Below are 267,706 nucleotides of genomic sequence, written 5' to 3' on the forward strand. Positions count from 1 at the left end.
GTAGGCAAGGCATACTGCTGAGATGTCTGTACCACCTGGATAAGCTCTAATCCCATACATATGACCCCTACATCACCTGGACACCAAAGGTCTGATTCACAAACTGCCCTTTGTAGTGAGTTTTGTAGTACTACAACACATAATATAAAATGCAATGCACAAACTATGTGCAGATTTTTTTGACTTTGCACTCCCCATACTTATGTGTGCTGAGTTCTCTGCTCTGTCTACAGAGTATCTGGGCATGGGAACTCTGCAAACATATGTATAGAAAGTACAGAGTTGTACAGCTCTGCACATAGTTTGTGAATTCTGAGAAAGTAGTAAACTTACTACTAAGTTTTAGTTTACCTTTGTGAATCGGCCCGCAGTGTCTGTCACTTCCATGAAGAGGGATGAAGGGGCCACCAGAAGGCATAGTATTGCTGCCATGGCCAAGAGAGGACTCATACATCAAATCACTAAAAGATATGAAAAACAATGAATGTCTTCAACCCCCCTGATAGGTTGGAATCTGGCTTAATGTGCCTTGTCATTTTTGCTGAATTAGACATATTTATTGGAGATGACAAACTAATATATACATGTATTTTATTTCCATGCAGACTATTGACTTTTCAATCATTTAACAAAACTTGGTAGCTTGGCACGAGCAGACAGGCTTATCTCAGAGGTAGTGTGTTAAGCATTTGTGAATATACACAGTAATACAGTGAAAACACTACAGATGGACACAACTCAGGTTTTAAAAAAATAAGTAATCTTTATATAGACTTAACACAAGACCACAAATGCCAAAAATCCACAATACTGCACTTAAGATTGCTTAAAGATGATAAAACTTTGCTTAGTTCAAGTTGATGATAAATGCAACAAAGTTCTCAACAAAGTACCTGGATGCGTAACGAAAAGTAAACAAAAGGCTCGCAAAAGGGGAGATGATGCGTCGTGCCTCAATGCTTTCTCAGAGTAGGGGATGCGTGGTGATCCTTACAGGGGCAGAGGTGATGTGTAGATTCTCAGCCTGTGGGCCTGTTGCGGTCCACAAGATGGCACCTTGATGTGTGGCGATGCGATGATCCGGTTGCGATGCGAGGAGATTGCGCCCTTGATGCAGCGATGTGATGATGATGCATAGACGCCCTGGCAGTCTTGCAAATACTCTGTACTTTGGAGCCGCGACAGGCCCTGCAGCACGCTTCTCCGGTGATGCGATGGTGACTCTCACGATGGCGTCACGCTTCTCCGGTGATGCGACAGCAGGCAGCTTCAATGAACACACGTTTCCAGGGAAATGTGGCGAAGGCTCGATTCTCCGGCGATGCGATGATTTCAGCTGTGGTGGCAACACGCTTCTTCTCGATGCGTCGCGCTTCCAGCTCCCAGCGACACGCAAATGTCTGGAGTTGAGAATTCCCAGCAAGGAAATTCAGAGGGGAGCTGGAGATGAAGTCTTTTGTCCCTGAGACTTCAGCAGGAGGCAAGCACAGTTCAAGCCCTTGGAGAATATTCTGAAGATCCTTCTCCTTTCCTTGGCAATGAAGCAACCACTGCAGGAAAACCCAGCAAGCAGCAAACTGGCAGAGGGGCAGTTAAACTCCTGCAGCTTCCTTGTTTCTTCTCCTTGGCAAAAGGTTTCTTGTTCCAGAAGTGATCTTATTTCTTGGGATCAGGGTCCCAATATATATACCCCAAACTCCTTTCTTCTGTGATGGCAGAGAGGCCTCTGCCTAGACCAAACCAGTCCCTGAGCACTCTGTTTACATGACTCTCTTCTTCCTTTCACTGTGCAGGACAGAGACATCAGCTGCCCCACAAGAGGTGGAGCCAGCACAGGGGAGGGAAGATACAGCTCTGGAGCACTTTGTTGACATGATTCCCCTTCCCCTTTCACAGTGCAGGGCAGAGACATCAGACAAGCCACAGGAGGTGGAGCCAGCGTTGTAGAGGGGAGGCCCAGCCCTATTCAGGTCCCAGGTGCAACTCCTCCCTCCCATCTAGATGCAGATCTCTCAATTCACCACTGGGCTGCCCCAGCCTGTCTCCTGGAATCCCCCAGCCCTGTCACTCACAAACCCAGACAAGGAATACACAACCTAGCAGAGGTAGGCCTGGACAGTTAGGCAAGAAAATACCTACTTTCTAAAAGTGGCATTTTCAAACACAGAATATCAAAACCAACTTTACTAAAAGATGTATTTTATCATTCTTTGAATGCAGGCATACTAAATTCGAATTTCTACCATGTTCCTTGAGTCAGTTAGGATTCTAAGAATGTAATAATCTAACTGCCCATTCTGGCCTATGGAGAACAGATTCAGAAAAGGGGGTGGTGATGAACAGAGTGCCTGAATTAAGCAGACCACTCTTACCCAGTCCAAAGATCAGGGCTTGATCCATCTCAGCTCAGAACTTGGCTATATGCAAATTAGTCTGTTCCTGTCCCAGTGCATGATGGGAACAGGGCAAACCAAACTACCAAGCCAATTCTTGTACTGGGAAGGAAACAAGCTTCCGGGGACCGGTTTCTGCCATTTCAGGCGTCTTCGGCCCGGCTTGCTTGAATCCTGATGGTGCAATGAGCAAGGGACTCACATCTGAGTATACCCTTCCACGCTTATGGTGGACAAAATGATTCAGAAAAGGGGGTGGTGATGAACAGAGTGCCTGAATTAAGCAGACCACTCTTACCCAGTCCAAAGATCAGGGCTTGATCCATCACCGTTTTTTAGCTCACTGCACCATCTCAGCTCAGAACTTGGCTATATGCAAATTAGTCTGTTCCTGTCCCAGTGCATGATGGAAACAGGGCAAACCAAACTACCAAGCCAATTCTTGTACTGGGAAGGAAACAAGCTTCCGGGGACCGGTTTCTGCCATTTCAGGCGTCTTCGGCCCGGCTTGCTTGAATCCTGATGGTGCAATGAGCAAGGGACTCACATCTGAGTATACCCTTCCACGCTTATGGCTCCATCAGGATTCAAGCAAGCTGGGCCGAAGAGGCTGAAATGCCAGAAACCGGTCCCCGGTAGCTTGTCTCCTTTCTGGTGAAGAATTGGCTTGGTAGTTTGGTCTGCCCTGTTCCCATGATGCACTGGGCCAGGGACAGACTAATTTGCATATAGCCAGGTTCTGAGCTGGGATGGGGCAGTGAGATAAATAACGGTGATGGATCAAGCCCTGATCTTTGGACTGGGTAAGAGTGGTCTGCTTAATTCAGACACTCTGTTCATCACCACCCCCTTTTCTGAATCGTTTTTGGCCACTATAGGTGTGGCAGGGTATACTCAGACATGAGTCCCTTTCTCACTGCTCCATCAGGATTCAAGCAAGCTGGGCCGAAGAGGCTGAAATGCCAGAAACCGGTCCCCGGTAGCTTGTCTCCTTTCTGGTGAAGAATTGGCTTGGTAGTTTGGTCTGCCCTGTTCCCATGATGCACTGGGCCAGGGACAGACTAATTTGCATATAGCCAGGTTCTGAGCTGGGATGGGGCAGTGAGATAAATAACGGTGATGGATCAAGCCCTGATCTTTGGACTGGGTAAGAGTGGTCTGCTTAATTCAGACACTCTGTTCATCACCACCCCCTTTTCTATGGAGAACAGGGCCTTCAATAGTGAAAAACAAACATGCTGTAATTCACTTTTAGAACATGCTACACACATCATAGCATGTCCTACCTTATACTTACAATGCACCATATCCTCTGGCCTATCATAGGGGTGTCTAACATGAAGCAAAGGGTAGGTTTAGGGACTGGCAAGTGGGCGCACTTGGCCAAGTCGACATGGCAGTGCTAGACTGCCATTAGGCCTTGCAATGGCAGGCCTGAGACACACTTTACAAGCTGCATCTGTGAGTGGCACAACCAGTGCTGCAAGCCCACTAGCAGAAACTTTTGATTTACAGGCCCTGGGCACACATGGTGCACTGTACTAGGGGCTGACAGATAAATCAAATAACCCAATCATGGAATAACCAACCAGTACATTATTTTAACATAGGTACCACTTGCACTGTGGCACTGATTAGCAGTGGCACAGTGCCCAAAGCACAAAATCAGCAAAAACATATCAAAACAGAGGAGGCAATCCGTCAAAATGGAAGGAAGACTCACACCAATGATGACAGGTCTAACAGTTAGTGTTGAAATTACGTTCATGCTGCAAAAATCAACAGGTAAATAATAGCTACCCCAAAAAGTGCAACATCCTTCTTGAAAGCAGTAACTTAAAGCAGGACCCTCCATTAGTGCAAATATGGTTACCCCCTTCCTGTGTCCTAAACATCTGGCCTATGCACTTCTATCACACCTCAATAGACATATAAGCAAATAACAAGAGATCTCTGAAAACTTGACTCAAGACACCCCATGACATTGTCACAGAAACAGCTTTACAACACAGACTCACCACATTAAAGTATTCCTAAATGTACCCACTGGATAGTCACTGAAGCCAACCCCAGTGGAAGAGAAATGCACAACAGCATAACTGTCAATAGCTGGTCTTCTATGTGATGTTTGTTGTTGTTCATTGTACGAAGATATGGCCTGTTGCTTCTATCTCCAATTCCAGAATGATTACAGGTTGAATAAAGGAAAAACAACTACCAACATTTTCAGTTCCACAGATGAATCTGTCTCATGGTCCAATTCACAAAGGAAAACCTAGACCTGGAGTCTACATTTTGGCCTAAAGTCTAAGGGCTTGACCTCAAGTCTAAACATAGATTTGCAGTCTAAACTTAAACTTCAGGTCTAAGGTTACCAGTGTGAATTGGGCCTTGAATCTTCCCCAAACACAATAGAGGGATAAAGGTAAATTAAGAAGAACTGGACTAAACATTGTAGCTGAAGAAGTTAGACAGATGCTATGGAGCTCACAACAACTGGAAAGTGACACTGTGAAGTACCAAAAGAAACAAGTGCCCTTTTATGGAAAAAAAACATGGCAGTGGAAATTAAAAAAACAGGAAGAAAACCTATCCACCTTGAATTGGGAAAACTAGGAAAAAAGAAGAGAAAGAATTCCAAATTCTCATAGTTGCGTATGGACTGGATCCAAAAGTCTCACTTAGAAATGTTCCTGAATCTGGACATGAGAAATGAAAATGGTTGCAACTATTTAGAAGATTCATAAAATAAATTCGCAGAAAACTCATCAAAGGAAGAATAATATATATGTCGGGACAACGATAATTAATTAATGCTTAAGCAGTGGTTCTGGAACCTAAAGTATTCCAAGAATGTTTAGGTTCTCATCTACATGAAGAGTGGGGACAGTATGGAGGACATGTTCTAGAGACAGTTTGCATTCCATGACAGCCCTCCTCTCAGAGACTCGGAGCAGAGCAGCAGTGCCAAATGCAAGTAATCAATGCCATCTTGCTTTCATCCCCCTGTTGGCAGAGACACATCTCCACATAGTTTGAAGTTGTGACCTATTCCTGTGGGAGGAAATAGACCCACACACAAACGTGGGGTATCGTTTTATTAAGAGAATAATGGGAATGTTGTGTGGCAGGATATTTGTTTCTTGACAGAAGTTCTGGAGTTATTCATCAAAGAAAACATAATTTGTGATTTTTCTATCCACTCTTTGACATTTGTAGGGCATTCTGTGTTTGGTTGCTCAGTGGACTAATGCATGTACTTCAGAAACCTGGTTTAACTTCATAGCCACATGTGTTAATTCCAGCAGGTTCACTCAGCATTTTATCTGTCTGATTTCAACAAAATGAGTGCCATTGATTGGGCAACAATTAGCATCTGTTATTCATCACATAGATTCCCCAAAGGTTGAAAGCAAGCTTCATAAATATGCACATTATATTACGTTTTTGCTGGGTAGAAAGCATGCATGCATTCTTGCAAGGTACATGACCATTGTTTCCCCAGGCTTTCTTGTTTTCAGAAAAAATCCCATGTTATTGGGTTTTCCTTGAAGACCGCCATCCCTAGGTACAAATACTGCAACCATTTGTATTTGTATTTGTTAATCGCTACTTTCATCCCAAAGGTATTGTGGCGCTGGGAAAGCCATGACCTGAAATGAGGATGGTATGATACTGGGGACCTCTGTGAAAAAGGGAAACTAGGTGATAGGCTGCGAAATGTCAACAATTACATCCTAGGGAACAGATGTGTTTTCAGCTTCTTTCTAAATGACATGTAGTCGTCAGCAAGGCGAAGGTCTAAAGGAAATTCATTCCAGTGAGCGTCTAGCAGATTAGAGAAAGAGCAGCCCCTGGAAGCTCCATGAAAACATTCCTTGGTGGCAAGTATGTGAATCCCTGCTCAAACCCTTTTTAAACCCACTGAAAACCCACACATGTCTGATACCTACACTCAGGAAACCAGCGGGAATACAGATGTGCACCTAGCCTTGGCTGATATATTTTCCTGTGGTTGGAAGATATGAGGAAAATAACCAAGTTTTGTATAAAGTTGTTATAAGGGGCCATCTAAAGCAACAAACAAAACTGCTCTCATTACTCAGAAAGCATCTCTTACAATCACCAACAAAACTAATTTCTCCATGTTCCTAAAAAGTTCCAAGTCATGATTGAGAGATTCTTACGTTTTACCTTCTGACCAATTCTTTTAACCACAGATTCCCCACCCTCGGAATATCCAAGTCATCAGACTAGATCCAGAAAGTTCTCCCAGCATTGACTCCTGCAGGTGGTACAGTGGCAATCTTGCACGCCCCAGAAGTGAGGGGACTGAGTCGCATATAGTGTTCTGATGTCAGTTCTTCTCTTTCAATACCATTCAACGTAGATCTGCTCTGTTTTCTGATGACTCTCAAAATAATTTAAAGCCAATGGATGATGTTTCAGCTGAAAATGACTGGTTTCTAATGGTGCCATGAGTTCGGAAAGCAAATGTCTCACAGACCTGAACAACCTGTGCCTTGGGTGCATGGGCTCCAGGATCTTCCAGAAGTCATGTGAAAAGTGCAACATCATGCACCTGAAAGTTAGCAGAGAGTGGGAAGCCTGGCTGTATATCACTGAAGAGAAGAGGTGGTGTTTGAAGCTCTGGGCCCACTTCAAGTCATGGAACCACTCCTGATCATGAGGCCGGGCCAGAGCAAAAGTCCCATTCTCTTTCAAAGTCTTCAGGTAAGTCGAAAACATAACTCAAACACAAGAATGCCAAGCTGGGATCAATTCCATTCCACCGCATGATCTCAAATGAGAGATTGGGAGGGTGACTCTGTTGTAATTTGGCAGCGATTAGGTTAGCATTAGCAGAAGCCATCCTGCATTTAAAGACTATCTTGTCCGTTTTGTGGAATCCATTTTGTATTTCTATCAGCCATTTTGTTTGCCATGTGCTACCATGTGCTCGCCATGTGCTCTGTCCTACCTTTCTGTTAACTGCTCTTGGAATCTACCTAGAGACTAACTATATTTAGCATCTTCCACCTTCGCACATGCTCAGTTGAGCTTGCAGCTGTCCATGCAGCTGCTGTTAGTCTGTAACTGTCAGGATGTGCTCACCAGAATTAGAACTGTTGGCTCCTCCCACTTGTTGACTGTGAATTTTCTGTATGACCTTATATGTACCTAAAACCAGCATTTTGTACTTGTACTGCCTTCATTTGAGTCCCTGTGTGGCTATAAAAGGACCAAGCTCCTTCTGTTCAGTGTGTTACTTCATACGTTACCGAAGGGTGCTATATGAATGTAGTTCCACCTCTTGAGGTTTAATAAACTCTGTATTTTCTATTCCAGTTTCTGTGCCAACTTCTTCCTATTGGTCTGAAGACTCTGTGCAGAGAAGGGCGAATCCCTTGCACTGGTAGAGGCCATGCTGAGGCTCACCACCACAAATTGGCGCTTCCAATGCGGGGCTCATCGGCGACTCGGATACCCGAAGGAGTGGTCGAGACGAAGGATTGGAATCTCGCTTTGGACGCGATCGCTGCCTGAGGAGACCAGAGTCTTGGCAACCACAGTGTTTTTCCTTTTGTTTCTGATCTGACCATCCAGGTGGTGGCGGTCCTCAACTGAGATCTCTTCTGTTGATTCGCCTTGCAGTGACCATTTGGTCGATTTGAGAACTTGGCAGTTGGAACCTGGACATCCATTTGATTGGTAAGAGTCGTTCTGTGGCACTTGCTGTTTGTTTTTGATGCCTTGGATTGGTAAGGTAGTTAATAACACTTACTGTGGCTTTTGATTTGAAGGATTGGCCAATATTAGTATTTGTTTGTAAGGTATATATGATTTGCAATTTATATAGGCAGGTAATGAGGAGATTTTTCTCTATTTGAATTTGTTTGAACGGCGCAACGTACGAAGAGTACCTTGTTATGTTATGTCATATTTATTTATATCGCGCATGGCTACCCCAGCAACAGGGTGTCCCAGCGCTTGCGGACATACCTAATTATAGTGCCAGATTACCAGAGCATCCTAAGCAGAGGAAAACAACCAGGTCTTAATGCGTTTTCGGAAGAGAAGATGGTTGGAAATAGTACGAATGCTTAAGGGAATTGAGTTCCAAAGTTTTGGAGCGAGATATCTGAAGGACCGGCCTCCTGCTCTGCACCTCCGGATCTTGGTAGTACGTGCCAGAGAGAGATCCGCAGAGCAGAGGGCCCGCGCTGTAACATAGAAGGAACATAAGCCCTGTAAAATTTGGGGGCCAAGGCGATAAAGCATTTTATGGATTAAACAGAGAGTTTTGAAATGTATGCGTTGTTTGACAGGCAGCCAATGCAGCCTGCGCAAAACCTGGGAAGTATGGCAGCGTTTTGGCAGTCCGAACAGAGTACGCGCGGCGGCATTCTGAACCCTTTGCAGTCTGCTGGTGACTGTCAAGTTGGACCCAAGCATAAGGGCATTACAATAGTCCAGGTGGGACAGGACCATAGCCTGGACAATTGTCTGGCGCACGGCAGGTTAAAAAAACCCTAGGATGGGTTTAAGGGATCGGAGGCGACCATAGCAAGTACCAGCCACTCTTTTAGCATGGGATTCGAGAGAGAGTGAATCATCTACAATAACACCTAGATTTTTCACTTCTTTCTTAGGAATAGGAGGCGGACCCAAAGTAGGAGGCCACCACTGCTCATCCCACTTCTGAGTATCACTTCCAATAAGGAGAACCTCAGTTTTCGATGAATTTAACTGGAGGCAGTTCTCCGTAAGCCAGCTATAGATGGCCAGAATGTCTTCCTGGAATTTGGCTCGGTCACCCACGGTGTCATTAGAAAAAGGTAAAAATTAATTGCGTATCGTCCGTGTAGATATAAGTGCCACTTTGATTATAATACAGCATATTTTGCACTATTGTTTGGCATGCCTGTTTCCAGCACACTACGTAGGATGTGTTGATTTTGTAGAGGTACCAGTTTGAGACTCGATGAAGCACAAGCGCCCTCCCACCCCCCGGAGGGGACGCCTAACAGGGACATGTATATTAAGTATGGTATTTCTTCTATAATGTACAACACGTAATGGAATAAATATACTCATAAGGATCCTGAGTTGTGTTGGCCTATGCATGGGTCATTTGATTTGCGAAAGATTCAGTATGTGGAGCAACGAATGTTTAAACGAAAGGCTAGGCAAGACATGTTTGACTGTGTGCGAATGTGGAAGAAAGAAGTGCGTGAGCGAATGAAGCGTGATCAAGCCTTGATTGAAAAAGGACAACATAAGAGCATTCATGCGAAAACATTGGAAATGAAAAATGGGGAAATTAAATAAATTAAAGAGAGGGAAGATAGGGAGCGTCATTTACAGGTAAATGGCCAATATGCTGTTCGTAGACCTCTTTATCCTATTCTTAATAAACCCCAAGATGATTCTCTCTTATTGGATCCTTGTCCACCTCTGTATAGTCTTGCTTCTGCTCCTTATGAGTTGGAAGAGGACTCTCCTACAGACCAGGACAAAGTCGAGAAACTCGTTCGATGTTATCTGCTGGGCGTGCGTCTGACATTAGATCTGCTGCTCGTAAAGCCGTTCGTAGTAGTACTACTGCTGCTTCTGAACTTCTAGATAGTATAAAGGATTGGCAGGAAAGGGAGCAAATATATTTTACCGATACATTTGCCGCAGAGGTTATCGAACGGTTCAGGAAATATTCAGTAGAAATGGAGCCCGGTGATGTAGCAAATGATTGTAAACAACTACGTGAAGGTCTTTTTGTCTTTTCCCAGGTGGCTGACACAATCAGATGCTTGGTTAAACTGCGTGTTGAAGCAGCCCGTTTGCGAGAGGAGAAAAAGGCAGCAGACGCAGCTGCACAAACATCCCAGAACAGCATGGCACAAACTTCTACTCCTGAAACAGATAAGAATGTTGTAATTAATGTGAAACCCATGCGGGAGGCCGCGCCTTTATATGTTCCTCCTAAAGGAACGGGTACAAGTGATGATAAGACTTCTACAGATGCAAAGGGTTATTTTATTTATAATTGGGATTACACTCCTTGGAATAGGGCAGATGTCATGGCCCTTAAAACTGCAGTACCTGACCCACGAAATAATCCAGCAGCCTTTAATGAGGAAGTTGAGGGTGCTATTAGCTCTTGTACTATGACTTTGCCTGATATTGATCTGTTTTTTGGACTAATATTACCGCCTGATGTGTGGAGAACTGTGCGTAAAGTTGATGAGCGAGCGTCATTTGGAGCATTAGGGAAAGATTTAGAGCAGTTAGATGAAGACAGAGAACCTGCACAGAAACTGTGTCAGTTAATTTTAAATCTTCCGGCAGCTATATTAGTTAAGTTAAAGATGATTATCCCCCCTAAAAAGATAGATTAGACAGTGTTAGCATCTTGCAAGCAAAAGGTAGATGAGTCAGTTTCTGACTTCTTCACATGCTTTGAAGAAGCATTCCATGATTTTAGTGGCCAGTTATTGACAGATGACACGGGTGGACATCTGTTCATTGATAAATATGTCGCAAACCTTTTGCCAGGAATAGCTAGTCGGCTAAAGGCCAGTGAAAGTTCATGGACTACCTCTTCTCGGGTTTCTCTCTTAGCTATGGCTCAGTATTATGAACAACAAGAATTAGAAGCTGAAGGTAATGAGGATAAAAAGACTAAAGAGTTGAAAACAAAGGTTATGTTGGCTCAGGCTTATGGTCCACCTTCTAGAGGTAATGATAGAGGTGGACATGGTTCATCCTTTCCTCCCTATCCTCGTTCGAATTTGTCTGTTGACCAGTGTGTGTACTGCAAAAAATATGGACATTGGCTTTCTGATTGTCCGTGCTGCGTGCTCAGCAGAGTCCACGTGGTCGGGGACAAATGAGTAATCGTTCAGGATATCCAGGGCCTAGAGGAAGCAGGAATGATCGTGCTAGGTTTGGTGCTAATACACATGGGCAGTATGGGTTTAACACTTTTGATAGACGGAACCAATATCAAATGGCCGAATATGTGCCGTCTGATTTTCAAGATTCTGCTTATGCATAGGATTGCCTAGGATGGGGTAAGGAATCAGTTGAAGTTCCAGTAGATCAGAGGGGTCCCTAAGTTACAGCACATGTTTTGGGTTCTACTGATCAGTTTCTGGTTGATACAGGAGCTACTCGTAGTGCCTTATCTAAACAGTTGTTTCCAAGGGCTCCCCTGTCTGGCTCAACCATTACATCGTTAGGGTTCGATGGAACACCCTCCCATAGCCCATTGTCACAACCACTTGCATTCCATGTTGATAAGTTTACTGCTCCATGTCTGTTTTTGCTCTCTCAAAACACACCAGATAATATGTGGGTCTTGATATGCTCAAATATTTCAGGGCTACGATACGATGTTCTCCGGAAGGGGTACGGGTCATTTTGAATGACAACTACCCTGTGATTGAGAGATCCTGTATTGTTAAAGAGGACATTGCATTAGCTTCACTCCCTAGTACTTTGTGGGCTACTTCAGACACCGATATAGGGCAAATGGTTATTCTGCCAGTACACATTATTGTCAAGGAGGGTGCTTCATTGCCAAGACTGTCTCAGTATAAAATTTCTCGAGAAGGAGAAGAAGCACTCACACGCATTGTACATGATTTGATTAAAGTGGGGGTTGAGGAAGAAGTCCCTTACAATGTTTATAACAGTCTTATTCTTCCTATTTTAAAAAAAGATACTGACACTAGGATTTACAGATTTGTTATTGATTTACAAAAAGTTAACAAGATTGTAGTACCGCAATATCCTGTGGTTTCTGACATAATGACACTACTTACTTTGGTTCCTCCAACAGCAACTACATTCTACGTGATAGACTTGAAGAACGCTTTCTTTTCGATCCCTATTCATCCTGATAGCCGATATCTGTTCGGTTTCACTTTGAATAATCAATTGTATAGATTTTGTAGAGTTCCTCAAGGCTATACTGAGAGTCCTAGTATTTACAGTCAAGCATTGAAGAGACAGCTTGATTCTTTCGTTTTGCCTAAAGGAGTGGCTCTCATACACCATGTCGATGACATCTTGTTGGCAGCTGATAAGCCTGAACTGTGTGAAGATTGTACTTTGTCTTTGCTTTCTTTTCTTGCTACACACCATCATAAAGTGTCATGAAAGAAATTGCAATATTGTAGGCCGAAGGTAACCTACTTAGGTCGTGTATTCAACAAGGAGCTCAGAGGGAAAAAGCTAGAGCCCAGGTCGCCCTCCACTCATGTAATCATAAATACAACAATGACCGGGTCCTCACAAGGCAATTGTACATTAACTACGACGTGTAACTCTTATTGCAATTTAAAAAAATTCTCCCCTTCATTTAGTTACAATGGGGTTAGGGAGTACAACGTGTATTGCCTCTTAAAAAAACGCTCAAAACCAAATTACGACAGTCTCAAAGGAAACACCCCACAGTAGTGAATACTGCTGCAAAAAAAAATGTGCACAGGCAAGATGACCCCTCACGTGCGAACCACCATCGGGATACCTGATAGGTACTCACCAAGTATGCCCTGTTCTCATCATCAGCGGTCATCAGGCCAAAGGTGAATGTGTTCAAAAACAAAATATAAGTGCAGTGAAACCAAAAGACAGGAAGTGAGAGTAAAAATGTAAAGGCGTGCACGATTGCTACTACTTTATTCTTTATTTTCGTGCCACCTACCCAATTAAAAAGCAGGGTTGGTAGCTAGACATGCATACCAATTAAACCAAGCCGACATGTTTCATTGCCTTTCACAACTTTGTATAAACATGTGGGGAGCGCGCAGTTGCACACTCCACTCCCAGGTGCACTGCATGTGAGGATACCATATCCAACTTAATTTTAAACCATTCGACCTCTTCAAAGTTTATACAATGTTCTTCATAAATGTTTGTCATTTTGCTGTTGTCACATTCGTCAAATCCACATATTTATCGTATTGCATTTAAGAAACTTCTCATATTTCCATGTGTCCATCCAGACTTCTTTTGAAAATAAGATCCAAATACACTTGGTCGTTCAAAGCAGCATTCTTTTATTTCATTACGAACCCAATGCATTTCGGGCTGAAATCCAGCCCTTCGTCAGGGGTAGCTGTGAATGGACAATTTTAAATAATACATTATTTTTAAAGTTAATATCTTATTTACAGTCTCTTTTAAAAAACATTTCAAATGCAAGCAGTTTTGATGTTCAGTACTAAACAATCCTAAATAAATAAACGCAGTGCATCACTGCCTCAATCCTTGAATACATGTGAAGACCATTAATTTAGCCGACCCCACACCCTGTTGAATTAACTATTCATCACCCCTTAGGAGTTCCCTTAACCAGGCATTAGAGAAAAAGCTTATCTGGTATTACATCAAAAGTTCAGTTTTAAACTAATACGGATACACTCGGGAAGTGGTATTTCTATTGCTATACATTTATCAATCTTAATAGAACCACTATTATTTTGTCTTCCTGCTAACTCATGCAGTGCTCATAGATTTTCATGCCTTTGTTGTATATTTATACATTATAATGCAACCCCGTTTGCGTATCTGCCATACCTGCTCATACTTTCATCTCTTTCAGCCCGCGTTGCGCACTGCAGGTAAATTAGTCTACCACGTGTCTGAACCGAAGTTTTAATCACATCCTGCTACGCCCACTTCCTCCACAGTCCTGATGCCTCCATGATTAACAATATAAACTACATTCACCATGATGCATCATAATATATGTACTGCATTTCATGCTTATTACGATAAAACACATGCTTGCTGAAGACGTCCATAGTCCATCTCTATTCGAAATGTTTTACTGTCCTTCCGTGTATTTTTGTTTACCGCCGCCCTCGATTGTTGCTCTGAACGCGTTGTTCGTCTCTATGTGGAATCGTGAATGTTCGTCAAACCTCTTTAAAGTTTTCATTATTGCCGGGTGCAATGACCAACGGGGGGGCTATTATTAATATAAACATTGTAGGTGGTCTGCACACCATTTTCTCCAAATATATTCCGTTTCATTTAGACCATAGAAATTTTAACCAATTGCGTGCGACCCTGGGTTGTGCAAAAGAAGTCTGGATGGACACATGGAAATATGAGAAGTTTCTTAAATGCAGTACGATAAATATGTGGATTTGACGAATGTGACAACAGCAAAATGACAAACATTTATGAAGAACATTGTATAAACTTTGAAGAGGTCGAATGGTTTAAAATTAAGTTGGATATGGTATCCTCACATGCAGTGCACCTGGGAGTGGAGTGTGCAACTGCGCGCTCCGACATGTTTATACTTAGCACTAGTGTATTCGGGCTTGCACAACCCAGGGTCGCACGCAATTGGTTAAAATTTCTATGGTCTAAATGAAACGGAATATATTTGGAGAAAATGGTGTGCAGACCACCTACAATGTTTCACGACTTTGTAGGCAATTTCTTCAGGGCTATAGTATTTTACCACTGCAAAGTTTGTTGAACACACCAACACTGAGACTGTCAATCAAAACACACAAGAAATGTGTATAAGTCTTCCTGGCAGACTTACCCATGACACTACTACTCATGTAACACAGTAATTGCACAGAAAAAATGTATTTGTATTTGTATTTACCCATGCAGAGCCCGGGATTCTCATACCGGCCAGCAGGTCTTTTTGTGTATAAAATCAAGGAAAAATCTCTCGTTCTGAGCTGCACCCCTATTTGTGAGTCGCCCTTTCTTTGGTGTCGGATACTTTCTCTGAAGAGGGAAGCAACAGTAAAACACAGTTTCTACGTATTAAAAACACCTTTTGCGGGCTTATAGTATAGGTATTTTTGATCGAGGGTTTGTCATGCTAGTTGCTTCTCAAACTATCGTGTTTCCTCCATTACGTGCAACCCTCTCCCTCTCCTTACTGACAGACAACGGGACACCTGCGTTATCTCCTCCAATCTCGAGATAGCATTACTCCCGTCCAGTTTTAAATGGGGAGTGAAAGACGCTCGGCAGCTGTAGGGCGTGTCCGGTCCCTGGTCACGCACTTCCTGCAGTATGCCTAGTATCAGCAAAAGTCACTGAGGTCTCTTGTTTACATGGCCGCCATCTTTGAATATCTCAGCAGACTGGATAACATATCACAGATCTTAAAAAATATTCCCACAAAAGGCTGAAAAAAGTAGAAAAATGTATTTGTATATATCCCTGGTTCTGCAATATCAATCGTCGAATAGCGACGAGATATTTAAAAACACGGGAGATTTTTTGAAAATAAGTGACGCAAGGCGCTGTGTCAGGTAACAATTGATCCCAACAGGCAATCGCGCTCAAATGACAAATATTCACGCTCCAATCCATAATCTTGTCAAGGGTGTTTGCATCCAATTCCATTCTCGACAAGGAACGAGAGGATGAAAATTTAGATTTAGATAGCACCTATTCCATTTCAAGCTGAACGGTCGCCATCTTTAAATATGTACAACTCAGCCAGAACTATTATAAAAAGCTACTGTAGCCACATATATACTCCAATATCTGCCCAGTTATTTTAGTCCCACCTTGGTTTATCTCATACCAAAGGGTAGGTATTTTCCCATATATCTGTCAAACTGACCTCTACCTTGCAGGGAAGCTAGAGGGCATGGACAGATGAGGCATGAAGGGGTATATATGCACCATGCACAATCAAGTTGCATTATATGTTGTGGTAAACATGATATCATAGAGGGGTCTCACACTTCACCAATGCCAAAACACAAGACCGTTTTAATGGACTTAGAATGATAAATTGTAATGGGCGGACCTATATGCAGATGACAGGGTGCATGCGGGGGCGTTGTGGTTAGTGTGCAAAATTATTAAACAGGGAGCCTACACAGATATCGAGGTTAATTTACTTTATTCCACTCCCAGAATTCATTGAGTCTACACAGATATCGAGGTTAATTTACTTTATTCCACTCCAAGAGTTCATTGAGTCATTCTTTTTCACTAGATTCTTGAAAGATCCATCTTGCTTCTTTGGATATCAGTCGTCTTTCCACACTGTGGGCATCACCAGTCACTTTTTCTAGCACCGTCCAAGTGAAACTAAGAAAACCTTGAGTGTCACCTTAAGATCAGGGAAAGAGTGGTTCTTAGGCCAATATAGTAACTGCAACACCACAAATGTGGTCTACAGATTACAATGTGAGTGTGGCATACAATATATAGGCCTTACGACAAGAAAAATAAAAACAAGAATACAGGAGCACTTGAGCACCATAAGAGCAGGAAAATTGTCAACCAAATTAGTCCAACATTTCCATACCACAAAACATAGTTTCATTTGGACGGTGCTAGAAAAAGTGACTGGTGATGCCCACAGTGTGGAAAGACGATTGATATCCAAAGAAGCTAGATGGATCTTTCAAGAATCTAGTGAAAAAGAAGGACTCAATGAACTCTTGGAGTGGAATAAAGTGAATTAAGCTCGATATCTGTGTACACTCAATGAACTCTTGGAGTGGAATAAAGTAAATTAACCTCGATATCTGTGTAGGCTCTCTGTATAATAATTTTTGCACACTAAGCACAATGCCCCCGCATGCACCCTGTCATCTGCATATAGGTCCGCCCATTACAACTTATCATTCTAAGTCCATTAAAACGGTCTGATGTTTTGGCATTGGTGAAGTGTGAGACCCCTCTATGATATCATGTTTACCACAAAATATAATGCAACTTGATTGTGCATGGTGCATATATACCCCTTCATGCCTCATCTGTCCATGCCCTCTAGCTTCCCTGCAAGGTAGAGGTCAGTTTGACAGATATATGGGAAAATACCTACCCTTTGGCATGAGATAAACCAAGGTGGGACTAAAATAACTTGGCAGATATTGGAGTATATATGTGGCTACAGTAGCTTTTTATAAGAGTTCTGGCTGAGTTGTACATATTTAAAGATGGCGACCGTTCAGCTTGAAATGGAATAGGTGCTATCTAAATCTAAATTTACATCCTCTCGTTCCTTGTCGAAAATGGAATTGGATACAAACACCCTTGACAAGATTATGGATTGGAGCACGAATATTTGTCATTTGAGCGCGAGCGCCTGTTGGGATCAATAGTTACTTGACACAGCGCCTTGCGTCATTTATTTTCAAAAAATCGCCCGTGTTTTTAAATATCTCGTCGCTATTCGACGATTGATATTGCAGAATCAGGGATATATATACAAATACTTTTTTCAACTTTTTTCAGCCTTTTGTGGGAATATTTTTTAAGATCTGTGATATGTTATCCAGTCTGCTGAGATATTCAAAGATGGCGGCCATGTAAACAAGAAACCCCAGTGACTTTTGCAGATACTAGGCATACTGCAGGAAGTGCGTGACCAGGGACCGGACACGCCCCGCAGCTGCCGAGCGTCTTTCACTCCCCATTTAAAACTGGACGGGAGTAATGCTATCTCGAGATTGGAGGAGATAACGCAGGTGTCCCGTTGTCTGTCGGTAAGGAGAGGGAGAGGGTTGCACGTAATGGAGGAAACACGATAGTTTGAGAAGCAACTAGCATGACAAACCCTCGATCAAAAATACCTCTACTATAAGCCCAAAAAAGGTGTTTTTAATACGTAGAAACTGTGTTTTACTGTTGCTTCCCTCTTTAGAGAAAGTATTCGACACCAAAGAAAGGGCGACTCACAAACAGGGGTGCAGCTCAGAACGAGAGATTTTTCCTCAATTTTATACACAAAAAGACCTGCTGGCCGGTATGAGAATCCCGGGCTCTGCATGGGTAAATGCAAATACAAATAAATGTTTTCTGTGCAATTACTGTGTTACATGAGTAGTAGTGTCATGAGTAAGCCTTCCAGGAAGATTTATACACATTTCTTGTGTGTTGTTATTGACAGTCTCAGTGTTGGTGTGTTCAACAAACTTTGCAGTGGTAAAATACTATAGCCCTGAAAAAATTGCCTACAAAGTCGTGAAAGGCAATGAAACATATCCACTTGGTTTAATTGGTATGCATGTCTAGCTACCAACCCTGCTTTTTAATTGGGTAGGTGGCACGAAAATAAAGAATAAAGTAGTAGCAATCGTGCACGCCTTTACATTTTTACTCTCACTTCCTGTCTTTTGGTTTCACTGCACTTATATTTTGTTTTTGAAAACATTCACCTTTGGCCTGATGACCGCCGAGGATGAGAACAGGGCATACTTGGTGAGTACCTATCAGGTATCCCGATGGTGGTTCGCCTGTGAGGGGTCATCTTGCCTGTGCACATTTTTCTTTGCAGCAGTATTCACTACTGTGGGGTGTTTCCTTTGAGACTGTCGTAATTGGGTTTTGAGCGTTTTTTTAAGAGGCAATACACGTTGTACTCCCTACCCCCATTGTAACTAAATGAAGGGGAGAATTTTGTAAAATTGCAATAAGAGTTAGACGTCGTAGTTAATGTACAATTGCCTTGTGAGGACCCGGTCATTGTTGTAGATATGAACCTACTTAGGTCACCTTCTGTCTAAGTAGGGCCGTGCACTGAAACCAGATTGCATTCAAGCAATTTTAGACACACCAGTACCTTCCACTCAGAAAGATGTCGGTGCATTCATTGGTCTGACCTCGTTTTGTAGGCAATGGATATTAGGGTTTTCTCACATTGTCAAACCCTTGCTAGCACTTTTGATGAAAGATACTCCAATGCCCCTTCCATGGACAGATGCATGTGAGAATGCTTTTCAACAGTTACGTCAAGCTCTTTGTTCTGCACCAGTGATAGTCACTCCAGATTACACGAAGCCTTTTACACTCTATGTACACGAAAAAGATGGATGTGCATTGTCAGTTCTAGTACAGACACACGGTGACAAGCAGCGTCCATGTGCATATTTTTCAGCCGTCCTTGATCCTGTTGCTTGTGCATTGCCTGGGTGTTTTCGTTCAGTTGCAGCAACAGCTTTGTCCATACGTCAGAGTGAAGGGATAGTTTTGTCACACAAACTGTTGGTGCTAGTACCCCATGCAGTAGATGCCCTTTTGAATAAGACCAAGACACAACACTTAACTAGTGCCTGTTTAACAGGATACAAATTGACACTGTTAACACCTCTTATTACCTTGAAGAGATGCGCGACAATTAACCCAGCCACTTTGTTGCCATATCCTGTGACTCAGTCTCAGCCAAAGGAGCCTCACGATTGTATATTCCTTACTGAGGAACAGACAAAGGGTCGCATTGGAAACAGCTCGCATACCACAGAAGTCGGCTCAAGCAGCTGAACTGATAGCTTTGACACGAGCGGTGAACTTAGCACTGACTTGTGTGTGAACATCTACACGGATAGCCGCTATGTTTTTTGAGTGGTTCATGATTTTGGCCTACTCTGGAAGGAAAGAGGCTTTCTTACATCCCACGGGATGCAGATAATGCACGGAGAATTAGTGCATAATCTCTTGACTGCACTTACATACCCATAGAGAATTTCTATAATTAAGTGTAGCGCGCAGAAGAAAATCATTGATAAAATAGGACAAGGCAATGCCCTTGCAGACCGCGTAGCCCGTGAGACTGCGATGCAGCGAAGCACTACATCCATGTACGTAGTGAATTCACAAGCTGAGCGTTGGCATGATGTTAGAGAGGAAGTATTGGATATACAGAGATCTGCCTCTGTGAAAGAACTTGTGCAATGGTCTAAAGAAGGAATATTGGACGATGAGGGTTGTTGGCGCAACAAAGACATGGATAAATGGAAATTGCCTGCAGCCTATTTACAACCTATGGTTCAAATGGCACATGGGCTGGCACATGTTGGAGCTCTAGCAATAACTAAATTGCTTACGCAAGTTTGGGAGCATTTTGAAATTGCCAGCACAGCTAAAAGTGTAGTACAGTCCTGTTTGATCTGTTGGCAGTATAATCCTGGTAAAGGGACACAGACTCCTACAGGAGGGTTTGCTACACCGACTGCACCTTTTGAAGTTTTGCGATGGATTACATCCAACTTGAACGCTGCAATAATCTGAAATACGTCCTAGTGGTGGTATGTGCCTTCCGTAAATGGATAGAGGCATACCCTACAAGGGATAATACTGCTCTCACCACAGCGAAGGTGCTTCTAAAGGAGTTTTTCCCTAGATATGGTGTTTGTAAACCTTTGTGGAGTGACAACGGACCTCATTTTATTGGGCAAGTTGTTGAGCAAGTCCTAAAGGATTAGGGATCAAGCAGAAAATCTATGCAGTCTTCCACCCGCAATCAGCAGGATTAGTGGAGAGGTACAACGCTACTTTGAAATTGAAGCTGGCAAAAATACTGGCTTACACGTCTTTGAAGTGGCCAGATGCACTACTCTTGGCATTGTTGTCCCCATATGAAGTTGTCTTTGGGAGACCAATGAACATTTGGGGAGTTTCTAAGCCATGCCCCATACATGATGTTCCATGTGTTCTGATGAATGATTATTTGGCACAGTTAGCCGACAGTTTGATCTGTATTCATCAACAGGTTCGAGAAGCTCTTCCTGACAGATCTACAGTTGAGGCCCATGAACGCCGTCCTGGTGACCACGTGATGGTCATGGTCTTCAACAGATCGAACAGCTTGGAGCCGAGGTGGCGAGGACCGGAGCAGGTGCTCCTAACAACAAGGACAGTAGTTCGAGTGACGAACAAGAAGAACTGGGTCCATAGCATACACTGCAAACATGTCTCGCCTGCCTTGGTGGAACCTGCTGTGTTGACCGACCATCGAGAGATTCTGGAGATGGAGAAAGGTTAAGCTATCTCACCTGACGAAGCTGCAGAAGTCTTCCCAGACCACACGATTCCTGGAGCATCGCGATACCACTTTAGACTGAGGAAAGAATCTGCAGTGCTGAAAAAGACTAGTTGAGCTACCGCCCTGGGTTATTGTAACGGAACGCCGATGTGGCAAGGGGCGGGAATCAGTCCTGTGTTGTGTAGTGACACTCGTCTCAATCAACGGCTGCCTAGGGATAAGAGCTCCAACGATTGTTTCAACGAGTTTGTAGAAAGATCAATTATCGCTGTTGCTAAAATACATAACAAAACAATAATTTGTGTTGTAGGGTTTGTTGTTGCTCTGGTGGTTATGGCAATAATCACCTGGTTTGTTGAGAAAGTGGCTCCTGCCCAACAGCTTTTTGTTGCCACTACTACAGCGCCAGTGGAACATCATTACTTCACGCTTCCCTACCATTAGCAGAAGCATCGACAATCCTACCTAAATAATACATTCATCCAGATGTTGCATCATACACACAATGCCACGAATACTACCAACTGTTGGGTGTGTGGGATGATACCTGCACACCAAAAGAAAGGACTAACACCTTATATTCCTCTACCGTTTTCCCATAATGGTTCATGTCAAGCTTGGTATGCACTTTTGTTTGCTTCCAGAAAGCCTTCAGTAGGAGGGGTTAACTTTCGTCTGAATAAAGTATGCTATCAAGATAAAGATGGTTATCCTCAAGCTAAAGGGACTAAATGGGAATGGGAAGAGTATCAACCTGACAATATGTCAACACCATATGTCTTCACGAATATGAGAAACATTAAGAACATTGGACCTTTTGTAATTTCTGTGACAAGAGCTTACGCAGATTTATGTATTAGCAGTGTTGGGAGAATTCCAGTAGGAAGGAGTGAGTGTACAGTAATTCTGACCATTGAAGGTGCTAATAACAGCAGTTTTACGTCTTCACATAATGCCTATGTTGTGTGCGGTAATAAAGGATACTATCAATTACCTGTTGGGTGGTCAGGGGTATGTTACAAATCATTTTTGTTACCACCTGTGTTCTTAACCCCCCCATCATATCACCGGGATTTACAATTTTACAACGATATTTCCAAGAACAGATACAAACGAACAATAAGTACAGATGAGGTTGATCAAACTGATACCATTCTGCAACGATATGTCGATTTCAATTTGGGTTTGTTCTTCTTTGTGGGTGCTGCATTGAATAGCAGAAAGATAAGGCGATTGACTCGTGTTGTGGAAGCTGTCACCAATCAAACAGCTATGGCACTTGGGAACATTACAGAGGAGCTGCAAGTTCCGAGGATTGTAGCACTCCAAAATCGCATGGTTTTAGATGTGATTCTGGCTGATCGAGGTGGTGCATGCCGCATCATTTGCAGCAGCTGTTGTGTCTTCATTCCGGATCACTCGCCTTCAGTATATGATACAATCTCTAAACTGCATAAGATTGCTGCAGAAATTCACCCAGAGACTGGTACATGGGCATTCTCGAACTGGATATGGACACTCTTTATCACTTGGGGCTGGAAGCTACTGACCATCTTATGTATACTATTGATGATACTATTTACATGCTGTGTATGTATACAATGAGGTCCTATGCTTTGCTCCATATGCATCACTGCTTGTACACCTGCCAAAAGAAATATTGCAGAAATAAAAGCACAACAAATGTTAAATAAAGAAATGACTGAGATGATGACCATCAATGTACAGGATGCATATCTATATTACCCTAGATAAACGAATATCTTTAGCTAATGCTAAAAGAGTCGTCTTTTGTAATTTGGCAGTGATTAGGTTAGCATTAGCAGAAGCCATACTGCATTTAGAGACTTCTTCTTTATTCAAAAACATTTTTTTTGGTTCATGAAGCATAGGCACAGCCAACGCGTTTCGTTCCTCTTGCCTTTTTAGGAACTTCGTCAGGGCTGTAAAAATTACAAACATATATATACATAAATATACATTTAACACACAAAAAAAGGAATAACTAAATAATCACAATCAACTAAAAACAGACTGACCCAAAAAACAACGACTAACACAAATTAATAAATCGATAATCAACCAACAAAGAGTGTCACAATACTATCTAAAATACAACAGTTATCACTGGATATACTAGATTATATAAAAAAACTGTTGTAACACACATTAAGATACATCATATATACAGAAAGTTTGTGGTTTGAGAGGACTGATTTGTACACTTCCATCTTCAATATATAAGACATTTATAAGACATTTTTTTCATGTAAGAAGAATTGCGGCATGTGTCCAAGTCAAAGAAAAATGAAGAAAAGGAAAGAAGGGGGGAGCGGGGGGGAGTCTCGTTACTATGATTTTGATCTAGACATAAGAGTACTGTTCCCAGCTAAAGTGATCTCTGAGAGGGTAAGTTTAAGGAACCATATTATGACGGGGTGGCTCTTTTAAATTATTATTTTTTTTTTTTTTGAAGCACCTACCGGTTGCTTTCTGTAGGGTGAGCTGAGCTCAAGGTGGTCATGAAGGTGGTCGTTGATTCGGAGAACCAAAGTCAATATGTCTGTAGTAGGACAAAAGAATTAATTGATTTTTCATATTATTAAAAATGCTTTTTTTAGGCGAGTAGAAATTAAAGGTTTCAAACAGGATAAATCGTATGACGAATCTAGTATGCTGCCTTGTGCGATCATATACGGTAAGAGGAGTTTGATTTATATAGAGTTGGAAAAAGCACTCTTCTAAAACTAGGTTGATACATTTGAAGCCAAATAACATATAGGGTTATTTTGCGAAAATACATATATGAGAATACATCATATATGTATTTTCGCAAAATAACCCTTATAAATGGGGCATATCTTAACTTTGTTACACACAAATATATGTTATTTGGCTCTTAAGCTTGAATTTCCGGTAACTCTCAAATGTTTAATTTAAACAATCTTCATTATTTATTCTCTAATATTACAGAATCTTTGTCGAAGAAGAAATAAGTTTAATAAATTCAACCTCCTTTTTGGCTGTGGCACTTATTTTAGGTAAGGATATATCCTCGGACCATCTTATATCCCTATGAATCACGATTTCCTAGGTTTCTATGGAATACAACTTTAATGCATCGCAGAGACCCCATTTTGCTAATCATACCCATTTTGTATTAGGGGGCTGCTTGGCACTGAAGTGACTCCCACCTCTTTGTACATCATGCTGCCTTCATTTATCTTTCTGTCCTGACCCCATTCCTTTTATTTAGAATTGTTAATTTATTTCATCTTTTTTATACAGATTCTTTTTATTGATGCATTATAGAACCCTGACCGGATCAATTTGAGACAACCTACAGTGGGGCCCTTTGCTTTCTAAATTTGAAGGTATACTCATAATTCCATTCGGTTCCTAGCGGGAGGCCTCTGATGAATTTTGGACTGGTTTATGGAGTTCAGAATGCCCCCCTATATACTTCAAATGTATCAACCTAGTTTTAGAAGAGTGCTTTTTCCAACTCTATATAAATCAAACTCCTCTTACCGTATATGATCGCACAAGGCAGCATACTAGATTCGTCATACGATTTATCCTGTTTGAAACCTTTAATTTCTACTCGCCTAAAAAAAGCATTTTTAATAATATGAAAAATCAATTAATTCTTTTGTCCTACTACAGACATATTGACTTTGGTTCTCCGAATCAACGACCACCTTCATGACCACCTTGAGCTCAGCTCACCTTACATAAAGCAACCGGTAAGCGCTTCAAAAAAAAAGAAGAAAAAAAAATTTAAAAGAACCACCCCCGTCATAATATGGTTCCTTAAACTTACCCTCTCAGAGATCACTTTAGCTGGGAACAGTACTCTTATGTCTAGATCAAAATCATAGTAACGAGACTCCCCCCCGCTCCCCTCTTCTTTCCTTTTCTTCGTTTTTCTTTGACTTGGACACATGCCGCAATTCTTCTTACATGAAAAAAATGTCTTATAAATGTCTTATATATTGAAGATGGAAGTGTACAAATCAGTCCTCTCAAACCACAAACTTTCTGTATATATGATGTATCTTAATGTGTGTTACAACAGTTTTTTTATATAATCTAGTATATCCAGTGATAACTGTTGTATTTTAGATAGTATTTTGACAGTCTTTGTTGGTTGATTATCGATTTATTAATTTGTGTTAGTCGTTGTTTTTTGGGTTAGTCTGTTTTTAGTTGATTGTGATTATTTAGTTATTCCTTTTTTTGTGTGTTAAATGTATATTTATGTATATATATGTTTGTAATTTTTACAGCCCTGACGAAGTTCCTAAAAAGGCAAGAGCAACGAAACGCGTTGGCTGTGCCTATGCTTCATGAACCAAAAAAAATGTTTTTGAATAAAGAAGAAGACACTTTAAATCATTATTTCTATTGACTTCATTTGAGTGCACCTTCCATTTCTGTTTTCTGCATTTAGAGACTATCTTGTCCGTTTTGTGGAATCCATTTTGTCTTTTTGTCTGCCATTTTGTTTGCCACGTGATACCATGTGCTCTGTCCTACCTTTCTTTTAATTGCTCTTGAAATCTGCCTAGAGACGAACTATATTTAGCATCTTCCACCTTCGCACTTGCTCAGTTGAGCTTGCAGCTGTCCATGCAGCTGCTGTTAGTCTGTAACTGTCAGGATGTGTTCACCAGAATTAGCAACTGTTGGCTCCTCCCACTTGTTGACTGTGCATTTTCTGTATGACCTTATATGTACATAAAACCAGCATTTTGTACTTGTACCGCCTTCATTTGCGCCCCTGTGTGGGTATAAAAGGACCAAGCTCCTTCCATTCAGTGTACTACTTCATACGTTACCGGAGGGTGCTGTGTGAATGTAGTTCCACCTCATGAGGTTTAATAAACTCTGTAGTTTCTATTCCAGTTTCTGTGCCAACTTCTTCCTATTGGTACGAGGACTCTGTGCAGAGAAGGGCGAATCCCTTGCACTGGTAGGCCTTGCTGAGGCTCACCACCACAACACTCAAAGGGTCCTGCTCCTCCAGTGTCTTCTGACACTGAACCAGTCACTCAGCTAATCCTAGCATTTCCTGAATTTATTTCCCAGGCCATTCTCAGCCATGCAGTAGATGGAGGCTCCTCTTGGACCTCTCTGCTGCCTTTGACACGGTTGACCATGACACTCTAAAACAAAGACTCTATGAAGCCAGCATAGAGGGAACTGCTCTGGACTGGATCACGTCCTACCTTCAAAACATAACTAATGTCATCCTTACCCCACCTTTCTCGTCCAAACCGTACTCTACAACAGCAGGGGTCCCTCAAGGTTCTATCATCTCGCCCAAGCTTTTCAATATCTACATGAAGTAATTTCTGTACTGATCAATAAATTTCACCTCACATGCTATAACCATACAGATGACACCCGAATACTCTTTCAACTGGAATGCCCCAAAGACATTGGAAAATCACGAATTTTCAGCTGTCTCAAGGCCGTGGATCAGTGGATGACTTGGAGCCATCTCAAATTGAATGCTTCAAAAACTGAAATACTCACGTGTGGCAATTGGAAACATTACAACCCGCTTCCTGCATGGCCTAATGAACTGGGATCACTGCCTAAAGTATCAAAGGAAGTAAGAAACCTCGGAATGACCATGGACTCCAAGCTGTCGATGAATACGCAAGTGGATAAACTAGCATGATCAAGCTTTGTCACTATAAAAACACGGCGACAAATTTTCCCTCATTTGGGATTTCCACACAAGGTCCGAGCTACCATCTCCCTTGTTCTGTCCAAACTCGATAACGCCAATAACCTCTGCCACGGATCACCTTTAAAGACCATGGAAAAATTACAACGGGTTCAGACCTGACTGCCAGACTACTTTTGCATATCAAACAGCGAGACCACATCTCTTTACCCCCCAACATACGGTCCAACAACAACCACCTTATCTTCAGCAAACTACTCAAAACGTGTCTCTTCCCCACATAAGCACCATACGCAAACAGAAATTTACAGCATATCCCTCTGTATATAAGCATTTGTTTTCACTATGGATATGTACGTATCTTTGTGTACTACTTTGTATAAACATGTAAAATAATTGTCGTTGAGAGAAAAAAATAATATTAATAAATAAATAAAAATCATCTTTGGTCTACATGTACATACTTCCATTGTTCATCTATGTACCTTCAATGTACTGGATCTGTGTGTCTGTTACTTTTCTCCTGAAAAAGCCTATCCAGTGCACTACCTTATTTCTCATCCTGTGCCTCCTATCAATATCTTTAATCTACATATACTTACCTCCTTTATGTATCTATATACTTTCAATGTACTTTTCAATCTATATATTTATCACTTTCTTCTTATTTAGCATTTCCTATGCATTACCCTATTTCTCAGCCTATACTTCACTAAATATATCTTCTAGCCCAACCTTCTGACTCATCTCAAGCTTCTTTCTACTACTCTTTCTAATGCACTACCCTATCTCCATCCTATACATCCATCAATATATCCTCTACAATGACTCTCTCATTTATCTAAACCCCATACCACTACTATGATTGCCAAAATAACCCTTTTTTAGACTCTTTCCCTCCACTATCCTTTTCAATCAAGATTAACAGACTAACATGTTCACTTCTCAAATTCCATATTCAACTATACTAATTCACCACTAATCCTTTATTGGGTTCCAGAGTAGTGTGCTAATCGCCAATAAAGAGTCTCAACACCCCATCAGGGTTACAAGTGCTATATAAATGCAAACCTTTTTCCTTTCCTACCCCTCCCCAACCCTTCTCAATCCAAATAACTGACTAACATATTCACCACTACAATTACTCTCATGTTTCACCATACTAATTCAACACTAATCCTGATGGGTTCCAGAGTAGTGTGCTACTTGCGCTTCAAAACCCCATCAGGGGTAGCAAGCGCTTTATAAATACAAACTTCTTTCCCATCATCTATCCTGCCACCTCCCTTCCCTATCCAAATAACTGAATAACATATCCACTACTCAAATTACTTCATATTTTACTATACTAATTTTCTACACTAATCCTTCAATGGGTTCCAGAGTGGCGTGCTACTCGCCAGAAAAGCACTTCAACACCCATCCGGGGTAACAAAGTGCTATATGAATGCAAACCTTTCTTCCCCTTTTATCCCTCCGCTATCCTTCTCACTCCAAATAATCTGACTAAATATCCACCACTAAAATTACTTCATATTTCACCATATTAATTCACCACTAATCCTTTATGGGATTGCTGAATAGTGTGGGTCAACAAGTGTTATATAAATACAAACCTTTTTACTCCTCTATCCTTCTGCTATCATTCCAAATTCAATAACTGACTAACCTATCCAACACTTAAAATGTACTTGCATGTTTCACTATACTAATTCAACACTAATCCTCTATGGGTCCTGGAGTGGCGTGCTACTTGCCGAAAAAGCACTTTGACGCCTCGTCAGGGGTAATAAGCGATATATAAATGTGATTACAATACAATACAATACAATAACATAATGTTCAGTGTTTCCTTCCAGCCAGCCAATCATGGTGAGGAAGTTCTACAATACAGCAATCAAAACCTTAGCACGTGATGATGTTCAAAATATATGGTTGTGCTACATTTCCTTTTAGCCCCAGGGACATACTTGTGACCAATAGAGAGATACCCCAAAGCAAATTTTCTCTTTCAATTGCTTTCAAATTTACAGTGCCCCCGCTCATGGGAACGCCTAATCCATGAAAAAGCCATATATGTATGGTACCCCTTTGCTCAGGAGACCCAGAGATAAACAGACACTGGTTAAGCCTTTTTAGGGATATGTGCCTGCGTGAGGCAGACTGGAGGGAATTACTAAGGGGTCGATTAGGATGGCAGTCGGAAAACCACTCCAACCGCCACGGTAGCGCAAATTAACCATCCGCATTGACGCCGGGAAATCCGGTGGCCAGATATGGATGAACCGCCAGAAAAATCCAACCGCGGCAGACATTTCCCACGAAACTACGCCGGGACCATCCGGAGCTGGTGAAAATCCGTCCACGGAGGTTGGATTTGCTGGGGAAAGACCCGAAACCGCCTTTCAACCAGCAGATTGACTGCACTTGAAATTAGGATACGATTGCGGTGACAGCGGAACGATCAGTTGTTTCTGACAGCCGCAATTGCAACAACTGATGAATGGAAGTGCTGGCAGAAGGGCTGTTCTATTCCAACTGCCGCGGTCACTCCGGAAGAGTAATTATGGTCAAAAACAACCACATAACAAAGCTACCAAATGTGTCCATTAATCTGGCTCAGCCTCAAAAACACCTAACACACCCCAATGACATATCCCCATGGCAAGTAAAATATACAAATCCCAAGTCAACCCACACACCACACCTGACATGAATACTCTATTTTGATCAACCCACATTGCTGAGTATAAAACCAGCCCCTTCTCTGACCAGAATCCTTTGCACAACTCCATAACTGAAGGTCCCAACCCCACAGCACAAAGGAGAGGCAATTCAGGACACATCAAACCCTCACAACCACACACACCACACACATCACCACCACCACCTTCACAACTGCACTTTTCCCACATTTGCGCATCACACACCATGTCACAGAAGAAGATGCCCACATTCACTGACAATGAGTTGTCAGTGATGGTAGATGAGGTAATCAGAGTGAAACCCCATTTGTTTGGAAGCATGCTCCAACGGACACCAGTAGCTACAAAAAAATCAAATGTGGGCAAGGATATTCAACAAAGTCAATGCAGTAAGGACCACCCTTCGCACTCTGTGTGACATCAGGAAGAGGTGGTATGACCTCAAGACCAGGGTGAAAAAGCGTGCCAACAAGAACCATCAGCTGGCTCAGAGGACTGGCGATGGCCCTCCCATTCCACCACTAACATTCACTGAATGGGGAGGAAGGTGCTTGCCATACTGCATCCAGAGAGTCTCACAGGAATAGCCAGGGAGTGGAGACTAGTAAGTTACAAAAATGTTTCCCATTACACTGCTATGTAGTGTCTTGCACAACTACAAAGCTACACTTCCTAGGCCCAAATGCACTTATGTGCAACACACTCTTCCCAACACATGACTCAGCGATCAAACAGTTACTCCCTCTGAATCACCCCAATGGTAGCTAGCAACATTTCCAGGGGGCATGTGTACAGGCAGCCATCACTACAACTCCACCCAGGCCCTATTGTCCCACAGCAGAGCAAAATGGAACACTCCCCCCCAACCATGTGGCAGTCTTTGCATTGCTCACCTTCACCTAACAGGTAGGTAGCCATCTTAACAGGGAAGGGGGTTTGTGGGTGGGAAGCCAGCACTACAACTCCCACCAGGCCCCCTTGTCCCACAGCAGAGCAGTATGGAACACTCGCCCCATCCACAACCATGTGGGAGCCATTGCACTGCTCACATTCACCGGGTAGGTAGCTATCTTAACAGGGAGTGGGAATCCAGTACTACAACTTCTACCAGGCCCCCTTGTCCCACAGCAGAGCAGGATGGAATACTCCCCCCAACCTTGTGGCAGCCATTGCAATGCTGACCGTCACCTAACCGGTAGGTAGCCATCTTAACAGGGAAGAGGGTTTGTGGGTGGGAAGCAAGCACTACAAATCCCACCACGCCCCCTTGTTCCACAACTCAGCAGGATGGAGTATTCACCACAACCATGTGGCAGCCATTGCATTGCTCGCCTTCACCTAACAGGTAGGTAGCCATCTTAACAGGAAGGGGGGTTTGTGGGGCAGAAGCCAGCACTACAACTCCCACCAGGCCCCCTTGTCCCACAATACAGCAGGATGGAGCACTCCCCACACCCACAACCATGTGACAGCCACCACATTGCTCCCTTAAAACTCACAGGTAGGTAGCCATCTTAACAGGGAGGGGGATTTGTGGGTGGGAAGCCAGTACTACAACTCCCACCAGGACCCCTTGTCCCACAACACAGCAGGAAGGAGCCCTCACCACAACCATGTGGCAGCCATTGCAATGCTCTCTTCAAACTCACAGGTTGGTAGCCATCTTAACAGGGAGGGGGTTTGTAGTTGGGAAGCCAGCACTGTAACTCCCATTAGGCCCCCTTGTCCCACAGCTCAGCATGATGGCACACCCCTCCCACTTATAACCATGTGGCAGCAATTTCCCTCTACTGTGTCACCGAACAGGTAGGTAGACAGTGCATGCACCCTTCCATCCTACTCAAAATTCATGGCCCCATATGACCACACCAGCCCTCACATGTCATCCAACTTGGCATAGATCCAAAAGTTTCATCCAGTATGCAGACAGCCAAGCATACATAACTGTCACTGAAATTAAACTTTGATTCACCAAATCACATGTTGAAGAAATTCAGGGACCAATCATGCACAGCACAGAATGCAATGTGTAAGTGTATTGGTGTCCGAGCATGAAGGCCCATATGAACACAACACATGCATGGTCAATTTGAAAAACAAAGTAAAGTACATGATATGAAAAATATATGTATAACATTACAATGGCTAGTTCTTGATTAGCTGAAACTGATTCCATGCAGAGCAAACCAAAAAGACGCATCACTTAAAGTTGATGTGCTGTAAGTCGTTAGATGACAACATAGCCCTGTAATCACACAATCTATACATGGCACAAGGTTTCTATTACATGTCACACCATGGACCAGTAATGTATGTACCTCCACATCATGTCATGATGCTCAGTACCTTGCAGCCATATAAAGTGATTGGAATGTAAAGTGTGTGGTATATCACATGTAACATCCAAACGTCTAACACCAAGCTTGTGGAGTGCACTTCAATGACCATTTCACCTTTGTTGTTCAACAGGAGATCCATAAGCAAATGCTGCAGAATACAACACCAACCTGCAGAGCAGTCTCCCCCCCCCTAGGACATGAACTCTCGGGTGCAGACTCCCTACGTTTCTCAGATGAGGAGCAACAACCTGGCCCATCTGGACTACCAGGGCGCACCACGTCCCAGGCCCCCATTGTCTCTACCAGTGCCAACACTCAAGCTACAACAACAGCGCTGACCGCTGCAATGACCTGTGCAGCCTCCACCACAAGCTGCTGCTTGCAACACTCTCCCTGCTTCAGTGGTTACCAACACCACTACACAAACAGAGGAGGGCAAGGAGAGTTTGCGGGTGCGTAGAGTGCTTCGAGTGCCAACGCCACAGGTCCAGGTCAGCAGGGCAGGTGGGAGGGCAACTGGGGGACAAATTCCAGAGGACACTGGAACCGAAGCCCTGGCCAACAATGCCAGAGTCCCTGTTGCAAATGAACAGACCCAGTGACACATGGGCCAGGTTGTGGAAGAAGTGCGAGAGCTCCGCCAGCTGCTGAGGCCCATAGGCATGAGAATGGGTCAAATGATGGACCTCATGGGCAAGCTAGTGGGTGTTCTGAGGGACAGACATGTGGCCCAAAGGACAGCTCAACTCCACTCCAGTGGTCCGCATGATGATACCCCCACCACCTCAGCTGTGGCCACAGAGAGGGGTGAGCTGCAACAAAATGACTCCTCAGTCACTGCTGAGCCCGCAGCAGTGGCCCCCTGCCAAACGTACAAGGGGCCATCCGAGAATCATCAGGGGAGGATCATGTGGCAATGCACCATCCAAACGCTGGTCGCCGAGCCAGCCATGATGGCACCTCTGTTCCCCTTGACATTGACTTTGTTGATTATCCTTACCCACATGGCCAAGTTGATGGCAGGTGTCTGTTGGACTGTCTGACTACATCAATGTGGTGACTTCTCTATTGTCTCATTTAACCATCACTGACAACTCAGAAATTCACTCGGCATAATTTTGTAAATAATCACTTTTCTGTCACAAATACTCATTGTAAATACACACCTATGTCTTTGTGTCAGCTCCATGTTTATCACAGTATGTACAATGTCAACTCAGCTTCCAATGTACCACAAGCTCTGATTGTGACGTGGCATTGAGAGGGTGAAGGGACCTAGAAAGAAGCAAGAGAATGACATTTACTTGTGAGGTGATGCCATCACAGCTAGAACACATCACTAGTCATCAAGGTGCACAAACCAGCACACATAACAATGAGCAACAACATCAACATAGAAATTATCTAGCTGATCATAAATACTCTGTGCCACACACATTAGCCATTAGCACAGAGCCAACAGCCAGCAGTCAAAAAGCTCTTCTAGGCCTTGTCACTACCATCAAAGACAACAGACAATGTCACTGTTGTACAATGTGCCACACTCAAGGGAAATAGTTATTGATGAGCTGTTGACGCAGGTCAACACCTTCCTCCTCTCCATTAATGTTGTCACTGGACATGTGTGGGTTTGAAGGGGGGGGCATCAACTGCTCATCATCGTCCAGGAGCAGGGTAATCTCTTTGCACAAGGCCATTTTGTGGAGCATGCAACTATGATCTGACACACCTTTTGGGGATAGTAGAGTAGTGCACCTCCGCTCTTGTCCGGAAACCGGAATCTAATCTTCAGAAGCCCAAAAGTACGCTCCACCACACAACTTGTCCTCCCATGTGCATCATTGTAGCGGACTTCACCTGGGGTCCTGGGATTCCTCAGTGGTCTCAGCAACCGAGGCCAGTTGGGATACCCAGAGTCACCTAGGTGTGAGATACACAGACCAATTTTGTAATATAAACAGTAGCTGAGGACAGCATGTCACACACACAGCACACTACTTGACTCTGCGTACTCACCAACAATCCAACCACGCTCTGGGTGCAGATTTGCGATCAGCTGTGGTATGATGCTGTTAGGCAGTATGTGGGAGTCCTGTGCTGATCCTGGAGATCTAACAATAAACAACTGCAAATTGCCAGTACTGCCGCTTATTCAATAAAGTTGAAACACGAAGAGGCAGAATAAAACTGACCCTTCTGAACCACTCTTTCAGTTTGAGTCTATCAATTTATTTTTCAAAAATGAAATTCCAAATCATTTCAATTCAAGAAACATTTACAAAAATCTATTGTCACAAAACACATTACAAGAATCTCCACAGAAAACCTACACACATACTAAAAGCCTCATTTTTATCCATGTCTTCACTAATTCACAACAACATTCTCTTCCTCAGACACACAAGTGACACCCCATTCATACTGATATTCCAACTCATTCACACATTCCTACATACACCACATATACATTCACCAGAAACTCACCATGGGGTACCAGCAGCTAATATTATCAATACATCAATCGCTTTATTCAATATTGGAAACCATCATTGCTAGATTAACAAATTTTTACAATAGGCCATCTAAAAATACAACACTACAAAAAATTCTTGAAATGATGACTTTGCTTGATTCGCCTAACAAAAACCGTGGTTGAGGCGTTTCGAATTCCTATGGGAAAGGAACTCTCCTCAGGACCAAATAACTCTGAAAAACAAAACAATCTTGTCTTACTCTACTGGTTTAGAATGGAGACCTCCTATTTCTATCTAATAATGCAGCTTGAGACCTCGTACCTTATCAGTCATTCGGCATGTGCTCTTAGGAGTACTTTCATGTATTCCCTATAAAATGAAAATTCAAAATAATATATATAAACAATATACAACCTGTCTCTAACTGAATGAGCATTCTATGCAAAGACTATCTCTTTGGCTTATTTGTGGTCTTCTCGGCGCAAAGCACCTCACTTGAGATGCTGTATTTTCTTTTATGCGCAATATCTAGTTGGTGGATTTCTGTAACAAAAATATTGTACAATTGAGTATCGTAGGGCTTGCTGTCAATAATTCAAGAAGCGGAAGTAATGCTGAATAACCCTCATACCTGTGCAGGTACAATAGAAATCCAATTTTTCTTAATTCCTTTTTGCTGTCCAATTCTATAAACCAAAAAATAATAATGAAACTTATGTTAAATCTTAATGTCCATGGACTTGGAATTTAGTCATTCCTTAATGAGCCAGACACCGAATGCATCGTGGAATCTGCCTGTTTGTACTAATAAACTCGGACATGGCCAAATGTACTGCTTATCAGTAGTCTATATTCCAAATGTCGTCAAGTATATCACATAAGCTCCAGGACTATGAATTCAAGATGTTTTTATGCCCATGCAACTTGGAAGTGCAGTGTTGAAACCATAATACGGTCGGCAATATTTTAAACTGCAAGCAGCAAGCCTTAAATGACAGCACTGATGTTTATTTATGAATGGCCACACCGGCAGCATATAAGCGTCAGCCTGTGTCTTTTGCACATTAAAATTGTATTCAGGAACTGAAACCTTTCTCCCGTAGCATTGAATAAACTATTATACTTGCTTAAGCTTCTCAAAAAAAATCTCATTTACCTTAGTATTTCTGGACGCGGTGTGCACGTTTCTCCCGAAGTGTTTTTTTTTGTTTATCCAAGATGGCGGAGTTCGCGAGCTCGCGATACTTGGGCGCTGGCCTCCATGTACTGGAACAAACCAGTTGCAAAGAAATGAGGGGCCTCCATCATCTTAACTGTTGGTGTCAAAGCAGTCGGATAGATTCTGTGAGGACTCAGATGGGGCTCCAACTGACCACATAGGTCTTGAAGGGTAAGTCGACCCAAACGGAATTTCCTTATGATGTCCTCATCCTCCATGTCCACCAACACTGTGAACGGACAATACACATTTGGTCATCTACTACATAAAATGAAAGTGGACACACGTCAATTCAATTCCCCTATGAGATGTTTCTAACATCTTATGTGTTGACTGCCACAGCGCCAACAATGACTGGACTTAAACAACAGCTTAGAGCACATGTCACATGCAAAGACACCTTGATCTCAAGTAGTTGTACATGTGTTCAGTATGTACATACTGAGTACCTCCAAAACAGATTATGTCATCTTGAATCACCAGCCCTGCGAGTAGTTGACACAGCACATGTTTGAAACAGCAATACTGCTGCCTTCTATGTAGCTGCTGTACCTGCCACACCTTCTTGCGTAAGTCAGAGAGAGCACACATGTTCAACACAATGAGCACAGTGTGTGTAAGTAGATCAACCATCAACATTATTTCAGCAATCTACACAGTGAAATAGACACATTATGTAGTCAGTCCATCATTACTGTGGGTTGATTAGCAATCTCACACATTGACATGTTCACAAATATGAGAGTCCAGTACACAACAGATGTGTGTACATGCACACAAATATCATATGCGACATGTGAGGAAGTACATGCCAATGCATATAATCCTGTGCACTGACATGGCATCTGTAGTCATCAGTGAGTTCAATGTCAAACTAGCATTGAATGTACCAATCAGGTGGCATGATTCATTGTAAGTGTCTAGTGTTCAATGATGAGAATTGGCCATTGCTACAGCATGATGTGTCCATAGGTGCCGTATGGGTGCTCCGCCATGGCAATCACAGTCATTAGTCACAATTGAAAAATGCCAATTCGCTGTTTTGACCACCTGGGCCCACGGTGTGACACCTCTAATGCCCATGCCCTTTCAGCCAATAGGAACCGCAATCATGGTAGTGAATTACACATTTGAAACCCACGGTAGACGTGCTCCACTACCGCGGGCCCTGTCATTGGGTACTATCAAAAGATGCACGATTGCGGTAGCAACTGCCTGGCCCCCGCGGTGTGACACCGCCAATGCCCATGCCCTACCAGCCAATGGGAACCGCGATTGCGGTAGAGAATTACACATATGAAACCCATGGTAGTCGTGCTCCGCTACCGTGGGCCCCGACATTGGATGCCATCAAAAGATGTACAATTGCGGTAGCGACCTCCGTAGCCCCCGTAGTGTGACACCGCCAATGCCCATGCCCTACCAGCCAATGGGAACTGCGACCGGGGTAGAGAATTACATATTTAAAAATTGCGGTAAGCATGCACCTCCACCGCAGTCCCAGTCATTGGTTACATTTGAAAATAGCGGACCAGGAACACGAATTGCAGCAGCTGAGTACCACTGAAACAACCCAAGGGGGCTATATATGTCTGTGAGAGAGCCACACATTTTAATTGCTGCCTGAAATTCTTCACCAACAACTGCTGTTGTTCCTGTCTCCTGGACCCAGTGATGGCGGGAATTGAGAACAATAGGGCCCGTCCCTTTACCACAGAGGAGCTGGAGGTCTGGTGGATGAGGTGCTTTCACAGTATGGGAGGCTATATGGTGCTCCAGATGTACTGGTAAGTGTTTCAGAGTGACAGTTTGAGAGTGCTCACAGTGTTCACATGATATTGCTCTGCAGTAGTATGTGCCTGTGTGTGCAAGTTAATGTGCATGCATCCTCATTTTTGATGTACTATGCTCCATACCTGGCCTAATAAATATTGCACTTGACCATTTGTGGAGGTTGGCAACATGGACATTTCTACAACCCTTCTCCAGCAAGTAAAATAGAAATATTGGTCTGAGACTGGGTAATATAAATGAGTAATACACTGCCTGGCATGCTGATTTCATGTCGATGGGTTGTGTAGCCTTATTTCCACTGATCCATGGCTGCATTGAAGGATGGGAGGGGCATGCCGTGTTTTTTTAGCCATACTGTCACACTGCTGGTTTGCACAGTCAAATTCTGGAAAAACATTGCCTGGGCTACGTAATGACATAGTCCATGAGGTTTTTACATGCTCATTTGTGACATTACAGTGGTATGTCTTCCAGAGGGTAATGAAGAATGGGTGTACAGTTTTCATATTGCCCCCATGGATATGTGTGCATTATGCACAAGAGTAAAATGCCTGAGTTTAACACTATTGATGGTAATTCACCTATTACACATCAGATAAATGTAATTTGGAGATATCATCCTTCCATTGTTTTCATTATGTGTTCTGACACGCATGTGTTGCCACTGTTTGCCCTCTCATATTGTACATGCATGTGAATGTTTTGATGGCCCACATGTAACCTCACTGTGAGTCCCCCTGGCCTGCATAGAAACTGAAGACTACTACAAGGCTTCCCCAACTTGGAGGGAGGCTCCCCGGTGCACAGCGCTGAAGTGACTGAAAAGTCTTTAAATTTATGCACAGTTCATCACACAGTAAAGTCTGCAAACTTAGAAGGTTCCACGTTTTTAATCAAACTCATTAGTTTCATGAGTGCTTCATAGTTATTTGATATGTAATTTCACAATGATGTATCAACATGCGTCATCCAAAATAATGCATTTCGGGCTGGACAACAGCCCTTCTTCAGGGGAATGCTGCTAGTCCAACTGTGTGGAAACCCTCATTCCGTGACCGATGCATTGGGATCGTATGCTTGTCGCGGTCTATACCTTGTTGCGTTTCTTGCACTACAACTCTAACGAACACTGTTGCCATGTTTTATTGCACTCTTTAATTGATATTCAGAATTGGGGTTCATCAGCTTTGGTGCCTTACTCACTTGATAAATGAATAAGCCCATGAATAAAACAAGCAGTAATCTTCAAACTGTTTTCTGGGTATTTACCGACTGCTAATGGCCAGGTAAGATGTGGGGACTATTACTGAACATGTTTATATAATTTAACTACCAGAGGATAACAATATTTATTTAATCTCCCATAATGGGCCAATTTAAGTGTTGGTTTATGTTTGCATGAAGCAAATGATATTGCCTGCTCCGGACTATCCACGTTGAAAAGAAGAGCGTTGCTTCCGAGCCATAGCCTCTAAACACCCACTGATGCAAGATGCGGTGTGCTCTACTAACGAATATAACTGGTAAAGAGACTTTTCATAATGCAGCCAGAATCTATGATGATAATAATGAAGATCAAAATATGAATGCAGTGGAGGTATGTTCAAAGGCACAGGAGGCTCCATCAACATGTTAACTTTATCAGTGTGTCTTCCATCCACCTTTTGGCTAAGAGTAGATGAACAAAACATTGGGCAAATTTGTATTTAAAAACTTAAAATACCTTCCCCACGATATACATTCAAGCCACAAAATACTATTCAGGCCAAGACATTTCAGTGCAAGGTCCAGTTCACCCCAAAGGCCCCTTGGTGCCACTGACAGGTAATGGATGTTTATTTTTACCCACTCAACAATAATTATTTTATCGACCTCGAAAGGATGGAAGGCAGAGTGAACTCACTGGAATTTAAATCTGTGACCATGTGGTCAAAGATAAACTCCTGTAGCATGTACAAATGTGAATTGAGCCACCAGACCCCGGTCACTGCGATCTCCTAATGCATGATTTTGGAAAAAAGACCCACCTATGCATTGATAGCCCATACATAATTTCAGTCCTTTGCTGTAGTTTGACGTCACCTAGTAACAGCAGAATGATGTTAAAAATTGATTTAAATAAATCAAGGGACCACGCAGAACAAGAGAGTAAAAAGGCTTATGCAGTCAGTGTAAAAGTGGAAGTGAACATAAATAAACTGTATTTTTGTAATGTAGCCTTCGGAAATAGTATAGTTTGAAATAAAAAAGGCGAGGGGTGTGTGTGTGTATGTCTGATGGGTGAAAAGCAGGGCATGGTGGATACGGAGGAAGGAGGGGGGAAGAGGCATCTGACTCACCAGCACATCGAAGCTTCGGTTTCCTTGGAAAACAGCAAGGCGATCTGATACCAGGAGCAGCCACGAGGAAGAGGCGCGAGGAAGAGGCACAGAAAGGGCACCAGCTGGAACTACACACAGCAGCAGCAACAACGAGGATGTCCAGGAAAGGCAACAGGGTGCAAGGCAGCGAAAAAAAAATTATGATGCACTCTATGTTCATTCCACAGGTGCATATTCATGACCCCAGCTCCCGGCATTTTCTGGTATGTGTATCCTGAAGTCTCTATCATTGGAGGACAGTCATGGATAACGTTATATTCTTTTCTCCTCCAATCAGAGAGCACATTGACTCGCATTATTCGGAATCCAAAACGCAAACGTTTTGCATTCCGGATCCAGGCAGTTCCAGGCAGGAGCGCGGCCCCCTTTGAATGAGTCCACGCCCCCCCTGGGGGTCGGGCCCCACAGATTGAAGAACCATGCCTTAAAGTGACTCCATATGTGACAGAGGCAACATGTTGAGATGTATATCTATCTCACTGACAGGCACGTAGGTATGCTTACAGAGATTAGTATATTAGGTTACAAGGAGGCACGGGCCAGCTATTTGGCTGTGGCAATGTGACATGGGTCATTAATGTCAACTATGTTTCCATGCATCTTCTGAGGATCGCATAAAGGTTGCACATGCAGACTTCACATGGTGGTGGGCAACATGGGGGGATCATTTTCTAGTTTTGTGCTTTGCTTGCACAGGATGTTTATGAGTATGGCACTATACTGAACCCACATCTCTCTCTATTGCAGCATCTACAGAGGGCACAGAAGGACAGGGAATGGACACCAGTGGTGAAGCTTCTGGCACGGCTGCTACACATGAGCTCACTGACACTAATGTGACCAGTGCCTCGGAGGGGGACAGGAGTGCCCTGGATGAATCAAGCCCGGAAACTCCAACCTCAACATCATCAGACTCCAGCTGTGATGCCTCTATGTTGGCGGGCACAGGGAATTCAAAATCTGCCTCTACTTCAACCACACATCGTCCAGTACCCACCCTCCCGGATGCTCCCACAAGTGCTGTCTCTGCCTGCAGCCCTGGGAAGGGTAGAGTCTTCTTCCCCAGGCACCGCTGCCCCTGCCCCTGTCTGCCCTGCTGCCCTCAGTTTGGAGGCGGTGGACCTTTTGCGCCAACTGCGTGTGGGTCAGGCTGCTCTCCTGAATGTCTTCCAGGATCATGACAAGAAGTTGGCACAGGTAGTTGCCTTCATGGAGGGCTATCATTCTTACATGTGAGGCTACACCGAACTGTCCAGTCTTTGTCCTCCACAGTGACAACAGCCATTCAGCAGTCACAGGCTCCCAGTCCAGCTCCAGTCCCTTCAGCAACTACCCTGCCAGTGCCACCACCTGACGAGAGTCCCCACACGCCACAGCACTCAGGCACCAAATCCTCCACACACAGCACACAACAGCAGCACTCCAAGCAGCTCATACCACAGACACCATCCCCAAAAGAGGCACACAATAGCGCAAAGGCAAAAGCCCATCAGGTGACACTCAGGGGCTTGCACATGATGTTCATGAGTATGGCACTATACTGAACCACGTCTCTGTCTATTGAAGCATGTACAGAGGGCACAGAAGGACAGGGGATGGACACCAGTGGTGAAGCTTCTGGCACTGCTGCTACACATGAGCTCACTGACACTGATGTGACCAGTGCCTCGGAGGGGGACAGGAGTGCCCTGGATTAATCAAGCCCGGGAACTCCAACCTCAACATCATCTGACTCCAGCGGTGATGCCTCTATGTTGGCGTGCACAGGGAATTCAGAATATGCCTCTACTTCCACAACACATCGTCCAGTACCCACCCTCCCGGATGCTCCCACAAGTGCTGTCTCTGCCTGCAGCCCTGGGAAGGGTAGAGTCTCCTTCCCCAGGCACCGCTGCACCTGCCCCTGTCTGTCCTGCTGCCCTCAGTTTGGAGGCTGTGGACCTTTTGCGCCAACTGCATGTGGGTCAGGCTGCTCTCCTGAATGCCTTCCAGGATCATGACAAGAAGTTGGCACAGGTGGTTGTCTTCATGGAGGGCTATCATTCTTACATGTGAGGGCTACACCGAACTGTCCAGTCTTTGTCCTCCACAGTGACAACAGCCATTCAGCAGTCACAGGTTCCCAGTCCAGCTCCAGTCCCTTCAGCAACTACCCTGCCAGTGCCACCACCTGATGAGAGTGCCCACACGCCACAGCCCTCAGGCACCAAATCCTCCACACACAGCTCACACCAGCAGCACTCCAAGCAGCCCAGACCACAGACACCATCCCCAAAAGAGGCACACAGGAGCGCAAAGGCAAAAGCCCATCAGGTGACACTCAGGGGCATCAGGCCAAGCAGCAGGCCTCAACCTCTCATTCATCTGAATCACCTCCATCCAAGGGCGCTCCCATCCCCACACCTGCTCCCACAGACAAACAAACAGTTTCCCTGTCTGGTGTAAACCTGGTGCCTGTAACGACTTAGCATAAATATTCACCCACAACCCTGTGAAGCTGGGACAGGAGAGCAAAGTGGGGGGTTCACTTGGACAACAGGGTATGGATGGGAATAGGCAAGTTCACCCCAACCGTACCACCAGGTTCAGCAAATCCCCACAGGAAGAGCCACCGGCACCTGATACACCTTTGGTGGAGAGTGAGGCTGTTGTGCCAACCTCACTTCCCACTCCGGCCAAGACAATTGTGGGCTATCGAATTCCTAAGAAGTTGAGACCCAGCCCTCAACATTCACCCTCACACACTGTGTCTCACAACAGCATGTCTCGGCCTCCTCGTGCCACCATGCCACCCAGTCCAACCAGCCCTCATAGCCCACAGCCACTGATGCCTCTACCTCAGCTGGTCCTCTCTCTCCCAGGTCCAGTACTACAACTTGCCCCAACAATCAGCCACCTACCAGTTCAACTGACAGCCAAATTTGAGGTAAGGCCCCCCTCCCAACACCATCTCTTCCACAGCGGTGCCTGGACTGCCCATTTGTATCCCCTGAGCTGGGGTGATTCCCATAGCAGTGGATGGTGTTACCCATTCCCTGTGCAGTCACTCATGTAGACATGTGCACACTGGAACTATAGACTGGCCAATGGCCTTGCTGTTTGTCACTTTGGATGCCCATTCCCTGTGCAGTTTCTCATGCACACATGTGCACACCGGAACTATGGACTGGCCAATGGCCGTGCTGTTTATCACTTTGGATGCCCATTCCCTGTGCAGTCTCTTGCACACATGTGTACACCGAAACTATGGACTGGCCAATGGCCTTGCTCTTTGTTACTTTTGATGCCCATTCCCTGTGCACTTTCTCATGCACACATGTACATACTTTGAATTTGTACTGGCCAATGGCCTTGCTGTTTGTCACTTTGGATGCCCATTCCCTGTGCATTCCCTGGTTGTCACTTTCTCATGCACACATGTACATACTTTAAATTTGCACTGGCAAATGGCCTTATTGTTTGTCACTTTGGATGCCCATTCCCTGTGCAGTTTCTCAGGCACACATGTGCACACCGGAACTATGGACTGGCCAATGGCCTTGCACTTTGTTACTTTTGTTGCCCATTCCCTGTGCACTTTCTCATGCACACATGTACATACTTTGAATTTGTACTGGCCAATGGCCTTACTCTTTTGTACTTTTGATGCCTAACGGGGTATTATATAATAAAGACAGTTAAACCTGTTATCTGCTTTGTCATTGTTCTTGCTAAATAAAAGGTGTTATGTATGGGTATCGGTTCAAGTGACACATGCTCTGTATGTCACTTTAACATTGGCAATTGCTTGTTTTACTTTTTCAGAGGGTTCCAGAGGTAACAAGCACTTTTGTTCTTCTTCAGTCTTTGGCTTGAGGGTGCAATGATGGTTGTTTGTGATGGTCTACTATTCCCCTAATCATTCTATGCTCAGGTTTGCTAAATTGTACACGTCAGGTCAGGATGCAATACCAGTTCAGAGGTGAATGCTATCTACAAGATTACTTGTGAGGTGGCCAGGGTCCAGCATTTCTGTGGGCTCTTTCTTGATGTTTGCACAGCAAAGTTGGTGTGTGGTCATCTTGTGTATACCTGTGTTCATAATCACATGGATGCATTTGAATGTGTGCACATGAGTAGTCATAGTGTGTGAATGTCCTGTCATTGTCAGTAGTATTGATGTGTGTGTGCCCCTGCAATGCCAACTACACACATGTATGACCCAGCTAATGAGTGACTGCTTGTTTAATTTGTCAGCCATGTGCTTCAGATTGTGGGCACATGTAGGAGTTGTAGGTTGAGCACTGTGCATTGTGTTGGTGTGTCCCTGCACTCCTGGGGAACACCTACTCGGCGTTGCTGCCAGTTGTGAGTATGCAGAGTGTGTGACTGCAAAGTCTGTGTTGTGTTTTGTTGATCAGCCGTGTCTTGTTTCTGTTTGTGCTTACTGTGCTGACCTGCTCAGCCCCACTGACATTATTTGTGAGTTTTCTTATGCATTGATGTCACTTGACCCATTTTTGGCTCCAGTATGGTATGTGGTATAAGGAGTCATACCATCCCCTATAGATGCTTCTGATGCCTACACATTGTGAGTTACTCCTCAGTGTGTTTGTTGACTGCACACTCCTCACCTGTCCAATACTAATGTACACACCACTTCAGTCTAATGTATTCTACCCCATGCCTTGCAAGTGTGTGAGCCTCCCCACCACTTCATGGTGTTACACTATACTGTGTGAGGATGAAATGTGTACAGGACCAATGTGCCACTCAGGACAGTTTCACAATTAGTTTCATGTTATTTTCTTCTACTATTTTGCAGTCATGGCTGCACGTGTGCAGTGCATAGGTTTGAGCAGCACAGTCCTCTAGTCATGTTGTTTCTTGAGTTGTGCATCTGTGGGTAAAGGCTAGGCTGTATGTGTGTTTGCTGAGGTACTGCTACCCCTCCTGAGTGTGATGTTATCTGTGTGCTGTGATGATTTGTGTTGTGGGAGTTCATGGCGGGGCACTCAGATATGTGTGCTACTGGTTTTGTAGTTGGGCACACACTGCTTGGTGTGCAGTGTATATTGTGTTGTGCTTGCTTGGTGTGCATCCCCCTGATGTCAAGCTGAGTTTGCTATGTGATGGATTGGTATGTGCTTCTGTTGTGTTTTTCTTGTGGATGCATGCAGTGTTTGGCATGTGTTGTCTCTTTCTGCTGACAGGTGCAATGTGTGTGTGATGTTCTAGTTGGATGACATTGTGTGTGAGTAGGTTGTGCATTGTGATACATTCAGATGTGTGTTGCATGTGTAGTGTGCATTTCTTGTGTGCATGTCACAGGCAGCAATGTGGACTCATGTTCATGAACTTGTTTTGAGTGCACAATAGTGGTTTGTCCTCCTATCTTTGGCCTGTCCCTTATCAGGTTTGTCCATGTGCAGGCTTGTGTACACCATGACACCATGTTCACGTGATGAGCGGTGCAGTGTGTATGTGTGTGTTAGCTGATTAGTCCCCTTGATCCCAGTTATTGTTCATGATTGTTTTTTGATGATGCAATTCTTGTTTGTGTTGGGGTGTGGTGTCTGTGCATTGGCTCCGGAGTGACAATGTTGTGTATTTCTGTTCTGTCTAAGGTCACATTGCCTTTCCACTGTTTGGCTGCACATGGCTGGGCTTGTTGGACTTCTTTGTATTTTGTTTGTGGGATTTTTGTTTGGATATTGATTTTTGGTCAGCATTGGTTCATGCATCCCTGAGTGTGAGTCTGACATTTGTGGATGTACCACATGGTGTGTGATTGGTTGTCAGTGTACTCACAGGACATCATTTGCACCATTATGTGTGTTTCTCACAGGTGTTGAGTGTTGCAGGTGTGAGGTGGGTAGATGAGGGGCATGTGTGAAGGTCCTGCTTGGGTTTGACAGTCAGGGAGTGTGACAATGAGCCATATGTGTTGTGCTGATGGCATATACATGTCAAGTAAGTTGACACAGATGTGTGGCTGGTCACTGTATGACTTCTGGCAATTCCTATCATTCGTGCGCATGGCTTGCATTGATTTATCCCTGAGTTGTTGCACAGAGGTCACAGTGAATTAATTTCACTCACTGTGCCACCCTTGTCTGATTTTTGGTGTGATATGTTCCTTGTCTTGCACGTGATGTACACATGGTATGTGGCTTGCTTCGTGGCCTTCCAACACTGTCCACTTCACTTTGGGCTAGCACATTTATTGTCCTCCATTGCTGCTGACCTACGGTATGTGAATGTGGCAGAGTGTCAGTGTGGAATCTTTCTGAGGGACTTGACAAGCAGTTTGAACAGGTCAGTGGTTGTTCATATGCAGTGTGAGTCTTCATTTCTTAATTATTCTCAGTTTGATTCACATGAGTGGAAGGTAGGTGTGAGGAGGAGGGTTGTTCACCCCTGACCTTCTGTGCAGGGTGTTCATCTTCACCCCCATCTTCCCAGTCAATCTATCTTGTCCTTTGATGTGTGAGGTAGCCACACCTGCCTGATAAGTTCTCCAAGAGGGGCAAAGGAGGGGCACACAGCATGTGCCCAAATGGATGTGGGAAGCGTACTGTGGATAGGGTGAAGGTGGAGCCCTGTGAATCTGGCCAGACTTCCCATGCATGGAGCCGGCCCTGCCTACTACATTGTGCGTAGATTTTCCCGCGTCTTCACTGCTGTGGTGACTTGCCCGGGACATTGCTTTCTTTGTTTACTTTTACTTTGCTGAGGCTCTACTTCCTTCCTGCCCGCCCCGGTCCAACAGGGTGACTAGCACCGTTGTGCGGAGGGCGGTCAGGTGTGAGCAAGGCACTTCCGGCAGCACTAGGAGCGGTTAGCGCTCTAATGCTTCAACTTCTGGGCTATTTAGCCCTCGCCCCTTTCCGAGCGCGCAGCAATCGCGTGCAGCCAAAGTCACGCCAAAGTCCAGCCTAAGAGCTGCCCGTCTGCGCCCGTTCGCGACAGGACGGGACATAGGGGCAATGGGCTCTATCCCTTCGGACCCCTTTATCACAGGTACCAGCATAATTAAGTATTCCGCTCAATCTCTACTAGACTTAAAACCTTCTGGAGAATGCTGCACAAAAATACCCTGGCAATGTCTTGAGGGTTGCTTTTCATGCATTAAATGCTGCTTTCAATCATCTCTAGCTAGGGCGACTACGAAGGAAATCTTACCCATAACCGTACCTTTAGATGGACTGAGGAGCTTTCTCCTAAATGTTCATTCTTTACCAAAGCACCAACATCAGATATGGGATTTAGTCCATACCATACAGCCAGATATCTGTTTCCTAAACGAGACTTGGATGAAACCCCACACGGTTACAGCTATAACACTATGGGTCCCATTAGGTTACAAGTTCTTACATTTCGATCGAGCTAATAAGATAGGTGGTGGCCTAGCCATTATATAAAAGATGTACTTAAGGTCACAATACTAGAACAAAGGTATAGTCCACAACTTGAAATGAAATAATGGTTTTCAAAATTGCTTCTGTAGGCCACACCTTCTGGAAAGGTGCTTTAGTTTACCGTCCGCCAGGATTCAATACAGACTTTGCCCTCTCTCTTTTAGAGCTACTAGCCCCCCATTTTAAATCCAAGGAGGACTTCATCCTCCTAGGAGATTTTAATGTTCATATGGACAATCTTGCACACCCCGAAACAGTCTCACTGCTCGCGGATCTCTCCACTCTGGGGCTAAAATTACAGAATAGTGGTGCTACCCATATAGGTGGCCACACCCTAGATTTACTTTTTTCTAACTGTACTAAAGTGAAATGCTGTTAGAGAAATCCAATGGTCAGATCACTTTCTGATAGAGTTCACCTTAATAGGCCCGGTAACATCATTAAATAAAATGCCACTGCCGCCAATTTGGCGCCGACAGTGGCATAAAGTATCGGTGGAGAAGCTGTTGGAAGGTTGGAAACAACCGACCTTCACAGATGAGGATTCAGCGGATACAGCATTAGCCAGATTTAACGACTCACTTAAACAAGCCATTGACACTCTGGCTCCACTAAAATTACATAAACAATACCCCCCCTCGAAGCAAGAAACCTGGTATACACAGGAACTTAGAATAGAGAAGCAGAAATGCAGACGGGCGGAAAAGGTATGGAGGAAACTGAAAACTGAGGAGAATAAGAAAATATTTCAAGAGGCTCAGTTAAACTACTATAAAAATATAAAACATGCCAGGAAGAACACTCTCACCCAACAACTCACGGAGGCGGGTAACTGCCCAAGGGAGTTGAATAAAATATTACAGAGCTTTGTAAAGCCTACAGCCTGTGAGAGCCCCGACGAATTCTCTCAGACCCTCTGTGATGAGATCTCAGTGTTTTTTTAAAACAAAATAAATCTTATCTATGATAAAATAATGGCCTCTAGTAGTGCTGGGAACAAGAACCCGCTCCCACCTAATTCATCCATACGAAACGAAAACCAACTATTATCCTTCCCGGCAATCTGTGACATAGATCTTCCCTTTCTTATCAGCCATATAAAATCTGGATCCCCCAATGACTTCCTTCCTGCTTAAATGGTTGCCCCTCTGATCACCCTCTTAGGACCTCCTATTCAGTCTGTGATAAACATCTCACTTAGAGAAGGACAGGTCCCCATGGAATGGAAGAAAGCGGCGGTGAACCCAATAAGGAAAAAAGCGGCATTCCCATGGACAGATCTTTCGAATCTTCGGCCCATCTCCCTCCTGCCATACATCGGGAAGATGACCGAGAAGCACGTGAACACCCACCTATCCAAACATATCGAAGCAACGGGGGGCCTGGACTATTTACAATCTGGGTTCAGGCCCAATCACAGCACCGAATCAGCCCTCCTAACAGTGACCGACAACATCAGGATGACGCTGGATGGAGGGAAGGTCGATGATTCTGGTGCTGTTGGATCTATCCGCTGCCTTCGATACGGTGTCACACGAGGTGCTTCTCGGTCGTCTGAGGGAGGTGGGACTGGGGGGTGTGGCCCTGTCCTGGATAGAGAGTTTTCTTTCAGTCCGCTCTCAAGAAGTCAAGTTGGGCTCCCACAAATCCATCTCCAGGGAGCTCACTAAGCCCCACATTATTCAATGTATATGTGGCCCCCTTGGCTGACCTAGTAAGATCTTTTGGGTTCACCCCGGTGTCGTATGCCGACGACACACAACTTCTGTTCCCTTTTAAGACCTTCACGCCTGCACTAAAAAATCGTTTGCAGATGGAATGAGGGCAGTATCAGAGTGGATGGCTATGAACTGCCTACAATGTAATGTAGGAAAAACGGAAGTTATGTTGTTTGGGAAAGCAACGATACTGTGGTCCCCCGAGTGGTGGCCCTTGGAACTGGTACCTGTCCCCAGCCCTAAACAGACCATTAAAAACTTGGGGGTGCTATTAGATCAAGCACTAACACTTAAAGATCATGTGAACCAAGTGGCCGGCACCTATTTTCGTGTCATTGGACTGTTGAAAAGGGTTTTTCCATACTTACCCGACAGCCATAGGAAGACACTGGTCCAGGCGCTAGTCATCAGCAGATTGGACTATTGCAATGGTCGTCTCTTGTCAGCTAATGAAGAACATCTTAACAAATTGCAGATAGTCCAAAATACTGCGGCGAGGCTTGTCCTTAATGCTCCACCTAGGACTCCCTCCCGCCCTCTGTTGACTAGACTCCACTGGCTCCCAGTGCGGCAACGCATTAAGTTTAAAATCCTATGTACAATTCACAAATGTTTGTCAGGTACTGGCCCTAAGTATCTGACAAAAATGTCTTAGCCTATGTTCCTGGACGCTCCTTACGCTCCAGCAATTTGCAGTTAATACAGGTACCCAGAATTAAAAGATCTAGACAGGGAGGCCGTGCCCTCGCCCACACGGGACCTGTCCTCTGGAACTCACTGCCTCATATGCTGAGACAAATCACCAACCATTTAACCTTCCGAAAGTCTCTTAAAACCCATTTATTCACAAATATTTAACTAACTTAAATCAGGAGTGTAATAAATCCCCCTGACCATGGACCAGCATAAGTTATATTCTTCTAGATGCACAAGCGCGGAGATACCCCTTCGGGGGTTGAATCAGGCGCTATATAAGAATATAAATAAATAAATAAATTGCAGTGATTTCACGGTTGATGGGTGACCCGGATGCGGAGGTGTGGATTTCTATCAGGCAGGACAGGAACCCTATGTCAGTACAGGGGTTTTGTGCTGTGGTTGTATGCAGAGTTGTGTTTTTGCGTACCTGAGGTGTTGTCCGCGGCAACGTCTTATTTGCTGGTAGTGGATGAGGTGCGGCAGCGGAAGGGCTTGAAGAGCTGGATCCACTGCGGTCAGGACCGCGTGAAGATGACCGGGATTCGCGTTTCGCTCTCCGCAGTAGTGCGTCCGCCACCTCCGGGTGGCTGGATTCTCCGCTGCGGTGTGATAAGCTGTTTGCAGCATCATGATTTGGTCAGCAGTCGGGACATCATTTCACAAGGCAGTGTTTCTCTACTGGCTCCCTCCGCTACCGTTGCAGAAGGAAATTTCTGGCAGATCACGTAACTCCGCAGCGGAGGGAAAATGGGCTATCATTGCCCGTTGTAATATGGCGAACGTGAGGACCGCTGATGGAGTGCGGAAAAAGGACATTTTCCACCACTGCCGGCAATGGGGATCTGCCTACGACCACCATCCTAATGAGCCCCTAAGTTTTAGTCGAAAAAATGCTAAAAACCAGGCAAACATCATATTCAGGGGATTGTTACAGCCATACAGTCAGGTCCAGGGAGGTCTAACACTCAGTGACAGAAAAAAATGAGACGTGTAGATCTTAAAAATATTTAGTTGCAGTATATTTCCATATAGCCAATAGGTGATATGAGAAAACAAAGGATAGGTACCCTAAACTGCCAACGCAATTTATTTGCTTTGCAATTTCTTAAATATGCTGCACCCAGTTTGGGTATCCTAAACCCATTGAAAACCTATGTATGTCTGGTAAACACATGTTCAGGAGACTCAGAGGAACATAGATGAGGGTCAAGCCTTGGCAGTCGTATGTCCCTGTGCAACAAAGGCTTGACAGAATTACCATGTTTTGGAAACAAATGCTAAAAATCTAACAAGGTTTAGAGTCTTCTCCCACCCGACAATCAGGACGAGGTTGATATGGTACCAACTGATAGAAATCTTAGGATGTGTACATGTTGAAAATTTAGTTTTGGTAGGTTTCCATACCCATAAAAAAATGATACATGTCTGGTAACCCCACACAGAGGATGCAGTGGAATTCACTGTTGTAAATCCTGTGCCAGGGAAACTGATGGGAAAAAAGCTAAAATCTGACAAACGTCATGCTCAGCACATTCTTTTGGCTGGCCAGTCAATTAAGAGAGATCTTGCTTATACCATTAGGTACTTTAAGCTGTACAAATTTAAAAACAATTATATTTTTCATACTTTCCAGATAGTTCTGAGTTTGATATCCGTTATCGAATTAACAGTGCACCACAAATAGTGATTCTGTCAGAATTTCATAATCTGCTTTATGAGTACATAATTGATTGTGCAGACTACATTTTCCAGAAAACTTCACATATCTGTGGTTGTACCATACTCCAGACATTCAGCATAACATTTCCATTGTTAGGATTCCAGGATTTATGTTTGTCCTTTTAAGACATGCAACTAAATATTGAGCAAACATATACAATGAAACTATTTCCACAATTTTAATTTACTCTTCAGGAGGCAGAGAGATATTGACATAAGGTTTGCACCAATATAAAGCCTAAGAGTGCAAAAACCCATATAGTTTGCATTGGTAGCACGAAGAAATCAAAGAGGTACCTGTATTCAAGCAAACTAATTCCTAATTTAAAAGAAAGCGTAGCACAGAGGTGCTCAAACACCCCAGAAGTGAAAGGGTCAAAGGAGGTGACATCTCATGTGCATGATGGAGCACTAGCTGCTTCTGGTGCATTGATTGCCGTAAAAGAACCAGGGACAGATGTGAGTGTTTTCTACTGAATGGAACTGGAGCTCCTTTTGCAAAATCAGCATTTGGTTCAATATCAGTTGGGATCCAGCGTTAATTAACAATTATTATATTGTTACACAAAATATATGGAAACAACATCTGAAATAGACTGAACAGCACACTGAATGATCCTGGAAACATAAATTTGGCCATTTCACTGCTTGGAAAATTCACTCTGTGTCCATGTGGAATTGTCACCTTTTTTTATTTGCAGGTATGATTTATGCACCTTGTGTAGTGTATGTGTGCAAACTAGGTAAGGTGCAGCTTAAAACAATGTATTACTCAAGGGATGTTTTATCCCAGCAAGCAAATATGTAACGCCTTATTCAGTCTAGAAAAATATATCTTGAAGTCTCACACACTTCACAAACATGTGGCTTTAATACAGGTAAAGAAAAACCGTCACACTTCGAGGGAAATTTGTGTCATCCAAGACACAATTTGCTTACACATCACGAAGTGTCTTGTCAGATACTAAAGACAGCACCAATGTTAAGGAACACAATACTGAAGCAATGCATCAATACTGATTTCTTATTTGGCTCACATTTACCATAAAAGTGGTTATTATCTGCACACTTAACATGGGGTGAGGGTTTGGAGCAGGGCTGGATATTAAACAGATTTCTACCAGGGTCCTAGTAATGAGGGAACAAGATGTGGAGCAGAAAGGGTGGGTCCTAAGGGGCGGGGTTATGAGGTGCTGAGCCTAATAGTCAACTTACCCATTAAAGCCTCTGCCCCAAATATTGGACAACAAGGTAAAGGATGACAGTCAATCCTTTCTGGCTTACTTAATTGGTCACAAACTGGACGCATTTTGAAATATCCCAGAGCTGCAGATATCTTTCTGTACCAGTCTTTTCCAAGGTATAATAACAGTAAGATACTTCTGGTGACTAGTGTACATTCTGGAGAGGTCTGTGTGTAGTCTACAAAACAAACTACAAATAGTTCTGTCGAATGGACAATTTCTTAGCATTGCCATAATTGATATGTACCAAGAAACATACTGAGAATGTTATTGTATGATTTAATCAATCAATATATTATTCTTTTTTCTTTTCGGTATATGAGGCTGTCACACATAGATTTCAACCAATAGAAAGTAACTAGGGAGTGACTTATGTTGAGTAAGTGAAAAAGGTGACAAGGTGATATAGTGTGTGAAATATATACAGTAAGGAAAAATTGAAACAGAATACAATGCATAAATCAACAAACATCCGTTCTTATACAAAGTAATGTCAAACCACTAGTCTAAATCATATTCCAACTTTGGGGTGAGGAAGCTGTAAGACATGGATTGGGGTGCGGCATCGATGTTTCGACCCAGGGACAGGCTTTACTCAACAAACGTCACAGCCGGTCTTCTTCAGGACAGTGAGGTGAAAGATGACCACCTAAATTGGGCACAATGATTCATAGAATCATAAGGAGTTTTCAAAAGATGGAAGGAATATTGCTAATTACAAAAAGGTTGGTCGGGTTGACCTACAAAATGCAGTGGCCTGCTCACGAGGCCGGGTCACCCCCCTGCTCCCACGCCTGCCGCTGCTGACACCTGCCTCCTGCCTGCCTCCTGACTGCTGTAGAGCGACCCAGCCGCCGCTGGGCCGGCCGGATCTCCCCCGCCTCCCACGCTTGACCCAGGGACACCGCCTGCCGCCCAGAGGTTCCCGCCGCTGCCCCCCTGCGGCCCCGCCCACCACCAGCCCATTGGACGGCCCGCTCCCGCCACCCAGCTGACCCGCCCACCCGGCTCCTTACTTATGACGCCCCCAGAGCGACCGCGCGCAGCGGGAGCACCGATTGAGCGCCGAAGGTGCGCCAAAGGTAAGCCCGTCTGCGCCCATCCGCGCCTGGACCGCGCCCAGTGCCAGGACCCCTGGCCCCCGCAGACCCCAGCCCACCCGCCGGACGTACGACGCCGCCACCCTCAACGCACTCAACGCCGGCCGAACCCCTGGATGCTACCGAGCCACCCCGAGACGCACCCACGGACCCTTCATCTGCCAGTCCTGCAAGTTCTCCTGCATCCGGACCTGCACTGCACCAGCATCCACCAAGCAGAACACCACCTGAAGTGCATCCTGCTCAACACCCGCTCGGTCCACAGACACGCCGTCGAGCTCTGGAACCTGCTCGACACCACAGACCCAGACGTCGCCTTCCTCACGGAAACCTGGATGAACGCCTCCTCAGCGCCCGACATCGCCATCGCCATCCCGGACGGCTACAAGATCATCCGGAGAGACCGCGTCAACCAGACAGGAGGAGGCATCGCCATCATTCACAGGAACACCATCCGCATCACGACCAACACCGACGATACCATCGCACCCGCCGAACACCTGCACTTCCAGATCCACGTCAACCTCAAGACCACCCTCCGCGGCACCCTCATCTACAGACCCCCGGGACCACGCACACAATTCAGCGAGGACATCGCCGACTTCATCAGCCCGCACGCCCTCCCCTCCGCCGACTACATCCTCCTCGGGGACCTCAACTTCCACCTGGAGAACAACGACGACCGCAACACCACCACCCTGCTGGAAAACCTCGCAAACCTCGGACTCAAGCAACTGGTGACCACCCCCACCCACCTCGCCGGACACACACTCGACGCCGTCTTCTCATCCAGCAAAGACATCACCTTCAGCCACGCCACAGGACTCCACTGGACGGACCACAGCTGCGTCCACTTCACCTTCAGAAGAACGACGATCCACCACCACCAGCAACAGATTGCCCGAAGAAGCTGGAACAAGATCACAGCCGACCAGCTCGCCGCTTCCCTGAGTCAGCACCCTCCCGCCAGCTCAGCGAACCCCAGCCAGGCCGCCGACAACCTCACGAAGTGGATCAGCAACTGCGCGGACGAACTCGCCCCTCTGAGGACCCCGCCCAGCAGACCCGGCAGCAAGAAAGCCCCATGGTTCACCGACGAACTCAAGAGCTCCAAGAAGAACTGCCGAGCCCTCGAGAAAGTCTGGAGAAGGGAACCAACACGGGACAACATGACCACCCTCAAGCTTGCCACCCGGAAGCACCACCAACTGATCCGCGCCACCAAGAAAACTGCATTCAAGGACCGGCTGGACAACAACGCACACAACTGCAAGGAACTCTTCAACATCGTGAAAGAGCTCTCCAACCCCAACGCCGGAAACAACGACATCACCCCATCGCAAGACCTCTGCAACTCCCTCGCCTCCTACTTCCACAACAAGATCGCGGACATACACAACAGCTTCAGCATTCAACCATTGCACACAACGACCAAAGCAACGCCGCCCACCACCACCCTCCGCGCCTGGACTCCAATCAGCACCGATGACACCATCCGAATGATGAACACCATCCACTCCGGATCTCCGACCGACCCCTGCCCTCACCACGTCTTCAACAAAGCCGACGCTGTCATCGCACCCCACCTGCGGGACATCATCAACACCTCCTTCGACACCGCCACCTTCCCGGAGAGCTGGAAGCACGCCGAACTCAGCGCTCTACTAAAGAAACCAACAGCGGACCCCACCGAACTCAAGAATTACCGCCCCATCTCGCTCTTCCCGTTTCCAGCCAAAGTCATCGAGAAGACCGTCAACAAACAGCTGGCCGCCTTCCTCGAGACGAATGGATCCCTCGACCCCTCACAATCGGGCTTCCGAGCCAACCACAGCACCGAGACCGCCCTCATCGCTGCCACCGATGACATCCGAGCCCTGATGGACAACGGAGAAACAGCGGCCCTCATCCTCCTAGACCTCTCCGCGGCATTCGACACTGTCTGCCACCGCACCCTAGTGCAGCGCCTCAGCAACGTCGGAATTCAGGAGAAGGCACTGGAATGGATCATCTCCTTCCTCGACGGAAGAACACAGAGAGTCCGTCTACCACCGTACAAGTCAGAGGCCACCGAAGTCATCTGCGGCGTCCCTCAAGGATCCTCGCTGAGCCCCACCCTCTTCAATGTCTACATGAGCCCCCTCGCGCCCATTGCACGCCAACACAACCTGAACATCATCTCCTACGCCGATGACACCCAGCTGATCCTCTCCCTGACCAACGACCCCGCCGCCGCCAGAGCCAACCTTCACGAAGGGATGAAAGACGTAGCCGAGTGGATGACGACCAGCCGCCTGAAACTGAACTCAGACAAGACGGAAGTCCTCATCCTGGGCTCCTCGCCCTCCGCCTGGGACGACTCCTGGTGGCCCCCCGCCCTGGGCACCGCACCCACACCGACAGACCACGCACGCAACCTGGGCTTCATCCTGGACTCCTCCCTCTCCATGACCAGACAAGTCAACGCCGTCTCCTCGTCATGCTTCAACATCCTGCGCATGCTACGGAAGATCTTCCGGTGGATCCCCACCGAGACCAGGAAGACGGTCACCCAGGCCCTCGTCACCAGCCGACTGGACTACGGCAACGCCCTCTACGCCGGAACCACCGCCAAGCTCCAGAAGAGACTCCAGCGGATCCAGAACGCCTCAGCCAGACTCATCCTCGACATCCCCCGACGCAGCCACATCTCCGGACATCTGAGAGACCTGCACTGGCTCCCCGTCAACAAGAGAATCACCTTCCGTCTCCTCACCCACGCACACAAAGCCCTACACGATCAAGGCCCGAGCTACCTCAACAACTGCATCAACTTCTACGCTCCCAAACGCCACCTCCGATCAGCCAGTCACGCCCTCGCCGCCGTCCCCCGCATCCGAAGAACGACAACAGGAGGAAGGTCCTTCTCCTACCTGGCCGCCAAGACCTGGAACTCCCTCCCGACCGACCTGCGCCTGACCCAAGACCACCTCTCCTTCAGGAAGAAGCTGAAGAGCTGGCTGTTCGAGCAGTAGCAGCACCCCCCCCCCCCCCAAGCGCCTTGAGACCCTCCGGGTAAGTAGTGCGCTCTATAAATGTCCTTGATTGATTGATTGATTGAGTGGTGATCTCCACATAATCTGCTCGAGAAAAGGACAAGAAAATCCCCCGTACGTTAGGATTCTTCGCCAGGATGAATATTTCTGAATGAAAGCTTCTGCAAGTGGGTAAGTAGGTATGTAATCAGTGGGTTCCATCAACCAGATGGGTATACAAAATTCAACATAGTAATACTATGATTTGTTGACTTAGTCATTGATGTGGAGAAAACGCCACATGAGACAGGGTGCGTCTTACATTGAAGTCAAAGAAGCCAGTAATGTGCTCCTGAATTCCTTCACTATGCAAAGGTGATCTAAAATGTAGATATAACGAATAATGTATGAGAACACTAGCAAACTTTGCCAGCTGTGTGATTAATTAAGCAAAAAACATGCAGCGCGTCTTACCATGTGTATGTACAGTAGCTGAATCATTAAGCAGAAAGTTCTGAGTTGCAAAGCAATTTAGTGAATTTCTAAATGAAACTGTAGAAATGGAAGATCAAAGGGAGCGTAACTATAAAAAGCTGGCTATGTGCTTGGATAAGTGAAAAACACTGCTTCGGGAAAGCAAGCGTCTTACCTTCTGAAACATGACTGGTTCATTCCTCAGCGGCTCCAAGTAGCCAAAGCTATTTAGCAGATTTCTAGATGTAAAGGAGGAGAAGAGACTTTGTAAGGGGGAAAGCGTACAAAAAGAATACGACATCGCGCAGCAGGCCACTTGTGTGTCTTACCCGAACTTGCACTCGTCAATGAATGGAACCATATGACAAGTGCAGTAGTAGGTATTTAAAAGATGGAGCCATCGGCACGTACTGCATGCCGCTGCTGATTGACGGGCCTTGTTAGTGATGGCGTGATGTTAGTAACCGTTGCCATGGTGACACTCACAGCGAGTCAAAGAGTTACGTCACGTGTACTCAGTAAAGAAGTCCAAATCGTAGACAAGGTGGTAGGTTCCAAGATGTAATTTATTATATCAAGTTCCAGGTAAGTAGAAGAAGGTAGATAGTAGTAAGATGGTAAATATTAGTAGCCCCACCAGGAGCAGCCTCCCTGCTGCTCAGCCTCTCATCTTCAACTGACACTCTCACGAAGACCACACACCAACAATCTGTGACATCATCCTACATTCTACATTCATTCAGGCTGAACAGAAGGGAGACTATAGGTGCAAAGAAAGAAGGAGAGAAATCACGCTACAACATCATGCTAGGAGTTACACAGAATGTCAGGCTCGAGCAGTGTTTTTAAGTTTTAATTTTTACAAGTTACTGAGCACATTTGTGTGTGTACTAATATAAACCTTTCATTTCAACGGGCAAGGCATGGGAAACGCACCCGGTACCTTCGTCTTTCTAGTAGCAGAGAGTATTGATGAGATACATGTAATGGCGAACACGCACCCGGTACGGTCATCTATCTGAGCATGGCATTGTTAGTAGCGGAGAGCATGGATGAGGCACATCTAATGAGGAGGATGATAGATTTCCATATCCATGGTAAATACAGGAGCTATATGGATAACAGAGACAAACATTATTATTTGTATCAGTTTGTGTTGAAGGTCTACTAAGCACTATCCTGTGCTGAGACCATGCCCCAATCATACGAATAACGTTCTACGACCTCAGAAACGAGAATTATGAACATCACATATGGAATGGTCTTATTGATGCATAAGGCTTTAATGGAAGGTACGCCTGTGTAATCACTTATATAGACAGAAACAGCTGACATTCTTACATTGCATGTATACTTGTTATATGCAGGAGTTGGAAAGCTCAAAACCTGTCTCCGAATCAAGAAGTTTTTCTCTTGATTACTTGTGAAGTGATTAGATGAGTGTCTTTGTTTCCTCAATGGCATTAGCATCACGGTGTTAAGTGGCAGCTAAGCCCCAGCCAAGGTGGGAAGTAAAAAAAATGAGTGATGATGGCCCTTTAAGTGAGTCATTTCTTTTAGGTCTAGCTGTAATTGAACATTCAAGACTGTCCTCGTCACTTGCAAGTTGCTCCTATGTACATAAAGTATATAGGACAGATCCAGCATGCTTCCTTGGGGCTGGTCTGGATTAAAGATCCGGTTCAATAGCAGATGCTGGACCCGAGATATGGCCTGATAAGGTTTTTCTAGAGGAATGATGGTTGTGAGGATGGTATTTCCGAAGTGCTTAGGATTGAAATATACAACTGTTGGTACTCAGTGTCTAGACTTCCCTCTCTCATTAAATCGTTATTAATAGTGCTGAGAAGTTCTCTCCCTGTCAAATTAAACAGTGCAGACACTCAGTACCGGAGAGTACCCTCCCATTTAAAGCACCCGTTACACGTTTTTAAATAAAGTTTGTTTTGCATTGTCACTTCTCTTGGAGCTTTTTCGAGTTCTCTTTTTCTTCGTATTTAAGTTCTTCAAAGCGTGAATTTTATCGGTAGTGTATATTTGCATATATTAAAACCTCTCTTTCACACTGGTAAAAGAGAGTTAGCATATGCTCTTTTTGCATTTCCTATTCAATATGAAAGCTTGCTTTCGTCTTGAGGAGCAAAGGCGTCTGTTTACGTGCTGCACAACACTTAGTTTTATGGAGAAGGGTGGAACTGGGAACACGTTCAGGAATTCCCTAATCATTAGCTAGTCGAAGAGCTGCAATCGATAAACACTGTACAGAAACTCAAAGGCAGTGAACCAGACTCTTAGGACTGACTGTTAGTGAGTGGATTTCCTCCCTTATACTCTCTTTGTACTTTTGAATTTAGCAACATTACTGTGTAAGACAGTGTTTTTATTCATGCAACTTTGTTTGTTTCTGTGAGTTTGTGAGGCTTTTAAAATGTTGATTACATTGTTCGCTTTCCTAATGATGTAATGTTGTATTTTGCATTCCTACTGATGATTAAGGAGCAGATTTAATGACATTTTTGCTCGTGGATGTGGCACTTTCCACGCCGCGAAATGTTATTTGTGATTTAAAAAGCCACGCAAATCAAATATGCGTGGCTTGGCGGGGGATTTTTGATGGTGCTTAAAGTGCTTACGCCACATACATCCAGCCAAGCATGAGATCTATTGGTGGTGGATATAGATAACAGCCCAATAGACCTCACAATTGTGGAAAGAGAGTTAAGGGTTCAATCATTAGATGATTGTAGACAATTAGAGAAATACTGAACGAGAAAGACAGACCCAGCAGTCACTCTGATGGGCTTGGGAAAGGTGGCCGTTACGTTTTCACAATTCATAGAATGTTTAGTGACCAACAGACAGTCAAGTTAGTTACCTAGGTTGAAAGGTAAAATAAGGAGTACACACAGTTCAAACTATTTAGAATAGGTAACGTTGATACTGTATTCAAATGGTGCAACTGCATTCTGGCATTGTCTGTCTTGGTGGCAGGGCTGAACCATAAAGCAGGAGCACTACGGATGGTCCTAGCAGAAAAGAAACCTATTCAATTAGAAAAAAGGGCAATATTTAAGCGTCAAGTTAAAAGTGGTTCACAATGTCTCAGAATGAGGAACACTCTATAAAGCAAGTAACTAAGGGGCCAATCTAGTACCACTCCTAGACAACTAGCTGGTCACACAAACATAACAAATATTATGTTTAGCTCAGTCCTCATCCCTCATATGCATCACAGTAATGATTTGGAGTTCAGTAATGAATGGAAATCACCTGTTTCCGAACCTCTGTGGTCTCTATGCATTTCTGTTTCCATGGAAGCCAAACGCATAAGCAGTGCCTTCTCTCAATTATCAAAGACAGCAGAGCATGGTAATGGAAACTTTAGACATAGGAGGCTTGAGGGCATCTTTTTCTTTTAGCAAATAGCAGAGCCCATTGCAGACTTTTTTTTCTTATTTTTTTATTGAGCAGAGCAAAATAAGCATAGCTAAAACAGTTGTCAAAAGGAAGTTTAACTATCACTTTGCGAAAAAAACCTGTTTGTTATACATAGAATACCAGCATGTTGCAACAGTAATCTGGCGATATCCTAAACTGTTTAGAAATGTGCAAATCTTGCTTATTGGAGTGCTAGAGTGCTAAAGTGCTACATTACCCAGAAAGACCCATAATCGACTGATCCAAAACCTGTACGTTTCTACTTAAAATCACCATAGATTAAATACTAGTAAATAGCAAAAAAGCATATTGCAACAGTAATCGAACTACAACCTTAAAGTTTGAGCTATGCTTGAGTCAATTTCACAACTATTTGCCCATTGCAGAGTTAGATACAAAGTCAGTGGTTAATATTAAGGTTGGATTGGTTGTCTTTGTCACCATTCACCAGGATAGAATAACTGTGTCCTTGATTATCTGTCTGTGCCTTGCAAATTGAGAACACTAGTCCATTTCTGTTCATTTACATTTCTTGGAACAATGAATATAATACACATAAGTTGAGTTCTGTAGCATAAATCTGTTACTTTTAAGTTCCACGTTTTAGTCCAGTGTGAAGAATTTATCTTCCTATGCTGAAACTTCCAAATCAACTGTTGTATCTCGTAGAGCCTGATAACATTAGAAATGAAATGGTTATTCATTTTGTTTACACTGAATGTCTCCACATTTTTAGGAGACTGATTGGTCCTTCTGACCATTGCAATTGCCCCAGCTGCACTGAAAACCGACTCAAGGGATATGCTGGCTACAGAGCCCACCCAAAAATTATTTGACACCCTCCGGAGATCTGACGGCTGTCAAATGTTCCCACACCATACGATCAAATGGTCTTAATCTACTAGGAATTTGTTTGCTCATCCAAGTACTCCTGTAAAAATGTATCTATTGTGTTAGCTGACGTTTGCTGTTCCTGGGTTCTCTGCAAGTGTTGGCTTGACCTAAGTACTGGAAGTGCTCAAAACCAAACCCCAATATATGATGTCTCTAGTGATATGTCTGTTGTTGGTTTTGTCACAGAAGATGCGACTTGAAGTGGTGATTATTTTTCCAGTGGAAGGCTCTGCTGCTAGAGCCACCACCATGATCTACTCTCAAAGATACAATCTTTCATCTGCAAGTTCAACTGCTTTCTTCACAATCTAATTCTTATACATTTAGACATTCAACGCTGAAAAACAAATGAAAGTAGACAGCCCATATTTGTACCTTGTATCCTTTATAGTGGCATAGGTGTATTCTTAGAAGAACCCAAAATAACACTACAACCTGGTATTTGTATCCAGAAAAAGGATTAAGCTGTTGACCAAACCAGATGCTTTATCATTAACGTAAGTTAATATTTCTTCAACCTTATGTTAATAGACCTGCTGCAAGTACAACAATGGACTGGCTTGACTCGTGATTGATTCAATCTACCTTGCTGACATCCCCTTTCTAAATCTAAAAGGGTTTATACATTGTGATTGTGCACTCTCCGGGCTTCATTCATCAACATCCATTCACATGGCTTTGGTAGTGGCATTTTCTCCCCTTTGTAGCACATCATTTATAGACAGACCTGTATTGTTCAAACAGGTGTTGTAAAACATGTAAGTTGGATTTGCAATGAATCAGAACCTCCTGTATGAGGTCTTTTACAGGGACATTACTAGCATGCTGAAGATCCTCAAGCATTACCTTGCTTTAATGAAAGGGCTAAATGTTTGCAAGTCTTGTGATAGGTGATCAGTATTATGTGGGCTTTTTTCTTTTGTTTTAGGAAGTCCTGCACATTCAGGTAGTGAAACGGATAAGCGAGCACTCTAAAGTATTCTTTATCAGTCATGATTTTGAAAATGTTAATGAAGCAATGAATTTGATCCTGAAACCCCCATGTTGAAGACATTCATAGACTTTGGTATCAAATTCTTCTAGTTTGTTGGCAAGCATGTGCACTTGCTCCAAGGAGAACATTGCAATTGTTGCATGCTAGAGAATGCCTTTAAATGAATGAGTACAGGCGGCTTTAAGAGAAAGTCTACCCTTGCCTTCCTTGAAGGAGAACCCAATGGGTTGTGATGCACATGTAATTTGTAGCTTGGTGAACGGTCAACATGTTTGTAGTGAGAAGGATGCAGTGCGCAAAACTGATGTTAATTGCCTTCACAACCAATAGCAGCACTTTATGGTGCAGCTATGGCACAGTGATAGTTAAAAAATAGGCCTGATTTTGAATCTTTAATTTTGAACAAAGGGGCACCCAAAATTTCAGAAACCCCTTTTCTTCCACCAAAGAAAAGGGGAGAAGGCCAATTGCCCACATTTGTGCCATATCCCCATTGTATAGATGAACCAGGGTAAAGATTTGATGGTTTGTTGGATCCCTGCTGAATATAGCTGTTCTTGTACTTTATTTTGGTGTTGAAGCTGCCAAGAAAAACAATTCCATCTCAAGTGACTTGATCCAATGTATTGAATACAATATTCCTCCTTCCCTGTGCACATAGTAGCTGCAGCTAAATACACTAAGAGCAGCAGGGCTGCTTTTCTTACCATCAGTATTGTCTTGTTCAAAATCATGACCTCCAAGGGACTCCAATCCTTGAGCTGTTGGTCCCATAAGATAGGATGTTAGTTTTTCATATGGACTAGTTACCCCCAGTACTAAGCTGTCCACCTAGCCTCCCACAATCAATCAATCAATCAATCAATCATTTGTAAAGCACACTACATACCCGCGAGGGTCTCAAGGGGCGAGGGGGCGCTACTGATCGAACAGCCAGGTCTTGAGTATCCTCCTGAAGGTCAGCAGGTCTTGGGTCTGTCGTAGGCTCAGTGGGAGGGTGTTCCATGTCTTGGCGGTAAGGTTGGAGAAGGTGGTTGTTCTTCGGATGCGCAGGAGGGTGGCGAATGAGAGGTCGGCTGGGTGTAGCTGGCGGTTGGGGTGAGGGTGTTGGCGCAGTCCTCGATCCAGCGTCTGAGGCTGTGGGCAGCGTCGTCGGTGTTAGAGGGTTCGGTGGGTGGGCTGAGAGCGAGGTTTGCGTGTAGTTGGTCTTCGGTGATTTTGCTCCAGCAGCGGCGGGGATCTGTTGGGTGCGGTGGTGTGTGGTGAGTTTCTGGAAGGCGAAGTGGATGCAGCGGTGGTCGGTCCAGAGGAGTTTGGTGGTGTAGCTGACAGAGAAGTGCAGGCTTGAGGAGCAGACGGGGTCGAGCGTGAGGCCGGCGGAGTGGGTGGGCGTTGTGACGAGTTGCTTCAGTCTGAGGTTGGCGAGGTTATCGATCAGCGTTGTGGAGTTGTTGTCATTGTTCTCAAGGTGAAAGTTCAGGTCTCCGAGGAGGATGTAGTCGGTGGAGGTCAGGGTGTGCGTGCTGATCAAGTCGACGATGGAGTCGCTGAACAGGGGGGCGGGGTCCGGGGGGTCGGTAGACAAGGGAGGCTCTAAGGGTGGAGTTAGGGTTTATGTGGATCTGGAAATGCATGTGTTCAGCGGTGCTGACCGCGTCGTCGGTGCTAGTCGAGACCCTGATGCTGTTCTTGTGGACGATTGCGATTCTTCCTCCGACTCCGTAAGTGCGGTCTCTGCGGGTGGCTATGGCGATGTCGGGTGTACAGGAGTCGTTAAACCAGGTCTCTGTCAGGAAGGCGATGTCCTGGGATGTTGTGTCAAGCAGGTCCCAGAGCTCGACGGCATGCTTGCGTATGGAGCGGGTGTTCAGTAGTATGCATCAGAGGTGGTTGGGGTCTTTCTTGGCAGGTGGTTCATCGGCTCTGAGGCTGGTGTAGCTGCATTTCCAGCAGGTGAAGGGGCCATGTGTGTGTTTTGGGGCGGCCTTGAAGCAGGTGTGGCTCCGTCCGGAGTTGAGAGCATGCAGAGGTCTGGCGTCATAGTGGCGTCCGTCGTCGTGGCGGGTGTGAGGGGCCAGGGGTTCTGGCGCTGGGCACGGTTCAGGCGCGGACCGGCACAGACGGGCTTGCTTTAGGTGCACCAGCGGCGCGGCTGCGCACCGGCCAGCATATATGGGGAGGTGGGAGGGAGGAGCAGCTGGGAGGCAGGAGGTGGGGCAGCAAATGGGCAGTGGGCAGTCAGGGGGCGGGGCCACAGGGGACGCAGAGGCGAGGGACAACAAAGGTAACAGAAGGAAAAAGGGGCACAGAAACGAGGGAAAAACGAGTGGCACAGAGGGCAGAAGGGCACAAAAAACAAGTGGAACAGAGGGCAGAAGGGCACAAAAAACGAGTGGAACTGAAGGCAGAGGGCACAAAAAACGAGTGGAACAGAAGGCAAAAGGGGCACAAAAACAAGGGAAAAACTAGTGGCACAGAGGGCAGAAGGGCACAAAAAAACGAGTGGAACTGAGGGCAGAAGGGCACAAGAAACTAGTGGAACAGAAGGCAGAAGGGCACAAAAAACAAGGGAAAAACGAGTGGCACAGAGGGCAGGAGGGCACAAAAAACGAGTGGAATAGAGGGCAGAAGGGCACAAAAAACGAGTGGAATAGAAGGCAAAAGAGGCACAAAAACTAGGGAAAAACGAGTGGCACAGAAGGCAAAAAGGGCACAGAAATACCGGAAAAACGAGTGGCACAGAGGCACAATACAGAAATACAGTGGCAGCTAAGAAGGCAGAACGGGCAGAGATGCACGGGGGCAGCGAGGGGAATAGAAGGGAAAACTGGGTAGGGACACGGGGGCAACGAGGGGTACAAAAGGAAAGACCGGGCAGAGAGAGCACAGGGACAGCAAGGAGACAGAGGGAAGAAAAAGGGGCACGGACCACGTACAGGCAGCGGCGGAAGACAGACAACAGCAGTCACAGACACAACAATGAAAATACAGGCAATACAATAAAATCAATAAAGCGGAGGATGAACGAACCTACCTACGGCCTACCAGTGGCCACCAGGGATGAGGCGCAGGTGGTTACCTGTGGGTGGTGGAGGGCCTTGAACTTCCTCAGCAGTGGCAGCTGGGGCATGGAGACACAGGCGGTGCTGTGCGGAGGGGGAGCAACCTACCTGGTAGGGTCAAGGGCCGCTCGCCTCACAGCACAGCGGCCGGCCTATTTGGGGAGGTGGGAGGGAAGGAGCAGCTGGGAGGTGGGAGGCGGGGGCAGCGAATGGGCAGTCACGGGGGCGGGCCGCAGGGGACGCAGCAGTGAGGCAAAAGGGGCACAGAAACAAGGGAAAAACGAGTGGCACAGAGGGCAGCAGGGTACAAAAAAAACGAATGGAACAGAGGGCAGAAGGGCACATAAAACAAGTGGAACTGGTGGCAGAAGGGCACAAAAACAAGGGAAAAACGAGTGGCACAGAGGGCAGAAGGGCACAAAAAAACGAGTGGGGCAGAGGGCGCAAAAAAGGAGTGGAACAGAAGGCAAAAGGGGCACAAAAACAAGGAAAAAACGAGTGGGACTGAGGGCAGAAGGGCAAAAAAAAATTGTGGAACGGAGGGCAGAAGGGCACAAGAAACGAGTGGAACAGAAGGCAGAAGGACACAAAAACGAGGGAAAAGCTAGTGGCACAGAGGGCAGAAGGACACAAAAGCGAGTGGTATAGAGGGCACAAGGGCACACAACACGAGTGGAACAGAAGGCAAAAGAGGCACAAAAATGAGGGAAAAACGAGTGGCACAGAAGGCAAAAGGGCACAGAAATACCAGGAAAATGAGTGGCACGGAGCCAGAATACAGAAATACAGGGGCAGCTAAGAACAGAAGGCAGAACGGGCGGAGAGGCACAGGGGAAAACCGGGTAGGGACATGGGGGCAGCGAGCGGTACAGAAGGAAAGACCGGGCAGAGAGATCACAGGGACAGCAAGGGAAGAAAAAGGGGCACGAACCACGTACAGGCAGCGGGGGAAGACAGACAACAGCAGTCACAGACACAACAATGAAAATACAGGCAATAGGACAAAAGCAATAAAGCGGAGGATGAACGAACCTACCTACGGCCTACCACTGGCCACCAGGGATGAGGCGCATGTGGTAGCCTGCGGGTGGTGGAGGGCCTTGAGCATCCTCAGCAGCAACAGCTGGGGCAGGGACACACAGGCAGTGCTGTGCGGAGGGGGAGCGACCTACCTGGTTTGCATCAAACCCTGCAGTCTGCAAAGTATTCTTCATTCAGCCTAAGCATAAAGAATTCCTAAACTGGGGAGGAGAACTCCCATATAAATCCAAAGCTAGACAAACTTGTGGTAGAACTAGTGCAATTTTCTTTTACTCAGCTTTGGGTGTGCTGAGACAACAGTAAATGTTGTTGGAGCTTGGTTTGGGGATTTTTAAAAGATGGAAGCAGGTGGTAGTGGTACAAAATTATACTGAATAACTTGTAGTTTAATGGTGCCACTCTTGCCATGACCAAAGGCTAGATCAGGTTCGTCAATGCCAGCTTTGGTTTCTGGAAACTTCCTTTTGCCTTGTCTTCCATGGTAGGGCTTGGCAATCCTCTCCCTGTTCTTTCACCTGAATGGGGGCCTGGGGAAGATGGTACAGTTGCCTTTTGTTTCTTGGGAGGAGGAGATGATGAAGACAATGCATCCAATGTACGGTTAGGCACAGTATCCTGCTATGCTGCAAGCCCAACGTCCTGCATTCTTACAACCTCAGGAAGATCAGGTGTTACAGAAGTGTATTCCTGTATAGTTGCTGGGAAGATTTGTTTTGCTGTGACATTTCCATTTCATACTTACTGGGCTTTGTCATTACTCAGCTACTCTAGCACTAAGAGACATATGTTTTTCTTTTGGTTATGGTTGTACCGTCGTTGACCCAGTGTTGATCCCACTGTCTTCCCGCCTAAAAGAGGCTTGCCACAAGTACATTGCAATGCACACTTTAGCAGAAAAAGGAAGAGAGTTTGCTACCAGTGCTATTTTCAGCATTAGCGAAAGACTTCTTCTCTGCACTGGCTTGTGTTTTCTCTCTCATCAAGTTCACTTCCTAGGCAGGCAATAAAACATCAAAAGGAAACCACTAGACATCATGACATATAAGAAAATACTCATATAAACTAATTGTTAGAATGGCACTAGTTACACACAAATCAATGAGTAGCTAAATAAAATATTAAAAAATGTTTTTCAATATCAAACCAGCTGCGGTACTGACAGTTGAAACAATGAGTCTGTGATAATACTGCCATATAAACACCGACAGAGGTCTAAGTGAAGGAAAAAGAGATAATAAACGTTGAACACCCTTCCAGGGCCCTGAGTACTCAATTGAGAGCAAAAGGGAGCCTGGCCAAAATCAATTCAATTATCTAAAAATAATAGCAGAGGTATAGCAAGCCAAATCAAAATGGCAGGAAATGTCAAGACAGTCTAAAAAGAAAAGCTTTACCATGTGATAATCCACTATTGTCCATGAGCGCCCTAAAAGAGTGGAAGAGGCTGGCAAAAATAAAAAAATATGAAATAAACATGATAAATATGGACAATACAGACTACGACCCGATCTCAAGCACAATATCAGGAAATGTATTTAAGAAAAATAAACAAAAACTATCTGTGGGTGGCTAATAGCTAAAAAATATACAATGTTCTCATCAGAAGTTTTTTGAAAGTGTCAGAAAATTGTTAATAATCAACTATCAGACTTACAAACTGATTTCAGAAAACAGCATACAAGCTGATAGATTCGCAAGAAAGGCATGGTTGAGAACAAAGACAAAATGGTCTTCTTTCATAAAACACAACCTGTTCTGCAAAGCAAGTGCAAGGAAGGCAGGAAAATATAAGATAAAATGTGCAACTATCAGATACTACTGGGGCAGGAATTTCCTCTGCACGGTATATGGGTGTGTAGTCATGCCCTAAGTGTCCAACGGTATGCAACTCTTGTACCTTAACTTTTTGCTTGGTCCAGCAAGCATGTTAATCTAGCATATTCGTGAAGACCTAGGCATGTCCATGGTAAGGACAACCTGTCTATGACCTAATGGGGCACACAAAGTATATACTCTGATTATTTATTAATATTACTTCAATATTATTTGACATGGAACTAATTTCCATATTTTGGATTTGTAACATACATCAGTGGTGCATGTATATTGATTTTTGAAGCGTGATGATTCTGGTCAAAGCCTTTTTTCCTGGATCACTCAACTCACTCAACTAAAAAGTAAAATCCACTGGGATGTGACAACCCAACTCTTGCACTGACATGCAGTCTTTGTGTCTAATGTGTGTGTGCACAGTGCATGTTTGGTACCTGTGTCACAGATAGACCCTATGATTAGTGTTAATATGATTGCTGTGACCAGTGTGATCCATTTTGTAAGGCCACTAATTTCAACATGTCACAAGATAGTGGGTGGATACAGCTTCTTCAGGAAGTGGAAGTGATTTGCCTGAATTTCTGTAACTGGAGGGTGAAGACTCAGATACTGAAGTCAGGAAGGATGGAATCAAGGCTACCTTTGGAAATTCCATAAAATCCTTGTAGCAAGCAGCTGTTAACTAGTTCTCCACGAGTACTGCCCTTTGGTCGGTGATAGGGGAGAGAAGGTGAGTCAGCAGATTCTGTTGTTAAAGATGAGGAAGATGCAAGGCAGAATCTATTCTTTTATCAGTCCCTGATTACCACTCCAGGAAGGCTGATGACAACCAGATGTAGACTTTGCAGGCTGCCTTTTGTCCTTGTTTTGGATATGTCTACTTGCAGCTGACATCATCACTGTCTACTGTGGTTGTACTATATATGCAAAGGAAACAGTTGATAGATGGAATGCTGGACAATGCAAACATTCACCCCCAGGCACAAGGATCTGTGTTAAATCCATCATTCTTTTGCTCACTACACCACCCTAGTTTGGACCCAGCCATATGCAAATCAGTCTTGACCTTGTTCCCTGTGGGAACAGTACAGCACAAACTGCCAAGCCAGGTCCACCCTTCCACCCTGGACCTGAAACAAGCATTCTGGGACCGGTTTAAGGGTATCACCCTTCATCAGCCAGGCTAACTTGAATCCAGTGGTGTAGTGAGCACGGGACCCACGTCTGGGCATACACTTCCCACGGAGGGAAACATTTGGTGGAAAATGAAAACATTCTCCCCCAGTAACAAGGATCTGGGTTAAATCCATCATTCTTTTGCTTTCCACACCACCCCAGTTTGGACCCTGTCATACAGAAATCAGTCTTGACCCTGTTTCTTTTGGGAATAGTCCAGCCTGAACTGCAAAGCCAGGTCCTACCTGGACCAGAAACAAGCATCTGGGATCGGTTTCAGGGCATCACCCTTCATCAGCCAGGCTAACTTGAATCCAGTGGTGTAGTGAGCACGGGACCCACGTCTGGCCATACCCTTTCCATGTAGGGAGACATATGCAAAAGAAACAGTTGATGGACGGAATGCTGGACAATGCAAACATTCATCCCGAGTCACAAAGATCTGGGTTAAATCCACCATTCTTTTGCTCACCACACCACCCCAGTTTTGAACCAGCCATATTCAAGTCAGTCTTGACCCTGTTCTTTGTGGGAACAGTCCAGCCCGAACTGCCAAGCCAGTTTCTCCCTGGATTTAACCCAGATCTCTTGACTGGGGGTGTATGGCTTAATTTGTTCTGCATTCCATCCAACAATTGTGTCTTGTGGTTCTACTATATTCAGAAAATTATATTTGAAGGGAACCACTCCAAACCTTTCCAGACCCTGACACAGTGTATCCACATCTCATGTCTGGAAATTCAGTATAAGAGTGGGACCCACATCCCCCCACATAGTTCCTGTTCCACTTTTTTCTTGAACAAGGATGGGAGTGCTCTGCAAAGTACTCAAACATCTGCTGTGCAGCCAGGGATGTTGTCTCTCTGACAGTTTGTCTTCTAGAGGCAAGGGTCATCACTTGAAATCTAAACAATTTGCTGAGAAGCTGTGGATCTGCCTAGCGCCTAGAATCATGTCTGCCTGCTCAGTGTGGGTAGGAGCTTGGCTGTCTATGTAGGAGGAGGGACTGTCCAGGAGAAGCTAAGCTATGGTCCCAGAGAGATAAACTCCCAGTAGAAGCTAACTTCTGTGTGAGAGTGTGCCTGTTGCTGATCTGAGATGAGAGAGAGTCCCTCCAGTCTTCCATGGCTCATTTGTTAAACTATGTGAAGAAACATACATCATCAACATCAGAAAGGTTTCCAGCATCTCCATTGTGACTTGATGGACCTGCTGCCACCAAGCATTGTGACTTGACACTCTTACTTCTCCAGCTGAAAACTTCCCCAATTAGCTGTAGGCCACAACTTTCCCATGAGAAGATGACTACAGATCAAGGCCTGCATGCTGCATCTCGGATGTAACCAAAGAGGCAGAGGTGCCTCCATGACTATTGACCCTGCCAGAGCACTTTCTTGTGTGGTTGTGAAGCACACACACAGACTGATGTTCCCAGCCTTCTGCAATGCAACCCTGGCATGACTCTAGAATCAGAGTCACTTCCGCAACCCTTCTCCCACTACCAGAGAACTCAGCCATGTGCCAGGGGGAGCATGGACATCTGAGGCATGCTGAATAGCCCTTTACCTACACAGGTAACACATAGCAGTGCCTGAATGACTGACAGGCAAATGGTTTAATTTAGAGTTTGGTGGACATAGCTTTCAACTGAGTACCCTGTCCGGCAAACTGACATTCCACCTGACAGACATTCAGTCCTTTGCCACCCTGATGGATGGTATTCTGTTCCCAGAAGCTACATTTTGCCCCCATCATGCCCTACAAATGCATATTTCAACCCAGCCAGTGGACCACCCAAACCGTTAGCAAGACACATGAATGGACAGTCCAATGGTTTCCTTTCAGTTAGCTAGTGATTTTACAGCCATAATTGAGTACTGGACCTGACTCAATTCTCTTCTGATGTTCTCCTTCAACAGATGTTATGCATAAATGGGTGAGAGCAACAGCCATAGTGGGATATCCCTAAAGTAGGGTGATGATCACCACTCCTGATCAGAAATCTAGGTGGGTGCAAGCACCAACCCATTAGTTATAGCCCATAGTGAGTGGATTAACCTTGTGCCTGAACTACATTACTATGTGCAGCATTATGTTTTGGTGTGTTATTAAACAACTTCTTATTTTACAGGGAAAGCACTGAGTTGGGCAAGATCTTATGGTATCTGCTGGTTGATTGCTGAGTTCTGAGTTCTTGCAGCTATAGTAACTCCCTGACTAGCCTTAGACTGTTCCCTACTACCATGACAGTGTGGAAGGGGAGTAAATGGTAGCGTCTGCATAGTCATAATAGGACAGCTTCTAAGACACCACTGGCAAATGACCTCAATTAAAACGGGAGAGGGCCCAGCAACTCTTGTCTGCCCTGTGGCAATCCCGAATGGGGTCTGGCAGATGGACCCTGGCTTTATAAGAATGTGAGCAACACATATCTTGGAACGGAAGAGGGCATGAAGAACTAAGACAATGGCTGCATGTATTAAAGCTCCTTTAAAATGTGTTGTATTGCAAGGCAAGTATTGCACAAATATATACTCAAAAGGTGCATAGCCCTATTCCCATGAACACACACCAACAGTAAAGCAACAGCAAGAATGTACAAACAGCACCATGGAAACAAATACATTGATAAAAATAAAAGTTTAAAATGCTTCAGACAATCAAGCAAACACACATCCACACAAATTGCCCTTTATAAAAACATGTTTTTGTGCTAAAGATATTGCCTGAACAGTGCACTTGGGTAAACGTAAAAAAATCAATGCGACTGTTGTGTTCAGTGACAAGCAAAGATGGGTACAACAGCAGCTCATGTTCAGTAAAGAGAGCAAAAGCACTATCCCAGTAGAAATCTGTCCACTTCTTTCCTTGAAAAGATGCTAAAGTCTTAATACCATAACACACCCGCTTTGGAGCCCTAGCTAAGGTGACTTTTATCTCACCCACGAGGCCTTACAGACCGCTTACTATGTCCCTCTATGCTGGAGGACAGAGTGCTGTTGAACTACCTCAGTAAAATATTATAACCCATAGCCCCCATCAGTTACTATACAGAACCAGTTCTTCACATACTTCACAGTCCAATATGGCAACCCAACACTAGGGTCCATGTGGATGTCTGCAGCTTCTCTGCAGAGCGGTGTTCAATGTACTGAAGGAAAATAAAGAGAAACTCCAGGGCCAAGTTCCATGTGATTGACCCTACCTCTCCCTGATCTAGAGAGGAGATGATTGCAGTAACAGAGCACCACACTACACAACATTCTAAGTCGGCCCTAAGCCTTTAAGCCATAAATGATTCAGTACACCTGAACATAATGGGAATAATCCTCCAACAACGAAAAGATTTACGGTCAGACTGGGACATACTCTAGAACACATTCTTCATTGGGAATATTGCATGGGCCTGCGTGGCTTGATAAATCTCAACTCAACACAGCGCAGAAGTATTTTTATTTCTCCTCCTTTATTCTTCTCTCTGTGTGCTGTATTCTGCATCTCTCTCTCCATTGCCTTTGTCCTTGGAGGGCGTCTTTCAATGTCCATTTTGTTTCTTTTTGGCTGGACATTTGTGACCCATGTATTTGCTGCTTTTTGTTTTTCATACAGATGTGACATCCAACGGAACCCCTTTACTACCTCACAGATGTGAGAGTACTGTGTCTTCCTTATTCTGAATGCCCGTTCCTCCTCACTAGTCATGTTATCTGTTGGACAAGAAGTATATATTGTCAGTAAATGTGTACATAACTGACAACTAAAGTTAGACAAAGCATGAGTACATTTGAGACTCTGGCAAGGAAACAGCACACCTCGAAGGTTGTGCATCACATGCTGTGCTATCAGCTGAACCTGATAACTTAATGAACATCATAATATGTTATGGAAGTCAATTGAGAACAACACTCATAGCCATAACAAACTAGTAAACATGCATCATGGTCTCCGAAAAGTTTCCACAGAATATACATACTGTGCCTCACCATGATACTTTATGGTGGCCCTGTGATCCAGGACCAGAATTTGGGGCTGTAAACAGAAAGTGGTACAAAAGGGGGTGGTGATGGACGGAGCATCTGAATCAATCAAACACTCACACCCAGTCAAAAGATCTGGGTTTAATCCATCACCGTTCTTTAGTCTGGATTCAAGCAAGCCTGGCTGAAGACGGCTGGAATGCCAGAAACCGGTCCTCGGAAGCTTTTTTCCGGTCCAGGGAAGACATGGCTTGGCAGTTCGGGCTGGGCTGTTCCCATGAGGCACAGGGTCAGACTGATTTGCATATAGCCATGTCTGAACTGGGGTGGCAGAGTGGGCTAAAGAACGGTGATGGATTCAACTCAGATCTTTTGACTGGGTGTGTCTCTGTGTCTGGCTCCCGGGACCTTTCGGATGCTTTGCCTGAGGTTCGGGACTCCGGCTCTGGTCTTGTTTGCCTCGGGGTCCGATGCCCTGGTGCCCCTGTTCTGCTCCAGGTCTCCAGAGGTGGGCACATGGGGGTGGATGCCATGTCTCTCCTTTGGCCTCCTTGGTTTCTCTATGCCTTTCCTCCCTTTCCTTTGATTCCTGCATTTCTGCTGAGGGTTCAGCGGGAGGGGGCTCAGGTGGTGGCAGTGCTGCCTCGCTGGCAGTGGAGGTCCTGGTTTCCTCTGCTGCTGGGCCTGGCGATGGGGCCTCCTTGGCTTCTGCCCCGCCACCCCTCTCCTCTGAGGTCTCCGTCCCTCTTTCTGGTTCCCCTCTCCTTGGCGGTTTGGAGGTTGAACGGGTGACTCTTGGGGCCCCTGGTCTGCCCGACCACTTGATTTCGGTGCTGCGGGCTTCTCGTGGGTAGTCTACCTTGTCTTCCTGTTCGGAGCTCTGGTCTTCTTTTTCGAGGTGGTGTTCCTTCTCTGGTTGCCATGCTAGGCCATTAGGCTGCTGTCCGTGCCTTCCGGGTCCCGGATTCCTTTCTTCATTCTGATGGCTTGTTGGTTTTCTCGCCTTTTTCGGAGTTTCTCTCTTCTCCTTCTGTTCGCTCTTTGGTGCCCCCTTGGGGTCTCTCCTTGGTGTTGGGGGTTTTGCTGTCTTCCCCTTTTGACCCTTTGGAGTCTGTGGACCTTGACATTCTGTCATGCCTGGTGGCTTTTCTGTTCTTTCTTTTTGGCCTCCAGCGTGCCTTGTCCATTTCTGTGGCTCGTTCTGGGGTGTTTCGCTCTTCTGGCTCTCTCTCCGTGTTCTTTGGCTTGGCTGGTTTGGATACCGCTGCTTCCTGGCTCTCTTTGGGTCGCTAGTTTCTGGCTGTCTTTGCTCCTGCCTGTCTTGGTGCGGGTTTGCCCTGTCCGGCGTGTGTCCTGGCGCGTTCCGCTCGGAGCGTGTCTGCCTCCTGGGCTGCTTCCCTGGGTGTGTCTCTTGGTGAGTTTGTCGAGCTGGGTCCTGGGCCTCCGCGTCCTCGTTCGTGCGGCACTGCTGGTTGGGTTGTGCCTTGTCTGACCGGTCCTGTCTTTGGTCAAGGGGTGTTGCTGGCTGCGGGGGGTTTTCCCCTCCGCTCTGATTCTGTTTGTTTCTTGCAACTTTATCTTGCTGCACTCCTTTGTGTCTGGTCTGTGTTTTGCTGTGTTTGGGTTGCCAAAGGCCTGTTTGGGCGTTGCTTTGGTATGCCTCATGAGTGATGACTGGGTCGAGGACGAGGGGCGTTGAGGTAATGCGATGATTACGTATGGTAATCCCCATTACTCTTAGTCCAACTCGTCCTCGACCCAGTCATACTTCCCACCCTCCCTCCCTGTCCAGGCCTTTGTTGCTTGGTGTGTCAGGATGTGCTTCTGGTGGTTAGGTCTGATATAGCACCTGGCAGGAGGGGGGGTGGAGCCTAAAAGCGTTTCCTGTTTTGTTTCCTTTCTGTGGAATACCTCATGAGTGATGACTGGGTCGAGGACGAGTAGGACTAAGAGTAATGGGGATTACCATACGTAATCATAGCATAAACTAACTATTGTCACCACCAACGCTTCAGCCACGATACTCTGAGACAAAGGAATGTGAAATGTAAGTAGACGGGCAGAATTTCTTGAAGTAAAATACTCTGGCTTCAAAAAGACAAAGGAAGTAATTGAATTCTGTAACGTTCTCTTCTCACCTACCATTGATGGCCACAGTAATACCCTTTCTAGGAATGTAGCTTCATAGAGACAACAGCTATTTCTTCCTTTAAACATGGCACGTGGAATTACTTCAATTTAGTACATAAATCGAAGCGATAGCACATAGCATGTTTAAAGAATAAAATACCCTTTTTGCATTTTGACGGACGACCAGCCACTAAGTGGATACTAGGCTGTTTGGTGCACGTGGGCTGCCCAGAGGCATCCACCCTGCAGTTGTCAAAATGCAAAAAGGGTATTATTGATTTCTTTAAACATGACACGTGTAATCGCATCACCTAATGTTCTAAATTGAACACATTCCACGAGTCATGTTTAAAGAAAGAAATACCCTGGGCCTCTTGAGCATTTTGACGACCACCCCAGCCCCGGGTCACAGCTGTGGGGCCCAGAAGTGAAGGAAAGGGGAACAGCCATTGCGGGAAGGGCACAAGTCAGGAGAAGAGCTTGTGTGAGGGGAGGGGTGAGAGAGGGCCGTGCCCGCTCCACCATGAAGAAAATAGAGCAAAAGCCGATGATAATATGGCATAATACACACTAAATATGGTATGGTACTCACAGTAACGTCAAGCTCAGGTGCGCGGCATGTGAATTACCTCACGTGCAGTTTAAACTGCGCATGACCATGACACAACCCTCCCTGCCCCGCCTTGAAGAAAAGGAGACAACCAGGCACAGAGGCAACAGAAACCCTGCTTTCAGTTCGTTCTCGGTTTTCTGCAGCTAAATGTCGACTCTGCTCCAAGTGCCTATTTATTAATAATACATTATTAATATTTACTGGCCCAGCGGCGAATGAACAAACACAATAATACCAAAAGGCAGGGGGCTCTTAAAAAACATGGGCAGGCCAGGCTGTCCCACCCAAATTATAGTTATAAACTATAGTACCACTGACACTGACGGGGCCGCCACATTACTAGGAGCTTGGGGGCCCCCCCGCACCGCGTGGGCTGCGGGGCCTTGTGTTACGCCACTGGGGGATATATAATACATAGTATAATAAATAATATAATCCACATTTGTAAAGCGCGAACAATCACCCATAAGGGTCTCCAGGCGCTGGGGGCCATCGGGAAGATTAATCAAGCTATTGCCCAGAGTCACATGGTGCTGGGCTAATCTGCTCCCGGTGCAGGACATCGAACCGTGATCCCCAGATTCCAGCGTCAGTTGCCCTGGCCGCAGCGCCACACCTCTGTGAGAGTATAAGTTCCGCCCATCAAAGGTGTCTGGGTGGTTGGTGAAAGAAGATGCAACTATTCAGGTAGGTGGGGCTTGAGTTGTATAGTGCCTGGAATTTGAATTGAGCGCATTTTGTGTATCAGAAGCTTCCTAAGGGATGGTGTGATATGAGTTCTATGTGAGAGTTTCAGGATGAGTCTGGCTGCTGAGTTTGGGATGGTTTCCAGTCTTCTAGCGAGTTGCTTGGTGATCTCAGCATAGAGGGGGTTCCCATAGTCCAACTTGCTGGTGACTAGGGCATGACTAACAGTTATTCTAGAATTGCTTGTGTGCCATTTGAAGATCTTCCTCAGCATCTTCAGGGTGTGGAAGCAGTTTGCAGTGACAGCTTTGACTTATGCGGTAATGTCCAGTTTGCTGATGATGATTATTCTAAGATTCCTGGCACAGGTTCTGTGTGTGGGTCAAGTTGAGCCAACCACCAGCTAGAGTCCCATAGTGAGGTGTTCAGGAGCAGGCCCCAGGCCCAGCTCTCTTGCGCTGCTACACCACTCTGCTTCCTCCCTGTGTTTCTGAGTGCTTTCTCCTGCTTTTGCCTCTTTTTTGTTTTACTCTTTTCTTCTTTCTCTCCCCCTCACACTTTTCCTGGTGCTTTTCCTGCTTTTGCCTAGTTTTTAACTTCCTTCTCCTTCCTTCCCTTCCCATTTTTCTAAATGCTTTTCCTCTTATTTTACTGCTTTCGCCCTCCTTTCCTCTGTTTTTCTTGACTGGTTTCTCCTACTTCTGTCTCGTTTTTTACTTTTTCGCATTCCTCTCCCCTTTTTGTGAGTGCCTTCTCCTGCTTTTTGCCTTGTTTTTCACTGCTTTCTCCATGAAGCAGCTTGCAGCTGCAGCACCTTGAGACCCTCGCTGGTGATTTGACACACTTTATAAATCCTGACTGATTGATTCTTGCAGAAGATCATTACCTCTGTCTTTTTGGTTCTGAGCTTGAGACAGGGACTTTCATCCAGTTAGCGACTTCAGGCAAGCATGCAGTGAACTTGTTTCTTGTGTTATGTGGGCCTTGTCCGAGAGAGAAAGTCTGAGTTGCATGTGTTCGGCATAAGAGAGGATGTTGATGTGTGTGCAAATTATATTGGCCAAAGGAATCATGTATATGTTGAAAAGAGGGGGACTGAGTGATGAACCATCAGTTACCCCACACACGAGTTTGTGGGCTTCCAAGGAGTAAGGTGCGTAGCTGACCGGATTTTCATAGGAGTAAGGTGCCTACCTGACACCTTGTGTTCTATCCAATCTCATGCAGGCCCCCAATGAGAATGGCGTGTGAGACTGTGTCAAATGCTGCAAATAGGTCCACGAGAGTGAGTGCTGCCTTGTCTCCTCTGCCAAGGGTCATGCAAATGGAATCTGTGGCAGCTATGAGTACTGTTTCTGTACGATGGTTGGACCTGAATCTGAACTGAATGGCATTGAAGAGCTGGTGGTTTCTATGGTGGTCAGTGGAGCATCTGTTGATTAGTTTCTCTAAGACGTTCACCAGGTATGAGAGGAGGGAGATGTCTGTAGTTGGAAAGTGTGGCTGTGTCAGCGGATTGTTTCTTGAGCAGGAGCATGCCAGTGGTATGTTTCATTTTTCTCTTACCTTGAACCATGTACCTGAGTAGGGATGGGTTGCTGCAGCACTCCACAAGTTTCCTGCTACAAGGTGTTTCACACAAGACATCCTTCCTGCAGCAGGAAATCCTAATGTTCAGTGGACCTGCTAAGCACAGTTACTTTAGTTTAGGTGGAATCTGAAGAAGTCAGAAATCTTTGCCTGCTATCACCAGTGACAATGTATTCACTGTTCATAACTACTCCTGCAAACATTTTCCCTTTGCCCGGGTCAAATGAGAATTTATATAGTAGACAATATTCGAATGCACATAGATAAAGGGTGGAGAGGAATCTCATTTGAGCATTGTTTGTGAATTTCACACATTTACTTGAGTAATGTATTGCTAATTTATGGATTGCAAGTTCTAACCATGTGCAAGCGCAAATTATGATTCTCCTAATTTAAAAGTACTTTGTGAATCTGGACCCTACTTCTCTTTCTTTTTTACATGCTGGATGTAGTTTGTTAATTACATTGCTGCTACATCTCAGTACTTTCTTGCAGAGTTTGAGTCTTGAACTCTGCCTATCTCCCAGAGAGTTGAGAGGTTCTGAAGGCACCTTTTGGTCATGAATACAGGAGTTTTGGGATTGTGAAGTCCTGGCCACAGTGAGTGCAAAGAATCATTTATTTTCTTTACTTCCATTTTTTATTCTTTCTGTAATTGCCAAAGTGCTGCTTGAGGCCAAGTTTGGGTGCCTTGCATTAGTGGATCATTTGAGGAATTCCTAACGAAGAGTAGTGAATCTTTGTATTCGGAGTGGTTTTTTTCCTCATAGGAAAAGTGCCAAAGGCAAAATTTGGTAGATAGAAGGACAGTATATTTTGTACATTCATAGCACAATAAAGGCAATTTGGAAGGGAATGCTATGAATCATTTGGACTTTACCCTTCTGCTAGCGGGTGGCTGTAAGTTTCTTGGCAAAGAGACGGCAGGGCTGTCTGGATATATAACGGAGCATAACTGCAGCAATAGTCTCCGCTTAAACACCAGAGGTGGGTCTTTGACGTACTTTCACAGAGTGCTGGGTGAGTCATGGTGTATGAGTGTGTACTGGTACTTTGCAGAGTAGATACACTCTTCATTAGACCTGTCACTTATTAAGCTAGATACCAGATGATTGTAAATGCATTTTCATAAGTTTCGCCGCCGGACCCCCGGGTTACCGGCTAAATGGCTGTGTCATCCAGATAATGATTTACCTGATTATTCTCTGCTCGGCTGGCCCCTGTGCGCCGTAAACTGTAAACTGTATGATGACAAACTTGTGCAAAATAAAGGTCTTCCAAAAAAACAAAAAAAACTAAAAGAAAGTAGATACACTCTTCATTAGTAAGAGCATGTGATCCTAACCAGAGGTCTGACTTTTTACTACAAACTACAGTGAGATTCTGCAACAAGTCTGGACATATTTAGACAGTCACTGCACCGCATCATGCATTTCATTCCACTAACTTAGGGGCCGATTATGATTGTGGATATTCCGCAACCTCTGGGCTGGCGGAAGCCATGCTGGGCCGGAGGATGCGGAGTTTCCGCTGCGGGCTGAAGAAATACCCCCCGTCCGATTATGATGGCGGGGGGATATTTTTTATGTCTGCAGCTTTTCTGCTGCGGTCGCCTTCCGACCGCGGCGGAAAAGCTCTAACATGGCTGGCGGTGTCTATCAGACACTGCCAGGCATATTAGGATGTCTGCGTTTGTATGCCTTTCCACGGCGGCATTTCCGCCGTGGAAAGGCTTACGGTCTTTTGTTTTGGGGCCCGTTGCGGGCCCCCAGGGGTGAAGGGGGGGTGGGGGTTGCACATGGGGTGTACCTATGGTACCCCCCTGCCTTTGCATGCACGAAGCGGCAGGCACCACGCGGTGCCTGCCGCTTCGTGCATGCAAAGGTCAACATGCAATTTTTAACATTGCGGCGGGGGCTGCTTGAAGCAGCATCTGCCGCAATGTTAAAGGTAGGGGATGTGACCGCCAGGGTGGCGGTCACATCCTAATTGCCATGGAGAGACCACCGCTGCCCATGCGGACGGTCCCTCTTCCTCGGGGATGGCAGACGGACGCAGGTTCATCCGCCATTCTAATAGGGCCCTAAGTTTAAATTATGACCAATAACGAGTATGTTTGTTGACCAATAAAGGCAATTTACTGAAGATTATGTCAAACATTAACTGCAATGTGTCCCCACTGCCTCATATGGAGCCGGGGTTTCATAATGCTGCTGCCATACAAGTGGAAGAAAACAGAATTTGTAGGTGACTGTTGAACCTTCCACCATCAATTTTATTTTGTACTCCGAACTGAACCTAGAGTATATTTCGGATACTATTAAACCGGCACCCCTCCTGCTTTGGGTGAGCATATGGAGTAATAGCGAGGCAAGTTTCAATAGGGCAGGTATTGAGGACTGTTTGAGTTTGAATAAGGGGCTCCCTATTCCCTGGCTGAACTATATCCTTAAATCCCTGGCTAATATTGGTCTTCCTGATTTGTTTAGTACCCCTGGTTTAATTACTAAGACCGAAAAAAGGGTGGTCAAGCAGAGGTTTGCTGAACGTACCTCCTCACAGAGGATTCAGAAGGCTATTTGTAAACATATTTGCCAATTTTACTCCATTCCTGCCACACAGGATACTGCTATGTATCTTATGCTAGAGTTAACACACTGGGAGAGGTCTGTCGTTTTTAGATTCAGGTCGGATTGGCTTGGCGTTTAGCATGTTCTTATGATGGGGCTAATGTGTGGGATAGCATGCTGACCCCCCTGTCCCTGTAATGGTAAGGCGGAACAATCCTTGGTACATTTTATGTTTTTCTGTGGCTTCTATCGCAAGTGTTTTCAGCTTTGTCTTAAACCCACATGGAAAAAGTTAGCCTTTCAGAAATGTAGGGTGCTCTTAACTTTACTTCATCGGTTAAATAGCCCTGATATCTGTTATAGCATGTGTTGTTTTCTTAAAATGGGTATTCACAGTAGAAAATCCATGGAGGGGATCTAGTAGGGTAGGTGAAGCGTCTAGAGAGACAGTGTTATACTCTCTTTTAATTTAATTTGCTGTATGTGATGGATTGATGTGATTTGAATGTTTTAAGCTAAAATCATGAATGAATTGAGAATGTTATATATGATACTGCATTTATATTTTATATGTTTTCTATTTGTGTTGTTTTTACTCTGTGCTTTGAGATTTTTTAAAATCGAATAAATATCTATTAAATTAACTGGGGTTTGCAAATTAAATTTTAATAGAGAAACATGTTCTAATTCTTGCAGGTGACCTACAGTACAGAAATGATGGCGGTTGATCTTACTTACCCAGAAGTGATGATTGCACTTATAACTTTTGCACTAGTCTTCAAGGTCCTAAGAAACATGAAAAATGAGGGTAAAACTCCTCCAGGGCCATGGGGACTGCCAGTCTTTGGAAATATATTTCAGCTTGGGGCTCTGCCTCATATCACCCTTTCGAAAATGGCAAAGCAATACGGAGATGTGTTCCTCATCTCTCTTGGAACTGTGCCAGTCCTTGTTATCAGTGGTCAAGAAACCATCAAAAAAGTACTGGTGAGGCAAGGCGACAGCTTTGGTGCCAGGCCAAAGTTGCACTCGCTGTCTTTAATGGCAGAAAGCAGCATTTTGTCATTTTCCCCATACTTTGGAGAAACGTGGAAGCTTCATAAGAAAATTGCCAAAAATGCTTTACGGACATTTGCAAAATCCGAAGCAAAAACATCCACTTGCTCTTGCCTTCTTGAAGAATATGTGTCTGCTGAGGCGGTGGGACTGGTGACAACACTGTCTGAGCTCACAGAGAGAAAAGGTTATTTTGATCCCAGTGGAGAAATAACCCTTGCTGTTGCCAATGTTGTTTGTGCTCTCTGCTTTGGCAAGCGATATGAGCATACAGATAAAGAGTTCACTGGTGTGGTAGAAAACAACCAGGAAGCGCAAAAAGCAGCAGCTTCGGGGGCTGCAGCTGATTTTATTCCACTGATACGTTATTTGCCTCTGCCAGGCCTTAAAGCACTGACAGAAACCGTTAGGCGTTTTCAGAACTTTGTCAAGAAACATGTCGATGAACATTATGCGACATGCGATGAGGTAAGTCACTAACAATGTGAGTTGGACTATTGTCAGAATTTTAGTTGGATCTATCAATTTTTGTAATGTTGGTGGCTTATCTGCCTTTACCCATTTAGTATATTTCACATAATCTATTTATTTTGGGGACGTCTGTTTGAAAACACAGTTTTGTTCGAAGTGCAGCTTATATAGGCCACTGAATGCAGGGGCATATTATCAAGGGGCTTTATCTCCGCTTTTTTGGCTTTAAAAGCCAAGAAAGCGGAGATAAAATTATCTCCCTCTTACCAAGCTGTCGCTAACACCAGTTAGCGACAGCTAATAGGAGATAGTGACCATCTTGGGCCCCGCTTTGCATGTCAGTGATATTTATCACTAATGACATGCAAAGTGGGCGTGCCAAGATGTTAGCGACTGAAAACAGTCGCTAACATCGCTATCTCCTATTACCAACTTTTGGAGATATTCGCGCTAAGCGCGAATATCTCCAAAAGCTAACACTTGCCCAGGAGCAGTTCTTAGCCATGTTATCCAATGGGAGGTGGCTAACATGGCTAAGAGCATTTGCTCGATAATGCATGAATATCGCTGACTTTTCAGCGATATTCATGCATTGCGGCCGTTTTTTATCGCATTTGCGATAAACCTTGCTAATAGCAAGGTTTATCTGCGATAAAAATCGCCGATTTGCGGCGATAATTTTTGTCTCTAAACAAGTTAGAGACAAAAATTATCTCTATTGGTTGGTAATATGCCCCGCAATTTCCCTTTATGAATACAATGTTGATAAAACAATGGTAAATCTTGAAGGTCAATAGATGTCCGAGCAGTATATGAATGGGTGTTTTAAGTGTCTGAGTGGGTATGTGAGTGTGTACATGAGCTTGTGACTGGATCTGTGACTGGGTTCATAAGTTTGTGAGTGATTGCATGAGTGTTTGAGTGGGTCTGTGAGTGTGTGCATGAGTTTCTGAGTGGGTATACAAGTAAGTACACGACTCTGTGTGGATATACAAGTGAGTGTAAGAGTCTCTGAGTGGGTATGCAAGTGGGTGCATGAGTCTCTGAGTGGATATGTAAGTGGGCACATGAGTCTCGGAGTGGGTCTCTGACTGAGTCTTTGGGTATTCAAATAATCACATGCATTTCTTTCTGAGTCTGTGACTGGGTGCAGCACTGTCTGAGTGGGTATGTGAGGGAGTGTATGAGTGTCTGAGTTGTTATACAAATGGGCGTATGAGGGAGTGGGTCTGTGAGTGGGTGTATGAGGCTTTGACTGGGTCAGTGACTTTGTATATGAGTCTCAGGGTGGTTCAGTGACTGGGAGTGTGAGTGATGCATAACTCTTAGTGGGTCTCTGAGTGGGTGCATGAGAGTCTGAGTGGGTCTGTGAGTGAGTATATGAGTTTCTGAGTGGACCTTTGACTGGGTGCATATGTCTCCGAGTGGGTACAGGAGTCTGTGAGTGTGACCAGCGAGTGTATGAATGTGTGTATATATATCTATATATATATTAACTGAAAAAACATAGGTTTTACAGAAGAAATAGTTAGGAATTAGCATTTAAAAAACCTTTGAAATTCATTAAAAAAAACATAGGTTTCAGGGGCGTTATAATTATTTGAACATTTGACTCATATAAAACCAGAGAAATTTGCTTGTTATAGTTAGTTGCGCTAACTATAACTCGCGCGCCCGCAATGCACTGATGCTGATGTCACACATTACATCACTCATGACATGATCAGTGACATCCCTGATGACATTACTCATGACATCTCAAATGACATCACTGATGACATCACTCATGACATCATCCAGTGAATGTGTGTTTCTGTAAAGCTTAAATATGTTTTATATATATGCCAAGGTGTATTGAAGAATGAAAACATTTACAAGTGCCTAAAGGAATTATTTCATAGATGCATGACTGATTGAACATGTCTTACTGAATGCATGAGTTAGTGACTAAACTGTGTGAAAGTCTGTATTAGTCTCTCCATTGGTGTGTAAGCAACTGCATGGGTTGCTGAATAGCTACATGAGTGTCTATATAGGTTTTCGATTTGTTGTCTGAGTATCTGCATGGGTCCATGAGTGTCTGTGTGGGTGGGTGGGTGTACGAGTCTGTGCATGGATGTCTGGCTGGGTGATTCAGTAGTTGTGTGGATTAAAAAGTGAATCTGGGAAGGGCTGTATGGGTGAGTTAGTGTGTCGATGGGTGTGTTGGTGAGTGAATAAATGTTCTGTGGTATATCTGTGATTAACTACATATGTTTTAAGCCACTATATGTGAGAGTTGGAGTATATAAATGAGTATACTTGAGACTAAGTTATTTGAAGAGTGGGTGTATAAATAAGTGCCTGCTTCTATCAGTGATTGTAAAAGGTAATATATATTTGTTAGTATCTGTATAAATAAGTGGTGTGGTATGTCTATAAATAACGGAGTTGGTGTGTATAACTGTATACATGATTAAATGGGTATATGATTGATTCCTTGCATTACTGGCTCTATGGATGACTGGCAGAGTGTGACTGAATGTATAGATGTATGAGTGCATATTATAGTCCTGAATTGATGAGTAACTACATGTATAAGTGACTGGATGTGTGTGTAGACCTAGGAAATAGTGAGTGCTGTGTAGTATATGTCATTCTTCTGTGTATGGTTTCAAAAATAGTAGTCAGCATTTTAGAATGGGTGTATCAAAGTTTATATTAGAGCATCAGTATGTGCATCAGATTGTCATCACTGATGTCATTTGAGATGTCATGAGTGATGTCATCAGTGATGTCACTGACCATGTCATGAGTGATGTAATATGTGACATCATCAGCAGTACATTGCGGGTGCGCGAGTTATAGTTAGTTCAACTAACTATAACAGGCGAATTTCTCTGGTTTTATATGAGTCACATGTTCAACTAACTATAACGTCCCTGAAACCTTTTTTTTTTCAATGAATTTCAAAGGTTTTTTAAATGATAATTTCATATTTTAATGTTTCTAAACCCTATATTTTTTCTATTCTTTATAATATTGTGGAACTCTATTATACTTCTTTTTTTTTTACTTTAAAAATTATGTAATGTTTTATATGTTTCCCCAAAAATATGTATATATTTTTTTGGGAGGGAGAAAACTGCACTCCCATACCGGTAGCGTACCAAGCTCCATCATCACACAAATCATATCCACCATATTGCTAAACTGGTAATTGATGCGCATTTCGTATGTGACGACTATGTGGCACCGCGTCCTGCGTAACATCATATACGCATGAAGTCACTCCAGGTGCTACTTTGGTATCCGACGGGTACGCAGTACCAAGCCATACTTTACGTCATGTACATATGGGGTCGCGCCCACTGCGCTTTGCGTATGCGACGAGTACACGCTACAAGGCCCTGTGTTACATCGCAGACGTATAGTATCGCGCCGGGTACGCCATTCCCTTTTTTTGTCTCAAAAGTATATCTAAATAACTTTAAACAGTATATGAGAGAAAGCAATAATCTAAAATATTTCAAACATTTATATATTTCTAACTGTAATAAACATATTATGATAAATATATTTTCGTCGGGTGCGACCTCCTTTCGCGCTCGGTGCGCGATTGCCATGTGGCTTTAAAAAAATGCATTTGATTGGTTCATAACATTTCCCATTGTAACAGTTGGATGACCCCACCCATTTTACTCATTCTCTCTACAGCGTTTGATGAGAGACACCTCTTCTGCTTAGAAAGCTTTTTTGAAAAGTGTTTTCCTGTATACACATATCTTATACTACACACAACATGCAACGATCATCTTGATCAATATTCATGCTCTGTACATTAGCCTTCCACGTGTGCTTGCCAAGCATCTAAAACGTTCCATCAAAAAACAAATATGTGTTACACGATGCCCCTGGTGTGTGTGTGTGCACATTTTTTGTGCTGCCTTTCGGCCTGGGTATTGGTGGCTCTAAGGAGTATCATCAGCCACGGGCAGAGTGCACATCCTAGATCACATGTAATAAACAGTAAACCATGATGTACAGATTTGTATTGCTGTACGCTCTGTTGTCAGGCTTTACCAGTATAGTAGTGTGTCATATGTGAGACTTTCAGATTCACGTTTGACATACATTGCTTGATTGTAATGAGCATTATCACTGTGTATGATGTAGCCTCACTGGTGATCCTCCCTCCATCCACATTCACATGTGTACACTTCGCGATAGCAACACTTTCAATAATACCGCACACCATTGACATGCGTGCCTGCGCATATCCACAACCTGACAACGGCATGTAATGTTCACCATCCAATCTACTCAAACACCATCTCATTAACAATAGTTTCCGCCCTCCCAACACATGCTACACTAATCTAAATTGCACACTCTGCAAGGTCAAAACTACAAAAGAAACACACATAAGTTCACTTACTGGCCAGACAGAAAGTGAACAACTCCCATGTCAACGGAATAATTATTCACACCCCTACGCTGGGCTGGGGTACGCAATCCCAGCCCACTTTGCGTACGTATAAATAGGATAACCAAAACGCCACACGTCCCTCTTCTTCCACACTACCTCAAGTGATCGGCCCCATCCACCTCGCATATCACAAAGCGCAATAAAAAAAAGAAATGGATCCATGAGGTTTGCACCATCCTGGCAATCAACACAGGCTCTAAATTGTGTGCCCTACTGCCCATCATCTACGAAAGAGATCCATGAGGTGTACACTCTCCTGCAATTAACACTCCATCTGAATTGTGAGCACTGCTGCCCGTAGAGTTTGCTCACACAACAATGACAGCAGGTAAGCAGAGCGGCCTGGGTGCACAGGGCCTCCAATTGAGCGTGGTGCGGCTGGAGGGGTGGGGTGCATCAGCCTGGCTGCGCAGGTGCGAACAAATGATATTGCTGTGCGTAATGATGTGATCTCTGACCTCATTCAGGCTCATCTCCATCTCATTTTAAAGACCTGCTGGACCGTACAATAGGCCTGAGCCAGCGGGCAGTGCTGCCCTACAGACACCTCTTGAGCGCAATGCTGCGGGAGGGGTGGGATGCATCAGCCAGAGTGCGCACGTGCGAATAAGCGATATTGCCATGTTTAATGATATGATTTCTGACCTCATTCAGTCACATCTCTGTCTCATTTTAAAGACCTTCTGTACCATATTGTAGGCCTGAGCCTACGGGCAGCGCTGCTCTACAGACACCTGTTGAACGTGATGCTGCAGGAGGGGTGGGGTGCATTACCCTGAGTGTGCACGTGCGAAAAAGCGATGTTGTCGTGCATAATGATCTGATCTCTGACCTCATTCAGTCACATCAGTCTCATTTTAAGGACCTGCTGGACAGTACTGTAAGCACGAGCCAGCGGGCAGCGCTGCCCTACAGACACGGCTTTTAGGACACTGTAGTGAGCTCGTTACTAAGTGCACATGCACACAGGCTCCCGCCACTGCATTACACATGCACATTATGCTTGTAGCATGCACTCTGTTCCTTTCTATAAAAACCTTCGTATAACGTATACTTATTTAACCATGTGAATTTTCTCAAAACTGAATTAAATAGTTAGTTAACTAAACACTCAGCTGAGATATTTCAGATACATCGAAATAGCTTATACGAGAATGGTGAGAGAGTTGGGAAACAGCTGGCGCTACGCACCCGGCAAAAGGCCTCATATAATTCAATAGCCAGTATCAACATAGATGGCAATGAATATACTGATCCTGATGAAATAATCGAAGGGTTTTGGCAATATTATCAGGGGCTGTATCCTGATGATATTCTTCAAAGCGATACAGAAGTCAGGAATGCTGTGACCAAATTTATTGGAAATACTGAACAAGTAAGAACATTAGATGCTCTAACCAAGGAAGATCTTGAGAAAGAGATCAATATTGCCAAGATACAGATAGGCCTCTCTGGCCTGGCTTCAGGGAAGGCCGCTGGCCCTGATAAAATTCCTCTTGAAGTCTATAAAATATTAGGTAGTGTGATACTACCCCTTCTACTTGATCTATTTACCGGTATACAACAAACCGGTAAGCCTCCAGATTCTTGGGGTGAAACAGACTTAATTATTTTCCCCAAAAAGAATAAACCTGTCGAGAAACCATCTTCGTACCGACCAATCTCTCTGATTAATTCAGACTCCAAACTTTATGCAAAGATCTTAGCTAATCGGCTCGGGAGGGTGGTTGAACATCTCGTCTCCCCCTGGCAACATGGTTTCATTCCAGGCAAGGGCACGACGGATCATATCCGTAGAGCCGTTGCACTTTTTGATTTCATGTCCAGTGTGGGGGGCCGATGTCAATGATCCTCCTCGATACCGAGAAGGCTTTTGATCGTGTGTCGTGAGACTTTTTGTGGAGGGTACTCTCTCTAAATACCTTTGGGTCCAATTTTATCAACTCTATCAAAGCCATGTATCATCAGCCGAAGGCAAGATTACAGATAATGGGTAAAGAATCTAGTGTCATCAATATATCCAGGGGAACAAGACAAGGCTGCCCTTGTTCCCTGATTATTTTTGCTCTCTACATCAATCCTCTGATCATTAGATTATTACAGGAGCAGAAAATTAAACCCATAAGTATAGGTGACTATGAGACGAAAGTCTTAGCATATGCGGATGGCGTGGCTATATTAACATCAAACCCCGCTGAGGCAATTGCACAAACTAATATAATTACTCATCAATTTGGCTTATTTTCTGGATACTCACTTAACAAGGAACAAACAATTATCATATGCACTGATAATACAGTATATAATGATCCTCGGAGAGTATAGAAGGCTACCTATTTAGGGATATGTTTAACATCCAAGGTAGATGCGATCAACAGATTAAACTATGATCCCTTAATTAAAAATATTGAGAAGGACCTTAAGAGAATTAACAGGTTACATTTATCTATCATCGGTAAGGGGAACTTTTTAAAGATGAATGTACTTCCAAAAATCTTTTATTTATTCCGTGCAATACCATTAGCAGTGGAAGATAGCACTCTTAACCCGTTGGCTGCTTCCGCTTTTTTGAGGTAGTGCGGCCGTTTTAATAAACGGGCGCGGTCGCGTCGGCCATTGGCCGACGTCAGCACCAGCGAGGTAGTGCTGCCGTCGGCCAATGGCCGACGGCAGCAGCCAACGAGTTAAAGTAATAGATTCGCTGCTATCATCCTTTATGTGGCAATATGGTAAAATCAGAAGGTCACTTAAATATTTAACCTACCACAGCATAGAGGGGGCCTAGCACTACCCAATATCACAATATATCATTGGGCTGCCTTTCTCCAACAAATGGCTCCTTTGTTTTGTATTACGGCTCCAGGCACAGAAACTCTATTATCAGAAGTACCCTCTATATATGAACTCCTACTAGGGAAGAAATATCAAGGTCTTTTATTAAAACAATTAGAGCCAAGCTATTTGAAAAAAACTAAATTTAAGACAATCAAGAGTACGTGGAAAGTATGGTGCAAAATTTCAAGGTTTTTGACAATCCCAAAATATAATAGGTACACCCCTTTATGGGGCTCCTCATTATTGCCCCTGCTAGTAAATGATGACTTGGCTAAAAAATGGGAAATGGTAGGCATAAGAACAGTGTGGGATTTCTGTGGAGGTGAAGTAGACTGCAAATTCTCAACTATCCAGAATAAATTTGAAATCCCCAATAGACATTTTTTTAAATTCATGCAGGTCAAATCAATTCTGAAGTTAAAAACTCCTAGGATCTTATTAGAAAGAATACCACTTCTTGATATCCTGGCTACAAAATCATTTAGAATTGGGAAAATATATGAGCTGCTTTTAAACAGCCTACGTGATGATTTAGAACACACAGAATCTTCTTGGGGTTTCAGACTTACCAATTCTAACGTAGATATTGATAAATGCCTACTTTTGGCGTCTAAGATACTCATGTCCTCGAGCTTAAAAGCCCAGCTATATAAAACTATATTTAATTTATATTTTTGCTAAGCTGTTCTCATGGGGGAAAAGATTGGACGATCACTGCCCAGGATGTGTCCTGGGACCTGCCAATTTAAACCACATGTTTTAGGAGTGTGACAAGCTATCTGCGTTAAAAAATGGGCTGGGTAAATACTGGGAAGAGGTATTCTGACATCGGCTAGCGGTCTCACCTACGCTGTTTATTCTAGGATGCGATAGTACACTGGGCTTGAGTAAGGTCCAAGAATCATGTCTCTTTATCGGAAAAGCGGTTTACAGAATTCTATTAGCAGCTAGCTGGAAAGAAATGGCTCCTCCATCCTTTCAAATGTGGCTTGCCAGGTTCTTGGCTATATATAATCAAGAAACGGCTATATATTCAATCAGGGGGGAGACATTCTAGATCGCGTGGTCAAAATATTTGGCAACCCATTGAAAACTGGATGAAAGGTGTGAAAGGGGGATCTTAGGGAGGAGAACTTTATTGTGATACTGTATTAATATGTATAGCTTATATTGTGTATATATGTGAATATGGAATATTTTAATGTTACAATACTTAGCTTCCCTCTACTTAAATCTAAATGCTGCTGCTATCATTGAATTTTTTAGCACAAACCTGCTGCTATTTTTCTCATTTCTCCTATTTTTTTTAATATGCATTTTTATACTACTGCCGTATTCTCTATGTATCCTTGTGCTGCTAAACATATGTGATATACATCTTTTGCTATGTATTTATTTGGTGTTGCACAATAAACAAAATTTAAAAAAAAAGGAAAATCGCAACATTCTATCCCCAATAACTTTGGCGCTGATTGACGAATCTTTACGGAATTTTCAAAAATAATTCTTTGTTGATTCTTTAGGGGGGGGGGGGTCGAGAAAAAAGGGGGGTCCCGAAATGTGTTTTCTCCATGTTAATTTCCATAGGAAATTTTTGACAAGGCTACAGGTCAAACGGGTGAACGGAATTACCCCACATTTGGCAGGGAGAAGGGTCTTGGTCTAGAAAGCACGGTTGTGTTTATTTGGTGTAAATACGTTCAGTAGTTTTTGAGAATTATCGAAATTTACCGATATCGATATTTGGGAATTCTGCCATCTGATTGGCTGAGGCGTTACGAGCACAAGCTTGCTGCCTATTGGCTGCGAGCGCTGCGAGCGGTTGCAACTTGGAAGTGTTGGCCACCATTTTGTGATTCCGTTGAAGCGAGTAAGGGGAAAAAAGGGTGAAAAAAGTAGGAAAGAGGAGGGTAGGAGCACTGTGAGCCCTGTAGGGTGGTTAGAGTGTGCTATAGAGGGAGTGTGAAGCGAAGTATTTACCCTTAGTGGTGTGAAAGTGGTGTTTTGCCCAGAGTGAGATGGTGGTGCGGTGAGGTGCCGGTACACTTGGGGATGAAAGCGTGTGCCTAAACCGTGAGCTCAGTGCTGTAAACTAATGTGCTGAAGTATTTACCCCTACTGGTGTGAAAGTGCTGTTTTGCCCACTGTGAGATGGTGCTGATGTTATGTTATGTTATGTTATGTTAGCCGGATTTATAGAGCGCACAGATGCCCCAGCAAAGGGGCGTCCTGGCGCTAACAGAACAGCAACACCTGACAGAGCAATAACAGGAACACAACACAACAGCACTAGGGGTATAAGGAAAAAAGGAAAGTTTTTACAGCAATCCTGAACGGCAAAAGACTGTCGATCATACGGATATGAACAGGAAGGGAGTTCCATAGCTTGGCAGCGAGCACTCTAAAAGAGCGGCCACCGCACCTGGACCTCTTAAAACGTGGCACTGTAGCCAAGTGAAGGCCAGAGGACCTCAAAGATCGTGGTGGAACATATGAAGAGATGAGGTGTTTCAGAATCTGAGGGTAAGAGTGTTTCAAGATTTTAAAGGAAAGACAGAGAGACTTGAACTCAATTCTCTGAGCAACTGGTAGCCAGTGGAGATTATGGATGTTTTTTTGGCTGAACAAAATCTTGGTAGGCCAACCAGAGCCCTGGCGGCAGCGTTCTGAACGCGTTGAAGTCTAGAGAGTTCAGCCTGATTGGCTCCCAATAAAAGAGAACTGGCGTAGTCTAACTTAGACAGAATCGTAGCTTGAACAATCAGCTGTCTAGTAGACGCATCAAAGAATTTAAAAATAATTCTAAGCCTACGCAAGGTCCCGAAACACATGGCAGCTACCTTTTTTGTGTGAGTAGTATAGCTCAGTTTAGAGTCGAACCACACCCCTAGATTTTTTACCTCAGTGACAGAGATAGGGGTAGGACCGAGCTCAGATGGCCACCAATTATCACCCCATAAATGACTCTGTTTCCCAACAATGAGCACCTCGTTTTTTTTAGTGTTCAATTGAAGGCAATTATCAGTCATCCAGCGAGCCACAGAAATAAGCCCCTCACGGAACTTATCAGCCTCAAGATCGGAAGCCCCACTTATTGCAACCGCCAGCTGCGTGTCGTCAGCGTAGGACACCATAGTAAGGTTCCCACGCTTGGTGACAGCAGCCAGCGGCTGCACATAAAGGTTGAACAGCGTGGGGCTGAGAGCCGACCCCTGCGGGACTCCCTGGGCAATCGCATAAGGTTTGGATTCAAAAGGTGGAGTGGCAACCTTGAAGGTGCGACCAGATAGAAAAGATCGAAACCATTCAAGTGCCATATTATCGACACCCGCCTCAACCAGACGCTGGAGTAGAATATCGTGGGAGACCGTGTCGAACGCGGCACTGAGATCAAGAAGAACCAGTGCCGCGGTGTAACCAGAATCAACCAACATGCGAAGATATTCAGCCACGGAGAGAAGCGCAGTCTCGGTACTATGACTGGGCCGGAACCCATTCTGCGAGGGATCTAAAATATTGGCAGAATGGAGATGGTTAGATAAAATAGTGTTAACATGGGCCTCGGTCAGTTTAGCTGCCCAAGGGAGGAGGGATATGGGACGATAATTTTCCAATTTTAATGGGTCCAAAGTGGGTTTTTTCAGAATGGGGATCACCTGGGCCTGTTTCCAAGTGCCAGGGACAGAACCAGAGGAAAGTGAGAGATTGATGAGCTCACATAAAGGAGGAAGACACAGGGGTGCGGATTCTCTAAATCGAGCAGGCCGTAGCGGATCCTTAGGAGAACCGGATTTAACTTTCGCTGCAAGTTTGTTAAGATCCTCCATAGAGAGCTCAGGGAAATGAGACAGAAACAAAGTGGTTTTAGAAACAGGTATCAAACTCTGCAAAGAACCTGTAGAGCTGGAGAAGGCGCGATAGATACCCTCCACCTTACCAATAAAAAAAGCCGCCAAGTCCTCACAATGGGAAGAGGAACAAATCTCAGCAGCTGATGCTCTTCTAGTCGTGAGATCCTTGAGCACCTTGAAAATAAGTTTGGTCGGGTTAGGACTAGTGCTGAATTCACGAGCAAAGTAGGCAGCACGGGTCCTGCAAATCGCTCTATGATATTTCTTAATATCAGCAAGATATTGAGGTTTTTTTTCAGGCTGATACGATTTACGCCAGGCTCTTTCGGCTAGTTTGCAAGATTTTTTTAGGAGCCGAAGCGAATCATCATACCATGGGCTGGAGTCGGTACGCCGCTGTTTGCACTTGGTGATAGGAATCAGCCTATCCAGGGCTTTGGTCAACCAGTTACAATAGAGATCGTAGCCAGACTCCACATCCGTAAAAGGGCCCAAAGTGAGAGCACCAAGGAGCTGATGAAAATCAGTCACTTTTAGTTTTTTCCAAGGGCGGATAAAGGTGGTGAAAGTAGAGGGTGTAAGAGGTGGATCATTCAGCTTGAGATGTAATTCAATTAGATGGTGGTCGGTCCAGGCCATCGGCCTCGGAGGCATCACCTTAACCCTGGTAAGGTTAGTAAAAAAGGGATCCAGAATGTGACCACCATCATGTGTAGGATGTTCAAGTAATTGAAATAGCTGGAGAGCCTCCAAATCAGCAAGAGTGCTGCTGGCCGCCGGAGGGCAAGGAGAGGCAAAGTGGAGATTTAAATCACCAACAATGCTAAAATTAGCAGCTTTTAAGGCCAAAGAACTAACAACGTCAGGAAGGGCAGCCCTGAAGGCAGCATCCGGACCCGGGGGCCGGTAAATAAGCAAGCCGGCAAAAGTAAAATGGTGGCCAGCAGAGACAGAGAAATGGGCGCTTTCGCAGCCAACTATGTCTAAGGCATTCCAGGCGCACGGATAGCAAGATTTAACAACCGCCGCAATGCCGCCGCCTCTAGAGTTACGATTGAGGGTGTAAATAGTGTACTCAGGAGGAAGTGCCAGGTTAACCGCCGTTAAAGCATCGTCATGAAGCCAAGTTTCAGACATAAAAAGAATGTCAGGAGTCTCCTCCATAAGTAGGTCATGGATATCCAAATGATGCTTGACCATGGATCTCACATTGAGATGACATACCTTAAAAACAGAGGAGTCTGGCATCAGAGAAGAGCTAATATCGTTAGATGCTCTTAGGGAAACTGAGCTAAGTGCAGAAATCGGCACAGGGGAAGTAAGAGTGAAAGCACACCCAGGGCAACATAAAGGGCCACACAAAGGATGAAAGGAAACATCAGTGCAGGGAGGCTGAGTAGGACATAGACAGAGCAACTCGGCTCTAGAGTACATACCTCCAGATAGGGGGAGGCGATGCAAATAACCAGGTGGAAGAGCCCTGCCCTAGCACTTCCTAAGCGCAGACGGGCAGGACTCTGGGGCATATTATCAAGGGGGTTTATCTCCGCTTTTTTGGCTTTAAAAGCCAAGAAAGCGGAGATAAAATTATCTCCCTATTACCTAGCTGTCGCTAACACCAGTTAGCGACAGCTAGTAGGAGATAGCGACCATCTTGGGCCCCACTTTGCATGTCAGTGATATTTATCACTAATGACATGCAAAGTGGGCGTGCCAAGATGTTAGCGACTGGAAACAGTCGCTAACATCGCTATCTCCCTATTACCAACTTTTGCAGATATTCGTGCTAAGCGCGAATATCTCCAAAAACTAACACCTGCCCTGAGCAGTTCTTAGCCATGTTATCCAATGGGAGGTGGATAACATGGCTAAGAGCATTAGCTCGGTAATGCATGAATATCGCTGACTTTTCAGCGATATTCATGCATTGCGGCCGTTTTTTATCGCATTTGCGATAAACCTTGATAATAGCAAGGTTTATCTGCGATAATTTCTGACGATGCTTAGCGTTAAAAAATTCGTTGCTAAGCATCGTTAGCGATAAATATCGCTTAACGTTGGTAATATGCCCCTCTGTGTGTGAGGGGCCGGTACACTCAGGGATGAAAGCATTCACCTAAACCGTGAGCTGAGTGCTGTAAACTGGTGTGCTCTGGGTCCTGTAGCATACTGGCCACTGTAGCATTGCTGTGCAGGTGGTCTTAGTATGGGTTTACACTATAGCGGGAGTGGGAAGCAAACTACTCACTGTTAATGCTCTGAAGACCCGGGGATGAAACCGTGAGCCTAAGCCATGAGCTGATAGCTGTAAAGTGATGTGCTGTGGGTGCTGTAGGATACTGGTCGCAGTACCTACCTGTGTAAGGAGTGTTAGTATGCGTTTATACTATACAGGGAGTGGGAAGCGAACTACTCTCCCCTACCGATCTGAAGACTGAAATGCAGTATTTTAGCAAGCAGGAATAAAGAAATAATCATGAAGAATGTAATGCAGAATGTTGCAATGCCACAGAAGACAAATGGTGAAATCAGGTGTGTGTAAGAAAGTGCCTGTGTGTAATAAAGCTATGGAGTTTGAACGTTATATAAAAAGTGTCTTTATTTAAGTGCCAGAAATGGACCCACTTGTACAATAGCTAAGGCATCCAGCTGAGGCAAACTGTAAGCTGTTTTGCTGGATTCTAACGTAAGCTTCTGTATCAGTGAATTCCACATTGCATGTTACAGTTCCATGTTACATCAACAATACCTATTAGAGGTGAATTACTCTAAATTCTATAAGGAAAATAAAGGTATGATACGATTACCACATGTATCCTTTAAGAAAACTAAGAAAAAAAAAAGATTTTGCAAAATGTAATCATCATACTTTTTAGGTACCCTGGTACTGATTTTTTGTAACACAAAATTATCAACAGCAGAACAGTCAGAATTCTGTTGTACAGTAGATTCTATCTGGTGCGTGTCAGAATTGGTAATAGTTCTACCCACATTGGAACTTTGAGGAGGCATTCAAACATTGCACTTCTGAGAAGCATATTCGGTACCCTTCTGATCAAACCGTACATTATTGTCTTCAGCTCTTTCAAAAACAAATTCTTGTGCAGAGAGCTAAGGCATCGAGCTGAGGCAAACTCCAACTGCTTCTACTATATTGAAACCGAAGCTCCTGCATCAGTGAATTCCACATTACATGTTACAGTTCCATGTGACATGAATAATAGCTATTAAACATGAATGACTAAATTGTATAATGAAAATAAAGGTAGGATACGATTACCACAGTATGCCAACCAGTTCCTAAACAATGTTGTGTTTTTTATCAAGATTGCCAGCTTGTGAGCACAGGCTGAAGAAGAGTAAATTTGTGTGAAAGGGCTTTGTGGATAACAGGCAGGCAGAGAGAGATGTATGCACAAAGAATAGACATGGTTTCAAAATGGATGTCGGGTTTATGCTAATGTAGCAAGTAAATAGCATATTTTCATAGGCCATACATCACTGATCCCTGGTTAGAGTGGAGACGTAAGGGGCAATAATGAAAACAGAGTTCAAATGCGTGAGGATACTTAGAAAGTTATTATATGAAAATAATTCAATGTAAATGTTTTTAAAAAATGTAAAGGAAAAAGTAAAAAAAGTTGGAAAAAATCAATCCAAGAATAACGTGAATTTCTTACAAGTCTTGGAGATTGCAGTCCGGAAGTTCTTCAGCGGCTTGAGATGCGTAATGTTCCAAGAGGTCATTGTTGCCATCGTGTGAGAAAAGCGAAGCAATCCAATTCGTATCCTCGAAGTGACAGTAATGTTCCTCGAATGTTGGAGCGGCAATTTGAATTGGCAGGCAATCTGCGATGTTGACAAAGGTCGCACGTTGCATGAGATCTTTCGCGGGTATACGCAGAAATCCTATTCCTCCACAATACTTTTTTGCGTTGCATTCGCTATTGCTCCACTGCCTGAACAATCAAGTTCAAGGTTTTCAAGATAATCAATTACTTGCTGGATATCGGGAGCGATTGTTGGGATGTTGGCAAGGCATAGATCCAATCGCCAGTCGAATGGGCAAGTTTTGCAATAAAAAGATGGTTGCACGCAAATTGCATATGTGTACATAAATGTCATGTTGTAGCTGGCTCCGATAATAGAGAGAGGCAGGCAGCCGAAAAGTTGTTCCATTTTTTGACAGTATTGATGTAGCTTTGCATAGAGGCATATTCTGTCGGACATTGTTGTTAGCATAGGGAGTGCAACCATTCTTTAGAAGCAAAAATAGTAGTAGGATGGCCGCAAAGAGAGCGAGAATTATGGGCACTGATCCTGGTATTCCGTTGATGATCGAATAAATGAAGACTGGTATTATACCAAAAACGGTTTGAAAGAGTGTGAGAAGGCCGAGGGAGACCATGTTAAAAAAAGTGTGCCAGACCTTGAGTGTGAGATGTGTTGACAATTGTGTAACAATTTACAAAGTCTAATGGGAGGTTCGTATTTAAAAGGGACTGTATTTTACTTGAAGTTCGTATTATCTGCAGTCGATACATTTATTTTGCAGACGTGAGGGACATTTCTGTTCTGAACAAAAGCTGTTTCAGTTTGGTTAGTTTAATGAAATCTGTTTTCAAAGTAGGTTTTGAAGGTCAAGTTGAAGTTTGGGAGTTGTTTTGTGTGGGTGGGAATAGACATTGCCACAGGAAGTTACTCAGTTTGAACCAGTAAGGACAGACGGTATGCCTGCTCATATTCTGTAGGAGTGCATGTTATTGAGAAGCAGAGAATTCCTGTTAGAAGGCTGTGTGAATGTTGGGCCTGATTGTGGGAGTTGGCGTGATTTAAAAAAGCACGCAAGATTGGGGGCTGTAAACTTAGAAGTGTCGTGCAGTTGGATATTCTTGGATAGTAATGAATGGGTGCCATTGTGGTTCTGTATCCTCTTTTAGACAGCGATATGTAAATGGGAGAAACCACTGCTCGTGAATAAACGCGGTACCGTATATAATGACTGCAATATGACAAACAACATGTACACGTAGCAGACACAACAACAGTAAGTACTGTGGGAACCGTGGCTAGCCATCTACACAAAGCAAACATGGCATGGCACCTCTGCCACACAATGCAGAATGCCGGGAGAGATGGGAGCAAAGTGTGGGCAAAGGTAGAAAGTGATTCTGTATGATAAAAGTATACAATGCAAAGTGTAGAGGGGATGTGCCGGACAGACTTGAGTATGCAGAGCACAGACATGTACATATGAACATACACTTATGGTCTATTGAGTGAAGTAAACCGTGGACGCAACCATGATAGTACAGTCAGTAGTGAAGATTACGAAAACATAGCGCGTACGTGCCCCCTCCCTCCCCATCTGAGAGTGGCGATGAAGGTACTCTGTTCGACGAGGTGCAACCTACTCTAGGTCTCAACAGTGAAACTGTGTCTTGATCCCACAATGGAAGATGTCCGACATTACTTGTTGCTTGGTTTTCATAGAACTCCCTCCGTTGCGGTGCATCAGTGATTGCGTAGCTACCTGTTGCACATGATTATTGGGCTTGGTTGACTGTAGTCGCTGGAATACACTGCGGTAGAGCAGGTCTGAACAGTGAAACGGGGTCTTGATTCTATGATTGAGGATGTCAGAAGTTGAAGTCTGTGATAATTTCTGTGTACCCCCTCTGACGAGGTGCAACCAACTGTAGGTCCCAACAGTGGAATGGTGTCTTGATTCCACAATGGACGATCTTATAACTTCATCTGAGAGTGGAGATGAAGGTACTCCCTTCGAAGAGGTGCAACCTACTCTAGGTCACAACAGTGGAATGGTGTCTTGATCCCACAATGAACGATGTCTGATATTACCTGCTGCTTGGTTTTCATAGAACTCCCTCCGTTGAGGTGCATCAGACACTGTGCTTGCGTAGCTACCTGTTGCCCATTATTATTGTGCTTGGTTGACACCAGTCGGTGGAGTACACTGCAGTACAGCAGGTCTGAACAGTGAAACGGGGTGTTGATTCTATGATTGAGGATGTCAGCAGATTAAGTCTGTGATTATTTCTGTGTACCCCGTCCGATCTGGTGCAACCAACTCCCTGCTTTTGAATTCAACGGTATGTGGCTGTGAGGCGTTAATGAATAGTGCCTCTGGCCTACACTGCTGTCAGTAGGGCTCACAATTTAGATCGAGTGGTGATTGTTTAATTACAGAATCCAGTAGTCAAGTAACTAGAACATCTATTGAAATATACACAATATCCTTTTAGTATACTTGCTTGAAGAACTTTTTTTAGATGACTTCTAGGTTTACTACAATAACCAAATTCATCTTGCAAGTCCAAAACAACTCTGACTAGTCTACACTGTGGACAGCAGAAATCGATATTTGAATTGTTTTGATTTATTTATTGTAGAGTTTTCTGTAATTTATGTTGTTGTATTTTGTGAAGAAGAAGTGAGAAAAAGTATTCATGGTAGTCTGTGTGAGTACTTCCTTCAATTAACACTGCAGACAGCAGTGTTCACAATTCAGGTCGAGTCGGAATTGTAGATGAGGCAGTCCTGTAGGAAAAGACATTGCTCCAGTGCGCTCTGTCTGCACCATGCATACGTATCATTACAGGCTCTGCACACGCTTTTTTTTGGTTTGCGTATGAGAAACTGGGCAGCTCAAGTCAATGCGACGTGGCTGTGGGTCCTTGCTGAACGCTGTCTCTGGCGTACACTGCAGACAGCAATGTTCACTTTTGAGATTGAGTCGGTATTGTAGATGACGCAGTCCTGTAGGAAAAGACATTGCTGCAGTGCGCTCTGTCTGCACCACTCATACGCATCATGGCTGGGCCCGGACATGCTTTTTTGTTGCTTCGCGTACTGCAAACTGTAGAGCTCAAGTCAATGCCACCTGGCTGTGGGCCTTTGCTGACTGCTCTGTCTGGCCTACACTGCAGACAGCAGTGTTCACAATTCAGATCGAGTCGCTATTGCTGATGATGCAGTGTTGATGGCAACAGATGTTGCTCCTAGTACGGCCCGCCCGCACCACGCATCATCGCTGGCTGTGCACATGCTGAATGCTTTTGATGTGGCTACGTGAGTGCACTAGAACTGATGGAGCGTTTATGATATAATCTTTTTGTGTATTATTTCAGATCTATTGATGGTGTCTCAGTATACCACAAGTTTTGGTTGTTTTACGATAGAATTTTTTCTGTATTATTTCACATCTACTGTCCCTACCTTACTGCAGCACAAAATATTGATTCTTTTAATATTGAATCTCTGTGTGTGATCTAATGATTACTGTTGTAGTTGATGCTAGCAACAATCATTCCCTCAGGGCTGCTTTACACTCACCCCACACGCATCCAGCACAGACGTCACTGGATATGTGACCCTGGTCATAAAAAGGTGTTGAGCGCATGTGCCCCTACCCCCTTCCACTATCTATCTGTGTCCGTGTGTCTATTATCCATGCATGATACTGCCTCTGGGCCGTACTACATTACATTGTGCTGAGGACAGCGTATGCAGCCATGTTACCTCTGGTAGTGGAGACAACTTTATTGTGTAACTTTTAGGTGTATGGCTATCACAGGTGGAAGGCTACTTTACAAAGTATGAGTATTGATGAAGATGATGGCTGCATGTTGTGTGCAGTGTCAGATCTGTGTACATTGCAAAAAGTTTAGAAAAAAGCTCGCTAAGCAGAAGAGGTATGTCTCATCAAATGCAGTACAGAGATTGGCTAAAATGGGTGGCGTTTTCCAGCTGTTACAATTGGAAATGTTATGAACTAATGAAATGCTTTTTTTTATGGTCACATGGCAACGGCGCACCCAGCGCACAAGGAGGCCGCACCCTGATGTGATTTTGAGAAAATATATTTACTATAATATAAGTTTTTGACATTTAGAAATATATAAATGTTAAAAATATTTTTCATTATCGCTTGCTCTCATATACACTTTAAAGTTATTTAGATATAGTTTTGAGACAAAAAAAATGAGTGAATGGCGTACGTGGCGAGACACCGTACATCTATGACGTAACACAGAGAGTGGCAGCATGCACGTGTTGACTACGCAACGCGCAGCGGGCGCGACCACATACATATATGACGTAACGCAGAGCTTGGTAGTGCGTACCCGCCGCATACCAAAATAGCGGGTGGCGCTGTTGTTACGCCGGACGCTGTGCCACAAACCCGTCGAATACAAAATGCGCATCATTTAAATGTGGTGGATAGGATTCACGTACTGATCGAGCTCGGTAGACTACCGGTACGGGACTGTAGTTTTATAAAAAAATAAAATATATACATACAGCTAGATTCATAAAGCCAAATTGCGTTCGCAATTGCTGCGAATTCGCAATTGCCATCGCAATTTGAAAAAAAGGAATTCATGTAACAGAAAAGTGCAAAAAAGCGAATTCGCTAAAAATAAATAGCGACTTCGCAAATAAATTCGCAGAATCCTGGAGGATCGGCATTAGCGAACCTGAAATTGTGAGAAACCATCGAATCTGCGAATTAAAGTGCGAAGTCGCAAAACACTCGCAATTGACATTCATGAACAATCGCTAATTGCGAAATACCTGGAAATCGCTATTAGCGACGCGCAAAATAAGAAGAACACAAATCAGGTGGTAACCAGTAAGGAATTTTTTTTTTTTTCAAAAAACGGTTAACAAACTACCAACAGGTGCAGGGCTGACAAAACATATTTAAGGACATGCAGCTGGAGCCTGAGGATTCTCACAATGCCTGGACTCTACATGTTGGTGAGGCAGCGAAGGCTACAGCGAGCAGCACAGAACAGACGGAGGATCCAGGAGCGGATATTCCGCCAGCGGGTCACCCTCCTGGGCCAAACCAGGGAGCAAATTTATGCAAAGTACCGCTTGAGTGGGGCTATGATCATCAAGCTCATCCAGGACCTGGACCCCCTGATGCAGCACCCAACAAGGAGGACCAATGCCGTGCCCACACATTTGCAGGTATTGTGCAGTCTGCACCTACTGGCCTCCGGAAGCTTCTAGGGGATAGTTGCTGTTGCAGGGGGGATATCCCAGCCCACCATGTCCCGCTGCCTTAGGAGCTTCCTGGATGCAATGCTGACCCGGCTACACCACTACATATCATTCCCCACCAGCCAACAGGACTTCAATGACACCAAGCTGCAATTCTACAACATTGCACATTTCCCGCATGTAATTGGATGCATTGACTGTACCCACATCCACATCTGCCCACCAGCACAAACAGAATACTTGTACCGCAACCGCAAGTCCTACCACTCCCTCAATATCCAGATGGTGTGCAACGCCAAAAATTACATCACGGACATAGTGGCACAATATCCGGGCAGCACACATGACTCCTTCATCTTCCGGCACAGCGGCATTCACACACGACTGGCCAGGGGAGACTTTGGCGAAGGACACCTACTGGGTAAGTACACATGCCCCCATATAGTACACTGTGATCATGTATCAGCGCAGAACAGTCACTCACCCTGTGCTTATCACCCTCAGGTGACAGCGCCTACGGTCTACGGGAGTACTGCCTCACCCCATACCTCAACCCTGCCACACCACAGCAACGGCGTTACAATGCAGCACACATAAGAACTAGAAATTGCATTGAGAGGACATTTGGCCTATTGAAGAGCAGTTTCCGCATACTGCACAAGACTGGTGGGGCCATCAAATACACACCTGAGGTCTGCTGCCGCATCGTGGCCGTGTGTGCAATACTCCACAACATTGCTACCAAGCGCAGAATACCAGTGGAGATATCTGGCAGTGAGTCGGAAGGGGACAACCGCCCGCCTCCACATGTGCGTCATGCACGCGGGGACACAGGTGCCGCAACCACATCACTATTAACTGTTTCTAGTGCACCCATTCCCCTCACAAAACACTGCACACATGCATGACTAATGTAATATTGACATGAGTGTGAATCAAGTCAGATCATTAATCTTTATTGTTCATGCACAATAAATTGGCCTACTTATACTGGTGTCTCATTAAGAGAGTATTACTCCATACCTCCCCATGCTGGGGTAGTGGGCTTGTAGGGGTGTACTGCATGGCCTCCCTGAGTGAGTCAGAGTTTTCAGTGTCGGTTACGACGAGACGCCCCAAGTCGTCTATCTGTGTCCTGAGGGACGGTGTTGGCCCTAGTTGGTGCTGTTGCCCTGCTGCTGCGGCGTCGTACAGGCATCGATGTCAAGGATGCGCTGCTGTTAGTTGACGCTACCTCGCTCACGTCGTCAGGCCCCTCTGCTTCTCCATGGGCAGTGGACTGGCTGCCGAGCACTGCTGCTGTAAGCAGATCCAGTGACCTGGCCACATCCTCGCAACACTGCACCATCTGGCCCTGCATGGCAAGTGACCTGCGTGCCAGCTGTGATGTAGCATTCCCAACTACATGGTTTGACTGGGTGTAGGCCGATAGGCGGGCAAGTAGTTGGCGGTGGCGGCGGCGGGTCATGTCCTGCTGGGCTACCAGCAGCTGGCTGTTCTCTCTGACAGCAGCGGTCATCTGGGCAATATTTTTGCTTGTCTTATGCAGCTGGGTGTGAATTGCTGCCAGGTGATGCGCCTGTGTACGGTGCACCACCAGCATGCAGCGTTCAATGTGCTGTCCAGGATCAGGCAGTAGGAGCGCCCTGGCCGTGCCTGCTGAGCCCTGACGCTGCCTGCTCCTCAGTGCGCTGGTGTGTGATCTGGCTCCAGCTGTGCGCCTCGTCTGCCTCCTAGGCGCTGGTGGTGGGGCCTGTACCGGTGGGGCCTGTACCACTGCTGTGGCTGTTTGTTGGGGTGTGGCCTGCACACCTGTGGCTGCAGGGGTGGCCCTGTCCGCATGGGGTGGTGGTGGTGGAATGACTGCTGGTGGCTGTGATGGGCCGGGTCGGTGGTTGGACTGGCCCTCACCCTCAGTGTCGTCCTGTGTCTCGGCAATGTGCAGGGCCTCGCTATCCGTGCTGGGCTGATCAACTGCACCTGTAATGTGAAAGGGTGCATGATTAATGTTTTGTATCTTGCACATGCTATGTTGATACATGCATGCAGGCTTGCTTTCCCTGACTGGGTTTTTGATTTACTTTGCATTTACAGCTCTGGCTGTGTTCAGCTGACTGGGGTTTAAGATTTCACTACGTCTACCACAATGCATTGGGGCATTTCAGGTGTGCATGGGCTGCATTGTCGGGGATGTCATATTGCGAGCTCAGGAGTCATGGGCATTGTTGGGGGACAGGGTCGCAGTCGCATGGCACTTACCTTCAGATTGTTGGCTGGGTCGAGACGAGTCCAGCTGCATGACCCCCACGCAGGCTGCTGGTGCAATGGTGTCCTCTATCAGGTCCTCCAATGGGGTGTTCGGTGTGGCTACAGGTTCCCCTCCACCAGTGGCCAGTCGCTCCCCAAGCCTCTCGGCAATTCACTCCTTAGACCGACCTCTCAGGTCGTACCAGCGCTTTTTGAGCTCATCAATTGACCGCTGGGTCACCCCAACCGAATTGACTTTAGCGCGGATGCGCTGCCAGATCCTGCGCTTATCTTGCTCTGGCTCCCTCCTGGAGTCTTTGCCAAAGAGCCGGGCATAGTCCTTGGTGACCCCCTCAATCAGATGCTCCAGTTCAGCTTCTGAAAACTTTAGTTTTCGCTTCCTCTCCTGCCCACTGCTCCCTGCTGCATCCTGGGACATCTTGGTGAATTTTTTTCCTGCTGGGGTGCAGCACAGTGTGAGGTTTGCAGCTCTTCAGTATCCAGCTCCCAATCTCTGGCTCTGTGTTCTGCTTGTGGGTGGGGTAAGCCTACTTCCTGGTTGTGATGTCATCAGTGGGCTCGAAATGCGACTTCCCGTTTTTGCGATCTCGCAGTTAGCGAGATCGCAAAATGCGATATCGCTAATTGCGAGGTCGCAATTTCTACATGGAAAAATGCTGAATCTGCAATTAATTAGCGATTGTGGCAAGATCGCAATCGGAAATTGCGATCGAGTGCGAATCACAATTTTTTATCGCTTTTCTACATGAATGCCAATCTGCGATTTTCATATTGCGATTCGCAATTTTTCGCAATTTGCTAATCGCAGATTGGCACCTTCATGAATCTGGCTGATAGTTTTTGGGGAATATATGAAACATTACATCATTTTTAAATTAAAAAAAAGGATAATAGAGTTGCAAAATATTAAAAAACAATAAGAAAAAATATAGGTTTTATAAATATTAAAATATGAAATTAACATTTAAAAAACCTTTGAAATTCACTGAAAAAACCATAGGTTTTACAGATGTTATACTTAGGAATTGAAATTTAAAAAACTTTAGAAACTCACTGAAAAAAACCTGAGGTTTCAGGGACGTTATAGTGAGTTGGTCATTTGACTCATATAAAACCATAGAAATTCGCTAGCTATAGTTAGTTGAGCTAACTATAACTTGCGCGCCCGCAATGCACTGCTGATCACGTCACATGTTACAGCACTCATGACATGGTCAGTGACATCACTGATGACATCACTGATGCCATCACTGATGACAACATCCACCTGATAATCTGATGCACATACTGATGCTCTAATATAAACTTTGATACACTCACTCTAAAATACAGACTACTATTTTTTAAACCATACACACAATAATGCCAGATACTACATACCACAGACTATTTCCCAGATCTATACACACATGCAGTGACTTATACATACAGTTACTCATCAATACAGTACTATAATATGTACTCAAACACGTATACATACAGTCGCACTGTACTACTCATTCATAGTTACTCACACACCTAGTCAGTCATGCAAAGAATGAATTACATACTCATTTACTTATGTATAGAATAATACACACCAACTGAGTTATTTATACAGACACCACATCACTTATTTATGCATTTACTAACACATACTTACTCTTATACAATGACTGATACAAGCAGACACTCATTTATATGCCCACTCTTTAAATAACTTACTCTCACGTATAGTCATTTATATACTCCAACACTCACATATACTGCCTTAAAACATATGTAGTCACTCACACATAAGCCAATGAGACATTCATTCACTCACCAACACACCCATACCTACACTAACCCACCCATACAGCCCTTCCCAGATGCACTTTTGAATCCATACAACCAGTGAATCACCCACTCAGACATCTGTGCACATAATCACGACCCTTGTCCACCGACCCACACAGACACTCAGGCACCCATACAGATACTCAGACAACAAATCAATAATCTATATAGACAGTCATGTAGCTACTCACCAACCCATGCAGCCGCTTACACACCAACTGAGAGACTAATACAGAGTTTCACACAGTTTAGTCACTAATCCATGTATTCAGGAAGACACGTTCAATCACTCAGTTAGACAGTCAGTCACGCACCTACTAAATAATCCATTCAGGCACTTGTAAATCCACTCATTCTTTCATACACCTTGGCATAGATATATATGAAAAATATTTAAACTTTACAGAAACACACATTCAGTGGATGATGACATCAGCGATGTCATGAGTGATGTCATTTGAGATGACATTACTCGATCCTATTTTTTGGTAAATCATTCCTAAATCTTAGCAGACACACATAAACATGCCCAGAGTTTATTACACATTTCCAGCCATAGATTACCCTACACACAATACCATTAATCAGCACTATAGCGCCATCAACCGTGCTGGCATAACGTTTTTTTAAAACCATCATTATCTTTATTGATCGCACACGGGATAACAGTAACAGCATCTACCACTTTAAATAGAGAACAGCGTCGTTACGTACGTATCGACGCCAGTGAACACAGCGAGCGAACTCTGAACGCTGAGAAAAACGAATGCCAGTCACACGCCGGTTACACGGTAAGACCCCCAGCCACGCCGTCACTATAGAGCGTTAACAGGACATTTAGGAAGAACATAGGAGGAAAGCACTCCAACACACAAAGCTCGCTAAGTCAGATACGCTTTCAGCAACACAAAACACGGGTTAACTAATTTACCGGCAGAGGCCATATGACTTTAACCACGTGTAACAGCCACAATACCCTACGCATTGATGTTTAAGAGGCACCAATACCAACAAGTCAGCAATAAGTTACATAAACTACATCACACAACGGTGAGGAGAACATTACATACAGATACAGTTCCAATAGAGCCATATAGTTAGATAAAGAGAAGCCATCACAACAGTTCAAACGCTACAGGGCAACAGGGAGGGTGGAGGCAAATTTCGAAAGTCGTTTCATATATTTGAACAAATGTTATTTATTTCTCAGATTTCCCCTGTTGAAGGCATATAAATGCCGAAATGCATTGGGAATGAAATGGATGTAATCGAAGGATGTATGACAAGACAATGAGAACAATGTACAATATTGAATTAACAGATGTGAAATGAAACATCAGTGAAGAATAAAAAGCCCAATTTTTGAAACCTCTAACACAGGAAAAGCTATATATTTATTGAATTTTGAAGTTCATTCATTGAAGTTAAGCTGGATACACAGCAAATTACCTAGTGCCCGGGGAGACAGACCAGGAACACTTGGACTTCTACCAATAGTCATTTGAGATGTCATGAGTGATGTCATCAGTGATGTCACTGACCATGTCATGAGTGATGTAATATGTGACGTCATCAGCAGTGCATTGCGGGCGCGCGAGTTATAGTTAACTCAACTAACTATAACTGGCAAATTTCTATGGATTTATATGAGTCACATGTCCAACTAACTATAACATCCCTGAAACCTATGGTTTTTTTCAGTGAATATATATATATATATATATATATATATATATATATATATATATATATATATATATATATTATTTTTTTTCGCAAAAAAGCTTCAGTCAAGAAGACGCCGCACACCACTTGAAGGTGATTACTTCAGGTATTTATTTTCCTGTAGATTCCCCACCTACGCGTTTCGGACCTACACGGTCCCTGGTCACGGTTAACAAACATTTGTCCATCATTAGTGTTCATTATTTATACAAGAGACTCCATGTAGCTTGTTACGATGCATTAAGGGCTTTGTAGTGATGTGGTTTTGGCTCAATTCAGAGCTTATCTTTGTTTTATGGATTAACGGGGTCCGTCAGTCTACAATATCACGGGGATATGCCTGACGCTTTTTGAATTCATAAGCGTAATGCAAACACATGATCATAGGCAATCATTAGAATGATCCACCTTTGCGCAATAGTTGCGAGTGCTTGATCCATGTGGCGTTACAATCCAGACTGAGTGTCAATGAGTCCTTGTTGTCTAAGTGCCTGTTTGTGACTCTACCCCCAAATATTGTTCATGCCGGGCTCACAGTTTTCCAACACTCGGATAACAAATAAAAAGTTACAATTGTAGTTCACATATCTCTCTCTTCTGGTCTGTTCTTACACCTAAAATTTGTACACATTATATCTATGTATATAATGGAAAAACTCTCAGTACAAAATCAAAATGAAAATTCATGGGATGGAAAACATAGTTTCAGATGATTCACTCAGTCCTTAGTAAGTTCATAAAAATCATTACAGATGCACATGCATTTCCTCGTCCCCGTTTAATCCCCACGGGCTTCTGGTTTTAAACCGAATTATTAACTTTGATTCGAGTCGGGCTTAGTTTTGGAATATGATTTCCACCTCTTTCATTCTCCTTCACCATGGCTATGCCTGAATATTTAATATCTTTCCAAGTTTTGTCTGGATGGGTTTTCAGATGTCTGGAAATGGCATAACTATAATCATTGTTTTGTATGGATCTTATATGTTCCAATATTCTCTTTTGAAGAGGACAGATCGTTGAGCCAATATATTTCTTACCACAGTAACATTGTATCTGGTAGACCACAAACTGGGATTCACATGTTATTTTGTCCCGTATCTCAAAATTCATACCTTTTTGATCCCTGATAAATTTGAGATTCTGTCCGACCTTACAGGATTTGCATGATAGACACTTTGTGAAACCCTGTTGTCGCTTCTGTAGCCATGTTACCGGTTTGTCTTTCTTGAAGTGGCTGTTGACTAGAGTGTCTTGAATTGATGGAGCCTTTCGAAATGATATGAGTGGCCTGTCTCCTATCAGAGTGCCAATTTCCGAGTCCTTTTTTAGTACACTCCAATATTTTGTTAGGATTTGTTGTATTTTGAAACTCTCTTTTGAAAAGTTAAGATCAGTCGAGGTTTGTCATCATCTGGTTTGATTTCTTTTTTGTTTTTTGCTATTAGCGTCTCTGCTCTTGTTTTGGCTCTTGCTCTCTGCTCACCACGAGCAATGTCTGTTTATTTGTATCCACGTTTGGTGAAGCGAGACTTGGTTTCCGCAAATTTGCTTTCCATTTCTGTTTCTTCTGGGCAATTGCGTTTCATTCGCAAAAATTCACCGTATGGTATACTTTGTTTTAATGATGCCGGGTGAAAGCTTGTACCATGTAACATGCTGTTAGTTGATGTTTTCTTTCTAAAGACAGTCGTTTCCAATTTGATATTCTTGATGTAAATTTTAGTCTCCAGAAAGTCTATTTCTTGTTTTTGGATGTTGAAGGTAAATTTCAAACCCGCTTCGTTCCGATTCAATATTTCTATGTATTTGATAAGTTTCTGTTTGGGACCCTTCCATAGGAGGAAGAGGTCGTCTATGAATCGGAGCCATAACACCACATCCATCGTGTATGGTTCATTTTCTTCTCTCCAAGCTATGTTTTTCTCCCACCAACCCATGGTGAGATTAGCATAGCTTGGAGAGAAGGAAACACCCATAGTACATCCGCATATTTGTGCATACATGTTTTTATTGAAGAGGAACACGTTATTCAGTAAACAGAAAGTTATCATGTCCAACAACATGTTCGTATGTTGTAACTCCGATATGGGCCTTTGTTTAAGGAAGTATTTATTTGCTTTTAGGCCTACGTCATGTTGTATTGACGTGTAGAGTGACACAACGTCTATTGTAGCTAGCCAATATTCCGGTTGCCACTCTGTTTCCATGATGTTTCTGAGGAAGTCACCAGAGTCCTTAATAAAGGAGCTTAGAGTTGGGACAATCGGTGCCAGGAAGTGGTTGACATATGATGCCATATTTTCACACAACGAACAACAACTAGAAATGATCGGTCGAGCAGGTGGTTTATACAGAGTCTTGTGAATCTTGGGCAAGAAGTATATTGTTGGAATTATCGGATGTAATACATTTAATGGATTTAATACATTTAATACATTTAAATGGATGACTGATAATCATCTTAAATGCAATTCTGGCAAGACGGAGATCTTGCCGTTTGGAAATCGAAATCTATTTTCCCCAAAAAACTGGTGGCCGGACGACGCTGAATCTCCCCCTGTGACTATTTCATCTGCTCGAAATCTGGGCATTAAATTTGACGACCAATTGTGCTTTAAGCAGCAAGCGGTGGCCGTAGCCGGTATGTGTTTTCACACAATTAAATCTTTGAGGAAGTTCTTCGATCTTCTTCCTCTGTCAGACAGGAAATCAGTTGCAGTAGCCTTAATAAGTTCAAGGCTGGATTACTGTAATAGCCTATATGCTGGAGTCAATAAGTCCGTACTCCATAGGCTACAGATGATCCAACATGCTGCTGCCCGGCTGGTGCTACGTTGGCCTCGAAAATCATCTGCGTCAGCTGCGCTAAAAGCATTGCATTGGTTGTCAGTTGGCAAAAGGATCCTATTTAAAATCTTGCTGATCACATTTAGAGCTGTTCAACAGCAAGGGCCTAAATATTTGTGTAATGGCTTTAAACGCTACTATCCTACTTGTTGCTTGAGGTCTGCCAGTCAGAATCTGTTAACCATTCCCAGATTTAGATTGGCCACCAAAGGAGGAAAATCTCTTTTTGTCCTGGGATCGAGAGCCTGGAACAAGCTCCCACTTCACCTTAGGTCACTGTCTTGTGAAACTCAGTTCAGGAAAGCGCTAAAGACCTGGGTGTTTTCTCTTACAGATGCAGCCTGCTTAGCACTGGTGTAAAGTGTAAGCGCCTCCATTGGTCAATCCTTCCTTAAACCGTTTCCGTTTCTGGTTTGAGCGCCAAGATACTCCATGGAGTGATAGATGCGCTATAAAAGTGTCCCCTACATTTACATTTACATTGAGATAGATTTTTTCTTCATTACTGATTAATCCCTTTCCATGCCAAGTACTGATCGATTTGTGTACGGTGTCCATTATTTCAGTAGTAGGGTTGTGTTGTAACAATTTGTAGTTCGTTGTGTTGCTTAGTTGGCGATTCGCCTCTTCCATATAATCTGTTTTGTTTAGGATGACAATGTTGCCCCCTTTGTCTGTCGGTTTTATTTCTATTGCAGAGTTGGTTTGGAGGGCACTGAGAGCTGCGCGTTCCTTAATTGTCAAGTTCTCTTTGCTAGTTGTTGTGTTTCTCATGGCTTCTAGTTCTGCCACAACTAGGTCATGGAAAGTATCTATGCGGTTGCCAGGGTATAGGACAGGGCAAAACTTAGACTTATTATTCAGATTCGTTCTTGGGTGTGAACTTGTCAGAATCCCCATTTCAGATAGAAGTTGAGTGTCAGTTAGTTCTGTTTCTTCTACTTCATGTGTTAATTTATAGGCAGTTCTAAGACTTGTTGCATCCGCAACAGTTTAGTCTTCTTGCTCTTCAATCAGATCAGGCTCATCAGATGTTATATTTGACACTTCTGTTTCTTGCAAAGAACTTTTTTAGTTTTAATTTGCGAATGTATTTATACATGTCTATCCTTGTTTCAACTTCGTCTTGGTGTTTATCCGGACAGAATGTCAGTCCTTTGCTTAACAGTGTGCCTTCTGTTGCTGATAGTTGATAATCAGATAAATTAACTATTAAGTTGGGATCCGTTTTGTTGGGCTCTGTTGTAATCATTTTTTCATTACTGTTCTGTTGCGAAGCTGGTGCCTTTGATTTCCTGCTTCTTCTGGTTTTCCGCCTTGGCTTTGATTCCCTGTTTGTCCTCTTCCTCCTCCTCTCATTCTCGGGTTTCCCCGTCCCCGTCCCCTTCCTCTTGTTTTTGGATTTTGTTGGTCTTTGTACAACATTTGCATTTCGTCTAAAAAAGACAGCTTTTTATCCCTATAGATCTTTGTTCGCCATCACTCAGGTCTGATTCAGTCTCACTTTGTGAGGTGTCTGTTTTATCTTGCAGATTTTGAGGATTCGCTTGTTGTTGTTGTTTTAAGACCTCAAATCGTTTGGCAAAAGTAAAGATTGTGCCATTTTCAAAATCAGATTCATCACGTCTAAACTTCCGTTGTTTTCTTTCTTGGATCTCATTGCCGTGTTTATCCAGGTTTTTATCCATTGTTTGGCGCAGATTGTTGGTAGTATCCTCACTTTCACCTAGGGTTTTTATTTGTTCTTCCAAGTCCTTGATTTTTATATGGAGGTCATCGACATTTTTCTTTGCATACTTTATAATGATTAAGATCATTCTGTGTGAACAGTTCATGTTGTTCTGCCCCCACTCTTCCAGCATTTCCGGGCTGGTGTTGGGGTGATTGGGCAGAGTAAAGATGCGTAGGCCTCTTGGGACCAGACCTATATATTTTTCCAAAGCTATGATTTCCTATGATAATGTGTTTGCATTACGCTTATGAATTCAAAAAGCGTCAGTCATATCCCCCGTGATAATGTAGACTGCCGGACACCGGTAATCCATAACACGAAGATAAGCCCTGAATTGAGCCAAAACCACATCACTACAAAGCCCATAATGCTTCGTAACAAGCTACATGGAGTCTCCTGTATAAATAATGAACACTAATGATGGACAAATGTTTGTTAACCGTGACCAGGGACCGTGTAGGCCTGAAACGTGTAGGTGGGGAACCTACAGGAAAATAAATACCTGACGTAATCACCTTCAAGTGGTGTGCGGCGTCTTCTTGACTGAAGCTTTTTTGCGAAAACATTAAACGCGAGGCTGTCCCAAACCTCGCCGCCAGCAGCAGCTAATTAGCCGCTCCCCCCGCCTGGGACATTTGCTTGTGTATATATATATATATATATATATATATATATATATATATATATATATACATACACATCACAAACGCACGCGTTTTTTATTCGTGCCTCTTTATTACTGAGTTTCTTTCAGCTTGGCCTAAATACTCTCCACCGCATTAATGTGGACAGATTAATTAACTGATTCTTCACTGGACCTTTCAAAAAAGCATACATGCACCGAAAATGATCCTTTCAAAGTTTGTGCATATTGTTGTGCAAAAACGTGCAAAATTAAACTGCATTTTCTACTCCAGTACCAATTCAAATAGAAGTATTTGCTGAATGTTTCAGCAAAACTGATGGAGAGATTTACACCAGTTGTTCAGAGCACTTTTTTCCTTGATCATGCACTGGCAGTCCCAGTAGTAAACTATAATGGAAAAAATATTTCCCTTTCAACTTACGTTTAAAAATGATAAAACATAGTTCAAGTAGGAGTGAATGGTGGTTGGACTTATTAGCCTGACCTAGTGATAAGTATATATATAGACCCTCTATTGATTTGCTGCCAAGCAGGATTCTCCAAAATTCTCCTTTCCTCTCCAGAGCATGCCCTGCCTGCAGTATTTGAGGTTAATGTGCCCTTGTTACATGTATAGCCCCATATCCAGGGTGTGCAACATCTTAAATGAATCAGAACATTTGAGTAAAATATAATAACTAAAATGACACCAATATGACAAAAATCAAATAGGGGAAACCAGAGGTATGAATTTTTTAATTCTAAGTAGAAAATAGCACCATAAAGCACCAAGTGCCAATGATAGTCAATGGAAGTGGTAGAGCAGGACCTAAGTGCAATTTTGATGCTGACTGCAATAGAGTTCGGGTTGGATACACTAATCAGATTCATCCTGGTCAAATATTTTACCTTCTGACTTTAGTCCGTTAAGTCCAAATCAACCATATGAGTACCCTTATACAGCACCCAGGACCTCAAAAGAGACACTTTGAGGCTCCCGAGGGTTTAGGCAGCTGCCACTCTAGGGTCCAGTCCAGGTCCAGTTACTGCTGGTGAGTTGCAGGAAAATACAGTTTGTGACGTGTTATGGTCCTGTCGCTACACCAGGAGGTGAGCCTTATGACCCTTGGAGTCCACTTCTTTGTCCTAGGTACAAGAGGGATAGCAGGTGCAGTCTTCAGGATTCTTCTTAGGTCACGGATAGCAGGTCCAGTCCTCTTCTGCTCTTCTAAAAGTCCAAAAGTGATCTGAGCGGATGCTTGGAGGTGCCACATTTATGCCTGGCACAAGCTAGTAGGTGGGCATAAACTAATAGAGTAAAGGTTCCCGGGGCAACTCCCAACCCACGTTTGGTATTTTTAAGATGACCACACTAAACTTGAGCTCTGAGGGTATATCTGTGTGTGGGGAGTGTACTATGGTAATTCTGATGTCCTCCCTCATCTAACACTAAAATCCGGTTCTAGGCAGTCCCGGCAACCCCTAACAAACTCTGAGACAGTAGTCTGGTAAAATCAAAGCTGAGTTATTAGCTGCCAGACAGTTTTTGTTCAAACATACTTTATTAGTTTTCGTTAATAACTTCCAGACCTTGTACAATTATGCTGTCATTCGGTACATACTGACATTTCCAAGATGAGGGATCTTTGTAAAATGTCCAACAGTGTCCATTAAGGTATACCAGCAATAAGGTATTTGTGACCCTGTCAGAGCCTTGACAGCATGTGCTTGCAGCTTTGGTCACAGTATCAATATACATATTTAAAAGAAAAACAGCCGCCCCAACGGCCCCCCAATCCCATCAACCTTTACACCCCCTCCCCCACCCTCTATACCTGACTCACTCCTTCACATTTGTGTGCGATGCAGGACTTAGTTCAAGTATATTTGTATTTGCCGTCCTGCCTGCATGGCATGTAGGTTTGTATTCGGTCAGCAGAGTGACCGGGGGCTCTGGCACCGTTCCTATTGTTAGCATGTTCTATAATGCTTGGTCCTAAAGTGTATCATGTTGGTAGGTGTTCCAAGATGAGAAACGCCTCTAAAATAGTGTCCCAGTTCAGTAAAATCGGTGTCTTCTGCACGCCCTTATTCTCTTCACACCTAATTGCTGCACTCTTTGCTCTCTCCCATCTGACAAGCTCCTCATGCCAGCTGAGCACCACCGGGGGCATAGCGGACTTCCACCTCATGGTAACTGACAGTTTTGCTATGAACAAAGTAAGGTTAGCAAGTCAGGCTTGCACTTTCTGCTTCTTGTGACAGCGCTGTAGGCCCAATATACAGTATGCTAGTATGTCCCCACCTTTAGTTTCAGTTACAGTCCCTAGGATTTGTATGATGGTCAACAGCGTGGGCAGGCCCATAGCATGTGTATAAGGTCGGCATTGTGTGTGAAACATCGTGGGTAATGGACTCTCGCTTCTGGGTATATTCTGCCCAATCGGTATGGCATGAGATAGGCCCTGTGTAGTACCATGTACTGTATAAATTTAAACTTAGCGTTTCTGGACACTTTCTTTGGATATTCCAGAATGAGATCCCATTCCTTGTCCAACAGATCCTGTCCAATGTCCACAGTCCATTTTGCTCTTAGTGCCTCCAGCGAGACTGCAGCGTGGGTGTGATTTCCTCAGCCACCGAGTTAGGTAACGTCCGTTAGCCACTAGATGTAGTGCATATACTAGCTTATGCGTGGGGGGGCTCTTCATTTCCTGGTGCCCAGTGCTGCTTGACATGCCTAGTGCTGCGTGTGTGCACTATGTAAATAGATCTCGGTACCCCTTGCTCCCTGGCAAAGTTCTTATGGTCTAATAACATGCTGTTGCAGAAGAGAGCCCCAACAGTGTTTTCGCATTCCCGTGCCCATTTGGAAATGCTACAGGTAGTGATTACCCCTAAATCAGTGATTATATTGTGGGCATAAGGGAGTCTCTGATTTGTGAGGTGTAGAGTTCGTCTTCAATATGTAAGGGATACCTTCAGTAATAAGGTGGCTGTGGGCAGGGCACGTCCCTCGGGCAATAGTAGAGTATGGAAGGGACCTTGGGCTAATGCTTGCTGTGTTAATCTTATCTCATGGAGGTTCTATCCAGCAAGCCAGTATGCCAACCATTGCAGTTGGCTTGTGTAACAATGTGCTCTAACGTTTTGATAGCCCTACCCTTCTGTGGCCTTTCCCCCGTATCAGCTCTAGCAGGAGAGAGTTCAGGATTTTAAATATATCAGTTGGGATCACTATTGGTAAATTTGTAAAGTAGTAGATCAGTCTCGGGAGAACGACCATTTTGGTGATGGCCACTCTTCCCGCCACAGAGAGTGGTAGTGACGTCCAGAAAGCTACCTGGGTTTTGAGTGTTTTAACTGCTCACCAGAGATTGCCATCTAGTAATTCCTACGGACCCCTATATATTTGTATGCCTAGATATTTAAAGGTGGTGGGTGCAATCGGGGGGGTTAGAGGGTCAAAGCTGAAAGGCTCCAGTTGTTCCGCAGCTTGAAAGTAAAAAGTATACGATATAGTCTTGTTAATGGTGAGGCCGGAGACTCTTTGCAACTGAGTGAAGATGCATGGGATAGGCCCAAGGTTATCCTGAAGGTTGTTTAGGTATAGAATAATATCATATGCATATAACGACAGGGTGTGTGTAGTGCCACCAATGCGTATACCCTTCTCTTCAGTCTCCGTCTGCAGCTTTATGGCTAGGGGCACGAGTGCTAGTACAAATAATAGGGGTGAAAGCGGGCAGCCTTGTCATGTACCACGGCTGATTGAGTAAGACTGTGAGATGTGTACTCCTGTTCAGGCTCTTGCTGTGGGTGTCGTGTATAATAGCTTAACCCATCTTCTGTAGGCCAGAGGGATGTTGTATTTCGCAAGTGTTGCCAGCATATACTTCCAGCTGAGAGAATCAAAAGCCTGTCTTAAGTCTAATGAAATACACCCCGTCCCGGGGAAGTCCGAGGCAGTGGCGGTCAGCACATGGTATACGCACCTGATATTAAGAGAAATGCTATGGCCTGGGACAAATTCACATTGGTCTATGTGTATACGTTGTGGCAGAAAGAGGAGTAGGCGTCGGGGCAAAATTTTACTTAAGATGTTGTACTCTGTGTTCAATAGTGAGAGTGGTTGGTACTCCGAGATGTCAGAGTCTCTGCCAGGCTTGGTAATTGCCTAGTACCTGCATCGTAGTAGGGGGGAGGCACCCAGTTTCTAGGGGAATTGGTAAAGGCGCTCTTATAGGAAGGGAACCAGCGCAGCCGAAAAGGTATCATAGAACTCCACTGGTAGCCTGTCCATCCCTGGGGTTTTATTGTGTGGTAGTTCCTTAATCACCTCCCTGATCTCAATTTTAGCTATAGGTGCCGCTAGCTCCTTTTGGTATGCATGGGTTAGCTGAGTGAATTTAAGACCATCCACAAATGCTGCAAAGGAAGCCTCCCCCGTATCCAAAGGGGGCTCATACAGTGTGTTGTAGTAATCCCTGAACACTAGGTTTATGTCTATTTGCTTATTCAATCTTGTGCCCTCTGCCGTTATGGCCTCATGGATGGGGATGGGGTGGCACATCTTGTAATATCTATCGGCCTCTGCGTGCTGCTGATGCGTGTATGATTGAAGATCTATAACCTCTAAATCTGCATGTGTTATACGTGCTTCTTGTAGGGCTGGTTCCTTAGTAGGATCGCTGCCTGCTCTAACCTGCCCAGTTTATCTTTCACTTCCTGTAGTTCCTTATTGATTGTGTGGCGGGCTCTCACTGTGGGACTAATAGCCACCCCTCTCACTACAGTCTTGAATTTTTCCCATTCTGTTAAGCGTGAGAACGTAGTGTCTGTGTTTTCGGTGAAGTAATTAGTAATGGTTGTGGCGAGAGTGGTGCAAAACATGGAGTCTTCTAGTAATTGTGGGGGGTTTGTGGTTCGATAGTGTTTTCCCCAGGTATGTAGCATGAGTAGTTTGAGTGCCCAGGGTTGGGGAGCAGAACACGCTATCTATTTGTGTATGAAGTCTGTAGGGGGAGAATGAAACAAATTATCACGGTGGCCTGCTTTTTTAATACGTCATACTTCAGCCCATCCCCGAAGCGCGGTTGCCTGTGTCCCGGGCACTGTCCCCTGCAATGGAGGGTAAGAGTAGTCTAGGCTTATATCTAAAATTATATTTTATCCGCCCCCCGAAGTTCCAGGGGTAACATACCCAGTCTGTCAGTAATGTAGGATTCCCAAGAATGTGTCTTGTTTGCAGTTAGGAGCATATATGCTGCCCAGCACTACATGAGTGCTATCCGGCATGCCGTTGACTAGGGCATATCTACCTAGCCCATCGGCCAACCTCCCTTCCCTCCCGAATCTCAAGGACACATAGAAGCAAGTGCATATACAGATCCGCGCTGGGATGAGAAGCATGCTGAGAAGGAGGCCCACACATCACACGTGGAAAGTCGCTGCCGCCTCAGAGCAACACTGGGTAAGCCACACCACGACTTAAAGCAAAGCAACATTAATTATAAGATGGCGGCCACAGAATGTGTATGAAGAGTCTCAGAACCGGACGCGTGCTGTGACGTCTGTGGAGGTCACCTGCAGTGACACTAAAGTGCAGGCGCACCAAAGCACCCGCCCGGGTAAGACACCCTACCAGTGTGAAACAAGAGGCTACAGGTCTCACCAGAGGGCATGGATACATAGCGGCCCCCCTCCTTATTTGCTCCTCGCAAGCAGCATATGAGGGGACATAAGGTGCACCTGACTAAACACATAGCATGCACAGCAAACTAAATAAATTACCGGCTCTTCCCACCTGGTATGCTTGGGGCTGCAGGGTGCCCTCCTCGCCTTGCTTGACCTCACCCTGCAAAGCGGCAGATGAAGAGAGACTCAATCCAACCTGCCCATAAGGTACAGCGTCCATTCTGTAAGGCTTGTACCGGCCTTTTAGTTTTTCCCCCTCTTTTTGCAAGACAATGTTTGTTGGCATTATGTTCTTAGCCTGACCATGATCGTGCACCATTAAGTGCCTAACCCTAAGATGGCGGCTGAGAGGAGGGAAAGGCTCCATTACACCAAGGCGCCCCCATGACATCGGTACCGCTGACTCTGCCTTTGTGTGCCATCAGTGCTGCTGCAGTCCTGGAGAAATGTGTCATGGGAGTGCTTTTGTGTGTGTCTGTCTGTGCGTGTATGAGGGTGTGTGTGCAGACGCACATGTGTGTGTGCGCCTGTGTGTGTATGAAAGACTATGTTTACATTTGTTGTGTGCTTGTGCATGTCTGTGCGTGTGATGGTGTGTGAATTTATTTATTTGAGTGTTTTTGTATTAGAACATGGGATTGTATGTATGCTTGTGCGTGTGGATGTTTCTGTATGTTTCTGTATGTGCGCCCTCTGTTCGCGTATGAGAGTGTGTGCGCTCATTTGTTGTGTGCTTGTGCATGTCTGTGCGTGTGATGGTGTGTGTGTGTGTGCATGTATTTGTGTTTACGTCCTTGGGTATTTTTGTTCTGGAGCATATGATTGTATGTGTGCTTGTGTTCTTGATAGTTTCTGTATGTGCGTCTGTGCGTGTCTGCGTGTGTATGAGAGTGAGCGCATTTGTGTGTGATTGCACATGTCTGTCCAATTGCGCATGTCTGTGCATGGGATGGTGTTTGCGTGTACATGTATATGGGTGTTTTTGCATTAGAGCATGGGATTCTATGTGTGTTTGTGTTCTCGGATGTTCCTGGCTATGTGCTTGTCTCGGTGCGTCAGTGCACATTGGAGAGTGTGTGGTCTTATTGGTGGGTGCTTGTGAATGTCTGTAAGTGTGATGGTGTGTGCACGCTGGAATTGTTATTTTCTGGCAGCCACTGTCCTGGATATTGACTTTTACTGCCTGATGCCTTACCTTAGGATGGCCACTAGAGTACCAGTGTACAGTACAGTCCCCTGCCTGACCCCAAGATGGCTTCCATAGTGGTCCCCTACACGTTGTTTTACTTCCCTGGGACAACAATTGGACATTGACCAAACCTTGAATCTATCCCCTAACTTGCCTACACATCAGGACTTGGAACCTGCGGAACTTACCCCAGACTGTAGAGACCTAGCAATTTGGCTGATGCCCGGTAGAGCTACCATATAGCTAAAGATGAGATGGGTTGTGGACTCCCCCTCCCTGACGTCACCTACCAGGCCGGACCTTGGGCAGATTTTCCCCTGGTCTCTACGTCCTGTTTTCCTCCTACCCCTTTACCCTATCCCCTTACCCTTCTTGCTCCATTCACCTTGTCCCCTATGTTCTTTAAATGCTTTTCCTGCTACTTATGTAACTTTAAACTGATGTAATTTGCAACATTATTGTCCGTCATGTAAGGCGCTCCGATTCCATCTGGTCTAGCCAGCGCTCTATAATATCTCTTTAATTAAATCTGTTCCCTTTTAGTACTCTTTCTCCCTTTGTCTACCTCCCCAGCTCCTAGCTCCTTTCCACTTTCCCCTGAATCTCTCACCTTGCCTGCTAGTCTGCCTAGCCCCCTGTCTTTTGTGCCCTTTGACTAAGCACTCCTTCTCCCCTTGTTGGGGAAAGATCCAATATTTATACTCTGGAGTCTCAGCGTACCCGCTGAGAGAGTCCACTGCGCCTAGGGAGCCACTCACAGCTGAGGTATGGTATGGCACCCCTTGCCAAAGCACTCCCTCTCTCCTTTTTGGGGAAGGATCCAGTATGTAGGCCTTGGAGTCTCAGAGACCTCTCTGAGAGAGTCCACTGCATAAAGGGAGCCTCCCGCAACAGAGATAGAGAAGCAATACCACTTCCCCTGGGATCACAGCTTACTGGACTTTGGACGTTGCTCTGACTCGTCTACCGCTTTGTGTCCCTGTCGCCCTTCCCCTGCGATGTCCTTCACCCTCCCCTCCTCTTTCCCTCCTTCCTTACTTGTCCACTTCCCCAGCTCCTTCCCCCTCCCCTGAATCTTCCCATTGCCTGCTTTTCCCCTTACGTATTTGTGCTTATTGTTTATCTTGACCTTAAAAGTAACTATGTTGCCATGCTCTAATAACTGTGTAACCTTTGTAACGATGTATGCTGTAACTATGATCTGATGCTCATGTAAAGCGCTCTGATACGAACGGGTCTAGCCAGCGCTATATAAAACCTTTAAAATAGCTCAAGGGCTATAAAAAGGTTGCCATTCCTGACCCATATAGCGGCATCCTTGCAAGTGCTGAGTAAGATGTATTAAACACTTGCCCCCTCCACTTCTTTTTATAGTTTAGAAGCCTGAGTTATTCAGATGTGTCTCTTGCTTAAAAACAATGCATGACTTTCTTCTGGGCAGTTGTGCATACATTCTGTGTCTCTTTTCCACAGACCCCATACCCCGAACATTCCAGGGTATTAAAGTGCACTTTCCTACCACAGCCATAAGTGTATGTGCGGTATCTTGGACTCCATCACTTCCTGGTAACTGGGGATCCTGTAGGACATGATTAGGAGTGGGTCAGGTGATTAAATACCCTTTGCAAAACCCAATATAAGGTCTACCTAGAGAACAATGGTGGACCAAACTAAACAATGCTGAAACAGTGCCACTCATAACATCATGCATTCTCTACGGGGCAGTGGTTACAGTGCCCTGCAGCAACTCCAAAACCTACCTCAGCCTGGCAGTAATGGCCTTGGTCAGGTCCTGGCCAATTACTGAACTTAATGAATTGAAGGGAGCACTGCGAGGCCCTAATGACAGACGAATCAGTGCTCTACCACCTCCGGGGGCACTGTGGCCAGGTTTGGTAATTAAGTACTAGTATTATCCCAAGTAATCTTTCACTAATTGCTTATTTGAGTATTGGAAACATGGCCAGACTATTCTCTGAATCCGATTGGGGGTTGGAGTCTTCGGAGGACTCAACTGAGGAGAGCTTAATCCTATCGTTGAGAGTCACTGCTGTACGTAATGCTAATTTTCGACTCTCCATGACTTGTTCCGGTGAGGGGCTCTTCGTGGTGTCCATGCGTTTTGTTGTCCTCCGGCGTGCTTCCCCTCCTTGTGCTGGTTGTGTCCTGTGACTGTAGTTTAGTGTCGACTCTTGAGATGCAGCAGCGGGGAACGTAACCTCCATCCCTTCGGCAGCTTTCTCCGGGGCTCCAAAGAAGTACGATTTCTGCTTGGGCATGACTTTGAGCCAGGCGGGAAATAGCAAGGCATATTTGAGTTTGAGAGCGCTGAGTTTCTTTTTGACTTCATGATAGGAGGCCCTTTGGTGCTGGACCGCGATTGTGAAATCTGAGTACAGCGAGATCCGGTGGTTTTCTGATAGGACTGGAGACCTCTCTCTGGCATTGCGGAGTAAAGTGTCTTGGTCCTTGTAGTTGAGTATTCGGGTGATCATAGGTTGAGGTGGCGCTCCAGCTATCGGTTTCCTCATGGGTATTCTATGTGCTCTTTCCACACTAAAGTAGTTGGTCGGCCCCTCCGGAGCTCCCGTCTCCCGTAACCACTGTTCCACGAAGTGTGTTGGGATGGCCCCCTCGCAGCTCTCTGGTAGTCCCACAATGTGTACATTATATCTGCGTGACCGACCCTCAGTGTCTTCAACAATGTCTTGAAGGCCGGCCACCAGACGTTGCAGCTGCTCTATTTGTCCGTATGAGCCTTGTGTTGTGGCAGGATCTCAGTGATGTGCGCTTTGTTACTTTTCACATGGTAGCCGATTTGGTGTGATCGGCTTTTAGTAGTGTAAACCCAGTTACACCAATCTGTTGTTGATTGTCTTTCGCTAGTCGGGGTCCTCCTGCAGAATAATGTCCAGTTTATCTGGTGGGGACTCCATGGCTGTCGTCGGAATGCAGTCTGTGGCAGGAATCTGGGCCACATCTTCCTGCTCAGTGTTTTCTACGCTTCCTGATGGCAAGTGGTCGGGTTGCCTCCCCTTCGTGTGGCCCATTGTAAGCTGCGCTGTGGTCCCAGATGTTGCAGCGATGGGCTGAGTGGGGGAGATTAAGACAAGGCAATGGGGGGGGGTTTGATGTGCTATGTTTTTACGCTGTTCCCCCAGTTGGTGAATGCTGGTAGAATGCACCTGCCTCCATGTGCAGTATTGAACGGCGTCCGATGTGATGTAGGTGCTAGGTTGGTGCTGCCACACTCCTCTGCAAAGGGGAGGTGTGGCTGGGCCCTATTCTCACCATGCATTCGAATCTGCATGGTGGAAGTCCAGCAGAGCCCCCCTCATCAGCCTCCTTACCAGGGTAAGTGTTCGGTTAGTTCAGCGCCTATTGCATCAGGGGCCAACTTGGTCTGACATTTTAGGCTCTCTACTGTGTAGCCCCAGGAGTGACCCAGCCCATCCAGTGTCCGCCTGGTCCCAAATTCAATCCCCACAGTCGCTCGCTAGTGTGGGGTCTCAGGTCATTCTGGGGGGATACCCCCTTCGCCCAACCCCGGAGGAGAACTCCCCAGCAGTTTCTTGTTTGGGACCTCCGGTGCTGCAGCATAGAGAGGCCCAGTCAAACGGTCCCAGGCTTGGGAGAAGAGAGGAGACCTCTGCTTCTATGGTGCGCCGCCACATTCCAGAGTCCCTGCGCATTTGACGGGGATTTAGTGCGTGCTCATCAATAGGTCCCAGGTCCCGACCGCGGTATTCAATTCATTAAGCAGGTTCACTTACCGCCAGTCAGGCCTTGTTACAGTATGCACACCGGAGTTGTAGGTTGGTCTGGGCCCGGCACCACCGGCTCCGCTGGGGGCACGGACAACCCGCGTCACAGCCACATCACGCACTCGCCCTAGGGGTGTAGGCCTCAGGCTGTCTGGCGCAGAAGCTGCCGATCATGCCCCGCAGCAGCAGGACACCTTGGCTCGGTGCTCTCCGATGGCGCTTCCTGTGTTTTTCGGTGTCGGTTCTGTGTTCAGGACGGTTCAACACTTAAGAGCCGCTCACCGCCTATGGAAGCCCTCGTCTCTCCATCAACAGGCCGGCCCTGTTTGAGAGAGACCACCACAGCTGGTTCAGCATGGTCGGCATCAGGACTCACACTCCGCCCTCCAGCTCAGTAGCAGTGCTAGTAGGTAGGCAGCTTGTGTGGGATCCAGGATGGCCCAGCAGTGCCGCTGATGTCTACAGGATCACAGTCCCAGCCTGGAGCTCGGCAAAGGCACGTCCACCATGTTAGGCAGTTAGGCACGACCCTAGCTGCCAGACATTTGATACACACAAAGTGCTTTAGCATTCTGTTTCACTCCTTTGAAATGCACCCCAAATGTTATTTGTAATCCCAACAGACATGTCAAACAATAGTCCTGACATTGTAATTTCAAACAGAGTCCCACTGCAATTAGGGCCTGCCTGGCTGGCAGTTCGACATAACGGCCTCCCCAAGCATCACCTAATATTTGACTGACATAGGAGAGGCCTCTTTAATGTGCACCCCAACTGTTATATTCCTTCCAGTCTTTCCTGCAGATTCTATACTGATCAGATGGGTCATCTCTTTCCATTCAGATCGGCTTGTTTGCTGATGGGAGCAGTTCATACTTCAATGAAAGGCTTTGTAAGCTTTAGGTAGTCAAAGCATAACTTTTCCAAAGTACCTTTAATGTAATAGTTAAATGCAATTCGACTTGACCATTAAATTGGATTTAGTTTAACTATCAAAAAGAGTCCTTGAAAAAGTTCTCTGTTTCCTAGGCAGAGATAACATGTAGCTGATAGAAGTTGAATATACACAGTCCACTTACATGAGGATTACCAGCCAAAACGTTGAGGTGGGATGCCCTTCCTACCACTTTGAGTGGTTCACTTTGTTCCAAAGGTACAATGAGAGAATTATTTCCCTCAATTTCTGTCATTCCTGTGTTCATAAGCATTTCACACTGCTGTTTTGATGTTACAGAAGAATGATCGATGAAATGAGTACTTTTTTCATCTCTAGACAAGCCCTGTAGATTCACCTTATTAACGATATGTCTAGGAATCTTGCACACTCTAGAGATGTTCCACCAATTTTTCCCATTAACTCTCACAGCATAACAAGAAATGGCATCAACTTTTGTTGGTTGACCAAAATTGGACCAACCCTAAGCAACTTTATGAGGAAGTTTGATCCTAATCCATTCCCCCACCTGGAACTTAAATTCCATCTTAGAATCTCCTACCCTTTCGTCAGTACATCTAGATCCAGAGGTAGGCTCCTTCTTAACTGCACTGACACCCCCAGGCCTCATCCCTATTTCCTCATCTAGACGGCACATGTCTAAAGTTCAAAAAGACTTATGTGAGGCACTTGATTGGGGGTTGTGTGATGTGCCCATAACATGCTTTGCACAGCCTTCCTCACCTCCATCCGGTTGCTTACAGCCCACTTTATACATTCTACCAACACACGGTTCATGCACTCAATAAATCCATTGGCTTGTGGATGATACAAAGCCACTCTGTGATGTAAAATATTGGCCTGTTGTAAGAAACCTGTCATTTCCTTGGATGTAAATTGAGCTCCACTGTCCGAAACAATTTCCTTGGGAAAACCCTCCCTTGGAAACAATCCTTGGAAAAAATGGATCACTTCTTGAGTGTTGGGATCGGCCATAAATGGAACCTCCCACCACTTACTGTAGTAATCATCAACCACCACATCATACTTATACTTATTAGAAAGAATATAGTATGGCCCCACAAAATCCATAGACAGTTTCATCCAGGGTGCCATAGGTAATTCAACAACCTGACTGGGAGGAGTGAAGGTTTTAATGATGTAATCGCTCATACAGCATGTCACACATCCCTTGACAATATCATCAATCTGACAATCTATAGATGGCGATCAGTAGACCCTACGACTCCTCCTTTTAGTGCTCGTCTGTCCAAGATGACCCTCATGACCGGACTCAATAATGTGGTCCCTTAGCTTCTCGGGAGATATAATTTCTTCACCACGCATGATCATGTTGCCATCTTCCACAGACAATTCATCCGAGATCTTGGCATACGGCTGAAGTTCAAACTCTATATTCTTCTCTTTAGGCCACCCTTGGCTGATGTGCTCCTTCACTGTGTTGGGAACTCTGTCTAACTGTAAACCCTCAAACCACTCTTTTTCGGAAAATTCATTGACACTACACACATCCACAGTAGCAATCAAACATTCCTCATCTTCATAATCAACAAATCCCTTTTCCATTCTCAAAGGCAGGGTTGATCTAGAAAGAAAATCTACTCTTGTATTTTCCCCCTCTGGAATTAGCTCAACCTCAAAACTGTACTGCAACAATTTAGAACTAAGTCTTGCAATCCGTGGGGTATGATCTTTAACCAAATGGTAATTCAATATAGGGATGAGAGGTTTGTGGTCGGTTATCAAATTAAAAGACCTGATCTTATCATACTACCCAACACAACAAAACTAGCATCCACCTAAATATCACATTCACTTGGCGGATCAAAAAGTTTAAGAATCTTACAAATAAGATGTTTTTTTTTAATTAGATCAAATTCCTTCTTACATAAACTATTCCAAACAACATGACCTTTCTCTTCAACAGTTCCTTCATGTGAACAGTCTTGAATGCAAAATTGGGAATGAATTTAGCATAGAACTTGCATACTCCTCCAAATATGATGACACTTGGTCCTCGGATGTGGGACAAGGGGCTTTCACAATTGCCTCTCTCATGCCCTCACACGGTTCAATTCCCTCAACAGAATTGACATACCCCAAATATTCAATAAACTCAACACCAAAAACACACTTCTGTTTGTTGGCAACAATGCCCTTCTCCTGTAGTCTGTTTAACATCTCAGTCAAATGTTTGTCATGTAATTGTTTAGTTTTACATGCAACCAAAATGCCACCCTGAAATACTGCATTTTCCTCCACACCTTCCAAAACCCTCTTCATGATGCGCTGAAAAACCGTGGCTGCCGAAGCAGGTCCAGAAGGCATCCTTCTAAATTGAAAAGTCCCTACACGAGAAACAAAAGCTGTTAGGTGTGTGAAACTACTGTCCAACTCTACCTGATGATAGGCCAAGGATAAATCGATTTTTGACAAAAACGTGTCCCCAGCAAACTTTGATACAATATTATCAATCCTTGATAACGGCTGTGAGTCCACCCATATTTCTCTGTTCAAACTGCACAAGTCAATGCATACCCTTAAATTAACATTTTTTGCGCGCAATGACCAGAGGTGAAAGCCATAATGGCAATTCAATTGGCTCAATTACCCCTGGCTCGCACATCTTCCTAAGTTTGTCAGAAAGATCATCCCTTACACTTTTACTTTTACTGGAATCGCTTCATCCTGTACCTTAACAAGGTGCTTGAACCCTTTAATGCAGCTCAATTTATCAGCAAAGACATTTTTGTGTTTATTGGCCCACAATAGCACAGCGTCACCTTGGTTACTGTCCACCGCCAGTGACACTTGTTCTCTGGTTCCTGACCTTAAGGTCATGCCAAAAAGACCCTGGTGGTGCTACCCTAAGATATTAAGTCCATTCTTGGCTTCGTAAACCTTGCCCTGAATACATCGGTCCATAAAAAGTACATTTGTTTTAAAAAATCCCTTAAGTTCTATCCTCCTGCCCACATAAGACACAGGACTTCTATTTGGTACATTCAAAGACTAGTTCACCCATTCTTGATCAAACCATTCTTCATTGATCATGGTCATACGTGCCCCAGAATCCACCAACGGCTGCAATGATTTACCATCTACAACTATATATGTACGCACGGATCCACATAATTGCCTGACTCATCTTTAACAACAAAAATCAAATCCTTATTAGAACTCACAACATCCTCAGATACTTCTCCCTGCACATCATCAGCATACACCAAATTAACTTTATCCTTGGACACACATACCTTGGTAAAATGTTGTTGCTTACCACACTTGCTGCAATATAGATATTCTTGGCAGGACAAAACTGGCTATTTGGATAATGTGAGGGAAAACCACATTTTTCACAAACATTTTTTTGATTCATAAATGTCTTTTCTGTTCTAACAGCTGGATTTATGCTGAACTTCTGTTCATTGGTTTGTTTCTCCCCTTGATCTCTACATTCCTTAACGGCTCCGCACCACTGCTTTATCTGTCTCCAACAACTCCCTTGATGCTTTTTGAGAGAGATCTGTGTTCTTGACGATGCTTATTGTCTCCTGTAACAATGGATTCTTTAGTGTAAGAAGTTTTTGCTGTACTTTTTTATCTCTACATTGTATTACAATTTGGTCTCGTATCAATTGTGTGGTAGAATGTTCAAATTCACATTCAGATGCCAAAATATGTAGTGCCACTACATACAACTCTATACTCTCAACAGCCTCTTGTTTCCTCATGAAGAACTTGTGTCTAGACACAACTAAGCTACCTTCCACATAAAAATGTTTTTTAAACCTGGCTACTGCCTCCTCAAATTCATCAAGGGCATTTTCACCATCAATGAATTGCAAAGGATGTAACTGTTCCAGCACTGCCTGCCCCTCAAACTCGAAGTTGTGTTCTAAAATAAAGCTTTTATGTTCTGCACTAAATCTTGTTCCCTCCTAGTACCTGAATATTTAGTGAGCACACTAAACCTATACTTTTTACCTAACTGGTGGGTCTTCTGGAAGCTGTAAAGACAGTGTAGGTGCTTGTACATTCTGCATATTGTCCATTAATCTATTAGGTACACATAAACTAATTTGAGACAAAAAACAATGAAACAATAATAATAATTACCACAGACACAAATGTGCTAGGGAGACTACACAAATAGCACAAGAAAGTGTTAAAACAGCACACTGTCACCATCATAAAAGTCTACTTCCAAAATACATTTCTCTTCACACTGGATATTTACTAAAAAAAAATTAAAAATATTTATCACTCTACGAGAATACCTCTTCATCTTTACTTGTGAACTGGTTGATGCAAATGCCTAGTAGTAGTTGTCCAATTGCCTGACGATGTACCTTTCTGCTTGGTTGACCACACAGTTCGAACGACAGAATGAAGGCAGAAGGCACTTCCTCCTCACTGTGGCAGACGAACACAAAAGAAACGTCTTTTGTCTTACGTGGTGGTTCTGAATCTATAATGATGTTCCTCACCTGGCTAAATACTAGCGACAATTTTCTGAGGTATACTGTAGAGTTTGATAAAAACAAACTGCCATTTCTTGACCTCTTGGTTTTTGCGACCCCTAGCGGCCGGGAGTGTGAGCTATACAAAAAGCCTATGGCTTGGAATTCCCTGCTGAGTTATGAAACCCATCATCCTAAATCACTCCGGGAAAACCTACCATATGGCCAATTTTTCCGGGTATGCAGAAACTGTTCAACAAAAAACAAAGTTTGATAATCATGCTCCAGATCTATCGACTCAGTTAAGAGTGAGGATATACCAGAAGAAATTAGTATGGCGTTCCCTCAAACGAGCTGCTAACAACAGAGAGACTCTTCTTGATCCACCAGTACCCAAACCCCCAATGAACCGTTTTAGATATGCTATTTTTACCTCAGAGCTCTGTGCATTTAAACATCCGGACAGAGCTCAGTACACTTTTACCCTGAGTCACACACTTCTGCCTGTTGGTATGTTTGATATTGATCATTATCACAGCTTAGTATGTACTTGTCTAGAGCAATGTTTAGTCGTGACATGGTTTTTAATCCATCATAATACCTAGAACCTGGTGTGGTCAAACCCGGGGGGATACGAGTATGATGGGACTTAGAGCATCCTTTGCTCTTTATTTTATTTTCTCTACAGAGTGGGCCTCATTTTCCTGAGCCGTTGCCAGGTGAGGTGAGGTGAGGTGTCTTCCTCACAGTATACGGGTAACACACACTAGATTTTTTCTACTAACTAGATGATACATGGGATGTCACTAGTATATGAGATATATCCAGAGGCACGTGGCTTTTTTAGGTATGTGACCAAATATTTCTCATGCTAACAGCATTCCCTATACAGATGAGGACATGAAAACCTACTGATACAGGTTACATGGTTGTATTTGTTCCAATCCTGTTTTTACTACTTACTATTTGTCTTTTCACTTTTGGCACATTTTACGCAGTAGCAATACCCTTTTGTACCGTCCTGAAGAAAGCCTAGGATTCATCCAATTCAAGTGGCTGAAACATGTATACCTACCTCTCAATACGGGCAGTTATTATTTTAAAACTGTCGTTGCACTGTTTTTAATCTGGGCATTAGGAGATACCTATTAAAGTTTTTTTCTCCTTCTGATCATTTTTTATTCACTCTTCTCACTTATGTGCACTGCGTCCATCACTTCTTAACAAAACACTTCTTCACATCTAGTGGTTCTGATAAGACCGCGCTATAGCACAATTAGTGCTAGTGAAAAACATCTGTGAGCTCCCCTTCTTATTGTAAGGGTTGTAGCCCTTGGCAGCACTACCGTTTTGCTAGGAGGAGACCCAGATGATGAAGCAAATCACCTTGGTGAGGGATGGGAATCCGTCCTCCAGAAAGGATTGCCCAGGTCTGTGTACTGGTCATTCTGAATATAGTCACATTCCGTAAAGCCTAGTGTTGTTCTGTATTTGAATAGGCCCGTGGATACTTTAGTTGCGATGTATAAGTGGGGATACACTACATTTATTGACTGTACATCTCCACAGCTTTCAGAGAGAATCAAGTAGCCAACTTTTACATTCAAACCGTAACTTTCCAAAACCTAGGAAACTGCATTACAATGACTGTAAGCAAATGCTGACGTTATCTAGTGCAAACAGGCCAAAAGCAAAAGCCCCATCCCAAACAAGGGAAGCGTCCACCCTCCAGTGCCAGTGGTGCTTCGGTGATCATCCACTTGAAATCTGAGTCAGCACAGGACATCGGGTGTCCAGCACAGTCTCTGAGGCCACCGCACTGTCAAGCTCTGTTGCTCTTATGACCTGTTTATTGATGCAGTGCACCAATTATGGTTTAAGCAGCAACTTGGAAGCAGGAAGATTCACTGCAACATTCGGGTCTTCTCCTGTGTCACTCCAGCTTCTTCTTCTTAGGTGCAGCATGTCGATGGTGACATGCCAGTAATAATAGAGGAAAAGAGACCCACTCCACCACTTTGGTTGGGGTCTGCAATGTTCCCTCTCCTTCTTTGGCTTTGCTTGCCAATAGTGATTTAACAGCCTTTGCCAAGACTGGAAGACCCATTCCAACACTCAAGTTGGCTCCTATGTAACTCACATGCTAGTTTTCATTACTGAGCTGGGCTTTCTAGTCGGGCACAGTGGCTGGACTCGTCTGGCCAGCCCCCTACTGCAGGGATATCTTCTATTTCAGTCTCTCTGCCAGGCCAGGCAGGCTTTGGCATCACGGCAGACCCACAGATTCTTCAACAGCTTTTTGCTAGCGTTCCAGATACGACGGGCGTTTCAGTCCTGCTGTCTCAGAAATGTCTCTAATACTCTGTGGAATACCACCTCCTTAATCGGCGAGAAATCTGAAAACAAGAGGGGAAATTCAGTCATTACTTTTCATGAGAGCCTCTGTATACTGAAGGAAAAGTGAATACTGCATAGTGATAATGCCATACGTAATCTCACTAATGTGAATATTGCATGGAACCTTGCTCTCGTATTTAATGTCCCACTGCCATGCTGTTTTATTATTGTCCTAGTATTCAAAATAAGACAATGAAGTATCTTCATTGTATGTATTCTTGGTGGATCACCTTAGCCCCACAGTAAACTAATTTCTCCTGAATGAAGACTTGAAAGCACCAATTGTCAAGAAACATTCTTAATATTGCAAGTAAATAAGGCCTTATTGCTGTACTGCTTCATTGTTATATAAAAATGTTTCCACGGTAATGCAATTTAACTGCATCATGCATTTCCTCTTGCTTTGCAGAAATGACTTCCCTGTCCTTATACCTGGCAATTTTTGCCTTTGCGTACAAAAGTTGAATGTTCTGCAACAGTAGTGTAGTTGACCAGGCCCATGTCAGTGTATTGAGTGGTAAGACTAGGTGACTTATGCACAGAGGCTGGTCATGATAGGCAGACCACTACAAGAATATTCCTGTTCCCTGATAATGATGGGTATTAGGTCACTCCAGCTCCACCCAGCAGCCCATTTAATAATGCCTTTTGTGATACCTAGCGAGTTCTGTCATCAATGTTTTTCACTTTCACACTGCTTTCTCTAATGCCTTTCGTAGATTTGTTCAAAGCAGTGTCACAGTGCTGCCTTTGGCAGGTTTATATTTCCTCACAAAATTCTCGCCAAACCCATGCTAATTTTGTGGGTTTATTTCACCCAAATTGCAGTCAACATTTGATATAGTTGATTGCCTGGGCCAGATCTCAAGACGTTTTTGACTGGTGCTATTAGTCCTCAGTGGCAATTAAGGCAGTGCTTGGGGCTAAATTAATTCTTTAAATGTTGCTCGGATATGTATTTACCTTAAAAAATGAAAAGGCAAGGGGTGTTTGGTAAAAGAGGAACAAGTTGGTTTAATTAAACGCAGCGGCCGGGAGAGCATCGACAGAGTAGCATCTGAAGAAAGTCTCTTGTTGTACAGAAGTTCTGGCAGACCATTTATACTGTTTGTGAGGTACAATAAACCAATGTGGCATTTTGGTCCTCGTCATAAACAGCAAGTACAACCATCTGATAAGGGGGACACAGGTGGCTCTCGACCTTGGGAAGAGCTACTGTGGGCCAGTGTGTATGTGTCCAGATGTCCGGCTTGGGAGCGCATGATCACTATATAACAAAATAAAATAATAAATGAAGAAGCACAAAAATGACCAGAAAAATGCATAAGTGGTTTTTATTTTACGAGGAGACCCTAACTTTAAAAAGAGTGCTAACCTATTATGTTAATGTTATGGGGTTTTGTAAAGTGCGCGGCTACTCCGAGGAGTGTCCCGGTGCTGACAGACAGAGCCTTAATCTATAGATCACTCTGGACTATTTCTTCCTTCCCTTACACCCAAATAGGATCCATTGAAGCATTATCTTTCTGTATTCAACTAGCAGCCAACATAACATGCTCTTGTCTACTAGTATACCGTCCCCCCAAATCCAAGATATCTTCCCTCCCTGTTTTTCTTGACTATGTCCTTCAGGCTAGTTCCCGATACGCAAATTTTACCCTACTTGGGGATTTCAATCTCCATGTACAGGACGCCTCGGACCCTACGAGTCTTAATTTTCTCTCCACATTATCTGATGCAGGGCTAACCCAATTGATTACCTGCCCAACCCACAAGGCAGGCCATACTCTCGATTTGATCTGCTCTAATCTAGCAGACATAACTATTAACAAGCCCTATCCAGTGATCTGGTCTGACCATTTTTTCATCCCTTTTTCTTTTTCTTTATTCCATCAAGATCGTCCCAGATTACTGGCCAAAACACTCGGCCGCAACTGGAGCAAGATCTCCTCAGAAAGTCTTGCAGCACACCTTGCCACCACCTCTCCTATGGATGGCCCAGACTTGGACTCTAGGCTGACCTATTTTAACAACTGGATCTCCTCAGCTTTAGATTCGCTTGCTCCCATCAGGCCTATTAAAACTTTCCGAGCTGCTCCTTCTTCACCTTGGTCGTGAACTCCGTAAATGCAAGTCTGCCTGTAAGCTCTTGGAGAGACGTTGGAGATTATCTTATTCCCCTGACAGTAAAGCGGACTACAAATCCGCTCTCAAAAAATACAGGAAAAAGATTGACCAGAAAAGAATCTACCTTGAGGATAAAATCAACAGAGCACAAGGCTCCTCGAGGGAAATTTCTAATACCGTCAGAACGTTCACCGACCCTATGGCCCTCAAACGCCAGTCCCCGGGATCACAATCTCTTTGTAACCGCCTCTCGGACTACTTCGAGGAAAAAATTGCCAACATATATGACTCTTTTCCCAGAAATAACGGCCCTGGCCTTAATAATAATTTCACAGTTTACCCACAATCCGCTTCTAAATCCCCCTCAGTTTTTTGAGGAGATTACTCTTGACCGTTCCCTGGCAGAGCTACTAAAGTGCAGATCCGGCTCGCCGACCGACCCCTGGCCGGCCAAACAATACAAATCCCTGGCCCCTCTTCTAACCCCGTACTGAATGGCATTTGGAACGACTCCCTTGGGACAGGCACATTCCCGGATTCTTGGAAGCACACCCGACTAGTCCCTATCCTTAAAAAGGCCAATGCTGACCCCAATGAACCAGCCAACTACAGGCCTATCTCTTTATTACCTGCTCCAGCCAAGGTGCTCGAAAAACTAGTACAACAGCAATTGGCGAGTTTCTTTGAAGCCCGTGGGTCTTTTCACGATTCACAACACGGGTTCAGGCCAGGCTATAGCACTGAGTCGGCCCTGATCGAAATGGCTGACTCCGTTCGTTGGAAGTTGGACGGTGGTGCGAGAGCGGTGTTGGTGCTGCTTGACTTGTCGGCAGTTTTCAACACCGTCTCCCACCCCGTCCTACTCGATCGCCTCCATTCCAAGGGCATTCAAGGCAAGGCCTTGGAGTGGCTGTCTTCATTTCTAGCCAACCGGACACAGGCAGTGTTCACCCCTCCCTTTACCTCAGATAGCCGCCCACTTAAGTCCCTCAGGACTCCTCCTTAAGTCCTCTCCTGTTCAATGTCTACTTTTCCCCCCTGGCAGAGCTGATTGCCCAGACTGGAATTAAAGAAACCTCATAAGCTGATGACATCCAGCTTCTATTCTCCTATGATAAGCCTTCCCAGTCTACTTTTGATACACTAAAAGACTGTCTCCGCAACATCGCCCGTTGGATGGACAACAATTGTCTCTGGCTTAATGCTGGAAAGACCGAGGTCCTCTTTTTCCACCAGTCGTCCCCACTAGACTCAAACCTATGGTGGCCACTTGACCTGAGCTCGCCCCCCTCCCCCAAGGAATCAGTAAAAAACCTAGGGGTTAGATGGGATTCCACAATCAAGTACAGACGGTCTCTGCTGCCTGTTTCTTTAAGATAAGGATGGTCAAACAATTTATCAACTTCTTTCCTAGCAACACCAGGAAAACCATCATCCAGGCGCTCATAACTTCTCATTTAGACTACGCCAATGGCATGTACACTGGACTCTCCTCTGGCCTTTGCCACGGGCTACAAATGGTCCAGAATGCTGCAGTCCTACTGGTCTGTGGCATCTCTCTCAGAGAACATATGACGCCACATCGACGAAGGCTTCATTGGCTCCCAGTACAAAAAAGGGCCGAATTCAAAGCCCTCACACTGACGCACCGGGCAATCAAGGGATAAGGGCTCTGCATACCTCTCCTTTTGCCTTCACCCCTACAGAAATGCCAGACCTCTGCGATCCAGCTCAAAAAATCTCCTCGCCACCCCAAGATTTAAAAAGGCACCCTCCGGTGGAAAAACCTTTCAAGTATGCACCTCCTCCCTCTGGAACAAACTCCCACTCTCCATCAGGATGATTCATGAAGAACCTCCATTTTGCAGAGCACTGAAAACTTTCCTCTTCTGCTAAATAAAATAGCCATCTAAGTAAGTCTCAGCACACACGAAGGAGTGCCGGGACACCCCGTTGGGGTAGCTGCGCGCTATATAAGATACACTAAATAAATAAGCAGGCACATGTGGGGTGGGCACCCGCCCAAAAAACACACGCATAAGCGAGGTGGGCACCCTTGATTAAGATTGAATAAGCGGGGTGGGCACCCGCAATTCCCGCATCATGGGGGAATTCCTCACATCGAGATTCCCTCTCAGAGGGCGGCAGCTCAGCGCTGCGCAATCAACACGCTTCTCCTTCAAATTAGAATATAACGCTCACGAGGCGCTAGCTGCAGAAACAGGTCCTTCCTAACAGAGAAGAGTAAGTCCAGCAAAAGTTCCTTTAGGGATCAAGGGGGGCCATGCTGAGCCCAGGGAGGCAGCCCTCCTGGCAAGTCCTCCTGGGCCCCAGCAGCAGCATGCCATGCAGGTTTTGGACCAGGTACAGAACAACTTCATGGGGTCACAGCCCCTCTATTTATATCACCAAATCCTTTGTCTAAAGTGCAGGGCATGGGGGAACCAGATGCAACTGGTTTAGGGGGGATTTGGAGCACTTTGTTTTGGAAGCTCCTCTTTCCCTTTGTCAGGTGGGGGCTCGTCAGCAGACACACCACAAGGGGACGGAGCCAGCATTCACTAGGGCAGGCACCATCCTATTCAGAGTCAGGGGATTACCCCTCCCACTACTCTTAGTGTCCCATTCAGCCTAGCGCTGACTCACCCTGCCCCTCCTGGAGCCACACACACCTCTCAGTCCCTGTCACTCACTAGCCAGACATGCAATTCACATCAGGCAGACACAAAGCACACAGAAATGCCAACTTCTAAAAGTGGCATTTCTCCACCAGTCATCATAAATCTGCTCACACCATTGCGCAGCATTTATTCTCACGAGTTCATACATACTAAACTCGCCCCTGCCACTCCTCTCATACCAGGAATTACCATGGACACACTCACCCCCAATGCAGCCCTATGGGAGGGCAGGTCAATCTGTAGTGTAGCTCCTATTTTCCCAATAGGCTCTGCGCATTGGAATAGTACCTACAGCAGTAAAGGCCTAGGCCAGACGTTAACTAGGTCTACTACTGTCGATACTAGACTTAATTTTTGGGTTTGCCAGCTAAGCTCAGAGTTCGCTAGAAACTTTCTCGAATGTTCAAGGAAGGAATTAACTCCCCTGATTAGACAAGAAGGGATTTAGTTTCTGACAACCATAGAACATGACAACTTTGCTCTCCCCTAATCAAGAGTCAATCTCGAGAGTCGTGTGAGCACAAGGCAATTATTTTACTCAGTCAGTACGTGCATTCTTAGTCTCATCAGAATGTAGAGAAAAGGAAGAGACGGGCGTGTTCAATAAAAGATGTTATTTATTGATCAGTCTCTTTTCTCGTACAAGAGAAATGGATCGATATTATTGCAATACTTATAGTTAAGTAAAGTGCATACATTAGAAGCAATAGTATAAAATAATACTGTAAAAACATTGATATGGTTTCTGAGCCATATGATGTTTAAAATGATTAAAATATATTTACATACACATATACATTTGACTAAACGTACTCAACTGGTGTTTCTAAATACGCCTACCCCGTGTACCTGACCTAAGTCTAATGCGTGGGCGGGAATAGAAAGTTACAGTTTAAGTTAAGTTTGTTTTTGCTAAGTGAATAACTAAAGAATTCTCTGTGAGGGGTTATTCAGTTCTGTACCTGGAATTTAGGATGAATGAGGAATGGTATCTCTTTCTCTGCTCTCGATATTCCAGGCTGCCTGCGAGGGCTACCCGGAAGCGCCGGTGCTGGGTCTCTCGGCTTGAGATAGCAGCGCGTCTCTCAGCGCGTCAGGAAGGCGGGGCTGCTGCCTGCGGGGTCTGCTTCTGCTCTCGGCTTCGGCAAGTATGGCTGCTCCGTCTTGTCACCACGCGTGTGTTTGCATAGGGCAAGGTCGGCAATATTTATACCTTAAAGGTGCCGGGATTGACGTAAGGATGGACATAGGTACGTCAATAAAGATGTCATACGACTTGCTCGTTAGCACATTCTTTACTAAAGTTCTCTGTGAAATCAAAACAATGGCCGCACGGATTATCCAGGTTGTCATAGGTTTGATTTGTTATGAGAACGTCGTATGCCTTATCAGGGGCTGGAGGAATGTCGCTTGTCTAATTAGATCTCAAGCGTTATGACCTAATCAGATAACACGTTCCTGTGCCGTAGTGTGACTGCGTCAGATAACGGTATCTGCATCATGGGGGTTTTCTTGCCTCATGGGCTGACTGTTAGTTAACTAGCTAGGTAGTTTAACCAGAATAGGGTCAGGAATAGGGGGATCGATTCAGAACCTATAGAAATACACGACACCCACTCCACGCTAACTATGGTCATATCTACTAATCTATGCATAGTATAACATAGTACAACATACTATAGAGTATAGTGTATACCTTACCACCCCAAAATACATAAATGCATTTTGAAATTTTCAAATATACTGAAATATTGCAGTCATATATATTGTATGCACTTAAGCTATGAATTAAATGCAAAATTAAACACGCATTGTTATGCATTATTGCTTTTTGGTATATGAGAAAAACACATGAAATGGCTCTTAATATAGCTATACAGAAAGGAAGGTCGAGACCATTTCATCACATAATAAAATATTTGTGAACATACCAGCGGGCAGCTAAAGTCTATATAAAGTATCTAAAATAGAAATCTTAGTTCTCTAGGAATAGTTTCTTACTTTAAGCAGAAGATCAGTGTCCCGGGGAAAAAATATATAGAAAAAATTTTTAAGGGCTTGCTGAAAAAAGTTGCTGTCCGTGAACTGGATTGTAATTGTTCATGTGACTTTATTTTTTAAGTTGAAGGCCGAATTCAGGGAACGCCGTGTGCGAGTTTACTCAAAAGTCTCTATTTCTGTTCCGGAGAGAACATCATATCATTCAGGCTTTCGAAAAAACTGTCAACAGCTTCATGGGAAAGTTCCACTAAGTCGGAAATAGGGGTAACCATGCATTCGTGTGCATGATTGTCTCCATTGACATTCTGATTTGCATTGCTGACAGAAGGTCGTACCTGTTCGATGCTGCTTTCATCTCGAACTTCACTACCCTTCAATCGTAGTGGTGAAGATTCCAGGAATGCCGTCATCAGAATTGGCAGCCTTTGAGGGCAGCACAGTGCGTGAACCTTGGTAGGAACCAACAGTGTATCTGCATCCACCGGCGCATCCGATTGTAGCGTCAGACAGGTGTCTAACACGCATTCTTCTCCGCATAGCAGACACCTTAGTACAGGTAAAACACACCTTTGCCACATTGGTCGAAATGATAGAAACCAAGTCATGTTTAGGTCTCTAAGCCGGGAAAGTCCCAGGATTTTTGATATCCGGTCCCGGTATCCAATGGCTAGGATCGTATCTTCCATTGTCGCGAGAGTTTGATCTGTGACATGGGTTGCCATAACGAAAAATAAGGACTAGGAATAGGATTCCTGCAATTAGTCCCAGGATCAGGGGAAGTCCGCCAAAAATCGAATGGACGAAATCTGGAAAAATACCCAGTATGGCTTTGAATGGTGTTAATGCCATCGAAAATACTGTCTTAAATACCTTTGAGACCCCAGTGGTATCAGAAATATTTAAGATTTCGCTCAGGATTTCCGCGAAATGTACGGGGGAATTAGTTGATAATAATGTATGTATCTCTGCAGTCGTCCTTGCGACTTGTAGATCATACGTTTCTTTAGATGACGTGAGCCTTGTAGGCGTCTGAAGAAGCACTGTTTTCATTCTGCTTAAAGTGTCTATTCGAATAGAAGTAATTTTCAAACCGGGCCATGCCCTTGCCTCCCTGTCTGGAAAGGAGCTGGGGAATAAAGAACGTCCAGAGCACTTGACCTTCGCCGTCGTAGTGACGAGATAAGGAGTCCCGGGCATAAGACTACAACATCTGCGGTCTACAATAAGAATGTAACTCCCATTATAGAGTCTTTGAAAGAATGGTTCTATTTCAGTTGCAGGTGCGCCTTGCTGGTGACATGAAAGGTTGTATGAATTCCCTTCACAGGCTCCGTGCAAACTAATACGGTTACACAGAAGCGTGCCGCTTAGTGACATAGCACAATTGTTGCCACTAAGAAACACTTTCTGTCCTTTATTACTGACACATGCATGTGAATAGGGCATGTTCCAAGTTGTTTTAAGGTACCCCTTTCCCAATTTCTCGTACATGCCAGCCTGTATATATTTTTGGCAGTATTGAAACCTGAAGGTTGAGATTGGAATATTTATGATTCCGTGGATTATCCATTCACTGACAGGTCGTTCTGACATTGTCATTGGTAATCTTTCTAGTTTTTCAATGCTCAAGATTGTATAATCAGCACCCTTCTGCGCCATACCGATTTGTCTATCAGTAAGGTTAAAGATTTGGAATAGTGACGTTGTGTTGATTAAACGCCAAGGCACATAGCCTGAACGCAGATTTTGTAACGTCCAGCCAAGCTGTACAATGGAACGCAATTGTGACTGTCCATGTTGTAATAACAGTAAGTCTTGCGATAATATATCGATTGCTGAAGACACAATGCTGTCCAATGAAAAAATTCTGGAGGACAGAGTCATTAACCCATTGTCCACTACAGAAAGTGATTTTTCCAAATTAATACGGTCAATTTCCCGTATTCTTTCTGCTGTTTCAATTTGAGTAACCTTCCAGGCCTCATTGTATGCTGCATATACAGAGGCTGCTATGAAACGCTTTTGACGCTGTTTGCGTGGTCCCAGTATGAAATCACGCAAGTCAGCACCATCAGTAAGTAAAGTTAGGTGTTGCTTAATTTCAGGCAGTGTGGAAGTTTGTAGCCATTGAAGGCATAATTTGCCCACACTGTAGGTTGTTATTATCCCTGGGTGATGTCTTTGGGGATATATAGGGTCTGGCCTGGTCATTTTGAAACCCTGTGTTTTATTCAGGAATCTATCTTGACAGTGATTTGTATCTGTGGGCCAGATCAACCATTGTTTCCAATCAGGATGTGTTCTGTTTTGGTTAAGTATATGGTTTATGTCTATTTCTTCATCTGTTTCAGAGCTATTGCTAAACATTGTTGGCTTTGGAATAGACAGGTTATTTAAATCTTTGATTTTGGCTAAGCCAAGACAGGTGGTTTGTTGAACAGTGTCATTTAAAAATATCATTTGTTCTGGGATCATGCAGGCTCTAAACAAAGCTTCTAAACCCTGTACTTGCCATTCTTTTGTACCCCAAACACTTTTCAAATCAACATTTTTGTCCCAATAATCAAATCCAAAAATATTCATTTTTTCAAAGAATGAATCAGAATAAATCAATTTTGTGTTGGTTATCATGGTTTTCATCCCTGTCTTGTTTGACAATTTGTAATAAAATGTTTCAGCATTACTAGTGTTAAAACCTTGAAAGTATGAATACTTGTCATACACGGTTCTAGAGCTCCCTTTTGGAGGTGTAGCACAATGTTCCCATTGATTATAATTTAAAACATTTCTTGGTTGTGCAGATTTATGCAAAAAACTGTTACCATAATGGTTATAGCAATACATACTATCATAATTTGTAGAACCTTGCAAATAATCATGTTTTGTAAATTTAGCAGACATTACTAAGTCAGACATCATATTGTTTATACTTTCAAAGTCCCAATCATCAGCAAATGAGTTTGGTTTTGCAAAATCACTCAAGGAGATCTTGATTTGGTGTGGATATTTCAGGATCTCGACCGGACCATAAATTTCATAGTCAGTGTTGTCCCAGGCTACCCCACCAGGTATTGGAATTGCTGTGAAGTTGGCTGAAGAAAGTTCTGAAGAAAGTTCTCGTTTCTCGACGTGTGAAGATGTGTGTGGTTTGAGGACCAAGTTGATGTTCTGACTTGCTGTGTCCATTTTAGCATATTTTCCCTCAATGAAGCGTCCCAAGGTAAATACCATGATGAGCCAAAGTATGAGGATAAATGCACCAAAACCCACCCAAAATTCAATCCATGGAGTAACCAGATATGTTTCTTTCAGTTGTTTCAAAAGTTCCTTAGCTTTCTCTTTAAAGGATTTTGATGATGGCTGTGTCTTTTGTTCGCTGAAACCTTCAGAGGAATCATCGAAGTTGATGAAGTAACCAGATGCAGTTCTGTCAATTGTTCCAATTGGTTCAGGATTTTTGTTTCTTGCATTTTCACTTGGAACTTCATTGTAGATTGGTGTGTCTCTGCTAAATGTCTTTATTTGGGTTTTCAGAGGTCTGAGTTCTATTGCATTGTTGCATAGTCCTTGTTGTTCTTCTTTAGGCGTTTCGAATGTGATGAGCCTCTTTGTTAGGACCTCTGTACTGGTAGCAAACCTTGGTGTTCTGCTACTTATTGGGAGTCCACTTGGCCTACTGTTTGTTATCGGCCACATGTTGTGGTTTCACCAGGTCGATGGATACAACTCGGTTCTCCTTTTTTCCAGCAAGTGGCGGTAGTACAACTGATCTTGTCCCGTTGACAGACAAGACAGGAACTGCTTTTCTGTAAGAAGGCCCAAATTCCTTCTTTACCGCGATCTTCTCCCTGACTAGATCCCCGACTTTTGGAATCCAGACAGGTCTTGCTGGGACAGGTGGTGAATCTTCAGTGGTCGTTGGCTGTTGTTTCAACTGTATGTTGCTCAGGTCTTTTCTTGTTTTGTTTAAGTCCTGCAAAATAGCCAAACGGTCTTTGACATCAAAGGTTTTTTCTATTACCACTGAAGTCTGACTATCAAGGTCAGAGATCAACATCCTAGTTCCGAATAATAATTCGTACGGACTGAATCCCTTCAGAGAATTTCTTGGCAAGTTATTTAGACTACGTTGGACACTTATTAGATGTTTGACCCACCCAGCTCCCGAACCTAATACCTTTGCCGTTATAGATTGCTTTATGTCACGTTTTTTTCTTTCAACAATTCCGTTCCCCTCAGGGTGAAATGGACAAGAGTACCGCAATTGCACGCCCATGCTGACCATGGCCTCCTTATAAGCCCGAGAGCTAAAAGCAGGACCATTGTCCGAATGCAGAATGCCAATTGCGTATGTGCCGATAAAGACCCGCAAATCTTTTATAACAGTTCTGGCGTCAGCCGTTCGCTGGGGCCACATCCATATGAATCTCGTGCATGAGTCCACTGCGACCAAGATATATTTATAGTTACCATCCCTTTGTAAGGGACCGCAGTGGTCTAGATAAACACATGCTAATGGTTTATCCGAGATTAGAAGGGGCGTCTGTGCTGGACGTCTCACAGTTGATACTTTCATTTTTTGACATATTTCACATGCTAGAACATAGTTCCTTGTTTGTCTTCTCATTTGTGGCCACCAGTATCTCTGTTTTAATAATGATACTGTGGCTGAGACGCCAGCATGGGTAGAAGCAAGCCCTTCGTGTGCCGCTATTATTAGTCCTAATCTGTGTTCCATGTTTGGAATTGCCCTATCCCCCACTCCAGGGATTCGAGCAAAAGGAACATTGTTTTCATCAGTTATGTATGAGTATTTTACTGGAAAGCCTTTAGGGAGTGGTTCTATCGAATCCTTTTCTGAAGCGCTGACAGCTTGTAATATTTCGCTGTCTATTTTTGTTTTTGACCGGGTGACGGCTGCTACGGAAGCCGTTTGCACAGCTGCTTTCGCGGCCTCATCAGCCAATGAATTCCCTGCAACGTGAACGCCATCACGTTGATGACTCAGTGTATGTATCACGTGAGTCTTTGGTAGTTCTTTTTGTAAAAGAGCTACTTGTTCCCAGAGCATTTTATGCTTGATTGTGCCACCTTTCGCATCCTTGAAACCGTTCTGAAGCCAGATCTGCAAGTATTCATTATAAGACTGAACGCAATAATACGAATCGCACACTATAAGTGTGGGGAATTCTCGATCGGTATTTTCAAGCGCCATCTTGAATGCTAGTAGTTCAGCTCGCTGAGCTGTGCAATCTCCTAGAGATTGTGTTTTAGTGAGGGTTGGTTTAAATTTCCCTTCGTGCCAACGACCTTTAACAATCGCGCACGCAGCACTGTAAGCTTGTTTACCCCCTACTGCGGGTTGTGCTGATCCGTCTGTATATATTATACAGCCGTAGTGTTCTATAGGCAGAATTTCGGTTGGCGGAGGACATTCAAATTCATATTGGAGAAATTCTTGTGTTTTTAAGTAAGGATCAAATTCGTACACCACGTCTGTTGCAGCAAGAGAGTTAGCCCATTGTATCCATCTCGGATGGAGTGCTTTAGCATTTGGAATGCTTGCCTTTGTTACCGCCTCTAAGGCTGGTATTGGTGTCACGATTACTATTCGTTTACCTTGTGCCAGGGCTCGTTCTTTTGCTATAGCTGTCTGTGTTGCTGTAAGAATTTTTTCCGTTGGGCTAAATTTCATTTCAGCCTTAGTGTACAAGTGTGATTTGAATGCAATTGGTACCTTGTCTCCCTCATTAGAGGTTAGGTATGTGAATCCGCATCTCCCTGGGATGACTCGGATCACAAGGTTGCGTGTATTATCACGGGTTTCTAATTTTGTTTTAATTAGCATGTCTGTTTGTAAGGATCTCAAAATTTCTGTGTGTGCTTGAGTCCAACTGGATCTTTTAAAGTCTGGTTTAATTAGATCATAAAGGGGTTTCACCCTTTCTGCGTAATTTGCAATATATGTTCTTCCGAAATTTAGGAAGCCTAGAATTGACTGTAGGTTTTTTAGTGTTTTAGGAGCTTGGATTACGGCACATTTCTCTAGGAAATTGTCTGCCAGGCTTTTACCTTCACTTGATAACTCATATCCTAAGAATAGGACCGTCAGATGGGCAATTCTGGACTTTTTGAAGTTGAATTTGTAACCCTCTGCAGCGAAACCAAGTATTATGGTGTTCACTCTTTTCAAGTGAGTCTCCAAGTCATCATCTGTTAAGTAAATGTCATCGACATAAGATAATGCTTCATCATCATATAGTTGTAGTAATTCTGTTACTCTCGCTGAGAATACCCCCGGGCTGTTCTTGTACCCCTGGGCTAACCGACAGAATTGTTTTTGAGTGCCATTTACTGAGAAAGCTGTTAAATATCTGCTCTCTGGTGCTATGTTTTGACAAAAGAATCCATTGGAGATGTCCAAGGTTGTTTTGTATTTTTTGCGCACTATGTTATTCATTAGTGCAGCACTGTGTGAGTTTTGCACTGCAAAGGTTTTGCAACATGTGTTAAGGTGTCGGTAATCCAAAACTAGACGATATGAGTTGTCTGGTTTGGCGACCGGAAACAAAGGATTGTTCATTTGTGAGGTGCAAGTTTCAATCACCCCCTGGTATTCTAGCTGATCTAGTATTTCATTTACTTGTTTTTTAGCTTCTTGCTTAATTGGGTACTGCCTTTGTGCAGTTGGTTGTGATTTTAACTGGACTTTGTGAGGAGGAGAATCCTCATCCCATCCTACATGATTTTTATATAAAGCAGGTGCTAAGGCCACTGCCCACTTTGTAGCAAGTGTATATTTTTTATGAATCGGTATTTGATTCGAGAAGGCAGGCATAATTACTTCTTCGCCATGAGGGCACTCCCTGACAAACTCTGGTGGCCAGTCTTTTTCAGCTAGAAGGATGTCATAGCCTTTGGAGAGGTTATCCCAAAATAGTCCCCTAATTTTCCTAGTCTTATCTCCCTCTATACGTAATGTTATCTCGTATATTTTGTGGGGCTTGCTAACTCTGGTATCTGCAGTTTCCACTTGAAGGTATTCATTCGTGTCCACTGTCTCCAGATGATTCATAAGGACTTTGCGAGCTATGCTCACCTCTGCTGCGCTGTCTAACATTGTCTGAGCCCACTCTCCGTTTTTCAGTTGTGTCCTCAGTATTCTCGGCATTGTTAACTACCTTGATACTGGCTACCTTCTTTTTTGGAAATTGTGATTTCTTTTTCAGTTGAGCAGGTTCCTTGTCTTTGGACTTGGCGTGCTCTTCTGATCGTCCTCTTCTTTCCGATTTCTGCGAGGAATTCTGAAAAGATTGAGAGGGACGTGTATCAATGTCTTGATATCTATCAGGTTTTTTAATATTATCCCTATTTCTAAGGTTATATCTATTCCCAGAGGGGTCACTCTGGGGTGACCTTTGTCTCGGGTTTGGAGATTTCTCTCTTCGCCTAGGAGACCTTCCTCTGGACTGGAATTTCTTTTCTTTAGGATTGGATTGTTTATTTCCATCCCAGTTCTTTTTTGGTGAATTATTATTATTATTAAAAAACATTTTTTCTGGACTTGTAGTCAGTTGCGGTTTTACTGGTATTCCACCTAGACTATCTCTGCCTAGTTCTTCATAGGATTTTTCTATGATTCTGGCAATTTCAGCTGGTTGGTCTACTATATCTGTCTCTTTTAACCTCTGGCGGATCGCCACGTTTGCTGCTTCACCTTTTATGTTGGCTAATAATATAGCCGAGACCTGCTTGAAGTCTTTCAGTAATTTCATACCAAGAGTTAAAGCAGGTTCTGGACCGTATTCATCTTGAATTTGTTTTAGCACATCTGGTATTACCGAAATGGATGGAACACCGTGCGTTTTTGTGTAGATGGAAGCAAAGACTGTACCCCAAGTGTCACAGTCCTCAATGTGTGGTGCGATTCCCATTGGGAGACATATAGTCAGAATCCTGTGTTTTTCCAGCGGGGTGGTGTCAGGAAACACCGCCTCTATTTGGGTAATTTTCTGTGCCAACCAGAATGGTATCTGTTCCCGTTTAGCTGGAACTTTACCTAGGCAGGATTGGATGTTCTGTGGTGTAATTTTATTTGTGTTCCCCTGGTGAGGGGTCAGCTGTGGAAGTTTAATCGCTGGCTGAATTGTTGAAGTCCGCATTACATACTGAACTAATTGTCTATGAATTTTTAGTAGTTGTTTTAGCTGTATTAATAGCTCTGCTGCAGGCATTCTTTCGATGTCTGGATGTGGTGTGTATCCGGCTAAGACCGGCCACGTTGCTCCTGGTCTTCCTAAAGGACCCTCAATATCAGAGTATATGCGTACATAAAAATCAATACATAGCCGAGTCTACGTATATAATTAATTCAGCATAAGAGGCATAATAAGATGAACTCTAAAATCAAAATACAACAAAGGATAGAAGCTGAGTCCAATTGTCTTTTCATTTGAGAGAAAAACTAAATTATCTTTCCCTACTCTGCTCTAAATGAGAGTCCTACTGATTATGCTAATTTTACTCCTTGCCTTACCTACTGAATCCAATACTAATGGTCTTTTATTTGCCGGCTAAAAGTGGTAGAGGGGAGCAAAGCAATTCAAGGTTATACTTACAACTTAGTTATGGGTTAAAGGACTACAGACTCTGGACTTCATTTGATGGGTTTATTAAAAGGCCAAAAATAATTGAATATAAACACACTTTAATATCAGAGTATATAGGTACATATGAAACAATACAGAGCCGAGTCTACGAATATAATTCATTCGGCATAAAAGGCATAATGTGATGAACTCCAACATCAATATGCCACACAGAATAGAAGCTGAGTCAAATTCTCATTTCATTGAGAAGAAAACAAAAAGTATCTTTCCCCACTCTGCTCTCACTTAGGATTCTGCCTATCTCCCTTGTATCATACTCCAAAGGTGTCAGCACGTGTTGACTTCCTAAGAAGTACTCACGTTAAATGAGTCTGATAGCTTAAGGTTATGGAGCTCATTCTAAGATGCTCCTTCTTGTCCAAAAGAGTAGAATTGTCTCGAATCTGTCAAATAGACAAGACAATGTTCAGCTCCCCAATAGGTCACAGAATAAACTTTTCAATTGCAACATTTCTGTACTTTTCCACAGGAGCCGTGTTGTTCAGCTTCTTCCCAGTGACCTTGGTTCCCAGATCAGCCAGACACGAAGGGTGTCCTCCCTTTTCGTCTTCTACTCTTCTTCAAAGACATTCGGGTATCTCCTTAAATCTAAAAATAACGTTGTTTAATTCCTGCACCTGAAATAGGAGGAGAACATACTATCTTCGAGTACAAGGAGGAGTCATTTAATTAATTCTTGAGCAACCAATGAGAATAGAAAGTAACAACAACCTGCAATTTGGGCCTACAATTCGGGCAACTTAAACTAAACATGAATTACATTGCACAAATAATATTTCATCCTGCAAATTATACATACAGGAATTATAGGTTTCTTTACTACATACAGAGTCCTATTTAAATGTGCACACTACATTTCGATGTGGATATAACTTTGAATAAATGCATCTTAATAATCGTGAAACACTGCAAATGATAAAAATATATGTGAGTGTGTTTAAACCATGAGTATAGGGCACCCATACAATTTAGAGTGCTGTAAGAGCTCTATCAGTTCCCCCCTCTTATGACTAGTGTCATAATACCAACATCTACCCACTCAAAGTTTTCTCCCCATAAAACAGACCGACCTAAACAGAAGTTGTGGCTTGCCGTCCCGGTCTAAATCTTTCTAACCCTTTAGGGTGCTGATAATGACTGCCTTGCAGTCGTTCTAATTGCTGCTCTCGTTTTTTCAAAACATTTTCATTATGACGTGCTTTTTGCCATTTGTAAACTTTGATAGCTCCCAAGAGTACAATTATACAAATGACCGCTATTATGATCGGTTTCAAGATGTATCCCATTATTCCTTGTTCCAGACTTCCAAACCAGCTTCCAATCTTCCCAAATCCCTTGCAAATTTGTTCCCAAATTCCATCTGCAGCCAAATCACGTAAATCTTGATGTATCTCTGAAATATTACTAATATATTTCCGTATATCCTGACTATTGTCAGGAATATACGTGCAGCACTGTTGAACTTTCAATAATTTAAAGATTCCTCCGGCTTTTGCTCATAACACAACAAAAGCAGGATGATTTTGAAGAACCCTAGCCCTTATCGAAACCATCTCCACATCAACAAGTAATATTATTTGGGCCGTATTCACCGAGAGTTTATCCACTATTGTTGCCAATTTTCTAATTTTCACGTCATTCAAAATCACACCCACAGTAGGTATCATGGCCAACAATTTCTCCAACACTTGCACCACGTTTTCCTCTTTGAACTCTTTTTCCTTCCAAGGGCCATAGATCACCTACATGAAAGATTTTGGGAAACACTACAGTTAATTAACATGTGCCATACCAATTTTTAGGCAATTTCACATAAGCACTTTTTCCACACACAAAATACGCATTTGGTTCTATGGTTAATTTATCCAACAGCTCCTTTCTTATTGACTCCTCAATTAAAAAGATGTGTTCACAATCTCTCACCTACAAATATTTTGTTATAATATGTTGATGGGTGTCTAATTCGCAATTTCCCTTTTTGCTGAAAGTCCAAAGCTATTGGACCAGAGCTTCCCTTTGCCTTATGATCGAATTCTTCCTGTGTCAATGGGATAACCTTATGCTTTGGGTCTGGTCTACATAGAGTCTGCCTATGTGGATCTTCTATCTGATGCACAAATGTCTTTTCTGAATCAGATAACAGGCAGGTTAGATTGTGTCCATGAGCATATGATGTACCCAAAGTAATAGTAGGCACAAATTACGTAGACATCCTCTCTACCTCCTTATAGTAATCATATTTATTCATGTACTTAAGAACTGGAACTTCTGAGAGTACCACATCATAATTTAAGAAGTAGTACTCAAAATGGGCCTTACTATAAAACATTCTCAGTAAAACACTACATATGATGCCATAAGTCAAAGGTAAGTGATGATATCGGATGGCCTCTTCTACTGAGGCTGGCAGTTGCATACACACATAACAGTCCTTCGCTTCCATTGTATCAACATACTCATACAACAAACGAGCATATGCATTCAGCGTGAAATCACCTTTTGACAAATCTACGAGCAACATCCGACTAGTTTCCCTAATCATATCTCTATCTTTCACCCCTCCTACATCTATAGCAGGTGGAGTAGGTGTCACTTGTTCCCCATTCCTTTCAGCATCGTGAGACCCAACCAAAGAAGTAACAATCACCACAGTTATGACAATAAGCACCAGAACAATAAGTGTACCAATTATGCATTTCTACTTGTGTCCTGACTTTCCAGGCTCCACATTCAACCACTGTTAGGTTTCTTGAAGCGCAAACAAAATCAACAAAGTCTATTTTTTTCTTTTCTTGCTTGATTTTGTTAATAACAATGTCTTTTATTTTCTGGTTTCCATTTGATTATTGCAAATTTCAGTCCAGTAATACTGAACTTATTGAAGAGATGTAGTCTATGAATTTTTAGTAGTTGTTTTAGCTGTATTAATAGCTCTGCTGCAGGCATTCTTTCGATGTCTGGATGTGGTGTGTATCCGGCTAAGACCGGCCACGTTGCTCCTGGTCTTCCTAAAGGACCGAGCCTTGTAATGTGATTGTTATGTATTAGGGCGCCATCAAATAAGAGCAAATGCTCTTGGAATTTGAGTGGTACTTCCACCTCCTCGAAAGGAGTGTACGTTTCAGGAGGTTCCTCTACTTTGTAATAGTGGAAGTACTTTGTTACAGCATTTGCTGCTGGAAAATGTATCCATGTATAGTATACCTCTGTCTGCCGATATTCGTGTGCCTCAATTACGAATATGACTGTGCCACCTCTAGGTGTCAGTCCATTTTCTATAAGTTTTAAGGTTATAGATCTCCTTTTAATGACCGGAATGAGTATTATATCCGCGTCTGCTGCTTGCATGGTAGCATCAGCATCTGCTATTTCAGTAGCTAATCTAATTGCCTCTCTTTCTCCATCACTGTCTCCCATTTTACTGACAGGATGGTATTATTTTTATTTGCAGATCAGGTTTCTTTATGGAAACAGAGATTAGATGCACAATATTCTGGAACTGTTTTATCCTTCAACGTTGACTAGACCAAGAACCATACATACGAGTTCCCTCCTGCGAGGTTTTGGAGGATATAATAACCTTTCACCCACTCCAGACGTCTTTGGAGTATTTGGGAAAAGGGGTCTGAGTGAGAAAGCACGACTGAGTTACTCTAAATGTCTTACGTTAGTTTTATCGCCCTTTCCAAACGCGTTGGGCGCCATGTAGTGTAGCTCCTATTTTCCCAATAGGCTCTGCGCATTGGAATAGTACCTACAGCAGTAAAGGCCTAGGCCAGACGTTAACTAGGTCTACTACTGTCGATACTAGACTTAATTTTTGGGTTTGCCAGCTAAGCTCAGAGTTCGCTAGAAACTTTCTCGAATGTTCAAGGAAGGAATTAACTCCCCTGATTAGACAAGAAGGGATTTAGTTTCTGACAACCATAGAACATGACAACTTTGCTCTCCCCTAATCAAGAGTCAATCTCGAGAGTCGTGTGAGCACAAGGCAATTATTTTACTCAGTCAGTACGTGCATTCTTAGTCTCATCAGAATGTAGAGAAAAGGAAGAGACGGGCGTGTTCAATAAAAGATGTTATTTATTGATCAGTCTCTTTTCTCGTACAAGAGAAATGGATCGATATTATTGCAATACTTATAGTTAAGTAAAGTGCATACATTAGAAGCAATAGTATAAAATAATACTGTAAAAACATTGATATGGTTTCTGAGCCATATGATGTTTAAAATGATTAAAATATATTTACATACACATATACATTTGACTAAACGTACTCAACTGGTGTTTCTAAATACGCCTACCCCGTGTACCTGACCTAAGTCTAATGCGTGGGCGGGAATAGAAAGTTACAGTTTAAGTTAAGTTTGTTTTTGCTAAGTGAATAACTAAAGAATTCTCTGTGAGGGGTTATTCAGTTCTGTACCTGGAATTTAGGATGAATGAGGAATGGTATCTCTTTCTCTGCTCTCGATATTCCAGGCTGCCTGCGAGGGCTACCCGGAAGCGCCGGTGCTGGGTCTCTCGGCTTGAGATAGCAGCGCGTCTCTCAGCGCGTCAGGAAGGCGGGGCTGCTGCCTGCGGGGTCTGCTTCTGCTCTCGGCTTCGGCAAGTATGGCTGCTCCGTCTTGTCACCACGCGTGTGTTTGCATAGGGCAAGGTCGGCAATATTTATACCTTAAAGGTGCCGGGATTGACGTAAGGATGGACATAGGTACGTCAATAAAGATGTCATACGACTTGCTCGTTAGCACATTCTTTACTAAAGTTCTCTGTGAAATCAAAACAATGGCCGCACGGATTATCCAGGTTGTCATAGGTTTGATTTGTTATGAGAACGTCGTATGCCTTATCAGGGGCTGGAGGAATGTCGCTTGTCTAATTAGATCTCAAGCGTTATGACCTAATCAGATAACACGTTCCTGTGCCGTAGTGTGACTGCGTCAGATAACGGTATCTGCATCATGGGGGTTTTCTTGCCTCATGGGCTGACTGTTAGTTAACTAGCTAGGTAGTTTAACCAGAATAGGGTCAGGAATAGGGGGATCGATTCAGAACCTATAGAAATACACGACAAATCTCACCACACGTACACAGAGAGCACATGCACTTTACACCGGACCACAGTGCTAAAGTGCCCAGAGGCATAAAACCACCAACACCAGGTCACAAAAAAGGCAAAACGTTTAGGGGTGAACCTGCCAAAAAGGGCCAAAAAGGGCCAAGTCCAGTACTCACCTAACACCAAGACCGGTAGTCTTTAATCCACTACCAGCCACTCCCTGACCCCTTTGTCTCACACTTTACTTGCAGGTTCCTGCTTCCTGTTTGTGATGGTTTACTCATCTTTTTCTTCCTATGTCTTTTAGATCTGTGTGTTCTTCTTTCCCTTGCACTCTGTAAATATCTGATAGAGGAAAAATGAGTGTCAATCCCAAATATTAAGTGCCAGTGACCCCACCGGCAACCACCAGCTCAAAATAAGCTCTGGATATTACCATGCAGTAATACAACAATCACTTCTAGCAAGTGCTGATACAGTTAGTGTTCACTGTAAAACAAGCATTAGTGTTTCAAATTTGAGTGATTCAACCAGGGGCCAGTGGCGCATGTCAGTGCTAATTCTACCTAATCACATCCAAAAAAGTTGAATGACATTCTGTGCTGGCTGCTTGGTTGGGCACACTTTGAAAATCTGGTGGTGATGTTTTGGGGGATTTCACCTTTAAATTACACTGAAAGAGTCGACAAGAGAGACTGCAAGAGCTCTTGTTACCTGAGCTCAATGATTGATTTGGAGGTGCAGAAATATTATTGGAATCCACTTTGGGGTCTAAATACAAGGTGTGGAGACGCTAAATTTGCTCCTTACCTTCCCTACTAAGTTGAAGGCAGATGGACTTGTATTGCCAGCTACAAAGTGTGGAGGGGAGTAAAATTATACTTTCAATTAGACATGCTTTAAAGGACCACAGACTCCGAATTCCACTTTTGAGGATTTATGACAAGGCCAAAAATAATTGAATATAAACACACCTCAATATCAGAGTATATGCGTACATAAAAATCAATACATAGCCGAGTCTACGTATATAATTAATTCAGCATAAGAGGCATAATAAGATGAACTCTAAAATCAAAATACAACAAAGGATAGAAGCTGAGTCCAATTGTCTTTTCATTTGAGAGAAAAACTAAATTATCTTTCCCTACTCTGCTCTAAATGAGAGTCCTACTGATTATGCTAATTTTACTCCTTGCCTTACCTACTGAATCCAATACTAATGGTCTTTTATTTGCCGGCTAAAAGTGGTAGAGGGGAGCAAAGCAATTCAAGGTTATACTTACAACTTAGTTATGGGTTAAAGGACTACAGACTCTGGACTTCATTTGATGGGTTTATTAAAAGGCCAAAAATAATTGAATATAAACACACTTTAATATCAGAGTATATAGGTACATATGAAACAATACAGAGCCGAGTCTACGAATATAATTCATTCGGCATAAAAGGCATAATGTGATGAACTCCAACATCAATATGCCACACAGAATAGAAGCTGAGTCAAATTCTCATTTCATTGAGAAGAAAACAAAAAGTATCTTTCCCCACTCTGCTCTCACTTAGGATTCTGCCTATCTCCCTTGTATCATACTCCAAAGGTGTCAGCACGTGTTGACTTCCTAAGAAGTACTCACGTTAAATGAGTCTGATAGCTTAAGGTTATGGAGCTCATTCTAAGATGCTCCTTCTTGTCCAAAAGAGTAGAATTGTCTCGAATCTGTCAAATAGACAAGACAATGTTCAGCTCCCCAATAGGTCACAGAATAAACTTTTCAATTGCAACATTTCTGTACTTTTCCACAGGAGCCGTGTTGTTCAGCTTCTTCCCAGTGACCTTGGTTCCCAGATCAGCCAGACACGAAGGGTGTCCTCCCTTTTCGTCTTCTACTCTTCTTCAAAGACATTCGGGTATCTCCTTAAATCTAAAAATAACGTTGTTTAATTCCTGCACCTGAAATAGGAGGAGAACATACTATCTTCGAGTACAAGGAGGAGTCATTTAATTAATTCTTGAGCAACCAATGAGAATAGAAAGTAACAACAACCTGCAATTTGGGCCTACAATTCGGGCAACTTAAACTAAACATGAATTACATTGCACAAATAATATTTCATCCTGCAAATTATACATACAGGAATTATAGGTTTCTTTACTACATACAGAGTCCTATTTAAATGTGCACACTACATTTCGATGTGGATATAACTTTGAATAAATGCATCTTAATAATCGTGAAACACTGCAAATGATAAAAATATATGTGAGTGTGTTTAAACCATGAGTATAGGGCACCCATACAATTTAGAGTGCTGTAAGAGCTCTATCAGTTCCCCCCTCTTATGACTAGTGTCATAATACCAACATCTACCCACTCAAAGTTTTCTCCCCATAAAACAGACCGACCTAAACAGAAGTTGTGGCTTGCCGTCCCGGTCTAAATCTTTCTAACCCTTTAGGGTGCTGATAATGACTGCCCTGCAGTCGTTCTAATTGCTGCTCTCGTTTTTTCAAAACATTTTCATTATGACGTGCTTTTTGCCATTTGTAAACTTTGATAGCTCCCAAGAGTACAATTATACAAATGACCGCTATTATGATCGGTTTCAAGATGTATCCCATTATTCCTTGTTCCAGACTTCCAAACCAGCTTCCAATCTTCCCAAATCCCTTGCAAATTTGTTCCCAAATTCCATCTGCAGCCAAATCACGTAAATCTTGATGTATCTCTGAAATATTACTAATATATTTCCGTATATCCTGACTATTGTCAGGAATATACGTGCAGCACTGTTGAACTTTCAATAATTTAAAGATTCCTCCGGCTTTTGCTCATAACACAACAAAAGCAGGATGATTTTGAAGAACCCTAGCCCTTATCGAAACCATCTCCACATCAACAAGTAATATTATTTGGGCCGTATTCACCGAGAGTTTATCCACTATTGTTGCCAATTTTCTAATTTTCACGTCATTCAAAATCACACCCACAGTAGGTATCATGGCCAACAATTTCTCCAACACTTGCACCACGTTTTCCTCTTTGAACTCTTTTTCCTTCCAAGGGCCATAGATCACCTACATGAAAGATTTTGGGAAACACTACAGTTAATTAACATGTGCCATACCAATTTTTAGGCAATTTCACATAAGCACTTTTTCCACACACAAAATACGCATTTGGTTCTATGGTTAATTTATCCAACAGCTCCTTTCTTATTGACTCCTCAATTAAAAAGATGTGTTCACAATCTCTCACCTACAAATATTTTGTTATAATATGTTGATGGGTGTCTAATTCGCAATTTCCCTTTTTGCTGAAAGTCCAAAGCTATTGGACCAGAGCTTCCCTTTGCCTTAGGATCGAATTCTTCCTGTGTCAATGGGATAACCTTATGCTTTGGGTCTGGTCTACATAGAGTCTGCCTATGTGGATCTTCTATCTGATCCACAAATGTCTTTTCTGAATCAGATAACAGGCAGGTTAGATTGTGTCCATGAGCATATGATGTACCCAAAGTAATAGTAGGCACAAATTACGTAGACATCCTCTCTACCTCCTTATAGTAATCATATTTATTCATGTACTTAAGAACTGGAACTTCTGAGAGTACCACATCATAATTTAAGAAGTAGTACTCAAAATGGGCCTTACTATAAAACATTCTCAGTAAAACACTACATATGATGCCATAAGTCAAAGGTAAGTGATGATATCGGATGGCCTCTTCTACTGAGGCTGGCAGTTGCATACACACATAACAGTCCTTCGCTTCCATTGTATCAACATACTCATACAACAAACGAGCATATGCATTCAGCGTGAAATCACCTTTTGACAAATCTACGAGCAACATCCGACTAGTTTCCCTAATCATATCTCTATCTTTCACCCCTCCTACATCTATAGCAGGTGGAGTAGGTGTCACTTGTTCCCCATTCCTTTCAGCATCGTGAGACCCAACCAAAGAAGTAACAATCACCACAGTTATGACAATAAGCACCAGAACAATAAGTGTACCAATTATGCATTTCTACTTGTGTCCTGACTTTCCAGGCTCCACATTCAACCACTGTTAGGTTTCTTGAAGCGCAAACAAAATCAACAAAGTCTATTTTTTTCTTTTCTTGCTTGATTTTGTTAATAACAATGTCTTTTATTTTCTGGTTTCCATTTGATTATTGCAAATTTCAGTCCAGTAATACTGAACTTATTGAAGAGATGTAGTCAGCCCTAGTCCTCAGCTCTTTTTCTATTGAAAGTCCCTACTTTAAATCTTCTTCCACTTGGGTCCAGGTTTTCTTCTTTCGAAGGCTTATAAGTTCTTCTTTCACAGTTCAAGCTTCATCGTTTATGATATTAGATCCAAGCACGGTAAGAACAAGCTGAAGAATCTCAGCGCCAATCTCTCCCATTTCTTGTGCGGTAGGCTGTCGACCAAAGGTAGGGAAAGCAACCTGGTTGAGGATCAAAAATCGCAAACCCCTCAGCCTTGGTAGATCGGGAACTGTCAGAATTCCGAAAGCATCAACTTCAGGGACTATTGACTGAATATCAATTGTCCGAGTGCTCTCTCCGTGACTCACTGTGCCGGTCCCCAACCTCCCGGATCTCTCTGGTTTCTGCATCTGCAGCCAGGTACGTCCACTCAGGAGATGCGTACTATTGAGACGGTACCCTTTCTTTTCTGGATCATCTTAGACCGTCCGGTCTTTCTTCTGTTTCACTTTGATCTGATTCAGATGTTTCAGGAATGGGAGCAATATTCTTCTCAGATGCAAGCCTTATGTTCAGCCATTCTTTGTTAGACACTTAGCTGCTGCAGGATCTGCTCTCCTCTCTTCCTCTCGATCTGATCCTTCTGCCTAGGTTGTTCACTCTGCTCTGGTTCAAAGTTCACTTCTACAATCTCGTCTATGTCAGAATCGGAATTCAAGTATGGAGCAGTTTGATTTATTATTTCTTGCTCGGTTGATTGTTCAGCCTCATCAGGAGTTCTCATGATCTCACCTGTTCCTTCTGTTCTGTTCATTCTCAGCTGCACGTCTCGGAACAAGGGAAGTTGTTTCCTCAACAGGATCAGGAACTCTGCGAGTATGGAAAGCATGAACCCAGTTTGGCAATCCTCCACACTTTACATCCGTACTTGTGACCAAAACCACCAGGTATGGAGCTCACCAGCGAGCATCAAGACAGCTCTTCCTCACGTGCTTTCAGACAAAGCAGCCAGTCACCAGCGCTAAGATCATGCAGCAGGTCTCTCGAGATGGATGCAGTCGCAGCCTCAACCTGGTGGGGCACATAATTAACCACATCAGCCAGTCCCCTACAATAATCCATAACCAAATCATCTGTGATGTTTATCAATATGGTATCTGGCACCATAGGCAATCGCATAGCTCTTCCCATCAATATTTTGTGGGGAGAGAGCTCTGTACTCCTTTCAGGAGTGCTACGCAGACTCATCAATACCAATGGCAATGCATCTGGCCATTTCAATTAAGTTGACAAACACACCTTTGACACTCTCATTTTAATTGTGCGGTGTATCTGTTCCACAAGACCAGAAGCCTCAGGCCTGTACCTACAGTGCAATCTCTGATCAATTTTCAAAGCTGTACACAATGATTTCGTGATTTCATTATGGAAGTGTGTTCCTCTATCTGTCACCACCGAGGTCGGAAATCCAAACTGCGTTATCAGTTCCCTTAAGAGCAGTTTTGCCACTGTGAGACTGTCACATTGTCTAGTTGGATACGCCTCAACCCAATGTGAAAAGATACACACCACCATCAAAACATATCTCAGCCTATTGCATCTCGGCATCTCAATAAAGTTCAATTGTATCCTATTGAAAGGACCTCCTCATCTTCCAATGTGGCTCATTGCAACCACAGTTCTCTTTCCAACATTCATTTGTTGTTACGTAGCACACCTGTGACACACTGCTTTGGCATGCTATCGAAATTGTGGGTTAAACCACGTTTTCCTAAGCACTCGTACCATGGCGTCTCTCCCAAGATGAGCTGCTCCGTGAATCTGCCTTGCCATTGGGCTCAATAGACGGTTGGGTAGTACTGCTCTGTAGTCTGTCGACACCCAAATGCCTCCTTCCCACTTTTCACAGCCTGCACTAACCCATGATGCAGCTTCCTCTTCTGGGACCTCATCCTGCAGCCTCTTCTCCTCATCCCAATTATCGGCCACGGCTAACATCATGCTGAGCTCGGTCTCTTCTGTGCTCTCTCCAACATATTCACCATTGAAAATACAAACATATATAGCACAAAATTGAGCTACTTCGTCAGCATAGTTATTTCCTTTAGTAACAAAGTCCTCTCCCTTCCCATGGGCTGCGCATTTTACCACTGCAATCTCCTTAGGTTTCTGTAAAGCCTACAGTAGTTGGCGCACATATTCTCCCTTATGGATAGGGGATCCTGAGGATGTTAAAAATCCCCTCTGCGACCATAACTGTCCGAAATCATGAACCACCCGGACTCCATCCCCAATGGTGCAGGCATGTATCAGAGCAATAATCTCAGCCACCTGAGCAGCTTCCACCACCCCAAGATGGTACACATAGCGAACGCTGTGCTCAGACACCCTGTCATCAACAAAACAGATCAAATGAAATTCAGGCAAGGGTTCATTGACAATGTCAGGTCTGGGTTTGGTAGATAGCTCAGTAACTTCTAGGCAGTCATGCTCTTCACAATCCTCTCCTTCTTGCGGAAGAGGCAACAATGTGGCAGGATTCAAAGTGGTACAGAGTTTCAGAGTAAAATTTCCAGAAACCTACTCATACTTTGTAAGTCTATTATTCATTAAATACTATGTTTTCGTTCTTGTCATTAACAGTTCTACTGAATGTGGCACACAAACAATCAGTGGGTGACCCATCACTATACTTCACATCTTACAATGTTGACACCTGTTGCAGCAACGGATTTGAGACATCCGGGCAACGGAGAAGCTACTGGATCTAATGTAGCGGAAAAAATAAGCCACTGGTCTACAGGAACCTCCATGTGTCTGAACAAGGACCGCTAACGCACATCCTTCCTACTCACAGCAGAAGAGCTAAAACGCTTTTTTGTAATCTGGCATTTCCAGAGCTTGAACGCAACATAGGCTCTCTCTCAGCTTGTGGAAGGCTCTTAAGCAGTCTTTGTCCCATGGCACCGGATCACTAATGTCCTTTCGAGTCAACCTCAACAGTGGTTTTGCTTGCAAGGAAAAATTTGGGATCCACTGTCGACAATAGCCAACCATTCCCAAAAACATGCAGACTTCTTTCTGTGTTTTCGGAGGTCCCATTTGAAAAATCGTCTCTATGCCAAGTGGTGACACTTTTGGTTTTCCCTCTCAATTCGATGACCCAGATACTGCACTTCTGTTTGACAATACTGAAGCTTGTTTGGGAACACCTTGTGTCCATTATCTGCCAAATGATTCATCAAAACCACTGTGTCGATCCTGCAAGTATCCTCATTCTCTGAAGCGACCAAAAGGTCGTCGATATACTGAACCAGGACTGAGCTGTGGGGCATCACTAACCCTTTCAAATTATTTTTCAAACATTGACTGAAGATTGAGGGACTTTCTGTATACCCTTGTGGGATATGACACCATGTTAACACAAGGTCATCCATCCTAAATGCAAAAATACATTGGCTATCCTCGTGAAGTGGTATGGAGAAAAACACCTGACACAAATCGATGATGGTAAACCATTCTGCCCCACATGGTATTTGAAATAGTATAACAGATGGATTCGGTACCACAGGACAACATGGGATCACAATTTAATTGACGCTGCACAAGTCCTGCACTATTCTGAACTTGCCACTAGGCTTCTGTAGCCCCATAATAGGTGAGTTATAGGGACTTACTCTTATCACTTTCAGAATGCCTTGCTTAAAAATAGACTTGATTACTGGTCCTATTCCAACCACAGTTTCTGGAGTTAATTTATACTGCGAGGTTCGTGGGAATTTAGCATTTAGTTTGACCTGTATCTTAACAGGTTCAAGCCCTCGGATCAATCCTATATCCTCACCTGTGAAATCCCACACTTTCTGAGAAAGTGAATCTCTCAAATCATGTGGTAAGTCCTCTGTCGTGAGAACCACAAACATTTCGGCACACAGGCTCATGTTGGCCATTTTAAAATCTGCGTCACCCCTTGGCTTGCAAGATATGGTACAATTTAGCTTACACAAAAGATCTCATCCCAATAGACAGACTCGGCTGGAATCAAACAACATAAATTGGTGTATGTCCTAGAATGGTCCTATTCTCACAGGTACCTCATTTGTTAACAGGTTAGTCATTCTCAGATTTGTAACTCCCATTACCTGAATCGAATGTCCTGAAAGGGATAAATTAGGGACCACTTCCGTCCTTACTGTATAGCGCGCAGGTCCGGCATCTAACAAAAAGGTAATAGGATGTCCATTCACCTCTGCATCTGCAGATGGCCCACTTTGATCCACTTCCAGGGCAGCACCCCAAGTGCACTCTCCCTGCACCCCCCTCTGACACTCATGAGGACCTTGTATTTGATCTAATCTATCTCGTATTTCAAAATAGGGCATCTGATGTTACATGTGATTACTTGTGGATATTCTCGGAGGCTGAGGAATCTGCATCTGTGACTCACAACCTCCCCCATACATGGACCTTGGTCTTCTCACAGTGTTCAAACCCTCTGACATCTGTCCCTCTCCCTCATATTGCATTTGATTTGCTGGGTTCAATCGACACTCTCGCTTCCAATGCCTGATTTTGTGACACTAATGACAAGCTGCGACCTTCTTTTGATTTGCTAACCAATCACCTCCCATACCGGCATCCATACCCCTTCCCCTTCCCTATCCAGTTGAGATACCATCTGTTGATTCATTCCTCTAGCACTTCCTCTTCCTCGGCCCATCGCTCCTCCAACCCCTTGCATCCAAAAAGGCCTTTCCACATTCCTCAACTGTACCAACATCAATTTCTCTTTTGTGCTGCCTCTACCTGTTCACTGCAGTATTTTGCATAACTCTGAATTTCATCAACGGACTTATTCTGCCAACATATCAAGTGATGCTGTATCATCAAACTAATATCAGATTTCAATCCCAACACAAACTTCGAAACAAACTGTCCCATCTCTTTTGGCTCAATGGTGTCGATTCCAGGATGTTGTTTAAAGGCTAACAAAAGTCTCTCATAATAATCATGTACGGATTCCTTAGGATCTTGAGTAGTACGATCAATTTTAAGCCAACAAACAGTCTGAGGAGCCACTTTAAATTGCAACCACGTAATCACTTGTTCATATTTCTTCATTACCTCAGGCGAAGGACCATGAGTCACCGCATCTCTAGCCGGTTCTGCAGCAGGCCATTCAACTGCAACCTTACATGCCGTACATAAATCACCCAGAACCACTATATCAAACATGGTATTCAAATCAATACATAACACTTTCTAAATCTTGAAATCTTGAAATCTGTCAATCTGTTTATACGAGTCAGCAGGTTTTTCCCTCAGCCAAGGAAAATCATTAGTAAATGCTGCCAAATCACCCCTGCTCCATGCCACATGTACATACCTTCCATTTTATACTTCTCTCAGAGGGTAATTTCCTACCTCTCCCGTCCCTCCACACGGAGGCGGAGTATCTCCTATCATTTTCTTGGCACTTATCTTTTTAGACCACCTTTCTTCCCATTTATCTAATTCTCTCCATACTCTCATCGCTACTATCAAGTCTCTAATTTGTGTCTTTAATCCTGTCGTTCACTTTTCTTCTAAATCTTGATCAGTATAATTCAATCTGCAGCTTCCCTGAATCAATTTTGTCTTGGTAAAATCCACCTCATCCCTTCGTGCCAACTGTATCAATGCTTCAGGAGCTCGCTTTGCATTTTTAGTAACATCCTTAGCTACAAATAGCAACTCGCTTGGGTCATATGTTTCAATCCTGTTCAATGGCAGATTCCCTTCTATCACTTCATCTGTTTCAGCTTTTAGTCATACCAGATCTATCAAAGGTGCCTTAATTGCCACTTGTATGATTCTCTGACCTCTTTCACTTCCTGCTTCTTCCCTGCCACAACTTTGTGCTCTCCTTAGTCCTACACCCTCATCCCTTCTCACACCTGGGCGACTTTCTCTCTCACAACTTCGACTTCTCCAATGGGTACCTTCACACAAATTCTGGGGTTCGACCATTACCCTAGGTGTTTCTCGTCTCATGTCCAGGTCCTCTCTCTGTATCATTGACTCCCTCACCGGTCTAACCCACATTATAATGTCTGACCTAGAATTTGCCAAAGCTCCTGTTCGTCTTCGTTCCGATCCACTGTCCATTCTTGACGGATCAGCCATAGCTGGCAGTGGAGTACTAGCTTCCACTGGCATCTAAGCCATACCTGTTCCACTCATTGTAAGACTCCCTCCAGACATAGTCTCTTCTCCTCCTGTTTGTTGTTGACTTCCACCAGCCCTCTCTCTAGAGTCAGATATTGAAACCACAGGTCTAATAGTAACTGGCACCGTAAGAGCCTCTGGTACCCGCATGGTACATGCAGAACTCGCAAAACAGGGGGTGGAATTGCTATTGCATATAACAAAAAATATACATGCACGCTCGAGCCACTAGTAATCCCGGAGTGTGAAGCTGCATTTTTTAAAATCTGTCTGAATCCCAACTTCACATTTTGTGGCATTCTTATATACCGGCCTCCCGGAAACGGTACTAAATGGGCTATTGAACTGGCCAATTACATCACCCCTTTTCTTTTGGCGTCAAAAAACTTCTCTACTATTGGAGACCTAAATCTTCATCTAGAAGACAAATCAAATACGACTTGTACCAATCTGTTAGAAGATCTTACAGCACTAAATATCCATCTCCTAAATTCAGGACCTACCCATAAGGCAGGACACTTACTGGACCCACTACTGTCGAACCTCCCACAACTTACCTGGAAGGATACCACTCCTGTGTGTTGGTCTGATCATTTTTTAATTAAATTTACTCTCAAACCACTCATTGCTTCCCCTGACCATAATATGTTACCGGCCTCCCTAAGGAAAAATTGGAAATCCCTAGATATCTCTAAACTTAACATGGAACTCAGTGCGAACCCGCCCAAAAAGAACCAAACCATGGAAAGTTTTGCGACTGCCACCCAACTATGGCTTACCAATGTGGCTGAGTCCTGTCTACCCACTCCCAATTCCGAAGGGCATTATACATCGCCCCCCCGCCCCATGGTTTAATGACTCACAAAAAGAGCAAAAAACCAGATGTAATGCTCTTGAAAGAGCATGGCGCAAAGACTTTGACCCTGACAAAAAAACTAGGTACCATGCAGCTAGAAACCTCTACCATACCGCATGTAAAAAAGCACGTGCCGTGTATGTAGCCAATACCATCACGGGAGTTGTAAACAAAGCTAAAAATTTGTTTAACACGGTCAAAGATCTTGCGGGTGCGCAGACTACAGCTCCATCACGCCCTTTAAATGAGAAGCAATGTCAGGACCTAGCCCAATTTTTCTCTGATAAAATCGATAAATTAATCATTGAGATAGATAAGAACAATTGTGACACTACTTCAATGGACAAATGGGAGTATACTCCGACCATAAATCAAATCCTACAAAAATGGCCGCCCATTACAATCGATACTCTTATCTCCCTCATGAAGTCGATTAGATCTGGCTCTCCACAGGACCCCATTCCTATCAATATAATAAAACTATTGGACACGCCCGCCCTTGAAATTATTGCAGACACTTTAAATTCATATCTAGAGTTGGCCACAGTTCCTACCCTATGGAAACATGCCATAGTGACCCCACTGTTGAAGAAACCTACAGCAGATCCGGAACAATTGGCCAACTATAGGCCCATCTCACTCCTCCCAGCTTTTTCCAAATGTCTGGAAAGACATGTACACTCAGCCCTTACTCTTTTTTCAGATGAATACGCCCTTCTCCACCCTACCCAGTCAGGATTCCGAGCAGGTTTCTCCACAGAGACTGCCCTATTGGGAGTCTCTGAAACCATCAGGAAACTCCTCGACGACGGTCATACGGTTGCGCTTATTCTACTCGACCTAAGCGCAGCCTTTGACACTGTGTCGCATAAAAGGCTACTCACCACGCTTGAAAAAAATGGAATCTGTGGAATTGCCCTGCAATGGATTAGATCATTCCTGAGCCAACGTACATACCAAATAGCATCTGCCGCTGCATGCTCTGGACATTTCAACTCCCCTCATGGAGTACCACAGGGCTCCATCCTCAGCCCGCTCTTTTTCAATCTATATCCTAGACCCTTAGCAGATCTAGTGGAAAAAGCGGGACTCACCTTTATGACGTATGTAGACGACTCACAAATTGTCTTTTCATTGACTGAAGCCCAATCATCATCTTCGTCCTCTCTTAAAGATGGTCTCCTAAACATCTTCAACTGGATGACAACTAACCAGTTGAAATTAAATGGAGACAAGACGGAGATCATCCTCCTGGGCAAACAGCCAGAGCTCTGGAGTACATCACACTGGCCTGCCCAGATGGGTGATCTTCCAACACCAGTGCCTCATGCAAGAAATTTGGGAGTAATTCTGGACAATACACTGTCCATGAAGCAACAGGCTAGCAAAGTAGTGGGTCTCTGCTTTACCATCATAAAATGGCTCAAGAAGATCCTGTGGATGCTGCCTATCCCCATGCAAAAAACAGTAGTCAATGCCTTAATTACATCCCGGCTTGACTACGGGAACATCTTGTATCTGGGGGCAAACAAGGCAGTCATAAAAAGATTGCAGCTGGTACAAAATACGGCTGCCCGACTCCTTTGCCATATACCTAAAAACACCAGCGTGCCCCCCACTTGCGTGAACTGCACTGGTTGAGGATGGAAAATCGTATTAGATTTAAGGCCTTAAACTACATGTTTAAAATCAAAGCAGGTACCGCTCCTAAATACCTTCAGACACTAGTTCATCCCTATATCCCAACAAGAAACCTACGGTCTCAATCAGCTGGAAAGTTCTGTGTACCTAGATTCAAGCTTTCCAGGATGGGAGGAAGATCCTTTGCCCATCAGGGTCCCACTATCTGGAACTCACTACCACTTCACATACGAAAGGAGGGAAGTCTCTCCAGGTTCCGTAAAGGGATAAAGACCTGGTTTTTCGATCAGTAACCTTGAACGACCTCTGCTATATTATTACATACATGATGTTGTGTTCTTAGGCGCCGGGAAACCCTTTTTTGGGTAGCTGTCTGCGCCATATAAGTTTAAAAAATAAATAAATAAATAAATATCGTTTGACTCAGCAGCTGCATACCCTATTCCTCCAGATCCTCCTGGAATTCTTATTCCCACTGACATACTCCTGTTGTCTGATCCCATACCTAAAGAGTCTTCTGTTTTCGGCGTCTTCTCCAGCTCCGCTCTGGAGTCACAAGGTGGAAGACGTTCTGCTAGCAGTCTATTAAAAAAACTATCATCTGTATCACTGTCCTCCTCTGTCCTACTCTTCTCCCCATACCCTTCCACTAGGAACCTGAATGAATACAATCGTTCTCCCTCTATGGTGTCTACTCTCCATTTCTTCAGCTGTGCATCCCACCTGGCATCCTGATATGCCTTCATTCCTTCCTTCGTTCTTCCCTGTGAAGCATCTCTTCTCTTTGCCATTGCTGCTCTCATCCATGCATCTAATGCCTCAAATTGCATTGGTCTAGGCCGAGGTTTCAGGGAAGACATCACTCCCCTCAGCTGGTATAGCACCTCCATCCGAAATGACCCATAACAAGGGAACGCCAATTCTCCCTCTTTCTCTGTAATCTTATGCCAATTTTGAAGCCACACTATAGTATGGAGTCCTACATTTCTTGCAAAGGAATGTGCCGGGATATCCTCTGGTGGAGCTTCTTCTCCTACCCGTGTCACCAACCCTGTGTTGCCTCTACACAAATCTCGCAACACGATAAAACATCTCATTGTGAAAACAAATTATTTGCAATCCAACCTTCGATATTCAACTCTGGACGAACTTCCACCAATCACAGCGCGGCGTTACACCAACCGACTGACGTCATAACTCCCTCTTCGTAGCGGCTCACCTCCTTTACAATTTCACCTTGTACACTCGCTCACACATTCGTACTACAAGTAACTGTATGTCAAAAAATTATTAACCAAGTAACTGCTTCAAAAAACAGTCACAATAACTTACAGTTACATAAACAAGGAATTGTCGGTCCGCTAAAAGAATGATAGAACACTCTTACAAGAGCATTCGCCACTGTGACCCCCGATCTACTTTGGTCACTCAGTCGCAGTAGTCCACCCCCGGTACCTGAGGCTTTGTACTGCAACGTACTCCTGCATTCACACAAAGTTCCATATCACAAGTGGATCGTCGATAATACTTCACGACACCGATAATATTGATCAGACAATTAAATATACAAACTATCCCGGGATCTTGGACTTCTCTTGAGTTCGCTCACCCAACTTCCTGATCCGCACGTGTCCGGACAAGTAAACCGATTAACCCACTGTCACTTAACTTGCATTCCAACTTCGCAAGACAACACGCAAATAATTAATCACCACAATCTAACACACCACACAGTTTCATACTCACGCTACCACTGTTTCCGCCACACCATCCGCATCCGCCGACCTGCATCAATCTTCGTCATCGCCTTCGTCTACTCCAAGTCCAGAGCCCAATTTTCTTCTGCTTTTACTCTAATTCCTCATTCTCCCCTCACTTTAGAGGGGATCAAAACAATTCAAGATTATACTTACAAATTAGTCGTGGGTTAAAGTACTACAGACTCTGGACTTCATTTGATGGGTTTAATATAAGGCCAAAAATAACTGAATATAAACACACCTTAATATCAGAGTATATAGGTACATAAAAATCAATACAGATTTAAGTCTACGAATATAATTCATTCGGCATAAAAGGCATAATGTGATCAATCCAAAATCAAGATGCAACACAGAATAGAAGCTGAGTCAAATTCTTTTTTCATTGAGAAGAAAACAAAAAGTATCTTTCCCTACTCTGCTCTCAATGAGGATTCTGCCTATCTCCCGTGTATCATACCCCAAAGGTGTCAGCACGTGTTGACTTCCTAAGAAGTACTCAACGTTAAATGGGTCTGATAGCTTAAGGCAATGGAGCTCATTCTAAGATACTCCTTCTTCTCCGAAAAAGCAGACGTCTCTCGGATCTGTCCCTGCGCATCATAGAAAATACAATGTTTAGCCCCCCAATACGTCACAGATTAAACTTTTCAGTTGCAACATTTCTGTACTTTTCCACAGGAGCCGTGTTGTTCAGCTTGTTTCCAGTGGCCTTGGTTCCCAGATCAGCCAGAGATGAAAGGCGTCCTGCCTTTTTGCCTACTAGTCTTCTCCAAAGACATTCCGGGTATCTCCTTAAATCTAAGAATAACAAGGTCGAATTCCTGCACCAGCAGTAGGATGAGAACATACTATCTAAGAATACAAAGAGGAGTCATTAAATTAATTCTTGAGCAACCAAGGAGAATAGAAACTAACAACAACCTGCAATTTGGGCCTACAATTCAGGCAACTTAACCTAAACACGAATTACATTGCACAAATAATATTTCATCCTGCAAATTATACATACAGGAATTATAGGTTTCTTTACTACATACAGGGTCCTATTTAAATGTGCAACCTACATTTCGATGTGGATATTACTTTGAATAAATGCATCTTAATAATCGTGAAACACTGCAATCGATAAAAATACATGTGAGTGTGTTTAAACCATGAGTATAGTGCACCCATACAATTCAGAGTGCTGTAGGCGCTCTATCATTTCCTATTTCCCCAATATCCTACCCCAAAGGTGTCAGCACATGTTGACTTCCTAAGAAGTACTCACATCAAATGGGTCCAATAGCTTACAGCTATTGAGCTCGCTCTAAGATGCTCCTTCTCCTCCGAAATAAGTAGAAGTCCTATCAATCTGTTCCTGCGCATCATACAAAAAGACAATGTTCAACCCACGATATGTCATTCATGGACACCCTCCTTCAGTAAGTTTCCACAGAAGCCTTTAATTAAAAATGATTCTCTTCCAGTGGCCTTGGTTCCCAGATAGGCCACACACGAAAGGCGTACTCCCTTTTCGCCTTCCAGACTTCTTCAAAGGCATTCCGAGTTTCTCCTTAAATCTAATAATAATGAGGTCGATTTCTGGAACCTGCAATAGGATGAGAATATAATGTCTTCAAGCACAAAAAGGATTCATTTCATTATAATTCTTGAGCAACCAAGGAGAAACGAAACGCAAATCATCCTACAGTTTTGGCCTCCAATTCAGTCAACTTAAACTAAATACAAATTACATTACACGAGTATAATTTCATCCTGCACATTTCACATACAGGAATTATATGTTTCTTTAATACATACAAAGGCCTTCTTAAATGTGCACACTACATTTTGATGCTAATCTAACTCAAATAAATGCATCTTAATATCGTGAAACACTGCAAACGATAAAAATTTGTGTGAGTGCTTTTAAACCATGAGTATAGCGCACCCATACAATTTAGAGTGCTATAAGAGCTCCATCAGGTGCATGACTCGAGGTTTCAATTTCTATAATAAATGTATTTAGCATTAATGATTGTATTGAAGATGTGTCAAACTCACATGCTACATTTTCATTTATTTATATATAGCAGTATTGGTCAGGTTGTCAGACTATTATTGTACACAAAAGCCATTTGTTATACAATAATTTCACTCACTGCTTGCAATGCCATGCAATAGTTTAAATAGATATAGCAACGTAGCCACATTATTTAATATTAGATGACCTAATGAATAGTTCCTTTCTAAATCTAGTGTACTGTAACATGTCTGGTTTTCCAAATTCATATAATATTCCAAGATAGATATGGATTTTTGGAAAGAATTGACTGTTGCTTCTATTTATTTTAGAACTGTATTAGAGATATTACAGATGCCCTCATTGGACTTTGCAATAAAAGACAAACAAAAGACAAAACATTAACCAAGGAGCAAATAATGTCTACAGTTGGAGACCTCTTCGGAGCAGGTAAATATTGTTTTTGTTATTTGTGAAGTAAGTAGCAAAACTTACAGACAGCATTTTAGTAATTGTTCTTTAACCCCTTCGACGCTCATGACGAGCTGAGCTCGTCATGAGTTACGCCTCTCGTACGCTCATGACGAGCTCAGCTCTTCATGTAACGCGGGTTTTTAAAAACCGCCGCGCACAGCGGGCATACCGCTAGCGCGCATGCGGTTAAACAGGTTGCGGTGAAACATCAGTTATCATCAGCTAAATATTTTCAGACCTAGTAAATGAACTCAATAAAATTGACCATGGGAGATAGTTGCAGGCAATAGTATGGTTGAAGTGTTTTTAAATGCCCACATGATTTGACGGTGTGTGTTTTTGTCTTTTCCTGGTTCCACATGCATTCCCATGAACCTTCTTACGGGTAGTGACTATTGGAACAAAAACATGCTTTCTTGTTGTATTATAGCAAATATCACTTATACTAGTAACGGTTCTAAGGTTAATCATCACTTTTTTTTCCACAGAGTTTTATATAGCACAAACTTGACCCGGTATCTGGTATCAGAGCGCTTTACATAGCACCAGTTGCGTTACATGAGAACACATTCATTTTTGTTAGGCACAGGGAGATTAAGTGATTTGCCCAGAATCACAGGATGTTCAGCGTCATTGTTGAGACTCAAACCCGGTTCCCCAGATTTGAGGTCGACCGCCCTAGCCGTTAGGCCGACTCCTCTCCCCAAATGACACATTAAATCCTTAATGATACATGGACTTTACCCAACCAACACAGGTTTCACCCACAGTGAATAGTGCTAGCGACCTTCTCAGGGGGTTTGTGGTTTTCTTCATCTGTTCTTTCTCTTTGTGTTATAAAAGGATCTGTAATACCATTCTTGATTTGGTCCTGTGTACATCGGTCATTTTGCAGTCCAGCCTTCTGAGATATCTAATCGACTTGAATTCACTAAGGATTGTCTAGCAAGTACAAGACTAATTTGAAAATGGATACTTTCCTAGTGGTCTAGGCTGAACAAGTCATGAACAACCATCATTACAAGGTCTCCACTGTACTGTGAAAATAACTATTGGGTTAACCTTTTTTTCCCTTTGATTGTCTCTCCCCCCTCCATTTAATTTTATATTCAATCATCATGTTTGCATTGAAATGCCATAGCATGGCTAAAAGCTATTAGAATTCTGAAAATTATTTAACGTCTGGCACACATATTTCTATTCTATGGATTTTCAATGGGAGTGCAAGAGTGCCTGATCCATGCCAGACCATTATGATATCCAAATAAGGAACCTTAACAAACATTTAAACACAACGGAAATCACCGATAGACTAGGTGATTATCCTGAATGTGTGGGATTTATCCTGCCCTCCAAGACCTTACATTTGATACCATTGTCATAAATAATACATAGCATGCTTACTTTAACCATGCAGAATAAATATTCCTTTGTTTTCCCTAGGTTTCGGCACTGTATCATCTGCTCTTCAGTGGATAGTTCTGTATCTGTTTCACTGTCCTGAAGCGCAAATCAAGATCCATGAAGAAATTGGTAACATCAATATATGAGAACAGTTTAATATTTATAAATTATTGACCTAAATGAAACATGATTTTAAATACAGGCAAAAAAGCTGGCATTTTCTTTGCAGATGAACAGATTGGAAACACCAGGCTCCCAAGGTTTGAAGACAGAACTAAATTACATTACACTGAAGCTTTTATCAATGAAGTCTTGAGGCATTCAACCTTTGTGCCATTTACGTTACCTCACTGGTAAGTGAGTACAAGGATCTTCAATCCTGCATGCCTTTAATCTGGATTCCTTATGACTGTTAAAGAAGATAGGAACCAGTTCTGCCAACACTGTCTTAAGAGAAGATTGTGGATGCACAACATCTAAATCTATTTATCCAAGTTGTTCATTTAGTGTATGTTTATATTGATTACGAGCTTGTAACAAACTGATATTGTACATAGTAATGCAAAAAATATCAATAGCAAGGTGCATACTTGAGTTTAGAACATAAAACCTCATCATATTGATAGGCCACTGTCCTATTTTATTTAAGTTTACGTTTTACAAGTCAGCTGGTTTCTCCTCCCAGTATACGAAAATCTAATTGCTCTGTCACCCTTTTTTGGTGGGCAGTGGCTACATAAGGGCTAGTCAAAGTATACACCCCTAAATTACATGCTCATCTGCTTTATTTCTCTGTGACTCATCTCATTTTCATTAGCTGAGGGATACCCATTATATGGAGTCTTGAATGCGCCCACCCATCAACTTGGCTGTTTCACTAGCCCTTTTGCTACAACAGACATTCCGTCCCCGCGACAATAATGGCCCTAGCTATGACTATCTGCACCACATAGCAGAATCCACCTAAAAGGGTCCTGTTTGCCAATGGCTGTTCACCTTTTAGAGCTGAGAGCTGCAGCTATGCCAGAGTAAGGCAAGGTACATGGAACCGTGTCTAAATGAGAAATACAGTTAAACTAGAAAGGTATAGGGCCAAAAAGGAAGTTGCATAGAACAAGAAAATTGATCTAACAAAAAGAGGCAAATGACTAGAAACAAGGAGAAAGGGAAGCATTATATAGTCTAGATTCAATATGAAAATGTGAATGACAGGACTGTGGGGGCAATAACATAGAGGGACAGGCATTTTTGGCAATGGAATAATGGCAAAGGACTGCAGAGGCAATGAATATGAAAAAAGCAGGATTCTGAAGTCAATAGTGAAAAGCGTGACCGGATTGGAAATGCAATCTTAGGCAAAAATGTAGAAGTAGATGGACAGGATTCTGGAGAATGAGAAACAAGGTCTTGACTCTGTGGGCAATGAGAATGCCATGGACAAAGCAGTCATCTTTGTGGCAAAGAAGAACATGACTCCTGAGGCTACAAGAGAAGGTGCGAGTTATGGCATTTTAAACCATGATAGTGAAGGAAAGGACACTGGTAAATTTGAAAGAGGGATAGGTTGAGCGGCGCAATGTGAAAAAAAGGAGAATTCACTGGTGGTTATCAGGTAGGTACAGAGGCATGAGGCAATCCACTACAAAGACATAGCAAATAAGGGAACACGAATGACACACCTATGATGGACTGTTGGCCCAATTTTCATTTTGAGAGCTTTTGCAGGTAAACATTCAACAACCAGTACCAGCCCTCTATGAATCCTCCTCTGCTCCCAGGCCTCTGGTTCCTTACCTCCACTACCTTTTAATCTGCTTCAGTTATTCCACCACCTACCATACCCAGATTCAAAAGTGTGCTGAGAGCTCTCTCACAGTATGGCACATGTGTTGGTTCCATGGCAGACCAAAATGGTTGTTGAAGTTCAAAGTGCTCTGCAGACCAATGGTCAATGGTTCTGGATCTGAGGTGCGTGAATGAGAGAAAGGTGTTGGTCGCCATGTTCTTTATTAGTGCCATGTATGATGTCAAGAGAGTCTGCAAGTAGGATAATGCTTCAGTGACTGATCACATTATACACATCTAGTGGAAAGCGATGAAAGTGTGAATTTAAGTGAAGACAATAGGTGTGAGGATAGGCTCAGAATCAGTATATACAAATCAATATGGTGGTGGCCTTACAGGTACTTGACTCCTATATTATGCAAACAGCTATGACGTTCTCGCTCTTCTATATTACAAATGATGTTTCATGGATTTGAGTTTCTTTGACATTTTTTCTATAATGTGCATGTTGGTACTGGAAAGCAGCTACCATTGTGCACAGCAGAGGGGTTTGAAAGATATAATTCTGCCCTTTGTAGCACTTTGCATGCAGGGGCAATATGGCCCCTTCTGTTTAGGTTGCAAACTTTTCTGGCTGCAGGGATGAGAATTTAATGTAGTTTGGAATTTGAGTTTTTAATCAGACAAACCTACAGTCTATTGACATAGTCCAGTCTTTCTATTACTCGAATTAGAGAGACCCATACTAGAGCTATATGCAAGAAACCCAGGTAGAGGTAAATGGTTTGGAGGATTCTCATTGTGTCAAATGAGTCACTAGTCACTTTGGGATTGAAGAGCGGTGTTAGAGTCCTTAATCACTATAATGTTTTTGACTTCAGTCAAAGTGATAGCTGCCTGACCCGTATTCTGAGTCAAGGGGATATGGAGCTGTAGTTTTGCTATGAGCTACAGGTGAGTATTTCTGTATTTGAAGAATTGAGCTTGAAATGATTCTCTAGCATCCATTGATCTACAGTTAATAGGAATTCTCTGATTCTTGAAGATCTTACCTGTGAGGGTTTTTTGATGTTTACAATGATTTTAGTGTCATATGCTTAGTAGTTGTAGGTGTAGTGTAAAAACTTCACATGTTCCAGATGAGGGAGTAGGCAAATGCTGAAAAGTAGAGGTGCGATATTATAGCCCTTGGGAAACACTTGCTGAACTAGAGAAGGATGAAAGATTCATTGGTGATACTGAGACAATTTGGGGCCAGTACTGTGAGGTAGATGTGTATCTAGTTCAGTAGCTTGCCCTGGTATCCCACCATCATATAGCCTTAGATCTGGTAGCTAGTGGGTCATCCTGCATCATAACCTAATAATAGGTCAAGTTATCATGGAGCAGGGAGGCGGAGCTAGCCATGCTGGAAAATGGCCGCACTGTAGGTGAGCTCTTCCGACGAGACAACATCATGAAATAATCCTGTGTCACTGAACTACTAATATGCCGCTAAACTAAAAAAAAAACTGCACACCAGAGATATCCTGTTAACGTTTGCTGTATGGTTACCTGCCAAATAACCGTCTGGGAGGTTGCGGTGAGAAAGATCAGGTCTCGCCGAGAGGTGGAGCTGGCTGAATCGCACCGGACATCGCGCTGCTGATCCCACGCAAGTCCGCAGTGTCATCGGCCCGTTGTAGACCTGAGGGGGAAAGCATTGCAGCAAGGATCGGTGAGTGACGGGAGAACGCGGGGGCTGGTGCGTGACCCGACATCCTCCATCCGCGTTTGCTGTTGCCACTGAGTTTCTCGGCGGCTGAGAGCAGAGGTGGCGGAGCGCGAGCCCCCGCGGTTACCCCCTCTGAGGAGCGAACAGCTGTGAGGCAGGACCGGCATCGGCGCCCATGAAGTAGAGGGGACTGCAGAGGCGACGGCCATGGTCAGACCCCGCCGTCAACTCAGCGGCACACTGGCATAGAGGCACTAATTAAAAGAGCAGTAACCCGGGGCGTATACTGGGAGCGGTGATGTAACAGCGCGGCGGGCAGAACTGACCCGCGTTATACGCTGCACAGTCAACCTATTGGCCCCTAAGCTGAGACTGTGCAAAGGCCATTGCTGGAACGTAAGTAAAGTGGCCTGAAGCCTGGCTTCCTGCATAATTGCTCCACTTGGCCTTGGTGGTGCCCTTAGCCTGCATTGACAATATAATACAGAGGTGCAGCACATTTATGGCTGCCTAGCCCATACAGCAGAAGAAGCGGTGATGAACCTCAGCTGCACTCTGGTATCTGTATAATAGGACTGTGACGGTGTCCTGTAAATAAGAAGTGGGACTACTGCCTCACCACTCTCTACAGCCTTTCTGCACATATTTCAACAACGGATTGCCTGCTGTGATAGTTTGCCGCTGCACCATCAGTGCGGAATGCCCAAAACTGCTCTGCTCTGGATTGCTTCAACACCAAGCATCATTAACATATTAACGGAGGTGGTGAATATAAAGGAGAAGTGCTCGCTTCGCTGTGTGACATCGCTGGTGCCGTTTGACCTGCCCTCTACAAGTAATTAAGTAATGGGGAAGCCGGACAAGCACCAACCTAAACTGAACTTTGAACAGCAGCGGAAGGTTCCAGAAATGCACTCTGAAGGACCTGAACACAGCCAAACAAACACTGCAGTCGCGACGGGATCGGATACGATGGTGGACTTCCAATCAATGTTTACGACGATACAATCAACCTTATCTAACATAGACGGGAAAATAGACTCCATAACGTACCGTGTGGACCGCATGTCCGAAACGTCTGGATAAACACACCGAACGTATCGACATGGCTGAGCGTCGTATATCAGATGTGGAGGACTCACATCAGCAATTGGATCGGAAACAGACTAAAGCAAACAAGACTACAGTCTCTGCTAGCTAAAACAGAAGATTTAGAAGCCAGATCGCGGCGTTGCAACCTACGCATTATGGGAGTGACGGAATCAACACGTACAGGAAATATGGAACGATACATTGAGACACTATTAACCACAATACAGGGCAGAGACACCTTCTCCGAAGTATTCATAGTGGAACGGGCCCACAGGTCTGGCGCCGCCACCTGCTCCCGGTGCACGGCCTCGCCCCATAATCGCCAACATTTTGAACTATAGAGACAGGGATGCCGCAGTTCACAAGGCCCGGGAGCTGGGGAACCTAACTCATGAGGGAATGACAATATCTCTGTACCCGGACTTTACATTGCAAGTTCAAGAGGCATGAAAGAAGTTCATGGATGTAAAAAAGAAATTAAGAGAGAACAATATCTCCTACGTCATGTTGTATCCCGCTCGTTTGAAAATAAATGAAGATGGAAAGAGCACCATATGCAATGATCCCAAAGAAGTAATCAAATTCCTACAATTGCACCATCCGCACGTTCTCCGTCACAAATCTCCACGAGGACAGAACGCCGAACAAGACCGCACCTCCGATATCGAATAATGTCAATACTGATCAACAAAGTGCAAAAAGCAGCAGGAACTAAGACTGCATTAACTGGCAGGACTCCAACTACTTTCTATTTACGCCTACTAAATTGTCTAGGGCTGCTCAGAAACACACCAGATATGTAAGTAGCGTAAATATATAACTGATGCAAATTGTTATGTTACAGATAATATCAGGATTTAGGGAACTTCAAAGTGCAGGTAATTGAAACGTTATGAGTAGGATGTGACACGTAACTGTTATACTTTTTAGAAGTATGTAATGTTGGATCGGTCCCCCAGCTATACCATTGCTGGGGTTGTTAGCTGACAGCTACAGTCTCCCTGTGTATGCCACAACCTTATCACTTGTTAAGTGTTTGTTAGTCACCGGGGAGGGGTTGGGGGAGTTGCACACTTGTTAACAGTCAATGGGAATTGTCTTTGCCAAAGTTGGGTTGGCGAAGTGGGTGGGGGGAGGGAGACGTGGGGATTTTGTAAAATTGAAGAACACATGCTTGTTGCATAATGATATCTATACAATTGCGTGCGCACCCTTGTCATGTACACAAGTGGCACAGAACAGTCTCAAGACTATGCTACATCAGACCGATTGTACATGACTGAGGGTACAGGTATCACATAGTGCGTCCGAACTTGCACCGGTACGATTTTTAACCTGGAATGTTAGAGGCTTAAACAGCCCCAAGAAGATCAGACAAGTATTAGCCTACCTTGATAGACACCATGTAGATATAGCCCTACTCCAAGAAACACACTTGTTACCACAGAAGGCTTAAACATTGGGCTTCAGATGGGCAGAACACATGGCGTCTGCAACCTACTCTTCCTACGCGCGGGGTGTGTCAACCCTAATTTGCAGGGGCATCCATTTCAATTCAATTCATGAAGCTTTATTCGGTACATGTATAATGACCATAAAAGCACATAAAATAAAACACATAAAATAACAATGTGCAAAATACAGATAAGGAAAATAGAATACAGCAGTACATAGTTTAAAATGACATACTTTTCCGGACATAAATGGCCTGATTTAAAAAAGTAGCAGTATAAAAACAGACGTCAACAGATTCCAAATTAATTATTAAATTCAATGCCTGTTTAACTGTACGTACGCCATATTTCATAAACATAGGTTTCAAATAGGCAGTACGGAGGTTCATATACAGTTTGTAGAATAATAAAAAGTGCAAGGTGCTCTGTTTCGATACGCCGTCACACAGACACGGCCCTATCGGATATTTTTTAAGGTTTGGTAGGGCCACCAAATGGTGAGCTATTCCAAATCTTAGTCTGGTTAGCACGTACTTATGGGATGGCCTGGTCACCATAACTAAATAAAAAGGGAAACCTTCGATGATATTAAATCTGCTATAGAACATGACAGTGGACATAGAGCCATTAGCTAATGTCTGCTTCCTTGCTCTAAAAGCTAACATTTTTATTTTCAACTCGGCTTTAGGTATAAGAGATGCAGCATTAGGGTCAATCAGGACGTAAATATTAAAAAATTTAGAGAAACAATCTACAACATATTTCAACCAAGGGATTTTTAGATATTTATCCAATGCTAAACAATCCTCAATTATAGACCTGTTCAAAATTTTTTAATCTTGTAGCCAAATGGATCGCCATATCATGAGTGGCCTTAAGCATAACAGATGTAATGTAAATGTAAATGTAAATGTACAGGAATTTATATAGCGCAAATCACCAAGCGGTTTCTAAGCGCTTGCTTAGGGAACCCGTCCTGGTATTCCCCTGTGAGATAACCCCGGCAGGGTATCCGCAAGGTGAAAGCCAGGCATCCCGCCGCGAGGGGCCGTTGTGGAGATTAAGCAAGCTATTGCCCAGAGTCGCAGAGTGTGAACCCGTGAATCGAGTAGGCACTGGTGCGAGAATTGTCGAGTCCATGGACATTTTAGGACTCAAGACCCCGCCGAGCCGGGAATTGAACCCTGGTCCCAGGCTGACCTCTGCTTCCAGGTCTGCCTCCTCTAACCAGTGAGCCACACTTCTCCAAGATCAATTAGGAAATTAATATCTAATTCCTGATGGATCAACTCAGTAGGGGCACTAGGGGGTAAGCACAAAAGCCTCTTCAGAAATGTATTTTCCTCCACCTGTAGAATGTAGTCACAACTGTGATCCCAAACGCCTGCCCCATATAAAGCCGTTGTAACACATCTAGCTTGGCAGATTTTAAGCATATCTCTGATACGTCTACCCCCATCTTTTGCTGCAAATCTAAAAACACCGTGGGCATTTTTAGCCATTTTATTACAGATGTTATTAAACTCGCTATTCCATTTCCTATCTTTTGCGAAGGTAATCCCAAGGTAGCAAAATTTATCAACCTGTTGCACCTTTTTACCATCAATAAAAAAGGCATTCGAAAATTAGCTTTTTGACCCACAAGTCATGGTGTATGTTTTCCCTTTATTGATCATCAGCTTTCTATCTTTAATGAAGGTGGAAAATCTATTAATTAGACGCTGAAGTCCAATAGGAGTTCTGGAAAGCAGTACGGCGTCATCGGCATATAACAACACCGGTACCGAAACAACTTTGATCATGGGGGCATCAGAAATTTTATTTTTTTAAATTACGTCGATTTCATTAATAAATAGAATATAAAGTAGGGGGCCAAAACACAGCCCTGTCTAATCCCTTGTTTAACATTAGATTTGGGAGTACACTCGCCTTTAGTGCCAAAACGCACACAGGTTCGTAATTTCTCGTACATCCTGGCGAGGAAAAAGATGATACCCTCGGGTGCTCCTAGCTGTAACAGGGTTGGCCATAATAAAGTATGATCAACCATATCAAAAGCACTACTTAAATCTGCAAAGCAGAGGTATAATGATCCATGTTTAGCTTCAGTGTACTCACCTATCAATAAATCGAGGTTAATACACTGATCAAGTGTGCCCCGCCCCTTCCTGAAACCATACTGGCTAGCGGGCAAAATGTCCTCTTTCTCCACCCACTCTTCTAGTCTAACCAACATAACTCGACTCATGATCTTGACTGAGGAGTCTGGAAGGGAGATGGGGCGGTAGTTTTTGACCTCTGACCTGCTGCCCATTTTATAAATCGGGATAATAGTGGATTCCCCCCAGGTTTCAGTATGCCTCCGTGCATACTGCTGCATTAAATACAATAGTCAAGATGGGGCTCCACAACTCTGGGGCTGCTTTGTAGATGTCAATATGTACCCCATCATGTCCCTGGGCTTTTCCCCCCTTACTAGAACGTATGCCAAGCTCAACCTCACTAACAGTAATATCCAGTGGTAAAACAGCCCACTTCCCTGGCAAAGTATCTACACAACTGTCAGAGTTAAAAATTTCAGAGAAGTGTGAAACCCACCCATTGCTAGGGATATTAGAAGTAAGCTCTGGAATGTTATCCTCTTTGAAGAAAGGGGAGTTTATGGTAGCCCAAAATAACGTAGTATTTGATAGTTCAGCGGCTTGGTTGAGGGAGCCCCATGCCTGCTGCTGCAACTCACCCTTCCTCCGTTTCAGTGCTTGCTTATAATCTAATCTTAATACAGATATAAGATTAGTATCCCTAGGCTTTTTAACAAGGGCATGTTTTAACTCTGTTAGTAAGTTAGTGCACATATGGTCAAACCAGCCTGGACCGTTTCTATGCTGTGCGCTCTTAGTTCTAGTGAACCTGGCATTAATAGTTTTATTAATACCGTTAAAAGCAGATAAAACCCGCTCAAGATCAGTACTGTGGTCAAGGATAAGGGTAATATCAGACAGGCATTCTTTAACAATAAAGTGTATTGTTTCTTCAGCTTTCTCCCTAATCCATCTTAGTCTCACACCATTTGGTCTGTGTGGCTCCACATTTCAAACGATTGTTTCTATTCCAACAGAGATTCCACCCCAGAAGGTGCATTCGAGAATGATACAATTGTGGTCACTGAGAGAAGTGACTTCTATCCTAGGAGGAATGCAGTGGGGGATAATGTTAGAGGAAACAATCACATGATCAATGACTGAACTGGTCTGCCGATTCTTAAAAGTAGTAATAATAAGACCACTTTCATCTCTGGAAAAATCCAAGATTTCCAAATCGTGGCAACCCATAAATTTATGTAATGATTCTCCATAATTATTATGTTTAAAATGCAGATCGTCCGAACCGGCATTATTAGTAACTCCACATACTTTTTGGCTAGAGAGTTCACATAGTGGGATATTAAAATCACCCACCCAGATAAAATCAAAAATGATATTTGTTTCTGTATTCAAATTATCAATAACATTAGCCAAATCATTTATAACTAACGACCTAGAATTGTCAAAAACCTTGTTATAGTAATTTACTAATAGAATATCAAGTCCATGATCCTCCTGAAGCCAAAGAATCTGCATAAGGGCTCCCCCAGTTAAATACCTTCTTACTTTAATTGGCCGCTTGATTGAAATTATTGTCAAAAGGCCACCTTTCGCTCTCCCTGAAGTAGAACATTGCGCCAACAGGTTATAGGAGACAAACCCATCATAATTTACTTCTTCTCTACACCAGGTTTCCTGGAAACAGAGGATGTCATAAGTATCAATAACGTTTTCCACCCCAGGACATTCTCCTTGGATTTCCATCCGGCGATATTCCAGCTGATGATTGTAACACCTTGTACCACTTATTCGGTTACCAACCAGGTTAATGATTTCGTTCGGGCCACCACCCACATTGGGGTTTCCATTTATTATATCCCCATTGTCGTTTATAGAAATTGAATCAGCCCTCATTGTTGCTAAGTCTATACATTTTTCACATATTTTGGTCACCTGACTGTCTGAGTTCTCACACAGGGGGGACCGACAGACCGGGGTAAGTCAATCGTTGGAATCCAGGGAGCTTAGGGCTTGATAACGATTTTGGATGGGAACCTCACAAACCGGGCGATTAATAGGTATAAAAGATCTACTTCTGTTGTTATCAGGGGGTGCTTTAATTAGATGGCTATAAATAAAGCCAAGTGGGCGAACACATATGCCATTCTCGTCAGAAGGTAAGGAAGCAGCTCTCAACAGGACAGTTGCTACATGTTGGGGGTATCTAAAATTAACAATAACACAATCACCCCTGCAATTCTTTCTAGAATTGCCAATCCAATTTACCCTTCTGGTTGTTATTATTTGGTCAGAATAGGTAATTGGGAAGCCACATTGCAGCCAAGAAACTGTTTTGTTTTTGAGGGATTCATGTGTTTCCTGTTGAGGCTGCATCGGGTGTTCACACAGTGGTACATTAGTTAAGACAACCACATAGGGGGCACAGTCGGGGGGAAGATTAATAAAATTACTTTTCTTTGCTTCTATCAGGCCCACCCTACTAGCTGGTTCTACTTCTACCTGCGTATTTTGGCGGGCTTTAGGAGGGGGGGATAGGCGCAGCTACTTTATTTACGCTTACCCCCACATTGGATATCTTAGGCTGTCTTTAACGATTTCAGAGTCTTTCTCCGCCACCCTCGATTTACCAGATGAGTTAATATGAATAGCCAAGAGGTCTTTTAGTTTTAGTACTACTGCAGAGATCTGATCAAGTTTGGTAACTAGGGGTTTAACGATCTGCTATATCTTCGCATCCATGATACTAACAAGAAGATCAAGTTACTCCGAGTTCATTTTAACTGTTCCATTCTTATTTGTTGACTCATCATTACCCACGATACTTTTAGGTGGTGTTTCCACTCTTTTCTTTTTGCAGTTTCCCCCACGTTTGGTTTGTGCTTTCCTGTACGCCCTTGTTACTCTCGGGGGCGGGGAACACAATATTGAGGCATCATAAGATTTATCCAGTAAATCCTGGTTAGGCAGTAATTGGGCTGGCACTTCTGTTTCTGGGGCATCAAGATCACATGATCCACAGTTATCACCCGATACTGCTACTACCAGTGGGATGGGTGACACAGGGGATGCAACCAGTGATCTTCCCCGGCCAAATGATAATCTCCGTTCTTTGTTGATTTTACTGACCACTTTCGCTAGGAAGTTATCTAGCGTGGCTGACACAGTTGGGATATTTATAGCCTTATGTTTCGACATTGTTATTTCTAGGTACAAATCCTTAAGAATTTATATTTAAAAGTATAGCTAACATGAATTGCAAAATGGTTAAAAGAAAACTAAAAAATAAGTTAGTGACGGGTCAAGGTTCAAAAACTTATGAGTCCCAGAATGATAGAATATTTAAATGTCTCACTTAGCAGGTGAAGATGTCCTTGGATGCAATGAGCAGGATCTGTGGGCCAGCCCAGCCTCGTTCTGCCCCGGACTGCCACAGACTGTCCCGCCCTTGTCCCGGGCTTAGCCTGGCGAACGCCCGCGCGCGTCCCGCGATGCAAGGCCCCCGCTGTTTATGAGCGCCTCTGGGCACGGACAGGGCATCGGCAGCTTCCTGCCGCTAAGGCTACTGGGACCTGTAGTCCCCTCCCCACACAGCGGCCGCACCAGATGTCAGGAGGCTTGCGGCGGCGGGGGGAGACTGGCCCGAGTGCAGGGAGCAAGGAACAAGGAGCTCAACAATTCTCCACTGTACCCCACAAAAGAACGGTCCAAAAAACGCACCAAGTTCACAGGTAAGTGCATCCATTTTCTGTTAGATCAAACACTCACTGACCCGCAGGGACCATTTGTCATTATTACAGGCACACTACGGGGCACCAAGGTTGGTATCATTAATGTATATGGTCCGAATACGGATGTCCTTGACTTCTTTCAGAAACTATTCACTGCCATGAGCACCTTGCCGCCTCTGGAGATGATATGGGGGGGTGACTTGAACCTTACATTAGATTCTGGGAAAGACAGATCTCCAAATACCACGGAGTACCACAAACGCGCAGTTTCTGTCCTAATGAATGGCATGACAGAGTTTTGCTTGTGCAATATATGGCGAATGTGACATCCCACTGCATTAGAGAGCACACACTCGTCAACAGTTCATAATAGTTGGTCCAGACTGGACTTCTGGCTTCTCACTGAACATACCTCTACTTGGACTAAGGACGTGAAACCTCTGCCCAAGACCCTCTCAGATCACAAACCGGTCCTCCTAGCCCTACTGATCCCGACATACACACCTCCACCATTTGTATGGCGCTTCAATGCAACAGCACGGCTAGATCCCATTTACAAAGAGACAATACATCGGGCAATAGAAGACTACTTTGCAGACAATACACACTCAGTAGATAGCGCAGGGATGTTATGGGAGGCATTTAATGCGACGCTGCGAGGCATCAGCATCAGCACAAACGCTGGTATATTAAAGGATATCAGAACCCAATTGAAGAATTGCGAGGATACAATAAAGACACTGGAGGCAGATTACGAGATCACCCGCAATGCACTCACACTAGGTGACTTGCGGGATGAGATCGGCAGATACAATGGACTCGCAGACGATGAAATAAAATACATTATTCGCCGTTATTCAGCAAGTAGGCTGGGTGAAGGTGGCAGACCTGACCGAGTACTGGCACAAAAAATACGTACTGAACATAAACAGCACACTGTTGCACAGCTAGTGGACAGCAGTGGACAGATACATTATGACACCCAGGGTATACTGTCGACCTTTGCGGACACCTATAGTGATTTTTACAGCACAAAACATAAGGTACCAGAGTCCTAAATACTACAATATGTTGAAGATATTGCGCTGGTATGGGTATCGGATTCACACCGTGAATACCTAGCCCAACCCATAACAGAGGCCCTGATGGCTTCACTGGAGAATTTTATAAAGCATATTTAGATCTTTTGTTCCCGCACATGCTTGAAATGTACGATGAGGCCTATAACAATAAAATCCTTCCTCCGACGCTGCGTGAGGCGCTTATTGTAGCTCTGTTGAAGCCAGACAAAAATCCGAACAAAGCGGAACCCTACAGGCCCCTCTCACTAATAAATACGGACATTAGGGTATTGGCAAGAATCATTGCTACAAGGTTGCAACCACTTATGTCCACTATAGTTCTGCCTGATCAATCAGGATTTATCCCTGAAAGGTCGACCACACATAACCTGCGCACAATCTTTGCCTTATTACATCAGCTGAATCCTGATTTACAGGCGGTAGCGGTCCTACTGGACGCGGCTAAAGCTTTTGATTCCGTGGAATGGCCCTATATGTTTGCGATATTAAAAATAATAGGTTTACCATCAATGCTTATTAACTGGATTGCCCTCCTATATACCAGTCCTACTGACCGTGTCAAGGTAAATAGACACATATCAGCCGTAATATCAATACAACGTGGCACCAGACAAGGCTGGCCACTGTCCCCACTACTTTTCTCTATAGCTTTGGAGCCATTAGCTTGCAAAATACGACAGAACTATGCACACACTCTGTTTCAATCTCAGGCCAATTAGCATATCATTATATGCAGATGATATGGTGTTATACTCAAGAGACCCGGAAGATAATCTGTCACCACTTCGGGCGACACTCTGGATTGCAAATCAACTGGGATAAGTCAGCAATACTACCACTGACAGTAAATACAAAAGCACTGACTCTGGAATTCCCCCTTGTATGGCAGGAAGATCCGATTAAATATCTCGGAATATGGGTGCACAGAGAGGCGGACACCATACTTAGAACCAACTATGGTGTTGTAGTGGATCGCATGGAGGTGCAAATAAAGAGGTGGATTACTCTCCCTCTTTCATTAGCAGATCGAATATCATTAATAAAAATGGTACTATTACCCTAGCTGCTATATTTATTTAATAATATACCAATACCAATACCACCGCCTGCACCAACCTTTAATAGAATACGAATGGCCTTCGTCAAACTAATATGGGCTGGTAAGCAGGCCCGAATCAGTCTAAAAACTATGACACTCCCATACACTGCAGGTGAATTCGCAGTCACGGATATTTACTTATATTATTTATGTGCCCACACAGGCACAATATGCTTACTATTGGTACCATCCAGTAAAATACCTACCACACCTTGCAGTGGAAGATGGTGATGCGGATCCGATACCGCTACCTGATGTACTTCTACATGTGCGCCCTCACCTATCAACACGAGAAATCAACACGATACGTACAACATCGCAGGCATGGCAGCGCATCAGTCACTTAGCGAATAGGACAGACGCAGCGATCCAGGCTGCCAGGTGTTATTTACGCTCTGTGTTGGAATTAGCTGATTTAATAGCTTTTTATCGCGGCTCCTCCGCATTTACCGCTGTACATGTTTTTATTGCAATTTTCACTGTTATAACTGTTATAACGCCAACTGGCTTTGTTGTTGCTCTCTGTGGGCATTCTTACTTGTTTCCCTCGCTCCTGACCCCGGTCCGCCCCGGCTGAGTGCCGTTTGTGCGGAGGGTCGTACGCTGGAGCGCCATAGCCCGCATTCCTCTTCCCCACTTCCGCCCTGACGCACCCAGCGCAGGTTAGCGGTATAGTGGTTATTGATCACAGAGTATATCTGGGCAGTCAACGCGGGTCACAGTTGACAGACGCAGCGATCCAGGCTGCCAGGTGTTATTTACGCTCTGTGTTGGAATTAGCTGATTTAATAGCTTTTTATCGCGGCTCCTCCGCATTTACCGCTGTACATGTTTTTATTGCAATTTTCACTGTTATAACTGTTATAACGCCAACTGGCTTTGTTGTTGCTCTCTGTGGGCATTCTTACCTGTTTCCCTCGCTCCTGACCCCGGTCCGCCCCGGCTGAGTGCCGTTTGTGCGGAGGGTCGTACGCTGGAGCGCCATAGCCCGCATTCCTCTTCCCCACTTCCGCCCTGACGCACCCAGCGCAGGTTAGCGGTATAGTGGTTATTGATCACAGAGTATATCTGGGCAGTCAACGCGGGTCACAGTTGACAGACGCAGCGATCCAGGCTGCCAGGTGTTATTTACGCTCTGTGTTGGAATTAGCTGATTTAATAGCTTTTTATCGCGGCTCCTCCGCATTTACCGCTGTACATGTTTTTATTGCAATTTTCACTGTTATAACTGTTATAACGCCAACTGGCTTTGTTGTTGCTCTCTGTGGGCATTCTTACCTGTTTCCCTCGCTCCTGACCCCGGTCCGCCCCGGCTGAGTGCCGTTTGTGCGGAGGGTCGTACGCTGGAGCGCCATAGCCCGCATTCCTCTTCCCCACTTCCGCCCTGACGCACCCAGCGCAGGTTAGCGGTATAGTGGTTATTGATCACAGAGTATATCTGGGCAGTCAACGCGGGTCACAGTTGACAGACGCAGCGATCCAGGCTGCCAGGTGTTATTTACGCTCTGTGTTGGAATTAGCTGGTTTAATAGCTTTTTATCGCGGCTCCTCCGCATTTACCGCTGTACATGTTTTTATTGCAATTTTCACTGTTATAACTGTTATAACGCCAACTGGCTTTGTTGTTGCTCTCTGTGGGCATTCTTACCTGTTTCCCTCGCTCCTGACCCCGGTCCGCCCCGGCTGAGTGCCGTTTGTGCGGAGGGTCGTACGCTGGAGCGCCATAGCCCGCATTCCTCTTCCCCACTTCCGCCCTGACGCACCCAGCGCAGGTTAGCGGTATAGTGGTTATTGATCACAGAGTATATCTGGGCAGTCAACGCGGGTCACAGTTGACAGACGCAGCGATCCAGGCTGCCAGGTGTTATTTACGCTCTGTGTTGGAATTAGCTGATTTAATAGCTTTTTATCGCGGCTCCTCCGCATTTACCGCTGTACATGTTTTTATTGCAATTTTCACTGTTATAACTGTTATAACGCCAACTGGCTTTGTTGTTGCTCTCTGTGGGCATTCTTACCTGTTTCCCTCGCTCCTGACCCCGGTCCGCCCCGGCTGAGTGCCGTTTGTGCGGAGGGTCGTACGCTGGAGCGCCATAGCCCGCATTCCTCTTCCCCACTTCCGCCCTGACGCACCCAGCGCAGGTTAGCGGTATAGTGGTTATTGATCACAGAGTATATCTGGGCAGTCAACGCGGGTCACAGTTGACAGACGCAGCGATCCAGGCTGCCAGGTGTTATTTACGCTCTGTGTTGGAATTAGCTGATTTAATAGCTTTTTATCGCGGCTCCTCCGCATTTACCGCTGTACATGTTTTTATTGCAATTTTCACTGTTATAACTGTTATAACGCCAACTGGCTTTGTTGTTGCTCTCTGTGGGCATTCTTACCTGTTTCCCTCGCTCCTGACCCCGGTCCGCCCCGGCTGAGTGCCGTTTGTGCGGAGGGTCGTACGCTGGAGCGCCATAGCCCGCATTCCTCTTCCCCACTTCCGCCCTGACGCACCCAGCGCAGGTTAGCGGTATAGTGGTTATTGATCACAGAGTATATCTGGGCAGTCAACGCGGGTCACAGTTGACAGACGCAGCGATCCAGGCTGCCAGGTGTTATTTACGCTCTGTGTTGGAATTAGCTGATTTAATAGCTTTTTATCGCGGCTCCTCCGCATTTACCGCTGTACATGTTTTTATTGCAATTTTCACTGTTATAACTGTTATAACGCCAACTGGCTTTGTTGTTGCTCTCTGTGGGCATTCTTACCTGTTTCCCTCGCTCCTGACCCCGGTCCGCCCCGGCTGAGTGCCGTTTGTGCGGAGGGTCGTACGCTGGAGCGCCATAGCCCGCATTCCTCTTCCCCACTTCCGCCCTGACGCACCCAGCGCAGGTTAGCGGTATAGTGGTTATTGATCACAGAGTATATCTGGGCAGTCAACGCGGGTCACAGTTGACAGACGCAGCGATCCAGGCTGCCAGGTGTTATTTACGCTCTGTGTTGGAATTAGCTGATTTAATAGCTTTTTATCGCGGCTCCTCCGCATTTACCGCTGTACATGTTTTTATTGCAATTTTCACTGTTATAACTGTTATAACGCCAACTGGCTTTGTTGTTGCTCTCTGTGGGCATTCTTACCTGTTTCCCTCGCTCCTGACCCCGGTCCGCCCCGGCTGAGTGCCGTTTGTGCGGAGGGTCGTACGCTGGAGCGCCATAGCCCGCATTCCTCTTCCCCACTTCCGCCCTGACGCACCCAGCGCAGGTTAGCGGTATAGTGGTTATTGATCACAGAGTATATCTGGGCAGTCAACGCGGGTCACAGTTGACAGACGCAGCGATCCAGGCTGCCAGGTGTTATTTACGCTCTGTGTTGGAATTAGCTGATTTAATAGCTTTTTATCGCGGCTCCTCCGCATTTACCGCTGTACATGTTTTTATTGCAATTTTCACTGTTATAACTGTTATAACGCCAACTGGCTTTGTTGTTGCTCTCTGTGGGCATTCTTACCTGTTTCCCTCGCTCCTGACCCCGGTCCGCCCCGGCTGAGTGCCGTTTGTGCGGAGGGTCGTACGCTGGAGCGCCATAGCCCGCATTCCTCTTCCCCACTTCCGCCCTGACGCACCCAGCGCAGGTTAGCGGTATAGTGGTTATTGATCACAGAGTATATCTGGGCAGTCAACGCGGGTCACAGTTGACAGACGCAGCGATCCAGGCTGCCAGGTGTTATTTACGCTCTGTGTTGGAATTAGCTGATTTAATAGCTTTTTATCGCGGCTCCTCCGCATTTACCGCTGTACATGTTTTTATTGCAATTTTCACTGTTATAACTGTTATAACGCCAACTGGCTTTGTTGTTGCTCTCTGTGGGCATTCTTACCTGTTTCCCTCGCTCCTGACCCCGGTCCGCCCCGGCTGAGTGCCGTTTGTGCGGAGGGTCGTACGCTGGAGCGCCATAGCCCGCATTCCTCTTCCCCACTTCCGCCCTGACGCACCCAGCGCAGGTTAGCGGTATAGTGGTTATTGATCACAGAGTATATCTGGGCAGTCAACGCGGGTCACAGTTGACAGACGCAGCGATCCAGGCTGCCAGGTGTTATTTACGCTCTGTGTTGGAATTAGCTGATTTAATAGCTTTTTATCGCGGCTCCTCCGCATTTACCGCTGTACATGTTTTTATTGCAATTTTCACTGTTATAACTGTTATAACGCCAACTGGCTTTGTTGTTGCTCTCTGTGGGCATTCTTACCTGTTTCCCTCGCTCCTGACCCCGGTCCGCCCCGGCTGAGTGCCGTTTGTGCGGAGGGTCGTACGCTGGAGCGCCATAGCCCGCATTCCTCTTCCCCACTTCCGCCCTGACGCACCCAGCGCAGGTTAGCGGTATAGTGGTTATTGATCACAGAGTATATCTGGGCAGTCAACGCGGGTCACAGTTGACAGACGCAGCGATCCAGGCTGCCAGGTGTTATTTACGCTCTGTGTTGGAATTAGCTGATTTAATAGCTTTTTATCGCGGCTCCTCCGCATTTACCGCTGTACATGTTTTTATTGCAATTTTCACTGTTATAACTGTTATAACGCCAACTGGCTTTGTTGTTGCTCTCTGTGGGCATTCTTACCTGTTTCCCTCGCTCCTGACCCCGGTCCGCCCCGGCTGAGTGCCGTTTGTGCGGAGGGTCGTACGCTGGAGCGCCATAGCCCGCATTCCTCTTCCCCACTTCCGCCCTGACGCACCCAGCGCAGGTTAGCGGTATAGTGGTTATTGATCACAGAGTATATCTGGGCAGTCAACGCGGGTCACAGTTGACAGACGCAGCGATCCAGGCTGCCAGGTGTTATTTACGCTCTGTGTTGGAATTAGCTGATTTAATAGCTTTTTATCGCGGCTCCTCCGCATTTACCGCTGTACATGTTTTTATTGCAATTTTCACTGTTATAACTGTTATAACGCCAACTGGCTTTGTTGTTGCTCTCTGTGGGCATTCTTACCTGTTTCCCTCGCTCCTGACCCCGGTCCGCCCCGGCTGAGTGCCGTTTGTGCGGAGGGTCGTACGCTGGAGCGCCATAGCCCGCATTCCTCTTCCCCACTTCCGCCCTGACGCACCCAGCGCAGGTTAGCGGTATAGTGGTTTTACGCCCTCGTCATATGAAATGACGGCATGGCGGAAGCGCAGCGGACGAGCGCAGCGGGAGCGCCGACTTCGCGCCGAAGTCGAGCCAAAGTCCTGCCCGTCTGCGCCCGTCCGCGGCCGGCTGCGCCCTGCGGCCCTTCACTCTGCCCAAACATTCAGGTACTCGCCCGCGGACTTGCTTTCCTTTCAACACCCAGTCCCCCTGCCACCTGAAGCCACCAGGCGGGCTCATGCGTACGGCATCTCCACTATCCCTTGTTTGGTTCCCCCTCCCCTGCCTGGACCTGTTCCTTCCCATGTTCTCGCCAATCCCCCATCACTTATACCCGCCAGTTGCACCCTTACCATCCTTTACTTAAATACGCGCTCCTTGGTGAAACACCAACTAGAAATCTACTGCTTATTAGAAGATACTAAAGTAGATATCCTCTTTTTAGCTGAGTCTTGGCTGACGGAGGACTCTACACCCGATATTTTGGCCGCCCTCCCCATCGGCTATTACATTCTCCATGTTAATCGCCCCGGGGGGCAAGCTGGCGGAGGAGTAGCAGCTATCATTCGCAAGGAACACGTATTTTCCACCTTAAACTGCACTCCCATTCTCAATTCTCAAACCCTCGTCATCCAGCTTCGCTCAACCACTACCTCCCTTATCTGTGTCCTCATGTACAGACCTCCCACCTATATGCCGGCCTTTGCTGAAGCGTTTGGGGAACTTCTCTCCCAGCTTCTCATAAATCACTCCAGAATTCTTATCTTGGGAGATTTTAATTACTGGCCCACTGACCCCCAAGAATGCCGACTTTCTAAGCTGTTTTCAGACACCCTTACTAGCTTGAACTGTCAGCAACTGATTTTTGCCCCCACCCACTGCAAGGGGCACATACTCGACCAGGTTTGGACTGCCAATCTCGATCATTCTTCTCCCTTGATCACCCCCTGCACCTGGTCAGACCATTATTTTGTCTCTTTCTCCATTGATCTTCCCAGTTTTTCTCGCCCCCCGCGCCCCGCTAGCATCACAGCCCGCAACTGGAAGAATGCCGACATGTCAATATTTCATTCCCTTCTGGCGACTTCAGCCCCCTCAGCCTCAGAATCTGTCTCGGCCCAAGCTTCCGCTCTCGAATACTGGGTGAAGACAGCTGCTGATTCTGTAGCCCCTCTAAAGGCTATTAAAGTCCCACGCCCCCACGATGCTCAGCGCTGGTTTACGGACCAGCTGAAATTTGACAAACTGGCTCTTCGGCAGGCCGAACGGCGCTGGCGCCATAAATATGACCCAGCACTTAAGACCGAATTTACCAACCTACTTAGCAAATACAAATCCTCTATTCTAGAGGCTAAGACTTCCTATTTCTCTGGTAAAATTTTGGCGTCGGCTTCAAAAGCCAAAGACATCTTTTCAATAGTCAATGAGCTCTCCCTCCCCGATCGTGTCACCCTTCCACCCGTTCCTACTCAGGCTTTATGTGATGAGCTCAATGCTTTCTTTCTAGATAAGATCTCCACCATTAAAAATATTATTTCTCCACCTTCCCCTACCAAATTACTTTCTCTCCCCCCGGAAAACTCTCAGAAATTTCTATCCTTCCCTCCTATTTCCATCACCGAATTCAACAGTTTACTTCACAAAGTTAGCTCCGGGTCTCCAAAGGATTGCTGCCCCCCACACATTTTCAAAGAAATCTTTATGCACTGCCCTGACCCTGCTCTAGCCCTTCTCAACTCCTCTTTAACATCAGGCGTTGTCCCTGAAGCTTTCAAGCAGGCGGTAGTGTTACCCATCCTGAAAAAGCCCAGCGCGGACCCCCTAGTGCTAAGCAATTACAGACCGATTTCTCTTCTCCCTTTTTTGGGAAAAATCTTAGAGACCTACGTCACTAAATGCTTGAGCACTTTTATTGAGTCCTCCTTCTTCCTTGATCCCCTGCAGGCGGGCTTTCGCCCCCTGCATTCTACGGAAATGGTGATTGCAGCTGTGATGGACACACTTCGAACTGGAGCTGACAACAACATCTCCCAGGCCCTCGTATTGTTAGACCTGTCGGCGGCTTTTGACACGGTCGATCACACTATTTTGGTCGACCGTGTCAGAAACGCCGGTATTCGGGGCACTGCCCTCGACTGGGTTCGATCCTTCTTGCAGGACCGTTCCCAGGCAGTCCACCTTTCCACCTTCTCTGCTTCTTCTCTTTCCCTCACCTGTGGTGTTCCCCAGGGTTCGGCTCTCTCTCCCCTCCTTTTTAATTTGTATATGCAACCACTCATGGCTTCTCTCCGCCATTCTTCTGCTACAATATACAACTATGCCGACGATTTACAACTGATTTTTCCCCTGGACACTACACCCTCCTCCCGCCTCAACTTTCAAACAACTATGTTACTCATCTCGGACTGGATGGCTCACAGCCAGCTCAAGTTGAATCCGTCTAAAACGGAACTTGTCCTGGTAGGCGGCCCTTCCAGTCCTTGGGATGCCAATTATTGGCCTCCCTCTTTGGGCCTCCCCCCCTGCCCGGTCAGCTCTGTGAAAAGCCTAGGAGTGATCATCTCGGAGGATCTCTCCATGAAACCTCAGATCTCTGCGATAACATCATCCTGCTTTTTCCAGCTACGCAGGATCCGCAAGATCTGTAGATTTCTAACTAGAGAGGCACTCATTCTAGTAATACTGGCTCTGGTCATCTCCAGAATCGACTTCGCCAACATTTTGTATGTGGGGATTCCTGCCTATCAGCTTCACAAACTCCAGCTGATTCAGAACCAGGCAGCACGCCTGGTGTACCACCAACCCAAACATCAGCATGTCTCCCCCCTCCTGAGGAGCCTTCATTGGCTCCCAGTGGCTAAACGATGCTCCTTTAAGCTAGGCTGCACCTTATTCAAATCTTTGCATGACCAGGCCCCACTTTTCATTTCCTCCAAACTTAAGCGCTACTTCCCAATTCGCAATTTACGGTCCTCCGCCAATAATCTCCTTTGCATTCCATCTTTCCGTCGCAAAAAACATGGAGGATCATGCTTTTCTTTTTTAGGCCCCTCCTACTGGAATTCCCTCCCTTCTTCATTTCGCCATCTTACCTCATATGAGCTGTTCCGCAAAACCCTCAAAACACACCTTTTCAAGGCGGCTTCTGAGTAACCCCTCTGCCCTGGTTAGCTATGTTTGTTATGAGCGCCAAGAAACCGTTTCGGTGTACGTGCGCGGTATAAATTTTTTAACATAAAAAAAAAAAAAACATAGGACTCCCATGTACACTCCAAACCTACCGCTAGCAAACCACCCTGCTATATCCGTCACACAAGAACAGAATAGTATGTTGCTGCTGGAACAGGTGGGTATAACGCAAATGGGTGATCTATATCCTAATGGAACCTTCATAACCCCTGATGATTTGTCGTATATTAGGAACCAATCGCTGCTATTTAGATTCACTTATCATAGGCTAAGAGCGGCTGTCAGGGAATTGTACCCCTCATCCCCCATGTAACCCCCTAGCCATCAATCACTACAGTCATTGATAGCTGAAACCACGCACTCCCACATTGTTTCACGACTGTATAAAATGGTACAAACGGAAATAGGAGCAGATACCCACAAAGCACGCGACAGTTGGAACAGAGTATTAGATAATCCACTGACGGATGAGGACTGGGTCTCTTGCTGTACACTTATCACGCTGCTCACGCCTAACGGCAATCTTCGCATCATCCATTTTAAATATCTACATCAAACTTATCACACCCCAGCAAAACTATGTAAATATGGACTACGACACAATGCAGACTGTAAAAGATGTGGTACTGACCAGGCAGACTTTATACACCTTGCATGGAATTGTAGTAAGGTACAGAAATTCTGTGAGGATGTCATTTATCATTTGGGGATGAGGGTGTCGGGTGCATTGTCATGCACGCCCCAGCTCTGCTTGTTGGGTCTTGGCATACCTGCGAGATCAATGAAAAAGAAGCTGATAGCCATACTGTTATTGCTTGGGAAACGCAGGGTTGCGATGCACTGGGACAGCAAAATATCCCCTACTCTTACAAGTTGGATTTTAGATGCTGTTTACTGTAGAGATAATCTTCTGCTCTATAAAGAAGAACTACCAACTAACTCTAAGCCATCGGACATTTGGGAACCTTTGACAAGATGATTGCATGAACATCCGGACTTACCTAAAATCTAATCACTAAGCTAAATGCTTAATTGTTCAGAGCGACATTGATGTACTGAGTGCATTGTTCTACTATGTATTATTGGATACTGTTATATTGACTCTCTCACTGTAATGTAACCCAAGGGAATGACATTGTTGTGATCACCAATGTGTAGAATTGTCAGAACTTTCAATAAAAAATCTTTATAATTTTTTTTTTTTAAAGTAAGCATGGAGCAGCAATCCCATTGTTGTTGACTGAGACTTTAAGATTGTCCCACATTGAGATTACTACTGGTATGTTGTTTCCATAGTGTGAACCCATTCAGTCTGACTGAAAACCGTTATGTTCAATGAAAGTGGCTATTTGACAAACGCCGCATTTTCAAAGAGTTTGCCCAAGAAAGGTCCCTGTGCTCTGTAGTTAGCTCGGTCAGCTTGGGTCAAATCACTGTTTCTTTAGGACAGGTTTGGTAGGGAGGAGTTTATAATCTCTTTAGTCAGTATGCAGCAGGGAACTCAAGTAGTATTGACTTAACCCCTTCCCTGCTCATGACGGAACTACGCCGTCATCAGCCACGGGTGGCGTGTGCTCATGACGGCGCTGTTCCATCATGCCGCAGCCGCTCCTCCCGCGTGGCACTGATTCCCTGCCGGTGCAGGCGAATTAGAGAGTGGGCGGAGTCGTGACGGAACCACGCCATCATGAGCACAGGTCGCCCGTGGTCATGACAGCGTGGTTCCGTCACGAGTATGGCAGTGCTGCGTGGCCCCCCTCACCCCCAGCACTGCGGCGGAATTACCGCCGCGGCCAAGGGGTTTAAAATGCTTGACAGTTGAAGGCCAGTGGCATACCCAGCCATGTTTATGTCTTTCAGCAGTTTCTTTGTATGTCAGTAGGTTTAATAGGCACAGTTTGGGTTGAGGATTCAGAGTAGGTTGATGTGATAGGGAGATTTTGAGTGGATGCTGCTTGATTCTGAATGGAAATAAGCTTTGATGTTAGAGACTTTCTTGTGGAAATGTTTTGCTAAGGTATCACAGAGTTCCACTATTGTTGTTATGTTCTAATATCCAATTCAGGTTCCATATTTCATTGATAATTCTGACGAGCTCTTTATGTTTATGAAGTCTCCGAGATGTGTTGTGCTTAGTGGCAGCCTTTGGCCTTTTTGATGGAGGTGTGGTTGATTCTGTTTCACTTTTGGAGCTACTTTGTATCAATTAGGTTGAGAGGATACCTCCAAAGTCTTTCAAGATCTGGCCTTTGTTTTTTTGTACTTTTACATTGTAGATGAACTAGCTGTTTGTCCTGTTATGTCTCAGGCATATCCTTTCCAGCAGGGTCACCAAGTCAAAGGCCCAGGTTAACCACTGATGGAGTTGTTTCACAGATATTTCCAGTCACAGGTTTTGGGAGGTGAAAAAGGGTTATTGGAATGAGTTTACACTGAATTTCTTGTAAGATCGTATAGATATGAATATATTACTGCTTATAGAATCATTAGTTGCTGTGTTAATGTTCAGTGAGAAATGGATGGTCTGATAAGTATTCTATGTAATGTGTTTTTTTCCAGCCAGTGAGCAAGAATAAACCTATTAGTTTGACTATAGCATCAAGTTGGTACAAGCTGAACTGCTTTGATTACAGACCAAATGGTAATAGCGTAGTGCTTTAATGTTAGAAGGCAACGAGGTCTGGCGTAGGGCTAGATTGTCAAGCCAGCTGTTTGAATATAGTAAATATAGAAATATAGTAATTATAGAAATTAGTTAAGAGCCAGAGACTGCTTGCTCTTCTGGCAGACAGGAGCGCGAGCAGAAAAAGCGGCAATTGTTTTATTTAGGAAACCCCAACTCACTTACCCTAGCTGGCCATCTCTCACGGGCTGAAAATCCTCCCCAGTCCACCACAGGTGTTGCTGATTAAGTGGAGAGAGGATTACCAAACCGGACCACTCACTTCTGGTTTGTGCCACACAGCGGCCACCATCTTGGGAGGGAGACGGTCTAGTCTCCTCCCTGGCCTTTAGCATTGGGTACTTAAACCTGGCCATGCCACGGATGTGCAGTAATTAGTTAAGAGCCAGAGACTGATTGCTCTTCTGGCAGACACGAACACGAGCAGAAAAAGTGGCAATCCGTTTAATCCTTTTATTTAGGAAACCCTAATTTTTTTATGGGTTTTAACTTGTTTTAGAATTGTTTTTAGCACTGCCTATTTGATTATTGTGTTTATCTTGCCTCACTGTATTTCTGTTTTAACCGGGATCCTGACCCCTAGCTCACTTACCCCAGCTCCTGCGGGCCATCTCTCACACAATGAAAATCCTCCCTGGTCCACCACAGCTGTTGCTGATTGAGTGGAGGGAGGATTACCAAACCGGACCACTCACTTCAGGTTTGGCCACACAGCGGCAGCCATCTTGAGAGGGAGACGGTCTAGTCTCCTCCGTGGCCTTTAGCAATTGTATACATAAACCTGGCCATGGTGTGGAGGCATGCAGCTGGCGTGCTTAAGGCAAGCCCCTCTGCGCCCGTCAGCACCCCTGAGGTGTCAGGCGCAAGACATGCTGCCCGATGTCCTGGTGAGTTAAGTAATTTCCCTATTTACACTTGTGATACACTACTGGAGTGAGGCAGTCAATACAAATGCATGAATAGGGTGGGGAGCATGAACACCATTAACTTGTTTGTCTGCCCCTGTTGTTACCGGTTCCCGGGCATTGGAGGGGGGAGGTGAATTTGGCACCTGTTCAAAGGGACACATGTAATAGCACGTGCAGTCAGGGTAAGCAAGTCAAAGTGGTGATGGAGCAAGGTTTCATATATAAAAGAAACTTGCTTGGATTCAGCCCTCTCGAAATAACATGTAACTTATTAACCAAAATGTTTTGCAAGTACTAATAATTGCACCACACAACATTTCAGTATCTAGGGGAAGCTTTTCTATGTGCTTGACTAACAAGTAACCTGAGTGTCTTAATATGGCTGCCGAAAACGCGGGAACTCTTCTGCGCATGCGTCTACTGCATCTACGTAGTATGACGTTCTTTGCTTTTGATGGAAATTCTTTGCAGCTGCGCAGTAGAGCCCAAAATGGCAGCTTCGAATCTCACATGCTAGCGCATATCCTGTGTTTAAACTAAATCTTCTGTGTCTTGTTAATTTATTAATCCAATAGTTGAAAATAAATTAATGGGGTTAGAGTAGAAATAAGTGGTATACAGCGCATTCATTTATTTTTGTATTCTAATGTCTCTCTCCTTGACTTTGATAGCCTGTATTTGGGCCTGAAGGGTGTCTGTATTCTCCATCTTGGTTTTACGTTGCATGCGCACTGGAACTTTGAAAGCCTTGAATTCATTGCCATTGAAAACCTTCCAAGTCCCATTTTACCAGTGATATGTCTGGGAACCTCACCTCCTGACCCGGAGAAAGGAAGAAAAGAGCCTAACATGTTTGACATTGTATATGAAACAAAATGAAATAATGCTGGGTGGAATAAAAGTATGGGAAAGTAAAATTATGGACGGGAATCTAGCTTAATTAAAATAAAGAAAAATGACTTCATACTGGTATGGTGTGATGACCTCTCCCCATATTTCTGACCAATCAAATAAAGGGAATACACAAATTTGCAACATTGGGGGGTCCTACATACCCTGAAATTGGTATAACTAAGGTAGGCTTAGTCAGTTATATTGTCCGAATTGTCACAGACCTGTCACTGACCCAGCGTATGCTGAAGAAGAATCAGGGGTTTGCTGAAGGGGAAGACTCTGTCATCTAGAAGGGAACAAGAATAGCTGCAGAGAGGGTTGCGACGCTGGTGTTGCACATAGCGGAGGTTACCTGTCCTGTCCTGTACCTGCCCTGTCCTGTTGGCTCCTGAATAGTCGGGAGCCCGTTTTTTAAAAAGCCCTTGACCAGGAGTTGACCCTCGCACCATTCTAGGTGAATATAATTCTGTGTGGTATGTCTTTGTACAATTTCCTTTTCTCACCCTTCTTAGGTACCAATTCTGCAGAGTTTCTAATGATTTTCTCCTTAAATATTCTTTTTCTAATTAAAAAGTCTTTAACTGCTTTGTATTGGTATTTGACTCACATAATATTGCATCGATAAAGTGTTTAAACTTTCCAGAGTCTGTGGTTATTATATGGTAAGATACATTTTTATCCTACCTATTATTCTAACTACCAGATCCAGGTTCCTCAGTGATTAGAATAAATAAAAGTGACAGGGAATTGGGAATTTATGGTGTTCAGGTATAAAATATAAAACAACCGATAGGCAGGAAAGTAGGTTACCGGTTTAAAGTGTGTATGTTTATGGGCCCAGGTGAGTATATTATAGAAATATTTTAAACTGGTAATCTCGCGCCATCAGCGGCACTCCTCAATACTCACTCCTCCAAAAACATAAAGCTTAAGTCCATGACTTTTTATCAAATGAGCTTACTGACCTCATGTTTCGCTCCGAAACATGGTGTTGGCAATTCCAGAGGGTTTTAAAATCCTGAGAATGGATAGGCAGGTGGGGACGGGTGGGGGGGTCGCCATGGTTTACAAACAGGAACTAGCATGCTCCCATAGTCTACTTGACCCGGTAGAGGGCGCTGAGTGTTTGGGTTTTCGTTGCATGGTCTCACCACACAAATGCATCACAGGAATGCTTATCTACAGACCTCCGGGGGCAGTTGGGAATTTTATCAATTCACTACATGAATGCATCACATTACTTGCCCTGAGGTATAAGCACCTACTCATTCTAGGGGACCTGAACTTGCATTTTGATAAGCCTACTGACCCCCAGGTGAGGGCCTTATTAGAATTAACAGCAGCCTATAATCTCACACCTTATGTGTCTGGTCCTACCCACAAATTTGGACACAATTTTCTGTGACTTACAGGTGGTGGTAGATCCTTCAGCACAGCAAATTTGGTCAGGCCCCTTCCTAATTAACTTTTCGATTCCAGTCACAGGGAAGCCAAATCCTGCAGGGGAATCTAAGGATAAGCTCACTTATAGAGCTTTCCATAAAATAGATATCCCGTCCCTTAAGTGTACGCTCGACTCCTCCTCTCCTTCTCTGACGGGCACACCCGAATCTGACGCCTACATGTTAGAAGAGTGGCTGAGGACCAATATTGAGTCCGCTGCCCCTTGGGCCAAATGCACCTCAAAACTAACTTACCGTTCGGCACAGTGGTTCAACAAAGTGCTGAGAACTAGCAAAAGTAACTGTAAAATATTAGAGAGGAAATGGTGCAGGCAGTATCTTGTAGAGGACAGAAATACCTACAAGGAAGTTATCAAAGTGCATTACAAACTAGTATGGAGGTCCAAAAAGAGTTATTTTGAAGATAGAGTTACTAGCACTAATAACAGTGGCAAGGAAATCTTTAAAATTGTTAAATTGTTCACAAGCCCTAAAGCAGAGATCAAAGTAGCAGCACCTTCAGCCGATTGGGCAAGGTAGGTGGCCTCCTCTCTTCATGATAAAATTAGGGTGATCCAGCAGTCATTCTCCTCAGACACATAGGAAACCAAACCCTCACACTACTCACATGGGGATGATGTCTTTTTGCTCTCCCCTTCAAAGGTATTATTACAAAGGCCATCACGTCACAATTCCCCGCCCTCAAACTGGAAGACTTTCTCACCTATCTCTCGAGGGTTAAGTCAGGATCACCTACTGATTCCTGTCCTGCTAAAATGTTACCAGCACTAGCAGCCACCTTAAACGTGCCAGTCAATAAGGTAATCAACTCCTCACTGGTTACTGGTATCATCCCATCTGCCTGGATGCAGGAAAAAATCTTGCCTCTCCTGCAGAAACCCAATGCAGACCCCAACAACCCTACTAACTATAGACCAATCTTCCTGCTTTCGAGAAGGTAGTAGAAAAACATGTTAACACCGTAATGACAGAATACATAGAGGAATATGATCTCCTCCACGCAATCTGGATTTAGGGTTAACTACAGCACAGAGTCTGTCCTGCTGGAAGTGACTGAATACCTGAAAGATCAGCTTGATGATGGGGAAGAGCAATTCTGATCTTGTTAGATCTGTCAGCGGCATTCGATACTGTGCCCCATGAGATGCTCTTAAACAGATTAAATACCATGGGCATAAATGGGAATGCACTGGCATGGATTACATCTTTTCTGGAACACAGGGAACAGATTACTTGGGCTCCACCCTTCTCTGGCGCAATGTCAAACGTAAAAGTGAGAGTCCTGCAGGGATCTGCCTTGAGTCCCACCTTATTCAATCTGTATATGTTACCACTTGCATCAAAATTGTCTCTTATGCGGATGATACACAGCTGATTTTTTCATGCAAGATAGGTGATGACTTTAATGGGGAAATAATTAGATCTGCCTCACCAATGTTGTTAAATGGTTGAAGCAAAATCTGCTTAAGTGCAATCCAGATAAAACTGAGATGATATTCTTCGGCCAATCTGTAGAGAACAATTGGGCTCAGTGGTGGCCTTCAGACCTCTCTTTTCCCAGCACTGGCCAATCGGTAGTGAAAAACATAGGTATCCATATTGACAATGAGCTATCGATGCAGGGACCTGTTTTGGAGTAGTACGGATGCTTAAGAAATTTCTACTGCTTCTCCCCCTGGATTCCAGGAAGACAGTGGTTCATGCTCTGATCACGTCCAGACTGGAGTATGCTAATGCCATTTATCTGGGTCTGCCGGAGTACCTGTTACAATGTCTTCAGTTAGTGCAGAATTCAGCAGCAAGAACAATTTTCAAACTAAAACCCAGATCACATATGACCAAGTTAGGGAGAGATTAAAACTTAAGTCCCTGGTTATTTTTTTTTAAAGCCTTCCATGGAATAGGTGCCGCCTACCTTAGAAAATGAGTCAGCCGCTATATGCCCACCAGGACACTCAGATTGTTTAATACCGACCTGGCTTCCATCCCCAAAGCTCACTCTGCACGCAGAGGAAGCGGATCCTTTGGCTTTTCGGGAGTCCACATTTGGAATAAACTACCGGCAGCTCTGAGATCTCTGACAGTGCTCTCCCACTTTAAAAAACAGGTGAAAACTTGGCTATTTAAAATCTAAGCCTCGTAGGAGGTGCACTTGTTAATTGTCAGCACCGTGACACTCTCGAAAGAGTAGCTGTGCGCTATAAAAATACGGTTCATTCATTCATTCATTCATTCAATCAATACCTTAGTTTTCACAGGTTTTGTTATCCAAAGTAGCTACAGTTATTTTGTCCAGAACTGAGTCTGTACAATTGTTGTGTGAGGGTGAGAAATAAATTAGGAGGAATGAGGCTAAGAATGTTGCACATAGACAGTTTTGGTCCAACATTGATTAATTTTTCAAAATAGAGACATCCTTGATGTAGGCCTGGTCTTTTTGTCGATCACTGTTCGTCCTTAAAATACGGGCAATTCCTGAAGAGGGTTGTGTATTACGTCCCCTTTCGGAATTCTCTTTGTATAGAAGGTGAACATTAAGCAACTTATCAGCGATGAAAAGTATGTCAAGTTTGAAGTCTGCTGATAGCTTATAGATATGATTAATGATCTAACTTCGAGATCTTGCATTTACTAGCCTGCTTGATAGTTGGTTTGAATTATATTTGGGCAGTGGCTAGTTGAATCCTGTTGAATGCTGAACTTCTTTAAGGGACCAAATATTGGCCTTATCATTGGATTTTGTTATAGGTCTCTTTGTGGACACATCTGTAACCATTTCTTTTAAAAATTCATCTGATTGATACTTGCACAATTCTAGTGTGTGAGATAGGACAAAATTAGGTGAGTACCAGATGTTTTGCATTTGGAATCCCATGTTGGAATTTCCAATGTTGCTCATGCTGGAGCTCATTTTATAGTTCGTGTAGAATCTACAGCAGGTGTGGTTGCAAAGGCTGTGAGCATGATCTGTTACATGGTTCTTTGAGTTGCTCCAGTATTCCAACTAGCAAAGTTACTGGGTTTGGAGAGAAGGGAGGGTAGAGGCATATACACCAGAACTGCAATGAGGAGTGTGGATAGAGGAGTGATAGGGAAAGATATTGGAGTTACAAGGGAGTTAGGAAGAGGGTTTAGCAATTTGAAAAGACAGTTAGGTCAGAAGATGAGTAGGCTACAATTCCTTAAGAAAACTAGGACATTCTACTGCTAGACCAGTTCTGTATCTTCATGATAAATGTTGCGGCTATACATGAGGGAAGCTGGAAGTGGTCCACAAAAAGTTGCTTTTGGGATTTCTAGTGGGAGATCGAGTACAGGAGAGAAAAAGGAGTTAGTTGAGAGAAGTGTATATGTAGTTGGGGAGAGAGACTTGAAGCATATGGATGGAATTGACCAACAACCAGGAGTGATTTGAGACAAATGAGAGGTTGGTAACACAGTGATCAGGTTGCCTTTAGTGAGGCATGATGATGGAGGTTGGCACAGGAGAGATAGTTTAGATGGAGTGATAGGGAAAGAAGGAAGGTGTTGGGTTAGGGGTGGAATAGAATGTGATGGGTATGAGTGAGGGAGGGAAAGAAGGAAATTAGAATTCTATTCATGCCTAATGGAGTAGAACTTTGAGCATTCTCATTTGCAAGAATGTTGACAGTTGTATTGAGCACATGACCCATTGTATCTTAACCATTGATTATGCTCAGACAGTTTGCTGGGATTATTAAGAAGGGCGATTTGATCTGGATATTATAACAATACCAAAGACAGAATCATTAATGTGGGTAACTCAAGGATATCCCTGGAAACCAGAGGTCTTTAGGACTAGCCCAGTGGGCAAAAATATTTGGTCTCAAAGTCTTAATCAGAGGTAGAACTAGGGAAATACCGGAAGAGATTTATATGCTATAGTAGTAGGTCTCAGAGACCCACCAAAATCAGACTAGGCAACCCCAGAAGAGAAGCTACACACTATTGTAGTAGCCCCACATAGAATCAATGTTATATAATCTTGGGAAGAGTGGTACTAACACTAAAATAGTTGTTCTAAGAGCCTACCCAGAAGCAAGTTAGGAGAACTCATGAGAGGAACTAGACACTTCTGTGGTAGGTCCGAGATGCTCACCCAGAAGCAGAGTTAGGAGATAGACAGACATAGACCAGAGTTAGGCTAACAGTACGTCTGAGAGGCTCATGCAGAAGTGGAGTTAGAGCAAACCAGGAGGTGAGCTTGACACTATAGAAGTAGGTCTGAAAGGCCTAATCAGATGTGGGATTAAGGAAATTAAGGAATGGGAGCTACACACTATAGTACTATATTTCAGATTCCTACCCAGAAGGAAATTTAGGGCAGGCATTAGATACACTCATAAGAACTAAATGGAAGAATGTTAATGTGGCTACCTGAAGTATACCTACTCAGAGGTATCAGTCCCACATAGATGGTAGCAAGGCTGATACCTATCTCTTAATTGGATGAGTCAGGTTTATGCTGGGGTGTGCTGCTTTAATAGGAAGGTGCAAGTGCACTTTAGAGAATAACAACAAAAGTACAAATATCAAAGCAGAGATGAAATACAGAATAACCAATAGTAGTACTGCCAAGGAGGAGAGCACAATAAGAGCATATCTGATGTGGTATGAGTAGAGAAGGCGACTGACAATGGTGACTGTAGGAATCAGTTGAGGTAAATTTGGAAAAGGTGGACATGCAGACATTGTCTGAAGGTAAGCTCAACTGGTTTCTGATGGACGTAAGAAAGGAGTTCTAGAAGCTGGTTGCAGCTCATGAATATAAATATTTTATTTCTAGTAACATGCTCAAGGCAGGAGTTTCAAAAGAATACAGTTTTTTCTTCAAAGTCTTCTCTCTTCGCCAATGATAATGATTCGGGGTGGGCGGAACTCACAGAGTTTTACTCTGTGGAATTCTGTGGAGTTGCATGAAAACACCACGAGATTCCACAGGGTTCTGCAAAAGGGCGGAAACCAGCACATTGTGCTGCTTGCACTGATTTTAATGCCCGGAGCTTGTTCCGCACTGAAATATCAGTGCAAGCAGCATGCCACAGGGCGCTGCTGCTCAAGTTGATTTTGCTGCTGTTCACGTATATTTTCTACTAGAGCTACAACTTTATCACCACAAGCTGTCGCCACAGACCGTGTAGGAAAATCTCACCTGGTACCAATCTACAGCTCAAAAATTGTGCTAGGGGACAGAAATTCTCGCTCATCAACTTACTGTTGGCGAGCTGTGCAGAAGAAAAATCTCTAATCTCTGCCAAGCGGTCAATGGTGGAGTTTGGCTTGAAGTCGGCGTTACCACAACTCCACCAACTCTGACAGAGGAGTGGAATACATTATCCATCCCTAATAATAAGGAGAGCTGTGAGGTAAGATAGGGAGGGAGCTTGAGATGGTTGGGTGAGGCATCCGATTTTTATTTGAATTCTGAAGTGAATAGGAGAGCCAGTGGAGTTCACTCGACTGGAGTCATGTTCTGATATTTGCTTTCAGAGCAAACCAGGCGGACAGTTGCAAGAAAGCCTGACTTGGATTGGAGGTACTCGGCCACAAGTGCCAGAAACGGAGTCCTTAATTATATGTTACTGTCTCTAGGAGGATGCACAACTAAAATTGGTGAAATAACCACGATCTTCCACACAGCAATCCAACTATACAAATCACCTTCTTGATAGCAGCAACTTCACCATCATATGTGCATCCTTCCCTCTAATATGAGAAATATTTGTGGCACACATTTGTGGAATAACATCCTTTTTAGTCAATATTTTCAATATGCCCTTGCAGTCTTTGTCAGGCAGATATCAAGACTCCTGAAAATGAAGAACTTTGAACATAAATATAACATTCAGATAAAGGATCATAAGTCTACAGTATCAAGACATTCCTTAATAGATGGCTACCATGTTGCACTGTTACGCGTGCAAGTATGTGATGTAATATGATCAATACCATGAAAAGGAAGCCTATCCTGCAAACTGCTGTAAAGAGTCCTGGTGGATAGAAAATCTTCAAGTACAAAGGCTATTGGTTTTAAATGATAGACAAAAATGATGATAAACATAATTAAAACACTGTGCCCTTTGCTATCAAAACCTTTTTCTTTCCAGTCAGGAGGTTGTCCTAACCTGAAAAAGAAAATCGAGGCAGTGGCATAAGTCAAGTGAAATGGCACCTCACTTTTACTTCATTGGAACTGGGTAACATAAGGTATTATTCGGCTATATCAAGTTTGATATGATTTTTGAAGATTCCTCATTATTTCTTTATTTCTTTATTAAATACAATTCATACCTCCTTAAGAAGGGACCTCTTGCCCAAAAATCTGTGAGGGACTGTTTGAGAAACTAATATATATTGGATGTAATGTTTTTGCTAATATTCTTTGAAAGTGTATTGAACATGTTGAATAAAAAGGATGTCATTCCACAAAGGTGTGCCACAAGTATTTGGCTCGCAGAGCCAATATATTTTTCAGAAATTAATACCTTGCATTTGAATACAGTGTCATATATTTTAAATTACTTTCATAGGCCTTCTGGGTCCAAAACAAAAAGTGTGTATATGAAAAACATGCATAGCAGCCCTATGACATTCCTATTTAAAATAACTTCACCTTGTGGTGTGCTTCTGAAGACTGATGCCCTGACGTACAGAAACGAAATAGTAGTCAAGATCTTAAAAAGTATAACAATGAGTAGTACAAACATAGACAGAATAAATCCCAGTTATCAGTTTACAAAAAAGAGAGGCCCTTAAATGGATTCCTAGTCTGAACGGTGTACCCTAGTAAGGCAATATTGAATCCACAGTGTAGTACATTGTCCTGTATCACACAATTTTGTATTGCTAAATGTTGCTCTAACCAGTGAGGGAGCTTAAACAAGAAAGGGCTGGGTAGGTGGTCATGGGACAGCTGCGGTTGGAGTGCAAGGTAAGATGGGTATTCTAAACATTCGGTGTCTTTTTACTGACCATTACCAGTTGCCCTGACTGGCAGGTACCAACTGAAGAAAGTCGGAAAAAGCATATCTTATAGATGTCACCTTGAGATTTGAGTCTTAAGGTAGCAGAGACCCAAATTAAAAGCAATTTAAAAAAATAGGAGAAATGGATCATAGAGCTCAAGCATAAACACCGGTAAAGGCTTGGAAGTACATTAAAAATGAGGAATTAAGCATAAAGAATGTCATAATGCTTTATGGTAAGTGTTTTCATAAACTGTGTTGAGAAGAAGCTGCTTCAAAACGGGATAATGCAGAGAAAATGAGTGTGTCCTCCAAAGATTTTATTGTTGTTTGAAAGGATACTGTCCGTGCAAAAGTGTGGTCCTGTTTCAGTGTTTTTATTATTGTTCCAAAATTACGTGGTTATGTACGTTATAGCCAACACGTGTTTCACCCTGTAAAGGCATGCAAGCCTATATCTTTCTCAAGGATATATGAAACAAAAAACCTTAAACTATTTTGTCATAAAGGTATTATTACTGCATATATTATTACAAAAATAGGGTGTTGTTACCAAGGAAAGAATCACCACGTGACTTTGTGATTCAAATGAATTTTGTATTCCACAATGAAAAAGTGATGTTGAAAAAAGAACTCCTGAAGAAGGGTAAAAAGAGAAAGAAGAATGCCTCGTGCTTAGGATAAAAGAAAAGAAAATGGTTGTTTTATAACAGGGAAGGACTACTTGTGACCTAAAGGAGCTGCCGGTGTGTGTTTTTTAATTGGCACTCGCAAAAAGTAAGTATTCTGTAAATGGATTTTAACCAGTGTTCTCTATAGTTTGAATAACAAATAAGGTATGTGTAATCACACCGTTCTTAAGTAAGGCTTTCTGAAAACTAAAAAGTGAATAACCAATGTGAGCTCACAGTTGTATGTGCCGAATTGTGAAGAGCAATTAAGTATCTGAAATGGTAGAATGCACACCATCATATGGTATTCTTCAATATAGTTTCAATTGCCAAGGCAGTAATAGGTGCATGCTATCCTGGAACGCGCTTTGTCCATGTGCGTTAATTTAGGTCCCAAAAAGCTGGAGCCTCGTCAGGCACCCCCAAACTAGGATGCACAGCTGAAGCATTTGTAAACCATCCAATAAAGTTCAAACATTTTCGTCCATTTTTAAGCACATTTGTTTCATCAGTAACAAAGTGATCGGCGCATTTGAAAATGTTTTTGTTTCCATTATCCGCTAAAGTTCGAGTGCCTGCCAGACTTTACTCATGTGAGACACAGAGGTTCAAAATGTTGTACAATCCAACATGGAGAATTGAATCCAAATGCTTTTCGTGCAAGTGCTGCCTTCCTCAGGGGTAAATAGAATGTAAAAGCAGAGTAGACCCACTTGTTATAAATGTACACTACTAAAACATTTTGGAAAACACCAACAAATGTCTCAGTATTGTGCCCCCATGTTCAATATGCAATGTTCAAACATGTGCAACCTCTATAGTACAAATAAAACTTTCTCCCAAAATGTTTTACCAAAGGGCATGACTGATGCTCAATAAATACATGCACTCCGTGCTGCTTGTGCAAAAACCGGACCCCCAAATTCATAACCATTACTCAATAAACCAGCGGCAAGGAGCGGAAACAATTAGGTTTATTGGAGTGGGAAACCTTAAGATGCAAGTGTGACTACAAAGGATACCACCCACTCCCTGACCAGACTATAGGCATCTGCATTACCAGAAAGATAAACTGACTAGTGGCTATTTTTGTAGGGATCCTAGAGTCCTGACTAATGCCCCAGACCAGTTTGGCTAATTATTGAGGGCAGAAACATGTTGGTGACTAGCAGATTGGTTCGAGCCATTGCAGTCTCCCTACCCGCCGAGCTAAGTGTTTTTAGTTCTACCTAAAGTCCTCACGAATAAAGGTGATAACCGAGGAACTTTGAGGGATTTTTAGATTTTCCGGATCCCATCCTGTCCAGTAAGATTTTTGCAAGAACTCCCTCCTACCGCCAAGTCTTCATGGAGGTCGAGTCCGCCCTCGTAGTACCACCTTACCAGGGTGGGGAGAGGTTGCCCATGATGAAGCATGACACTATTATGTGTGCGAGACAATCTTTTCCATTAAGGATGGCCTTCCCTTTTTAATTTGACCCCCACTGAATTTAGTGATAACCACTGAATTTAGTGATAATGGATAACCCCTCTGGTAATTTAGGACGCGGTAGTCTCCAAGTATCCGTGATTTTCTTTGCAAGCACCCTACTTGTATGTGATATATGATTTGTTTAATGGAGGGTTGTATAAGTGCATTGCCCTCCTCCTCCTCTCCATTTCATGATATCAGCACAAAAGCCTAGATATGCCTGGAAAGATCCTTTCCCTTACTGGCTCAACCAGAACTGCCAAATCAATCTTCACCAACTGCATGCTTGCATGAAAACCAACTTCCTTCAGCTCAATAAAGACAAAACCAAAGTCCTAATCTTCAGCATTAACCACTCCCTCTGAGACATCTCCTGGTGGCACTCTGAATTTGCCCACCCACCCCTGCGGATCATGCCAAGAACCTCAGGATCGTCCTGGACACTAACTTCTCCATGAGCAGACAGATCAACACTGTCTCTTCATTATGCTTCCACAACCTGTAAATGCTATGCAAGATTTTTAAGGTGATCCCACTGACCACCAGACAGTCACCTACGCTCTTATCACAAGTATACTTGATTACAGAAACATCCCCTACATCGGAATCCCACCCCATATCCTACGCCAACTCCAAACCACCCAGAACGCCGCCGCCGGACTCATCCTTAGCATCCCGCAAAATAACCACATCTCTCCACACCTCACAGTCTCCACTGGGTCCTAGTCCAGGAAAGATGCAAATTCAAGCTACTCACCCACGCCTACAAAGCCCTCCACAGCACCAGTCCAGCATACCTCAACCACCACCTCCACATCTATCAACCCTCCCGACACCTTCGATCTCTTTCCCAGGCAAGAGCACATGTGCCTCGCATCAAGAAGACGAGAAGTGGAGGATGCCTTTTCTTACACCTCGTAGCCAAGAACAGGGACAACCTCCAGAAACACCTCAGAACCTCCCCCATGGACTTCCAAATGAACCTCGAGACTTGCTCTCTGTGCAAAAGGAATGGCTAATCAATAGGCATTGGAGGAGCGCAAGGGGATGGGGGATTCTGACATGTGTTGCACAAGCAGCTAAAGCTGATAGCATACACCACAAGTCACTTAGGTAACTGGTGGATCCAATCATATATACAAATATATAAGTTGCTACCAAAATAGCACCTGTCTGTTGTAAAACTGGAAACATATTACATGATCTTGCTAATTTTAGTTTTCATTGAGAATTAATTTCAAAAGATAGATAACAGACAATTGGCCACAATATTGTTTTGTCATCTTTCTGTGCATGATGTGCTTTTTCATAACGTATTCTGCAAAGCTAAATCTGAATAGCAGTTGGTAAAAAATGTATTTAAGTTTTTGTGGCACCTAAAATATTTTATGGGAAAATGTTTACTTCTTTTCTGATGATCAATATTCAACTCGAGACAATATGAAATTAAAACAGTGTTAATGGTCTTACCCATATTGATGTACTATTTTTATTTTTAATGTTTCAGTACGACTACAGACGTTAATTTGAATGGTTACTTCATCCCCAAAGATACATGTGTTTTTGTCAACCAGTATCAAGTGAATCATGATCCGTAAGTACAGCCTATTCTATTTCTAAAAATACATTGAGTGAATTAAAAATACATCTTCTATGATGTGTGTGTGTGCATCGAAGAGAGTCTGGGTTAACTGTTGTCAGAATTAGTTTCAACCTATTGTGGAGGTTTTAGCAGATTCTATGCCACAGAAATAAGCTCTCCATTAAAAAAAAATGAGCAAATACATTTATAGACCAGTGCAATAAACGTACCCTTCGCAACACATACAACACATGAAATGAATGTCTAGTTGTATACCGATCACTTCAAATTTCATCAATCTGTAGATGTTTTAGTGTATCCAGTGAAGCCTTTTCCTGCTCAGTTTAGCATTTTCCTCTGGGGCTATTCAGACCTTTTCTGAATTAGTAGATGGGTCTGTAAGTGAGTCATTGATTGAGTGGGTGAGCCGTCTATAGTGCACATTGTAGAGTTGATTCAATATTTTTGTTTCGACTCATGATGGTCATGGTGCTGTATTCCACAAAACAAACACTGTAAATCGCAAAAAATAAGACTCAGTATAGAATGCTGTTGAAAAGAAAAGTTGAGTTTTAACAAAATGTCTAACCCATAATGTAATAGTTCCCAAATGAAGATGATTCTGGTGACTAGAAACATGTCTATATATAATGCTAACTCTTGTATCCTACAAAACGTTTTTTATGTTTATTGTTGTGAAGTTGAGTATTTTTTTTTGTATTTAAGGGGAATCGTGCTTGATTTTTTTGAAGTATGTGAAGAGGGTACCCTCTTTGTAGAAAGTCTTGTTAATGAAACACCATGGGTTAAACCTGATTCCTGCATGTGGTCATTGGAGATTGTGTGTTCTATTGGCAGCATCCTATTATTATATGAAATTGGGTCAACAACTTACGGAATTATTTCGTTTACCTGCACATTTTCAATAAGCTGAGTAAGTACCCCCATTTGCCTGCTTAAAATTATTTATCACACACTTGAAGGCTCTTTTGGTATTTCAATTTTGAAATTGGTCTCCAAATTCATTGTTGACTATGTCGCACAAGTAGCTGCTGGCAGAGAAAGAAGCACCCTGAACGCCTCATTAGTTTAACTAAGTCACTCATTTGATGATAAAGCTAAGACTCCATGGACTGTATTACAGAAGGTGCGTGTGGACCGTGCCACCAGATACCCAGAAGCAATTCCCATCAAGATGGTCACTGCTCCCACATGGCCAGAGCCCTACTTGCCATCTTCACCAGAGTGGGCTTTCCTAAGGAGGTGGTCTCAGACTGGGTGACTAACTTATTCCCATCAATCTGAAGGCGATGTGGTGTTACTTACAAATTCACCACCCCATATCATACCCAGACCAATGGTCAGGTTGAAAGAATCAATAAGACCCTGAAGGGCATGATTATGGGCTTTTCTGACAAGCTCAGGAGGAAATGGTATGTTCTCCTTCTATGCCTGCTATTTTCTTACAGCGAGGCACCACCGAAAGGGGTTGGTGTTAGCCCTTTTGAGTTACTGTTTGGCCATCCTGTAAGAGGACCTTTGAGTTTGGTTAGAAAGCTCGGACGAAGCCTCTCAACTAGTGCAAACAAGTTTTGCTGTATTATGTGCTAGGCCTGCAATCTTGCATGGCAGAGTACATGAAGAGAGCAAGCCACAATCTGGAGGCCAGCCAAGAGATTATTAAGCTCTGGTATGACCAGAAGGCTTCTATACCTCAGTGCCATCAAGGGCTGTCGGTGTGGTTGCTGGAGCATGTGACTCCCAGAGCCCTCTAGGACACGTGGACTGGGCCCTCCCTCATCCGGTTGAAAAAGGGTGAGGTCACTTACCCGGTGGACCCTGGCACCCCTAGAAGGTGGTGACAGCCTACCTGTCAACATGTCAAACAGTTTAGGTTGTCTGACCAGGTCAAAGCCAGCATTAAGGCTTAAGTAGCCACGATTTGGGTTTTGGGGTAATTGATCCCTCTGACAGTCCATGGGCCAATCCAGTAGGTTTTGTCTGGAGAACAGAGGTTTGAATGCAGTCACCATGACTGGCGCACACCCCATACCTAAATCTGATGAGCTCATTGACAGGCTCGGGTTGCAAAGTACCTGAGTACATTTGATTTGACCTCGGGTTACTGCCAGATTGCCCTAAGTCTAGGAGCACAAGAGAGGTAAGCGTTTTCCACTCCCGAGGGCCACTTTCAAATCAAGGTGATTCATATTGGTTTGAAGAAATTTCCAACTTTCAGTACAGCTTGTCTGGATGATATAGCAGTTATTCAGCAGTTCCACCTGATGGAAGTGCTTCAGGCCATGCAGCAGGCGGGCCTGACTATCAAGCCAAGCAAATTGCAGATAGGCATGGTTTAGTGGTGTGCCAGGGCCACCTTGTAGGTAGAGGCCATTTATGTTATGTTATGTTATGTTATGTTATTTTTGATTTGTAGCGCGCTCAATCACCTACAGGCCTCTAAGCGCTCGGGAATCGATGGTAAACAACAACTTTGACAGTACAGAGGGCATCCACTGGCCTACGTGGCTCACAGGGCTCTCCTGAACAACAGCGTTTTCAGCCCCTTTCTGAAACGTAGGAGGTTTCCTTCCTTTCGTAGTGGCTCAGGTAGTGTGTTCCATAAATGCGGAACCAGCACCGAAAAGGCTCTACCGCCCTTGGTGGCAAGTTTGTACCGAGGGCAGACTAATAGCTGAGAGTCTGAGGACCTAAGAGCTCTCTTTGGGCTATACATTACCAGGCGATCTTTGATGTACGCAGGTGCCATGCCATAGATGGCTTTATGGGCGATGCACAGATTTTTAAATTCCACTCGCTCCTTAATAGGGCAAGATGCAGTTCATCCTGGATTGGGAACCTCCTACGACCCAGACACAAGTCAGGGCCTTTATTAGCCTGACTGGGTATACTACAGGAGGTTTGTGAAAAACTATGGAGGCCATGGCGGCTCCCCTGACAGAGCGTACCTCAGAGAAGCAATCCTAAAAGTTAATTTGGACCCCAGAATGTTGGAAGGCCTTTTACACTCTAAAGAGGCTATGTGTTCAGCACCAGTCCTACTGGCCCCTGACTGCAATAAGACGTTTGTGGTACAGACAGATGCTTCAGAGCAAGGGATTGGGGCAATAGTGGTACAAGTAAATGAAGAGGGCCACGATTAACCAATTGCTTTCATTAGTAGACTACTACTCCCCAGAGAGCAAAGATGGGGTGCCATTGAGAGGGAAGCCTTTGTTGTAGTCTAGTCCCTGAAGAAGCTGCGGCCATATCTGTTTGGTACTCACTTCCATGTTCAAACAGACCACATACGTCAAGGATTTCTCATGCAAGTAAGGAAGGGGGGACACAAAATTGTTGAGGGGGTCCAACTCCTTAAATGGGATGGACTTCACAGTGAAACACAAAACTGGAGCTGCCCACACCAATGCAGATGGATTTCCCAGGCTTTTCTACTTAGATGATGAGAACTACCAGGTTGTAGGTTAGTTTCCCAACACCTTTGGTCCGGGGGTGTTTGTGTAGGAAAGTCATCCTTTTTGCCTTGACCACCCCCATTTTTTGACTGACTCTGGTGGCTACTAACTCTGATAGTGCCCTGCACTCTACTAACCAGGCCTTGGTCATTGCTGTGACCTCCAAAGGTATGTGGTAATTGGATTAATTCTAACTGGGCACACCCTACCTGGAAGTCCTTAGAATATGGTAGGGCATGTAGGTTTAAGGACCCCAGTGTACTAAATGCACTTAAGTGTACTATGTTGTGGTGTCTAGGATCATTTTAGGATTGTAACACTTTATTAAGTTGGTTCAAAATTCCCTATGCCTACTTCCATTGGCTGGCAAAGTGGCAAGAAGGTTTCGGGGGGGGAAAGGGTGCGAGGGGGAGGGAATTGGAGAGGGTGAAGGAGGAGCAAACAGAATCAAACATCTTCAATAAACAATAACAAAAGAAAGACAAACCTTGCTCATTTCACATAGAAAAATAGGTCATCACTCTTCTTTTTTATCTGACTCGTCCGTAGAGGTGGTGGTCGTAATCTGCAATATTCACAAATATATTGGGCCTGTGAGTCTTGGTATACTCCTGAAAGGTGTTTGATACATGTTCCCCATCTTTTCTTAAACTTTGGTAAGGTGTGACTGACAACCGCTGTCAATTTTTCCATTCCTAATAAGTCCCAGAGTGTGTGCAGCAAGTCTGCGTGTGTTGAAATAGTATCAGTGCCCCATTTTGATAACAGGACCTGCTTTTCCACGCAGAGTGCCAAGGTAATAGTCTTCCCTTTATTGGAATATAATGGGTACATTTGTGTGTTGGGCAGTTCTAACAGGATGTAGCTAGGAAACCGGGGTATTTCAGTGTCGAACATCTTATCGTGTCCGCCAGGACCGCCCTCAACATCTTTGCCATTGAGCCAGAAGAGCTGTGGTATAGTACCAGTTATGGGTTAGCTTTAAAAGTGTTTCTTTGCCTGAGGCGCTGGTAGCGGAGCTGCATGCACGTTGTAGGATGTCTTTCCATTCCTTGTCGGTAAATCTGCGCTCGCATTCTAGCTCCCACCTCTTCCTAGCCTTTGTTTGTAAAGGGGTGGTCTCGGTGTTTAGAAAGGAATATTTGTCGTACAAGATGTGGGAGGCCGTCCTTTCTGGACAAAACCCAGCGTTCAAACAGGGTCAAATGTCTGCTAGAATGAGGCCTAATATCAGGAAGTGTCACCCAGTGTCAGATTGCTAGATAATGCCAATATTCTGAGTCTGGGAGCCCAAAATCTTGACAGACCGCTTTAAAGTCCAACAGGCCTCTCACGTCAAGCAAGTCTCTGATTCTCTTGCAGTTGGCCTCCTGCCATCGTATGAAAGCTTTCTCCTGTGTGCTCAATTAACAGTAGAGGGTCCCTGAATTCTAAAGATACCAGGAGAGGGAGGCAGGGAACAAACTAGCACAAGTACAAATACCTCTCGTAGGTAACACAATAATACATAGGTAATATATCCTTCATTTAATGAACATCAACATTTTCCCAAAACAAAAATTATTTTATAAACATTATTTTCTTTTATTATATTACAAGAAAAGTACATTCATTGTACAATGGTGTCATCCAATTGTTCATTCTATATATACAATTCATCAATATACATATTTCATATATACAGTGAGCCCCAAAACAAGAATGTATCCATAAATTTCATTCATCCTTCTAATAGCACCACAAATAGAACCTCACAAGGAATACCGGGATTGGTGACTAGACATTCGTCCCGCCAGTGATTTATTAAGGGTAAGCAGGATTTCACTGTTGTTAGCCTGAGAAGGAGGCATATTTTCCATATTTGTCACTCTATACCCTATAGTGCTCACATTACCCTCTATTCACTAGAGTTTTACGGTTTCCAATTGCGTATATTTAGGCTGCTAAGATCTGAAGCCTTTGATTGTTTCCTTGTGTGAGACCCTGACCCTGGGTCTACATGATAGGACGCACCTAGAGTTTAGCCATGTTTAGATTCAGATTTCTCTCTCCTGACAGATTTTTCTGTATATTGGATTAGCTCTGAAAGTTTTTCTTCTGTTCACAGACCAGGCTATCCATTGATGTAAGTGACTTTAGTGCACTCTGTATGGCCTACTAGAGATTCTATTCCTGAAAGGCACCTTGCCCTGTATCTCTGGAATAAATGCAGAGTATTTGGTATGTTTTTATCCACACCTTTTATGTATACTTTGGTCTGACACTGGGTATTCACATGAGCTTCTACTTTTCACGGGGTTTAGGTATTGCTTATCTTTTCTATAGGGCTTTCTGATTTTATTCCCTTGACATGCATCTTAGATTCGACTTTCTAAGCACTTTTTATTCTGGATTCACCCTGTACACTGGTGTTGGGTCTTTCCACAGCCAAAAACTATAGTTCTGAACGTTTTATAATAACATATGTTATCATACATACTATGTTTCATTGTCCCCTAGAGATGATATTCTCATTTTGATGGAAATTCAAGATTGAGCCCCCTGTTTTACTGCATTATATTGATTGATTTATAACCATTAAGGAAAGTTTTGCTTATAAAGAATTGTATGTACTGCGCCCTGACGAAGGAACTGTGGACACGGGTCCTTCTCCGAAAAGCGCGTCGGTGCCTTCTTTTGTTGTTGTTTGTGTAAATATTTGGATTACTATTATTTTGTTGCCTTGCAAAGTTTGCCTTGTTGTAGTTTAGTTGTGTATGGTATGTTTGCTGCTTGTGAGGATGTGTGGTGCTATTAGAAGGATGAATGATATTTATGGATAAATTCTTGTTTTGGGGCTAACTGTATATATGAAATATGTATAATGTTGATGTTCATTAAATGAAGGATATATTACCTATGTATTACTGTGTTACCGAGGAGAGGTATTTGTACTTGTGCTAGCTTTCTCCTGTTTGGCCTTCGAAAAGTCTGGGTTACCTATGATTGGCGTGAGTGGGGATATCTGTGTAGAGAGCTGCTTATAGGAGTACAACTCATCCCAAAACCATATTGTAGCTCTAACCACAGGTGAGATGTAGATGCCCGGCGGACGGTGCTTGTGCAGGAGCCATATCATTTTCCAGATGTGGATCCCATCCACCGCCTGGTCTAGGAAATACCAGTGCTTCTTAGTCAGTGGGCGCTGCCACTCCACCATGTCAAAACCAAAGGGGATGATGGCAGGAGTGTTGAACATTGCAAGCACTCACCCCCAGTCAACTGATCTGGGTTTAATCCACCATCCTTCTTTAGCTCACTCCGCCACCCCAGTTTAGACATATGCAAATCAGTCTGACCCCATGCCTCATGGGAACAGGTCAGCCCAAAATGCCAAGCCATGTCTTCCCTGGACCGGAAACAAGCATCCTGGGACCGGTTTCTGGCTAATCAGCCGTCATCAGCCAGGCTAGCTTGAATCCAGTGGCAAAGTGAGCAAATGCACTGTCTCACTGCTCACAAGATTAGCCAATGGATACGATCAAAGGCCTTTTCAGCATCAATTGATAGAAATGAAGTTGGTTTTTGGGAAGGCCGGGTTTTATCCAGCAAATGGAAAAGTCACTTGGTGTTGTCCCTGCACGTGCGGCTAGGTATATAGCCAAACTTTTCAGGCTCGACAGCCCCGGCACATATCTACCCAGTTGGCATGCCAATATCACTGTGAATATCTTGCCATCCACATTTAGAAGTGATATGGGGCGGTAGGAAGCACAGTGTTGAGGGTCCTTCCCGGTCTTCGGAAAAACGGTTATTATCGCCGTGCGCATTGATTCCGTAAGCACCCCAGTCTCACTAATGTGTTGTACAGCTGGGCGAGCACCGGGGACAGCAGTGATGCATACTGTTTATAAAAGGCAGCTGTGAATCCATCCTGCTTTGGCTCTTCTAGCTGGAGTCTCCCTATCGCATACAACACCTCCCGCTCTGTTATGTCTTTCTCCAACGGTGTTGTGGAGGGGTCCTGCAATGTTGTTATGGGGGCGTGTGCAATGTAAGGAATTCAATCTTCTGGGGATTTCCCATCGGCTCCATATAATTGTGCATAAAAACGACTAAACTCCTCGTCTCTAGTGATGTGTTTCTGGTCTCTGTCTATCTGTCTATTAGATCCTAGACATGCCTAGAGTAAACCTGTGTTCGCAATCTGTGTGCCAGCAACTTCCCTGCCTTTTCCCCCCACATAATATTTCTGTCGCGTTCATAACAAGGCATACTTTGCAGTATCCATGTCAAGTGCTCTAAGCTGTTTTCACACTACGTTCATTTGACTTCTAGTTTTATGTGAGCCTGTGCGTTGGTGAGCCCCCTTCAACTCTTTCACTGTGCCTTCTAGGCTGGCACGTTTTATTGCACGTGCCTTGTTGAGTCTAGCTGCTATCGCTATATACGTGCTCCTAATTACTGCCTTTAGAGTCTCCCAGAGCATTGCTATTGTTGTGTGTGGAGTATTGTTAATTGCTAGGTCGTCTACTATGGCTTTCCCCACCTCCTTGATCGCTGCATCATACAATAGCAATTTAGAATTGAGACGCCACGATTGACAACCCCGTGTGTGGTCGGGGGCTGTAGGTCCAGCTGAATGGGGGCATGATCCAACAGGGACGCCACATCGATAGTGGCCTGTGTTATTCTTGGATGAAGTGGGGTGAAAATGAAGAGGTAGCCCATTCTAGCATAGGATTGGTGTGCAGCTGAAAAAAAGGAGTAGGACCGTGTAGTCGGGTGAACTGACCGCCATATATCTGTAAACCCCACCTCTGCTAGCCAACATGTTCCCTGTGGGGTAAACATCCTTGTATTCCCTGGTCGAACGGGACATCTATCTATAGAGGCATCTGGTACCAGGTTAAAATCACCCCCTATCACTAGGTTGGAGTCAGGCAATGTAAGTACAGCGCCAATTGCCTGGCATATAAATGACTTCTGGTGATCATTAGGGACATAGATCAAGGCTATTTTAAATGTGTGGTTGGAGAGGGACACACATAGGGCTATCAATTGTCCTGCAATCTCAGATTGCACGCTAATGATTTCCTTGAAAAGTGTGGCCACTAGGATTGCGCCCCCCTCTTTTTCCTCCTGGCCGGAAGACCAGAATTGGCGATCAAACCATCTAAAGTGCATTCTGCTCCAATCCTTTTTCAGGAGATGAGTCATATGTCACATTGGGCTGCTCTAAGCTGGATTAGAAGTGCTATTCTTTTGATTGGCGAGTTTAGGCCCCTCACATTGAAGCTAACTATGCGCACCATGTCCCTGGGAGAGTGACATAGCTGTCTGAGTCCTGTGCGCAGCGGCCTAGAGCCCCATACCCTAAAATATTAGTGGAGGTGTCAGTGTGGCTAGGCGCTGAGTATGATTACATTTTGCTAACGTACGAATATTAACAAATGATAAAACAGTGGCACCAACAGGTGCAAAACGTGCAATTTTGTAGTGAGGGTCCATGTCATTTGTCGTCTGCATCAGTGTTTTAGGGAAGAGTGAGGAGGTCCGCAGCCCCCACCACTACCAGCTAATGTTGGCTGAGGTATGGCACGTCCTAAGGGGAACCGGTTTGTCCCAAAGCACCGTCAGTCAGCCTCTCTTTACAGGGATCGGTGTTGCTCCGTGAGTAGTTGTAGCAGGACCGAACATTCTTTGATGCTTTCAGTCTTTGTTGGCTTGCTTACCTGTTATTGCAAATGATTTCTTGAGTGCCGACTGCGACGTGATTCTCAGGAAAACGATACAAAAGGGGATGATGGACGGAGCGTTAGAGCAAATCAAAAACTCACCCCAGGTCAACTGATCTGGGTTTAATCCATCACCATTCTTTAGCTCACTCAGCCACCCCAGTTCAGACATGGCCATATGCAAATCAGTCTGACCCTGTGCCTCATGGGAACAGTCCAGCCCGAATTGCCAAGCCATGTCTTTCCTGAACCGGAAACAAGCATCCTGGGACCAGTTTCGGATTCATAATCCTCATCAGCGAGGCTATCTTGAATCCAGTGGCCAAGTGAGCAAGGGACTCACGTCTGAGCATACCCTGCCAACTTAGGGAGAACAAAGCGATACAAAAGGGGATGATGGACGGAGCGTTAGAGCAAATCAAACACTCACCCCCAGTCAACTGAAAAGGGTTTAATCCATCACCATTCTTTAGCTCACTCAGCCACCCCAGTTCAGACATGGCCATATGCAAATCAGTCTGACCCTGTGCCTCATGGGAACAGTCCAGCCCGAACTGCCAAGCCATGTCTTCCCTGGACAGGAAACAAGCATCCTGGGACCGGTTTAGGATTAATAATCCTCATCAGCCAGGGTATCTTGAATCCATTGGCCAAGTGAGCAAGGGACTAACGTCTGAGCATACCCTGCCAACTTAGGGCGAACAAAGCGATACAAAAGGGGATGATGGACGGAGCGTTAGAGCAAATCAAATACTCAACTCCAGTCAACTGATCTGGGTTTAATCCATCACCATTCTTTAGCTCACTCAGCCACCCCAGTTCAGACAGGGCCATATGCAAATCAGTCTGACCCTGTGCCTCATGGGAACAGTCCAGCCCGAACTGCCAAGCCATGTCTTCCCTGGACCGGAAACAAGCATCCTGGGACTGGTTTCGGATTCATAATCCTCATCAGCCAGGCTATCTTGAATCCAGTGGCCAAGTGAGCAAGGGACTCACGTCTGAGCATACCCTGCTAACTTAGGGCGAACAAAGCGATACAAAAGGGGATGATGGACGGAGCGTTAGAGCAAATCAAACACTCACCCCCAGTCAACTGATCTGGGTTTAATCCATCACCATTCTTTAGCTCACTCAGCCACCCCAGTTCAGACATGGCCATATACAAATCAGTCTGACCCTGTGCCTCATGGGAACAGTCCAGCCCAAACTGCCAAGCCATGTCTTCCCTGCACCGGAAACAAGCATCCTGGGACCGGTTTCGGATTCATAATCCTCATCAGCCAGGCTATCTTGAATCCAGTGGCCAAGTGAGCAAGGGACTCACGTCTGAGCATACCCTGCCAACTTAGGGCGAACAAAGCGATACAAAAGGGGATGATGGACGGAGCGTTAGAGCAAATCAAATACTCACCCCCAGTCAACTGATCTGGGTTTAATCCATCACCATTCTTTAGCTCACTCAGCCACCCCAGTTCAGACAGGGCCATATGCAAATCAGTCTGACCCTGTGCCTCATGGGAACAGTCCAGCCCGAACTGCCAAGCCATGTCTTCCCTGGATCGGAAACAAGCATCCTGGGACTGGTTTCGGATTCATAATCCTCATCAGCCAGGCTATCTTGAATCCAGTGGCCAAGTGAGCAAGGGACTCACGTCTGAGCATACCCTGCCAACTTAGGGCGAACAAAGCGATACAAAAGGGGATGATGGACGGAGCGTTAGAGCAAATCAAACACTCACCCCCAGTCAACTGATCTGGGTTTAATCCATCACCATTCTTTAGCTCACTCAGCCACCCCAGTTCAGACATGGCCATATGCAAATCAGTCTGACCCTGTGCCTCATGGGAACAGTCCAGCCCGAACTGTCAAGCCACGTCTTCCCTGGACCGGAAACAAGCATCATGGGACCGGTTTCGGATTCATAATCCTCATCAGCCAGGCTATCTTGAATCCAGTGGCCAAGTGAGCAAGGGACTCACGTCTGAGCATACCCTGCCAACTTAGGGCGAACAAAGCGATACAAAAGGGGATGATGGACGGAGCGTTAGAGCAAATCAAACACTCACCCCCAGTCAACTGATCTGGGTTTAATCCATCACCATTCTTTAGCTCACTCAGCCACCCCAGTTCAGACATGGCCATATACAAATCAGTCTGACCCTGTGCCTCATGGGAACAGTCCAGCCCAAACTGCCAAGCCATGACTTCCCTGGACCGGTAACAAGCATCCTGGGACCGGTTTCGGATTCATAATCCTCATCAGCCAGGCTATCTTGAATCCATTGGCCAAGTGAGCAAGGGACTCACGTCTGAGCATACCCTGCCAACTTAGGGCGAACAAAGCGATACAAAAGGGGATGATGGACGGAGCGTTAGAGCAAATCAAACAGTCAACTGATCTGGGTTTAATCCATCACCATTCTTTAGCTCACTCAGCCACCTCAGTTCAGACACGGCCATATGCAAATCAGTCTGACCCTGTGCCTCATGGGAACAGTACAGCCCGAACTGCCAAGCCATTCTTCCCTGGACCGGAAACAAGCATCATGGGACCGGTTTCGGATTCATAATCCTCATCAGCCAGGCTATCTTGAATCCAGTGGCCAAGTGAGCAAGGGACACAGGTCTGAGCATACCCTGCCATCTTAGGGCAAACAAAGCGATACAAAAGGGGATGATGGACGGAGCGTTAGAGCAAATCAAACACTCACCCCCAGTCAACTGATCTGGGTTTAATCCATCACCATTCTTTAGCTCACTCAGCCACTCCAGTTCAGACATGGCAGTCCCTTGCTCACTTTGCCACTGGATTCAAGCAAGCCGGGCTGAAGACGGCTGGAATGCCAGAAACCGGTCCTCGGAAGCTTGTTTCCGGTCCATGGAAGACATGGCTTGGCAGTTCGGGCTGGACTGTTCCCATGAGGCACAGGGTCAGACTGATTTGCATATAGCCATGTCTGAACTGGGGTGGCAGAGTGGGCTAAAGAATGGTGATGGATTAAACCCAGATCGATTGACTGGGTGTGAGGGTTTGATTGATTCAGATGCTCCGTCCATCACCACCCCCCTTTTTTACCGCTTTTGGCCACCATAAATGTGGCAGGGTATGCTCAGACGTGAGTCCCTTGCTCACTTTGCCACTGGATTCAAGCAAGCCGGGCTGAAGATGGCTGGAATGCCAGAAAACGGTCCTCGGAAGCTTGTTTCCGGTCCAGGGAAGACATGGCTTGGCAGTTCGGGCTGGACTGTTCCCATGAGGCACAGGGTCAGACTGATTTGCATATAGCCATGTCTGAACTGGGGTGGCAGAGTGAGCTAAAGAACGGTGATGGATTAAACCCAGATCGATTGACTGGGTGTGAGTGTTTGATTGATTCAGATGCTCCGTCCATCACCACCCCCCTTTTTGTACCGTGATTCTCAGGAAGGCAGCTGCGAGATTGTCTGCTGAGTCGAAGACTCCTAATCGAGCTCTAGGCCCAGAATCTCTGCTGCCTCCTGGGGTGTGCGCACTGCCTGGGTATCGCCCAGCCATGCAAAGACCAAGCAGAATGAATGACCCCATTTACACCGTACTCCTTTGTCTCTCAAAAACAATACAGCCATTTGGTGGGGGGAGAGTGTGTAATCAGGCGAAGCGAGGGAGAGGAAGAGAGCCCCCACTTTGAAAATTCTCCAGCTGTTTGGGAGCCCCCGATTTGATTTAGAGGGGGGCTGGAAGGGGAGTGTAGTGACTTGATAGCCACACCTTTTGTTTGGGTTACACAGATGCACACACACATCAAGGGGAGATTTTCTCTATTTTCATTTTTGGATAACAATGCATTCTGGGTCAAAGATATGCCACACTTCACAGGAAGTGGTCATAGCAGAGGGAGGTACCTTTACCTGCCTGCCGGCCGGCCCCTGGACTACACCACAGAAGGCTTGCACTCAAAAGGGCTGCTCCTGCTGCCCTCGCAAGGCTCCACAAAGAAATGAAAAGTCCTGACTTAAAGGAAAGGGAGTGGACTCCTGATCAGCAGCAGGAAAAACAGAGCTGGAATAAGCCATCTGCAAGCCCAAAGAGAGGATCACCCCAACTGGATTCTTCCGGGTCTGTGAAGGTGCATTGTGGGGAATTGGGTCCTAGTCCCCAAGAGGTGATCCAGAATCTCTGAACCCTTGGACTGACTGAGCTAGTGGACACCTATTTTCCCCAAAGGAACCAAGAAACCTCAAGATTTCAAAGTTTAGAAACTCTCTGCAAAGTTTTGCAGAAAAGCTATGGGAGGAGATTGGCTCAGTGTCGAGAGTCAAGATGCCATTCTGGATTCACAAATCGGCCTGACTGCGCTGGTTTGTCTCGCTGACAGCTCCAGAGCTCCTCGCCATCGAGGACAAAGACTTTCAGAAACTCACCGAGGCATCATGCTGCAGTAGGCCGCCATCGTCAAATCTAACTTTTGATCAAAGAAGCCTGAGGATCCACTAATCAGCCTGTTGCCGAGAGAAACGCTCTAAGAAAAAGATTAAGCCGAAGGTAAACTTTTGATGTGGACCTAGCACTCAGCCTATCCAACCTGTGGTCCATTGCCGTTGGCATAAAACCTTTACTTTTCCCCGATGCAGCCTGACCAGATAGCTGTGAGTGGCGCTTTAAGCTTTTTGGCTCTAGAATGAGCAATCTTTGATTTAGCCTTCAAAAATTCATATCTCCGGTTTACTACATTGGATTTTACTTATTTACATTTCTGGTGCCATTAAATGCTGTACACATACCTCTCTCCTAAGTTAAGCCTAACTGCCCATTTGCCAAGCTACCAAGGGTTGAGCAAGAATTCATTTTTAGTGACTTGACTGGACCTATTAGTGATTGCGATATTATTACTAGCTGAAGGTGAATACCACCACATATTAATAATCCATTATCCTACAGGTGCTATATGCAAAACATGTGCTGGCCTGAAATGTATTAGTGAAACTCTTGTTTGCTTTAAATTTTAGAATAAATATTCCATTCAACCAAACAGATTGTTGGTGATCACTTGAACATCAACAATTAATACTCCAAAATACAATGCCATATAAGCTTCAATAAAATGAATGCTGTACTAGAACTGTAGTTTATCTGGTTCATTTTCGTTGATGTCACAGACACCTCTTGTCACAAATAAAACATTTTATCTGTGTCCACGTGGCACTAGTCTTTGTGTTAATTAATTATCAAATTGACATCTGTTTCTGAAGTATAGGAGAAGTGTATCAATTTGTTGTTCGTTAAGCTTCTTCTTCATGTGACTAGACCAATATAACATAAGGGACTGGTTCCCCAAGCCTGATAATCTATATAGCCTACATGATAGAAGACTGAATATGCATCATATGACAAGCTGCAAAGAGGATGCACAAAGCACGTGAATGCCTCGAAAAGGTGCATGGGGAAACAGCCTTTACTACGCAGTATCATTGCAATGCAGGCAATATAATCAATGAATGGGCCGTGTGGTAACAATGTGTGTGTTGTCTTGCCAGCCTTGTAAAGGCATGCATGGTTGTGTCATACATCCAGATGCATGCCTCATTTATAACCAAGAACCCGTTTACTTTGTACTAACAGCAGAAATCTTTTCAGCGCATATTCGTTCATTCAATTATAGATGTATACACATTTTTAGCACAATATATGTAACTCTATATGTGTAATGCAACTTTATTGAACATAGTAAACGTTTTTTGCTGTCCACATTTCTGCTATTTTTTTGTTCGTTCTCCAGATCACTATGGAAGAATCCGGACTCCTTTCTGCCAGAACGCTTCCTCGATAAAAATGGGCAACTCAATCGTATCCTTCAGGAAAGTGTTCTAATGTTTGGATTGGGAGTGCGAATGTGCCTAGGAGAGGATGTCGCTCGTAATGAAATATTCCTCATGCTCACCACTGTTCTGCAACGGCTGAAGTTAGAACCTCATCCACAAGAGAAGTTGGACCTCACGCCAGTTTATGGCTTGTCAATGAAACCGAAGACATATCAAATTAAAACTGTACTGCGCAGATAATTATTTCCCGCTGTATTCTGTTAATTTGATTTCAAAAGAGAAATTGTTTGCCTTTCTTTAAAGTTCACTCACTCTTTGTATATTAATGCACCTTCCATAATATTTTAGCATCAATAGAGTGGGCACTGTTCTTGTTTTGACTTGATAGAAATCACTGCAAAAATTCTTATCCAGCAGGTTCCTTAAACGTATATGAGCTATTGTACGATGCTATATTTTTACTTTGTTTACATTTGTTAAAGTTATCCTGTCCTATTGTTACTGAAAGGTTTTAAAGTTAAGTAAGGTTTATGAACACCAGGCTGTGATATCGTTCAAAAATGAAGTGCCTTCATGCTGTTGAATTGTTGTGGGGTCCCTTCTACATGCAACTGAGGAGTGCCATAACTTAGTTATTTAGATATTTGTAAATTTGACTACTCGTTTGTTGTTGATAGAAGAAGTCACAGTTTGGCACAGATTCCAGTGAAATAACAAAAGCCAATACAGACTTCGTCATGAGATCTCATACTGCATTGCTAAAGATTTGCACTGGATGTTCTAACAAAATGGCTGGAATTGATTTGTGTTCAGTTCTGAACTAAAATGACAGGTGTTGATCTAAAATAATGCCAACCATCACATATTTGCCCCCAAAGGAAGCCTAGGTGACTAACCCCTACGTCGGTCTGTGTCACTTGATTGGATCAACCTTTCGTTACAAATATCTGATTAATAAATTCTCAATGTCTTCACTCACAGAACTGTCTTTTATTGTTTGTTTTTTAAGGCCGTACTGATTGTTTAGCTTAGCATAAGTGCATTAGCATACATGTCTGGCATAGATATTTGATACTTTGATTATTGTTTTGGGTGGTCATGCTTTTGTTAATCACAAGACCACTATTAGTTTAAAGCTCAAAGCAGATCTATGAAAAACCAAAGGTGAAGAATGAAAGAAATCAACTTTGCTAGCTTTTTTTTTATTGCAATTTAGAGGACTATTCTTTTAGTGTGTATAGTTATTTCATGGCTATATCCGTAAAAAAATCCATTAAGGCAGAATGCTCTATAACTGTGGACCTGTTTCAGAAATCATTTTGTACTCCAACTAAGCCTTCAGGCTTCAAAGTTACCATTTTGTGAATTTAAAATTGACAGTAGGGATTGGAGGAATGTTACATTTGTAAGGTGAATGTAGGGTAGAACATTCATTTCCCTTCATCATGCGATATAAGTCAGGTTTTATCCTTCTTTGCGACTGGTATGTTTTGCTCTGTAGGAAATCCACATCACAAGTCACCTGACCTTTAGGTTTCTACCTCGCAGAAACCTTGGGTTCCTTCCAAAGTCGAGTTCCTTTCATCATGTCCCCTAAAACATAATTAAAGCCTGGGGACAACTCCTCTTTCATCATGGCATACAGGCTTTTTTGCCAGGCCAAAAGTGTAGAAACTGCCCTTTGGCTCTCCTTGGTAAAATATGTGTGTGAGGAGAGGGGTAGTTACGAGCTATTGGTCCAAGCTTGTGGAGGTCATTTGTGAGTGTGCACATAGCCAAACTATTGTGGAGTGTTTCATGGGGTTAGTGGTAAGCAAAATTATAATATCCCCTTCACTGCATGCCCCAATGCTACACACACATTCATTCTCTCTCTCTCTCTCTCTCTCTCTCTCTCTCTCTCTCTCTCTCTCTCGCTCTCTCTCTCTCTCTCTCTCTCTCTCCTTCTCTCCTTCTCTCCTCCCCACTCACCTCTACATTAGCCATTTGTGGCCAAATGTTATTTATCTGGATTTATAATATCTGTAATGGTGCAGGAAGGATAGTGTATTACTTATCAGAATCAGGGAAGCTTCACCTGTAGTCTGAAAGAAGGACCGTAGCTCTCTTCAGCACTATAAAACACTTTCACAAGCGAGATGGGCTGGCAACCAATCCCTCGCATCCTGTATCCAGATCTTCCAAAACAGAATGTGCATGAACATCCATTGATTGGCTGGAGGCTGTCTTGCCTAATGCACACATCCAGTGAACATTCTGGAAAATGATAAAAAGGAAGATCAGTTGAGAAAATGAATAATAAGAAGAAAATGGAGACAGAATAATTGTCGGGGATTCAAAAAACGTAAGGATACAACAAGACTGCGATGTCCTTTGGTTGTGGCACATGTATCATTAAAAATACACTAATGCAAGTAAAATTACTTGGCTAATCCTATAGCTTTAGAAATTAGATATTGGCACAGTTCATTTGTAGGCTTTTTAGTACGATTTGATTTTGTAAAGGCACAAGTGATTTATTTAGCACTTTTGTGGCTGAAGTTTTCTTTTTCTGTCATTTATTTTCAAAGTATACATGCCATCAGTTCAACATTTGATACAACAAATACGAAACTGAGCAGCGGGCCAGTGCTCACCACACCTCACCTTTGTCTTCAGAAATAAGTACAAATGTTGTACACTTCTTAACTGTGTGCACACACTGTGAGCACCTGCTGCTCCAAGGTGTGACTCTATTGCCAAAACATAATGCTAATACAAATAGTGGTGCAGCACATTCAATTTTCTCAAGAATAAAAAGTCCCATGCAAATATATTTTGTTTAAAGACAGAAATGCAAACGATACAGCAGAGGCCGCCAACGTGTTTCGTCTGCTTAAGTGGACTTCTTTGGGGCTGTAATACGTTGACTGCAAAAGGTGCAGAAAGCCAATTGTTCACATACAGTGTATTTACAGCATAAATCCACAAGTACATTGAATGCATAAACAAACGCATAATTACCTGGCACAGGAAAGACAACACATTCCATAAAAAAGAAAATGTGAGCACAATAAGTGATTTAAATCCCCACTAGGTTAACCCAATTAAAACAACTCTTCTGCTTTTGGTTGATGTCCTCACTGTTTTTGATTAGGTTGATTGGCCAGAGAAGCGATAATGAGACTTATTCCATCTGGCAGTATGGCTAGATACATCCTTGCAGAAGAGTTGTTTTAAATGGGTTAACTCAGTGGAGTTTTAAATCACTATATGTGTCTTAAAATTGTGTTCATCTTCTCCACGGAGGCAGGTATGTTCAATATGTGGCAAAACCAACACGTGATATTCTTACCAAAATGATGTCATATAATGAGACTTAAAACCAGCACACCTCTCAGCCAATATACATGTCACTGTCTGAATGACCCTGATATGCTCTGAATAGGATGAACAGAGGTTGCCATATGGGTATAAGCATTCTTGAGAAAATCTATTGTACTGCATTCTGGCTTAGAAGTTAACCAGAACTTCTTCAGCATATGAAAACTTTTTTGTGGTAGGATGCTGTCGTTCTTGACCCCTTGCCCAGCACAGCTCTCTCAAACCGCATGAAATCACCTAAATGTGGGGCGTGGCTTGCGCGCCGCTTCTACATGGCGGGTCGCGCTTGAGCTCCGTAGCGAGTTCGGCCCTTTGAGAGCTTTTCTCCGCTTCTGGCTGCCCTTCATCGCGGAAAAGGCACACCTCTCCAGCGGAGCATGTGGGGAGTTGCATGAGACTATTTTCCTGTGATTTAGCTCACCGGACATATGAATTCCACCGCACCTTTCAACTGCGCTCGCATTCCTGACGAGCGGCCGCCATTTTCTCGCTGTTGACGTTCCTGTCATTTTTCCCTCAGAGGCGCCGCTATGGACACACTCTTGCAGCGTCGCCTGGCTTCCTAGGGTGCTCCTGTCATGAGGCTTCTTTCTGGTAACATTTGTATCTTCTTTTCCGTATTTCATTGCTGCTTGGCTGGTTTTTTTTAAGCTGCTGACGCACTGTCTGTTTTTCTCAGTGCACTTCTGCCATATAAAGAGTTGATATTTTTTCCTGCTGTTTTATTATTGTATTTCCCTGCTTTGTGCATTCCTCTGCTGCGACCATATCCTGGCACACACTACCGTGGACGTCCACTTAGTATTCTCTGTGTCATTCTGCGCACTTCCTGTGTACCTTTTTTTCTCAAGTGGTATTCTTGCAGTATTTCACCTCACAACTGCAATTATGAATCGGTCTATGACCGCCAAAGACTTAAAAGATGTGGGCTCGTCGCTAAAAAGACTCAAATCACTCTCTCCGTCGCCCGAGTCTCCTCAGGCAGACACTGCTTCCACGCTGGATACCATTTTGGCGCGCCTTAACGAGGTACATGATATTGCGCAGTCAACTAAAACTAACACAGACTTGTTACAAGTGGAGGTCTCTGCTATCAGGAATGAATTTAAAGCTCTTTCTCTTTGTGTGTCAGCCACAGAAACACGAATTAGTTCTGCCGAGGATGGTATGCACAAGCAGTCCAGATCTCTCACCCACTTGGAGCGCTCTATGGCGGCATTGCGCAGAGATCTTACTGAACAGGAGGACCGGAATCGTAGATCTAATCTGCGCATTTTTGGTGTTCCGGAGGATTCGGAGAAGGCTGCTTCTTCTATGATAGAGTTCTTATCTCAGTGGATCCCGGACACTTTACAAATCTCCTTTCACAGAGAGTTTGAGATTGAAAGAGCACACCGTGTTCCAACGTTTCGACCTAAGACAGCTACCCAGCCAAGAGCAATTATTTTTAAGCCTCTCCGCCATCAGCACACGGAGCTGATTCTCTCTCATATGAGGAAAGTTAAACAAGTCAGCTGGGAAGGTCATCGTATCTCCATTTCACAAGACTTTGCCAGAGACACAGTCATACGACGGAAGGGCTTCCTAAATCTGCGGAAACGTCTGTCTGAAATGGGAATTCCTTTTTCTTTTGCTGGTCCTTCAAAGTTTCGCATCACGTATAAAGGTCGCACTAGAATCTTCGATGAACCTGCGGACTTGGCTACATTCCTGGACAACCAGTTGGAGATAGAGATGGAAATCCAAAGAGCAACCTCGCAATCTCCTGGTTCTTCGGGAACATGAGCTGTTTCTTGTTTGTTTTTGGTTGTTTCTGTCTGAAAGCCTGCTTCTGTTCTCTTTCTTGTTGACTTCTTTGATGGTCCCTCCTTCTTGCTTTCTTTGTGCTTACTCTGGTCTTCTTTTTCTTCAAGTTAATCTCGATTTTCTCTCTTCTTCGTATGTTTCTTTTTCGGTGGGAACACTTTTTGGCTCTCAACTGTTTTCTGTCTATTTCTCTTTTTATGTGTGACCACTTTTTCTTTCTCCACTGGTTGTTTCTTTTGTACTCTACTCATATCCACATTCTCGCTTTGTTCGTTTCTTCACTGTCGCCATTTTCTTTGTTCGTTCTTCACTGTCGCCATGTCTCCATCTCTGCTCCCTTACATTCCTACTTTCTCCCTTCTATATTCTGACTTTTTTATTCTTTTCCTCTACAGTTCTGCCTTTCCTCATTTATTTTGTTATTTTTTACAATGAGTATATTATATGCCTTGCATTTATCTACTGTTTAGTTTGTACCTTCTATAATTCTTGTGTTAGTACTTATTTTACTAATCTTATTCATTATACATTTATCTACTGCTATGCAATTGGTATTTTATGTTTGGAGTGGTTCTCTTCATTATTAGGGTTGCTATTTATTTCTCTTATGCCTTTCTTTCTCTTCTCTCTCTCTGCTATTCATTTACGGTGCTGTTTGCCTTTTTCTTTTTTGACAGCTCCTTTCTCATGCATCTCTATTTTCTTACTTCTGTATTTCCACTTCATAGTTCTGACATATGCTGTTAGAGGTTGTTCTTTACATATGTGGTTTGCTTTACGATATATATTCTCTTCACTTCAATTTTATATACTATTCAGACTCTTTCTCACATGAGTTTTTATTGATACATACTCTATTATTGTACGTATTCTAGCTAGCTTGTTTGCTAAGGTTTTTTTTTTTTTACCCTACACTGCAATGTAGTACTCTTTCCTTCTCAATTTTTTTTTCTTTACATTGTGACAATGTCGATCAATAATACTTGTTCCTGGTTACCAGTTCTATTGTTCATGCTATCAGCTGTTATAATCTAAAATTGGGCTACTGTTTTTACCCACTGTTGCTCCCTGTACGGGTCCCTCGCTCGCTTTTTCCACGTTCCCCCTTGCATGATTTTGGTCTTTTTTAGACCTTCCCTCCTACCTCTTTTCTTTCTTATTTCTATTCTCCTGTCATCTCTTTTCTCTCTTTTTTTCTCTTGGTTCTCCCACAGGCACGCTCTTACTGTTTTTCTCTTGTCTTATGATTGGTCCCTTGTTTGTAGGTCGTATTTTCTCTTTCTACTATCAGTATCGTCTTCTGCTTATCCATCTCTATCTACATGCCAGGCTTGAATGTGTTATCCCTCAATGTTAAGGGTTTGAACCATCCGGTGAAGAGGTCGAACATTTTGGATTATTGTAAGTCTCTTTCTGCAGATTTGGTTCTTTTTCAAGAGTCCAAGATCACTAATAGAGAAGCCTTGTTTCTGAAGAAAGATTGGGTTTCGGATGTTTCTTGCTCTGATGCCTCTGGCAAACGTAATGGGGTTGTTACTCTAATCTCGAGGACCTCTGGTTTATCGATAATTTCTTCTACTCACGATTCGGAGGGTCGGTGGCTGTTATCTAAACTGTCGGATGGTCAGCACGATCTATATGTTATGAATATCTATGCTCCAAACGCTGATGATCCCACTTTTTGGAAATCCATTACCACCACTCTGAATAACACCCCCCATGCTGGTAGTCTCATTGTTGGTGGCGACTTTAATTTGCCGATGGACCCTCTCTTAGATAGGAATTCTTCATTTCAGTTTCGTCCTCCAAAATCCCACAAACAAATGCTTAACATGTGTTCCATTTCGCACCTTCAGGATATCTGGCGTCTTCACAATCCCACTGGTAGTGACTTCTCTTTCTTCTCTTCCCCTCATTCTTCCTTCTCTCGTATTGATTATCTCCTCGTTCACTCTTCTCTTGTCTCCTCTTCTTCTGATCCGATTATACACCCTATTGTGATCTCTGATCATGCTGCGGTCAGCTTCACGCTCTCATCCTTTGTCCCTAAACCGCGTTCTCGCTCATGGCGATTAAATACTGAAGTGCTATATGACTCTTCCCAGGTTGCTGAATTTTCTACAGATATAGATATGTTTTTCCGTGAAAATGAAGGCTCTGTTTCTTCCCCCATAGTTTTATGGGACTCTTTTAAATGCACGTTTCGAGGTCAAGTTATCAAATGTATGTCCAAGCGTAACTCATCGATCAGACAGGAACTTACAGATTTATCTTCTGAAATTAAAACTCTTGAAGCCTCCTTCCGCCATTCTAGGGATCCGTCTTACTTACAACAATTGAAATGCCTAAAGTACAAATATAATACAATTGTTACTAAAAGGGCCCATATTGGGGTCCAAGCTCAAAAGTCCAAGAAGCTACTATTGAAGAATAGGGCTGGGAAACTTTTGGCGGCTACCTTAAAATTTCAAGACTGTTCTTTTAAGTCCTCGCAAATCTCTTCTATTACGGATCGCACCGGATCTAAAAAATTCCAAACAGAAGACATCCTTGAAGTGTTTCGCGATTTCTATGATAAATTATATACTCCTTCTAACCAATCCTCTTTTGACCAATGTCAAGAGTTTTTAAAAACAATTCCGATTCAGTCAGTCTCTGAGGAGGATCGTTCTATTCTCAATGACCCTATCTCTTCTGAAGAAATAGTGACTGCGATTAAGGCCACCCGTTCTGGCAAAGCCCCTGGCCCTGATGGCTATCCAATATTATTTTATAAAACATTCCTTCCTTCACTTGTCCCCAGGTTACAATCGGTCTTTAATTCTTTTGTTAAGGATGGCTCTGTTTCTGGTTCGGCTGCTGAAGCCACCATTGTTGTGATCCCGAAAGAGGGGAAAGATCATTCGGATCCTAAAAACTTCCGTCCTATTTCCCTCCTAAATATGGAAGCAAAGATTTTTGCTAAAATCCTAGCTAAACGGTTAGAATCTTTTATTCCCCATCTGGTGCATCCTTCCCAAACTGGTTTTGTAAAAGGTCGTCTTGCAAGGGATAATATACGCACTTTTTGTCATATTATCGGTGCTGCCAAGCGATCGCCTCTCCCTGCTGCGGCCTTGGCCCTCGATGCGGAAAAGGCCTTCGACAAGGTCTCTTGGCCATTCCTTCGAGCTGTCTTATGTGCGCATAACCTCGGAGACTCTTTCATTAAAATGGTAATGTCCCTATATTCCCAACCTAAAGCTAACATTAGAGTTAATGGTGCTACGTCTTCGTTTTTTAATCTTCGTCAGGGCACGAGACAGGGATGTCCCTTGTCCCCTCTCTTATTTTTATTGTCTATTGATCCTCTTCTTCGACTGATTGACTTACACCCTGATATAAAAGGTTTTTCTTTTGGCTCTCATTGTCTTAAAACTGCCGCTTACGCGGACGACGTGCTAATTTTCTCGGATGATATCGCCTTGGCCATCCCTGCTATCTCTGACACCATCTCCTTGTTTTCTGCGGTCTCGGGATACACCCTAAATAAAGATAAGACGGAGATGTTCCCTTTAAATGCCTACTGTTTTCCTGCTCATATGGGTTTGGCTGGTTTTAAGTGGCAATCTCAACATCTCAAGTACCTGGGAATCTATTTCTGCTCTACTCTTCATGCCACTGTGGTTTATAATGAATCCCAGACTCTCCTCAAAGTGCGTACTCTCTTGGATACATGGTCTCCAAAACATATCTCATGGTGGGGTCGCTTACAAACTCTAAAAATGATGATCACGCCGATTATTAATTTTGTTTCCTCCATGCTCCCGATTAAATTGTCTGACTCCTTTTTTCGGGAACTTGATGCTCTAACATCTAAATTCCTTTGGAATGGCAAACGTGCTCGTATAGCATACAAATATTTGCGTCGACCCTGCGATATGGGAGGGTGCAACTTTCCTGATTGGGAGAAATATCAAACAGCTTTCTTGACATCTCAGGGTGCGTTGTGGTTCGCTACTCCAACACGTCATGTTCCCTCTTGGTTGCTCATAGAACAACATTTGGCTTCGCCTTTACCTACTGCCTCTTTTTGTACTACATCGTCTTTGCATATCCTGTTTTCCCGTTCTATTATTCTTGATACAATTGCTGCGGTCAAGAAATTAGATAGGAGGGCGGCCATTCCACTGCATAAAACTAGATGGTCTTCTCTTTGGAGAAACTCCAAAATCAAACTTACTATTTCTCCCGCCCTCATGGATTATTGGGCAGCAAAGGGTATCTCTCTTGTTCAGCATCTGTATAGTGACTCTGGAGACCCCTTCCCGTTTTCTTCCTTAGCTCAAAAACACTCTTTGACAAATCTCGACTTTTATACCTTTCTTAAACTCAAGGTTGCCGTCTCTAAAGCCCGTCTTCACCCATCCTCCTCCACCATTTCGCTTTTCCACATCTGGATCAAATCTGGTCATGTTGCCTCTAAAATATATAAATTTCTGTCCTCTACTTCGCTTCCTGATCAGACGGTTGCACAACAAAAATGGTCACGTCATTTTGACCATAACATCACGGACCATATCTCATCCGAAGCTTGGCAATCCATTGGTAAATTAGCTCTCCGTAATAAAATAGCTCCCTCCCTTATGCAATCGAAGTTTTTCTCGATTAATCTCCTCCATTGGACGCCTGTACGTCTTCATTCGCTCAACCTTAAAGATGATGATCTCTGCTGGAGCTGTGGTCTGGAGGCCGGTGATTTTCCCCATATGTTTTATCACTGCTCCTTACTTAAACCTTTTTGGGAACTCATTCAGCAACATTTATCTCTTATTTTTAGCATTGACCTCCAGCTCTCCTTTCCCTTAGTCGTATTAGGTCCCCTGGCTGCTCCGACCCCTCTCCCCTTGGATCCTTTGGATTTACAGTTACTAGATCTTCTCTTGACTGTAGCGGTTAAAATCATTCTTATGGAATGGAAATCCTTTTCGTCTGTCTCGTACCATACGTGGTGGGCGTGGATCTCCTTTTTACGAAGTGCCCACACCTCAGTTGATCTAGCACACCTTACGCCTTCCATTTCAAAAGGGGTTTTGACGGCTTTGGATGAATATATGACACTCTCCTCGAAAGGGTTAGTCCCTCAGTTCCCTGTTGATGTGTCTGTCTAGCTATTATCTGTTTTGTGTTCTAGATTGGGTTAGTCCTGTGGGAATCCTTCTCTTTCTTATTTCTGCTTTCCTGTCCTCTCTTCCCTTTCATCTTTTCTGCTATTATCTTCTTTACTTTTCTGCTTCTCTTTCTCTTTTTCTATGTCCTCCCTTGTCCCCATTCCCAAATCAGAAGTGATATGGTTGGCCTTGGCTTGTGGAAGACCTATATGGGATCGATCCTCTATTTCTCATCGATTGTCTTTTTTTTACTCTGATTTCCGGATAGTTTCCTCACTTCCCAAGTGGAGCGCATGTTTGTATTTCTTTCAGCTTTTGGCCGAATGCATCACTTATAATGAATTTGGATTTACTATGTGCATAATTTTCTTTCTCAATAAAATCTCCTTGAAATGAAAAAATGAAATCACCTAAATGTAATCAAGTAAAGATAAACAAGTATGCATGTATTTACAGACAGAGCTCTCGGCTGCCATTAATTCACCAGAAATCACACACGACTACTTGTGGCCTGAGTTCACTTTGCTGTTAATGTGAGTTACTTGAAGTATTGTTCCAGAAATGTTAGCGATCTGAAGAGGTACAAGGTCATCTCATACATAAAGATGAGAGGAGTACAGGGGGCCTTCCTTCAGCAAAAGCACCTCAACCGTAGGGGTATGGGCTCTACAAAACTGCTGGAAGGGACAGCTGAACAACACACACTTCTACGCCTAAATCAAGGGGATCTTGACCATCGATCTTACTGGGGTACCACTGTACGCTTCCACGGTCAAAGTAAAGTAGATATGTCATATTGAGGGAAGTTTAGATGAGAGAGAATCAATACAATAAATGATTTGAGACAAAGAGGTGTCCCTACTACTTAATACTAGCTGAATGGGAAGCATCAAGGTGGACCACTCAGAGATGGGTGAAAATCGCAAAATTTGCTTTTGAGCTATTATGCAAAATGTTGCCAAAAACAGGGGGATTACATGAAATAGAAATCCATTAATTTTGCGCTATATTTTAGTGCAAAATGAGTCCTTGTTAATTTTTTAAAGCAAGAACACATTTCGCACTAAGCACACTTCAAAAATAGAAAACCACCACAAATAACAGCCATATGCCTGGTGCTGTACACGTGGGTTTGTTGAAAGTTTTCACCACAAATGGTGGAAAAATACACAAAGTGACATAATAGCATAATTTGGGGAATTTCGCGCAAGGATAGTGTGAAATGCCTAAATTATGTATATTATGCTGGTGTAATTTAAATTTGGCTTGGGACTAGTAGTCATATGTAGATAATGCATTACACAGGGGGAAATAAGGGGCTGGCTGTGGAAAACCAACCGGTTCAGATGGCCTTCCTTTTGAATGTTATGTTTCATATCTAGGCCTAACACAATGACAAGTGAACTAAGCCTCCCCTTAATGATGAAAGGGATGCTGTATTAGTTTCACTGCCCAGTTCAGCAGGGATGTTGCAAATCTGGCCTTGTAGAGGCCCCTTTTGATGCCCAACACCAACCACATGGTACTGAGCTAAGTATAAGCCAAACAGACTCCACCCATCGATACAACAACTAATACACGTGGATCAAGGTGGGTTCATCCGAGCTCGCAGCAGGCAATTAACAGACAGCATCTACTCCAGATAATAGATGGAATGGCAGATTGCTCTACACAGGCATGAGTATTATGCATTGATTTAGAAAAAACAGTTGACTCTTTTTATCAGGGATATGTCAATGCCGCAATGGAACATATGAGACGGGGAGGCGGATTCCTATTCTGGACTACACTGGTATTTACCCTCTCCCCCGTGAGAGTTTGCATTGGGCAATAATCTCAGATGAGAAGATGCCCCCTGACCTCACTGCTCTCCACCATAGCGACTGAATCACTTGCAAATTAAGATGGGGAATGAACTACAATGGTATTGTAACTGATGGAGATATCGACCACATATTCCAATATTCAGAAATTATGATAAGTACATGGGAACCACCCTAGTCATGGGCGTACTGTAATTAATCAGCAAGATCTGTAGTGAGTAAGGAGTCTTTCCCCTTGATCCAACAGTGACTAGGGAGATGAGGTTCAAGCTAGCACACAAGCTGAAAGGCTAATTCACTACAAAATCTTGGAGTCCAGCAGTGGCGTAATGAAAGTTGAAGGGGCCCCCCTGCAAGGTACACAGAGGGGCCCCCCTTCGGATTTAATCCGGAGCTATCAGGTAGGAGTACTGTGCTGACGGGGTACTCTGCAGCTCGGGCCCCCTCAGGTCTGCGGGGCCTCTGTTACACCCCTGGGGTCCAACTTCACCACTCAGAGACAAGCAATGGCAGCCTTTAGGAAGAGAATGGTCTTTTGGAAAACCCTGCCTCTGTTCGCAGGGAGAATACCTCTATATCAAAACTGGTGGCTTTGACATGGTTGTTGTACTATTTCACTGCATTCCTGGTCTGCATACCTAGTGATGTGTTTCGTGAATTAGACACCCTACTACCCGACTTGATAAAGGGGTCGGGCAGACACAGGGTGGCATTAGCAACACTCTACCTCCATGCTGCTTAAGGAAGACTCACTGTCTCTAACAGTGAACTATATTAATTAGCACTAAAGTATACAAACAAATGATGGGGGGGCGCGGTCTGGCCCTGCAAGAAGATGGCCTCTTAGATCCAGAGCTCCACGCTGTGGGGAGCCCCTAAAAAGCCGCAGCGATTCTTCGATTAGAAGCAGTGGCTTCTAAACTGCTCACCTGACAGCGGAAAGAACGAGGAAGAGACAGAGCTATTTTTGTCCTAAACGACAGCTCCTGCTGCATGCTTCAGTTTAAGTAAATATTTGCCTTCATCCTAAACAAGCATTGGAAATGCAATAGGTCTCGGATTTATTTGAGTTAGAGCCAATGGCATTGTAAATGGCAATGTCTTTTAGCCATGTGTTATGGAGTGTATGCATGTGGTGTGTAGTGGAATTATGTGGGTTGTTTTGGAATTGTAGCAGTAGTGGCATGCTGCGCTTTAGATGAATATGTTTAAAAGTAAAGTGCACCATACTGCGATTGCTACAATAGTTAATTGTGGATGCGTTAACAATTGATGTGTGGAGGGGGAGGAGCTTGGCGGGCATCCGTGATGGCCGCGTGAGCACAGCGCTCTCCGGACCCCCGCCACTCCCGGCATGATATCCTGAACTTATCCTGATTCATTACAAGGACTCATGAAGAGGAACCTGGGCTGATCTTAATATTGTTTTTGGATTTCGAATTGGACCAGGGGCACCGAAGCTACGTCGACTCGAACTTTCGGGGCCCGCCCTGGTGGTGCGCCCGGGTCTTCTGTTGCCGTGTCTGAGTTGAACAACAGCGGCAGGGGGACTCGACTCATGGGTCCCCCTCATAACTTTCGGTTTCGATTCTGACTCAGACTACGTCTTCCAGCGGAGGTGTCTGGCCGGTGCTGAGTCCAGCGGCGCGAGGTCGCAGTTGCACCTTTTGCCTGCTTCGTATCCTTCCGGGCCGGTTCACACCTCGTTGTGCCCTCACTGCTGACTTTTGGCTCCGGCGCCCTGTCTTCCTGCGGCCATTTTCACCAGGTCGCGTGGGTCCCTCGGGGACGTGGTCTACACTATGACTGGCAGAGGGGACCAAGAGAGGCGGAAGACCAAGACGCCCCTTCGCGGAGGCCCGGTCCAGTCTAATATCATGGACCGGTACACACAATCGAAGGGGTCCCCCGGTGCCGCCTTGCCTGGCCCGAGTGCAGTGGGGCACCCTTTGGAGGCTTCGGCGGAGCCGTCCCTGCAGGACATCATGGGCGCCATCTCTGGCATGAGAGAAACCATCGGCCAACAGTATGAAGCTCTGGCCCACAAAATTGATACTGTGGCTATTGATGTGAACTTGATTCGGGCCGACTTATCTAAAACCAATGAGAAGGTGAAGTCATTGGACCTCAAGTCATCTAGCCTCACGGCCGACGTCTCGGAGATACAGACGGAGATCGGCAACCTCAGAAAGGTGAACGATTTCATGACTCAGCGCTTGGAGGATTTTTAAAACAGAGCACGGCGTTGCAACGTGCGTGTGGTTGGTGTTCCGGAAAATCCTGATCCACATTCTGTTGATCTCCTGGTTGAGGACTTGATACAAAACTACCTTTCTCCATCTGGATTGAGCAAATTCTTGGCGGTGGAACGTGCCCATCGCGTTCCGGGTGGCCAGGGCAAGCCGGGCGCCCCGCCGAGGCCCATTGTCGCAAAACTTTTTCATTATAGGGACCGAGACGCTATCCTGCAGGCCTCGAGAGTTAAGGGCCCGGTGGCCTTCGAAAATGCCACGGTGAACTTTTACCCGGACTTCTCACAGCTTGTGCAGAGACAGCGAATGGGCTTCCGTGGAGCCAAGAAGCGTCTTCGGGACTTGGGTCTGAGATACGCCATGCTTTTTCCTACCAGGCTACGAGTTGAGTACAATGAACGGACCCTTTTCTTTGATCGACCTGATTCGGTAAATGACTGGCTGGACTCTCTGCCGGACCGGCCTAATTTGACTGAGCCCACCGAGCACCCGGGTGGTGCCGAGGGTGGTGTAGAGAGCTGAACTTGTTGTCTGGGCCCCTGTCTCCGTATCATGTAATTTCTTCCTGGGTTCTGTACTTGAGCGCCTCTATTTTCTGTGTATTCTCTTCTTTCTTTATCTCTGTCGGGGTGGCGGGTGGGACAGGGCCTTTTCCTCCTCCGGGGTCTTTTTGTAGAACGGGGGTTTTTGGGCGACAGGCACACTGCATGTTGGGGTGGCTTCTTTGCTTACTGCAGGGGTGCAGGGTGGGGGGTGTTTTCTTGGATGTTGGGGGGTGGGTTGGTGGGGCATTTGTGGTTTGTGTTTTGTTTTTTCAAGGCGATTCTATCTTGATAATTGAATTCTCAGTGTCATGCTCATTGGGGGATGGTTCCTGCATTACTTTGTGGGATGGGGGGTAGCGGGTTGAGGTTTATTTCGTAGAATGTCAATGGTCTAGGGGATCGTATAAAACGGGGGGTGGTGTTGCGATGCCTGCGACGTTTGTCTCCCGATATTGTCTTTCTGCAGGAGACACATCAAGTGGGTAATACTTGTCGTGCAATGAATAGGTGGGGCTATCGTCTTGTCGCGCACTCAGGGTTTACAACGGGTTCCAGGGGGGTGGGTATCCTTGTCCGGGCTTCCCTTCCCCTTGCGATAGATGATGTGATCCTTGATGATCGGGGGCGTTATGCCGTCCTCGTGGGACGATACGAGGGCCGGACCCTTTCCCTGTTCACCGTCTATGTGCCCCCCGGCCTGCAGACCTCTACCTTCTCCGATTTGGGCCGAGTGCTGTTGGGACTCCTTGATGGTGCTCTTTTCATGGCTGGTGACTTTAACTCTGTCCTCTCCGGTCTGAGTGATCGTTACCCCCCTAGGGATACTCCTTCGGCCCAATTGTGGCTGGGTGGCTTTTTGGATACTTTTGGTTTGGTGGACTGTTGGAGACTTATGCACCCCACTCAGCTTCAGTATACTTTCCATTCTGGGGCCCATGGGAGTTTGTCTAGACTGGATTACTTCCTCATGCCAGCTGCACAGTCATCGGCTGTCCGGGAGATTAGACACCTCCCCGGGGCATCTCGGACCATTCTCCGCTCTGGCTTTGTTTTGATGTGGGGGTGGAGGCGGCGGGCCGGGTGGCTCCTATCAACCCTTGGTACCTGACCTCCCCTGAGACCCGTAGTCAATTGATTAAGTCCCTGGACAACTACTTTTTAGAAAACGAGGGGTCTGTCTCCTCTGCGGTGTCCCTATGGGAGGCTTCTAAGACAGTAATTCGTGGGCAGGCCCTGTCTCTCATTGCTGAAACCAAAAAGGCGAGGAATCGGGAGGTGGTAGATCTTGAGATGGAAATACTTGAGATGGAGGCTGACCTGGAATCGAATGTTACTCGTGACAAACTCCATGCCCTGGGTCTGAAGCAATTTGCCTATAAGTCTCTGGTCACAGATGCGGCCAAAATGATGTTTAGAGAGCAACAGGGTCGTCTGTATGATGTTGGGGACAAAGCGGGTAAATTGCTTGCCTGGTTGGACAAGAAGGAGAGGGCGAATCGAGTGGTGCCTGTGATTCAGACTTTGAATGGTGTGAAAGTGACGGACCCGGTTGAAATAGTGGAATGTTTTGCGGACTATTTTCGTGCGGTTTACTCCCCAGTGTCGGAAAGGGATGTAGACGACTCTCGCCTCTTGCTGCGCGACATAGCTTTGCCCTGCCTCTCTGATTTGGAGCGGGTCTCTATGGAGGGCCCGTTCTCTACGGACGAAATAGCGACTGCAATTCGCTCTCTTCGTTCGGGCAAGGCTTTGGGCCCGAACGGTTTGCCAATTGAGTTATACAAACTGCGTCCTGATAAGATTGCGCCCTATCTTCGAACAATGTTTTCGGAGTCTCGTGAGCGGGGTGCTCTCCCTTATGACCAGCGCCTGGCTACGATTGTGGTAATTCCTAAAGATGGTAAGCCCCGGGATCTTTGTTCGTCATATAGACCCATCTCCCTGTTAAATGTTGAGCCTAAGGTTCTTGCCAAGATCTTGGCTACTCGCCTCCTAACGGTCATTAGTGACTTGATTCATCCGGACCAATCCGGATTTATCCCGCACCGTAACACAGCTCTTAATCTGCGTCGCCTTCATGGAGCCATCGCGAGGGCGGGGCTTCTGACGGAGCCGGCCATTTTGGCTTCGTTGGACGCCTCGATGGCCTTCGACACGATAGAGTGGCCCTACCTTTGGGCGGCTCTTGAGAAGTTTGGTTTTGGCCCGGGGTTTATCGGATGGGTGAAGCTTCTGTATACCGACCCCCTGGCACAGGTCGTGGTTAACGGTCGAGTTTCGGTTCCCTTTTCCCTTGGTAGGGGGACCAGACAGGGGTGCCCCTTGTCTCCACTGCTTTTTGCTCTCGCGTTAGAGCCGCTAGCTGCGTGGCTTCGCTGGGAGCCTTCTCTCAAGGGTATACGTTGGTCCCCAGATTTTGAGGATCGTGTCTCGCTTTACGCGGACGACATTCTTCTTTATCTTACTTCACCGCGTAAATCTTTAAATGTCTTATTTGACGTTCTCACCTCGTTTGGCAAAAATTCTGGTTTGATTATAAACTGGGCTAAATCCTGTGTCTATGTTATTTCGGGTGATTTGCCCCCGTTGCCGAATAGATTTCCCATCCAGGTTGTTCAGTCCGGTTTCAAATATCTGGGGGTTTTTATTACACTGGATTCGTCGCTCCGGTTTGAACGGAATCTCCTTCCCCCGCTTCATAGACTTAGGCTGGACGTGGCTCGCTGGCGTAAATTACCCTTGTCGCCGCTGGGCAGAGCCGCCCTTTTCAAGATGATGTCCTTACCACGATTCCTTTACGCACTCCAGAATTCCTATTATTATATCCCCGCTACTTATTTCCGAGAGGTCGAGAGTCTACAAAGGCAACTGATTTGGGACGGGCGTCCACGTATTGCCCTTGCGAAGCTCACCATCCCTTGGTATGACGGGGGCATAGCACTTCCTGATATCAGGAGATATTATTGGGCTACCCAACTATCTGCCATTAACCACTCAATGTATTCCCCGGGTCCGGATCCGGCCTTTGAAATGGACAGACTCCAACTGCCGGGTGGGGATTTTAATAGAGCGCTTTATTCTAGATCGGCTGGGCGCCACCTTACGGGACCGACCAGGATTGCGGTTAGTGTATGGCGCGCTGCGAATGTGAGCTTGGGGTGGGATGAACGAGTGACGCTGGCGACTCCGCTTTATGCATCTGAGCGTCTGGGATGTCTCTGGACGACGAAGGGGTTTGACCGCTGGGACATGATTGGAATCTGTAGAGTGGGTGACGTGTGTGCGAATGGAGCGGTGAAGTCCTTCGAGGCCCTTCAGAGTTATTATGACCTGAGTGATAGAGAATTTTTTAGATATTTACAGGTCCGTCATGCCCTCACTTCTGTTCTGACTTCCGGTACCGCCATCCCCGAGTCCTCCCCCCTCGAAGATCGTATCCTGGATGGTCATCTCCCTGATAGCACTATCTCCTTGATTTATAAGAAGCTGATTCACAATCGCGCTGACTTGCTTGTTTGACTTAGAGAGGCATGGGTCGGCGACGGGCTGGAATTGGATGACGAGGATTGGCAGTCGGCACTATCTTCTCCGAAAGAGGTCGCCATTCCTGCCCGTCTCCGTCTGGTTCAGCTCAAGATCCTCCACCGGGTGTATGTTACTGGTCCTCGTTTGGTTGCGATGGGTTTTTCCCCGGATGGCCTATGCAAGCGTGGTTGTGGGTTGAGTGCTACGTTTCTTCACATTATTTGGGAGTGTCCGAGGGTGGCTGCCTATTGGACTGAGGTGCTTGCGGTGATGGCTGATGTGACTGGAATTGCCCTGGTGCCGGAGGCTCGGAGATGCTTGTTGAACGTGTGGGAACCTACCGACTATTCGGTGGCCCAGACCAGATGGGCGACCCTGGGGTATATGGTTGCGAAGCGGGACATAGCGCAACTTTGGGGCTCACACAGGCCCCCCACGGTCTCTGTGTGGGAAGAAAACATGGACTGGTCTATGTTCCGCAAAAAGACTGTTTACACAGCCAGGGGCAGACCTAGGGCATGGACGAAGATCTGGTGTCAGTGGAACGCCTATCGCGGAGATATTTGTGCTCCTCCACTGGTGGAAGCCCCTGATGTTACCTTATCTCCCTAGGCTGGCGTTCCTGAAATTTCGTATACTGTCCTTTGGTTTGATTGACCTCCCCGCTGTCCCCCCACCTTGCCTCATCCTACTGATTGTGATTTCGTATTCCTGATTAGTGGGTTTCCCCCCCCTTCAGGGCTGACTCTGTTTATTACGCATTCGCCTTTTTTGATGTTTGTTGTTTTGGTGTGTTAAAAAAAAAAAAAAAGAAAATTGCCTTATCTTGTTTATATTGTGGGCGACATTTTGTATCCGGTTTGTGCCTGACCGCCGGAGTGGCGACCATTGTTTTTTATCACATTGTACGTCGATCTTAGCGGTCAGCCCGTGCGGTTGTAGACCCATTTCTGTAAACATGATTTTGTTGCTCAATAAAAGTTTTTAACCCAAAAAAAAAAAAAAAAAAAAAAACAATTGATGTGTGCACTGATTGCTGGTGGTGTGTGTGCCTGTAGAAATTGTGCACTGATGGCTGGTGGTGTGTGTGCCTGATGGAAGCGTGCACTGCTGGCTGGAGGTGTGTGTGTCTGGTGGAAGCGTGCACTGACGGCTGGAGGTGTGTGTGCCTGGTAAAAGCGTGCACAGATGGCTGGTGTTGTGTGTGCCTGGTGAAAGCGTGCATTGACGGCTGGTGGTGTGTGTGCCTGGTGAAAGCGTACAATGACGTCTGGTGGTGTGTGCCTGGTGGAAGCCTGCACTGACGGCTGGTGGTGTTTGTGCCCGGTGAAAGCGTGCACTGACGTCTTATGGTGTCTGTGTCTGGTGAAAGTTTGCACTGACGGTGTGGTTGTGTATGTGTGTGGTTGCGTGTGTGGTTGCGTGTGTGGTGGTGAGTGTGTGGTGGTGAGTGTGTGGTGGTGTGCACTGAGTGTGTGGTGGTGAGTATGTGGTGGTGAGTGTGTGGGGTCTTGTGTGTGGGGTCTTGTGTGTGGGGTCTTGTGTGTGGGGTCTTATGTGTGGGGTCTTGTGTGTGTGTGTGGTGGACTTAGTTCGAGTTTTCGTACCCTGCACACTCACACACTGCTCACCCTACACACTCACAATGTTCACCCTGCACACTCACACACTGCTCACCCTACACACTCACACACTGCTCACCCTACACGCTCACACACTGTTTACCCTACACACTCACACACTGTTCACCCTACACACACACACTGCTCACCCTACACACACACACTGCTCACCCTACACACACACTGCTCACCCTGCACACTCACACACTGCTCACCCTGCACACTCACACACTGCTCACCCTTCACACTCACACACTGCTCACCCTACACACTCACACACTGTTCACCCTACACACTCACACACTGCTCACTCTACACACTCACACACTGCTCACCCTACACACTCACACAATGCTCACTCTACACACTCACAGAATGTTCACCCTGCACACTGACACACTGTTAACCCTGCATCCTCACACACTGTTAACCCTGCATCCTCACACACTGCTCACCCTGCATGCTCACACACTGCTCATCCTGCACATTCACACACTGTTCACCCTGCATGCTCACACACTGTTCACCCTACGTAATGCGAAAAGACCTAGCTCTGCCCTTTGGCCTGTGTTGTAATTGTACAGTAGGTTGTGAGTACTTGCGCTTGATTGGTTGGGGCGTCCCCTCCTTGCTGCTCCCCTCACTGAGGGCCGACTGCCTCCTTGAAGCTCCCAAGACATGTGTTCAGCTGTTCTTTGTTTTAGCTCCTGTGTCAGTGCACAGTGTAAGTGCACAAGCATACCCTGCTCTCTCTGCACTCACTCTGCACTCACTCTGCACTCACTGTCACTCTCACACTCACTGTCACTCTCACACTCACTGTCACTCTCACACTCACTCTGCACTCACAGTCACTCTCAAACTCACTCTGCACTCACAGTCACTCTCGCACTCACTCTGCACTCAGTCACTCTCGCACTCACTCTGCACTCACAGTCACTCTCGCACTCACTCTGCACTCACAGTCACTCTTGCACTCACTCTGCACTCACAGTCACTCTCGCACTCACTCTGCACTCACACTCACTCTGCACTCACACTCACTCTGCACTCACAGCCACTCTGCACTCACTCTCGCACTCACTCTTGCACTCACTCTTGCACTCACTCTTGCACTCACTCTTACACTCACTCTTGCACTCATTCTGCACTCACTCTTGCACTCACTCTGCACTCACTCTGCACTCACAGTCACGCTGGCACTCACTCTGCACTCACAGTCACTCTGGCACTCACTCTGCACTCACAGTCACTCTGCACTCACTCTGCACTCACAGTCACTCTGGCACTCACTCTGCACTCACAGTCACTGGCACTTACTCTGTACTCACAGTCACTGGCACTCACTCTGCACTCACAGTCACTCTGCACTCACTCTGCACTCACAGTCACTCTGGCACTCACTCTGCACTCACAGTCACTGGCACTTACTCTGTACTCACAGTCACTGGCACTCACTCTGCACTCACAGTCACTCTCGCACTCACTCTGCACTCACAGTCACTCTTGCACTCACTCTGCACTCACTCTGCACTCACAGTCATGCTGGCACTCACTCTGCACTCACAGTCACTCTGGCACTCACTCTGCACTCACAGGCACTCTGCACTCACTCTGCACTCACAGTCACTCTGGCACTCACTCTGCACTCACAGTCACTGGCACTTACTCTGTACTCACAGTCACTGGCACTCACTCTGCACTCACAGTCACTCTCGCACTCACTCTGCACTCACAGTCACTCTCACACTCACTCTGCACTCACAGTCACTCTGGCACTCACTCTGCACTCACAGTCACTCTGCACTCACTCTGCACTCACAGTCACTCTCGCACTCACTCTGCACTCATAGTCACTCTGGCACTCACTCTGCACTCACAGTCACTCTGGCACTCACTCTGCACTCACTCTGCACCCACAGTCACTCTGCACTCACAGTCACTCTGGCACTCACTCTGCACTTACAGTCACTCTGCACTCCCTCTGCACTCACAGTCACTCTGCACTCACTCTGCACTCACTCTGGCACTCACAGTCACTCTGCACTCACTCTGCACTCACAGTCACAGTCACTCTGCACTCACAGTCACTCTGCACTCACAGCCACTCTGCACTCACTCTGTACTCACAGTCACTCTGCACTCACAGTCACTCTGGCACTCACTCTGCACTCCCACTCACTCTAGCACTCACTCTGCACTCACTCTGCACTCACTCTGCACTCACTCTGCACTCACAGTCACTCTGGCACTCACTCTGCACTCACAGTCACCCGAGGGCTCTTTGATCCCCCTGATGGTTGTTGTGTTTTACTTCCCCACTTGCTTGCACTAGCATCCTTGCTGTGCTCGATGGTGAGTAAACTTTACACATGGAGACTATTAACTGAGTCATTCAGTCAGAGTGCAGCAGTGCCAGAGAGTGACTGCAGACACGCCTACCACGGGTACTGCCCAGTAACCACTGACCGCCCCAGTGCCAGCCAGAGCGCCCAGGATGCAGGGATACATTGACCCCCGCCCTGGGCGCCCACACTGGATTTGTGATTAAAGGGTTGTTGATAGTGTCCTTTTCTATGTCAATTTCCTTTCATTGACCCTTTCCCTCTCACTTGCACAGCACACGTCTGCATTGGAATGTGCTTCCGGGTGCAGGCAAGTGGCCCAGTACACTGGCTTGAAGCGGCCACGTGTTAAGTCAGAATCAGAAATCAGGTCTGGTCCCTCCCACCCTCATCACGTTGAGGTGACCCCTCAAAAAGAAATACCTCCCCCCACACCCCGCATTTTACCCGGCCCTGTGTTGTACAATAATGAAACCTACTATCTCCCCTCCCAATATTCCCCCGATTTTAGGTTCTGTCTCGAAAACTCTCTGAGGCACTGCTAATAGACGTAACTGTGACCCACCCAGCAGTACTCGCTTCATCGACCTCATAAGGATGAAGGACCGGCCCTGCTGCTATTCACACTGCACACAGCCCTCAGCAGCAGGGCATTAACGGTTGTTAATTGCCCTTTCCTGCTCGCTGGAGTTAGTGCTTATTTAGAGGGTCTAACTGCTGTTAACACCCTCCGCAGAGACTGGAAACGTTTAAGTGCACATTTCTTGTTCGCTCAAAACAAACATTATATTTCCGGGGCCTCCCAAGATCAACAGCTGTTCATCAGATCACACGAGTCACCCTTTGTAAAATACCAGAGTGGATTACAAGGCGGGCACGCGCACCGCTCCTTTGTGTACATTCTAACGCCGGATACACACTCTGCGTCGCATGGGCACGCCGCGGTACTGGCACTCTTAAAGTGCTCCGACTACAGCGTTTCTAAGCGCTTCGAGAGAAGGAGCATTCTGTCTTATGTTGCATGTTTGTGTATTTTTTTATTTTTTTATTTAATACGATTTTAAATAGCTCGAACATTACCCGAAGGTGTCAGAGCGCTTTACAACACAGCGTTCGTCACTCACTGACCTCCTGACTGGTAAACACGCTGATGACTACACAGGTGGGGGTACAACTGCTATGAATTAATGGAGGGCAGGACAGAGGGAAATCTATGAAGTGCAAGCAAGCGTTCTGACGCCGGCTGACGCTGTGCAGAACTCGGGCGAATTCAAGAAGTTCAGAGAAGCGCTGTGAGGTCACCGAGTGAAGAACTGGGGCAAATGTGCAAAATAGAGCCTGGTACTGCTGGTCTGCAATATGATTTAACAGGGCTTAAATCACACAGGTTTTTATATTGGCCGTTTGTAAATTTGTATGCAAATGCTAACTGATGTATATATTTGTAGGTGATTAAGGAGGCCGCATATGAACAGCCTGAACAGTTATATACAGACGGTATCGTTACGCTAGTATTAATCTAAATTATAAATCAGAATCAATTGAGGTCCTCGAGTTTGGGACAAAACGAACAGGCAATTACATTAATGGAATCCAAACTGTATCTAAAGCGAATAATAACACCAAGGCCTTTTTTAAATAATAAAGATTGTCCTATAAAACACGGTAGATGCTACACGTACTTAGTCACATCAGGGCCACAGGAAGTCCCCCGCCCCCACATTCTCCAAACGCGCAAAATAATACACAGACATCGTATTAGTTTGGGGAAAAAATTTGCTGCAGGTTTATTTACATACAACATATGTAATGAAGGTGGGTAAACATTACGGGCGATCCCGGGCCGGCTGCATTCTCGCCACCTGCCCGCCTGTTGAGCCAAACAGCACAGTGGCGAACCACCCAACTGCTGTACAATTAGAATATAAATACTGACACGCCCCTTGGCGTGACTAGGCAAACCCCCGGTTGCACAGGCCCACAACCGCCCGAAGGACTACTGGGGTGCCGACACGAATTCCTGCACCTCCCATGAGGTTACAGGTTAGGCTCTGGCACCCCTATGTGCCCGCTGAAGTACATCGTTTGCACCTCTCTTCTTCCGGATCGCCCAGTAACTCCGCCACAGCCTGTGCGGTGGTACCCGCTGCCGCACAGGCCTCCCCACCATTGCTACCTTTACTACCTGCAACCTTTGCTCATGAGTGCTTCTTTCAAGATGAGCAGGAGGAGGTCTACGCCTGCAGGCGTGAGGTGAACACCATCCTCCTCCAAATAACCCTTCACTTAGTCCTGACACATGTCATTGTTGGACACGCCATGACCCCTACGCTGGGTGACCCTTACAAGGCACCACCACCATGCTTTTTGGGGAGAAAACCTGCAATCTTTGCTCAGCAGAGCATCTAATCAGTCACTGAACAAGACCAGGCCGACGGTAGAGCGGTGGACCTGATCCAGCGCTCTCACCAAAATATTGCACAAATGACACTATCTACTACCAACAAACTTACAATACAACACTAGGCCCATAACAACAATAGAGCGACTGAATCATGAGGCGATAAGATCTAAATATAGTTGTTTAAACTATCTACAATAATCAAGACCAGCTTGTCATTTTAGAAAGTTTATTTAAACACATCTAGGAAAACTTAGGTTTTGGTATTTTATTAAACAAGCATTAGAAAATGTCATAAAGAAAGATTTATTCAGTATTAATAAAAAGAGCATAAATCAAGAATTATTATTCATTAGCAGGAATAAGTAAATTTTAAGCATTTCCAAAATCCTAACTATATCTCTGTCTCTACCCTCATCACCTAGTAATAAAGTAATTAATAAAAACTCCTGTCCTCACGTGTAAAGTCCATCAGCATAATATCGTCCTCCAGAATTTCTCGAGCGTAAGCCAACTATGTGTTCTCTGAACCTATTCTTATACCCTAAATTAAGCTGAGCTAACTATTTTTCACATTCCAGCAGACGAATTCTAGTTCTCCATTGGCTGAGCCACCTCGTACCACAGTAAACTGTGACACCTCCTTCTTACATGCCCGGGCAAATTCACTAGTTCATTGTTCATTTAGAAGTCTTGGCAGCTTCTCCTTAGGCTGCTACATTTTGTAGCGACAGCTTCCTTTTAACCTTGAGCCAGTCAGCTCTGAACTCCCGTGGCACGTTAGCAAACGTTAGCAAATTTCTCCAAAAAGTCATCTTTTTAGCAGTTCATTCCAAAACCTTTCAAAATAAAAGCTCAGAGGCCTTTTCCATCCTTCTCGGAATTATTTTCACTTGAGCCATTTTCATCAATAGGCCTCTTTTCAAAGAGCGTCAATTTTCTGCGCCACCTCTCCTGCGCCACTTTTAAAAGTGTACTATTTTCCTGCAGCCATCTCTAAGCTTCATTTGTAAAACTATTATATAAACAAACACAAAGAATAATTAATGAAAGAAATACATTTTGTTCTGTTGCCTCCCATCATTGCTAATAATTAACCCATTAGTCTAAATTACCTAGCAGTAAAGCACAAATAAAGCAGCATTTTATATCTACCAGTCTTCATGAATCCATAAAACCTTATGTGCACCTAGAATAGTAGAAATGACATCACATAGACAAGGGAAGCAAAATAAGCACATGCCATTATATAAAAACAGCTGCTATTAGTTATGACATGACAATAGACAAGATTAATTTATTATTTTCCACATACATGAGAATGCAACATAATGCACATTTATGAGCACACATGTTAGTTTCCCGCGTGTTCTGTGAAAATGCAACTTTAAACTAGGTTGAATTATTATACACACAGCACAAGTTGTTAGCATTATTAATTTATTTATGGAAGTGTGACTTCACGGGCTTAAACAGATTTCTGTTTTCTATCCCGCTCCATCAACTCCCTCATCTGGTGATTAACAAATCACCACACCACCACCCAAAATTTAACAAAAATTTTATCTAAGATGAACATGATTCAATTTCACCTGTGTTAGTATTTCTAAAGACTTATCTCATCAGTTTATCTACAATTCTCATATTGAGTTTTAAGAAACCCCTCTAGTTCTATTTCTTTCTCTTTTGTAAAATACAACTGTGCTTCAATAAAAGTGTTGCAAAAACTATAACTAATAAAATGTCAGTATCTTGCTTGTCATATTAACCTTAAACTTCTCCTTGTTAATTTCTAAAAGAACAATAACCTAAATTAACCAAAGCAGAATTATATTTTCATTAAGCTTGCAAAGAAAAATAAAACAAAAATTTTAAAAATTTTACCTAAATTTTCTAAAAATTTCTAACACCCCCCTTTTTCAAAATTTTTTTAAAAAATTTTTTTTTTTATATTCTTTAAACCTTCTAACAGTTTTTCTTCGACCTAATGTCACAAATTAATTTTTCAGCTAACATAATTTCTTCGACCTTGTGTCACCTAACAAGATTTCTTCAGCCTTATGCCAAAAACAGAAAACCTAAAAAAATTTAACAGGTATGTACTTCAATCATTGTCACTTTTGTTTTCAATCTTTTTCTGACTGTGACTATTTACCTTCATTACAGGTATTACTTCTATTTTCTTTCCTGCCTCACTTTTCTTTACAGAATCTCTTTGACTTGATTTTTCATCAATCTGTTTCTTTGATCTGTATCTCAATCTGAATTTTAGGCCTTCATTTTCTTCTAGCCAGTTATCACTTTTTCTTGGTAATTTCTTCTTTTGCTTGGTCACTTTACATTCTGTTCTCCAAGCTCCTTTTCTGAATTTTCTTATTTGAGAATCTTCATCATTCTCATCAGTTTCAGTGTCAGAAATTTTCATTCTGGACTCAGGTACTTCTTTACTCAGCAGCTTCACTCCGTTAGGAACATCATCTTTGTAGCTGGTACTTGGCAATTCATCTTCTTCTTCAATTACCTTCAACTTCCCAGTTTCAGAATTCCTGTTCCTGCTTTCAGAGCTACTTTCCTGCTTTTCAATACTCTCCTGGTCTTGAATTACAATCTGATCACATTCTTCTTCTGCTTCTTTTTCTGGCATATTTCCATCAATTTCTGAGTCTTCAGTTACAACTTTCAAGTCTTCTTCAATCAAGGCTTGTTTTCTATTCATGTTCTCCAGATGTCGACCAACTTGTCGATCTTCAAGATCTGGATTCTCTTCAGGCTCTTCTTCAGAATCTGAATCATCAATTGTGACACTATTCTCATCTGGATTTTCAGGTGTAGTTACACGAAAAGTATGGCCAGTGTCAATCCACCTCTTCAGTCTTTTGCACTTCTCTGCATTTGTCGTGACAAGACTGACTGGCCTCCTTTTCTGCCACCTTGGCACTAGAGAATTTCTTTTTAGACGAACCTTTTTCCTGATCCTTTTACCTGGTAACAGATCAAATACTTGCTCTTTTTCTCTTGTTTGCACTTCAGTTTCATCTTCATCAAACACAGAAATCATTTCATCTGATAAATTCCTGCAGTTCTCCAAATTGATGCTATCATTGATAGGCATCATTCTTTTCTCTAGTATGAATGTCTGTCTCATGACCTTGTCCATCATAATCTCACGTGGACTTAAATCTGTCTTTTTATCAGTAGTGTTTCTCAGAAACATCAAAACAAGTGGAAAGACATCTGTCCACTTTGTACCTGCAGCTAGGCACATTTTTACATCTCTGTCTTTTATAATAACATTCTCATGCTCCTCAACATTTGAAATTTCTATTCTATCTGTACAATGGAGCAATCTGTTTTCAATATGTTTTCTGCCATCTGATAACTTTGCAACAGTAATTTCATCATCATGTCGCATCTGAAATGTTTCAACCCATTTTGTAATCAAACAGATAATCACAAAAATGTAGCACAGTTTGTCATGCAGTGCCATCTCACAGAAATCCATTTGTAATCTGGTCAATGAACTACTCTCCTGTAATTCTGTTCCCAATCTCACAATTGTTCTCTTAATTGTGTTCACTTGCTGATAAGTCAGACACATCTGGTAAAGAAATTCTACGATTTTATGGTACATATTGTCCATGTCAGTAATTATGCTATTTGATAAAACTACTCTACCATCTTTGTGTGACAAAATCTCATCTTCATCTCGCTGTCTAAAATCTGTACTCAACCATGTGTTTCTCAACCATGTGTTTTTCTCCTCATGAGTTGCATCATCTTGTAAGCCTTTGACTCCTTGCCATGTTTCAACTACAGCTGTTAGTATTGGAGAACTCAAAGCATGTTCATCATTCATTTTGTATGCTGCACATATCACGACAGCAAACCTTTCTGCCAATTGAATATTATCAATCAACCCTTTAATCAAATTTGCATTTCTGAAAAGTGAACCTGCAGAAGTCAATGTTTCAATCTGTTGATCAATTGTATCCTTTACTTTGATGTCTTCACTCAAAAGAACATCAATTTTATTCCAACATTCTGGAAGTGCATTTAATCTTTTTGGATTGTTTTCTTGTTCTATATTTAATCCTGTATCTGTATTGCATGTTTGTTTATTAACAAAAATTTGCAATGGCAGTGAAGCCATGTCATTCTGCTGAACCATTACCTGTCGCTGTATTTGTAGCTGTTCATTCAGCTCATTTATTTCAGTTTCTTTTTCATTTAAGCGTAATTTGACTCATCAGACTGTGTCAATTCATTCAGATCAATGTCAGACTCCTCACTTACCAGAACTGAAGTCATCTCTGTTTCTTGCTGAGTTGTAATCCCTACTAGTTCAATCTCAAGTACAATAGAATAAACCTTTTCAGTTAATGGGACCTCTAAAACTGCGGAAATAGTTTCATCTTTTCTAAGTACAGGGACTGTCACTGTTTCCATATATTTCATGGACTCCTTTAAATCATTTGATGAATTTACATGATTAGGAATATTAATTCCAGAAGTACTCGGCATTTCATCATGCTTTTCTATCGCATCAATTTTAGTAGAAGTCTGAGCTGGCACTTTATCAATCTGATCTGACACTTTTGGCGTTGTATCAATCTGCTCTGGGGGTCTTCTTGAATTTCTGTTCTGATCCATATTTACAATATCAATTTTATACTGCTCTATATTTTCTACTCTGACACTTTTATTATTTATTTTCGTTAATTTGGGAATCTTTAATTTGCTCTCGCATTTGGCAACAACCTTTTTCATTTTCTTATATAAGGAAGACATTTTCTTAAAATAATTTGGTAATTGTACTCTCTAAATTTGCCTTACAGCGTTTGCTAATTAATTAATTAATTAATTTAACACTATCAGGTGTAGAAAACCTTATAATTTGGTCAATTTAATATATCTCCTAATTTACCTGTATTACTAAATGTAATTAACCTGGAAAGAAAAATTAATTTGCAAAAACAGTAGCAACGCAAAATATTTATTTATAACAATAATACCAACATATAATCACATGTGTTTTAAATGTACTTATTTTTCACTTACACACCTTCTGCAACGTATACCTGTAAAAAAAGAAAACCTAATCTGTTTGCCTTTAATTTAAATAAAATATTTTGGCTGTAAAAACCCTTTAGACTCCTTCTATTAATTTCCTTAAACTAATAATTTAATTTGACTTGGAAATCAAAAATCACCAAATGTGATACAATGTTGCTAATGTTTACACATTAGTTCTTTCTCAGGTGTACTCTATAACTGTACTTCCAATTCAAGAAAATAAAGTTCTAGACACTAATGTTAAAACAAAAGCAAACAAGGTACACTAGTTATCTGGGATGCCTCAGCTAATTACTGCACGACTCTTACAAAATGCTCCAGCCAATCAGAACAATGCTTCCACGACCTTCAGTCAAATTCAACACCACTGCAACTGTAACATCACTGCTGTCACTGGTGCTTTCCTTCCTCCCCCGCACTTTCGCGCTCAAATTATCAATATACACAACACTCATCGACAGACGATGTCCCAACCAACCACAGGGTAGCTCCACTTGTCACTTGCCAATCCTTCCAGCCAATTAGAGCCCCCTCCCTTGCCCAGTACTCCAGACAAATCAGAGCGCGGTGACCCACACAACTGCAGCTCTTAGCAATACACACAACGCTCGTTGACTGCCGTCACAACACCTATCAGTTGACTTCAAGCAGCCCCTCTTTTGCTTGCACTCTAAATACAACACACAAACGCTCAAACGCTCGTCATATACATCACTAATCACACACTTCTCTTGCAACAACACTATCACAACGAGGGAAACCAAAGCGGGAATTCAATTTTATAAATCAAGGTGTCAGCTGATTATTGTCTCTCTATTTGTTTCTAACTTTGGAATACTTGTAAAATATTACGGGCAATTTCCTTCAAACAACAAAACACTATCAGCCAATCACCACACTGCCTCACACAACTCCCTAACCAATCAGAGTGTTGCTTTAAAGATAGTCAGCCACTCTCAGCGCAACTTTTGCTAGTGATGTGTCCTGTTGTTATAATAAATTTCCCCTTGCACTTAGCCCTTCATTAAAAAATGGAAATTTAATACAGCGCAAATACTTTTATTTTTGTGTGCACTCACTCGTCTGTATCAGCTATAGTATGTTTCTCCCTTTAAACATTAAGGGGCTAAAGCGGTGATCTTATTCCAAATTCAATTATAAAATATTTTCTCGGCAGACAGTAATTTACAGTCGCAGCTCCTCACACGTGACTGCACGTCACAGTCAGCTCCTCTGTGACACTTGGGAGAGCCTTGCCCTATCCCAGCGCGACTCACGAAGCCTTACCCAATGAGGTCGCGGCCCCTGTGTGATGCTGCGCGTCAATAGCCAATGGGTGTACAGCCCTGCTATGACGCGCCCAAACAAGGGCGTCTCCTTCTATTACAAGCACTCTTTACAGCCGCAATCAGTTTCCTTTCACACACGCTCCTTTCTATGCGTGTAACACCCGAGGCTAATGCACATCCCGAGGCAACAACAACAATTTAATATGAGGACATTTGCAATATCTAAACTACCTACGGAGCTTCGCCCATTCAGCGCGCAGCTCCTTTATCACACGGAGCTTCGCCCAATAAAAACGCAGCACTGCCTCTAACGCGACGCATCAGCACCCAATGGATGCGCGATTTCGCTATTACGCGACGGAGTGTTTAACCAATAGCAGCGCAGCGGCTGACGTAGTCAGCTGCTGTAGCTGACAGCTCTCCCGAGGCAGCAGCCCCTCCTTCACAAAATGCTTGGGACACACATTAACTATATTTTAAAGCATTAGAGTGCATCTAGCAACACGGGGATATTCTCAATCACAACTTAATGAGCCCACAACGTACTTCGAGCATTAATCGCGCCTCAACTATGGAGAGCCTCGCCCAATCAGAGCGGGGCTCACTTATTTACGAAGCCTGCCAAGAGAGCACAAATAGCAGAAAGCTCGTAGGGATGGGGGATAAGCCTTCTAAAATAGCGCAATAAGTAAAATGAAATATTTACAATATAAACAATATTTCAAACATTTAATCGTACTTTAACCAATAAGAACGCTTACTCTGACACTTCCAGGGATATAAACCAATCAGAGCGCGTCAAGCTCTGAAGTATGCAGCAGCTGCAGCTGCAGGCTCTCTCCCCACACGTTCTCACTCGCAAAACCAGCCCCTCCCTTACAATTTTCGATCGGGGCACATTTTAATCGTTTTAAACTACGGAGAACAATTTATTATTATAATTAAAGTGTGGAATGTTTATAAAATGAATACTAATCGCTTTTTACTTACTTAAAATTGTTTAACAACGTGGAATACCTTAATTATAGCCTAATTAACACCGAACATTCTAAAATGCTCCTGAATGTTTTAAAATAGCACAGTTCACCTTTTTATACTTTTCAACTGTGCTGAACACTTTTGAATTGAATTTTATTAGCGTGCAGAGCTTTTAAATGTATTTAAACACTGCACATCATCATAAAAAGTCTTAGAATGGTACAGACTTTATCCTAAACTTTCCTAAGTACCTTAGAATTACTTTTGGTACTATTTAGTAAATACATAAAACGAAACTCATCTGTCTGCTTCTCTAATTAGGATAGTTTACATACATTCAAGTATCCACACTTCGGAATAGTCGGCGCTATTCTCACTAAGGATAATTTTCATTTGCCAGTAGAGCAACTCTTACCCTACCCTTCTAACACGTAAAAATATGAACCAGTTTTCCTCTGAACGCACCGCGAGTGACTGTTCTAAGAGTTCCACTTGAACATACCTTACAAAACAATCACGCACTTTCACACTGAAAATTCCCTAACTTCAGTCACACATGAAATCCGTACAGGACTCTCACCTGTTTATAGAAATCATGCACCGTTAGCAAAATAACACCGTTATCCGTACAGGACTCTCACCTGTTTATAGATATAAAACATGTACCCCTACAGGACTCTCACCTGTTTATAGATAATCATGCACCGACATTACCCTACCCTTCACTCAAGCTCGAATATAACTAATACTCTTATCACAGTGAGTTTTATGGAAGGCGCTTTGTCCCTATTCTCATGCTGCTCTAATTTCTTAGAAAACCCTCACTATACAAGATTCACACCTAGCCCTAAAACTGTGTTGCACGGCGACAACACTGTATTGCACGGCGACAATACCTCTGGTACACGGCGATACCAACAGTGATACTCGGCGATATCACAGAAACAGATCAGATATTCTGCATGACTACCTTCTCATCACACAGTTTTTGTACCGGTACACACATAGCACAAAATAAACAAACTCAACATGTGTTAAAATTTAATCCTATGAATTTACCAACATATATGTATCATGCATGTAACATGTATGTCAAAAACAACATATATAAACCGTCCGATGGCTACCATGAAATTGATCCAGCGCTCTCACCAAAATATTGCACAAATGACACTATCTACTACCAACAAACTTACAATACAACACTAGGCCCATAACAACAATAGAGCGACTGAATCATGAGGCGATAAGATCTAAATATAGTTGTTTAAACTATCTACAATAATCAAGACCAGCTTGTCATTTTAGAAAGTTTATTTAAACACATCTAGGAAAACTTAGGTTTTGGTATTTTATTAAACAAGCATTAGAAAATGTCATAAAGAAAGATTTATTCAGTATTAATAAAAAGAGCATAAATCAAGAATTATTATTCATTAGCAGGAATAAGTAAATTTTAAGCATTTCCAAAATCCTAACTATATCTCTGTCTCTACCCTCATCACCTAGTAATAAAGTAATTAATAAAAACTCCTGTCCTCACGTGTAAAGTCCATCAGCATAACATCGTCCTCCAGAATTTCTCGAGCGTAAGCCAACTATGTGTTCTCTGAACCTATTCTTATACCCTAAATTAAGCTGAGCTAACTATTTTTCACATTCCAGCAGACGAATTCTAGTTCTCCATTGGCTGAGCCACCTCGTACCACAGTAAACTGTGACACCTCCTTCTTACATGCCCGGGCAAATTCACTAGTTCATTGTTCATTTAGAAGTCTTGGCAGCTTCTCCTTAGGCTGCTACATTTTGTAGCGACAGCTTCCTTTTAACCTTGAGCCAGTCAGCTCTGAACTCCCGTGGCACGTTAGCAAACGTTAGCAAATTTCTCCAAAAAGTCATCTTTTTAGCAGTTCATTCCAAAACCTTTCAAAATAAAAGCTCAGAGGCCTTTTCCATCCTTCTCGGAATTATTTTCACTTGAGCCATTTTCATCAATAGGCCTCTTTTCAAAGAGCGTCAATTTTCTGCGCCACCTCTCCTGCGCCACTTTTAAAAGTGTACTATTTTCCTGCAGCCATCTCTAAGCTTCATTTGTAAAACTATTATATAAACAAACACAAAGAATAATTAATGAAAGAAATACAGTTTGTTCTGTTGCCTTCCATCATTGCTAATAATTAACCCATTAGTCTAAATTACCTAGCAGTAAAGCACAAATAAAGCAGCATTTTATATCTACCAGTCTTCATGAATCCATAAAACCTTATGTGCACCTAGAATAGTAGAAATGACATCACATAGACAAGGGAAGCAAAATAAGCACATGCCATTATATAAAAACAGCTGCTATTAGTTATGACATGACAATAGACAAGATTAATTTATTATTTTCCACATACATGAGAATGCAACATAATGCACATTTATGAGCACACATGTTAGTTTCCCGCGTGTTCTGTGAAAATGCAACTTTAACCTAGGTTGAATTATTATACACACAGCACAAGTTGTTAGCATTATTAATTTATTTATGGAAGTGTGACTTCACGGGTTTAAACAGATTTCTGTTTTCTATCCCGCTCCATCAGACCCTTACCATCTCGCCGATACCTGATGCTGGCATGAACCTTACATGCCTAGAGAGACACCCAGACCTCCTGCCACTATTGACCAGCAGGAGGAGGTCTCTGAAATCTTTGCCCTGCAGAGCATATAGTCGGTCAAACTAGGCAAGACCAGGACGACGGTAGAGAGGTGGACCCTTACCACCTCGTAGATACCTGGTGCTGGCATGAACTTAACATGCCCAATGAGACACCCAGGCCAACTGCCACTGTTGTCGAGCAGGAGGAGGTCTAAGACTGCAGGCGTAAGGAGAACTGCGGTGAACACCAACCTCCTCCCAATAACCCTGACTTGGTCCTGACACCTGTCATTGCTTGGACACGCCTAAACCCCTACGCTGGGTGAACCTTTTCATGGCACCACCACATGCTTACGGGAAGGAACATGCAATCTTTGCTCTGCAGAGCATTAGTCAGTCAAACTGAACAAGACCAGGGCGACGTTAGCGCGGTGGACCCATACCACCTCGCAACCTGATGCTGGCATGAACATTACATGTCTACCGAGACACCCAGGCCTCCCGCCACCATCCGCGGATACCCCTAGGTCTTTTAGTCCTTGCAACCGTAGAGTAGCCATCCCCAGAACGGGAAGACATGCCATCCACCTCCAAACATGGAGAAAGTGTGCTTACGATGAACGCCTGTGCAGTAATGCTCAAGCGCACCGGGACAAAGAAGGGGTCAGTACCACTTATCTTATACAACTCGGGTGATGTCATACATATGCCAATACAGGATTGGCGTAACAGCTGGCAACACATGCCCGCACGGGTTGTTGACAGAAGGCCACTTAGGCAAAGAACAATAGGCCTAGCTGCCCATGCCCCGAAGCTCAACCCCCACCGTGGGCAGTAGACTGAAGGTCACTTAGGCTATTGAACCTAGGCATTACAACCCATGCCCTGAAACTCAACCCCCATCCTTCACCACAGGCCCCCTCCAGTAAACCCAGCTAAGTTGCAACTACTGGAGAAGCGCCGCTCATCGCAAAACATGGCGAAAGTGCGCTCACGAAGAACGCTAGAGCTGCTAAAGTTCGAGAAAGCGCAGTGACCAGGGGGGCAATACACATCATATTAACCTCCATATGTCAATCCAGGATTGACAGGACTAAAAGGCGGGCCACACCTGCCCTCCAGAGATGAGGACTGAAGGCAGCTAGGACATGCTACCTCCAAGATAGCTTGGTCAGAGGAAACCCAGGACCACCAACATGCGAACGCTGGGCCTAAGACTAAGTGCACCCTTTTAAGATCCCGCCCTGCATCATGACGCTCGGCCATGCTACCTCTAAGGTAGTGTATCTGTATGCAGGCACACCTGCCTAACAAAGCCCCTTAGCCACTAATCAGCATATACCCCCGGGACAAATCCCCCTACGGCAATAGTGCAGGCTCTACCTGGTACGTGAAACATACCCAGCGAAGAGACCGGGGATACGGCAACCTCATACCCAGCGAAGAGACCGGGGATACGGCGACCTCACCCGCTGCTAGCGCTCCTAACTATGGGATGGGAGGACCAGCACCGCCACTGAAATCAGCCACACACATCACACAAAGCCTCAGCAGACTACACCCAGTCCCGTCAATCTTCTGCTGAGGCGCAGATAACAACTTCAACTGTTGAATTGCGCTATATGTACGCTTGTGCAACTAGACTTGACCAGTACAGACGGGTAATTCAGTGTGAAATGTTAAATAGTAACGCTTACCGGAGGCATTCCGGGTTTCACAGCGGCTGAAACTTTACTCTGGCGCACTCTTTATTGAGAGTCTACTAGGGGCCCACGACTATAGTTATTAAAGGCAGTTCAGGCTCCAGCATTGGATAAAATTAACTCCGCAAAATGTGGAAAGAGAAACGCTGCCGGCTGTATACCGGACGTACTGCTAATACTGCGGGGGCCAAGAAAAGTTCCACACATCCACTACCACCTTTGGCACACTGATTACACTGTTGTGTTCCATTTACATCTGTTCAAACGGTCGAACTAACCTGTTTTAGGCAATGCTACCAATATCCCATTGCTACTTTACTACTTACTTACTATAAATAGTGGTGTCAGGTATGATAATAGTTATGACGCATGGCACAAATGGGAGGTATATTTGCCCCTTGGTGATTTAGATGACATTCACTCAACTTTACTTCTGCATATTTCTATGATTTGTCCTTAGACTGCTCCTTCATACCCAATATTGGCTCTTAGAACCCTATAAAAGCGATCCACCGGAATGGCACCGACTAAAACCTGGAAAACATTCCATACAGGAATTGGCTTAATCACAGCTGGACCGAACACCTCTAGCTTCTAGGGGGGTGGGGGGGACCTAACCACAAGACTTTGCATGCAATTACCTAGGCCCTATCGCGCGATTTGGATCTGTTATGAAAAAGAGCAAAGCAAAAATAAGCTCCACCGTTGTGCCACTTCTACTAACCACCACCTCGTGCAACGTACACCAGCTAGGGACTTTAGGTATACACAGAATATAATGAAAACACTTTACGCCAGTGATGCAGTACTACTAAGACCCAACTTAGATGCACATTGTGCCGAAAGCAGAAAGTAGAACTGTCTAGGCCCTATAGAGATATAAGTATATCATATGTATGCACTACCAATACTTAGGCCGCCTGCCGCAGTACACAGCCTGCTAATCTTTAAAGGACAACCTATGGAGCAGACGTAGTCTTTGATGACAGATCAAGTAAAAAGGGGGGGGGTGGGGGGCCACACTATCTTGCATTTTATAGCGATAAAGGAAGGAAGGGTGGCCGCAGGCCTTCATCGTGAAGGTGACACCTCGCATAGGCACGCTGAAAAGCTTTACCCTCCGGTATCCGGTGACACAGTCACAGTCTAATTAATGCAACGCATTCCTATCTCGCAGCCAGATCCCCAAAAACCTAGTAGGACCCAAGAATAAACCCCACCTGCAAGAACAGTGGATGAAAGCGAATCTACTACAAGGTATCACATATGGATCTACATAAGTGTCGTGATCTTTTGATGTGTAAGGGGCAGAAATAGCGTCATTTACGCTTCAAAATTGCACTATTCTATTGACTTAAACTCCCCTTTGAACCAGGCAACAAGGGTAAAGTCTGCGCCATATAAAGACAAGATATAGAGTGAAACGCCGTCAAGATGCTAGCTGCCAATAAGGCATGTTGCCAGAAGTGACCTTTCCAATACTTGGTGTGGCAGCGATGTGGACTCTAGAGACGCTGCCGCGATAGCCAGCCCCAACGAATGCGGGAAGAACTCATGTTTCCCTCAGGCGATGCCCCGATTGGGAACAACAAACCCCCCACAGTCATGACCACCGCTAACGGCACCAACACGGGAGGGCCAACCGGCCTGCAGGTTGCATGTATCTAGACTCCCTCACTTCATTTAAAAACAGCTATTAACTGAGCCCAAGGCTGACCTGGGAGACTGCCAAAACACAGCTATCTTGACCCGGCCCACGCGGACACGAACAAACCAGCCGCATAACAGCTTCGCATACACCACACCGACTAGAACTACATGTGCACGGAAAGCTAGTCACACTCAATGACAGGACACCCAGGTGAGAAAAGTCCAGACAGCATTAATTGCACATGAACACATAGCAAAAGAGTGCCCATTGTGAAAGGTTACACCGGGAGAAAGATGCAATGGTCGTCGCACTTGTTAGTCCCGACCCGACGTGGGGCATGGGATGTCGATGCGCCATACCGATACAATGCGCGCTCCCCTGCCAGTCGACCACCCTCAGCCCAAGCGCAAGCATGCCTAACCTGATCCTGCTCGAACTCGGCCGAAAGTGCCTTACCACTTAAAGACGAACCCGCCATGATGAACACGCGCGTGTAGCTGGGAAGGAAAACGTGCCTTTTACTCGACTGCTCTGCCCCCACGATCTGTGGCTGAAAAACAAGTCAGCATGATTGGGGAAGTCAATTGTAACCCAGTTTCCACGACAATAGCAGGCATAAACCAAGGAGCTACCCGGACGCAGCCTGGACGGCATCCGCAGTTACTGGAGGAGTGAAATAAGCTGTTATGTCGTCCCCTCATCTTCCCTTTGTATGACAGAAGGACGGCCCAACCGGCACGGCCAGCAGGAGGTGAGTGACTGCACTGCCCATAGGAAACGCTCCCGTCTGCAGGCCTCCAGTGATCTACACTAAAATGTCTGCCCCGCCATCTACGTGTAATTCGTTTATTATCAGTGAGAACAAAAGCAGTGCGCTGCTTGAATCTGAGCCAAATCACAACACCGACCTGAAAACCTATGCAAACGAATACACCTGTATGCCGCGACCCGTACCCATTCCGGGCCCCGCCCGCCGCACCTATGAAAGCGGCGCACCTGGTGTGCACACCAAACCGGACCCAAGCATGGACCACATAAAACCGCCCGGAATGCCGGGCACTGCTGATACTGTAAACCAATGCTGGTAAATGACCGTTAAAAACCATTGAAACATAATACCATCTGTAAAATGTGTCCATCTTTGAGGCGCCGGAACCTTAGAGTCCGTGGCAAGTTCCCGGTGCACGCCTGTCAACGCAGTGCTTTAGGTGCCAGCACTAATACCTTTAGCATGGCTGACCCCAGCAGGTTGCTTACCCTCATCCACACGGACACTACACAGATAGCATGTGCGAATCTAGTGCCGACACCGATCAATATGCCTGGAAAGACACTGCTTTTACCCGATGGAGTACACGGTAACTTCGTCAAACACTTAATAAACTTAGATGTTAGCAGTATACATTTCGCTCTTCGCACCTCGCCCAAACAATACCTGTTTGAGAACGTCTTACCTTATGTCCACGACAGGCTAGGCAAACCCCGGGCCCCGCAACAGGAAGAAGGCAGAGGGCGGACTAGGGCGTGCGGGGGGAGACTACGCTGGAAGGACCGCAGGGTGGGTGGCAAAGGGAAAACACAGACATCCCGAGACACCAAAGCGTAAGGCGACACAAAATGGAATTTACAATAGCATGGCCGCCACCGAACCGAGGGGGGCAACACCGTTCGCCTCCGCTCCCCGTCTAAGGACCGTAGTAGTGCAGTCAATCGTGCAGCCAAGAAACGCAACCGGTGGACTGCAGATATTAAATGAAACACCCGTAACACTAAGGAAACACACGGGATAGTCCAAAACCGCGGAACGTGAACGCGAGCTATAAGGACACACTGCCTGAATATAGCAAACACCCGAAAACTAGGCAACTGACGAGGCACTCGTAACTGATGAGGCAAGATGGCCGGGCCAATGCGACCAACTCCCAGTGGCGTGGGGGCTACACGTGTCTCCAAAATGGCCGCTACCTGCTGCCCTTGCCCACCAGAGGGGTAATAAACAGATGCCCTGGGCTAAAAATGGCCGCGACATGCCTACTAAGGCGGAGACCTACCGCTGCCCTGGTTGCCAAAATGGCCTCCTCGTGGCCCCGATGACTGCGTGAAATTGAAATGATCAAACTAAACTCAAATCAAACTCCACGAAAGAGAAGGAAAGGGCCTCGGCTACAACCAACGTGCCTGGACTTTCCCCTGTCGGTCACCTCCGGTCCCATAAGAATCCACTTGGACCCTCCTTTGCACGTCTGGTACCATGCCAGGGGACCGTTACTAGCACCTGGAGCGAAATCACCACCAAAACCTTGCTTGCCAGAGGTTGCTATAGGTAAATATGCGGGCATCATGTTTCTGCACCACCACGTGTCCCGCCAGTAGCGAGGCCTAACTCCGGGCCGAACTTCCCCACCCCAGCAGCAGACACGGGACGTGGGGAGGGAAATGAGGACTTGGCCCACCACCCGACAAAGCATTGTAAACGCGCAACGCTGGTGCCAGAAAACGATGCCCATGCCGAGCTACACAGTGGTCGGAGCCACACACATAGTACAAGAGGGAGCCGCCCCCGTGCCCCGCCTGCCCCCGACACCCACAAGGAAAGCACAAATCAATTAAAATCGAGCACCGCATTCTCCACACACCGGATATTCCGGGGAAAGTGAGCAACTTTGACCGCACCGGGCCCCTGCTCAGAAGCACCGGTCACTATCCACTAGTGCTCCTAAAATGTCCACAACCGTCGCCACAAACACGCCAGAACTGACCCCCGGCACTGGCAGCAGTAGGTCCTGGCCCAAAGTTGTGCACCGTTCTTAGCGCCCAAGCCGAGACACCGCCGGGATGCCGTGCCCACACATACACACACCCGCATAAGGAGCCACAAACCCCGAAGGCACACAAGAGCAAAGCTCACGCATCCCCGACTCACCCGACCGATGGACCCGACGGAAAAGGCACAACGACCCCCGGCGTCAAGGGACAAAAACTAGGCAACTGACGAGGCACTCGTAACTGATGAGGCAAGATGGCCGGGCCAATGCGACCAACTCCCAGTGGCGTGGGGGCTACACGTGTCTCCAAAATGGCCGCTACCTGCTGCCCTTGCCCACCAGAGGGGTAATAAACAGATGCCCTGGGCTAAAAATGGCCGCGACATGCCTACTAAGGCGGAGACCTACCGCTGCCCTGGTTGCCAAAATGGCCTCCTCGTGGCCCCGATGACTGCGTGAAATTGAAATGATCAAACTAAACTCAAATCAAACTCCACGAAAGAGAAGGAAAGGGCCTCGGCTACAACCAACGTGCCTGGACTTTCCCCTGTCGGTCACCTCCGGTCCCATAAGAATCCACTTGGACCCTCCTTTGCACGTCTGGTACCATGCCAGGGGACCGTTACTAGCACCTGGAGCGAAATCACCACCAAAACCTTGCTTGCCAGAGGTTGCTATAGGTAAATATGCGGGCATCATGTTTCTGCACCACCACGTGTCCCGCCAGTAGCGAGGCCTAACTCCGGGCCGAACTTCCCCACCCCAGCAGCAGACACGGGACGTGGGGAGGGAAATGAGGACTTGGCCCACCACCCGACAAAGCATTGTAAACGCGCAACGCTGGTGCCAGAAAACGATGCCCATGCCGAGCTACACAGTGGTCGGAGCCACACACATAGTACAGGAGGGAGCCGCCCCCGTGCCCCGCCTGCCCCCGACACCCACAAGGAAAGCACAAATCAATTAAAATCGAGCACCGCATTCTCCACACACCGGATATTCCGGGGAAAGTGAGCAACTTTGACCGCACCGGGCCCCTGCTCAGAAGCACCGGTCACTATCCACTAGTGCTCCTAAAATGTCCACAACCGTCGCCACAAACACGCCAGAACTGACCCCCGGCACTGGCAGCAGTAGGTCCTGGCCCAAAGTTGTGCACCGTTCTTAGCGCCCAAGCCGAGACACCGCCGGGATGCCGTGCCCACACATACACACACCCGCATAAGGAGCCACAAACCCCGAAGGCACACAAGAGCAAAGCTCACGCATCCCCGACTCACCCGACCGATGGACCCGACG

General features: G+C 44.3%; 1 protein-coding gene across 5 annotated transcripts; it reads left to right on the forward strand.

Annotated features, from left to right (window-relative positions):
- The first annotated feature begins 59,359 nt into the window (after window positions 1-59,359).
- Window positions 59,360-226,452, forward strand: LOC144818399 (cytochrome P450 1A4-like). Of its 5 annotated transcripts, XM_078675770.1 has the most exons (8): window positions 59,405-59,450; window positions 79,074-79,178; window positions 81,845-82,672; window positions 169,912-170,029; window positions 171,497-171,586; window positions 171,687-171,810; window positions 210,402-210,488; window positions 225,430-226,452. In XM_078675770.1, the coding sequence occupies exons 3-8, from the start codon at window positions 81,863-81,865 to the stop codon at window positions 225,710-225,712; spliced, it is 1,512 nt and encodes a 503-aa protein (XP_078531896.1). In that variant the 5' UTR covers window positions 59,405-59,450; window positions 79,074-79,178; window positions 81,845-81,862; the 3' UTR covers window positions 225,713-226,452. The 5 variants fall into 5 exon arrangements, with proteins under 5 accessions (XP_078531894.1, XP_078531897.1, XP_078531896.1 ...); XM_078675768.1 differs by lacking the exon at window positions 79,074-79,178 and having other exon boundaries at window positions 59,360-59,450; XM_078675771.1 differs by lacking the exon at window positions 79,074-79,178 and having other exon boundaries at window positions 59,396-59,446.
- The last annotated feature ends 41,254 nt before the right edge of the window (window positions 226,453-267,706 follow it).

Source organism: Lissotriton helveticus, chromosome 2_1 (assembly GCF_964261635.1).
Source record: "Lissotriton helveticus chromosome 2_1, aLisHel1.1, whole genome shotgun sequence".
Classification (NCBI taxonomy): domain Eukaryota; kingdom Metazoa; phylum Chordata; class Amphibia; order Caudata; family Salamandridae; genus Lissotriton; species Lissotriton helveticus.

Bases quoted from the DNA above. Each gene is read 5' to 3' on its own strand.
- LOC144818399 (XM_078675768.1), top strand. From the start codon at position 81,863: ATGATGGCGGTTGATCTTACTTACCCAGAAGTGATGATTGCACTTATA. The intron at 82,673-169,911 runs GTAAGTCACTAA...TATTTATTTTAG, and splicing joins ATTATGCGACATGCGATGAG to AACTGTATTAGAGATATTAC. The intron at 210,489-225,429 runs GTAAGTACAGCC...TTCGTTCTCCAG, and splicing joins TATCAAGTGAATCATGATCC to ATCACTATGGAAGAATCCGG.